The sequence below is a fragment of the Halichoerus grypus genome, chromosome 10, assembly GCF_964656455.1.
Source record: "Halichoerus grypus chromosome 10, mHalGry1.hap1.1, whole genome shotgun sequence".
NCBI lineage: Eukaryota > Metazoa > Chordata > Mammalia > Carnivora > Phocidae > Halichoerus > Halichoerus grypus.
In genome coordinates this window covers 135618566-135906923 of record NC_135721.1, presented here as the reverse complement: position 1 = coordinate 135906923, position 288358 = coordinate 135618566, and the positions used below count along the sequence as shown (strand labels likewise).

The window sequence follows — 288358 nt, the reverse complement described above, 5'->3', positions numbered from 1 at the left end:
GGGACCTTATTCTCACACTGGCCTACGGCAGGTTCTTGTCTCAGCTTCCTTCTCTGAGAAAGCAGGAAATGCCTCTTCTATACGCCCTAAGCATGGCTTTATGATCAGATGAAATAATGCATGTGGAAACATTTCAAGCTGTATAAATTGTCAAATCAGTGTAAAGAAGAGAGAAAACAGTCTCTTTAAGGATGAAAGGATTGACAGGTAATAGCTAGAATTATGTCATATCAGCAATCCATCCCTTTAGTCAAGTCAGTAAGAGGACTTGTCGAGTGTGTTTGCAGTTACAGAGAACAAACTAACCACATACTGTACAACAGACCTCCACCTATAATTAATTTCTCAATTAAATAAAGATAGTCTTAGCATTGTGTGTGAGCCGAGTGGTAGAGGGTAGGGGCAGTAGGCGGCCCCAGGTCTGTATCAGTGAGGAGAATATCAGCTGCAAGCCAACACCCAGCTTACCCTGACTTAGAAAATAAAGGAATCTATTGCCGACTCAACTATACAGAGTCGGCAGCATGGCATCTACCAGATTTCTGGGGAGGTGTGACTCGGTGATTCAGTTAGGGACTGAAGCACCCAGCTCTCTCTCTCTGCTTCTGCTTCTCACGGTATCAGCCTCACATTCGCAAATGTCCAGCCAGTAATTGCTAGATGCATCAAGGAAGGTCATGTATAGTCATTGCACTTTGCTTTGAAAAAAAAAAAGCATTGTTCAATGCAAATATTTAAAATATATTCCAATTTTTATAATACTGAATCAAGGTTCCTTTATTTTTCACTATTTTGGGAGCCTCGAGAACTGGGTAAGACTCCAGACGTCCTTGATCACAGAGTTGTCCCGTGGTACTGATGCAACCAGTGATTAGTCCTGAAACCATTTGCTTGAAAACTCTCTTCCTGGAGTGCAGTTTTTTTAATTTTGGTAAACACAAATTTGGAAATCTGCATTAGTCGAACAGGGCTTAAATGCCCCTGCATCAGATCCCCACCTCCACCCCACACATAAAGAAATCTGTGTACCTGATGTGATAGCAACAGGGACAAATTCTAAAATCTCCCACTGAGATTTAAGGAAGTAAATAAAAAGAAGGAAGACCATGTTTACATTAATTTATTATCCACAGTGGTTGGAATGCTCATTAGAATGGCATTTCTAAAGAATTTTAAATTGGCACAGGTCTTCTGATCCATTACATGCGTGATTTCCCTGCACCAGCCATAGATGTTAAGACAATGGTCTTTACACTCATGTAAATATTTTCATGCTCACTTCTATGTCGAAGGTTGACAGTGAGCTTGGTGTATAAGAACCCGAGACAGTTAAGTGCTAACAAGCATAAGCCACATCCCCAGGGTTTTGAACAACCATGGTCTGGTCTTTCTCAACCCAATTGAATATGTATTTCTGTACATAAGCAAGCCAAATACCAAATGGAAATCATTGTAGATATGCAGAAGCATCAGCAAACCTCAGTCTCTAGTCAGACAGAAAGAAACAGCCATCAAGGGGGCCCCTGGGTGGCTCAGTCGTTAAGCGTCTGCCTTCGGCTCAGGTCATGATCGCAGGGTCCTGGGATCGAGCCCCACATCGGGCTCCCTGCTCCGCGGGAAGCCTGCTTCTCCCTCTCCCACTCCCCCTGCTTGTGTTCCCTTTCTCGCTGTGTCTCTCTTTGTCAAATAAATAAAATCTTAAAAAAAACAAAAGAAAAGAAACAGCCATCAATTAAAGACTATCCTGATGCTACATAACGTCAGACGAAATAAACTACCCATTTCAGAGATTTATACCTGTGCTTTCTAGAACTAAGGTGCTTAAGACAAAAGTCTTAAAATCAAATATTTTTATACTGTTCACTCTATCAGTAGACCTAGGAATAAAACTCTATTTAAACACATAAAGTTCCCCTTTGATTTATTCTGATGAGAATGCAGGTCAAATCTATTAACACCAGGAGCCATATATTTGTACCCCAATTCTGCGACCAATTCCCAGGGTCTTGGTGTTTTGGGTTTCCCCCCAAAACACCCCTAAGCAATTGTCCTATCATTCAACTCAATTCTGGCAGTGTCTACTGGGAGACAGCATCATATTCCCCATGTGAAGGGCTCAGTCCTGTGTAACACCCTCCCCTCCTCCACTTCAGATGCCAGTCACAAGCCCAAGTTGTTAAACTTGACCAACCTGGGTGGACTACAAACTGGAGGTTCCAACAACATCCTCCTTGTGCTCAAATGATTTGCTATAGCAGCTCACAAAGCTCAGAAACATTTTACTTACTAAATTACTGGTTTATTGCCAAAGATATTAGAGGATATGAATGAACAGCCAGATTGATGAGCTGCATAGGGTGAGGTATATGGAAGGGCCGTGGAGCTTCCATGCTGTCAATGAGCACACCACTCTCCCCAGCTCCACATGTTCACCAACCAAAAGAACTCCAAGCCAGTCTTTGGGTTTTTATGGAGGCTTCCTTACGTAGGCCTGATTAGTTAACTCTTTGGCCAATGGTGATTGATTCAACTTCCACTCTCTTTCCCCTCTCCTGAGATTAGAGGGTGGGACTGAACATTCCAACCCTTGAATCACAATGTTGGTTCCCCTGGCAACCAGCCCCTCCCTTCTTAGATGCAAAAGCTATTCATTAACATAACAAAAGGCATCGGTGTCTCTCAACACTTAGGAAATTCCAAGGGTTTTAGGAACTCTGGGCCAGAAAAACCAAATATATATTTATAATTATAAATCATTGTATCGCACCAATGCACATTCATATTATTTCTGTTTGTATCCCCAATGCACAGCAAATCATTTAGCATACAGTCAGTACTCAATACATGTGAGCTAAAGTTTTACCAGACTTAAAACTACCCACCTGTACAACACTTCACTGAACATCTTATCTCCAAACGTCACTTAGATACCACCTTTCACAGGCGGCTGACCATATCTTTATGGACGTGTCACAGGCATTGTTTGACCAAGTAGAAAGTTGTAGGGCAGCATTTTTCATATTCTCCAATAAGTCCTTCCATCAGGTAGCCTTTGACAGTGCCAAAGCAAGAATAAATAAGCAATTGTTAAATGCTCCCCCTCAGGGAAGATTATCTAGTGGGGATTTGCTTTACCATTCCTAAAATCTCAAAGAACAAAAGGTTTCTTTTTTATAAGCCTTTAGAAAAACTAAAGATCTGTCAGAAAAGGCACATCTGACAGACTGCCTTTGCATCCTCCAAGGAAGAAACAAACCAGATCAAGAGTTTGGCACCTGCATTCTCATCAAACCCCTCCTCTTTTACCTCTAAATACAGAGCAGCAAAGCTTCCATAAGCTTCCAAAGTCAGCCCTGCTACTGTTCCCTTAACCTGCAAGTGACCAGGCTAGGCCATATTGATGTTGGAAAAGACATTAGGGTTCAAAGCCAACGGCTAAGAAAGAATTCTTGAGACGTCTTTGGTGCAAAAAGGTGGTTTTATTAAAGCACAGGGACAGGACCTGTGGGCAGAAAGAGCAGCACTGGGGTCATGAGGAGTGGCCCATTATATTACTTTCAAGTTGGGAGGGCGTTAGGGATAGCTTAAGTCTCTAAGGAATTTTGGAAGCAAGGTTTCCAGGACCTTGAGGGAGCTAGCTATTGTTGGGAAAAGGTCATTTATTCCCATCTAAAAAAACCTTTGAGAACCTTCAGATGTGTATATGCTTGGGGAGTGATTGCCAACACATATCTTGGGGGGTTTAGAGATAAAGGAAATTTCTAAAGGAATTTTTACATGTTAAAGTAGACTTACAGGATCCTGGGGGTCGGGCCAAGGTTACCTTTTGCCCTTAGCAAAGTATTAACATCCAGGCAGCTGAGTCCCTAGACGAATGTCACTCTGCCTGTTTCAAGGACTTGTCAGTGACCTGTAGGTAGTAAGGACATTTAATAATTTTTCTTCTCCCTTTGTTTCCCACATCAATACCACGTAGTGATTTGTATATATAAAATTACTTAACATTCTGCAGTAGATGTCCGATGTGGCATTTGCCTGCCTGGCATGCATTTCCCCTTTCTAAGTAGCAAGGTATGAGGTTCCATCAAAGAACCACCCTCCACTGTTTATGGGTTGAACCCATAATATGATTCCAGAGGTATGTGGAGGACCCAAACTTGACAAAGGGACAACATGCTCCTGGCCAAGTGATGTATTTAGGGATACAAATGTGACAGAAGCAAGGCAAACAAGAAGCTAGTGCCTTTTCAGTTGGGTAAGATGTGGCTGAAGCTACTGTTGACCTCCTGTGTCACCAGGTGGAAAGAGTCTGCCAGGGAATGAAGTTGACACAGAAAACAGCAGAGCCAGGAGACTAGAGGAACAGATTCCCGAAGACATCCCTGTGCATCTGGTCAACCCTGCCTAAGAAGCTGGCCTCTGGTTTTTCCATTCACTGAGGAAATATATTCCCTTTTAAAAGGAAAATGAACCTATTTTTTAGGCTGGATTTCAGTAACAGCTACCTGGAAGACTTTTAAGAACAACAGTATCTGTAGGAAGTCCACAGAAAGACCTTTTAGGGAAAATAAATCAATTAAGCTTTGTAAACAGGTTAATTAGATCAGGAATATGGTTTGGACTGTTTCAGTGCAATCCTTTTTAACAAATTCAATTTATCTGTCTTACAGTTATAGACACTATGGAGGTATTTATCTGTAGTGTTCTGAAACCACCATCTTTACTCTAAAATTAGCCTGGTCCTATCTCATACATTTAGGTACACATGGGGAGTTGTGTCTTCATTAACCAATAGTTCTCTCAAATTCCTGTTCTAAAGCATTCCATTAGTGTTTCCCAACAATGGCACATGAAAGTGTTGAGAATATTACAGTACAATTAGTAGTTGACCCAAGAAAATAGAATTATTTGCTGCCTTTGTGTAATTGATTCAGATGCTTAGTATTATTCCTAGTGATTCTGCAGCTCCTTGTTCAGGCTGCTTCTCTACAGCATAAAATATAACTTTTTTTTTTTTTTTCATGTTTGAAGAGTCTTTTCCTTTACAGAATTATGTAGCTGATGTACTATCTAGTTGCTGGCATATTCCATATTAGGTAGAGTTGCTTTGGATCAACGTCACTTAATCCAAAGTAATAAAATTACCCTGGAATGATGAATTTAGAGAAGAAAAGAGAAACAGACTCAGGCTAGGTTACCTTATATACCCAAGGGAATTACAGAATTCAGAACCGGAATAAATGGAGATGTGGCAAGGATCAATAAAATAATAGACCATTTCTGAACATTAAAAATATAAGTCTGGGGCGCCTGGGTGGCTCAGTCGTTAAGCGTCTGCCTTCGGCTCAGGTCATGATCCCAGGGTCCTGGGATTGAGCCCCGCATCGGGCTCCCTGCTCGGCGGGAAGCCTGCTTCTCCCTCTCCCACTCCCCCTACTTGGTTCCTGCTCTTGCTCTCGCTCTCTCTCTCTCTGTCAAATAAATAAATAAAATCTTAAAAAAAAAAAAAAAAAAAAAAGATATAAGTCTCATGTTGAGTCATCAAAATGAAAAGATCCCAAGGACCTAAAAAAAAATTAGTGAACATGCAGAAGAGCCTGCATCTATTGTGTGTTCTGGTGAGCTCATTCTTTCCAGAAATAATTTAGCATATATCTCCAAAAGATAAACATTTTTAAAAATAGTCACAATACCATCATCACATATAACAGATAACAATAACTTCTTAATATCTTTAAATATCCAGTGAGTATTAAAATTTCCCAAATGGTCTCTTTTTCTTTCTTTTTACCTTGTCTTATTCTTATTCTCAAATTAGGATCCAAACAAACCCACCCCTTGCAGTTAGCTAATACCTCTTAAATCTCTTTGTCTATAGGTTCTCCATCCTCTCTTTAATTTTTTTTGCTATTAGTTGATGATGTCAGAGTTTCCTATATTTTAAATATTGCTAATCACATCCCTGTGGTGCCATTTAATGTGTATCTCTATAGGTTCAGTATTTTGGCAAGAAAACTCCGTAAGTGGTGTCATCTGTTTCCATCAAGAGGTATAAGATGTCTGGTGGTTTCTCTTTTAGTGATGCCAGTAGTCATTGCGGGTGACTGCATGGTTCGGTGATTGCATTGGAGGGTGAAAAATTGGGACACTGATTCTATCATCCTGTCATCATTATTGAGTGGGAATACTTCCATATAAAGAGAAATCTCAAGTAAACCATTTGGTTACTCTGAGGTACAGTATAAAATAAAGGCAGGAGAATGCTGGATTCTTTCCCTTTATTTGCTGGTTTTCAGAATAGTGAGCTGATTCCCTTCCATCCTTCAGAAGAAACCAGTTGCTGTTGTTACATCTTCTGTGCATGGTTTTAACAGAGCTGATGTCTTTCAATCCATTGTTGAGCCCTCTCTGGCTAGGGAGTCTCTTTAAGCAGGCCATCAAGCCCTCTGACATGACCCAGGAGCCTTTTTTTTCTCATTTCCTTTGGTAAGATAAGGTGATCCAGTGTCTTCTTGTACATTTCCTGCCCCAGTTCTGGAATCAGCCATTTCTCTATGGAGCTCTAGCTTGTTTTAGTAGAAAATCTTGTTTAGTGATCACAGTACTGATGCTAGGAGCGCCCATATTGCTAGACTGCTCCTGGTTTCTGGGCTTGTTCAGTGGACAGAGGTAGGAAATGTGTGTTTTAAGAGAAGATGCATCAGGAGCACCTGGGTGGCTCAGTTGGTTAAGCTTCTGCCTTCGGCTCAGGTCATGATTCCAGGGTCCTGGGATCGAGTCCTGCATCAGGCTCCCTGCTAAGGCTCCTCAGGGAGCCTGCTTCTTTGCCTCCTCCCTGCTCGTGCTCTGTCTCTCTCTCAAATCGCTATCTCTGTCCCTATCTCTGTCTCTCTCAAATAAATAAATAAAATCTTTTAAAAAGAGGGAACATGCATCAGGAGGCTATACCGATATTTCCAATTCAAATTTAGGGTTGCTGGTTTTTATTTAAATTCTTTTCTATTTTTCACTTGTTCTGTTAAGCTGAGTATCTTATTTACTGATGACATTAACATAATTCCTTGTGTCTTCATATAATTTACTTAAGTAGCTTCCAAATAGAAATACCAATATAGTAATTAACAATATAATTACTGAAAAGGAAAGAAAATTTATTTGATGTTCTTTTTGTCCTTAACATATATCCCACAAAGATGTACAGCCAAATGACTATTTTTTTATATTCACTTAAATTAATTCCTCTCTGCGTGGCTTAAACCAGTGACTTAGTGCATAGGTTCATTTCTTTCATTTTGCTTTTGATTTTGAGGAAAGGTTACATTAAAAGCAAAATCTCACCACACCACAAGTAATAATTTCTTTAACATTTTAACATACATGATTCTTGTCATTTCTGTACATGAATGTTATTACAAAAATAGAATCATGGTTACATAAGGTTTTGTATTTGCTTTATTCCCTCCAGAGTAGATCATAAACCTCTTCCCATGTCATGAAGACATTTCTAAATGAATGTTTTAGCACCTTCATAGTATCCCATCATTTATGTAAATTGTAGCTCTCTCAGCTAATCCTCTGTTGTTGACCATTTAAGGGGCTAACAATTTTTCACAATTTAAACAACACTGTGATGAATATCTTTGGAACCAAATGTGTTCACACATTCCCAAATTACTGTTTTAGCATAAATTCCCATGAATGTATTCCCCAAGCCAAAAAATAAAATAATCACTTGAAGACTTTTGCTTCATCTGTGGAATCATTCTCCTAAGTGTTTGAGAGTTCTCACATCCCTAAATTCTCACCAACACTAGGGGTTGTAATTCACTTTTTAATTGGTCTAATTTGAAAAGTAATATAGCATATGATTGTTGATTATGTAGACATTTCTTTAAATGGATGACTGTAGGTATTCATTTGTTCACTTTTCAACAAAAATGTAATTCAGCTTTTACTATCTGTCATGCCTTGGACCGGGCACTGTCCAACACAGACACATTCCTCCCCTCCTCTGGCCCAGATTCCAGAGGAGAAGAAAGACATTTGAATAAGTAGGGCTGGAAGGAGAAGTTCAAGGCATCATGAGAGTGCATGGTGGGAGACCAAGCTAGACAGGGTGGTGGGGGTCAGGAAGGATATGGAAATTTACACTGAGGCCAAAACAATGAGTAAGCTGTAACTAGGGACAAGCAGGTGATGTGAAGGAAGAACAACCCAAAGAGAGAGCACAGCATGTGCAAGGATCCTGAGGTGTGATTCATATCTTTTCTTAATATGCAAAGACCTCATCATGAGAGAGAATCCAAGCCTGCAGGATCCAATTTGTATGAAACAGAGATGCCCCTATAAAGAGTAAAAAAGAAGGAGGAGCAGCTTGAGCACATTGTCTCAGACTCCCCTCCTGAGCCTGTGCTTCCAGGTCTCTATCCTCTTTGCCAGCAAAAGCAACAAGTGCCTCTTCATCACCCCTAACATCCAGCCAAACCGTGGGACCGAGGTGATTTACAGCAGCTGTGCATCCTGAGCAGATTAGAAAGAGAAATCTTTATAATTATACGGGCTTGCTGTTATTTAAATATTTACCAACATTAAACACCAAAGGGCTGCAAATGATCCAGGGATTCATATTGTTCTACGCTAATATTCTTTGTACAGTATTATGCAAATTGCATAAACTTTATTTTCTTGTTGTTGCTTCAAGCAGTGTATCCCAAGGCAGCCATTCACTAAGTTGAAACAGATAAAGTTTTAATAATAAATAGTGATGATGAATAAGTCACAAAGTTTGTGCAATGCTAATGTACTCACTCACCCTAGGGTAGTTTATTAGATAAACAAGTAACATTTCCTGATTTGCTTTTGCTCAAGCGGCGTCGTTTTCCTGGAAATGTTTGCGCAATAAATTATTTCAACCCATTAGGTGTTAACGGACAAATCATAGTCACTTGCAGTCTCTTGTGAATTGCTGAGAATTGAGATTTAAACACTGAAATTATACATTAATTTTGCTTTACAAAAACAAAGCTGGTTCAGAGAAATTAAACTTGGTTGAAATGGGAACAAAACAGTATGTTTGATGCTGAATACTTTAAGCCTGCAAAGGAGGCTGTGAATGGTTTCATTAATATTCAGAACACTTGGGCATTTGTGACAAGGAGAAAATGCAAATAACAGCACCCTGCTTTGGGAATACCCATTAGCAGCAACGCAACTGTGCAGGCGGTGTTTGCCCACAGGATGCCTGTGCGGCTTCAGGATGGGTCAGGGCCCTCCCCACCTGCGCAGTAGTCTGCAACAGGGCGTCCTGCCTCTTGGTATCTCCAGGGCAGAATTGATTCTGTGCTCACGACAGCCTGCTTCCGTTTGGAAGGGTGATTAGAAAATGTCTTGGAAAAATAGCATCCAGCAGCAAATAGCCGGAAACCACCTCACTGTGCATCGGAGGGGCAGTGACGAGAGGGCAGTGCCAGCCGTCTGTACAGTACAGGTCTCCACAGCTAGGAAGGAGAAGGAAGTAAACCCATATGGTCTGAATTCAATTTCCAAGATATGTGCTTTTTAAAATTTCTAGTATGAATTTTATTTAAGAAAATCATACTTACAGAAATGTGCACAAAACCATAAGTGATGATGAATTTTCACAAAGTGCACACACACGGTTACCCAACACCCACATCAAGTGTTAGAACACTGCAATCCCCTAGAGCCCCCTCCTGCTCTCTCTGTCTCCCTCACACCCAGGGGGACGACCATTCTAACTTGTGACATCAGAGATTAGTGCTGGAACCATCTACCCTTTCACGTCTGGATTCTTTCCATCAGGGGAATATCTATGAGATTTGTCCACGTTGTTACTTAGAGCTGTAGTTTGTGGATGCTCATTAATGGAAAATATTCCGTTGTATAAATACACCACAATTTATTTACTCATTCTTCTGCTGATGGATATCTGGGTTCTTTCCAATTTTTTGCTATTACAAATAGTGCTGCTTTAAATATTCTTGAACACATCTCCGGTGAATGTAAAAATATGTGTTTTTAAAGTAAACATAGCCAGGTACAGATCAGAGTGTTATGGTACATTCACATCAGTATGGGGGATGTGGATAAAAGGGACTGGGTATAGGTTCACACACACCACATATATTCACTGGTGTTGTGCAGAGACCCTTCTGAAGTTGATAAAATGATAACCATGCCTGCCTTTGGGAAGAACGTGTAAGGAGGAGCCAGGGGAGCCTTACTTTTCACTGTTGATATGTTTGTACTATTCTGAATTTTTCAAAGGGACTTGATTAAGCTTTCAGTGTAAAATTACTTGATCCAAGTTGGAGGGATATAATGAATACAGAGTCATTTGGTGCCTACCTGAACATGTGGTCATTATTACAACATGAAAATTTACTTTCCTTCAACTGTATGTCTCAGTGCTTTTCCAAAGTGTATTTCATTCATTTCTCACTATAGGAGTGAAGAAAGCATTTGTGACCATTTCTGTAGACCGTGCATGTACCCTGATTTCATCTAATCATCAGAATCAACTTATGAAATACGATTTATGAAATAACCCACTTCACTAATGAGGTGACTGGAGATCAAGGAGGTGGGATGGTAGCCTAGGGTCACATGGATTTTGTCATGTGCTCTTTTCAGTCATAAATGTCCAAAACATCCTGGAACACACTGGCATCAAAATGAGAAGAGGCAAAAGAAGATGAGGGAAAGAGAAACTTTGAGGTTAATCCAGAGGGTTTAGAGGGGCCATCCGGGAATAACCATAGGTCCTTCTGTCCCCTCTTATCCCCCAGTGCAGGTCATATCCTTAGTGACCCCTATTTGTCAGTGTTTTCTGCCTTAGGTGCTCTAGACCAGGGTCAGCCAACATTTTCTGTAAAGGGCCAGACTGTAAATATTTTATGCTTTGTGGACCATGTGGTGTCAAACTTCTCAACTCTGCCTCATTGGAGCATAAAGTAGCCACAGACAATATAGAAAAGGATGGCATGGTTGTGTTCCAATAGAACGTTATTTAGGACGCTGAAATCTGAATTTCATACCATTTTCACATCATGAAATATTCTTTTTATTTTTCAACCATTTAAAAATGCAGTAACCATTCTTATTCTTAGCTCCTGGGCTGGACAAAAACGGTGATCCAGATTTGGCACATTGGTTTCAGTTTGCCAACTGTTGCTTTAAACAGATGCAAAAAATAGGTTAACACAGTCACTGAACAGAAGCTTATCAGTTTTAGTCAAAATTCTTTCAGTTGTTAAATGGGAACCAAACTGAAACTAGAAAAATCAAAATAGGGAATTCATGAACTTATAACTGGGAAGCCCGAGGGGTTGGTATTCAGACATGGCTGGTTTAGGGGTTTGGATAACAAGCTGCTCTCTCTGCCTCTATCCCTTCATCTTCATCCTCCCTCTTCTCCTCTCCTTCCTCCTCTTCTCTCTTCCTCCTCCCATCCCCCTTCTTGTCTTCTCTTGGACTGCTTAGTCTCCCTAAGACTATGTGGTCTTTATTGCTTGTAATCTCAGCAACATCCAATTCCTCAGTGTAGGCAAAAACTCTTCCTCTTTACCAGCAGGCAAAATCCTGTCCAATTTATCCTAAAACAAACTCTGTTCAGACATCACCACCTGTTTCTTCCATTTGACACTTATCCTCAGCCATCTATTGAGCTTCTTGCTCTGTGTCAGATGAGAATAAAAAATGAATAAATGCAGACCCACCATCAGGAACTTGAGTCCCATGGGAGAGACAGCAAAGGGAACAGAATGTGACAATGACATACACTATACCTGGATTTCTCTCACATCCTTTGAGGTCCTTGTAATATTCTTGTTCATCTCCCCTATAATACAGGGGGCAGGGGGTGGACAGAAGTGTGAGGACTCATTCTAGTATTCCTGGTGCCTAGCATTCATTGATAAATTAATTCTTCCTTCATATGTTTTTTGGGTGTCTACAGTGTGCCAGACATTATATTAGGCATGGGATACAGAGAGGTAAAATGGAACAAATGCCATCTTTGCTCACATGAAATGCATGGTCTAATGCATAGCATTTCTTCATCCATAAATTAGAATTATTCTGAATTTGGCCTAGAGTCAAACCCTAGCTGCATGCTACTAGCTTTGTAAACTCCAGAAAGTTACTTACCCTGTACAAGTCTCTATGCGTATAAAGCAGGCATACGGGCAGCCCCTATCTCGTGGGGTTGTGGTGAAGATCCATTGAGATAATGCACATACAACATTTAGCAGACTTCCTGAGGAAACCACTGGTGTTCCATAAACATGATCTAATATTAATTTGTTCTAACCCATAGTCTGAAATGAAATGTAATAGATGCTCAGTAAATGCTTTTTGAATGGATTTTGCCCCTTAGATACTCTTAGAAAAAGGCTAATTCTTATAGCCACCTCTATTACCCCCCAGTCTGTTGTCCCATACCCCTGAAATGCATATGACCTGCATGTGGCTCTGGCTTCCTATTTAATCCCCACAATCCAGGAGCTCCCATCAGTCCCTTGCTGTGCCCCCGTTCAAGCCCCAGGCTCTTTTCCCCAGAGCCTGGGCTCACTAAAGCCTCATTGGATTGTTTTTGGATCTTACTGTGTGACTCACAGCTGGCCTCAGACTACTCAGGTTGAGAGCAGAGTGATAGATATGGATTCCTTTTGTTGAGTGTAAATTTTTAAGTAGATACGGAAACCAACAGGCATCCAACAGTGCCTGCCATAAATTGTTACCTTGTTCAGTAAGAAACAATCAGCACCATATTCCACACAGCCCACAGGTTCCAAGCCCCGTCCCAATTTGCCTGGAGACATGCAGCCTATCCATGCATTTATGTCATAGCTTAATTCCTTAACATTGATGAAAAACACTGTTGTGATTGATAACAATGTCACTATAATGTAACAAAGATAATAGAAATCTACTGGCATACATATGTAGAAAGTCACAAGAGACCGTCGATACCATGATGATAAGCCATCATGATACCATGATGAGAGCAAGATAGATGTCCCACAGTGTCACAGTTCTTAAAGGTCCATGACAGAGGTGAGAACAAATGAAACCTAACTGAATGAATGTTCCTAATGAGATGAATGCTCTCAAAGACCCAGCCCAGACCCACCACATATTAGACCACCCTGCCCACACACCAGCATCCTGACAAAGAGATTTCAGGGACAAATGCTGTTTATTCAATGTCAACTATTATTTTATGTATGATAGCTGGAGCATAACTAAAAACTATGAGACCTAGAAAAAGGAGGAAAAGGTGTCCCATTAACAAAAGAAAACAGTCATTAGAACAAAGCCATAGATGGCCTACTATTGCATAGCACATGTGGACCTTAACACAACTCTGACAAATGTGCTCAAAAATCCAGCATAAAATGGGGGTGCCTGGCTAGCTCAGTTGGTAGTGTTGTGTGCGACTCTTGATCTTGGGGTCGTGAGTTTGAGCCCCACCTTGGGCACAGAGGTTACTTAATAAAAAAAAAATTTTTTTAATCTAGCATAAAATGGACAACATGTGTGGATAGGAAATTTTTGCAAAAAATCGAAAACCTTAAAACAATTAGAAATGCAATAACTGAAAAACACCATACAAGATATTAATAGTTGACTCAAGAGCCTTAAAAAGACAACACAGCAGAAGAAAGGATCAGTGTAGAGAGGATAAAATAAACCATTCACACTGAAGCACAAAATGGAAAAAAGAGCAATTTTTAAAACTGGAGGAGAATGTTTTAGAACGATGAGTGAATACCAGACAGTCTAATAGAAAAGTATTTGAAATCATAGTTGGCGATTACTAAAAGCGATGAAGGACATCAACCTGGAGATCCAAAGATCTCTGGTAATGCTGAGCAGTGTGAACAGGAAGAAAACTATATCCAGGCACATCATAATCCAACTGCCGAAATCAAATATAGAAAGTCTTAAAAGTATTCATGGGGAGAAGATATATACAATGAAACACTGAAAAGAGTGGAAGCTGACATCTCGACAGAAGCTATGGAGGGCCACATTTCAAAATTAAGAAATACGAGGGGTGCCTGGGTGGCTTAGTCAGTGAAGCATCTGCCGTCAGCTCAGGTCTTGATCCCAGGGTCCTGGGATCAAGCCCTGCATTGGGCTCCTTGCTCAGCAGGGAGTTTGCTTCTCCCTCTCTCTCCGCCCCTCCCTCTCCCCCTGCTCATGCTCTCTCTCACTATCTCTCTCTCTCAAATAAATAAAATCTTTTTAAAAAATTAAGACATATGGAAGATATTTTTGGGTAAAAGCTGAAATACTGCATATCCAGCAGATATGCACTACCAAAAGTAGGCTAGAAGACATTGTTTAGGGTTATGGGAAATGATACCAGCCTCTTGACTGTTCAAAGCACAAATAACACAGTATTGAAAGGTTGGTAACATATGCAGAAGTAAAATATATGACAATAAAAGCACAGAGTGTTATGGGGAATAGATGGTTATATTATATAGTTATATTTACATGGTTTGTGAAGAGGTAAAATATTATTTGAAACTGTCTGTAATGATTTAAAGATGAATATTGTAGTATCTAGAGCAACCACTAAAACAAATACAAAAGATAAAACTAACAAGGGTTGGGGGAGGAATACTATAAAAATATTCAGTTAACCCAACAACAGGAAGAGAACAACAAAGAAAACATGAAACAAATAGAAAAAAAAAATGATAAAATGGTAGGCTTAAATCCAGCTATACTGACAACTACATGAAAAGTTAGAAGACAGAATATTGCATTGGAAGAGAGAGATTGTCAAATTTTAGCGGGGAAAAATCAAGACCCAACTGTATGTTTGTTACTAGAAATCTAAATCTAGACATACAGGTTGAAAGTAAATGGGTGGGAAAGATGTATCAGGCAAAAAATAAGCATAAGAAATTACATTAATAACAGAAAAAAACTTTAAGACAAGTAGCATTACTAGAGACAAAGAGGGCTATTTCATAATTATTCAAGAACAGTCCTGAATGTTATACAAATAACAAGAGATTGAGAAAATGTAAGTAAAAATTGGCAAAGAGATGAGAGAAACAGACGAATCCACAGTCTTAGTTGGAGATTTTAACATTTCTCTCTTAGTAATTACTAGAACAACTAAAACACAAATGTATAAGGATGTAAAACATTTGCTCAACACTACCAATAAACTTGAGTATTCAAATACACATTGAACATTCACCAAGATAGAGTAAAATGATAGGTCATAAAAACAAATCTCTGTAAGTATCAAAAGACTGGAAATATACAGAACATGCCTCTGACCAAAATAGTGTGAATAAAACAATGACATCTAAAAAAAAATCTCAAAATGTTTGGAAATTAAGCAAAATACAACCAAATGATGTGTGTGTCAAAGAATATATCACAAGGAAAAATAGAAAGTAGATCAACTGAATAATAAGGAAAACAAATATTAAGATTACGTGAATAGAACACACATCAAAGGAGCAGAATGAAAGGTCCAGAAATAGACCACTGTATTGATTGTTGAGAAGGGCACCAAGTCAATCCACGTGGAAAGGAAAATGTGTTCAATAAGTGTGAAGCAACTGTATACCTGTATGGGGGGGAAGAATGAATTTTTGACCCCCCACTGTTCCATACCAGATAATGATCAAGATGGATTCTAGAAAGCTAGAACCATAAACCTTCTAGAAGAAAACAAAATATTTTCACAACCTTCAGGTGGGCCACGATTTTTTACACAAAACAAAATGTATAAAAAGCAAAAAAGGAAAATAAAGATTAAATGGGATTCACAAAAAAAAAAATGTGCTCTTTTAAAAGACACCATTAGGGAAATAAATACACAACCATAGAAAGGGAGAAAATTTTCACAACATTTTTATCTAACAAAGGACTTGGATCCAGAATGTGTAAATAGCTCCAACAACTCAATAATAAAAAGACAAATACCCAATTAGAACAGTGGGGAAAAGACTCAAACAGACACTTCACAAGAGGATAAATAAATGGCTAATGAGCACATGAAAAGGCATTTAAAACCATCACTTTGGAAGTAAATACCACTTCACATGCATTGGTATGACTGAAATCAGAGTCCAGACAGTGCTCAGTGCTGGCGAAGATGTGGAACAGCTGGAACTCTCACACACTGCTGGGTAGCTGGGTAGCTGGGTAGAATAATACTTTAGATAACTGCTTGGCAGTTTTGTATAAAGTTAAATAACCAACTGCTCTGTAACCCGGCAATTCCACCCCTAGGAATTTACCCAAGAAAAATGAAAATATGTGTCCACAAAAAGACTTGTACAAGAAGGTTCATAATGATGTTCGTTATAATAGCCCAGAACTGGAAACAATCCAGATGTCTATCAATAGGTGAATGGATGAACAAATTCAGGTATATTCATAAAATGAAATGCTACCTGTCAATAAAAAGGAGTGAATGATTGTTAAAACACAATAACCCTTGAATAGATTATAAAAAAAATACAAAAGAATGTGTTCTATATGATTCCATTGATAAGAGATCTAAGAAGAAAACTAAACTATAGTGACAAATCAGAAAGCACTTGCCTTTTCAAGGGAATCAAGCTGGAAAGAGGACTAGGGAAGTATTATGGGGTGATAAAGTGTCCCCCATCTTGTTTTGGATGATGATTATATGAGTACGTACAATGGACAAAACTCATTGAACTAAATGTTTAAGCCTTGTGCATGTTATTGTTTATTAAGTAATCCTTGATTATTAAAATTTTAAATATCTACTCTCTACATGCTGAACAGATGTAATTTAAGAGAGAGGTGGCAAAATTGATGGAATAAGATGAGGTAGGAGACTATGCAGTGGTCCAGTTCATTTAACAAAATCTCTAGGACATCTGGCTTTTACAACTCCTAACTCTTTGGGATGAACCCCGCCTCCTCAATGGAATCAAAGGAAGGGAAGTCAATCCCTGCTGGAAAAGCCACTCTTCCAAAAAAAACGAGGTCTACCACTTCTCAGTTCCTTCCCATGCCACAGTGCTGTGAGTGTGGTCACACCCTGCTCTTCATTCTGTTGCCATTACACTGTTTTCTTGGCTCATCTCACTCATTCTGCAATCCCCTCCTCATCAGTTTCTCCTTTTCCAATGTCTTCCTTGAATTTAACAACGTATCATTGTCTTTCTACTCAACATAATGTATTTATTTCCCACCTCCATTTCAAAGTCGGGTGGCAGAAATGGTGAGGTTCCTGTCTCTGGGGGGTTTTAAGCAGAGTGGACAATGATATGTACAAGGAATGAAAATCAGGAGAGCAGGGTACTTAATGGCGGGACTAGACCAGCCAACAGGGTCCTCACAGCACATACCTTCTACCATTTAATGACAAGTGCTCGATATATGTTAGTACAGCCTACTAAATCAAAACGATGGGTTAATTCATACTTAATTTAATTAGCTAAATTTAATTCTATCCTCTATGCATTTTGCTGGACTGGAGGATAGAATTTCATGCGTATTCATTCTGGCAAGAAATTCTGAAGTTTTCTTTGATCATCTGCTAATTTTGCTGCTGTAACAATTAGCCGTTGCTCAGCTGCCCTAGCTTCCAGGCAGAACCTGATGCTGATTTTAATTACTTAACCTAAGACCAAGGCAAAGTGAAATACCCACTGAGTCCTATTCCAATTGCACTTCATTTAATGTAAAATCTATCGCTTGTAGGCTTGGACTTTGCTCTCTGAATTAAGCATCACATGTTGTGGAGCGTTTAAATATTAGTTTCCTTGCTTCTTCAATTCTTTACTCATGACCTTTCACGGTCATCGTTATTAATTAGCCCAACAGTCACTGCATTGCCTCTGTTGCTGTGGTCCCAGTGACCCTCCCCCGTGGTCCTCTCTGGTGAGCCATACCACCTCTAGTGTGGGTTTCTAAGGATAGTTCCTTTCAACCCTCACAACAAAGACGTCCAGGGCTTTTGGCTCTACCTTGTCAAGACATCCTTGTGATGGTTCTTGTCTTAAATCTTTCACCTTAGGTCTGCTTCTACCACCACTGAAAGGATTGTTTTTAATCTTATCAGGTAATTTAGATTAATGTGGTTGGAAGAAGGAGTAACCAGACTTTATTTCACTTTTCATGCTACCCACAGCCAGACCTAATGACCAAAGTGATAATTAGTACTAGAGTTCAGTACTAATCTGGCTTAATGGATTTCTTGCATTCACTTCACTTTTAATTCAAGCCCTAGTTTAAAAAACAAAAATAAAGCTTAAATGTCTTGATGCCACTGAGTTGGAGCATCTTTCCAATCCCATCAGCAAACAGGGTCTGTTTATGCTGGAAGGGTTTTCCTTCCCACTGGCCACGCCCACATTATGTCAAGTGACAGCCAATCATCAGACTCATTTCCTGAGCAAACTGTGGCAGAGAATAGGCAGCACAGAAAATTTGCAGAGATATTCCGTTTTTGGATAACTTGCAAATATGCCTAAAGAAAGAAAAATCAAATTCTCTTCATTTTTTAAAGCAAAAAGAAGTGGGAACACACATGGGTGATCTCATAAGAAGTGCTTGTCCTAGTTTAGAAATCAAGATGTCCTCCTGATTGATGTCAGAGGATTACCTTGGTGTCAATTATCCAGATCATCAGAATCCCCCCACCCGCCGCAAAGCCTACTTTTGGGCTATGTGGGCTTTACAAGATTATTACTCTGGAAAAACAAGCTAAGGGAAGAAAAGGTGTTTTCACTAGTCACAGAGAAGTCTGTGTACGGTGAATGTGTGCCTGCACCCACTGAGTACCAAACATTCAGGGAACCTGTTTGATCTCCATGATTTAGCACATTGTCTGATGAGGCCAGATAGAAAGTATTTCCCAATGATGGAGAAAGTGAGACACAAGAAGTGGGTATGGAAATGTGAGGATGTCCAGAAGCTCATCCACACACAGCTTCTGTTTTCAATCCATGAGGAAACTGGGTGAAAGAACTCTCAACTCCCAAATACAAGAGACCATATGATTTAGAGTATCTTCTTCCCTGCAGTTGGCTACCATCCTAAGAGAAAGAGCCATTTAATTCAGGCTCTCTGTGGTCATGAAGTGTGGGGCAGTCCAAGGTTTTCCTTTGTCCCTGGGTCATGGCACCCGGTAGCCATTCTACAGACTTAGTTAAGTGCTTACAAAATATTCAGTCCATGGTGAAGATGCGACTCAGGCCATAGTCCTCAGGCCATTGTTTCAGCACAGAGTTGATGATTGTGGAGACAGACGCCCACCATCAGAGGTTGTGTTCTAGTCTGATGCCCCAAACATCCTACTATGAAAGGGCCACTTCCCTGCTCCCTCCCATCAGAGGTTCTGAACTTTCCACCCCACTGCCGCAACACCCTCATGCCCCATCCCATGGTCTCTGCATCTCTGCTGGTTTCTGTTTTTATTTTGCATATTCTACCTCACTTGTTTTCTTCACATCTTTCTTCTTTTCTTTTGCTCTTGTATCTCTGCCTGTTTCTCTCTGTGTGTTTGTCTATTATTTATGAAACAGATCCTCAAAGCTTCCTCTTCATGCAGAACACTGAGTTTGAATTGCTTTGAACGTTCTCCCTCTGAAATGAGACGTAACTCTGGATATCCTGATGCCCTGCCTACCATTTCAGAGTTTCTGAAAGGATCTACTCAGATCATACAGATGCTTGGAATATCATTCAACCATATGCAAATACAGGAAGTATTATTATCATCTAAATAGGATCGACATCCTCAAATTATTTTTGTTCAATAAGCATGTATTGCTCACTGTTTTTGCCTGGCACTGCCGTCCAGAGCATGAGAGAGCTTGAGAGTTGAATGACATGTGAAAGAACCCTCATACCTGCCCTCCTTCTCAGCAGACTATGTGCAAAGTGCTCATAAATTGTGATCAGTGCCATAAAGGGCAGATGCTGGTGCCATGATGGAGAAGGGAGTGGGTCTGCTTCATATCAGGCCTTTGTTGGCTCTGACTGCCATAACAAAATGCCACAGACTGGCTGGACTAAACAAAAGAAATTATTTTCTCACAGTTCTGAAGGCTGGAGGTCTGAGATCAAGGTGCCAGAATGATCAGAGTCTGACAGGGTCCCTCTTTCTGGTTTGCAGATGGCAAACCTGCTCCCTGTGTGCTCACATGGCCTTTCCTCAGTTCTGGCATATGGAGAGAAGGAGAAATCTCTGTCTTCTTATAAGGCCACCAATCCTATCTGATTAGGTCCCCATCCTTATGACCTCATTTAACCGTAATTACTATCATGGTCAGGGCTCTGCAGAGAAACAGAATCAATATAATACATAGGTAGGTAGGTGGATGATAGATGTTAGATGGATGCATGGACAGATGGATGATAGATATCCTAGATGTGTGTATATATATCTATATATATGTTTACATATAGATATGTGTGTGTATGTGTGTATATGTAATAGATACAGTGATAGAATAGACATAGGAGATACATATATCTCTATAATCTGTACATAGATACATACAGTATATATAGATATGTATTCTATATGGTCTGTGTGTAGGTATAGATATATATATAGTGTGTGTGTGTGTGTATGTAATAGATACAGATATAGAATAGACATAGGGTATATTAAATAGGTAATAAATCTATGTAAAGGGACTGGCTCACAGAATTATGGAGACTAAGATGTCCCACGATCTGCCATCGGCAAGCTGGAGACCCAGGAAAGCCGGTGATAGAGTTCAATCCAAGTCTGAAGGCCTGAGAATCCAGGGAGCCTATGGTTTAATTCCTAGACTTAGTCTAAAGGCAGGAGAAGACCAATCTCCCAGATCGCACAGAAAGAACAAATTCTCCCTTTGGACACAACCATCCATAGCAGATGGTCAAGAAAAGACTCTGTGAGCTTTGGAGATTTGGAAGAAACCTGTCATTGAAACTCCACAGAAAACCCACAGCAGAGAGAGAACCCAAGAAAATACTGGTGAAGTTGGTCTTAGAGATCAGCATCTAGGCTTCTATTTTGGACATGTCAAATTTGAGGCTCGGGCGCCTGGGTGGCTCAGTTGGTTAAGCGACTGCCTTCGGCTCAGGTCATGATCCTGGAGTCCCTGGATCGAGTCCCGCATCGGGTTCCCTGCTCAGCGGGGAGTCTGCTTCTCCCTCTGACCCTCCCCCCTCTCATGTGCTCTCTCTCATTCTCTCTCTCTCAAATAAATAAATAAAATCTTTAAAAAAAAAAAAAAAAAAAATTTGAGGCTCATGTGACATCCAAATGGATGGATCAGTTAAGCAGCTGGATAAAAGAGTGGAAAATCGAACAATTTAAATCACTGTTTCCTCCCAAAGCACATTTGTGAGATCTCCCAAGATAAATTTATGTCTCTCATGGCTGCCGTATCTGGATCATTGCCGGAATCACTTGGCTAGTATAGAAAAAGCCATTTTGGTGTGGGGGAACATGGAGAATAAGTGGGCAAGCCTGCAGGCAGATCAGCTTCAGGTGTACCCTAGGGAACCGGGTGGAATGGTCTGCACCAAGATTCTGGATTTTTTCAAGGTAATGCATTTCGTATGGCTTACCAGAGGAGGTGTGTTTGGGGTTTCATTAGAGATTACAATTATTCAAAACAAATTCTTCCTGTCTGGGAAGCTGCAGGGTCCTAAATAAATTCCTCATGAGCATCCCCAGTGGCCAGTTGCACATCAGAAAACACTGCTGTCACTATCTGAGACTGTTTCATTAAGTCCACAACACCTGAAATTGCCTCCTTTTTCTTCCCGAAACACCCAGGTTCTTCTTTTTTTTTTTAAAAAAAAAAAAGATTTTATTTATTTGACAGAGAAAGACACAGTGAAAGAGGGAACACAAGCAGGGGGAGTGGGAGAGGGAGAAGCAGGCTTCCCGCTGCGCAGGGAGCCTGATGTGGGGCTCGATCCGAGGACCCTGGGACCATGACCTGAGCCGAAGGCAGCCGCTTACCGACTGAGCCACCCAGGCGCCCCAACACCCAGGTTCTTAATACCATGTAATCCACTGTCTGCCTTCCTACCACACAGAGTTGTTTAGATAAATCAATTGAAGACTTCTTCCCACAGAACACATGATTTAGGGAAAAGGGAGGGGGAGCTTCCACACTCTGTTAAAGCTCTCACCCCTCCCTGGGAGCAGAGGTTTCAGGAAGGACCCTGCCCCTTTCTACTCCCAGTGTTGGACAGAGCCTTTCATATTGAGGAAGCATCCAAGATGTTACATTAATCTAGTGTGTAGGTAGAACTTATCCTGATTTTAATTGCTTTATTCCTCTCAACCAAACAAAACATATAGGAGCCTTAACCAGCTGATAAGGGCCTCCAGGCACTGTTTTAACAACTTAACATGTAATTTGCAGATTGCAAGCATTGGCGAGAAAGGCTCTGGTATAGATCCTGGGATGGGGTTGCCACCAGGGGAAGGAAAAAGGAGTGGAGAAAATCTTTAGTACATTCTTGATAATGTATCTTAATCTCAATGTTGCAAAAATACACCAGTTTTCAAATGTGTTTTCGTTGATGTGTTTTAATACAGCATCTCTGGGAAAATGGAAACTAGTGGCTAGAAATAATTCATTTAGATAATAGGAAAATATCTGGGGCTCATTTGATTACAGCGTTTCAAATATGTGACCCAGCAAGAAGCGACTCTTGCAGCTTCCATGGTCTTTGCCCCTTAACTCTCCCCCACTGAGTGCTATTCTGAATTAATCCTCTCTCTTATTTAGTGTGCAAGGTAATGCAGATGTGCATATAGTGCTTCCTGGGAGAAAACCAGGAATCTGTAGCTCATTTGGAAATACTAAAAATTGGGTTTCTCTGAGCACATGAATTATCATCTGAAGGAGATGATGGGTGATAGATGAACGTGGGAATTAACCCTTTAATTATAGAGAAGAGACTTCTCCTTTCAAGTTTTTACATATAAAAAGCTTGGATGTCATCTCTCCAACACTTCTAATAAGAAAAAGCTGGACAGACTGAAAATCAATGACTTTTCTTGGACCCATTGGAGAACTGAGCTCCCAAGGTAAACCAACCACTTATGGGGTTCAGGACATGCTACCCCAAAAGATGGCACCTTGGCAGATTGAATATTTCAGGCTGAAGGAACTTGAGAAAACGGTAGAAACAGGAAGTCATTCTGACCTTCCCCTCACCCTTCTCCCCTGAAACAGGGTCATAAAGCCCTCATGGGAGAGCTGCCCTCCCTACACCCAGGAAAGGAGCATCTTCATCTCTGAGGACAAACGATCCACACAAACAGGCCTTGCTGTTTCCTTTATTTCCTACAATTACTTCATACTCCTTAACCTGTCCTATTCCTCCATGACTGCCCACTCTTCATCAAACCCCATGAAAACACTCAGGTCTAACTATTTGCTTGGTCCTCATTTCCTTATGAAGGCCCCAGTGTCATAAAACTTATGTTATTACTTGTCTGCTTCTCTCCTGTTGGTCTGCATTTGTCAGATTACTTTTTGGACCCAGTCAGGGACCCTAAGAGAGTAGAGGAACATTTCTTTTTCTCCCACACCACCAGCCTAACATGTGGAGAAGCAGATGAACACAGACACAGCTGAGCTTGGCTCACCAGGAGCCATAAACTGGTGGGAACACCAAGTAATTTTGACAAATTGCTGTAAGCTGAATATGTGCTAGCTTGAGAGTGTGAAGTTCCTAGGGGCACCCCCACCCTTTTGTGGACTTTATCTCAGGGAAGCTCTCCCACCCCAGGTTCTCATGGTGAAAATCCTGAAAAAGATCCTCTCCTGGCTCTGGCAGAGGAGGGGAAGAGTAATCCTTCCAAATATCCCAGAGCCTTCTCCTTAAGGAAGGCCCACTGTGCAAGGGAAAGACTGCCAGCCCAAACCACTAGGGGAAGGGCCTTCCTGTCTCATCTAAGGCAGAAAGAACAGTCAACAGGGGGAAGGCATGAAGGAGGAGGTTGGGAAGGCTGCAGCCAGAAGAAATAGAGGACAGGGAAAGCCCTGCCACTGGAGAAACACTTGCAGGGGCCACAGACCAGACACATGGCCTGCTAAAGCATGGGTTTAACATGAAGACTATAGAACACTCACCATCCTCCCCATCCCTCTCCAGCACACTGGCAGGGCTCCAGTGGAACAGCCAGGTTTCAGCTGAAAGAGCCCCAAGACACAGGCTGTCATGAGGAGGAGGGTTTGGGGAAGTTCAAGGTCAAAAGAGTATACAAAAACAAAGACACTAGAGGAATTTGAAGCTCTCACCTACAGCCACTGCACACATAGAACACAGCTCAGCTCTGAGCCAGATGACTATTATATTCTAACCCTAAAGCCTGTTTACCTCTGTTGCTTCTGCCGGTTCCTGTTACCGTGACTCATCAGACCAGGAGTTTAAAACAACTCTGGCTAATATGCTAAGGACCCCAAAAGAAAAAGTAGACCACATGCAAGAACAGATGGTAATATAAACACAGAGATGGAAACACTAAGAAGGAATCAAAAGAAAATACTAGAAATCACAAACACTGTAAAGGAAATGAAGAGTGCCTTGGCTGGGCTCATCAGCAGACTGGATAGAGCTGAGGAAAGAACCATCGAGCGTGAGGAGATGTCAATAGAAACTTCCCAAATGGAAATGGAAGAAGAAAAATAACACAGAGAGAGAGAGAGAGAGAGAACAGAATAACCAAGAACTGCCAGACAATGTCAAAAGGTTTAACATGTTATTGGAATATGACGAGAAAGAACAGAGCAGGAGTATTTAAAATAATAATGGCCAAGAACTTTCCAAAACTAATGATCCAGGGGCGCCTGGGTGGCTCAGTCGTTAAGCATCTGCCTTCGGCTCAGGTCATGATCCCAGGGTCCTGGGATCGAGCCCTGCATCGGGCTCCCTGCTCAGCCAGGAGCCTGCTTCTCCCTCTTCCACTCCCCCTGCTTGTGTTTCCTCTCTAGCTGTCTCTCTCTCTCTGTGTCAAATAAATAAATCTTTAAAAACAAAAACAAAAACAAAACTAATGATCCAAACCCAAGATCCAAAGAACTGAAAAATACCCTAAAAAACACACATAGGCATATCCTATTCAAACAACAGAAACACGAAAACAAAGAAAATCTTGAACAAGACAGAGGAAGACAGGAGGGGGAAAAAAACAAACAAAAAACAAAAACCTTCCCTACAGAGGACTAAGAATATGAGTCAGAGGGAAGTTATCAGAAACCATGCTAGCACAAAGAGAATGAAATTAAATATTTAAGGTTGAAAGAAAAACACTTTCTATATCCAGAACAATTGTCCTCCAGAAATAAAGGAGCAAACGAAGTCTCAGACCAACAAAAAGTGCTGTAATTCATCACCAGCGGACCTGCCCTGTGAGAAATGTTCAAAGTTCTTCAGACAGAAGGAAAATGGAAGAGGTCAGAAACATGGATCACACAAAGAAAGGAAAAACTTCAAGAAGGAACCAATGAAAGAAGAATAAAGTCTTTTACTTTTCTTACTGATGTGTGAAAGGTAAGTGTGTAATGCAGTAACAATAAGAGCGGACTGGAAGCAGGGATTGGGAACGCTGGTGGAAGGCACCTCTACTATGTGTAGAGAGGTGGGCTGCTGGGTGAAGATGGACTTGGATGCAGTAATCACCAAGCAGCTTAGTGTCCGAAGTGGATGAACCAGGAACATAGAGCAGAATGGTTCAGCGCTCAGCTCTAGAGCCAGAAACGAGCCTTGCCAGACCCGACCCCACCACCCCCCAACTACATCAGTGGCAGCATGTTGTTAGCCTCCTTTATCCGCAGGTGCCTTGTCTCAGAAGTTGAGGCTACCCATGTAATTCCTTGATAAGGTTGCTCTGAAGATTGAGCTAATGGTTAGCAGAACACATGGCAAATAGTAAATTTTCTATATGAAGAAACAGCAGTTCTCAAATTATGGTCCCTGGACCAGTAGCATCAGTGTCACCTGGGGATGTGTGAGAAATGCACCCCAGACCTGATGATTGAGAAACTCTGGGGTGGGCCCAGCACCTTGTGTTAACAAGTCTTGCAGGGGACTGATTCTCAATAAAGAATGAGAAGCACTGCTTTCCAGGATTTGGGAGTTAGCAGTGATGCCAAATCCCAATAGGGCTTCCTGGACTAGAAACCCTGCTCAGCAGGCTTCCTTATCACTTAAGAGCTCGATCAGAACTAGTTCTGACAACAGTATTTTTAAAACATCCTTATCCTGGCCATTTTCGATCACCCTTTATCTTCATTCTCAGATGCAGCTCAATACTGGCAAGGGTAAGATTCTCAACAAAAATTCCTATCGAATGACTGGATTAATAAATCTAATGGACCTTGTACAGGCATCCTCAAGGATCATGGCCTCCTCCATCTACTTTAGTAACCCATGAGGAAGGCAGGGGTCCAGAGGCACACTGTATGACATCTCCTCCCTGGGCGCCCGTGAGAGGGAGGATCATCAGTTTGACTCCCTGGTGCAGGGTTAAGAGGCTTGGATGCTATCACTTGCTTTCAAATGATCCGAGCCCGAAAGGCCACACGATTCACTTCATGCCTGATTCAGGGATAGAAGAAAACCAGAACCAGGATCCCAGTGTTATAGTTCTTGGTTCCACTCACGAGCTTTCAAATGTTGAGGTCTCTTGATGGAAGTATTTTCTTAATTCATTAGTTTAGTCATTTTTAGTTTAGTTGTAGAGTTGGATTGGGCCTCTGGTGCACACACAGTCATGGTCAGTGTGGGGACTGAGAGACCCTCTCCCCGGAAGTGGTCCTCTGCTGTAGACAGCCTTAGGAGGAAGCAGAGTGTGGCACAGACGTCATGACAGACGCACACCCATGGTGCTGGGGAGTCTGTCCCAGCAGATCAGGGCTGACTTCAGGCAGGAGCTAGAGTTTAGAGCAGCGGCTGCCGGAGTGGGGGGTGGTTTTCCTTGGAGACATAATGCTCTGCCCTCTCCAGAAAAGTGAATGTTCCACCTGACTGTCACACAAAGAGATGGAGTTAACACAGGCAGCAGGTCCCTTTTGCATATTATACTTGTGTTAAAATGCCTCTAGTGGAAATACCTAGTGCTGGCAATGGTGTAATGAAATTAGCATTCTCATATATTTCTCGAAGCATCTGGTAAATCAGCAAATGGGAACGATTAGCTTTTAGAGAGGATCATTCAACACATATGAAAAACTATTATAAATTTTTGTATCATTGGGCCCAGTGATCAGACATGTGGAAATCTGACCTAATGGATGTTGTTTTAAAGAGAAAGGGAATGATATTCTCCACTGCGCTCATTTTGAAACGAACAGAAGCAATACAGATGACAGAGAATGGTTACATAAATTTATACCCACCAATCAGTAGTTAGTGGCCATTAAAATAATTCTGCTGAAGAAATTCAGCCACCTGCAAACAAAATTTTAAAATATGTTAAGTTAAAAATCATGACTCAAAATTAGTAATTATTGAGTATGATTGCAAGTATCTAATAAATAATAAACATTGCAGGAAAATATTGGAAGGAATTACAGCAAAATAACAGTGCTGTCATTCAGATGGTGGATTGTGACTTTTTGTTCTTTGTTAGCTCTACTTTCCAAATGCTCTAAGATTTTATTTTATGTAACACACGTATTCCCTGCTTTTTGAGAGATCATGTTTCACCACTTCACTTCTACAAGAGACCTACGTTAGCAGCTGTTTTCACTAACTGAAAGAAATCCAAAGAGGATTTTTGCTTTTACGAAAAAAGGTGAAAAATTAAAATATCCTTCAGCCTTGGTTTTGCAGCGGGCCATCCAGAGGCAGCGCCCCCAACTCCTTCCCCGGGAGCCGCACTGGGCATCCAGTCCAGAGTTTGGCGCTGTGTCTGTGAGCACCTGCGCTGTATCTCCAGGCATGCTGTGGCTTTGTTAGCAGGATGTCTCCTCAGGTAGCAGGAAACGTAAGACAGGTTATTTTTTGGCGTCTGGGAACGCTCAAAAAATGTTCCCACGTAAATTCCTGGTGATGGCTGCTGCTTCGCTTTCCAGCACTTCGGCTTATGGAAGGTTTCCTAGAACGCCCTTTCGGACCAGGGGGAGCCTGTGCTTTCAGAGTGAGAGCCTTCCGAGAGAATGAGAATGGAAGACCACCACCTTCCATTTGAAAGGGATAAAAACAGTCACAGGCATTTCTGATTACCAGCAGCATTAGCCATTAGGAGACTTGATTTTCCTTTCTTTTTGCTGAAAAGTCGTCTCCACGGGAACTGCTGTCTCGGGAGGGCTGCTTGAGCAGAAGGCGGTAAAACAGCACAGTGACAGGACAGATTTCAGAAGACGGAGCCGCAAGTGCCTTCAGAGCCCGTCCACCCAGCGACGGCTGAAACCCACTGAAGTCCTTAATCTGGGGGTGAACCGGGGAGTGTCTGACTACAGGGAAGGGATCCACAGTGGATGAGATGGCAGGACCCTGTCAAAACCTGAAGAGAAGTTTGCACGTGTGGCTAAGTCGTCACACACAACAACAGTGCAGGCACTTGGGTTGAGCGGCAGGGAGACGCTCACTCAGGTGGTGCTTCTCCAGCTGCTTTCCGTCCAGCCCCTCGGCGTCTGGCCCCTGTGGGGTGGCTTCCCAGCCTGTCTCCATTCCAAACAGAAAAGTTCTTTGTATTTTCTGGACTCATGGTTTTTGCTTCCTCACATAATTTTGCATGCACAAAGCTTAAAGATATTTGAAAACCTCTACTTAATTTTACAACTAAACATAATATTATTTCTCATTTGATAACTGTTTAATACTTATTTTCCATTTATTTCAATAACTATTGTAATAAAAAATTATAGCTTTGAAATAGATAAAACAGTTTTTCTCTTAACTACCACTACATCATTTAAAACTGTTTCACACCACAGATTATAAGATCTAAGCACCAGCCTCTAAGCTCCACGATGCCTTGGTTCTTGCTATCTGCCCAGAATGCCCAGCACATAGTAGGTGTTGAAAAAGGTATTTTTAAATGGGTGGATGCTGCCCTCTGGTGGCAGCATACCCAAGTTTCAAGCTTAGCATTTTGATTACTTAATGAAATTCAAGGAAATTGAATCAGAAAACCTAAGACATGAATCTTGGTGATAGTAATCTCATTTTCTTCATTTAGCTCTTTTGTCTCCCTACGCAGCACAGATTGGAGACATCTGAGTTCACTGTCTTACACATCTTCTTGCACCTGTCCTCATGCACACAGTTGCTGCTGTTCTGCGTGGTAACAGGGCTTGCCCCTCTGGAGGATAGAATCTTATCTTGTCACCTTAGACCTTCTCCCATCGAGCACTGCATTCAGCAAGTCCTGGTCTCACCTGTTCTCGGGGCACTAGAAAGGTCATGTCCATGACCATCAACTCCTCAGCCAACATCTGGCCTCCCCTCCCCCCTTTCCTCGTGTTTCTGCCCTGGCACCAGCACCTGCAGGCAAATGGGGGGCAGCACCATTTACTTAGCTTAATCTGGGCTGGAAGGAGCACTCTTAAATGCCAAGAGACAGCTGTTTCCTCATGGATAGGAGGAGTTTTAAATTATTTAAGGCAAAGCAATAAAGGATGTGGTCTTACCTTCTGATGCGCTGCCTAATTGGTAGATTCATATGACATCGCACTGGGTTACGAAGCACATTACTCTGATTGGTAATATTATGCTATCTTAATTCGGTTTATGTAATTATTTAAGTTTAATTTTTTAGGACTGCTATCAAATATTAACATTGTATTAGGTAAAGGACATAACTAATTGGGGCACACGTGCCCACACATACCAAGGGACCTGATTGCTGGTACAGTGCAGGGCAGTTATCGTAATGAGAGCGGAGCTGATGTCTGACATGTACATATGACGGTCCCCACGAAGTCTGTTAAAGGGACAGTTCCTGGGCTCCAAGCTCCTCGAGGAGAGGGCCACGTCTCGTTCACAGACGTGACTCATTGGCGGTGCTCAGTCAGCATGGTTGACTTGACCTGAAGCAGAACAAGGACAAAGAAAAGTCAAGCAGTCCTGGAAAAGTCTAGGGTCTAAGAGGTTACGTTTGCTGTGGTCTCACTGTTTAATTCCACGACGTCCATCAGGAAGCAGGTGGGAGCCACTGCACGGAGGCCGCTCAGGCCAACCTCGTACATGGTGGAGAAGGTGTCTGCCCCACTGTGAGCACCGGGATTGCCTGCCTCCCAGATCTCTCTCCAGGCTAACTGCCAGGGCTGCTAAAACCCCTTTATGAATATTCAGACCTCTGGCTACTGGGCCTTTAGTAGTTCTCCTACAGCTGCACCTGTGACCTCTGAGTGTCCTCTCTGCATCTGTAAAATGGGCTATAGAGTCTACTCCACTGGAGTGTGAAGCAATGGAAATTTAAGACATGTAAGGTTCCTGACGCGGTATGTGCCCCACAGCAGACCTCCACCAGGGCACTGTTGCCGTTATCGTTCTTCATCACTTTGCTGAGAGCCAGTCCTCTCTGCCCCTTTTGGACACAAACTCCACTCTGTGTGCTAGACCAGGCCCATGCACCTGTGTACCGCACCGAGCAGCAGCCTCGGGGTCTGCACATCACTGGCCCCTTACTCCAGGGTGATGAGAAAGTCTAATCATCCATCCGTGCATTCATGCATTCAGCAAACACAGACCAGCGTCTACTGTATACCAGGCACAGCGATCTAAAGAGAGAGGAAATACGTATGCAAATTAAGGCACATCCTAGATTCCTTAAGGAAGGTTAAACTGCATGCTAAGAGTTCAGTATAGGGGTCACATTGTGAGTTAAAGGGGGAGTGCCAGACTCAGACCCCAAAATTTCTGATTCAGAAAGTCTGAGTTGAGGCCCAGAACATGCTGTATGTTCACCAGCAACTCAGCCTTTTCTGATTCAGATGATCTCAGGGTCTGATTCAGATGATCTTACCAGGGTAAGACAGTGAGCTCCTTAAGTGCTGAAATCACCCCGGCCGATTTTGTTACCACACAAAGCAGGTGTTTAGTGTTTGATTTGTGGGGTGGAGTGCTGCATCATGAAAGTCTGGAAGCTTCTCACAGAGGACTGAGATCAGGGTCAGGAGCAGGGAAGAACCCCAGGGGAAGGCATTGCTTTTGGAGTCCTAGGAACTGGATTCTTGCTGGAGAGGACCCAGAGAAGTGACTCTGGGATGAAGGGTCCTTTGGAGGAGGCCAGGATTCTAATGTTCTCATGACTGACTTGGAAGTTCTCAAACAATAATCCCCACTCAGCCCATGGGGAGAAGAGCACTAAAGCTAGCAGTTGTTATGCATATTAAATATTAAACAAGATTTCCTCTTGGGCAATCATTTGTGGTCATTAGCCTGCTCTGTCTACCACCACATCACAGAAACCCTCAAGCAAGCAAGAAACATGGGTCTGGGAGAAAGCTGCTCAAGTCCAATTCAAGGACACCACAGCTCACCAGTGGCCAAACCCCAAATGAAGTTGGATCCACTATGTGTCTTCTGCGGTCTCAGGTGTCCTCCCTAATTATCCATGAGACCAGGCCCAGAGCAAACGAAGCCTGTGGAGACCAGGAACACGGTTGTCTCACCTTTGCCTTTAAATGTACCCTGATGCCCTCCTACCCAAGCGGGGTGGGCTGGCTGCTCATTTCTGCCAGTGCCACCCAGGCCCCCCCATCCCCCTCAATGGGCACACAGACCTTTCTGCCCACCTGATTCAGCTACAGGTGCTTCCCATCTGGACGAGGGAAGGGGCCTCCCTCGTGTCAGGTGAGACAATCCCCGATGCCCCCCCACACTCGCTCACCTTGCCTGTAGCTGTGCTCTGCCAGTGGATTGCCCTCAGCTGCCCAGGAGTCTTGGGGGTCTCCAGTGACTCTGGGTTCAGTATCTCCCCTGCCATCACAGGGAATTCATTTTAGGTTTTGTATTATTTTTTGCCATTTTTTGTAAAGTTCTGTTTGAGGGCAGGACTCTGAGGCCAGCATTTGAAAATTACCGGGATAAAGCTCGAACTCCCTAGCCTGGCACTCAACCCTGTACGGCCTCACTCCCTGCTTCTGCTTGAATCTGCCCTTCACGTCCAACTGGTCACCGACCCCAACTCAGCTTTCTTCCTACGATTCTTCCACTCACATTACCTGCTCATTTGGCCCAAGTGACCTTTCTAAAGGACGTCACGGACCACATCCGCTCCCATCCTAACTCTCTCATTCTTTGACCGGGTGACCAAGGTTCACGGTTCAAATTATTGCTGATAAGTCATGTTTATAGAGTACACCCTGGTATGATCAGAAAGGCACCATCTCTTTGTTTTCTCCCCCCAAAACTCATAACCCTAGTCTAACCACAAGAAAACCATCAGACAAACCCAATCTGAAGGACATCCTACAAAATACTAGTCACTACTCCCCAAAACTATTAAGGTCACCCAAAACAAGGAGTCTGAGGCACCGAAACAGCCCAGAGGAGCCTCAGGCAACATGATGACTAAATGCAATGTGGTGTCCTGGATGGGACGCTGGACCAGGAAAAGGACATTAATGCAGATGTAGTGAAATATGAATTAGATCTGCAGTTTGCCTGATAGCAATACACCAATGAATGTCAGTTTCTTAATTATAACAAATGTCCCATAGGACAGCAGGATGCTAACAACAGGCAAAAATGGGAAGGAAGTATGACGGGACTCTTCTGTAAATCTAGAACCATTCTCAAAGTGCTCTGAAAAACCCTCCAATAGCATCCCCTAGCCTCTGGAATAACATCTAGCTCTTCACGGTGGCCATCAAAGCCCACATTGCCAACTCTTGCTACCTCCCCTCACACCTCATCCCATCCGGGCGCTCTGCTCCTTGGCCCTGAAGCCTGTTTTTGCCCCATGGCCTTGGAACTTGCTCTTCCTAGAAAGTGCTGCTCCAGGGACTCATGGCAGGCTGGGACTGAATGTCTCCTTTCCTGCTGTGCCCCCACATGTCTCATGACTCTATTAATTGTGTCACATGCTTCCCTCTGCTGCTGACCTCTTTATTCTCCACTTGCCCCCACTGGAGCCAGGACTATGGCTCCCAAGTTCACAGTTGTTTCTGCAGTGCAAAGAACAACATCCAGCTTAGGGCAGGCAGACAAAAATCAGTTTGCTCAAGAAATATTCTGGGAGAACCAGGTGCTGGCCAGGTACAGGGGACCTAGAAGTGAACAAGGGAGTGATCTCTCCCCTCAGAGAGTTCACAGTCAAGCTCTTTTTCTTGGCCTCGCTAAATGTCTAGCTCTTAGGACCAAACCCAACCCTGTCTTTTCAAGGGCACCCTCCTGAATACCCATACGTGAAACTTCCTGCTAGGTGTTGACATCGCGGCTCATTCTGTACTCAGAACTAAGCTGTCTTTCTTAATCAGATAGAAAATAAAGGATGTTGGGTGCCTGGGTGGCTCAGATGGTTAAGCGTCTGCCTTCGGCTCAGATCATGATCCCAGGGTCCTGGGATCGGGTCCCGTATCAGGCTCCCTTCTCCTTGGGAGCCTGCTTCTCCCTTTGCCTCTCTCTCTCTCTCTCTCTCTCTGTCTCTCGTGAATAAATAAATAAAATCTTTAAAAAAAAAAAAAAAGAAATGATGCTGTTTTTATGCAGATTTTTCCGTGCAATAAATCTATTAAAAATGGAAATATAAATGATAAAGTAAAGCTTCTCATAATGTGAAAACTCAGGAGACTTTATTATTTTTACGAATGCCCAAAGGTATACATTTTTTTTTTAAAACCTAATTAGCCGAAATCTCCCACACAGATTAGCACAGTTAAAGTTTGGGTCTTTCTCTTTCCAGATGATGATGCCCTGTTTGTGCGCTTCCATAAACCCACGCACAGAGCCTCAGCATTCTACAAATAAGTAGGGATTCATGCCGCATCCTCATATGAAACCCAGTGATGTCAACCTAATTTATGTGGAACCGTTTCTCACTGTAGTAAATATAGAAACACAGCATCATTCTGAATGGCTAGATCTTTTTCAGTTATTTCACATTGTGCCACATCACGATTATTTACCCAGGCTCTTCCTGTTTGTTTTGGACATGTTGCTTGTTTCCATTGGTTCACTATTATAAATAATACTTTGGTTGGTAATTTTACACTACATCTTTTCACACTTGTCCAGTTATTTTCTTAGGATAAATTCATAAAAGTTGGATGCTGGACTACAGTTGTTTTGTTTTCATTTTTTTTTAGTTCTGTTTTTGATTTTTGTTGTCACGTTAACTCCTGAGAAAACTATATAAATTTATATTCCCACCAGCCACACTGTTATTTTCATACAAACTTGTTCCATTTAAGAAAATTCTAAGTAAGAAATGCAAACAACAAGGTAATGCATTTGCGTAGCAAGATGTAAAACTCTCCTACAATAATCACAAAATTATCATACAATATGATAGAATTATTATGCAGCATCAAACAAGGTAAAGCATTAAGTAGCAGGATATACAATTATCATACAGTCACTTCATACATACAAATTGGTTACTTATATTTAATCTTTATAAGTATTTTTATTTACTTTAAATGTAAAACTCAGGCAGACAATGAGTATCATCCATGTGCAGACAAGGTACCGCACAGCGGCCATCATATTGACCGGCAGACTCTGAGCGAGGTGGGCGTGAGCATGCCCGGATCATCCAGTCATCCATCGGACAGACTGCCACTGAAGCAGGGGTTCTGCCCCAGGAACTCATTTTATAGCAGAGGAAGTGAGCCATTGGAGCTACTCTGGAGGTTTACTATTCCTTACCACTGCCTCACCACCTTTTTTATTTATTTAAATTTTGAGGTAGATTTACATGCAGTTGTAAGAAATAATGCGGACAGGTCCCCTGTAGCTCTCATCCATTTCTTCTGGCAGTAAATCTTGTGAAACTGGAGTGCAGTATCACAACTGGGAAACCAACCTTGACATAGTGTACCCATCTCATTCAGATTCTATCAGTTGGCTTGTACCCGTGCGTGTGTGTGTGTGTGTGTGTGTGTGTGTGTGTGTGTGCGCATGTGTATGTTTAGTCCTATGCACTTTTATCCCATGTGCTGCCAGTTCATGTATCCATACCACATTCAAGACAGAGAGCAGATCCTTTCCAGGGATCCTCAGGCTAGTCTTTTATAGCCTAATCCACCTCCCACCCCCCACCCCCCACCCCTCACCAACCCCTGGCAGCTACTAATCTGCTCTCCATTTCTGTAATTTCATCATTTCAAAAATGCTATATAAATGGAATCAGACATACACAAGTATATAGCTTTGGGGATTGGCTTTATTCCACTCATAATTCCCTTGCTATTTATCCAAGTAAGTACATATCCATGGTTTGTTCCTTCTGATTACTGAGTAGTATTTCATGGTTTGGTTATCCATAGTTTGCTTAACCATTAACAACCAAAAGACATAAGAGTTGTTTCTAGCTTGGGGTTATTATGAATAAAGCTGCTATAAACACTCATGTATAGGTTTCTATGTGAACATAAGTTTTCATTTCTCTAGGATAAATGTCCAAGAGAGCAATTGTTGAGTTGTATGGTAATTACATATTGAGTTTTATGAGAAACTGCCAAACTGCTTTACAGAATGGCTGTACCATTTCACATTCCCACGAGTGACATGAGTGACCCAGTTTCTCTGTATCCTTGCCAGCATTTGGTGTTATCACTGTTTTTTTTTTTTTTTAATTTTAGCCATTCTGATAGGTGCTAGTGATACCTCATTGTGGTTTTAATTTACATTTTCACTATGGTTAATGATGTTGACTCCTTTTGTGGGCTTATTTGCCATTTGTATGTCCTTTCTCTGAAATATCTCTGTCTTTTGTCTGTTTTCTACTTAGATTAAGGTTTTTATTACTGTTGAGTTTTAAGAATTCTTTATATATTCTAAGTACTAATCCTTTATGAGATACATAGTCTGTAAATATTTCTCCTAATCTGTACCTTGCCTTTTCATCCTCTTCACATGGGCTTTCACAAAGCAAAAGCTAATTTTGATGACGTCAATGTATTTTTTTCCTTTATGGATCAAGCTTTTGGTGTCAAGTCTAAAAACTGTTCACCTAGCCCTAGACTCCAAAGGTTTTGTTCTGTTTTTTTTTCTTTTCTTTTTTTTTTTTAAGATTTTATTTATTTATTTGACAGAGAGAGACACAGCGTGAGAGGGAACACAAGCAGGGGGAGTGGGAGAGGGAGAAGCAGGCTTCCCGCCGAGCAGGGAGCCCGATGTGGGACTTGATCCCAGGATCCTGGGATCATGACCTGAGCCGAAGGCAGACGCTTAACGACTGAGCCACCCAGGCGCCCTGTTCTGTTTTTTTTCTAGAATTTTTATGGTTTTAGTTTTATGTTAAATCCATGATCCATGGTGAATTAATTTTGGTATTAGGTATGAGGTTTAGGTCAAGATTCATTTTGTTTGTTTGTTTTTACCTATGAACGTCCAGTTGATGCATCACCATTTGTTGAAAGGCTCTCCTTCCTTCATTGAATTGCTTTTGTTCCTTTGTAAAAATCAGTGGGGCATAGTTGCATGGGTCTAACTATTCAGTTTTCTGTTCTGTTCCATTGATCTCTGTGTCCCCCCAGGGCTGCATTGACTGAATTCCTGTAGCTATACAGTAAGTCTTATTATCAGGCAGAATGGGGAATGGCTTTTTGAAGAGTCAGTTGTAGTGCCGACGGGAGGGAGCACCCTGCCAAGATGAGGCGAGGACCAGATGCAGTTTAAGCTCTGGACCAGTGACCAGTATATGTTGCTGTGCTTCCCCTCGCCAGAAAACATGGGTCTGGGAACTAAGGAGCAGAGATGCAGGTGGCTTCTCCCACTAAAACACCCAAAAACCCACACACAGGATGTTTAACGCCCCTCCTTGCAACCTTCAGCCTGGCAGATTTAGAGGTTTTGGTTTCCAAGGGAGAAATGCCAGAAGTTGAGACTGTAGCGTAACAATCTGAGACTTCTCCTTCTCCAGAGTCAAAGAAAGGGCTTCCTGTGCTGGCTAAGGTCACCAGGTGTGCTTCTATTAGAGGAATGTGGTGGGGTGCGGACAGATCTGAAACACAGGCCCACTGGGCCTCCCCTTGGGACTTCCAGAAGCAAACTCACAACTGAGGGCTCAGTGCTTAAAGAATGAGGCTTTGATGAAAGCATACTAGCTGGGGAGATGGCTGAGAGCAGCAATAACATGGACTGGTGGGTGGTGGAGAAGGAATTTATAAATACCAAAAGGCCTTGTGACCAGTTACAGAAACGAGGACTCTGGTACCTATAGGTGTTTTCCTATTTGCTTTACTGTGTATGTTTTGTGTCGTCACCCAGCGTCTCCGTCCCTGGTCTCCCCACCCACTGCTGCGGAAGGTGTTTTGATGATGGCTAACCTAATAATTCAGACTTCAGGCCCCAGTCCAAGGGTGACCTGTCCTCAACAAGGAGGATAACCATCACTCAGAGAGGGTACTGTGACTAATGGGACTGTGGGTCTCTTTTTCTGAGTGGAAGGGAGCATTTCTCATTTTGTATGAAGAAACATGATGATGATTCTATGATTGCTTTTTGGATATTAAACATGATGATGATTCTATGATTGCTTTTTGGAGATTAACCCACAGGTACTATGTGGGTTTGGATGCTGATTAGCCTCATGAGTGGACTCTGCCAGCTACGGGCTCTAGGCATTCACACCGCCCATTCCCTGCAGCAACTGGGCCATATCATCTCAGGGGCTAGAAGCTTGGGAGTTATATTTTCCATACTCCCTTTCCAGCAGGAGCCTGGTTTGGATTCTGCCTCTGAGAGGTGCTCCCGTGAAATGCAGAAGGCAGAAGATAAGCAGCCTCCAGCCCAAGCAGCAGCAGAGGCAGGGGCTTCCTGAATCTTCTAGGCCACCCATGGCTCACCTTCAGCCTCCTGCTTCTGGCTGCAAGCAGCAGTGGTAGCTTCCTTAGCAGATTCTAGCAGGTTCCTCCAGTTGCCTGATTTCTGGGCAGCTCTCCCACCCCGTGGCTTCCACACGTCTCCACTCCACCAACAGTTCCTTCCAACTTGAAATATCTTGACTGGTGCATGCCGAATATTCAAGCCTGTGTGGAGAGGGAGGGACAGTTTCCAGGATCTTCTCTTCTTGGAATATCTTGTCCCTGGCTGATGCCTGCAGGAGGGGAGGCTTGCATCTGCTTCAGGACAAGATCCACGGCTTCTGTTTCATCTGCACAGATCCAGGCTGTGGATGTTCAGGATGGGCCCAGTGCCAGGTGCTGGTCGGCTCACATCCTCGAACAGTGCAACAAAGCAAGCACACCAGAACGCTCGCAGAAGCTGTGACAGACGGTTTTCAGAAGTGGCCTCACCCTCTCTCACACCTCTCCTGGCAGCCCTCCAGGTGGCACAAGAACAGAATCTGTTGATTTGTGAAACCAACAAACCTAGCCTCACCTGTGCCAGAAGTCCCCCCCTCTTTTCATCTCCTCCCACATTTTTTTCTTCTTCATTTTGTTGAAGGTGACACAAAGAAGCAGAAAATATTTAAGCTGCTGCTACGCCATTTATGTTTTTAATTTGACAAGAAAACTTGTGCAGTTGCATGGAACATTTATCTTATTTCTGCAAAATTTTGCTGTCTTCTATGAATAACAAATAGGTGCTGAAGGCAGAACTCCCCCGCCCCCAGAATAGAGCCCCACCTCCGCTCCACGAGACCCTTAGGGCATGCGCGTCCACAGCCCACATGTTCTTCCTTCACCCACAGTTGTCCCGTGCACCCCCGTGGGCCCCTGCGCCGGCACATGGCGGCCACTGTGCACATGCTGCACCAGCAGCCAATACGCAGTATTTTCTCCTGGAGCCAGAGCCCTCCGTCCAGAACACAAATGAATGGAAAGACACACTCAAAATGCAGGGAGAATGGGGACCATGAAACTCAGGAAACAGTATGAACACACGTTTAGACAAGTCAGCCATCCTCCTCCAGAGAGAGATGCAGATGAGAATGCGCACAAATCTCCGGACGCCTCCCGAGCCTTTCCACTGCCTGCCCCATGCTTGGGACTGACGAGACTTTAGTCCCCACCCCCCTGCTTACAAAGGAATGCCACCCATTCCTCGAGGAGTTCTTCTGCAAGTCACAGCTTCTCTAGGAAGTAATTCTCCAGATACTTTTGCCCGTCTGCACCGTTCAGCCCCCCTCCTACCCAGCACACAACAGCAATGGTAATAGCAGTGTGGGTCAGGACCTGCTTCGGGCTGGACATGACGTAGGCGTGTCCCATACGTTATCTCCTTCAGTCCTTACACCAACACCGTGAATGTGATATGGTGCTGTTCCACATTTGACAGATGAAGAAACTGGGACACCCCAAGGTCAGCGATGCAAAGGGCTTTTAAAGAACCAAACTAGCGTTTGAACCAATGGAATCAGAGCTCTGCCTTCTTGTGCTGAGCAAGAAAATGCATAGTAAGTGATATAATGTACAACATAAATAAGCACCAAGTCTATGCACTGAATTTTAGAATATTTAAAGTAAATGAAATGCATTAAGTCAGCAAGTGGGATAAAGCATTCACATTATTCTGGGTTCAACCTGCATCCTGATGAAATGTGCAATTAAAGAAAAGCATCCAGTTTGATTTATATCAGGTTGAGCAACGCCCAGAACCAGTTTCTACCTTCCCCACACTCTGACTTCAGAAATTCCAACTCAGGCCTTTCTACACCATAAATATTAAATGTGAGTTCTTGAGTTCCATCTGAAAGACTTCTCAAATTCTCATCATTATTCTTCCAAATAATAACCAATGAGCAAGAACATTAAGTGGAGGAAATTTTATTTGGGCTCATTGAGAATGTGACCCCTGTTATACAACCATGCAAAATCTTAAGGAGAAGTGTTTTACTGCCTACTTTTCCTTATCGATGCTTATCTAAGAAAGAATAAGAAGATAAAACCCTTCCAATGCTAAAACAACCATACCTGAATTATTACTTCCACAAAATTTATTGTATACTCTTTGTGGTTAAACAATACTGAAAACTGAAAGAAGCAGTCACTCACAGCAGCTGAAAACTCGGGCAGTAGATTTATCTGGAGGTGGTGAGACAGAGAAGGAGACTATTGGGAATCTGATACAACAGCTCAATTTTTATCTAGGCAAAGCTTTATAGTAGACTTACAAGTCTTTAAGTTGTACCAATCCCACTGACAGGTTAGAAGTCTAAGAAATAAGCCCTATGACCTGCAGCCAACCACGTGTTACATCACACAGCAATGGCCTGCCCTCAGATAGGCTCATCTTAGAACTAGAAAACCCAGCTTAACAGGAGATGTTCTGATGTCAAGCTTGAAGGACATCTAGAAAGTGAGCACCCATCTCAGAGAGGATGAAGGTGTTCCTACTGAGTTGGCCCCCTTGTCTCTGAAGTTAGCAGATAGTATTTCCTCAACAAACCTTTGTTAAATAAATGAACAGCCCAAGGGAGATGAAGGATGGATGCCAGGGCTGCTGTTATTAGTTGTGGGACCTGGGATGGCTTCACCACTCAAGCCTTGGTTTCATTATGTGTGAAATGACGGTACCAGCAGAACCTCCTGGGTTAACTGAACTGAAGAATGTGGAGTGTGCATCATGGTGCGCCAACTCAGCGCTTCCTCACAGGGAAGTGCTCTGAGCCCCCAGCTTAAGCAGAAAACAATGTGGTATGTGTTTCATGCCAGGCAGTTTCTACTGGGAAATCATTTAGTTTCCCACTCTTGTTGTCCGTTGTTGGCTGAAATCCTTTGTTGGCTGAAATGCCTAGAAATGATAAAACGTTAACCTTTAGGGGTCCAGTAACTCAGATTCGTTTATACTCAGTAGGTATTTTGAGTGTCTCCTGTGTGGCAGGATGCTGTGCAAAGGAAGGAGTGATGCAATGGAGATGCCCCAGCTGTGCATCTAACTCCTGGGTTCAACCCCACCTCCTCTGGGACTGGTGTTAGCCCCTGTGGCCTCCATCTTCTCAGCCACCAGGGTGATGGGCCTCCTTCAGCGGGAGGACTGCAGTGAGTGAGGTGATGTCTAGGAAGCACCATGATGAGACCTGCAAGGAGACAATGCCCTAGGACAGAGAGCCTCTTTGTTAACAGAGTGGTGGAGGCATGCAGAATGACGACGGTCCTGTTCTAGAGGAGACCACTCCAGGGGAAAGTAAGCACTCAACCAGCAGACTCACAGGCCAGGCAAGGGGCCCAAGGAAAGTGAAGAGTAATATTGAGTGTTCCAGTGAAGAAGAGATGATGACTGGATGGGGAGCCAGGAGAAAATCCACTGGGGTCATGGGCACTAGAGTAAGACTAGAAGGCAGGGCAAGACCTTGAAAGGCAGGGGAGAGGGCCAGAGCCATCACGTCAGTAGAACAGGAACAGTAAAGGCAAAGGGCTGGGGTCTACCAGTTAGCCTCTTGCTGCCTAACAAGCCACTTGGAAACTCAAGATTTATAGCAACTACCTGTTTCTCATGATTCTGCAGGCTGATTAGGGGGCTTGGCCAGGGCTGGGTTTCATCGGAATGCCCTGACTCTCTCCACCTGGCATTTCATTTCATTTCATCTCGCATTCCAAGAAGTGAGAAATGAAGCAGCAGGGTCTCCTGAGGCCTCAGTTTGGAGTCACTTCCACCACGTTTTGTGGGTTGAAACAAGTCAGGAGGCCAGCCTGTATTCAAGGGAGTGGATAAACTGAGAGGTCTATAACATCCCATTGCCAAGAGGCATGAATCTCCACGGGAGGAATGTACAGCCCTATTCTGCAGTGTACTACATAAAAAACATCCAGAAGGCTTATCATGTGCCACAATTGGGGGACCCTTTGAGAGTTGCTGAGCGGAGCTGAACTGGGCTTCCTGCAGATGTGCTGTACAGCATGGGGAGTGCAGGCTGGGGTAGATCAAGGCAAACCTGGTTTCGGGCTGCTGCTGGAGTCCAAGCAAAGAATCGAGGACTCAGAATTCCAGTCTTGGGTATATAACCAGTGGAAATGCATATGTACATCCCCCAAAAGAAATTTTTAAGGATATTCATACATAGAAGTACTATTCAAAATAGACAATATCTGGAACCGGGCCAAATGCCCATTAGTGATAAGGTGGATAAATCCATTTGGTAGATGCATGCAGCAGAATACAGCAATTAAAAGGGGGAGATGCTACTACAAGCAATGAAAGGGTGGATCTCACAAACAAACGCCACACACAAAATCACACTTACTGCATGGCTCCCTTTATACACAGTTGAGAAAAGGTAAAACTCACACGGCATAATCAGTGTTGCATGGGGGTTATCTTTGTGGATGAGGGGACTAGTGACCAGGACCGGGCATAAGGGGAATGGCCATGTATTATCTCCTGACTTGGGTGTAATTGCATGGGTGTGTTTACTTTGTGAAAACTTATCAAGCATACATTTATGATTTATTTTTCTGTGTGTATTTTATACTTCAGTTAAAAACCAAAATAAGTTCATTAAAGAGTAAAGACCCTATGGGACGCCTGGATGGCTCAGGTGGTTAAGCATCTGACTCTTGATTTCAGTTCAGGTCATGATCTCAGAGTCATGAGATTGAGCCCCATGTCGAGCTCCATGCTGGGCATGGAGCCTGTTTGGGATTCTCTCTCTCCCTTTTCCTTCTGCCTCTCCCCCCCATATAAATAAATAAATGAATAAATTAAATAAATAAAATAAAGAGTAAAGACCCCATGACTTAGCATCTATCACTTGTGGTTGGGAGAGCAGGGGAATCACAGAGGACATCGAAGCTTCCAGTAATTGTGGAAGAAGTGGCCAGTCCAGGCATATACAATAGGAAAGTCTCAAAGACACCATGTCTTTGGGAAGGCTGGAGTAAGGTGAGTTAAGAGAAGTGTTATTCCAGGAGCATGCTGGGCTTATAATTCCAGTAAGAGTTCCAGGTGTGGACATGGGTGAACAGAGAGGATATTTTCAGCCTTCTGTGCATGCGTGCATACACACAGACACATACAAACACATACTCTCACACGAACACACATGCCATACACACAGCAGTGCACACATCCATGCACCCATGTGTACACACTCATGCATACATGCAAACACATGCATGCCATCCAGGTACACGCACAGTCACATGCACGTGGGTGCACCCTTATGCCATATGCACTCGCATATGTGCATATTCACACACACACACTTAAACATACACACGAGCACACATGAGCTCACACTCAAGTGTGAACACACTGACAGGCACAGGATCACATGCACACATACACCCTCGATCATACACACATGCATATGCATACCCTCACACATGCACTCACACATACATACACAGGGAGAGCTTGGCCACTTGCCTTCTGAGACCCTATTGTGACAGGTGTATGTGCTTTGTGTGTTAGAATGAATCATGGAACACTACATCAAAAACTAATGATGTAATGTATGGTGATTAACATAACAAGAAAAAAATTTTAAAAAAATAAATTTTTGAAACTTGGAAATGGCTCCATCCTGGATATCAAATATGAGGAGAAAGCCCATTGCCCAAATAAGCTCAGCCCACTCTCCCTGGAGGACCTCCTCTGTATGTCCTGTCTTCTGGATGCCCTCACAGTGGCTGAGGGAACCTTGCTCACTCTGTGGCTGCCCAGCCCCTCAGCAGACCGCCCCCACCCCCATGCCTGGGAAACTCAGCTGGAGCAGCCTCCATGGGCTCCTCCCTGCAGCTGAGACACAAAGGAAGCCATCAGCAGTCTGCTTGTGCTTGTTGAGGATGGGGGCATTCGTTCAGTGGTGCTCCATAAAGACTCACTGGGTGAAATGAATAAACCCTCAAAGCTACCAACAGAGCATTTAAGGAGAAGTGAGGGGCCCCAAAACCTTCTTAGCTGTCCTCAGGGTTCTGCTTTGGGCAGGTTTATTGGGCATCTCTGTGTGTTCCAAAGAACCTGTTGGAGCTGGTCATCAGCCAGTTAGTTCTGTGGGTAAAAACCCTCTTTCAGAAGGAAGCCCATCTCACCCTGTACGCCGAGCTCCTTTCTCCAGTAGCAGCCAGAGCCAGATCTGCCGGCGTGCAGAATGTAACCATGAATTATCCATGCGCGTCAGAGCCGTTCGACAGGGAACGCGGGAACCACTGCAGACAGGTTGCAGGCAGTGGGACTCGGGGTGCTAATTACTTCTCACTGTCACTTAGCAATACCGGCACATCTGCTGGGGGAGAAAGGGGCCTTTGCCTGTCTTCCTCACAGAAGAAAAGAATGTAGTCAAACAAACAAACCAGGATTCCACAAAGCATACAGAGTAGCAGGCTGCAGAAGTGGATCTATTTCATCTCAGGGAGGAAACAATTTTAGCCGCAAGAGTCTCCTAACAAAATGACTGTAAGGACATTTGGCTAAAGTGGAGAGGCAGGGGAGTGGGATGCAGGGTGGGGGGCTTTGGACTAAACCCGGCCAGCATTGAATGGCTGGCCGTGAGTCCCTTTCGGCAAGTGATCGCCGCTCTCTAGCCTCAGTGTGCTCGCCTGTGGGAGGGCAAGATCAGCGGGCCCACACACCTGTGACCCAGCGCCCGTGAGCTCTGAGAGCACGCCCAGCCTCCTGCACTCTGGCTTTTAGTTTGAAATGCCTGTTGCAAAGGGCACTGGGAGTGTTCCACCCAGACCCCTTCCTGTCCCCTTCACCATTTCTGAGCAAGGCCCCTGCTCCCTTCTGACTTCTCTGGGCTTTTGATTCCTAGCCTGCTACTGTGACTGTTTCTAGGGAAGGCCCAGAGGCTCCTGGAGCCCATTCCCTGCACTGGCTGGGAGATGCCCGGGAGTTCATGGCCTCCCGGACAGCCCGGAGCCCATGACTAACAGCTGTGGACCTGTGCAAGCCCCAGTCTGAGAAACCTTTCCTAGTTTCCCTGGAGGGCCCTGCTGAAGCCACCTCCAGGGGACCCTTGCCTAGCCTCTCTCTACCTTTCCTGTCCCATGGTCCCACTCCCTGCTGGGAAGCTCTTCCTAGTAACTCACCTATGCACAAAACCTCCTCCCTGGACTGGTTCATGTTGACATTCAGTAAGCATTTGTTGCATGCTTGAAACATCCCCCATCGCCCTTCCCACTTCTGATGGGCAGCGAGGTTCAGCCCCATTGGATAACCCCAAAGATAATACTTCTGGCTTGTTTTCCAGATCTTCCAAAGCACATCTTCAAAATGCACAATTTTTCCAATTACAAAGGCTGAGATTAGTTGTGAGCCCTCTTTGGGGGATGGCTTGACCTTTATTGCTATTCTGAATCTTTGCTCACCTTCTCTACTGCTCTATAATCCAGCAGGGAAAAAAGATAGACCTATTTCGGGCTTTTCTTTCAAATATATGGTAGAATTTTACTTCTTCTTATGAGCTAGGGAGGTGAAGGGAGTTTTTTGTTGCTTTTCAAATAGTGTCCCAAGATTTCAAGGGATGGGTTCCAGGAACAGTGTTTCAGAAATGACATTAGAGTTATCAGACTGTTTTAGGGTTTTTATGAAAGCAAAGAGACACATTCAAATTTTTGTACTCTTTTTTTTCACATGAGGAATTTATAAAATAACAACTTTCAAAAAGGGGAATCTGTTTGCACGAGGCCTGACACTGACATCTCTGGGGAGTGGAAAGGGGAGGGTGTGCCTGCCTTCCTAAAGTTCTAGCTGCTTGTGCCCAGATGAGAATAGCCTTCAGACGAGCTTTCTGTCTCTGATGCCATAAGATCATCTCCAGCTGGGTCTGTGTGGACCCAGGAACACCATGCCCTGTGGGGTACCAGCCATCTATGTATTAACCTGGAACTGGGGTCATTTTTTTTTTTTTACAGGTTCTTTGGTCCATGGTGTTATTTCTTAACACTAGTGAGCTTGGGGGTGGACCCTGGCCTGCTCTCACACAGGCTTACATGCCTAAAGATGAAATAGAGGCAAACACACATCCCTGGAAACAACACCCAGGTAAACACCTTGGAAAAGCTTGTGTGCTCACACTGAGCAAACTCTCCCTAGAGAATTTATTTAAAACCAAAAGGAAACAAAAAAAAGCACTCCGTTCTCCATGAAACTCCATCCTTCTACTCTGGGAGTATTGAAGATAAAGCTATTTTCATAAGAGCACTGGAGCAAAACGGAAAACAAGTGTAACATAACCAGTGACATTTTCCCAGGAGATGGCCGAGTTTGAGCATATTTCCATTTTAATGTCGCATTTAAAGATCTTTATCAAAATTAGTGGCACATACTCTATTTTTAAATACATGGGCATTATTTAAAGTTTCTTTTAAGAGGAAGGAAGCTCCTTTCTGGGATTCCAGCCTGTGGCTTTTCTCATTTACTGTTTGGTCATATCTTACCTTCCTGAATTCACATCTCCACTGTCCTTTCAAAGACCATCATCGAAAACATTTCACGTGAAGCAGAATGCTTTTTGACAGGCTCTTCAAGCTGCTTACTTTCATTCATTTCTTGTTTCCTTTAAAAAGCATAGTGTTGCTTTACAATTCACCTCCTGCCTATCAAAGGTGATGTTTACCTGAAGGCCTCTGAATGCATTTTGCTGGGATCAAAAGTAATTACTTTGCAAAGTTCATTTCCGACTTCAGTGTCTTCTTTGCCACTGAATAAATATTTCATAAGCCTGAAATTCAGAGGATGTTTGTCTCTCTTAGTTTTGCAAGGTTTTTTTTTTTTTTTAATTAGCCAGTATGCCTGATTTTTTCTTCCCCTAGATTTCTTCATATCATCTTGCAGAATAAGATACTTTTGAAACAAATCTAAGGAGTTTTCCCACAGAATACTAAAGATGTCATTGCACAGGGGAACAAGCGGGGAGCCGGGCATTTGCATGAGATAGCACATGCCGGTAGTTTATTCAGCATTCATTCAAACCCACGCACAGAGCGCGCGGGCCTGTGAAGGGCACTGGGAATGAACATTTGCTCACGTTGTTTCTGGGGACTCTGGTTATTAGTTAACTTGGAAACTTTTGAGATCTAAGACCAAGTTTTGGAGTGCATCATTAGAAAGCCTCTCAAACTCACGAAGACAGGAGCATATGCCACTTGCAGCCTGCCTGCCTGTGACAGGAATACTTGCAGTGGCAGCCGAGGCCTCTGCAAAATCCCAACTTCAGGTAAACAGGCTGGGGCAGCTGACTCAGAGCTGACAATACCTTCTTATCCAGCTGGCAGAAGCCCTAAGGGGGACGGTGTTGGGCATGCAGGGCGGGCAGGACGCTCAGGCCCAGTGGGGCCAGCAGCAGATGTTCAGCATTGTGGCTGCTGGCACCTGCCTTTACCTGGGGGCGTCACTGCCCTCCCCATGCTGAGGTTTAGAGCCTCTCGGTGAAGGTGCTTTACCCTCCTGGAAGGATCAGCCTGGTGAACCAAAGCTGGAGGGACTTGGGTCACAAAAAAAACAAACGCCATCAGCTTGGCTCCAGTGATGATGCCCACCAAAGCTCCCCTCCGCACTGGGAAGGCGGTTTCCCTGGTTTCTTTCCTGCTCTTGGGCCTAAGCCACCCAGCAGCCTGCCAGCAAATCTCTTCATGGCTTAACATAGCGCCCCCTGGTTTCTGTCTCTTGCTACCAAAGAAGTCTAAATGATTCGGGGCCTAGCAGGGTGAACAGGAGCCCAAGGTGGGGAACTGAGACCTCCAGTCACTTGCCGTCCATCCATGACCCCATGTTCCTTGTGCATTTACACAGGGCTACCATCCGGACCCTCTGCTGCAGCAGCCCCAGTGAGCTCTGGACACTCAGCAGGGCTAAGGTCACAGACTGGTGAATAGGCACTTAGATCTGACCAAGGTCTGCTTGACAACAAGGTCCATTTACTTTCCACTCTGCAAGCTTCCTCAGCATCCAAGAGTAAACAAGTCGATCTTCTCTTTTTAAATAGTTCACTTCAACTTCTCACTAACACTCCCTCCCTCTTTGAATTAATAAGAGTCATTTTGTGCTTTTTTTCCCCCACCAAATTCTATTTGGAATCTCAAATTACCAAACAGGCGGAAGAGGGGAGTCAAGGACAGGGCCCAGCTGCTGCCTCCACCCCGCAAAGGAGGTCACCACAGCCCCTCTAAGCCCAACCATCAGACACGTGGCACAGACACCAGAGCTCTGGGCAATTTGGCTTTTTCATTAATTCAAATAGGACCGTGCTCTCCGACCTCAATCTATTTCTAATCACGGGGTCTCATGAAGCTTCGAGGTGCAGGAACTTCATGGAGTCACTCTCAGTATATCTCTCCTGTGTCAGCTCAAATATTCAATTTCAAGCTCCTATCTGACCCGTGTTCCTTAACTGAGAGCCGTTCATCTTCTTCATGTTTAGGAAACTGCAAACTCAGGATAAATGTGCCACCCTCTAGTGTCTCTTAAATTCTGTCTGGAAGAATGCCACGGGGAGAAGGGTTTAGCATATCTCCTTAGGCGTTTGGGGGCTCAGAATTCGGATGGAGATTAATGCATACGCTGTAAGTCACCATGAGGAGAGCTATAAATAGAGGGGCCTCTTTCCATGCGGTTGAGGATTTTCAGATCTAACCACAATACTTTATAACCCAGATCCCCACACAAGGGCAAGCATGAAAATGACCGTGCTCTGGGAGCGGATATTTTATGCATGAACTGGTTTCATTTCTGGAATCTGTAAGCTTTTAAGACGTACAAGTCGTGGAATATTCCACACTCCATCCACATTACGCCTAGAGGTTCATCCAGTGCACCCATTAGCATAGTTTGGGGTCATAAATCCTGAGGGCTTCTGCAACGCTACATCCAAAGGCACTGGGTGATTTTTCCTCAGAGGATGTGCCTCCTATTTGAAAATGAAGTCACTGCTTCAAAGGTGCCTCTCTTTCAACAGAAAACCGAAGCAGATCATGGGTTGTGTTTTTTTTTTTTCTTTCTTTCTTTCTTTTTTTTTTTTTCTTTTTCCTCCTTCCCCAAACTGGCTGTGAATTCTATTCTTATAACCTCCTCTCTCCTAAAATCCCCACATGCTTCTTCAGGGGCTGGAGGCTGGCTGGCCACCCCCTGGCCTTGCCCAGTGTTTTCACTTAGAGCAAGCAGGCTTATCACTTTCAAGGACTGAGCGAGATCGTGATCCGAGGAGGAAAGACGAGGACCCTCAGGCAGCCACTTTGAAAAGTCAAGGCTTCGTTTAGTGCCCATTTCAGTCAGGCCAGCATTTCTCAACCGTGGGACGGGACCATTTCCTGTGGCAGGGCCATCCTGTGCATTGCGAGATGTGTAGCAGCGTCCCCAGCTCCCACCCACAAGATGCCCGCAGCCCTCCTTCAAGGTGTGACAACCAGAACAGACATCCCTGGGCCAGGGGATCACTCCCAGCAGAGAACCCCTCAGCTAGATGTTTATTTGGCACCTGTATGACTATAATGAAAGTAACCTTTCCCAAGCTGAGCTTGGAGGCCTTATTTCAAGGATCAGAAATAATCCTACTAGCAAGTCTGACACCCTCTGAGATTTCTTCAGCCCTCACATCTGCTGCCCAAATCCAAAGCTCATGTCCAGTGACATCTCAACCCATTTCTACCCAGCAATCCCACTTCTGGGTGCTTATCTAAAAGGAGTGAAACCAGGGTCTAAAGAGACAGCCACACCACATGTCTGCTGTGACCTTATTCGCAGGAGTCAAGATGCAGAACAACCCAAGTGTCTTGCAGTGGATGGATGGATACTGAAAATGTGGTATGTCCATACAGTGGAATATCATTCAGCCTTTCAAAAGAAGAAAGTCCTGCCATATGCAACTACATGGTGGACCTGGAAGACATTACACTGAGTGAAATAAGCCAGTCAGAGGAGGACACATACTGCACGATTCCACTTCCATGACAAATCTAACAGTCTCACTCGTACAATTTGAGAGTAGAATGGTGGCTGCACTGGGCTAGAGGGAGAGGGAGATGGGGCTTTGCTGCTCAGCGGGTGTAATGTCTCAGTCATGCCTGATGAATGTGTGCTAAAGATCTGCTTGCTCTACAAAATGGTGCCCGTAGTTGGGCGTTGTGCACTGAACAATGTGGTAAGAGGGTAGAGCACATGTTAAGTTTCTTACCATAGTACAACGTAAATACAAGAGGTAGATCAATAGATGGGAAGGAAGGAAGGAAGGAGGGAAAGGCTGACGTGTCTGAGTTATAGACGGAGAACTTGGCTGTGAAAACCAAGCCTCAGGATTCCCATCAACAGTCATGACCCCCGGCCCCTCCATCTCCCTGCCCTGCCATTTCTAAATGCACAGTCAGCTGTCCAGCCCTAAATAAAAGGTTTATGTTGAGTTGTCACATGGATCCTAATGGCAATAACATTTGGAGCCTTTTACTGGGACATAAACTGTAAGCTAAAATGTCACCAGATTTTATTAGACAATCTAAATTTAATTGCAAATAAGTTGATGTACTCATAAAAGATGATGTAAGACCGCTATCTAAGCAGGCGCATGGGGACCAGCCAGGAGCACGAGGCAGTGACTAAGTGCTGACTTGTCCTCCACTCCAAAAGGCATCACTTGTTTCCCAAAGTACAAAGAGGGAAGAGTGATGTTGGCAGGAAGTGACATTATTACTTAATAATAATAACAGAGAGCACCAGAGGTTAAAAGAGGTCGGTGTGAACCATGTTCCAAGACCATTTTCTCTGGAATAAAATTTTCATAAAGAGCTCTAAGTCTTTTTTATGGCCAGTGGGAACGTCATTGGGAAATTAATGATGGATCTGAATGATAAATCTGCTTTCATATAAAAGGGTTGGTTTTATGAAAATATGCTTTTATGCCTCTAAGGCTGTAAATGAGAACAAGACAAGGATGTATCTAGAAGGATCATTATTCCAAGCCAGGCCACCTGTCCTACTGCCCAATTTCATCAAATTTATTAGAAATAAAGGTATAAATTGGCAAAAACCTATTTTTCATGCAAAGGTCAATAATTTTCTTTCTGTTTTTTAAGATAAAATTTGCTTAATATTGTGAAGACCCCATGGTTTGGGTCAGAATCTTGTGTTTTCTCCATGTGGCTTCAGAAGGATTCACACAGGGTAACATTGCAAGGAAGAAATTTCATGTATATCAAAATGCTCATCAATATACTGTATCAGGCCCTTTTTCTTAATCATGAATTTATCACCTGTTGATCAATTTTCAGAAAGTGGTTGCATAGGTGTCCTTGGGCTGCTGTAACAAAGCACCACAAACTGGGGGGCTTCAAACAACAGGCATTGAGTCTCTCAAAGATCTGGAGGCTGGAAGTCTGAAATCAGGGTGTTGGCAGTCACTCCTTGCTTCATCCGCAGCCTCCCTGGGAGGCTCCTTCCTGCCTCTTCCGGCTTTTGGGCGTGGCTTGGAGCTGCCTCACTGCCTTCTCTGCCTTTGTTGTCACGTGACCTCTGTATGCCTGTCTCTGTGTCCAAATTTCCTTCTTACAAGACACCCATCAGTGGATTAGGAGTCACCCTAATCCAGTACAATCTCATCTGAACAATTACATCTGCAAAGACCCTATTTCCAAATAAGGTCACATTCTGAGGTTCCCAGTAGACATGAATGGGGGTGAGGGGTAGGAGGATGTGGGGAGAGGACACTATTCCACCCAGTAGCATGGTAAAGAGACTATCCATACTCACTGTCACAAATATTCCTTCTCTGGAGCCCAGGTTCATGGCACGGCCAGATCATCTTTGTAGCATGCTGTGGCCCATGGTGTCCCACCCTGCACCACCGTCCTGGCCTGTCCTGCTCCTCTCTCCAGGCTACTTGTTAGTTAACATTACCTAATTAATTTTTTTTTCCAATTGACTCACTTTTTTACTTAATGCATTTTTAAGAGAAACTTAACATCACCACCTTAAATAAAAATGAACCCCCCTTCCCTGCAGTAAAGATGATTTTCAAGAGATTAGGTCAAAGAGCCCAGTCATGTTATGCATCCAGCAGATGATGCCGCCTGCAAAGGCTTCTGTGTTTTATGAGAAAGGAAGATTGGCAGGTGGGAGAGAGGCGCCCAAGACAGGGTAACACCTGTAGGAGTTTTTCTGCTTTCTCTGCTCAGGAGTGACAATTGGAAAGGCCAGGACTCATCTGCCCTGTGGGAAGTGTCACTTGGCGCCATGTCCCTGGGCCACCGCAAAGCATCTCCCAAACACATCCGTACTTGGGACCCACTATCAGACTGGCCACGATCCACTCTTTCAAGGCAGGCAGGCCAGGGTCCACTTGAGCAAACTTGAGCTTCAGATTCTCCTTGGTAAATGGGGATTTACTGCTACAGGATCCAACAGTGAAACCTCTGGAAAGAGTGTCCCCCTCACGTCTGCATCCTTCCCTTAATGCTATCTTCTCTTCACTGTGGTTGCGGTTTGACATAGATCCGCCAGTCACCATGACAGCCTCTGGTTCAGGCCAACAGCCATGCTTCTGACCCTTCTTGACCGCAGAACAACAGGTGACTTGGTTGACGGGGCCCTTGGCTGACTCCCTTCTTGCAGCTGGGACCCAGCCCTCCTGGACTCTGTCCTGCTTCTGAGGGCTCTGCTCCTCTCTCTGAGAGCACCTCTTCCTCAGCCCCTCCTGCATGTTGCTGTTCTGTCTGGCTGACTCTCCTCTGGGCTCAGCTTCTCACTACGGTCCCCAGGTCAGCTCACTTCCTGGGTGCACTTCCCATGAAAGGACCCAGCCAGCTCTTGGAATCTCCTGATTCCTCTGTGTCAGAGCCCTGCGGGACGGTACCTGTTTCAGGGCAGGTGGAGCTCTTGTCCTAGCACAGTGGGAGGCCTTCGTGGCTGCTGGTTATTATTCATTCATTCATTTATTTATTTAAAAAATAAGTGTAATGAGTACCGACCATGTGCCAGGCACTGAATTAGATGCTAGGGATTTATAGTGAACAAAAAGAGTAGCTACTCCCTCCCTTGGCTCCAGTGGCATTTGCAGTCATGGGAAGGGAGACAGACTATGAATGGATAAATATAAAATATGTCCACTGGTGACAAGCACCGGGACACAAGACAAAGCCAGGCAGGGTGAGGGATGACGGGCCTGGGAGTCCTATTTGGAGGTGGTGAGGAGAGAAGGGGAGCAGGCAGACCGGCATCAGTGCGGGGAAGAAGCAGCCATGTGGTTATTGGGGGCCGGGGGTTGGGGTGCACTCCTGGTGTGGGAAAAGCAAAGGTCAAGGTGCTGATAGAGCTGGAGCAGTGAACAAAAGCAAAAGCAGTAGGTGAGGTCAACTGAATCCAACAAGGGAAGGAGGGCCAATTCCCGAGGCAGCACTGTGGCCACAATCATGGGTCATGACACTCCGGTCTCCTCAGCTGAGCTAAATAAGGAGCATGAAGCCCGTCCACCTGCTTGGCAGTGAAGATTTTTGACAGCTCAAAGAAGCAAGGTTCTAAGGTTGGCGGGGAAGAGGGGAGGCTGGGTGCTTTCAAGGCCACATCCCCAGACTGCACACACCTGCAGCCCTCCTGGGCTTCCCAGACAATGGCCAGTCCATGTGCCACGTCAGCCAAGAGCTCCCCTAGCTCTGTGAGCAGAGGAGCGCTTCTGAGAAGGAGCGTCTACCAGACTCCATCTCAAGTAGCCCACGGTACATGCTCTGCATCCAAGAAGGCGAATTCAGGAAATAGAGCAAGTTCAAAAGCTGATGGCTTGCTGGTGGTGAGAAGCTCCTCACTTCCTAGCCTCCAGGTAAAATAAATTGCTTCTCTTGAAAGGTCTCTTTTCAGGCAGGTAAGGATTTTCGTCTGGTGGTTGTCCTCAGCATAAATTGTTGGTTTCTTTCAACATGGTTTATTTACTTAGCAAGTCAGTTGGGCTAGATCATCACTAAATTTCACCATTTGGCACATATGATATTTATGCACTTAATAGCTTCATTAAGGAGGTTTCCGAGAGTATATTACTGAGCAAGCCTATAGATCATCCGGCAATAAATCTAGAGAACTCTCCTTAGCATTTATCTAATTTGGCTATGGTTTTAATTAAGTGTTTCAGCTAATGATTCCCATTTATGTTTAATAAAATTTATTGTGTAAAAATAAGTTATCAAACCCCAATTTATTCAAGTTCATCCAATTGATGTGCCGCTGAGAGCAGCGTGTGTTAAGAGGTGGCAGTGTATGTTTGGAGTCTCACCCGCTCCGGAAGAAGCACCGGTCAGAGGCATTTGAAAGGGTGTCAAGCCAGGCATGTCCCCTTAATGGCCATCTGCATTGAAGGAGAGAAAGCCGTGGTTCAGGTACCTGTGTCTGGGCCATAGGATGAAGCAGAGTCTAAGCAGTTGCTATCTGACACCGTCTTCTCCCTTTGAAATCCAGCACCGCATCCACTTCTCATGGCACCCAGCTCCAGCCTGTGGCCCACCAGATGCAGTCTCACATGGTTCTCCGATGTGTGGACCCCGAGGGCGCATGGGCTCTGCGCATGGCCCTGGCCTCATGACCCCACCTCTGTCCCCATGGCTGATGGCCACAGCCAAGCCCCCATCACCATACCTCTGCCTGGCCCGTCCCTGGGGTTGCTACAGACCAGCAAGGTCCTGCCCCGCCCTCAGGGCAGCCCACAGTCAGTGACTGATTTGGGGTGCAAACACCCAGCCCCATGGGCCCAGCTCAGAACAACTCTGAAGAGCCACGTCAGCTCCAGAGCACAATGCCCACCATGGGAATGACTGAGGTTTTGGTGCAGCTTCATCACATCCAGGGCCCCCTCTGCCCACTCCCTCTGCCTCTCTACACGAGAGGTGTGGATCCCAAGGACACTCCCCAGCCAGACATCTCAGAGCCCACTTCACAGGGACCCCCAAACTGAGATACCCTATGGCCTCCTAACACTTTTCGGTACCCATGCTGAACAAATAACATTGTCCTCAAAGGCATGTGCAAGGATGTTCATTGCAGCATTTTGTGTGAAATAGTAGAAACCATAAGTCAACTTAAAGGCCCATGGAAGCTATGTAAAATGTGGAATACTTCTAAAGGACACACTCCTACTGTGAAAAAGGATAAGGTGGGTCTGCATATGATTACACAGAAAACTCACCAGGGTATGTGGAGTTAAAAAAGTGAAAAGAGGGGCACCTGGGTGGCTCAGCCGGTTAAGCATCTGCCATCGGCTCAGGTCGTGATCTCAGAGTCCTGGGATCGAACCCCTCTTAGGGCTCTCTGCTCAGTGGGGAGTCTGCTTCTCTCTCTCCCTCTGCTGTTCTCCCTGCTCATTCTCTCTCTCTCAAATAAAATCTTTTTAAAAAAGTGAAAAGAGGCATACATGATGATGCCCTTTAGCTCAAAATAGAACAAAACAATTGTCAATATTTTCTGTGGGTATTGATCTATAGATAGAGGATAGATACCTAAATGCATAGAATATTTTAGAAGGAGATGTGGACGTGCTAACAGTGGTTATATCCAAGAAGGGGCCAGGGCTGAGAATGAGTGATCAGAGAACTGGTCAGGACAGACTCTTAAGTTCACCTGGAATGCTTCTACTTTCTTTTCTTTTTTTCTTTTTACAAGAGTATTTATGTATTGATAGCTAAATTAAATATTAATCACTTTTTTGGAAGATGGGCCATATAATATAATTTTTGCTGAAATGAATGGATGGGACCGTATACAACAAAAAAAGGAAGCACACCAAAAATACTTAGATGGCAGTTAAGTGTCTGTTTTACTCCTCAATTAGAGAAAAATAATTGGGTTACTTTTTAAAAGAAAGCAGACTAAGAAAATATGTCTAATCCACTACACCAAACTGTTACCCATTTACAAGAATCTTCAAAAAGCACTGCCCTAAACCTTAGGATTTTCTTATTGGAAATTTTTCCATAGCATGGTGGTTGCTCAGAGCTAACTAAGGAAGGTGGGGCCCCAACAACTCAGTTTTCCCCTTCTTGTTATGGAGGTTTTTTTTCCTTTAAATTCAGTCACTTTTTAATAACAATACAGCTGAGGTAACATATTTAAGAATATCACCATGTCCATCAACTTCGTACATGGTGCAGATCAATTTTCACTGCCTAAGGGAGGCAGACATCAGTTGGAGAACATCAGAGCTGTAACACTTCGGGAGACCACCTAGCCCATCATTTTACACACAAGGCCAAGGATTAGAGACAGCAGGTCACAAATATGTTCAAGGGGAAAGTCAGCCTGTGTCATGTTAGCACAGGCCATTGCAGTGCACACTTACGTTTTGTTGACTTGGCTATATTCTCCCTTTATCTAGAAATAGCCCCAGCTTTCATCTATGACTGGCTACATGATTTGCAGGGCCCAATGCCAAGTGTAAATGAGGGGCCCATTGTTCAGCAATTGTTAAGAATTTCAAGATGGCGACTGCAGAGCATTAAACCACACACGGGGCCCTTCCGACTGTGGGGGCAGACCCACGCCACACACCCATGAAGCCAGACTTGCCTCCTGCTCTCCTTCATAGAGTGTGAGCAGAGGCCACATCCAGCCATAGGGTAGAACACGTGATGCTGGTGCCAAACCACACCCTACGTCCCATTGCCCTGCCCACACTGATGGGTTCAGGGGTGAGCATGTGAGCCAAGTCAGAGCGCACAGCCAGGGCTTGTGCCTGGAAGCTCTACCCCCCTGATGTGGACCCTGGACCATGCAACCCCTTGCTGATCACAACCTTCCTGTGACCATCAGGAGAGATGGGTCTGAAAATAGGGCGAACACACAGCAGACAGTGGGGCTGAGCTAGGACCCAGACACAACCAGGCTCTGATAGTACCTGTTAAGTTTTTATAGCAGGCTTCCCCTTTACACAGTCCAGCTGATTTTTATCTGTTTAAACCATTTTGAGTTGGATTTTCTGCCAGTTCCATCCAAAAGCATCCTCTCTGGTATAAGTTCTCACTGATTGTTAAGAGTGTATGTTTTTCACAGCCTTTTTGTGGATGGCAATTTGGCAATGTCAATTAATATTGAAAATGTTCATGCCACTTGCCCCATGGATTCTATTTCTAGGAAGGAATTTATCCTACAGAAACTGTCACCCAGTTATGAAAGGGCATATTTTTTTTAAAAACGGTCTTTGCAGCATGGTTTGTAATAGTGAAAAATTAGAAACAATGTGGCCTCCATCAACACGGGACTGATTAATTAAACTATGGCTATTTTACATTTGCAATAGCAGAGAAAAGTTGAAAGCTGAGATTTCCTTCCCTAGAAAGCTATCCACAATTTGTTAAGTAAAGAAGGCAAGCTGTACAAGGATGTTTTTTTAATCTCATTTTCGTAAAATAAGTTAACAATAAGATGCTAGCATATACGTACAGAGAAAAAAGTTGCTGGAGAAATTGAGGGATCAAATGGAGGGGCTTTCACTTTCACAGAACACAGAACAAGGGCCCATTGGAAGTCTTAAACAAGGAGTTCGTAATGGTATTTGCACCACCAAGGAGTGCCCCCAGCAGCAGTGTTGGTAGTGGTTGGTAGAGGGAGCAGTTTGGTCTGGGGAGACCCCTTAGAAGCTGTTGGGCAAAGACAGTGGAGGCAGGGAATGGGATTCTGGGGTGGGAGCAGGTGAAGCAGTCAGACTCCCCCGGGGGCAGGAGGAAGAACTTGGCAGTGGACTGGTTTGGGTTGGTGGGGAGAGGAGCACAAGGACCCTGTCCCAGCCCAGCTCCCCTCTTTCTGCCATCCCTGAAGATGGACCACCTTTGTAATGCTCCCTACTCACCAACTGTCGCTCCAAGCTAAAGACAGCACCAAGCTTTCCAGGTCACCTCCACATACCCCATTTGATGGCAAAAATGCAGGGTCAGCTACAGAACCTGCAAGATGTTACTCATGCAAAATGAAAACGTGGGCCCTTGTTCCAAAGGAACTGAGGATCTCATGGGGGAAGGCATTGCTTTCACGAGAGCACAGGGCCCCTATGAGCATCCTTTGTGTGACTGCCCGGAAGACACACACACGCACAACTCCTGGCCTGTGGCGAGGGCTAACCTGCGGGCGCACTCTGCCGCGCTGTGCTAGGAAGGAGTGACGAGCCCCTTTGGGGCTTCACGCACGTGGTCTCTCCAAACACATTAATGGTTCGAAGCAGTCGGGGGCAAGCTTTCTCCCACTTGAAAAGCAAGCCTTATTAAAAAATGCTTAAAATCTATACAAATGCCTTCCTTTAATGCAAGTAGTGGCTGCTTCGTCTTCCAGAGCTCCTTCCCTCTCTGCCAGGCGAGCTACGTGGAGAATCTGCACGTGCATAAGCAGCAACAACGAAGTAACATATTCAGGCACGCCCTGCCTTCGCTTTTAATTTTCATTTTAAAAACCATCTCTGTTCAAAGTGAATACCCTCCAGGACCTACAGCTCACAGAAGGAAGTGCAGGCTGGGAGTTTTAAGGCTTGAAGGATTCTCTGACGACACTAGATTGAATGGGACGGTGTTTTCATGGCAATTGCTGTTTTTCCGTGAGTGCTTTGATTACAAAACTCCATAGGCTTGGAGCAGTCTGCCGTGACCCTTTTTTACCCGTAGCCCTGTTTTGTTTTTAATTGTTGTTTTATTTGTTTTTTAATGTGTGATTTCACACAACAGGAGGTTATCCAAGACTGTATATGTAGCGCCTTATGGTAGCAACCCCTGTGTTTGAATTTTGGGGGCCCCTCAAAGGGATCCGCATGCGGTATTGTCCCTCCGCAGAGGTAAGAGCTGGGTTTTCGTTGTGTTCTTGCTGCCACCAGTCACAGCTCTGTCTGGGCCGCTGTCCCTGTATCACCACGCGGGCTGCCTGCCCTTCCTGCAGGGAGATGAGAAGACAGGCATAGGGTGAGACAGGCGGGAGAGGCTCATTGCAGAGGGTCCACATTGCCCTTTCAGGACCAGCATCTGGAAAAAACCCAGAGAAAATGGATGGGTGAGAGTGAGGAGAGATAGGTGACTCCAAGGACAGGGAAGAGTTTGAGTCTTCAGTCATCAAACTTCTGATCCACGTAGCAACAAACCACTGTCACCAAAAAGGAGAGTAGATCACCAAAGGCAAATGTCATTTATGGGTGTGTGTGGCTATTGGGTGGCTCAGCTCTGCACCTCGCATGGCTCTGAAGGTGTGCAGTGAGCTGGCCTCACCTCTGACTTCCCAGGAGAGGAGGAACCGTCCTCCTCTACTCAGAGCTAGTTCCCAGGACCTCCCCCAGCCCCTAGAGCGCACTGAAGGACACGGGAAGCCCTCAGCAAATGGCTGCTGGTTTCTGTCATTAGTAATGAATAACAGTAATAACTACAAGAGCTGCCACTACCCAGAGCTTATTCTGGGCTGGACACTAAGCTGACCTGTTGACTGCAACACCACTCACCTCACCAAGGAGGGAGGTGTGGCTCCGATCCACACCCTAGAGATGAGCCGACAGAGACAGGGCTTGTCCACGGAGGGGGCGATGCTGGGGTGGAGACGCTCCTCTAACCTTATGTGGAGACATGTAGGGGTACACATTGGCTCCTGCTTGCAAGGTCAAGATCCAGATACCAGCTTCACCCGCTGCCGTCCTGGAAGGATTGCAGGGCCCGAGCTTTCCAGGGAAAAGGGCTTGCATCTGTTGGTACTGAGCAGTGCTGCTTTCGAGACCCAGTCTGGTTTCTGTGGCTGTGGCTTTACTCCCACACTGTCCTGTCTGACACTCTGCATCTGCCCCCGCCCCCACCATCAGGGACCAACAGAAGCCACCGCGGATTCCAGGGGTTCACTTTCAGAAGAGTCTCATGTGTGTTAACAAGACGGTAACAGGAGCCCTTTGATCTCAACAAGCTACGTTCTATTTCATCCCATGGTTTATGAAACAATTTTAGACTAATTATCTCTGACAACTTGCAAATGTTTATAAACTTCTTCAAGGAGGAAAAGGCACAATTAGGTGTTCTTCGGACAAACAGAAAGGAGGTTTTCTTTGTGCCGTGTGGCTGATGTCTTTTCCCCCAGGAGTGTACTGAAACCTTGATCTTCTAAGATCTGATTTCCGCTGAGATACAGAATTAATCAAATCATCCTCCCAGCCTTTTGAGTTAAATTTAACTGAGCAGGTGAGAAGCAGCTGTGGTCAGGCCCACTCCCAGCGGGTCACATCTTTTGTCAGGTGGTCATGGGGGCTGGGGCTTGGTGCGGGCTTCCTCCTGGCCCCAACTCCTCTGCTCTGATGGCCCTTTGTGTGGTTTCAATGTGTTTCTGCCGATAACCATGTGGCTGGCGACAAACAAACCTCGCAATTAAATAGAACCTGGATCTTAAACAACTTCACCATTAAAGAAAATTACCCCCAATCATGGCTATTTGCAGTGTGCCTGGAGCAATGCTGGGGGCTGTCGGAAGCCCCCCCAACCCTGGGCGTCATAAATTCAAAACCACAGAATTCCAGTGAGGCCGAGGAAGGCCCCAGGGCTTGGTACAACAGAAAGATAGATACTGGGCCCGACTCACATTTTAATACCCTTTTGATTATTTACCATTGTTAATTCAAGAATATGCACAGCAGGCCGGTAGAAATATTGCAAAGTCAACTGGCCCTTAATCCCTAGCTAATCCCTGGTCAACTAACTATATCCTTCCTTTATTAAAAAAAAAAAAAGAAAAAAGAAAAGGCATTCTGAATCTTTTGTTGAAAAGAAATTGCCAACATGAAGAAGGACTTTCTCCTTCCCTTGAGACCCATGCGCTAACTTGTGCAATCCGGCCCAAATAAAAGAGACTGTTCTCCTGCTTCTTCCCTCATATTGTGCCAGGGCACCCACAAAGTTCTCATTACTTTCAACATAAGTCTGTTTTGTCATTTTTGAATGGAGAATTCCTTTTCGCCCCTCTGACTATAAGAAGACATTCTTAATGTTCACCATTAGGAGCTGGTCACAAAAGCAGTCATAAAAAGCAGAAACTTTGTCAAGCCGGTTTCTTTCCAAAAGGGGATCAAAGACAAACTTCGAGTTTCAATTTTTTAAATGTGAACACAAGTGGATGCAACAGGAATTTCTAACATCACCTAATCAGGTTTCTTCCACCTGGGCAGGCGTGCTAAGTGCCTCAAGGTGGTCGCATGTAGAAGGGAAAGAAGCCCACTCGAAGTCACCCAGAAAGGAGCCTATTATGAGGAATCTTGTGGAATGCAAGAAAAATGCATCAGCTGGTCTCAAACAGGACAGGCAGGAAACAGGAGTCCCCTGGGAAGTTGGCCCCCTCCATCTGGGCGCCCCGGTCCTTCCCACCAGGTCAGGCCCCACTGACAGAGCAGCCACAACACCCCACCCCCGTTGTCCCTGGCAGAGGGATTGTGTTCACCCTCCCCAGATGCAGTAATGTACCGTGCCACAGGCTTCACCCCGTGTGCACATCACTCAGGCTGCCGTCACTTCGGATCTCTGTAAATCTGTAACAAATCAAACAATTAAAAAACAAAACAAAACACTATAACCCTTTGGGAGGGCAATTTGGCAAATACCCATCACATTACAGGTGAACATTCTCTTTGACCCAGGAGTACCTAGCAACACCCACTCCCCACTAGCTCACACGTACGTGGGTTGATGTAAGTCAAGTTATTCCCGATAGCATGGTGTCAATATCAGAAGATCAGAAGCAACGTCAGTGTCCAGCAGGAGGGAATGTATGAGGAACTAAGGCACACCCATGAGATGGGATTCCACGAAGCAGCACAAAGAATGGGGAAATACACAGATAGGGAAGGATCAACAGGGTTCATGGTTATGCCAAAAAGGAGACAGAGCAGTGTGTAAAGTATGCTACCACTTGTGCTGGAGGAGAATGTATAATCATAGCAGGTGGTTTTGCACAAACTCCTTGGAAGCCTGCACAGAAGAGTGGTGATGTAACGTGGGTGGGAGACGGCTGGTGAGAGGCAGGGCTGGGAGACAGGATTTTCATTATGCACTTTTCTATACACAGCTACTTTTGAGCAGGTGAGTGTCTTATCTAGCCAAACATAAGCAAATAAGTGATATATTAAAAGGAAGTGAGTTGTAAATTCCAAAGAACATTCACTCCTATAAATGGAATCTAGTACCACCTTCCTTAACGAGCCATAACCTGAAAAAGAAATGAAATGCCACCAAACAGTGTTACTAACTTTTCAGGCCTGTCACCTGTAGATGCCATCACCCTGAGGCCCTCTCTGTCCGCATCAGAAACAAGGAGTAAAGGGTGGTGGTGAGTGAGGCACCCAGCACCAGCCGACACCTCTTACATGAAGTCATCAGGTCAGGAAAGAGCTGAAATGGGGGACTGTCTCCGCGTGTGACATAGTGCCATCTCATGCCACGTCTGTGAACCACCCATGACAGCCACGCATGCCGTACTTCAGGAGACTGAAACCAGCTGCAGCCACAGGTTCTCTCCCCTTCTCCTCTCTCCAGAGGTCAAGCTGCTGCAATGAACTGCAGCACCAACTTGGTGCTTGGGGTCGTGCGTCTTCTATGAACACTGTACTCGTTGGACACGGCTCTTGAACTGGGTAACAAGCGGCCCTGCCAATGCACAGCAGTCTATTAAGCATGCCATGGTCCATGCTTCGCCCTGTACCCTCTCCAAGGTGAACACAAGAGATGTCAACACCTGGTTTGTGATGGTGTCTCCGAGCGGTGACAGGTAAATAATTTATTTTTTCAGCAGAAGTTAACAGTCCATGTAAGCAGGTACATCAATCTACTTTTCACAGACAGCCACCCCTTGGCCTGTCCAGGCCACAAGTTCTGAGCTGAGGATAAACAGGAGTCCAGACATATGGAGGGAGCAGGCACCGGGGCTGCCTGGAGCCAGAGATTAGACTCTCACTTCAGAGTCTTCAGAGCCGTACATGGGGAACCCTGCCTGGGGAGCATGTGGGGACACTGCCTGCCAAGTGGCTCTATGCCCAGTGACAGCACAGGACACCTGATTAGTGGTCCTCTCTGCTTCCTTAGTTATACACCTCAGGTCACTCTTGACAAGCAGCTCAGTGAGCATGAATCTGGACTTGCGCATCCGACAAATGGAATATTAAACAGACGTTTTACAGCAGGCCTGCCAGGCCAGGGACACTTGAGTGAGAAAAACAGCTGAAGGATGAATTCCTTTCGGAAGTTTGGTCTGCTTATTTGTGGAGTGGCAAGGGGAAGGCTTGAACATGGTGTAACCAGCTCTTTGGTTTCTTGGTGACTGCTCTGGCCTTTGCCCAGCTCTGTGCATCCATTTAACCCATGGGCTGGCCTCCATGAGGGAAGAAAGCGTTATAGGATCTGCCCCACGTGAGCACTGAGTACTCTCTGGAGGGAGGTAAAGCGCTTGTCTCCCCAGCGGTCTACCACACCCCTGGCTGTCACTTAGTACCAACAGGTGACATCTTTCACCTTTGAACAACCACTGGAGCCTTAGGCTTGTCAGAGCTCACCCGGGAGTTGGTGGAGGCATAATTCCAAGCGCCTCCCCCCCCCCCCCCCGGTATACACATCTTCGCACACCCTTCACCATAGAGAAGTACCACTGAACCGGCCAATAGTTTACCATCTTTCCTCCTTCAGAATCCCCCAGCCTGATATCCTCACAGCCTGAGCAGGAAGTGGGCATCAGGACACACAGAGAAGTGCACTGGCCATTCTTCTGGCTTGAGGAATGGGAAGGGAGACTCCTAAAGCCCTGGAAGAGGGCAGAAGTCCTGCTCCTCTTTTTTATTTTCCTATTCTCTCAGCCCCCAAGCAATCAGCAGTGGCACACAGGGGCCCACAAAAGCCAAAATTCTGAGAGAAAAGATCCTTCCTTCTAGTCAGTGAACTGTGGTCCCAAGAGGGAGAGGGAGTGAATCCTCGTTGCTTTTTTTCCTCTCTGTCCTCCCCCCACCTGGACCCAGAGTGGACACAGTCACAGAAGTGCATGGCAGAGTGGGGAAACTGAAGCCCCAGCATTCTGGATGGAGGGTGGGGAAGAAGGTCCCAGGGAGTCTGAAAGGACCAGGGAGGTTGCAAAGAGGGAGGAGCCAGGACAGCAAGCCCATAAAGATGCTTATGAATCCAAGTCGCATATAGGAGGACCAGATCCTAATCCACATACCAAATAGTCTGACAACTGATCTATTAGTCAGTGGCTTCTGGATATCACAGACACGGGACAGATCTGAGATGTGTGTCAAGACTTTAAAAACAGCCGACGATTAAAACTGCAGCCCACAGTTGGATTGGAACTTGTGGCCTGAACCTAACCAGCTCAATTGCTGGCTAAAACAAAAATGTCAACATGCTCTGTGAGTCTCCATAGACAAGACTTAGGGTCTCACAACACAATAACCACAGTGTCCAAGATAAAATCCAGAATGATTCAGCATACAAAGAATCAGGAAAATCTTAACTCACATGGGAAAAGATCACCAACAGATGCCAAAACCAAGATGGCGCATGTGATGGAATTCTTGGCCAAGACTTTAAAGGAATTATTATAAAAATATCCCCCGAAGCAATCACAGACATGTTTAAAGTGGCTAGAAAAAAGAGAAAATTTCAAAAAATAAACAGCATGTAAAGAAGAACCAAATAAAAATTTTAGAACTGAAAAAATACAATAACTAGAATAACACCTCACTGGATGTGCTCAAAAGCAGAATAGAGATGACGGAAGGAAAAATTAGTGAACTTGAAGATTACAGAAATTAACCAATCCAAATGACACAGAGGAAAAATGCATTTAAAAAATGAAAAGAGCTTCAGAGAACTATGGGACAATAGTGAAAGTTCTAACACTCATGTCCTCAGATTCCCGGAAGGAGAGAGAAAGAGTACAGGGCTGGAAATTATTTGACAAAATAATGGCTGAAAATTTCCCAAATTTGTCAAAAGATGTAAACCTACAGATTTAAGAAGCTGAGCAAACTCCAAATGGGATAAACCTAAAGAAATCCACATTCAGACACACTGAAATCAAACTACTGGAAACTAATGACAAAGAAAAAAGTCTTGAAACAGCACAAAAACTAGTCTCTTACTTGTGGGGGAACAATGGTGTGAATGAGTTCACATTTCTCATCAGAAACTATGAAGGTGGAAGGAAGTGTCACGCCACTTATAAAGAGCGGAAAAGAAACAACTCCTTTTTTTTCACACTTTAAAAACTTCATTTATATAAAAAACTCATTTGTTTTTAAAAGCATTAACAAGAGAGAAAGAAAAACAGGAAAGGTTTGGAGCAGAAGACATGCCCCTTAGTAGTGTTCGGTGGGGAGGTGGGATTTTTGGTTCTCTGGAATTGAATGTTTAGTGTTTTTATAAACAAAAAAGAAAAAAAAATAGTTAAAGGTCCCCAAAAGCCCACACCCCACCAAGAAAAAGAGCAGAAGAGGACAAGAGAAACCAAGAGTGGAGCCAGGTCCAGATGGTGCGGCAAATTCCCCTGTGCAGTATGTTCTTAGGGTCAAAGAGGGGAAAAGGCTCCTTTTTGCCAGAAAAGGAGTGGGAAGAAATGGGAGGTGGGAAAAGGGTAAATAAGGGATTCTAATGCATAGAGGAAGGGAAGTGGGGTGGTGGGTTGTGCACTTTGCTCCTACCCCATAGCCTTAATATATAAGGGGAGGGGGAGAGAGAAGGATAAAGATTTCCAGTTGTATTGAACAGAGCTTTTAGATTAAGGGGAGGAGTAAAAGGCATAAAAGGAGAAGGGTTAAAAAAAAAAAAAAACCCAACCAGCATAGTAGCTGATTCCTCTAGCCCAACCCACTAATAAACAGTAAACTGAAAGGAGGAGGAGGTATTGGGGTGGGGGGGTGGGGGAGGCAGGGAGGGAGGGCATAGAAGCGACTTCCCTCCAGCCACTTCAGAGATGATGGTAAATTCTGGGCAACTAAGGAGAAAGAGTCGCCAAGAATTCTATATTCAGAGAAAATACCCTTCAGGAGTAAAGGCAAAATAAAGATGTCCTCAGATAAAGGAAAACTAAGAGAATTCATTGCCAGCACATCTTCACTTTATAAGAAATGCTAAAGGAAGTTCTTTAAACAGAAGGAAACCCAAAGCATCAGGAATGAAGGAAAAGCAACAGAATTGGAACTTTCTGAGCAAACAGACTATTCTGCTCTTGTTGAGTTTTCTAACCATGTGTTGGAGGCTAGAAAACAGTTACAACTTTGGATGGGTTTTCAGTACATGTAGGTGTAATACATAAGACATGGAGGGCACAGTCAAGGACCACACAGTTCCTGAATTTCTGTTCTACAATGGCTCACAAAAGTCACATAGTTAATACATTCTACTGCAAGCACACTGTGCATCGTCCTGAGCCATGTGCCAGGCAATAGGAAGCCTTTGAGGACAAGACAGGCAGGTCTGTGAAGGCTCTGAGATCTCCCTGGGACTCAATGCCCAGATCCTACCTGAGGAAATAAAACCAGGTGCCTCCTGATTCAGGTCCCTGAGGGTTTGAAGGGACGAGGTTTTGCTTCTCAGCTTCTGCTGGCACCTTACCCTAAGAGCTCTGAAGGTCACAGATCAGGCAGGAGGCCTGGGGCCCTTTGGGTACTCAGTCATTTTGTTTGTTTTGCCAGCTGTGTTTTCATTTCTGCAGACTATTGATCTGAGAGCCTCCCCCACCTCACACACAGATTGCTTGATGAGCAGAACATGTGTAGATACAACACACATGTGCACAGGCGTGCACGCACGCGCTTCCCCCCCCACACACACACACACCTCCTTTACTGCTGCCATAAGCCAGTCCCACTGGCATGCCCGGTCTGGTCCTCAGGAGCCCTGGGACCACAGTGTTCCACTACAGCCAGAGCCCCCACCTCTCTCCCCACGGGAACTTTCTCCTCGCTGAGCTAGCAGCAGCAATAAATGATCTGATTTGCGATCTGTCCCTTTGCTCTTGGGACTGTAAATGCAGCTGTAGTATATGAAGCAAAGGGCTGGGCTGTTCCCAGCCTCCCAAGCAAGCAGCTACCCAAGGCTGTAATTCCACTTTATCTCTCTCCCATTAAAAGGCAATTGAAAGTGAACCGAGGAGAATGAGGGCTGCCCATAGCTCCGGGAACCCTCGGAGGGCACTTGCTGCAGGGCGGCTGGTGGACCCAAGGCAGCAGGTGCAAAGGAGCAAAGAGAGTATTTGCAGAGCAGCAGACAGACAGTAGGACAGCAGACTCACATCATCGCCGGCTCTGTGCTGAGGGCCGCGGGTATGTGACCCCTTTGGTCCCGTCAGACCAATTTGCAGTGCAGTCTGAGCGAGGAGTGAGATCCAGTGAGGTCTTAGCTTACAAGTCAGGGAGCCAGGGGATGAATTTGTCTCCTATGTGTTCCTACCTCCAGAACCTGGAGGGTTTAGCAGAGCCCCCCTTTGGAATCCTTTCTTAAAACTGCAAAGAGAGGCCCTATTGATGCTTTGCATCAGCAAGCATTTGGGAACCAGCCAGTGAGAGGACCCAGGATTCAGACCCAAGCCGAAATCCCATGTTCTTCCCAGTAGTTCGTGCTTTCCAGGACTCCAGGGCTCTCTTGCTCAGGTCCTGCCAATGCAGAATTCACCGAGGAATTCACCACCCAGAAAGACCCCCAAACCATTGATGAACACATGGTGGGAAGGCGGGATTCGAGAGGCTAGGCGGCAGCTGCAGGCACAGAGATGGGGAGGGGCACTGGCAGGAAGTGCTGACATCCATGAGGAAGACACTGGAAATGTTGGCCTAACTGTCAATATATACAGGCTCAGATAAATCTCATGTTGCAACCACAAGCAGAGAATTTTTAAAGGCAGTGAAAATCCCCAAGAAGAGCACAGTGGTTGAGAACACAGGCTCCAGTGTTGGGGCTTATCCACTGGCTCCCCCAGCCTGTCCCTCCGTGGTCTTGAGGAGACTCCGTGTTCTCGTCTGTGAAACAAGGACAAGGATAGTACCCATGCACCCTGTTGGATATTGTGAGGAGTCAAACAATGTATATAAAGTGCTTAACACAGTAAAAGGGAAATAATAATTGTGCAATAAATATTAGAGATAAGGAAGTGCATTCTTGTTTAAAAATAATTAATAATAACAACAGCCTCATGCCTTTTAGCAGGCTGTGGGCACTTCCTCTCTCTTGGGAGCCTGCCTTTTGTCAAATTTTGATGCCAGTCAAGTCTAGTGGCCCTTTTGCAGCCCTTTGCACTGTTCCCCTTCCCTCAAACCCCAGGCCTGTGATACACACTAGTTGTCCTGTCCCCAAGGAAAGCAAGCTGCAGTGAATTCGTTTATTGTAAGACATGCATTGCTAGATGCAACTAGTTCCCAAATGACTTCACTATAAAGGGGGAGACTGAGAAGCACCATGTGGTGAAACGTCGAGTGCCACGACATCTGGAGCCTTTCCTGTTTTCCTTCTGCTACAGGGCATTGACTCTTAGGCTGGAAGGACAGTCCACCTCTCAGTTTACGGGGGAGGGAGCTGAGGTCCCCAGGAGGAAGTGGCTTGCTCAGGGCCAGTTAACAGATTAACGGAAGTGGGCACAGGACCAATTTTGACTGATGCCGTCTAGTGTCCTCCCCTCCTAATCCTGTCGCCTGCGTGACTGCCACTGTGTATAAGGGAGACCTGTCTGTTAAGACTTCCTGTTACAAGTGATAAAATCCAACCCAAACTGGCTTAGGTTTGAAAGAGGAAGTTATTGCATTCAGCAAAGTTTAGGAGATCTGTCTAAAGGACTAGCCTGGCTCAGATGATGATATTGGGGTGCTATTCTGCAGCAGCTCCTAGTTCCTGATGTCACAGCATGTAGGTGAGGAAGAAAGTGGCAGCTTCCCCTTAATTGAAGTGAAAGACGCAGGATTAAGTCTCATTGCTTCTGATTGGCTTGGTTACATCATGTGTCCTTCCCTGAACCAATCATCAATGCTAGGGGGCAGTGGCTCTTTGATTGACAGGCCTGGGTCATGTGCTTACCATAGGGATGGTTGGTTAGGGTCCATTTAGGGAAACAAACCAGCCAGTATCTTCCTTGCATTCTGGCTTCTGGGTAGGTTCAGCTAGAGGTGGGAGCGGCTTCCTGCTGTTTCTGATCTCTGACTTGGCTCCTCTGGCTTCCCTGCTTTTCCATCACTGGCATACTAACCATAGGACTGGAGGAGAAGTGGCAGAGGTGGCTTCCCAGGACACAGATGCCAAGGCCATCCTGCTGAGGGGGAGTCATGGCAGGGGTGTGCTGGCTGGAGGGGGAACAGGGCAGGGTGGCTGTGAAGTGGGAACTAGAGCCGGTGCAGGAGACGCCTCCCAAGGCCTGTGAGAGAGCACAGAAGCCAGACGTCTCCCCGCCGTCCTTCCTCTCTTCATCCTTGCATCCCAGCGGCTGGCCGGCTGGCCGGGAGCGGCGCTTCCTTGTGCGGCAGGCGAGAGCAGGGAGGGGAGGGAAGAGAAGCAGGTCTCAGAGCGTGCGGTGTGAGCGGCCACCTGACAGAGCAGCATGTGGCCGGGTGGGTCCCCAAAGCAGACTGGGGTCCATCCCAGGTGACCCAGAGCAGGAAGCGGGTGCATGGCTCCTCCTCATCACAGACACCAAGCATGTGGCAGAAGGCACTGAGCAACTCCAGAGCTTGTGCTCAAAGTGCACTTACTGAGAGCAACATTAACTTACCCTCCAGCAACTGGTGTCAGTGAAATTGGTAATACTTGTCTAGAACAAAGAGGCTTCTGGGGAAACACATTTCTAAGTGCCACTTGGGAAGGAAGCAGTGTGAACCCCACCCCCAGAGCACAAGGTCAGCCTTGACGTCCCTCGCCGTGACTTTGTGCTTGGACCCATTAGGCATTGAGCCTCCTCCTCTTGTCTCGTTGCCTGAGATAATTGAAAGAATGATAGCAAAGAGGTTTTCAAATTCAGTTGTCTGTCTTGTTGATGAAACGGCCCAATGCTGCATAAATAAGCCTTGGCTGTGGGCATGGAGACGCGTGCCACAGGGAGGACTGCCAAGCTCATCCTGTCCTCCTGTAGCCGCAGCCACGGCCCGGACCCCTCTCAGTGAACAGTGAGCAGAGCAGGGATGGCAAGAAGGTGAGACGGGCCACACCAGGTGGCCACGGCGGTTTCCATCTCTAGCGAGTAGCGAAGTGAAAGCCCCACGACCCCATGGCCACATCAGGAGAGGGCTCAAGAGGCCTGGGTAGTCCCCTGGTGCCTCTGCCCCATCTCTTTGTCACCACAAGGGCCACAGGAACAGAGACAGCACAGCATTTCCAGGAAATCCTGTTCTGGTCAAGACACCAAAGACATGGTTGATTTTCTGAACAATGCACACTCTACGAGCCCAACTCAGGCTCCGGTCCCCATCAGACAGACACTGTTTCCCTGAGCCACCTAACTCTAAGGAAGGCCAGCCACGGCCCTGGAGAACGAGCTGGGATCCCAAGCCTTAAGGGAGTATTTCGTAAGTGGCCACCTGGAAGGTTTTTGAAATGAAGTCTTCAAAGAATCTCAAAAAGGCTGGAAATATATATGGCAGCCACTACCAGAGTGGAGGCCCTTTTATGGATCCAGACACACAATGAAGAATTAACAAAGCAGGAAGAGTGGAAACACTGGCATTTTAGGAAAATAACTGAGAAATAAGACAAATAGAATTTGTACCAAGGAACCAATTTGCCACTCCAGTCGGGCAAGTCCCGTTGGCCCGTGTGGCCCGGGCTCACGCAGCCTGGTAGGGCAGCCAGGTCTGGCAAGGGAGCCAGGGTAACTGTAGTACCGTATGCACGCACACACACACGCACACGCACCTGGCCTCCTCTCTGCCTCCAAGGGGCCTCCCTTGGGCCCTGGATGACACAGAGAGGGAAAGCAGCCACAGCCTGGCTCCCAGAACCTCCACTGTGCAGGAAGATTCAATGACTAGAGCCGGTTGGACTCCTGGCTGCATCTGTTCACCAGGCTGGCTGGGGATCCAGGATTCCTGCCCTGGTTGCCTGTGTGCCACATTCCTTCAGAGCAGGAGAGGCTGAAGGGCTCCTGAGCGGGTGGCCGCACCAGACACCAATCAGTCTCTCCACCAGTTGCTCCCAGGAGGCAGACCACCAGAGCTGCTGCCTGGCCTCAGGGAGTGGGGGTGCTGTGTGACCCCAATACATCACCCTGTTGGTCAGCTTTAGATCTGTCCTCTGGTCGGGGGTGATACGCCATTCCCATACACCAGAGTGACCATCTGCAGCAGGTGGCCCTGGACTGTGACCCCGGCTTCTGCTCTGCTCTTCGCCCCCACCCGCCTCGCTCAGGCCAGTCCTGGAATCACAAACACACCTCCCCAGGGCCTTGCCCCTGCTGTCCCTTCAGTTCTTTGCTCCTTCTGGTCGCGTCCTCAGTGAGGCCCTCCCCGACCTGCTGGATGCTGTCTCTTCCTCCCTTACCTCTGCCACAATGTGAATTTATCTATCTGTGCCATCTCCTAAGATCTGATTTCTTTATTTTGCTTTCCATGAAATCCAAAGCAAGGGAGCTGAGGAGAGAGACAGAGGTGAAATCACAGGGACCCTGTGAGGCCAGCAACTCATGAACAGCACCCTGCTGCCCTGCAGAGCGCCTGCCAGTGCCCTGTGCCCAAGTAGGATGAGCAGGGGCCCCTGGCGAGTGACAGGGCAGGTGGAGGGCCGCTGCGCCCCACGCTTTCGGTCAGCCTCCCGTCATCAGACACATCCCAACAGCCAAGCCACACATCCGTGCTTGGCCACCGTGGGGACAAGCTCCTGTCTGGGCAGGCACCATAGGAGGGCAGACGAGGCCCAACAAAGCAAGCTGGAGGCCGAGCCCTCGGAACCTGGAGAGGTGAAAGGGAGGCAGCCTCCCCACTAGAGTCCTCGCCTGCTGCCCCTCTGCCTCCTCAGCTGTCAGGCCTGGCACACACCAGGCAGAGTATGCTTTCCTCCCACGGAAACATCCTGCGTTCCAACAGAGCAGGAAAGGCAGCAAGAACATGTTGGGAGCTCAGAGCACAGCTGTGCACAGCGGTGTGGACGCACTCAGCGCCACTGAACTGTACACTTAGAGACCATCCAAGGGGCAAGTTTGTGTTACATGCATTTTGCCACAATTAAAAAAATAAAATACGATAGGGCACAAATAGAAACATTTACCTAACCTTAAGTGAGATAGAATGAAAATGTAAAAAAGTATGACAAGCGATTTTTATTTTCTTTATACAATAATGTATTTTCTAGAAAAAAATACCATTTTAACGTTAGAAAAGTTATAAACACACACTGGTATCAGAATTCTTTAGGACTTCCTTAAGAGCAAAATTCTGTGCAGCACCTATAAATCTTCAGTTGATAATGCAAAACTCTAAAAAGTAAGAACATAAACTAACATTGATTCAGTATCCCCCCCACCCTCCTCCGCATAGCACTGTGGGAAGCGCTTTTCATTCACTCATGCCAGCTGGACTCCCTGAGCACCTGTTAGGAGCTAATTCTAGGCACAGCGGAACCACAGTGACCAGGGTGAGGTCCAGGCCCTCCTGGGGCTTCCTTCCCACAGACAAGCAAACCAGAGGGCAGAAAGTGTTATGCTGAACAAGAATGCAGGTTGAGGGGGTCAGGACATGCCAGGGACGGGGTGGGGCTATTATTTTAGATATAGTTCTGGGGATATGCTCTTTGATATGGTGGCAGTCGAGCTGAGACCGAATGGAAATGAAGAACCAGCCATGAGGCTAGCTGAGGGTGAGGCATGCCAGACAGCGGGAACAGCACGTGCCAAGATCCTGAGGCAGGAGCCACAAGGGACCCAGGGGGCTGGAGGAGAGAGGGAAGGTTGGAGACGAAGGCAGGAGCCAGTTCGCACAGGCTCTTAGGGGCCAAGGCCAGGATGTCAGGCTTCATTCTGTGAGAGGGGAAGCCATCAGAAGTGTGGGGCGAAGGGGTAGCACAATCTCACATTTTAGAAAGCATACTTCTGGCTGTTGTACAGCAGAGCAGTGGGCAAGACGGGGCATCCCCTCAATCACCTCACTTTCACCCTATCAGGGGTCAGCCTTGTGCACATGGCCGCTGACCTGCCCAGTTGCAGCCCCGCTACCAGTGACAGTGAGCTGGGAGCTGAGCCTCGATGGCCTTACCCCAGTGCTTCCTTAGCAGTTCAAAGTGGGGGCTCCGAAGACCCAGGTTCAAGTCTCAGCTCTGTCACTTCCTATCACGAGAATTTGGACAAGTCAGTCAAGGGCTTTGGGCCTCAGCTTCCTTGGCTGTTAAATGGGTCCAAGAAGAGCTACCACACGGTTTTGAGCGTCAGTTGAGCTGTCAGTAAAGACCATTATCAACATGAATAGGCTCCCCTGGGATTAAATATGCAGCCACGCAGTGAAGTCCTAAAGGCTACATGTGCCCGGACTTACTGAATCTCGTCACTAAAGCCCACAGCAGCAGTTTCACAAGCACCTACTAAGTGCATGTCCTGTGCCACAAGCTGGGTTAGAGAAGTGACCCTCAGGACGACAGAAATGACAGTCCACCGTCTGCAGCTGTTCACGACTGATCCCATTTAGTGACTTAAAACAGGCCTTTCTTCCTTTTTTTGGGGGGGGGGTTAGAACTATTGTGAAAATGCATTATTACCCCCAGACATCCAATGACATAGCTAAGTTGCATGTTCTAATTAAATTTTCCTAATGTCACATCTGTTTTGCCCACTGCTATTAATTATTGAATAAGACTCTCCTGTGAAGCCAGGTTCGATTTAGCCGGCTTTTCCTCTCCCAGCTCCCTCCCACCCACCCGCCCCCTCTAGCCACTGTTTCTGCCAAGCTCGTGCTTGGCTCCCTGGGCCCTAATGGCTCCCTAAGGATGGATCCCCTTTGAGAGAAGGCCCTCACTATGGAGGAGTCGCCTTGGACAGAGGGGGCGTCAGTCACCACAGGAGAGAAAGCAAGCATGGCTGAATAAACATGCTGACCGTGGTCGTTCTAACAGGGCAGCGCTCCAGAATGCCGGGGCACTGCCCTGCAAGGCCTCCTCAAGGGGCCCTTCCCACGTGATGTTGTGCTGTGGTGCGGAGACTATGCCCCGTGGGCGTTACAGCTCAATGAGAGCGAGTTCACATGCGTGGGGTACCGGTGTATCAGTAGCCACAGTCTGGGCTGAGACACTGTGTGGTGTGGCCGTCAGAGCACAGGCTGAAGAGCCAAGATGCTTGCTTTTGAATCCTGGCTGTTGTTAGTTTGTGACCTTGGACAAGTTCATTTACCTGTCGGCACCTCAGTTTCCCTATCTGCAAACTACAGGTAACATGCTAGCTGTGTCATAGGGTTATCACAAAGATTAAGGCTAGCATGCGAAGTGCTTTGGTGAGTACCTGGCACATTGGCAAGGCCTTTCTTTCTAAGTGTCTGCTTTTCCTGTTCCTCAGGGAAATCCTCACTGAAGACCCACTTTCAAGCTGAGACCAGGCAACAGAGAGGCAAGAGTTGGCCAGACGAGGGAGGAGGAGGATGCTCAGGGCAGAGGGTATAGTGTGTGTGAGGGCTGTGTTCAAGGAGGCATGGCATGTTGGAAGAAATGGAAGAAGACAAGGAGACTGGGTTAGGGAGGCGGGGAGCAGGGTGGGAGATAGAGATGAAAAAGTTGGTGAGGACCAGACCTCGGAGGGCCTTAGGCCATGTGGGGACCTTGAACTTTGACCTAAAAAGCCATGGAGGGTTTTAAGTAGGCATTGACTAGATGCCATTCTGACTACTACATGGAGAATGGGTTGACAGGGAACCAGTTAGGAGACTGTTGTAGCTGTCAACGTGAGATAGGATGGCCGCAAGGCCCTAAGAGCCGATGGTGGAGATGGAGAGAAGTTCACAGATTTAAGAGACAGGGAGGACACAGAAGAGGCAGTGCTTGGTAAACAAGTAAGTATGTGGAGTGAAGGAGAATAGAAGTAAAAAATGATGCCAGGGTGCCGCACCTGCTTGGGAGATTGGGTAGTGGTGGTGTCATTCATTGTCTTCACATGAAGCATCCTTGAGAGGACATTATCTGTCCTGTCCTGGTCATGGGGAATCCAAAGGTAGAAACTGAGTAGGGAGTTTAGATAGGGGGATTTTGAACTCACAGGGGTCGATACCACAATGCATGAGCTGTTGAAACTCTACACAGAAAGATTCTTTATTAAATTAGGAAATGGCCATCATGCACCAGCGCCTGCTGGATACCAAGCCCTATGAAAGGCACCAGGATTTCAGAGATGAGTAAACATTGGGGTCACAATCTCATTGGCCCTGCAATCATTCTCAGTCTGCCTTCATGGTGCAGAATACCTGAGGTTCTTGAGGAACTTACCAGAAAACCCATGGCTCAAGCCCCGAGCTTACCCGTAGAGTGCTAAGAGACTTTCTCCACTTCCTTATCATGACAGACAGATTCCATTAAAGTACCCACAGCCCTGAAGCTCTGCTTCTCCCCCACTGCCTCCCCGCAAGAGGCAAAAGAGGATGATTAAAAATTACAAGTGCTATCCTCCACACTCCATCTCCCAAACTTCATTTCACAATGGCTGCTGACATCAATAATGTCAGACAGGATAATCAAGTTTGCATAATGTAGCAGCTCTCCAGGCCCCTCTGCACAAACACCCCTCCCAACATTAGTGCTGGGTAACAGACAGACCTTAGATTCAAGAAGAGCAGCCCTTAGACTGCAGGACCCAAGAGTCCTTCACCGTCATGTCCATACGTGATTTTACAGGCATAAGCCTCAATCGGAAAAGCTGGCTTCTCATCCCAATTTGACCCCTTATTAGTAGGGAGACCACAGACAAATCATGTGATCATCCTGTGCCTCCATTTTCCCTGCTTTAACATGGAGATAACTGGGGAATTCTAGAAGAATCTAGATGTTGGATGTCATATTCTTGTTGAAAGAATAAATTTAAGGAGACAGTTAAATAAATTATTTCATTGATTTGTCTGTTAACATGTCATTACCAATTGTTCATCTGAGAAATAACTAATCTTCAGAAAACTAGAGCAACAAGAATTGCTGGGCCCTGGTATATCCTGATATGGACTCTAGATAACACATCATTAAGAATTTAAAAATTAGGGGCGCCTGGGTGGCTCAGTCGGTTGGGCCGCTGCCTTCGGCTCAGGTCATGATCCTGGAGTCCCAGGATCGAGTCCCGCATCGGGCTCCCTGCTCGGCGGGGAGTCTGCTTCTCCCTCTGACCCTCCTCCCTCTCATGCTCTCTCTCTCTCATTCTCTCTCTCTCAAATAAATAAATAAAATCTTTAAAAAAAAAAAAAAAGAATTTAAAAATTAGTGACACCCATGGGAAAGTTAGGTTTAAATTGTTGCCTTTTGGTAAATTGTACTTATAAAATGTAATTATCTGCGATTTATTACAGATCAATAGGTTGGGCTCCATGCCACTGACATCCAGTTTAAGATAAGGAACAGAAAATGATAAGCCTGCCTAACTGAGCAGATCTCTGCAAACTCTGTGCTTCCCCTAGCCAGGCTTTGTGTGACACACTAGATGCCTTCCCCCTTGCTTGCTTCCTTCTCCCCACCTCCCAGCTGTTCTCATAATGAATTCCTGTTCATCTTTCTGGAGGCTCCAGGATTGCTTCCTCCAGAAGCTCTGCCTGACCGTGTTTGCGGGCCTAACACAGTGTCTGGCCCAGGTGAATGCTTATGTAATTCCTTAAGCCAATGAATAAATGAAATGATTGATGCAATAATAAAACTTGACATTCATTGAATGGCCAAAGCTTAGCATTTATGACAGGGGACCCAGAATCCTCCTCTTGTGGCGGTCAGGTAAGGCACAGCCCTGAGGATGCACACATACAGAATTACACACCGGGCCTTTTTCATAGTGCTTGGGAGAGGCTCGGAGGAGAAAATGCTTGTAAAAGCACTCAGTGAACTATAAAACACTGCCTACCCCATGGGGAAATAGCCATCCCCCAGACGAAGTTCCAGAACACCTTTGCAATACGTGCTAATACACACCAGTGCCCCACGTGGCCCAATCTTTGCATGGAATCACATTCGAGGAAGCACATCCCAACAAGTAAAAATGATTACAAATTGCAATCTTTTCTTGCTTTTCTCCGCAAACATCCTATTAGTAACCCAAAAGTGTCCCTTCTCCAAATTCCCTTTCTTCTCCGATTAGTTCATACCTTCCAGATTTCTCACCTGCCAAACCCCAAAGTACACGTCCTGACGCCCCAGAATAATCCTCTCTTGCTCTCCTCCTCTGCCTCACCCTCCTTGTGTAGGTTCCCCAGCCCCTGGGGCACTGTCCAGACTCCTGTGTGTGTTACCTACAACCCAGATTCTGCATAACAGGAGAGCCTGGAGACTGCCCCTCTTCTGGGTCCTGATTTTTCAACCCTGGATCCCGAGTTGTGGGGAGGGGAATAATTTGGGCGAGCAAAAGCTACTTAGTGGGTGGAGGGTGCAGGGAAGAGGAGGTCTGGGAAGGCCTGAGCCCCAGGCCTTCATATCCCGTGCCAGCCCTGCTTCCAGCTGCTGTGAGGGAGTACCTTCCATCATCTGTGTGTGTCCGGACTAAACCTGGGAGGTGAGGTTCCCTCTGCCCCATCTTCTTATTTTTAATTTCAATTTCTTTTCCAGGTGAGGAAGATACAGGAAGCAAACACACAAGAGTCACAGCAAGTGGGGAACAGAGCTGGATTCGACCACGCAGCCTCTGACCTGGGCCCTGCTTGTTACCCATTTCCAGCAATCTGACACCGCTCGCCGGTGAGTTGATGCTGCTCAATCAGCCGCACTTTAAAGATGAGTAAACTGAGGCTTAGAAAGGGAACGGAGCCTGCGTGAGGTCTCACAGCCAAGGATTGACTAACCATCAGGCCTATATTCTTGACCTCTGTGACATCTCCTTCTGTTCTTGTCCCATGATATATGACCGAGAATTAGTGCTACCTGATTCATTTCTCTGTTCTCTGCTTTGGGTATAGAGCTCACCCTTGAGATATTAATGAAGGGGAAAAAAAATGTGTCCTTCTCAGAGCTTCCTCCCATCCATGTACCCCCTGGACAGTGGCCTCACACCTCTCCTTGCACACCTGCCATTCTGCTCTGGAGGCCACAGTCACCCAGAGCTCCTCGGTCAGAGCTCACCACCCTCAGGCTGTCGGGGTGGTGCTGGCAGGGAGGAGCCGTGGGCTTCTCCACCACCAACGCCACCAGGTGAAGTTCGAGACCTGGAGCATTCCCAGAGGGCTTAATTGTATTTGTATAGCCTCAAATGTGTCCCTAGGTCTTCGGGGACTTCTGTTTGATTAGACAAGAAGCACAAGCAAGATTGATTTTTCTCTTGACCTCAGCAGCAGTACAACTTAATGAGGTTACCCTTGGATTCAGACAGACACAGGTTCAAATCTCCGCTCCTTCCCTTGCACCCCGGAGGACCTTGGGCAGCTGCAGACCCTCCCACGCTTTGGGTCCCTCTGCAGGGAGGCAGAGATGGAGCAGGGAAGCAGGTGAGGGGCCAAGATGGGGCTCCCCGTGTGGCAGGAGAGACAGCACACACGATCCCCACAGGGCGGGGCGCTGAGTCCAATCAAACAGAATCCTTTCTGTGCGCAATAAACCGCATACACATCCTTCCCACTCCTGCGCCCCGACTCCAACGACTGAGAGGCTGTTCCGCATCTCTAGCCTCTCCCCTTCCTCCACCCTTCCTCCTTTCCAGTTCTCATTGTGCTACGAATGCTCTGAAGTGTCCAGAAAGTCTTTTCTTCCCCATCAAACGGGGAGAACTCTAACATCTTGAGTCCGAAGCTGCCCGGCAAGGTCACCTAGTGTACACCCCGGGCTTCAGATAACCGCCACTTTCAACCGATCCAGACAAATGGGAGCTTTCTCCACACATTTGCTTAAAAAGGACATCCCTTTCTCTTCTTGTGGTTTAGGAGGAGGCTAATTTTAACACATCAGAAGAGATATTTAAAGGACCGAGCAATCCGCAGTCAAATGTGCCGATTACGCCGGTGCACGTTTGCAGGTAACAGCATAATGAGCGGGCCGCCTTCCCGGGCCCAGCCCGCCGGGGCAGCCGCTCTGGGTCTTGATTTTGTAAAGCGGATGCACCTACTCTGCATGTGCACGGAGGGGCCTGGAGGCATGATGACTAAATGGCGACAGATTACATTGATCTCCATATGATCATTCTAACAGAGAGCCCGGCCATTGTAGCTTCCTGCTCAGGGGCGCATCAGCCGGTCAGCCTCCTGAATCGTGAGCACCACTTTCCGCAGACAACAGCCTCACTCTCCCGTATTTTTATCTTATCATGTGAACACCTCAGAAGACACAAAACAATGAAGAGAAGGAAATAACATCTGGGTGTCCCACGGAAGAGAGAAGCTTTTCCCGAGGTCCGGCGCCTATCTCTCAGGGAACCCTCTGACCCCTGAGCCGAGGGCCCCCCGGGAACCCAGAAGCACGCCGAGCCCATGAGGCAGGAGCACGGGGAAGAAAGACAGGAGTCTGTGTCTGAAGCCAGGGCCCCCGGCATCGGAAAACCCAGCTCGGGAAGGAGGCTTTCAGGAGACAGCGGCTCAGAGGCCAAGATGAGGCTTGTCCTGCCGCCGGCCCTCGCCCTCCCCCCTTCCCCAGAGCAGGACCTGGGTGGAGCTCACACCTCTGATGGGGGGTGAGCCAGGCCCTAAAAAAAGGCCCCCTCCTTTGCTGGAGTTCTGTAGGTCTCTCTCTAGCCAGCCACTGAGCCTTTGATCATGCTCCCTGGTCCTGGTCTGCATCTCACTGTCTCTGAATGGGTCTCAACTCAGGGCATTTTTTATTTCTGGGGACGTTTGGCTTTGTCTGCAGGCATTTCTTGTTGTCACATCAAGGGGTGGTGTGTTACTGTCATCCAGTGGGTAGAGTACAAGGATGCTACCAAACATCCTAGAGGCACAGGGCAGCCCCACAGCAGAGAATGATCCAGTCCCAAACACCCATATGATTGAGAAATCCCGACGTGGAGTCTTTCTTGAGATACTTAAAATGACCCATGCTGGCCCTTCAAAGTGCTGACAAGGCACCACTTTTGGAGAATGTGCCTGGAAGGTTGCCCCTTCCCTGGCTCCCGGCCAGCTGTCTCACAGGTCAGAGGCCAGTGACAGGGAGGGAGGCCAGGAGGTTGGCGCCAGCTGGAAATGGACAGAGCTGTGCAGAGAGAGAGGGAGATGGCCAGGGCCTCCTGCTCCCAGCGCATGAGACCCGACACCACACAGTGCAGCCAGGCCAAGGCCACGCGGAGCCGCCATAGCTGGACACGATGTCCTCCACGACAGAGGCTGCGGGGATGGCATTCTGTCACCCTGTGTTGTTGCTCTGAAATGGAATGAAAGTGGATGAATGTGACTGGGGGAGTGTGGGAAGCAGAGCAGGGGCGATGCATATATAATCGAGGCAGGCGGGGAGCTCTCCCAGACACACAATTGTTTAATTAAACCAAGTCACCACCGGCAGGCGCTGACAGAACTGATGGGCCTTGTTCCAGCACGAAAGGCCGGGAAAGTGAGGGCTGGGCTGCTCGGGCCTCGAACAATCAAACGCGCTTCCTCTGGGCTTCAGCTGCGGGGGGATCTGCTAGTGCCACCAGGCCCACCACGGTCTGAAACACGGCGTCAGGGCACAGGATTGCAAAAACATTCGTGTAAGGAGAAGAGAAGTGCGTGAAGAGCAGCTCCATCAAACTGCTCTCCTCTGCCAGGCGGGAGCCCCTGGCCTGCTTGCCGCTTTGTGCCGTGGGCCCTGGGAGGATAGGGAAGGAATGAGCCCTACAGGGATGCGGTCTCTGCCTGAGGAACATGCTGAAATCTGGACGTCTTTCCTTAAAATTTATGAGCATTTGCATTCTGCTCTGTACTGTTTGAAGACAGTAGTTTTCAAAAGCTGAAATTGCTCACTCCGGAGGAAACTGGTGCTCGGGGTAGCACACCAGGCTTCTCGGGTAGCTTTCCCCAGCCTCTGACCTCGGCCCTGCACCCACCGAGGCATGCAGCCCCAGCTGGAGAAGCTCTGCTGCGGGACTGAATGCACACGCAGCAAGGAGGGGCTTGCTCCAGCAAGAGGAAGCATAGCTGCAGCCCTCTGGCCCCGAACGGTATTATTCTGATCATCGTTAATGAATGAATCAGTAATGTTTACTAGCCACTTACTAAAAGCAGTGAGCATTCTACATGCTTTTATCACATCTGATGCTCCTACGATCGGGGTAAGTAGTATTGTTATGCCCCCTTTGCAGATGAGGAAACTGAGGCCCAGGGAAATTAAAGGGCTGAACCAGGGTCATGTTGCCAAACCCCCAGGTGCACACAGGCACGGTCACGTTCAGAGCCCATGACGGCATGAGCTCTCACAGTGCTCACGAGCTCCTTGAACGAGGAAGACTGTGCATGAATCTCCTTCACTCATTCATTCAGAACCCATCTACTGGGGGCCATCCACACGGACTTGTGCACTAGATGCTGGAAAAGTGGAGATGATGAGGCGCCATCCTTGGCTGCAAGACATGCACTCTAAATGGGGCTAAACGGAAGGTTACAGTATATGCAACAGAAGAAAGAAGGCAAGACCCATGGGTTGGAGCCACCACGAGGCTTCAGGCAAAAGTGAGCCTTGAGGGGAATCCAGGGGTTGAGCAGCAGGAAGAACATTTCAGCCCAGTGGTTCTCCACATGTGTTACTGGGACCAGCATCAGCATCACTGGGAACTTGTCTGAAATGCAGACTGTGAACCTGAAACCCAAGTCCTCTGGGTGATTAAGCTGCACACTCAGGTTGCAGAACCTCTATTTTAGGAAAATAAATTAAAAGCATGGAGGGAGCACAACATTTGGCAGGTCTGGAAAACAGGGAGGAGGTCCTGGCGGCAGAGCCCGTGCTTGTCTTCCTGCTTTTAGAACTCTTGTGTGTGTGAGCACCAGGATGCGTAGGAAGGGTGGGTGGATCCTGCCTGGTCTAAGCCAGCATCTCCCTTCAATGGCTAAGGGGAAGGAAATCAGCTGGGGGTTTCCAGGGAAAATTGTGCAGTTCTGGGGGCGTTGAACAGTGGCCTCCTGAAACATATGTCCACATCCTAATCTCTGGAACCTGGGAATGTGACCTCATTTGGAAAAAAGAGTCTGGTCTTTGCAGACATAATTAAGTTAAGGATCCTGAGATGAGACCATCCTGGATTTTCCAGGCCAGCCCTACATTCGATGACAAGTGTCCTTCTAAGAGACGAAAGGAGAGGAGACACGGACACAGAGGGGCTGCAACCACCCGCACAGCTTCATACCAGGGCACATGGTGCAGACAACTGAGGGGGACGAGTATAGAGCCAGAGTGGCGAGGAGAAGGAGGACGATGACGTCATCTAGCATTTATTGAACACCTACAGCGCACGGAGCCCTGTGTTATCCAACTCCGAGTAGTCCAAAGAATAACAGCCAACACTATCCGGCGTCGCCTCCAACTCTAAAAAGAGGATAAATAGGAAAAACGAGTGTAAACATAATAGGACACTGAAAAACCCTTCTCCACCTTTAATTGAGAAACCAGGTAAAAATGAAGAAAGGCAGCAGAGAAGATAAAACCATAAATGAAGTGTTGTTAATCTAACAAGTACCCACTTCCCACCACTCAGCTTTATAAGATGTCATGGGTTTTCTGTATTTACAGCAGACCTTTTCGGTTTAATGAATAAAATAAAACCAAGACATTTGAGCGACCATTTCCATTCCTCTTCCTCCTCTCCTGTGGAAACCCAGATTCCTAAAGGTGATGAATATTCTTCCCTTTAGATAATATATGTGCATCCAAAAATCCTACAAAGCATTGTTTCTGTGTTTTTACACAGATTGCATCAAAGTGGACTTTTTTTTTTTTTCATTTTCTTCTCCCTCCCCCGATATTTAGTTTTTGAGCATTTTCCAGCCTGATGTGGGGAGAACTAATCCAGTCACTTCAACTGCCACAGATTAGTCTTTGCATAAATTACCTCCAGTCCCCCCGTGAAAAGCACTTAGGTCATTTCCAATTTGTTGGCCAAACCAACACTGCAGTGGAAATCCTGGTACATATTTCTGTGAAACACAAGAGTGTTTCTCTAGGGTATAGATACTGAGTGCAGCTGTGGAGTTACAAGGTATAAATGTTGTAGACTTAACTGGGTATTAACAGATTACTGTCCAAAGTGGCTAAAACAACTTACGCTCTCAATAGTAGGTTATGAGTTGCTGCTTTCCAGAGTCTTATTTTCCCAAACCTTCAAGGAGCTGATCATTCCTACACTCTTTAAACAGTTCCACACACGGAGAGAGACAAAAGTCATTGACAGTTCTGATGAAGCTGGCTGGACGCCAGGGCCTGATAGAGAAGACCATAGGAAAGGTACTTGGAGGAGGCTTAGGCAGAAAGCTTGAACAAAGTGTTAGCAAATAGAAGTAAATAATACATTGTGACCATGAGTAACTGATGCACACAGTCCAGGAACTACTCAGTTTAAGAAACTTCTAAAAACTCTTTTACCATGTTGATAGAACAAAGGAAAAAGAAGCATACAATCATTTCTTTTCTTAAATACCATAAAGACATTTCATAAAATCCACTTCTGATACTTGAAATTGAAATGGTGGATACCTTACCCCAAAGATACAAAAGTAGGGACCCGAAAGGGTACGTGCACCCCGATGTTTATAGCAGCAATGTCCACAATAGCCAAACTGTGGAAAGAGCCAAGATGTCCATCGACAGATGAATGGATAAAGAAGATGTGGTATATATATACAATGGAATATTATGCAGCCATCAAAAGGAATGAGATCTTGCCATTTGCAACGACGTGGATGGAACTGGAGGGTATTATGCTGAGCGAAATAAGTCAAACAGAGAAAGACATGTATCATATGACCTCACTGATATGAGGAATTCTTAATCTCAGGAAACAAACTGAGGGTTTCTGGAGTGGGGGGTGGGGTGGGAGGGATGGGGTGACTGGGTGATGGACACTGGGGAGGGTATGTGTTCTGGTGAGCGCTGTGAATTGTGCAAGACTGTTGAATCACAGATCTGTACCTCTGAAACAAATAATGCAATAGATGTTAAGAAAGAAAAAAAGAAGAAAAAGAATGTAGCAGGAGGGGAAGAATGAAGGGGGGGAAATCGGAGGGGGAGAAGAACCATGAGAGACGATGGACTCTGAAAAACAAACTAAGGGTTCTAGAGGGGAGGGGGGTGGGAGGATGGGTTAGCCTGGTGATGGGTATTGAGGAGGGCACGTTCTGCATGGAGCACTGGGTGTTATGCACAAACAATGAATCATGGAACACTATATCTAAAACTAATGATGTAATGTATGGGGATTAACATAACAATAAAAAAATAAAAAAAAAAAAGAAATGGTGGATACCTCCTTCTAAAGATTTTTAAAAACACACATTTCAATCCAAAAATTACCATCATTGAGAAAATACTAGAAGCATTCCATTTGTGTCCAAAAAAAAAGTTCTGAGTACCCTTTATCACTACAATTGTGTAACACTGTTCTGAAAGTACTGAACAGAATTAGACAAAATATAAAAGCAGTCATGATCACAAGAAGGGGCAAAACCAACCATGATTTTTTTTAATTTTATTTAAGTTCAATTTAATTAACATATAGTGTATTATTAGTTTCAGAGGCAGAATTTAGTGATTCTTCAGTTGCATATAACACCCAGTGCTCATCACATCACGTGCCCTCCTTAATGCCCATCACCCAGTTACCCCATCTCCCACCCCCTCCCTTCCAGCAACCCTCAGTTTGTTTCCTAGAGTTAAGAGTCTCTTATGGTTTGCCTCCCTCTCTGTTTTCATCTTATTTTATTTTCCCCTCCCTTCCCCTATATTCATCAGAGGTAAAACCAACCATAATTTGTAACTAATGAGGGTATGCTTCTGGGAAAACCCAAAATAATAGAAAAAATATTAAAATAATAAAAACACAGTAGTATGATCAGTTATACAGCAATCAGTATAATTTACAATTTCATATGTAAATTATAACAAGTTAGGAAATATATGATTTAGAAAATCATTTGGAATAGAACCTAAGCCCTAAAACACCTGGAAATACATTTAACAATAACTGTGGAGGACAGATATGAAGCAAAACTAAGTTTCTAATGAAGATCATTTAAAATAATTCAATAAATGGAGAGTCATATCTTGTTTTATTGAATAAGAAGACATTCCAATAAAGATGTAATTTTTCCTAAGGTAGTCTTTAAGTTCAGTATGATCCCAATGTGGGATATATTTTAGCTTGGGAAAAAAAAAAGTAACTCTAAAATTTATCTGGGAGTGTTATAAGATGTTTTGTAAGGTAAATTATGTTTATCTTATAACAGCCAGGAAAATTCTTTAAAAGAGTGGTATTGAGGAACTTGTCTTGTCAGGTATTAAAAATGTATTCTATGACCACAGTAAGTAAAGCAGTGTGGTTTGGCAAAGGGATAAAAAGACAGCTCAAAAGAACAGAAATCAAGATCATAGTTATAGTCCCGAGTATGTAGAGATTTTAATGCATAGGACAGTGGTCATTTCTTTTCTTTTTTTTTTTTTTTAATTTTTTTATTGTTATGTTAATCCCCATACATTACATCATTAGTTTTAGATATAGTGTTCCATGATTCATTGTTTGTGCATAACACCCAGTGCTCCATGCAGAACGTGCCCTCCTCAATACCCATCACCAGGCTAACCCATCCTCCCAACCCCCTCCCCTCTAGAACCCTCAGTTTGTTTTTCAGAGTCCATCGTCTCTCATGGTTCTTCTCCCCCTCCGATTTCCCCCCCTTCATTCTTCCCCTCCTGCTACATTCTTCTTCTTCTTTTTTTCTTTCTTAACATCTATTGCATTATTTGTTTCAGAGGTACAGATCTGAGATTCAACAGTCTTGCACAATTCACAGCGCTTACCAGAACACATACCCTCCCCAGTGTCCATCACCCAGTCACCCCGTCCCTCCCACCCCACCCCCCGCTCCAGCAACCCTCAGTTTGTTTCCTGAGATTAAGAATTCCTCATATCAGTGAGGTCATATGATACATGTCTTTCTCTGTTTGACTTATTTCGCTCAGCATAATACCCTCCAGTTCCATCCACGTCGTTGCAAATGGCAAGATCTCATTCCTTTTGATGGCTGCATAATATTCCATTGTATATATATACCACATCTTCTTTATCCATTCATCTGTTGATGGACATCTTGGCTCTTTCCACAGTTTGGCTATTGTGGACATTGCTGCTATAAACATCGGGGTGCACGTAGCCTTTCAGGTCCCTACTTTTGTATCTTTGGGGTAAATACCCAGTAGTGCAATTGCTGGGTCATACCGTAGCTCTATTTTCAACTTTTTGAGGAACCTCCATACTGTTTTCCAGAGTGGCTGCACCAGCTTGCATTCCCACCAACAGTGTAGGAGGGTTCCCCTTTCTCCGCATCCCCGCCAACATCTGTCATTTCCTGACTTGTTAATTTTAGCCATTCTGACTGGTGTGAGGTGGTATCTCATTGAGGTTTTGATTTGGATTTCCCTGATGCCGAGCGATATTGAACACTTTTTCACGTGTCTGTTGGCCATTTGGATGTCTTCTTTGGAAAAATGTCTGTTCAGGACAGTGGTCATTTCTAACAAGGGAGTAGATGGAATTAGCTGAATAGCCATTTGGGAAACATAAAACTGGACCCCAAATTCATTCCTTACTGCAAAGTGAATTCCTAAAAGACAAAAGGTTTAACGGAAAAGAAAAACAGAGACCAAAAAAAGCTAGAAGTAAATATGAGAGAATATTTACATAATCATAAGGTAGGGTTGGCCATTCTAAACATGTTATGAGATCAGAAAACACAAAATAAGACAATTTAATTTAACAACATAAACATTTACAACATCTAAATGGCTTTAAATATCATAAATCCAAAAGACAACAATAATATCTCAATGGCTTAAAATATCATAAACAAAACCAAAAGACAGCAATAATTTTTATCACAAATATCCCCCATATACAAAAGTGCTCTTGAAAATCAGTAAGAAAACAATGTCAGTAGAAAAACTGACAAAGGATTTGAACAGCATTTCATAAAAGAAGGAATACAAAAGGCTAATAGGCATGTTCAAGGTCATTATCAATCAAATAAATAAAAATCTCGTTTTTCCCCTCTCAGATTGGCATCTGCAATGTAGATGAAAACCAGTCATAGGAGGCACTTGGGAAAACAGGCACTCTCGTGCAGTCTTAGAGAGAATGGAAGGTCATGCCTGGCCACTGAGGCAGTTTAGCAGGATTGGATGACATTGTAAAATGCTCACAACTTTGGACCCAACAATCTGATTTCCAGGAATTTATCCTAAGGAGATTATTTCAAAAGTGAGCAAAATGCACCCACAAGAAACCTCCCTAAGTGCTGTAAACTGAATATTTGTGTCCCCCCCCAAATTCAGATGTTGAAACCCATTTCCCCAGTGTGATGGTGTTGGGAGGTGGGGCCTTTGGAGGAGATTAGGTAACAAGGGCAGAGCCCCCGTGGATGGGATGGGTGCCCTTATAAAAGAGAGCCCAGAGCTCCCTTGCCCTTTCTGCCATGTGAGGACACAGCAGGAAGACAGGTTGTCTATGAACCAGGAGGAGCGCTCTCACCGGACCCTGGATCTGCCAGCACCTGACCTTAGACTCCTCCGTCTCCAGAGCTGTGACAAACACAAGCCGCCCAGTCTAGGCTATTTCTGTCACAGCAGCCTGAACAGACCAAAACACGGAGTTTCCACCAGCGGGTGATTGGTTAAGAAAATGCTCAGCAGTTGTTAAACATGACAATAGTGAAACACATTCATTGACTAGAAATGTCATCTCTGACATTTTAATTGAGTGGAAAAGGCAAGTGTCAACATACAATGTGATATCAGTATATAAAATTATATACCCACATCTTCATCTTTATTTATAGAGGCCAAAGGTTTTCACTACAGCTCTTCCCCGAAACCAGCATGTTTCACTTGGCTCGTTGGGTCTCGTCCTTGAGAGGCCTTCTGCGCAAACAGGCGCCTTGTGGACCTCTTCTTTTCATGGTGGCCATGGTCAGCATCTGAAAGTACCTGTGTGTGTCTTCATTTTCTTGTTCACTTGTATGCTGCCATGCCCACCAGAGGGTGGGCACCAGGGGAGAAGAGTTTGCCTCCTTCATCCCTGGGCCTCCAGAGCCTAAATAGCATAGACCTGGCAAATACCTGTTGGCTGGGGCAGTCCTATATGGCCAGCATTTCACAGGGCACACTCTCTGGAGAGAAGGCAGACCCTTATTATGGGATAAGGCATTCCATGCACAAGTTGGTTTGGGAAACATGACACTGGACCAAGCCAAAGGGTTTATTTACTGCGGAATTTCTCGGACCCTCCACGTGTTTCCCAACCAACATGACTTCAGACCCCCTTTTTTCTTGGAGCATCTTTGGAGTGACCTGCATCTTTTTTTTTTTTTATTGTTAACATATAATGTATTATTTGTTTCAGGGGTACAGGTCTGTGATTCATCAGTCTTACACAATTCACAGTGCTCACCATAGCGCATACCTGCATCTTGAGACATCTGGGATGGAGCATGTCCAGGAGAATATGCAGCAAAGCATGAAATTGGGGGAATGGGATTCAGGCGGCCCCTAATTTATACTCTTTGTGTTCGAAATGTTTACAGCAAGTGAACATTTATCATTTTGTAAACACATAGTTACTTGCAAGATAAAAGAATAAATATTTTTAAATGCACTCATTTGCCGATCTCAAAACCAACTTTGTTTTACAAAACCATGAGTTCAATGAAAGTTGTTTTGAAAGATCAAAGGCCAACTCAAACCAAAGTAGAACATTTTGTAAAATAATAGTAGAATCAGCTCTTCTGGACTCAGATTCGACCTTCACCGTATACTTATTGAGGGACTTTGGGGAAATGACTTCACCTGTGAATCTTAGTCAGTAGCAGGAGCTACCTCCTAGTGTCGTGGGGGCTTGGGGCGAGAGCACGCACTAACATGCCCAATAAACGCTAGCTATTTCCCCTGTTATTAATATTGACGGACCCAAAATAAATTGTAAGATCTACATATGTCTGAGTGAAACGTATTCAGTCTGCTCAAGGGCACCCTCTCCACACCCAGACCCCTGAAGACCCAGGGCGGCCCCTCGCTTGCTGGAAAGTCCACAGACACAGGCTTCAAATGGGTCCCGGGTTTAGTCCCACAGACATTCAGCAAGTTCTGTGCTGGTCTCCCTTCCGGTTATGTGGTTGTGTCCACAGTGGGGGCTGCCGGGGGAGGGGACGGGGACGCCGAGCAGCATTCAGGACCCCAGCCCAGGAAGAGCCTTTGGGGGCACACGAATGCTGAGGAGTCAGTTCCTACAGCTGGGTATTCTGTTTCTTTATGGAGCAGTTTTATTACCATAACATCTGGATTCCTTCGATGATACCCAGGAAAAGCAAAGATTAGGTTTAGCTGTCTGGTGTATTTTAAGGGATGTAGCTTTTATTCTGCATGATTAAGAAGTAATTAACAGCTTAAACTTGATGCCTTCACTCAGAGTTGATTCCATGAGTCTCTCCCACTGTGGGAAGAGGAAAGTGGTAGAATTTTTTTAATTAATAATTTCCCATTGTCTACCCCAAATCCTTAGGTTCAGTGCAGCAGAGCTTTCTGTCCTTCTGTTGAATAATTTATCACGTGAGCTGGCTTCTTCCTGGGGCCCCTTGATTCTTGGAGAGGTAAAATGGAAATCGTCACAGCCCGAGACGGTGTCCGGTGGCCTGATCTGTAGTCTGTGGCCGGACACCAGCACAACCACCCTCCAGCAAGCACGACAGGGAGGTACTTGGAATGAATAAAGGAAGCAGGAAGAAAAACTAAAGTCCGAGCATAGTGTGGGACAGACAGGGTCACGCTCACAACTGGGCTAATCTGTTTGCATCCCACTTCAGAGCCACGCTGTCCTCGTCTGCGAAGTGGGGGAGTGCCAGCGCTGGCCACCTCATGCTCCCCGCGGAGGCCCACAAAACAGTTCCCATCGAGGGCTTTGCACCGAGCCGGACACACTGTCACCCTCGTCTTGTCACTGCCTTCTTGGTGAGGATGGCACACAGCATTTCCTCCCCGCAGGTAAGAAGACTAGGTGAGTGATGGGCTCTGGGAGAGGCGTGCCTGGGGAGGGACGCCCGTGGATGCCCAGCTGAAGGCTGTGCTCGTTCTTTATCCGAGTGTGGGTCAATCTGTTCGCCTTGTGAGTATTCATGACGCAGGGCCTTCACACTCGCTTTTCTCCGTGTGTATAACGGTCCGACGTCGTTAAAGCTTAATAGATGTTTAAAGAACAAAGTTCAGGGAGATAAAGTGACATGACCAAGATCACACAGAGAACTGGGAGTAAATGTGGATTTGGAACCCATTTCTCCTGAGGTGACGTCACCAACACGGCCCTGACTCCCGCTTCCAGCAGCAGCCACACATGCGAGCCCCTTCGGCATCTGGAGTTCTCCAAGCTCACCCACGTCATTTTCCTTCCACATGCGTGTGCACACACGCACATGGGTCCATGCCTGTGTGCACGCATGCACACCAGCACACGCGTGCACACACAAATGCTTAGCACACAGTAAGAGCTTAAAACGGCAGCACTGATTTCGTTGCGGACATAATGGCACAACGTTCTTAATGGAATCGCTTCAAATGAGGAAGTCTGCCGTGCTGTGTCATGCAGACCGAGCACAGGCCCGGTCCCGTCTGTGTCGCCCGCCTCCTCTGTGTGATGGGGTTAAAGCGGGGGACCCCCTGCAGGACTTCTGGGAAGGCTGGACGGCAGCAAGCACGCACCCACGGCATGTGGACGAGGGCCAGGACTGTCACACAAGCTCTAATTTAGGTCATCACTATTATTGGTTATTATTACATTAATCTGGTGTTTACTTACAAAACCAACGTGTGTCAAACTCTCCCCATCTCACCCTTTGGAATGTGCCCGTTTGCTTTCAGCCAAGGATAAATCTTGCCAAGAAATGCTCTTGCTCTCTGTCGGTAGAAAACCCAGCCATGACCTGCCCTTGGCTTTGCACCACAGGCCAAGCTCTGCCTCACGGTGCACCCACAGCCCTCCCCACGGGAGAGCCGCCGGCCCCTACCGAGAAACCCCAGATTCTAGAAGTGGATTCTCCCAATCTTCGCCAGATAGAAAGGATTTTAATTTTTTTAACTGAAGCTCATTAGTTTAAAACCCTTAAGTGTGATTCTGCTTGTTTCCCTGGCATTCTTTCTGAGATCAGGAAAAATATAATTCTCCTTCTTGAGGAAAGTCAAATTACACATGCACCAACTTTCTTCAGGTGACACAGCCTCAGCCCTATAATTAATATCACCACCATCCACAGCCTCATAATTAAACATGAGATGCACAGGCCTGGTGGGGAGTCCTAGGAACGCAGGAGGTAAATCACCAGGCTGGTTTCTGCCACCCATTTCCTGGGAGCCACCAGGAGGAAGGGGGCCCTTCAGGGAACAGGAGCAGCCGCCAAGGGAGCTGGAGGCTATGGGGGCCCCGTGGATCATTTATTTCCCAGGGTGGCCTGTTTCCAAGGTGCTGATGGAGCATTAGGCAAGCAGTACCTGCTCATGGTGGCTGTGTCTCTGTCCACCTCTTCACGTATACGCCGCTTGCGGTGGACACAGCCACTCCGTCCCCGGGGCTGGCGCCAGTACAGAGGAAGTGGAGGATTTGCCCTGAGTCCTTGCCTGCATTCAGTGTGGACGTTAGTTTCTAGAAGTTCACACACACGGAAAATCCAGCAGAAGCCGCAGAGCTTGGGTCCGTGGGCGGGGCCCCTCCCACTCTGGGCTCCGGGCTGAACAGATCTCCCTGCCCCCACCACTCGCCCCCACCCCCTTAGCATCCCGTCGGCCTCTGTCTCCCAGACCCCCTGCAGCGAGGTGAAGCCAGTGATTGGTTGGGGCAAATGGACCATGAACACAGGCAACACCTGTGAATTCCAGGCTGTTCAAAGCCACGTGCCTCATTTTTCTCTCAACTCCTCTTCTTTGGCAAATCTTTTGGGCTACGTTGTTCAGATCGGAAGGCTACAAAGTGGCAGGGCCCCCTTTTAGCTGGAGTGTGGAGAGCAGAGGTCCCCACCCATCCACACTGGGTGAGTCATATGATCAAGAAGTAAAACTTTCTGAGATAAGCCCCTGAGGTTTTTAGGGTGAGATGCTGCTGTAGCTAGTAGTAATCACTCCAGCTAAAATGAGCACCTATTATGTGCCAGGCACTGCATGGGACATTCAGCAGCAGAGTAGAAGAAACAGGAAAAATAAGCAAGTAAATATATATTAAGAAGCATGACCAGTTCTATGAAGAGCGTGAACAGAGTGATGTCATGGACAATAATAGAAGCAACCTACCTATGTATTTTGCTGAAAGAAGGCCTTTTTAAAGAGTAACAATAATGAGGTCATGAATTTCAAGGAACAAGCCATGGCAAGTGTGAGGCCAAGAGCAGGGCACTGCAGGTGGTGGGACCAGCTTGTGCAAAGGCCCTGTGGTAGAAGAGAGTTGGGAACTCTGAGGAATAGAAAGCAAGCCGGTGTGGCTGCCAGTGGGTATGTGAGTGGACCAAGTGAGACGGAGGGACAGGTGGGGACCTATCACAAGGACTCATATTTTTCACGGTGCAGTGGGAACCCATTGGAGGATTTTATGCAAGGGAAAGACATGACATGATTAACTTTTGAAAGGATCAACCTGGCTTCTGGGAGGAGTGGGGGAGCTGCAGAGAGGCAAGAGAAGCAGCAGGGACATGAGAGCGGAGTCGTAGCTTTCACCCCGGCCGGACAGGACAGTGGCCCCAGGCCGTGGCCAGGGAGAAGGGGAACAGGACGATTTGAGAAAGCTGTCACACTGAATTACTCATGTGCCACCAGACACATCTAGCCCACCATCCACATCCACACGATCACAGCCCCATCTGATCAAAGGCTCAGGGCCGAGGTTCCGGCCCCCAGCCCTGTTCCCCGAGATCCAAAATGTGCGTCCCAGCAGAGGACATTGGTGTCTTGACCCTACAGAAAAACTCCAGGTCCCGTGAGTCGGGAGAGAGCACATTAGAGGCAAGAAGTCTCTCAAGTGGCCGCCATATCATAGCCCATTTCAGGTGACATGTGGCTTTCAAGCTGCACCTTCCCAGAGACAGATCTTAACGTGATCTGCCCACCAGCACTTAACTTTCTATCCACCGCCCCTTTGTTCCCTTCTGTTTGAACGTTGGCACGTGGCCTCCTGTATTTTCTCTTCTTTCAAGCAGATTTTCTCTGCTTGGAACACGTGCTTGGCTTCCTGAGAAAATGATTCTCAAATATGATTCTGCCTCGGAACCACCTGTGAAAGCTTTATAAACATGTCCATTCCAGGATCCCGTTGCAGGCTCATCAAATCAGACATGCTCTGGAAGGGGCCCAGGCAGCTCTTGTTTCTAAAAGCCCCTTAGGAGGGGCAGTGGGTTTAGAAAGCCGCTGAACTGAAGTGCAGATGTGGGGAGATGCCTTCTTTCCCTCCTCCCTTGACCTTGCTTGGAGGGACTGCCCACAGTTAGCGCAGACTTCACAGGGTGGGGCAGAGTCCCCAGTGCTTGGGGGTCCCTGGGCCACCTGTTCTTCTGACCATCTGGTTATACATCTGAGCGTCCCCCAACCCTCTCAGGTGCAATCATTTGCCACAAGGACTCACAGAACTCAGGGAGGTGGTATGTTGATGAAAACAGTGTTATTACAGAGGATACGACTGAAGACCAGCCAAACAGAGGGGCCAGGGCCAGGTCTGGAAGGGTCCCGAACTCGGAGGATCTCCCTTCTAGTATGTTGCTGTGCATCACCAGCCAGGAAGCTCAACTGTGCCTCGGGGCCCAGAGCTTTCCACAGAGGCAGGATGGATTGAATTGAACCTCCACCACCATCCCCTGGGGGTCTGATGTCCTGTGGGTCTGAGCCCCAGCCCTCTGAACACAGGCTTGGTCTTTCCAGCAGGACCAGCCCCCATCCTGAGTCACCTCCTCAGTATAAATCCAGGGAAGGCCCCAGGGGCCCACCATGCGCAACAAAGATAGTCCTATCAGCCAGGAAACTCCCAAGGATTTAGAGGCTCCCTCCCAGAAAGCAGGGACAAAGGCCAGAAATCCTTCATTATACCACGGGGACATTAGGGCTGGACTCATGCTGGTTACTGAAGGACAGCCATGTATGGATTCAGAACTCCAGCAGAATCAGTTGGAAATGGCTCTCTGGTATCTGAGGATCCCCCCGCCCCAGCCTCCTTATCAGTGGCCCAAGATGCCAGGAGTAAAACAAAGACAATAATGAGTCTGGCCTCTTATCATGGGGTGTTGGTTGCTATGGAGACAGAGGGAGTTGAATTGGGAGAGGATTTGGAGAAGATTCTGGAAGGAGACTATAGGAGGTATATGTGAGTTTAGGGGAAAGCCAGCATGCCCAGCTGCTCTCTTGGGTTCCTGCAGGGCAGGCTGGGCTCTGTGGTCTCCGTGTGGTTCCAAGACCGCAGGCAGGCAGGGCTCAAAGGTGAAGGAGTAGAGGATTGGCTGGGTCTATACTCAAGCCTTGGGCTGATGTGTGGAGTTCCAGGCCATGTTTCCATAACAACTCCAAGCCCCTGCCCCATCCCAGCCCCACCGCGTTGGGCTTTAAATGGGCAAGTGGAGAAGAGAGGATAAAAATTGTTTTTTTGTGCACTAGGGCCATGATCTGGAATTAAATTGTTGCTCTTGAAGGCCATACTCTTGCAGCCCCATGGGGAGAGACACTCTCACAAATTAGTCCAAGCACCCAGAATGAGGTAACTCCTCGGAAGCAAGAGTCCTGCTCCCTCCCCGGCACAAGGCCTGGGCCTGCACATTGAAGATGCTTTCTGCTGCCCCAGATTCAGAGCATGCCCCTCCCTCTGGGCCTCTCCACATCACTCCCAACTTCTTTCAAAGGAGAAAATTCTGCGCAGTCTGGCCCGAGATGCTGCGAGCTCCAAAGAGCTGTCAGCTTTCAGAGCAGCTGCTTGGGCCAGAAAACACGGAAAAGGGGGAGTTCTCTGTGTGACTAATGGATTCCAGATATAGCCACTCCCCAGTCACTGCCACCACGTTGAAGTGAATTTCCAGTGGACAATAGTCATCAAACTCTAGAGAGCTGGATGCAGGGACGGCCGACAGGCTGAGCTCACAGACTCCTGGGTCAGCAAGTTCCAAGACAGCTACTCAGCAGTTCTCCAGTCTTCCAAGAAAATCTGGGCCTCTCCTCCCATCTCCCTGCCCCAGGAATGAATCTGGGGCTACAGGTGAGGGTGCCCCCCGCCCCCGCCCCGTCCCTGCTCTGCCTCCCGGCACCCAGCTGAGTAAATTCAGTAAATCTATTTGAGCTCATTTGAGGTGTGCAGGTTTTCCTGGTTAGCCTGACCTCTGTGAGCAGCACCTCCAAAATAAGATTTCTATTAGGGAAAGTGACTTCAGAGTTTTTAACTTCTTTCCTGCCCCCAAGTGCCACGGTTTTAATTAAGAGTCTCACCGAGTGGCTGTCCCTGGCAGACGGCGGTGATGCAGGCCCGCGGAGGCCCGCGGAGGAAGGAGCTGAGCATGAATCCCACTAGCACAGAAGCTGCATCTCAGGGTAGAGCGACTACAAGGTGAGCTTTCAGGCCGTGAGCGTACTCTGCCAGAATCCGGGGGTCCTTCAGCTGCCAGCACCGCAGGCAGGCATGGCTCGCCGTGATGGACAGGCGGGCACCAGTTTGCGGCAGGGAAGTCTGCAGCCGGCTCCCAGGTGGGCCGGGCAGCTCCGCGGCACGGCAGACCCGCCGGGCGTCCGGCTGAGAGGGCCAGCCTCGACCAGATCAGTCGGCTGTGGCTCTGACCCACGACAAGGGCTGCTCACCCTCGCCAGGCGCCGTGAGGGGCCGAGCTCCGCACGCCGGCTCCGGGGTGACCTCAGTCATGCCCAGCCTCCTGCTGCAGCCTGGCTGCAAAGTGCCCGCCCACGGCCTCCCAGGGCTGCTGCCCGACGGCTCGCAGGGGGGGTCCCTAAGACAGGGTTTCCAAAAGCCACAGCCAGCAGGGTTCTTTGGGGGCATTTGTGGGTTTTTTTTTCCCGTTAATGACAAAAGAAGGCAGGGATTTATCATGTCAGGTGCCAAGCGGCACCTGCGTTCTCCCGGCTTGACTTGGCCCACTCACGTGAGGATGACGCCCAGCAGGTGAGAGCCAGTAAGGTGCAGGTACGCCACATTGTCCACACATCATCAATTCCTGGAAACACTTTGGAGAGTAATTTGCAGGCATCAGAAGCTCATATCCCATTATGTGAAAGGGGAAGAAAAGAGAGCACATTCGCAGACCATCCAAAGCCCCCCAGACCAATGTTCCAAACAACACTAAAGCATTCTTAACCACCTAAGAGCGAAACACTGAGGATGTTTGTGTAGGGCGGGCATGGGAGATCCCTGCTTTCTGATTAGCCCACACCGAATGAACTCACAACGGGGGGTGTCTATCTGCAGACCTTCATGGAATCAGATCTGAAAGCTGGCTCCCTTCTGCACCGCGGGGAGCACGGCCCACAGAAGAAGAGGTTCAAACAGGGTCTGAGTTGGGTTCAGGTGGGAGAGCCCTCAGTGCCTGGCAGGAGCAAATAGGAAACTTTTTGTGTGGCAGCCTCACGTTTTAACACCCGCGCCTCTCAGGGCTCCTCATCCACAGCCCCCCTGTGCGTGGCAACTTGTCACAGCTGAGCACGTGTCACAAACATCTCCTTTACAACTCGGGAACGTGTCCCATTACATTTCCTGAGGACCACTCATTGCTCTGTGCTGGTCTCATTTCCAGGTCCCCATGCTGCCCTCCCCTGGTTCTCAGTCTGCCTCTCCCAGTCCTCAGCTCCTGCTGTGTGGGCTCCTGCTTCCCTAGAGGCTGTAGGGGGGCCTCTGGTGGCTCCCCCTGTCAGGTGACACAGGAGGACCAGATAGTGAAGGAAAGGCCGAGGAACAAAGCTCCCCCAAACAGCTACTTGGTGGCAGGAGAGCCTCTGGAAGGATGTGAAATCCCCCCTCACTTAACAGCTTAATAAGGATTTGAACCTGAGTCTGCGAGGAATTGTCAGTTTAACTTTTCTCAGATGTGAAGAGCACGTCTCGTCTGGGCTTTCAAGCACGCCTCAGGGGGACCACGACCTGCTGGAGATTCGGGGAGGGAGGCTTGTCGCGGGCTCCACCTGGCCTGAGCTTCCCCGAAAGGCCCCAGGAAACAGCGAGGGGCCTGGCTAGGCCTGGGGGGCTGGGGGGCCGGGCAGGGAGCCAGATATGCAGGAGAGGCGGGCAGCTACCACGCTTGCAGGAGAAATGATGTCAGGGAGACAGTGGGCTTGGGGACCTTCGCAGCTGCGCTGGGCAACCTGATCCACCTGGAGGGAGGGGCTGCCGGAATCCCAGGATCTGTGAAGCTCAAGAACCAAACCGCAGTGACCTCGCTAAGCGGTCAGGTTGAACCATGTGAAATTGCTGCATTTGGCCATTTGGGCAGTTTCACATTCTCTACGGAGCAGAATCCTGACCCCTGACCCTGTCTACAGGGGACCAGACCCCTGCCACCCCTGCCCGCCCCTCCGCGTCATGTATTCAGCTCAGCCACACTGGCCTCCTTTCTAGTTCTGACACATGGGAAGCCCATCCCACCCCCCAGGGTTTGCCCTGGTCGCTCCCTCCACCTGGACTGCCCTTCCCAGGCCTTCCCTGACCACCCTCCGTAACCTTGTCCCTCGGATCCCACTGGCCCCCCTCTTCCTATTCTCCTGTCCGGTTATCTTTCTCACACCCGGCTCAATCCCACTTTATCCTAACTCCTTCCCAGTTATTTTCTGTCTCTCCCACTGGAACGTGAGCTCCCTGTTAGTCATGGATCTAGTGCGAGCTTCTCACTGCCGCCCGGAACCCTGGAAGGGGGCCGGGCACACAGTCGGTGCTCCATAAATACTCATGAAATGACTGACTGAGGAACCACGCCCACCAGAACTGGCCCTTCGGAGTTCCGCTGTGGTCGACAACCCCCAGTCTAATGACAGGGACACGCGGCCACCACTTCCATCCCCAGGCCTTGGTGCACCAGCCAGAAATGTCTCTGCAGACAGGGAGCAGAGAGAAGCAGCCGATCCTCCGCAAGAGGCTGACACGTGGGAACCGGAGGGCATCAGCGCCCGCTGGGAGCAAACGGGAGCCCCTGGGTCCTCCCTGCGTGCCAGCCACAAGGCCAGTGCCCCGTTTGCTTAGAATCCTGCTCAGAATGAGGGAGGGCTCTCACACTGGAGATCTCCTCATACAGCCACCGAGCACCACGGGATTTTCAGAGGCCAAGGCTACCCGCCCGCAGGGGGGCCACAGGCTCCCGTCCCTAGCTTGCTCCTGCCATCTGCTGGCCACTCAGGAAAATGCATCCGAGAAAAGGGGTTCCCGTCTCGTGGATGCTCTGTTTCCTTCAGGGAGGAATTCATTGCCAACTTTAATTCCCTCCTGGCAGGAGCCAGGAGCCTGGCTGACCCATCCCTTGAGTAGGGCAGACGCTAGGTGGGTGGGGGAAATCACCTGGCCCCGGTCCCATGACTTTTCTGCGTTTTACATATACTAATTCTATTAAAATGTCAAACCTCTGAGTAAGGGGCATTATTTACAGCTGGTGGGAGAGTTGGGTGAATGCACACTCCTGCCCCAGGACCCCCACCCCCAGTGCACTGGAGGGAGGGCTGTGGGGGAGTAGAGGACAGAGGAGAGGAGTCCTGCCCTCGCCCACTCACAGACCTAGAGAAGCCTCCATCTTCTGATCTGGAAAATGGGAGTGCTGGACTGCATGGTTTCAAGGTTGCACGCAGGGCTCTCTGGACAGGACAGAGAGGCAGCACAGAGTTAGAGCGCAGCTTCTGTGGTCAGATCCGAGCTGAAGACTGGTGCTTCTGCTCACAAGCCCTGGGAACGGAAGAGCAGCTGTCTGTGCTCTCTCCACCCCAGCTGCTCCTCTGTGCCTGCTGATGAAGACAGGTGAGGTCACACGCAAAGCCTCCAGCCCTGGGGTGGCTCAGGGCGAGTGCTTGCTAAATGTTACCCGTCATTACAACTCTACTAAAGGCTCTGGGAAGTCCTGGAGCAAGAAGCCTACTCAGCTTAGCTCAGCCTGTACCCAAGCTGGCTGCCTGCGAGCCACCGCGGGGCTCTGGAAGATCGTCACTCCACACACCCCGTGTGCCCTCGTCAGTTCAGACTGCTTCCTGAGCAGGATGAGAGCCTCAGGCCCCACTGAGAGCACAACCAGGTGGGAACCCGGGCCCACGGCTCCCAGCTCGCCGCTCTCCTTCCCACAGCACCTCTCCACCCAAACAGCAGTCCTCACAGCAATAAACAAAAGAACCAGGAGCCATTCTACCAGGCTCCCAAGACTGTTTCACATTTGTCAGCTTTACAGACCAGAGGCAATTAAGATCATAAGGCCAGGAAGGCTGTTCTTAATAATTCTATCATTATTCGCAATTTTCAGCACCGCCACACGTGAAAAACCCATTTCTAATTTCTTTAAAGGTGCTAAATGGCTTTTGCACTGCATTGTGAAAGTTTACCATCAGCCAAGCAGCTGAAAGCAGGCTCAGGCTTTCCAGCCCCAGGGCCATAAAAGCAACTGGGTTTGGCTTGACCCACTGGGGCGATGCTCCTTCTCTCGGTGTTTCATCCCCAGGGCGGGTGACTTGGACACTGTGGGCGTCTGGGCACACTCTGCGCTGTTGGGTATTGCCGTCCACTGGGGTTTCACGCGGCCCCGGGAGCAGTGGCGCCGCCTGCTGAGACGCAGCAGGAAGTGAGCAGGAAACCCTGCTTTCCTTCTGGACCAACACCCCGGAAACCGGTGGAGAAACCTAGTGACCAGCCTCGCTGACAGTGAGCAGAGGCGAGAAGGGGAAGTGAGTCAGCATCGGAGGCAGGGTCTGCCCGCTGAGGAAAGAAAGGGTGCTGGGACCCACTGCAGGGAGGGGTGCGTTTTCTTGTCAGGGCACTGAAGTGCTTTATCAGAAGCCAGAGCTTTTATGAGAAGTGACAGGCCTGGCTGCAAGAGACCCCGCCCTTAACAATGACCGTAACAGCACCACCAGGTGACCGGAAGGGGGCGCTTACTGCACACTGGCGGCCGTTCTAACCATTTGCATATGGTGACTCTTTCCCTCTCGTGAGGCCCCTACGCGGTACCGCTATTAATGCGCCCCGTCTTACAAGTGAGGAAACAGATACAGGGAGGGCATGGCCCTTGGACGCTCTAGTGAGCAGCATGAACAGGGTCCCTGCCCTGATGCTGCTCACACCCTGCTGGGAGCTCCAAACATTAAGCAGATAAGTCACGGATGCCCTTGTGAGACACATGATAGAACAGAAGTGTGCCGCATTGAAGAGAGAATGCAGGGACCTCGCCTGGCTGGTCGGGGAGTGAGGGTCCCACTTATCCAGCAAGGGGCCTAGAAGCACCTGTGTTGTATACATAACAGTAGGGTCCCCAAACCTGCCCCAGCAGCTACATGGTGGGGCAGATCGAAGACCACAAGTGTGGGTGGAAATCCCCCCCAACAGACACACAGACACTCTTCATGGAGAGCAGCCCAGCTGATTGTGTGTGTGTGTGTGTGTGTGTGTTCTGCATAATGTTTAACTTAGTTAAAGGATCTCCAAGCTCCCTTCCAGCATGGGTGCTTCATAATCTAGTACAATGAGTGTGGTGATAAGCATGCAATGGCTAGTCAATAAATGTTCATCAAGATGTACTGATGAGACAAAAGTGGGATAAGACACCTAGGCTGCAAATGAAACATCCAAGAGATAAAGCCAGCCCCCTACCACCCCAAATTCAGACAGATAATCAAGGAAACAAAGCTTATTGATATGAAATGACCAAGGACACTTACCAAGTAGTATTGGACTCCTCGAGGACACAGCTGCTTCTGGGATACATGTGTGTGTGGGGGGGTGTACTGAAGAAATAATCTAGCAAATTTTGCATGCCTGAAGCAAATTTAAGTACTTTCCCTAACTTTTTGGCTTAGTTAGAGGTAATATCCTCAGGGCATATTTTACTATATTTCTTTCTAGTCATTTATCTATGCTCATACAGATATTTTGTTGTTTTTACAAAACTGACATAATGTTTAAAAAGCATATTCTCATTTTCCTTCAAAATATCATTGTTAGTATTCTATCATAATGATAAAATATTTTAACATTTTTAATGACAGCATATTATTCCACTCTCATGGATACACTATAATGACTCTTTTATTGGGGTTAAGTTGCTTCCAGTTTTTCATGTATATAATTTGGAATGGTGGAGTTCTCCTTCCAGCAGGCTAAGGTCTTTGAACCAATCCTCTTATTTAAAATATAAGAAAATCGGGACAAAAATTTTAAAATACCTGTTTGAAGTTAACAAAACAGTGAGACTGTGTGGAGCCAAATCTGGGAGAAAAAGGAACCCAGGATATGGGAACTGAGCATCTGATACCTCATTTCCCCTAGAGGTGGATTGCTAATTCAAAACCAACAATCAAAAGGCTGAGAAGTTGAATAGAGTTTACAACACTCTCATAAGGCTAGGGGACAAGTGTTAGAATTCAAGGGCTGCTGAGGAGGAGAGATTCTAATACTCCTGAGTTTGGGGCTGGGACTTGGACAGGCTCTGCCTTAAGGGGCAGTGTTGACTGGACAGCAGTCCTGCCCAGGAGAAACTAAGCTTCAAGTCACGTGAAATCATAGTCATGTAAGGTGTGTTCCTCTGGGATGGCTGCTTGCCAAAAATAAAATTAATGCCTTTCTGAGGGAAGATAACATCTTTCAGAAAAACTGCACGTGAACTCAAGAATTTTTTATTTAACCATGTCCAACACTGGGGCGCCTGAGCGGCTCAGTTGGTTAAGCTCTTGGTTTCGGCTCATGTCATGATCTCACAGTTGTGGAATCAAGCCCCACATCAAACTCTGCACTCAGCATGGAGTCTGCTTCAAATTCTCTCTCCCTCTCCCTCCCTCTCTCTCTTTCTCTCAAATAAATAAACAAATCTTTAAAAAAAAGTCCAACACTCAATCAAAAATAACCAGGCATTTGAAAGGTATTGTGACCAAAAATAAAGGGGAAACAGAGACAAAAATCAGATCCTGGGGAGATCCAGATAATAGAGATATGTTTTAATAATATGATCGATGTCTTGAAAGAATTAAAAGACAAGATCAATCATTTTGGCATAGAACTGGAACCTATAAAAAAGGAAGCAAAAGGAAATCACGGAACTAAAAAATACATTATGTAAGTTTAAGAGTGCGTGAGATGAGTTTAACAACCAAAGAGGGAATTTGTAAACTGGAATATAAATCAGAAGAGTTATCCAGACTGAAGAATCAAGGCAAAAAGAAGTTGAGAATAAAAATCATAAGTGATATATGGGCCATGGTAGAAAAGTAATGTAAATGTAATCGAAGTTCTGGCGGTATGAGGAAACAGTTAGATGCAGTATTTGAAGAGATAAAACCTGAGATTTTTATAATTGATGAAATAGATCAAACCATAAATCCAAGAATCAGTTTGAATCCCATACAAGACAAATGCAATGAAAACAAAACTGAGGTATGTCATGGTAATACTGTTGAGAGCCAAAGCCCAAGAGTAAATCTTAAAAGCAGCCAGAGAAACAGTCCTATTACCTTCAAAGGAGCAACAGTAAAAGTACAGATGAACTCAAGGAAGGCAAGTGAAGCAAGAAGATAATGGAATAATACCTTCTGAAAGGAGAGAAATGCCAACCTGGAATTCCATACCCAGCCAAAATATCCTTCAAAGGTGAATGTCAAACCAATACCTTCCTGACAGGATCAATCACCCACTTCTTGGCATGGGGGCCTCAAAGCACCCCAATTGCCATTCCCCCCAGGATCATAGATGGAGACCCAACCACATATCCATGGTCTGATACCAAAAGTGGAGGAATGGATGCAGAGAAGACAAAAAGAACACATGTATATTGGGAGTCTCAGAGAGTGAGCAAAGAGAAATGAGATTCTGTGGCCAAGACACTTACCACACACCAGATATCCATTTGCACCCCTACCTCCCCAGCCCCCATTTCGGTTAGCACCATAAGGTTTGTTCTGGTCAATGGGCTGCAGGCATAATTGATGGAGCCAAAGCATGGAAGAGTCAGGATGGGAAATGATGCTGCAGGTCTCTCTTCCTTTGTAACAGCAACTAGAGAGACCCCATGTCCCGGGTGGTGCAGGTACAAGATGGTGGCTCCTTCATCAGTCCATGTATCCAGCTGACTATAAAGTAGAGCCTCCCTGCATATGTGCATATATGTGTTGTGCTCATTCCATGAGCTAGAAATAAATTTTATGTTAAGCAATTATGATTTACGGTTAATGTGTTACTACAGCATGGCCTAGCATCAGTCTGACTGGAACAGATAGAATGGTAAAGGGACAAATAGACTGAGTCAACACACTTCAAGTTAAGGGAAAATGGCATGAGAACATATCCTGAATTCTGGATCACAAGCCACAGTGCAAACATTGCCAAGGCTTCTGGTATGATGTCTCTAATGCACAAAGAACTTGGTCATCGGCTGCTCATTTGTTGGACCTATTCTGAGCTCAGTCATGCAGAGGGGGGTATGGAGAAGGAACAATATAGAGCCCCGCCCTCAAGATACCTGAATCCCAGATGGAGAGCAGACAAGCACTGTGGAAAGAGAACAAGGCTGAGGGCATATCCAAATGGTCTGACAACAGGTGCAACGGGAATTAAGACACAGAGAAGGTGAGCTGGGCTGAAGAAGGTGGGGTGCTATGGGGCACCTACCTTTAGACAGGCCTGGGGAGCCGGATAGAGCAGAGATTTCCCAAATAATGGGATTTCAGCCTTAGAGAAATGATTCTTTCAATTTTATACAGTTATTGTGGCTTCTCTGACTCCAGGCTGTTACAGACCCTTTGTGCACACCACTTAGCTCTTTGCTGGGCTGACATCTTCGTTTCTTTATTTGTACATGTCTCCGGGGGGAATGAGGGTCTTCTTTCTGCCCCCTCCCAGAGTCGCCTGTAGCTGGTACACTGCATGGTTCCTGGTCCGCCCTACCTCCCCTGCACGTAAGCTCCCTGGAGGCAAGGTCTCTGCCCCCCACCCCCCACAGAAGTTCTCACTAAAGGAAGGAAGGAAGGAATGAACAAACGAACAATCTAACAAAGAAGGAGCAAATGGACTGAACTTGCAGGGCCTTTTGGCCGAATCCTGCTCTGCCTCCTGGAGCATTTGCGTCTCTCGCCGGGTGACCCCTCGTTCATTCTGCTCTTTCAGAAGCCGTGTGCAGGAAGCAGGTGCTTGTTTGTGCTGGCTCAGTGTGTTTGCATTTAGGATTACAGAGTTTACTCAATCAGGAAATAGAGAGCAAAGGAGACTATCTGGCCGACAAAACAAAGCAAGGAGAGGGGAGGAGGCCTAGGGCAGCTTCTTCCTACTCTTAGTCTTAAAGAAATCACCAGCTTCCCTACGACAGGTTTCCCCCTTCAGGCTCATCGGTCTGCACACACAGGACAGTCTGACCTCCGGCTGCGAGCTTCCTGCCAGGTCCCAGTGGCTACAAGGATGGCCCACGTGAGTCTGTGTGGACATGTCTGTAGCTCACCTTGTTGAATGTTAGGTGAGTAGTTATTTAATCCTTACAAGCCCGGTAGGTAGGTAGGAGTTGCTACTGCTTGCATTACTCAGACGGAGAGGCTGAGACCCAGAGAGGTGATGCCTCTTGCTCAAAGTCACGCAGCCACAGGGGCCAGAGCCCGGATTTAAACCCCCGCAGCCTAATTCCATCGCCTCCGTCCTTGATCACCAGCTGGTCCTCATACACCAACAGGCTGATTTCTAAGGAAATCCCAGCACATTTCTGCCGTATTTAATCTGCCTGCCATTCCCAGCGAATGTATGTGCTGTGGGCTTCATTTAATGAGAACTACTGTTGGAAAGATACACCACGATGATCCATTCCTTAAACAGTGGGGATGAGGCTGCAGTTTCATCATGTTATTTTGAATCAGGGTGGCCCTGGAAGAGGGGCGCCAGTGAGGGGCAGCCCCTGAAGAGAACTCACTGAGGGGCATGGCAGTTTGGAGGCCGCATTGGGCCTCGGCGGGCGTAGAAGGTGTGCAGATGTGTGGGTGTCAGACCTAGTGGGGTTCCAAGACCACCCTGGATAGAGGGCTGGGCTAAATCTCTCTGAGACCCACCCCCTGCTTGGAGGTGATAAGCCGAACCCAGGATCTCTCCTGGAGCTGGTGGCAGGGAGAGCGAGCCCCTGACGCCCTCCTTGGGCTGGGACTTCTGGCTACGGGTGTGGGATGGAAGGCAGGCCTTCTGGCCTGGAGCAGGCAAACAGTATGTGCTGCAGGTAACTTCCGCTAGTTTGGGCCTCCCTGTCTTTGGTGACAGCACCCTGATTTCCTGTTAGGGAACAGCCCCTCCTCTATTATGGGAGGTCCTGCTGGGGCCATCCCAACAAGGAGCCCACCTTGCCCAGGGGGTGGGCCTGTGACCTGAGCAGGACCATTGGACCCTCTAGGTCCAGGCCCCCACCCTTGAGCAGACAGATCCCAGGATGGAAGAAAGGGCCAGGTGCCCATTCATTCTGGCAGCCATGCTCTGAGGTCTCCCCGACACCGGGGACTCCTGTGTTCCGGTTCTCTAGGTCCATTTCTCCAGCCGCCACTCTGAAGCTGTGCCCTGGGCAGGTCCCTCCGGGAAGCTCCCTTTCTGTTGCACTAGTCAGCGCCACGCCTGCTGCTTGCCACTCCAGGACCCCAACCATGCAGAGGCCACACGACCAGCTGCTGAAGCAGTGGACAGATCATGTCTGAGAGCTTGTGCTCCCGGCCAAGGTGAGCCTGGGCCAGTCTCTGACTCAGTGGGCCTCAGCGTCCCCCCTCGGAGTGATGTCAGCCCACAGCACTCCAAGACGGTCTCCACTCTGAACATCCTTGCTGGGCAACCTTTTTGAGGTGCGTTTCTTCAACTCCGAAATGGGCACAGTGCCGAACTTGAGGGGTTAGACTCAAAGCAAGTGAGACAAATCAGCACCCCCAATGCCTGGGACACACAGCTCTGAGCACTGGAGATGATTTTTTGAGGTTCAACGACAGCAACATGGCGAAAGGTGACTTCCTTTTTCTGAGGCCCTCTCTGTGCCTCTGGTGATATAAGTCAGGCGAGTCTCATTCATATCCGTACCTGCATCTTTAACACGTCCCCAACACTTGCTAAATATCCTTGTGATAGAAAGAGTGCAGGGCTCAGCTCAGAGGCCTGGGCAGGCAACACTATCAACCAGCATTCAGTTATGTATTATGTATATATATACACACACACATATATATTAAGATTTATTTATTTTAGAGAGAGAGAGAGTGCAAGCAGAGGGAAGGAGCAGGGGCAGAGGGAGAGGGAGAGAAGCAGACTCCCCACTGAGCACGGAGCCTTATGTGGGGCTCAATCTCAGGACCCTGAGATCATGACCTGAGCTGAAATCAAGATTTGGACGCTTCACCGACTGAGCCATTCAGGCACCCCCCATGTATTTTTTTTTTTAATTTTTTTTTTTTTTTATTCATGAGAGTCAGAGAGAGACAGAGAGAGAGGCAGAGGCAGAGGGAGAAGCAGGCTCCCCGCCTAGCAGGAAGCCCGATGCAGGACTCGATCCCAGGACCCCAGGATTGTGACCTGAGCCGAAGGCAGACACTCAACCATCTGAGCCACCCAGGCGCCCCACCCCCTATGTATTTTTTAAGTAGACTTTATTTTTTAGAGCAGTTTTAAGTTCACAGCAAAATTGAGTGTAAGGTAGGATTGAACAGATTTCCTATATACCTGCTCCCCCCCCACACACACACACACCCTCCCCATTATCAGCATCCCCACAGCCAGGTCCACTTGTTAGGAGTGATGAACCTACACTGACTTGTCCTCACCATGCAAAGGCCATAGTTCACATGAGAGTCATGTTAGGCGTTGTACATCCTGTGGGCTTGGACAAATATATGAAGACATGTATCTACAACTACAGTGTCCTACAAAGTAATGTCACTGCCCTAAAAATCCTCTTTGCTCCACCTACTCATCCCTCCCTGCCCCTAATTTCTGGCAACCACTGATCTCTTTACCGTGTCCATAGTTTTGCCTTTTCTGGAAGTCACATGGTTATCATACACACTGTCTTACAATATGTAGATTTCTCTGATTGGCTTCTTTCACTCCTTTCACATAGTAATATGCATCCAGGATTCCTGCATGTCTTTTCATGGTGTTATAGCTCATTTCTTTTTAGCCCTGAATAATATTCCATTATCTGGATGGACCACAGTTTAGCCATCACCCATGGGAGGACATCTTGGTTGCTTCCAAGTTTTGGCGATTATGAATCAAGCTACAATAAGCATCACAGGCAGGTTTTTGTGTGAACTTAAGTGTTAACTCCTTTGGGTAAATACCAAGGATAGTGGCTGCTGGATCATATGGTAAGAATATATTGAGTTTTGAAAGAAACTGCCAAACTGTCTACCGAAGTGTCTGCGCCATTTTGCATTCCCGGCGGCATGAATGAGCCCTTCCTGCTCCACATCCTCACCAGTACCCGGTGTTGACAGTGCTCCCGATTTTGGCCCTTCTCAGAGCTGTGTGGTGCTATCTCATGGACAACATAGATTTGGGTCATGTTTCTTTATCCACTTTGATAATCTCTGTCTTATAATTGCTGTAGTTAGATCATTGATATTTAAAGTGATCATTGATATAGTTGGAGTTGTTACTTTTCTATTTGTCACCCTGTTCATTGCTCCTGTTTTTGTGTTCCTTCTGCCTTTTGTGGTTTTAACTGAACATGGCACATGATTCCATTTCTCTCAACATATCAGTTATACCTCTTTGTTTCACTTTTTTAAGTAGCTGCCCTAGAATGTGCAGTATGCATTTACAACTAATGCAAGTTCACTTTCCACAGGTAGTGCTACACCTCATAGCTACAGAAACACCTCACGCTTCCCTCCCGTCCCTCGTGTCATGCTGTTACTCACATCACTCACACAAGGAGATATGTGCATGTAGACACGTAATTGAACATGGCTGCTGCTATTGTTTTTTGACAAAACTATTATCCGTTAGATCAATTAGGAATAAGAAAAAGAGGGGCGCCTGGGTGGCTCAGTCATTAAGCATCTGCCTTCGGCTCAGGTCATGATCCCAGGGTCCTGGGATCGAGCCCCGCATCAGGCTCCCTGCTCAGCGGGGAGCCTGCTTCTCCCTCTCCCACTCCCCCTGCTTGTGTTCCCTCTCTCGCTGTCTCTCTCTCTGTCAAATAAATAAATAAATCTTAAAAAAAAAGAATAGGAAAAATAAAGATTTTTATTTGATCTTCACTTGTTCCTCCTTCAATGCTCTTCCTTTGTTTCTGCACATCCGAGTTTCTGACCTACATTATTTCCCTTCTCTCTAAAGACCTGCAAGGCAGGTCTACTGACAACAAATCCCCTCAATCTTTGTTTGACCTTCACTTTTGAAAGGTATTTTCACAGGGTACAGAATTCTACCTTGGAGTTTTGTTTTTTCTCCTCTCAACACTTCAAATACTCCACTCTCCTGTTTGCATAGTTTTTGAGAAGAAGCAGGACATTAATTTCTATCTTTGCTTCTCTACAGGCATTGTGTTTTTTGCCTTTGGCTTCTTTTTTCTTTACCTTTGATTTTCTGTGATTTGAAAATGATATGACTATATATATATATATATTTTTTAAGGCAGCTTATTGTGCTCAGTGTTCTTTGAGCTCTTCCTGGATCTGTGGTTCCATAACTGACACGAATTTGGAGGAAATTCTGAGTCATTATTGTTTTAGATAATTCTTCTGTTCCTTTCTTCTCCTTCCCAAATTCCCATTTTGTGTATGTTATACCTTATGTCGTTGTCCCTTAGTCTTTGGATAGTCTGGAGTTTCTCTTGTTTTGTTTTTGTTTTTGTTTTTGCTTTGTTTGCTTTGCTTTGCTTTTAAGTTTGGCTATTTCTGTGGAGATATCCTCTAGCTCAGAGATTCTTTCCTTAGCTTTCCTTAGTGTCCACTCTACTAATCAGCCCATCAAAGGCATTCATTGTTTCTGTTACAGTGTTTTTTATCTCTAGCAACTCTTTGTGGTTCTTTCTTAGGATTTCCATCTCTGCTCACATTGCCCATCTGTTCTTGCGTGCTGTCTCCTTTATCCTTTAGCACTCTTAGCATGTTAACCATAGTTGTTTTAAATTCCTGGTTTCATAATTCGAACATCCCTGCCGTGTCTGAGTCTTGTTCTGATCTGTCTTTTCTAATTGTGTTGGTTGTTTTTTTTTTTAGCCTTCAAATATGTCTTACAATTTTTTCTTGATGTATGGTATGAAAGTCGTTGCACAAATAGGTCTTTAGCAATGCCGCAGTCAGGTGTGAGGAAGGGAAGCGTTCTGTAGCCTGCGATTAGGTCTCAGTCTCTTAGTGAGCCTGTGCCTCTGGACCATGAGCTTCACAAGTGTTTCTTAGGTTTTTCCTCTCCCTTTAGGTGGGACAGGATGACTACTATGGGCTGGAGTTGGGCATTTCTCTTCCTGCAGGTCAGTTAGGTTCTGATAAAACCCCAGCAGGTGAGGCTCTGGTTCACTAGTTTCTCCTAAGGGCAGACCTTGTTAAGAAGAACAGAATGCTTTGCTGTATTTCAGCATGGTTCTTCTTCCCCTTCCCCTGCCAGAAACAAGGGGATATTTCTGATACTCACTGTGAAAACCTGGTCAAGCTCCTATAAGTGAAATTCACAAAAGTATTTTGGGCCCTGATGACTGGGTTGTCCTGGAGTTTTGATGTCTCGGACTTTTCCACACTGAGCCTCCAGCAGTTTCTCAATTAAAGTTCACATGCCCCATGCCAGCTCCGGTGGCTGTGCGTGTGGGTTTCAGCAGTTGTTGGGGAAGCTCTGTTTCAGTAGCTGTTGGGGAAGCTCTGTTTCAGTATTTGTTGGGGAAGCTCTGTTTCGGTAGTTGTTGGGGAAGCTCTGTTTCAGTATTTGTTGGGGAAGCTCTGTTTCGGTAGTTGCCTGTCAGTGTCTCCAATTTGGGGGGCAGGCCTTTGCCCTGTAACTTCACTTCTCTGATGGATCTGAGAAGAGCTATTGATTTTCCAATTTGTTCAGCGTTTTACTTGTTAGGACGGAGCGCCGTCTTCCAGCTGCTTACATGCCAGACCGGAAACGACAGGTCTCCACATTTTTTACATCTTATTTTTTATGGTTTCCTCCCATTCGTAGCAGACGTTACTAGTTTTCCATTTAGAAGAGATTTGTGCATTTTACTTTTCAAGTACATTTATTTTAAGGGATAAATTAGTTGGGTTTAAAAAAAAAAAAAACAAAACGTGTCGCACAAACATGGCAGAGATCTTGAAGGTGGTATTTGAACCAGAGAATCTGGGAGGCTGGAGGTAATGGATGTAGCACAGCAGGACCACAGTGAGCGTGCTGTAAACCAGAGCTGTTGCCGTTGTAATTATCAGGCCAGTGAGCCATCCCGGGGCGAGCAGAGGCCACTGTACTGACCCACTTCCGGCAGCACCCTTTGGAGGAGGGATTGGCTGAGGGCAGTGGGGATAATTGCACAGGGACCCATGCCACCGTGCCTGGTGACTAATCGCCTGCTCTCCCCGAAGCTTGCAAACCACTCTGCTGATGGTTGTAATCAAGCCCCTCGACTCGGGTCTTCCTTCCAGCCATGAAAAGTGCCCCTTCTGCCTCAAACAGATGCTCCTCATGTATGAGACCGCAGGAAAATGAATGGACTAATTCACCCTCGCTCCTCTGATGAACAATACTTCAGCCCTGTCAATATTCACCAACTCCCCACTGGCTGATGAGACTGCCCACTGCTCAGGAGACCCCAGGAGGCACATAACATCCTTTTGCCTGTGATTGTTCAGTGGAGCCCTGGGGTGCCAGACCCAGAGACAGGACAGCAGGCAGCACTCATGCTCAGCCCTGTCCCCACGGTGGCACTTCTCACCAGACAGGCTGCACCCCCCTCCACCCCCCGCCCTGCCGGGGAAGCCCTGCAGCCCTCAGCCACATCGGCCATGAGCCAGAGCTGGAGACAACATTCAGAACACACCTGGATAGGGGAATCCACACAGGCTGCTCCTCGCGATACATGAAAACAAGACGGTTTCATTTACATGAGAACAAAATGAGGCAGAAGCCGGTGAAGTGTGGCATGGACTGGAGCTCGGGGATACCAGCCTCCTGACCCAAGTGCTGACGGCACTGCCCAGCAGTCTCCTAAGAAAACCATGTGCCTGGGCATCCTGAAAGGGGCTTCTGATTCTAATTTTTAAATGTCCAGGAGTATCCCAGTTATATGAGGACGCCATTGAAGGAGTGAATGGACAGGAGGATGAGGACAAACATGGGATCCAGGTGAGGAAGTAAGAGACATGGGGACTCCACAGGGAGAGAAGGAAGCATGGGAGGAGGAGAAGAAAGGGAGTCGGACGGGGAAGAAGGGAAGGAGTAAAGAAAGAGATAAACAATGTTTTTGTCAGGACCCTTTTGATTGCAAGTGGCAACAACCAAAATGAACTGCATTAACAAGAATTACAGGACTATTGACTCGTGAAATGGGAAAACCAAAGGTGTGTAGGCTTCAGGCAAAGCTGGATGCAGGAGTCTGAGCAATGTGATCAGCACGCAGCCTCTCTCCATGTCCTGGCTCAGCTGCCGTGTGCATCTCTAGTGGCCGGCCTTGCTCCACCCACCCGATGGATCCATCACCCTACAGCCCTGGACCCTGGGAAGGAGAGGGACAGCATCCCTATCAGCCCTCTCAAAAGACTCCCACGGGCTCGCTTGGGTCCACATGCCCACCCCTGGACCAAGCACGGGGTTGGAGAACAATGGGGTACTCTGGCCAGGTTGGGGCCAGTCCGACTAACAACCCCACCAGAAACATGGACAGAAGAGGAGGGAAGTTTTGGAAATGAACAATAAGTGCTTGGAAATATTTTTTATTTCACCAAGTTCATCCTCATCTTAATCCTGCAAGGTAGGCATTTTTATCCCTATTTTACTGATGAGAAAATTAAAGCAACACCCAACTTCTCCACCTTCAGTCGTGCAGATGTGTCAGGTACTAAGATGGGACAGTGGTGGGTGGGCTCCTGAAGCCCCGGCCCCCAGCCCACCACCCAGGAATAGTCCCCTTCATGAGCCCCAGTCACACCCCAGTGCCTGCCTGGCCCGGTGGGTCAGGCAAAACCCAGACTCAAATGCAGCCCTTAGAATCTTCACAAGCCTTCTATCCCAAGCAGCCACCCAGCCATGTCTCCACTCATTAGCAAAAATCCCTTCTGAGCCCTACCATATGCAATGCCCTGTGCCCGGTGCTGGGGACATGCAGTGAGCAGAGGCACTTCCAGTCCTCGGGGAAAGTTAGAAACAAATGTTTGTAAAAATATTTTAGAGAGGCAAATCTGGGAAGGCCTCAACTGCGAGGAACCTGCCAAAAAATTTAGCTAATCCAGGAAGTCAGCCCACTCTGGATAGCTAAGGTCTTACCTCTTTAAGAATGAAATCGGGCAGGGAGGAGAGGGGTGCTCTTTGTCATAGCTTTAGCCTTCGCCAGTGGGAATATCTCTTCACGACTGTGCACACACTTCATGACTACCTGAACGGCATCTGCTGCTTCACACTTGAAGCCTCCTTGCTGGTTCACGGTCATCATGATCAACGTAAGTGGGGACATAATGAATAAAATGGCTTCACAGCTGACCTGGCAACTCAGGAGTAAGCACTGGAAGAGTAGTGAAGGTTCTCACCATGTGGGGGAGATCTTACAGGTAGATTGAAAAGACTGGGGGATTCTTCAGGGATCTCAATAGGGGGCGATTCTAGCCCCCAGGGGACATTTGGCAATGTCAACAGACATCTGTGGTTGTTGCAACCAGGGGCTAGGGGGCTGCTACTGGCATTTAGCGGGTAGAGGCCAGGCATGCTGCTAACTAACACCCTACAGTGCACAGCACAGCCCCCACAACAAGGAATTATTCTGTATACCTGAAACTTACACAACATTATATGCCAATAATCTCACTAAAGCCATCCTGTAAGATGATCAAGTGTTCGTGAAAATGTTGAATGCACAGTTGGGTAACAAGTAATAATCAATGAGATAAACCAGCTTTGTAGATTTGTACTTGCATATAGGTATGCAATAAGAGTTGTCACTGGACAATTAAGGATGATTGTGTTTGGACAAAACAATGAATCATATGTTGAATCAAAATAGGCCATTTTTCCTTTAAAAAAAAAAAAGGAATTACTCTGCTCCAAATGTCAATAGTGCCAAGGTTGAAAAACTCTGGGCAGATGGAACTTGGTTTGTGGACAGTCCAAACAAATAATCCACGTAGGAGCTGTTAGATGTATTCAACATATGTGGTGCTATCATCACCATCATTATCGTGACATCATCCCCACCACTATCACCATCCTCACCACGACCTCCATCCTCACCACAACCTCCATGATCACCACGACCTCCATGATCCCACTACCTGCATCCTCACCACAACCGCCATCATCACCATGACCTCCATCACCATGACCACCATCATCACCACAGCCTCCATCCTCACCACGACCACCATCATCACATGACCTCCATCATCACCATGACCTCCATCAGCACCACGACAACCATCATCACCATGACCTCCATCATCACCATGACCGCCATCATCACCACTATTTCTACTTCCATCATCATAGTTGGGTTTTTTGGTTTTTTAGTTTTTGTTTTTGTTTTTACTTTTAAGGACACTTTCAACCTTCAAATCCTGTGATTTCTTATTTCCTATCTCTGTACCATCTCGGGCATTCTGACCTGCCGGTTGATCTGGGTCAGACCTATATCATCGTGCCATCTCTGATTCCTAAGATCCTCTTCACAAGCTGAAGATTCCCACCTGTAAAATGGACACCCAAATACCTATCCTTTTCATGATGTCCTTTCATTATGGGGGCAGGGCTGTGTGGACCACCCACACCCACACGGGGCCCTGTTCTGCTTCCCTGGTGCACCACGGCCTGCTTCAAACCTCTTATCTCTGGGGCCTATCCAAATGAATTGAATTCAGGAGCCACTGCTTAGAGGAGCAGGAAGTGTAAATTGCAGTGGGGACTATGTCGAACCCAGAGTGAGAACCATTTCACATTGGAACATGGAGGACTCACATTTATCTCATTATGCAAACTAATGTGACTTTCTTTGCGAAGATGTCCCCATTCCTGGCAACGCCCTGTACTTGGCCTGCCGTGACAAATAGGCCCAACAAAGTGTTCTCTTAGGCAGAAGAGCCATTATATCAGGCGATGAATTTTCCTTCCACTTCCTAATGCAACCTAATGCATGGATTATGTGCACTTTGGAACAGGACTTCTCCTGGTCCTGCTACACTCTCTTTCAGAGCAAACGGCTGTGGCTCTCCACTTCCATGTTGGGAGCGGTTCCAATGACCTCGGGCCAGCCTTTCTTCTGGGAGCTGCCCAAGAAGCTGCTAATCTCCTTGATCTTGGTCACAAATCCGTCATCTGCCAGATTGTCCTTCTTGGCAGATGTTCAAAATGTGCTAAATTTTAAAACCACTTTCCCTTTGGTGTTAACACCTTGTGGGTTTGATAGGGCCTCTTCAGAAATCAGTAGGGGGAGTTTGTTTCCTTTCTCATCTGCTCTCCAAATCCTACTTTGAAGTCTGTCCCTCAAGTAGAGATAAAACTCATGTGTGAGTCACGCTTCTGACCTGGAATGATGTGGCCGGGTGCCATAGCCCCAAAATTTACCGGATCACCTCTGCAGGAAGAGAAAGCTCAAAAGACAGCAATTCTCTTGCACTACTGGGTGTTTGCCTCAAAGATACAAATGGAGGGATCCGAAGGGGCACCTGCATGCCAATGTTTATAGTTACACTGTCCACAATAGCCAAACTATCGAAAGAGCCCAGATGTCCATCGACAGATGAATTAATAAAGAAGATGTGGTATACATATATATATACACACACACACACACACACACACACACACACACACACACACACACACAATGGAATATTATGCAGCCATCAAAAATGAAATCTTGCCATTTGCAATGACGTGGATGGAACTAGAGGGTTTTACGCTAAGTGAAATAAGTCAATCAGAGAAAGAATTATCATATGATCTCACTGAAATGAGGAATTTGAGAAACAAGGCAGAGGATCATAGAAAAATGAAACAACATGAAACCAGAGAGGGAGACAAACCGTAAGAGACTCTTAATCTCGGGAAACAAACTGAGGGTTCCTGGAGGGGAGGGAGGTGGGAGGGACAGGGTGGCTGGGTGATGGACATTGGGGAGGGTATGTACTATGGTGAGCGCTGTGAATTGTGTAAGACTGACGAATCACAGACCTGTACCCCTGAAACAAATAATACATTATATGTTAATAACGAGAAAAAAAGAAAAAGACAAGACAGCAATTCTCAGATTTAAGCACAGTGAGCCAGGCTCTGCCCTTCAAGTGGAGGAGCACAGGTTTCCCAGAGTGAGGGTCACATCCTCATCTCCCTGCAAAGTCAATATCCGGAGGCTGCAGGCCTTGCACTTGAGGGGAAAGAAGGGAAAGAAAGTGGGACGCTGGGCGCCTGGGTGGCTCAGTCGTTAAGCGTCTGCCTTCGGTTCAGGTCATGATCCCAGGGTCCTGGGATCGAGCCCCACATCGGGCTCCCTGCTCGGCGGGGAAGCCTGCTTCTCCCTCTCCCACTCCCCCTGCTTGGGTTCCCTCTCTCGCTGTGTCTCTCTCTGTCAAATAAATAAATAAAATCTTAAAAAAAAAAAGTGGGACGCTGCTTCCGTCTGGGTTCTGCCCGTGGATGAAGCACCAGTTGCTGAGGGGTCTTCACACATTTAGTTATAAAAACTAAAATGGTTTTGTTTCCCAGCAGTTGCTACTGTTCTGCCCACACCCTTTTCCACAAGTAACGGATCAATCGGGTTTGCTTTTCAGTCACTTTCAGCAATTCCTCCAACTTCACTTCGCTTTGGAAAACTCCATCCTCCTCCTTTTAAACGTTCCCTTTTCTTAAGTCAGTCAAAGCTCCCCACCTTGCCCGGCACCGGGTGGCAGGGTGCCGGGACCACTGCTGTCAAAGCGCGTCTTCCTGGGACTGCCGATCCTCCCTCTGGGAAGGGTCGGGGAAACATGCCTGCCCAGGCCGCTTGACTGGGGTAGACCAGCGCCTCCCTCCTTTCAACGTGCTGGAACCACCAGGTGGGCTTGTTAAAACACTGATCACTGGGCCCCATTCCCAGAATTCCTGATTCAGGGGGCCTGGGGTTAGGGCCCGAGAATTTACGTTTCTAACAGTTTCCCAGGTGATGCTGATGTTGCTGGTCCCGCCCGGGGCCACAGACAACAAGCTTTGTCAATAGTTCTAAAGTAGCTCAGTGGTTTTCAGGCTTTAGAACATATACAAGTCACCAGGGAGAACTTCTGAACAGTGAAGATTCTAGAATAGCAATCCAAGGGAAATACAATGTGAGCCCTGTGATTTTAGTGAACTCATTTATCAGTTCCAGCAGTTTTTTGGTGAAGTCTTTAGGGTTTTCTCTATAGAGTATCATGTCATCTGCAAATAGTGGAAGTTTTACTTCTTGCTTGCCAATTTGGACGCCTTTATTCCTTTCTCTTGTCTGATTGCTGTGGCTAGGACTTCTGGTACTGTGTTGAATAAGAGTGGTGAGAGGTAAGAGTGGGCATCCTTGTCTTGTTCCTGATCCCAAGGGAAAAGCTCTGTTTTTCCCCATTGAGGATGCTCTTAGCTGTGCGTTTTTCATACATGGCCCTTATTGTTCCCTCTAAACCTACTTTGTTGAGAGTTTTTATCATGAATGGATATTGTGCTTTGTCAAATGCTTTTTCTGCATCTGTTAAGATGATCATATGGTTTTTATCCATAATTCTAAGTTTTCTAATAGCTGTGTATTTTACTACAATTAAAAAATTGTAATAGCCACATTTTAAAAAGTAAAGGTCAATAGGGAGATTAATTTTTAAGTCTTACTTTATCCCAATATATCCAACATGTCCCACATGTATCATTTCAACATATGATCAGTATACAAATGACTAATGAAATCCTCTCCTTTCTTTTGCTTATTCCAAGTCTTCCAAATCAAGTGTGTATGTTACACAGCAGCATGTCCAATGCAGTCCCTCACATCTCAGGTGCTCCAAGACCATCTGGTGGGATCTTGAGGCTCCCCTTCTGCAGTTCTAGAGCCTTCCCTTTGAAAACTCGGAAGCTTCCCCTCCTGCCCCCTCCTGCCTTGAGCCACTTCCCTCCAGCACCGAAGTGTGTCCCTACTTTCTCTAATCGAGTGCTGGCTGCACACTGCAATCAGCTAAGAGCCTTTAAAACATCCTGACACTGGGATCTCCCCCCCATCCCCCGATGTTCTAATGTCCAGGGTCTGTGTGCAGTCTGCACAGAGCTGGATTTAAATCTCTCTGGGTGCTCCTAGTGTCCGGCTCCACCCATCTGCGGGGGCTCCCGGCCCCCTGCAGGACTGTCCACACTGAAAGACCACAGCTCAGCAGCTGCTCTAGAACCCACATCGGCCACCACCACCTGGGATCTAGTTAGAAATTCAAAATCTCGGAATCCTATCCCGACCTGCCAGATGAGAACCAGTGATTTAATAGGATGCCCAGGGGTTCCTAAGGATAGTGAAGTGTGAGAAGGGTGTACCCTCTAGCCTGGGGTACACCCGGTGCAGCTCCTCGAAAAGGAGGGGGAGGCCGTGCACAGCTACCTCACTGGACGTCGTGGGGCTCGCTCCAGCCACTCTTCCACCTGCTGCCCTGTGCCTGAGGAACTCACTTCCCCTCGCTGAGCCACAGTTCCCACAGCTGAAAAAAGAGGGACAGCGGCATGGCCGGAAAAGGAAATCTCTGATCTGCCAAAGCATTTTGTTTGGTTAACAGCTTTCAAATACTGGATTTGTTCCTAACACGCAAAAAAGGGAATTTGACCTAAAATACCAAAATTCTAGTTTCTCCTGAAAAGTTAAGAGACTCTGCACTTCTAACAGGCTCGTGGGTGATGCCAGTGCGGCTGGCCCAGGGACACACTGTGAGGAGCCAAGTGTCAGAGTGCTCACGAGCTCCGCGTGAGACCTCCACATCTCTTAATTCTAATGGGCAGGAGTTTGCCCAAAGTTGCACCCACTGTGAGAGACCCCTAAGTCTGAAAGATCTCAGCAAGTTCCACTAAAATGCCATGAATTCCATGCCAACCACGTACAAAGCCACAGTGAGAAAGGCTGCAGCTGGTCGCATGGGAGGTGTGACCACCCCCAGACTGCTCACCCGCTTTGGCCGGCAAGGCCTTGCTGTGGTCACAGGTGGCCCAGCCCTGCAGAGTTGATGCTTGCCTGCCCTGGGCAGGAAGCAAGTTCAGGTAGAGACCTTGGCAATGTGAACTCCACTCCCCACCACCCATGTACAGTGGATCAAGGGCTTCACCTTCTTCACCTTCCCAGCAGACCCGGAGCCCCCCAGACTGTGATCTGGCCGTTCCCACTCACCCCTTCCCCCCAGCACCTGACGCCGCCCGATACACATGCTGAACAGATGAACAAATGTGCAGTTTTCACAACACATCATCTTAAGTTGGTCTCCGTTGGCCATCCAGACCTTCTAGGGCTCCCCGTTATCCCTCCCACTGTTTACTTGTGAGTGTGCAAGGACCACGACCCACGTCACCCGTATACTCAACACAATCTTGTTAGAAAAGAGCCTGTTGCTCAAAAGCCACAGACATGGCTTCCTGAGGCAAAGAAGGAAGGGGAAGGGCGGAGGTTCTCAAGTTCCAGCAGGCGTGTTAAATGCGGAGACCCAGGGCTTCCGCTTAGACCCCAGCATCTGCATTTTAACACACTACCCATGACATTCTGGTGCACGGGAGCTTAGGTTCCCTCTGTCACTACTGTCTATCTCTCTGCCTTCCTTTGTTAGTGTGAACCAGCAAGGGGCTTTGTTCACTCATCTGTTACTTCAGCCCACGCTGATGAAGCACCTACTTCATGCCAGGTGCCACGTTATGTATGGAGGCCGTGCAAGAGGATAAGACACAGCACATGTCCCCAGAGGGCTTGCCTACAGCAGAGAGGGGAGAGTGGACAATCCAGAAAGACGTTTATGTCCCCAGTGCCATGCAAAGGGCTGGCATGAGGAACTGTGGGTCAGAGGAGAAGTTGGCCCAGGACATTGGCCAAGACCATCCCCACCAGAAACTGCAGTTTGAGAAGGGCACAGCCAGGAAAAGCCCAGTGTGGCCAGGATCTGGGATTTCAGCCGGGAACACAGCATGAGAAGTCTGCAGCAGGTGTGAACTGCCCACATTCCGTGAGTACAGGTAAGATGCCCTGGTAAGCTTTGGAATATCACCCGCTCTTTAGAACCTAAATGAATATCGCCCATCTGAAGACAGTTGGCAATAAAATGGTCTTTACAGTTATTGAGAGTTTGCCCTGATCCTGCCAACCCCCATGCTTGATTTAAAATCCTTCCATCCAGAATTATTAGTTAAGGGCAGTTTATCAAAGTAAAGATGGATAGTGTAAGCAGATTTTGCTGCTGGCATTCAGGGAAACGTGTTATCCCCTCTGCCGTTCAGCAGAAGTTCTTTAATCACGGTTGATTGAAGGTTACCAGCCTTGAATTATTAGTTAATGGCATCACTACAAAGGAGTGATTCGTTGGACAAGTAAACTTTGCAAACGAACAGATCCTGAGTTGCTGGGTATTTCATCCAAAGCTGAAATGCGCATTATTTCGACTGTCTTCACAGTGCAAACAAAATCCAGAGCAGAGGCTAACATTTAGCCGTGATCTCCGCTCTCTCTGTGCACTGGAGATGTTGAGAAGACAGAACCCAAGGTGCAGTAGAGTCCCCAAATATTCTGGCTCACCTGTGCCTGGAGAGCTCCCTCATAGATGGCCTTGCCCTGTGGCGGAGGCTCCCCATGCAGATTCACTTTCTGGGTGGAAGGAAGCATGATTTCAGACACTGTAGCTCAGTCACCCTTCACTCAGGACCTATCCCAAAACACCAGCCCAGCCTGGGCAACACCACTGACCATTCCTGGGGGGCCCGGCTGCCATTTCCTTGGTACATTTGCTTGAAAGCAAATTATGTTTGCTCCAAAGGAAAAGACTATTCATTTTGTCACCTGCTACACTGGGGGACATCCTCCCCCTTTTCCCTCACAGGGAGTCTGGTTCATCCTCAAATCCTCTGAAAGGCAAGGTCAGGGGAAGCAGGATTGCTGTGGACTCCTCAGCCCATTCCCCAGCCTCACGGACCCGCCTGCCTCCTGCCATGCTGCTCCCTCAGCCTCTGGCGCTGCCTCCCTCCTGGTCACTGCACAACTCAGCAGCACCTACTGGGGCTGCCCCACCCCCCAGATGAGGTCAAACCCCCTGTCATCACAGCCTCCCTTCTATAGCAAGGACCACAGCCGTGTGTGTGTGTGTGTGTGTGTGTGTGTGTGTGTGTGTGTGTGATTGTCTGATTAATTCTTGTCTTTCCCTCAAGTTGTTCTGCTCCACTAGAACAGAGATCATTGTTTCTGCTCCCTTTGACATCCCAGGTATCCGGTGTTGGGGTTTTAGTGGGTTACTAAGAGCCACCAGAGAGAGGCAGAGGGAGGTGGGCAGGTGGGGAGCAAGGTGTCAGCTTTATGTCCATGAGGAGGGAGGCTGCCACCCAGTGGGCTCGCCAGCCCGCCCTGTGTGCTATACGGCCTGCAGACTAGACCCTGGGCAGCCACCCTAGGCAAAATCAGGCTCTGCTTGCCCTGGCCTGCTGCCTCCTGAGTGGAGAGGAGAGAACAGAGAATGCCCAGGGCCCTAGGCATTCGGAAAATAGGAAATACAGGTGGACTGCAGCCACAGATCATTCCTTCCATGGACAGTGCAGGCAAGGTGTGGTTAGCTGTGCCAAATTAGTAGTGGTCTCCCTTATGGGAAAGTGAGGAGCTGGGGAAAAGGGTCCCCCCAAGACCTAGCATAGGGCCTGGCACAGAGCAAAAGGTGAGTGGATGGAGGGATGGATGGCTTTGGTGGATAGGTGGGTAGATGACTGGGTGGATGGATGGATGGACAGACAGGTGGGTAGATGGGTAGGTGAGTGGGTGGATGGATGGGTGAATGGATAGATGTGTGGATAAACAAGTGGATGGGTGCATGAGTGCGTGGGTGGATGGACAGATGGACAGACAGGTGGGTAAATGGCTGGGTGGATGGATGGATGGATGGATGGACAGACAAGTGGGTGGAGTAGGTGGGTGGATGCGTGGGTGGGTGAACAGATGGGTGGGTACATGGGTAGGTGGATGGAGGGATGGACAGGTAGGTGGGTAAATGGCTGGGTGGATGGATGGATGGACAGGCGGGTAGGTGGATGGATGGATGGACGGGTAGATGGGTACATGGATGAGTGTGTGGGTGGAGGGATAGGTGAGTGGGTGGGTGGATAGATGGATAGATGGACAGACGGACAAGTGAGTGAGTGAATAACCCAGGAAAGGACAGAAGAAAAAGGTATGGTACTCAGTAGACACAGTACAGACAAAGTCAAGGAGTGGGGACAGCCCTTCCTATGCTGGGAATTATGAGAAGCTGGACAGTGACCTTCAAATAAGTTCTGAAGAAGCAGCTAGGGAGGGATCACTTGGGCCCTATAGGTCAAGTCTGAAACTCTGGGCCTATGAAACCTAAACCATACTGTCGTTTCTCTACCTAAAATCTTCAAGTAGTTTTCCATGCCCAGAGAAATCAGCCCCCATCAACCTCTCCAACCCCTCTACCCTGGCCAGTGGCCTCCAGCCTCCCTTCCAGTCTGTTCCTTGAGCCAGTGTACCCCTTTCAGCCAAGCCTCACTGCTGCTCCTCTGCCCAGGGGGCACCCTGCCCCAGCTGGCTCCCACAGGCCTCTCAGTCCCTGCTCAGTGTCACCCCTCAACCCACACAGAGCACTCCTACACACAAGTGGCTGTGCATCTGTGCATGTCATTCGCTGTCTTTGGCCCTCAGACCTTGGCCCCTGAGTGCAAGAATGTTCTGCTGTGGCCAGGGAGCCAGATAGAGCCCCGCATAGAGGATGCTCGTCATTGCCAGGGCAACAAATAGGAACCCCAGAGATAACAGAGTACCACTGGCTATCAGGGAGATATAGCCAAGCTTCTGCCTGGAGGAGAGGGTAAGTACTGAGGGCCCAGAGGATCAGAGCCCACAGGTGACCAGGGGAGGAAGAGAAGGCTTCCATAGAGATGGCTATGGAGGCCGGATAGTTCCACAGGTAGGATGGGTGACAGGACTCCAGGAGGATGGAACAGCATGAACAAAGGCCTAGAGGGGCACCAAGGAGGTGTTTGGTGTAATGACCTCTAACTGGGAGTTGCTGGAGTTTCCTAGAGAGGGAGATCAGGGTCAGGATTTGAAAACCACTGAATGGAAATCCATAGGCACTGGGGGGCCACTGAAGGTTTTTGATCCAGAGAGAGCATGATGGGGATGTTAGTACCCGATGGACCAGAGATACTGGAAGCAGGGAGACATTTCAGGGAGGAACATGGCAGAAGGGACAGGCTCTGTGATGCTACATTCATCACAATGTGGCAGCTTAATGTCTGGAGAGAGAAGGAGGAAACAGAGTGACGGTGACCAAGGATCAGCGATGGGCTATCTCAGTCCCTCCAGCTGCTCTAATGAAACGCCACAGACTGGGGGGCTTATAAACAACAGAGGTTTAACTCCCACAGCTCTGAAGCCTGGGAGTCCACCGTCAAAGCACCAGCAGATTCAGTGTCTAGTAAGGGCCAGCCTCTCTTTGTCCACCATGTCTTCCACATGGGGAAGGAGCCTCTTTTATAACGGCCCCAATCCCATCCATGAGGTCTCCACCCTTGTGACCTAGTGCCTCTCAAGGGCCCTGCTCACAGCTGCTATCGGGAATTAAGATTTCACATCTGAATCTGGGGGAAACACATTCAGTCGGTAGCACGAAACATCAGTCATACGCATGTGAAATTTGTGGCCAGTCGGGGAGGACGTCTTGTGAGGCCAAGTTCAGTTTGGCCAAGAGCAGGAAGCTGTTCTCATCCCCTTTTAGACCCCACTCAGAAATCAATGTCCTCCTAAAGCCATAAAGGAAAGACTGATCTATTTGGCTACATGATGCTTTAAATTATTTATTTATTTATTTATTATTAATTAATTAATTAATTAATTAATTATATTAAGTTAGCCACCATACAGTACATCATTAGTTTTTGGTGTAGTGTTCAATGATTCATTAGTTGTGTATAACACCCAGGGCTCATCACCACATGTACCCATCCCCCTGCCCCCAGGCCCCTCTGAAACCCTCAGATTTTTTCCTGGAGTCCATAGTCTCTTATGGTTCATCTTCCCCACTGACTTCCCCCCCTTCAGTTTTCCTTTCCTTCCCCTAATGTCCTCCGTGCTATTCCTTATATTCCACATATGAGCGAAACTATATGATAACTGACTTTCTCTGCTTGACTTATTTCACTTAGCATAATGCCCTCCACTTCTATCCATGTCGATGCAAATGGTGGGTATTCATCCTTTATGATGGCCGAGTAATATTCCATTGTATATATGAACCACATCATCTTTATCCATTCATCTGTTGAAGGGCTCTCAGCTCCTTCCACAGTTTGGCTATTGTAGACATTGCTGCTATGAAAATTGGGGTGCATATGGCCCTTCTTTTCACTACATCTGTATCTTTGGAGTAAATACCCAGTAGTGCAACTGCTGGGTTGTAGGGTAGTTCTATTTTTAACGTCTTGAGGAACTTCCATACTGTTTTCCAGAGTGGCTGTACCAGCTTGCATTTCCACCAACAGTGTAGGAGGGTTCCTCATTCTCTGCATCCTTGCCAACACTTGTTGTTTCCTGCCTTGTTAATTTTAGCCATTCTAACTGCACCAAAGACCATAAGATACCTAGGAATAAACCTAACCAAAGAGGTAAAGGGTCTATACTCTAGAAACTACAGAACACTTATGAAAGAAATTGAGGAAGGCACAAAAAGATGGAAAAACATTCCATGCTCATGGATTGGAAGAATAAACATTGTTAAAATGTCTGTGCTGCCCAGAGAATCTATACTTTCAATGTCATCCTTATTAAAATACCATTGGCATTTTTTGAAGAGCTGGAGCAAACAATCCTAAAATTTGTATGGAACTAGAAAAGATCCCAAATTGCCAGGGGAATGTTGAAAAAGAAAAACAAAGCTGGGGGCATCATGTTGCCTGACTTCAAGCTATATTACAAAGCTGTGATCACCAAGACAGCATAGTATTGGCACAAAAACAGACACGTAGATCAATGGAACAGAATAGAGTCTCCAGAAATGGACCCTCAACTCTATGGTCAACTAATCTTTGACAAATCGGGAAAAAATATCCAATGGAAAAAAGACAGTCTCTTTAATAAATGGTGCTGGGAAAATTGGACAGCCACATGCAAAAGAATGAAACTGGACCATTCTCTTACACCATAAACAAAGATAAACTCAAAATGGATGAAAGACCTCAATATGTGAGACAGGAATCCATCAAAATCCTAGAGGAGAACATAGGCAGTAACCTCTTTGACATCGGCCACAGCAACTTCTTTCCAGATACTTTAAATTTCCACATGGAAAAAAATACCAACACATGACACATTGGGAAAATATTTGTAACACATGAGTGACAGAGTTAATAACCTCATATATAAAGAGCTCTTACAAATAAATAAAAAGGACACCAACTCATTAGAAAAATGGGCAAAGAAAAAAACCAGGAAGTTCATAGGAAAATCCATGGCTCATAAATATTTTCATATGCTCAACTCATTTCAGTTATAATGAAAGACATGGAAATTAAAAGTACAATTATAAACAATTTTTTTAAAATTTTACTTAGACTAATAAAGATTAAAAATTAATGGTTAACACTATTGATGGGAGTGTTGGAGGACAATTTGCCAACAGGTAATTAAAATTTAAAGTGTACATCCCGTTAATCTAGGAATTTCACTTTGAGCATTTTACCTGAACAATATATTTGTACATGTGTATAAAGAAATGTGAGTAAGAATACTCTTGGCAGTATTGTTTGTTGTAGCAGAAGGCTGGAAATCACCTGAATAATCTCAGCAGGGAAGTGCTTATGTAAATTACAATATAATCATACAAAAGAGCAGTATGAAACCTACCTCTAAAAAGCTAGATAACAATGCATGTGTTGATAAGGTGCAATCCTTGAGGTGGACAGTTAGGTGAATAAATAAAGGTTTTGGACAGTTTTCATACCTATTAAAATTAAAGAATTGATATACATACCTATTCAGAAGATACAGTGAATCATAATCACTTCTGGGAAGGAGGACCAAGGGACTGGAATCTTGGAGGGAAAGAAACAGCCTCTTTACAGATTGTTCTTTCAGACTGTTCAAGTTTGACCATGCCCTTATTACACCTCATTTTAGTCATTGGCATTTCCTTCCCTCCTGGTGCTTAGGGCCCCAATCAGCCTTCCATACAACTTCTAACCCCATCAAACTTTACTTTCAGCAGCCATGACTTGGAAATACTGTTGAAAAATTGAGGGGGAGCAAGGTGGCGGAGGAGTAGGAGACCTGGATTTCGTCTGGTCCCAGGAATTCAGCTGGATAGGGATCAAACCATTCTGAACACCTACGAACTCAACAGGAGATCGAAGAAAAGAATAGCAACAACTCTCTGAACAGAAAAGCGACCACTTTCTGGAAGGTAGGACGTGCGGAGAAGTGAATCCGAGGCGATATTCGGGAGGATAGACGGCGGGGGAGGGGCCTCCGTCGGCCGCTTCTGGCAAGTGATAGAGCCGCGGAGCACAGAATCGGAACTTTTAGAGTCTGCTCCGCTGAGGGACGTCACTCCGGTGGCTAAGTGGGGGGTGGTACCCTCGGGGGACAGTGTGGTCTCAGGACCCTCGGGGTCACAGAAAGACCGGGGGTGCCTGAGTGCGGCAGAGCTCCCAGGTATCGGAGCGGGGAAGCCGGCTGCAGAGACGGAGCCCAGGCGCGGGCTCTCAGCTCGGGGTTGCCATAGACCGTGATCCGCGGCACAGTCGGGCCACTGCTCCTCCAGCAGGGACCCAACAAGCGGCAGATCCGGGGAGACTCACCTTCTTCCCCGGGGAGGAGCAGCGCGGGAGCGCACCGCGGGGATCTGCTGGGTTTGGAGACTCCACCCGGGGTCGGGTGCCAGATAGAAAGGCGCGGTCACAGGCCGGGTGAGCACGGAGTGCGGCCGGAGACCGGGGAGACGGGAGTGACTGACTGCTTTTCTCTGGGGGCGCACTGAGGAGCGGGACCCCGAGTTCTCGGCTCCTCCGGAGCGGAGACGGGAGGCCGCCATTTTCACTCTCCGCCTCCAAAGCTGTACGGAAAGCTTGCAGGGAACAAAAGCTCCCGAGAGCAAACCCGAGCAGATTACTCAGCCCGGACCGGCAAGGGCGGGGCAATTCCGCCTCCGGCAAAGACATTTGGGAACCACGGCAACAGGCCCCTCCCCCAGAAGATCAGCGAGAACAGCCAGCCAAGACCAAGTTTACCGATCAGTGAGAACGGCAGAACTCCAGCGCTAGGGGAATACTGCACATAGAATTCATGGCTTTTTTACCATGATTCTTTAGTCTTTCAAAGTTAATATTTTTTTGAACTTTTTTTTTAAATTTTTCTTTTTCCCTTTTTCAACCAACATCTTATCAATCCCTTTTTAAAAAAACATTTTTATTTTTCATCTTTAGAGTCATATTCTATCCCTTCATAGTAATTACCCTTATTTTTGGCATATATATATAAGTTGTTCTCTCTTTAAAATTTTGAGATACAGTTTCTTCTAACAGATCAAAATATACCCTAAATCTCTAGTGTATGGCTTTGTTCTAGTCTCCTGCCTGATCACATTCTCTCCCTTTTTTTTTCTTTTTTTTTTTAAATCCTCTTCTTTCTTTTTTCAAACAACTTATCTTATCAATTCCTTTTATACAATTTTTTATAATTTTCATCTTTACAGTCATATTCCATCCCTTCATCGTATCAACCCTTATTTTTGTACATATATAAGTTTTTCTTTCTTTAAAATTTTGGGAGGCACTTTCTTCTAACAGACCAAAATACACCCAAAATCTAGTGTGTGGCACTGATCTATGCACCACTGATCATATTTGATCATATTCTGCTTTTTGTTTTGATCTGTTTTTGTTTGTTTTTATCTTTTTCTTTTTCTTTTTTTTTCTTTTTCTTTTTCCTTTCTTTCCCTTTCTTTTCCCCCGTTTTCAGGTCTTTTCTGATTTGTTTAGAGTATATTTTCTGGGGACGTTGTTACCCTGTTAGCATTTTGTCCTCTCATTCATCTATTCTCCTCTGGACAAAGTGACAAGACGGAAAAAATCACCTCAACAAAAAGAACAAGAGGTAGTACCGACTGCCAGGGACCTACCCATTAGTACGATGTCATACCTAGAGTTCAGAGTCATGATTTTAAAGATACTAGTTGGGCTTGAAAAAAGCATGGAAGTTATTAGAGAAACCCTTTCTGGAGAAATAAAAGAAATAAAATCTAACCAAGTCGAAATCAAAAAGGCTATTAATGAGGTGCAATAAAAAATGGGGGCACTAACTGCTAGGATAAATGAGGCAGAAGAGAGAATCAGTGATATAGAAGACCAAATGATGGAAAATAAAGAAGCTGAGAAAAAGAGAGATAAACAACTACTAGATCACAAGGGCAGAATTCGAGAGATAAGCGATACTATAAGACGAAACAATATTACAATAATTGGGATCCCAGAAGAAGAAGAAAGAGAGAGAGGGGCAGAAGGTCTATTGGAGCAAATTATAGCAGAGAACTTCCCTAATTTGGGGAAGGAAACAGGCATCAAAATCCAGGAGGCACAGAGAACCCCTCTCAAAATCAATAAAAATTGGTCAACACCTCGACATCTAACAGTGATACTTACGAGTCTCAGAGACAAAGAGAAAATCCTGAAAGCAGCTCGGGAGAAGAGATATGTAACCTACAATGGTAGAAACATTAGATTGGCAACAGACCTATCCACAGAGACCTGGCAGGCCAGAAAGGACTGGCATGATATATTCAGAGCACTAAACGAGAAAAATATGCAGCCAAGAATACTATATCCAGCCAGGCTGTCACTGAAAATAGAAGGAGAGATAAAAAGCTTCCAGGACATACAATAACTAAAGGAATTTGCAAACACGAAACCAGCCCTACAAGAAATATTGAAAGGGGTCCTCTAAGCAAAGAGAGAGCCTAAAAGCAACATAGACCAGAAAGGAACACAGACAATATAAAGTAACAGTCACCTTACAGGCAATACAGTGGCACTAAATTCATATCTTTCAATAGTTACCCTGAATGTAAGTGGTCTAAATGCCCCAATCAAAAGACACAGGCTATCAAATTGGATTAAAAAATAAGATCCATCGATATGCTGTCTGCAAGAGACTCATTTTAGACCCAAAGACACCCCCAGATTGAAAGTGAGGAGGTGGAAAACCATTTACCATGCTAATGGACACCAAAAGAAAGCTGGGGTGGCAATCCTTATATCAGACAAATTAGATTTTAAACCAAAGACTGTAATAAGAGATGAGGAAGGACACTATATCCTACTTGAAGGGTCTATCCAACAAGAAGATCTAACAATTGTAAATATCTATGCCCCTAACATGGGACCAGCCAATTATATAAGGCAATTAATAACAAAAGCAAAGAAACACATCGACAACAATACAATAATAGTGGGGGACTTTAACACCCCCCTCACTGAAATGGACAGATCATCTAAGCAAAAGATCAACAAGGAAATAAAGACTTTAAATGACACACTGGACCAAAGGGACTTCACAGACATATTCAGAACATTCCATCCCAAAGCAAAGGAATACACATTCTTCTCTAGTGCCCATGGAACATTATCCAGAATAGATCACATCCTAGGTCACAAATCAGGTCTCAACCAGTACCAAAAGATTGGGATCATTCCCTGCCTATTTTCAGACCACAATGCTTTGAAACTAGAACTCAATCATAAGAGGAAAGTTGGAAAGAACTCAAATACATGGAGGCTAAAGAGCATCCTACTAAAGAATGAATGGGTCAACCAGGAAATTAAAGAAGAATTAAAAAATTCATGGAAACCAATGAAAATGAAAACACAACTGTTCAAAATCTTTGGGATGCAGCAAGGGCAGTCCTAAGAGGAAAGTATATAGCAATACAAGCCTTTCTCAAGAAACAAGAAAGGTCTCAAATACACAACCTAACCCTACACCTAAAGGAGCTAGAGAAAAAACAGCAAATAAAGCCTAAACCCAGCAGGAGAAGAGAAATAATAAAGATCAGAGCAGAAATCAATGAAATAGAAACCAAAAGAACAGTAGAACAGATCAACGAAACTAGGAGCTGGTTCTTTGAAAGAATTAACAAGATTGATAAACCCCTGGCCAGACTTATCAAAAAGAAAAGAGAAATGACCCAAATCAACAAAATCATGAATGAAAGAGGAGAGATCACAACCAACACCAAAGAAATACAAATAATTATAAGAACATATTATGAGCAGCCATATGCCAGCAAATTAGATAACCTGGAAGAAATGGATGCATTCCTAGAGATGTATCAACTACTAAAACTGAACCAGGAAGAAATAGAAAACCTGAACAGGCCTATAACCACTAAGGAAATTGAAGCAGTCATCAAAAATCACCCAACAAACAAAAGCCCAGGGCCAGATGGCTTCCCAGGGGCATTCTACCAAACATTTAAAGAAGAATTAATACCTATTCTTCTGAAACTGTTCCAAAAAATAGAAATGGAAGGAAAACTTCTAAACTCGTTTTATGAGGCCACCATTAACTTGATCCCCAAACCAGACAAAGACCCCATCAAAAAGGAGAATTACAGACTAATATCCTTGATGAACATGGATGCAAAAATTCTCACCAAAATACTAGCCAATAGAATCCAACAGTACATCAAAAGGATTATTCACCACGACCAAATGGGATTTATCCCTGGGCTGCAAGGTTGGTTCAACATTAGCAAATCAATCAACATGATGCAATACATTAACAAAAGAAAGAACAAGAATCATATGATCCTCTCAATAGATGCAGAAAAAGCATTTGACAAAGTACAGCATCCTTTCTTGATCAAAACTCTTCAGAGTATAGGGATAGAGGGTACATACCTCAATATCATAAAAGCCATCTACGAAAAACCTAGAGCAAATATCATTCTCAATGGGGAAAAACTGAGAGCTTTCCCCCTAAGGTCAGGAACGCGGCACGGATGTCCACTATCGCCACTGCTATTCAACATAGTATTAGAAGTCCTAGCCACAGCAATCAGACAACAAAAAGAAATCAAAGGCATCCAAATCGGCAAAGAAGAAGTCAAACTCTCACTGTATGCAGATGATATGATACTTTATGTGGAAAACCCAAAAGACTCCACCCCAAAACTGCTAGAACTCATGCAGGAATTCAGTAAAGTGGCAGGATATAAAATCAATGCACAGAAATCAGTGGCATTCCTATCCACCAACAACAAGACAGAAGAAAGAGAAATTCAGGAGTTGATCCCATTTACAATTGCACCCAAAACCATAAGATACCTAGGAATAAATCTAACCAAAGACGCAAAGGATCTGTACTCAGAAAACTATAAAATACTCATGAAAGAAATTGAGGAAGACACAAAGAAATGGAAAAACGTTCCATGCTCATGGATTGGAAGAACAAATATTGTGAAAATGTCTATGCTACCTAGAGCAATCTACACATTCAATGCAATCCCCATCAAAATACCATCCACTTTTTTCAAAGAAATGGAACAAATAATCTGAAAATTTGTATGGAACCAGAAAAGACCCCGAATAGCCAGAGGAATGTTGAAAAAGAAAAGCAAAGCTGGCGGCATCACAATTCCGGACTTCCAGCTCTATTACAAAGCTGTCATCATCAAGACAGTATGGTACTGGCCCCAAAACAGACGCATAGATCAGTGGAACAGAATAGAGAACCCAGAAATGGACCCTCAACTCTATGGTCAACTAATCTTCGACAAAGCAGGAAAGAATGTCCAGTGGAAAAGAGACAGTCTCTTCAACAAATGGTGTTGGGAAAATTGGACAGCCACATGCAGAAGAATGAAACTGGACCATTTCCTTACACCACACACAAAAATAGACTCAAAATGGTTAAAAGACCTAAATATGAGACAGGAGTCCATCAAAATCCTAAAGGAGTACACAGGCAGCAACCTCTTCGACCTCAGCCGCAGCAACTTCTTCCTAGAAACATCGCCAAAGGCAAGGGAAGCAAGGGCAAAAGTGAACTATTGGGACTTCATCAAGATAAAAAGCTTTTGCCCAGCAAAGGAAATAGTCAACAAAACCAAAAGTCAACCGACAGAATGGGAGAAGATATGTGCAAATGATATATCAAATAAAGGGCTAGTATCCAAAATCTATAAAGAACTTATCAAACTCAACACCCAAAGAACAAAGAGTCCAATCAAGAAATCAGCAGAAGACATGAACAGACATTTTTCCAAAGAAGGCATCCAAATGGCCAACAGACACATGAAAAAGTGCTCAACATCACTCGGCATCAGGGAAATCCAAATCAAAACCTCAATGAGATGCCACCTCATACCAGTCAAAATGGCTAAAATTAACAAGTCAGGAAACGACAGATGTTGGCGGGGATGCAGAGAAAGGGGAACCCTCCTACACTGCTGGTGGGAACGCAAGCTGGTGCAACCACTCTGGAAAACAGTATGGAGGTTCCTCAAAAAGTTGAAAATAGAGCTACCATATGATCCAGCAATTGCACTACTGGGTATTTACCCCAAAGATACAAATGTAGGGATCCAAAGGGGTATGTGCACCCCAATGTTTATAACAGCAATGTCCACAATAGCCAAACTGGAAAGAGCCAAGATGTCCATCGACAGATGAATGGATAAAGAAGATGTGGTATATATATATATATATACAATGGAATATTATGCAGCCATCAAAAGGAATGAGATCTTGCCATTTGCAATGACATGGATGGAACTGGAGGGAATTATGCTGAGCGAAATAAGTCAATCAGAGAAAGACATGTATCATATGACCTCACTGATATGAGGAATTCTTAATCTTAGGAAACAAACTGAGGGTTGCTGGAGTGGGGGGGTGGGAGGGATGGGGTGGCTGGGTGATAGACATTGGGGAGGGTATGTGCTATGGTGAGCGCTGTGAATTGTGCAAGACTGTTGAATCACAGATCTGTACCTCTGAAACAAATAATGCAATATATGCTAAAAAAAAAAAAAAAAAGAAGATAGCAGGAGGGGAAGAATGAAGGGGGGAAATTGGAGGGGGAGACGAACCCTGAGAGACGATGGACTCTGAAAAACAAACTGAGGGTTCTAGAGGGGAGGAGGTGGGAGGATGGGTTAGCCTGGTGATGGGTATTGGGGAGGGCACGTTCTACATGGAGCACTGGGTGTTATGCACAAACAATGAATCATGGAACACTACATCTAAAACTAATGATGTAATGTATGGTGATTAACATAACAATAAAAAAATTTTTAAAAAAAGAAATACTGTTGAAAAATCTATTTCATACTAAAGTGTTGATGACTCCCACAAAGATGCCACACTGTAACAGGAATAACGGCAGGATTTCAGGCACTAGGATCTTGCCAGAGAGAACTGTCAAGGGGTAGAAGGAAGCTGTCTACAGTTCTCAAATCTCGCTACCTGCCTTGTTCCTCTACAAGCAGGGCAGCCAGGCAGGTGTTGAGAGCTTCAAGAGACCCATCTTTCAGCACTGTTGGGGTCGGAAAAAGACAGCCTGCTCCAGGGAAGGGAGGGACCCCCTGGTTGTCTAGAATGGAGCTATTTGAGTAGCTTTCTCAAGGGTTGCCTCCTGGCACGTGGCTTAGCTGCACACACTGGGCACCTGACCCAAGCTCCAGCCCCTCCCTGTGAGGAATGCCTCACCACCAGGAGACCCTCGCTGGCCCACCTCCACCCTGACTGTTGGTGCAGCTGTTCTCAGGGGTGGTGGAACAGGACATGAGGGGGACCTGTCATCTCCCTGGGCCATAGTTCTCAGCTTTCCCGAGCATCCAAACCCTCAGGAGGGCTTCCTGAGACAGCGTGCTCGTCTCCACCCACGGTTTCTGATTCTGCAGCTCTGGGGCTGAGCCCGAGAATGTGCATTCCAGTGAGCTCCCAGGCAAGGCTGATGTTGCTGGTCCAGGGCACCCCACTTTGAGAACTGCTGCTCTGATGGGTGAATGCGGTTTCTGTTCTAGGACAAAGGTCACCAGGAGCCCTGGATAGCACCCCAGGGGGATCAAAAGTACGGCTTCTATTTCAGCCACAGGATCCTGGCCAAATCCTACCTCAAAAATAACTGCTCCCAGGATCATGGCCTGGAGAGCTGGTGCCAGGAATACTCAGTCCACTGGGCAAGGGCTACCTGCATGCTCAGCCCTGGGAGGACGAGCCCAGGCAGGTGAGTGGAGTGTCTGAGGAGTCCGGGGCCAAATGCCCACTGTCCCCTGACCAGCCAGCCGGGTTAGCCTAGGCAGCCTGCTGTGGCCCCAAGCTTCAGTGTGGCCCTGCGGGGGGCACTTGCTTTAGTAAGTCCTTTCGTAAGGATGAAACAAGACCGCACCCGGCGCCCAGCACGGGCCAAGTACTCAGAGTAGCTGCGGTGAAGAATCCTATTCAAGGGGCGCTTGACCCAGTTCTGCCCCTCGCAACTTACTGTCACTCGAAGAGATAGGACTTGTGGGTGGATTAGTCATGGGACAGTTGTGCGTGTCTGTGTGGTTTCCCAGAGTCCGGTGCCTTCCTTGCTCCTGGCCATGGCATTCATCAGCCCCCACCGCAAGACTGATGAGAAGGAGGTGGAGCAGAATCTGCCCACAGCCCCCTCCCCAAAAGAAGTGATTCAGTTCCTGCCCACGTCTGTCCCTCCTTGGAAGCCCAGACAGGAGAGCCTGAGGCCACATCCCAGGCTTGAGTTCTACTTGTGGCTTGCAGTGATTGGAAGGGGAGCCGGCCCAGAGCTGCTGCAGGAGCATTTCGGAGGCGCCTCGGGTTAAAGCCCCGCCTCTGCATTCCCAGCCCCCCAGCACAGACTTGCTGTTAAGATAGTAAAAACAGGGAGGTCTTTGGCTGCATGGCTCTGAAAATCTCCTAAGCAAAGGAGCTGCAAGTGGTGTTTCATTTGAGCCCAAGCACTAAGAAAGACCTGGCAGAAGCTCAGATCTGCAAGTGTCCCAGGGGCTAGCTGACCTTTGCAGCCAGATGGCCCACCTGGTGCCCAAGTTACGGTCGGCTCTTGCCCGAGGCTGCCTCTGGAAAGCAATTTTCTAAATGTAATCTTGTAGGCCCACCACCAGGGTATTTTTAACCACCCTCTGTGGTGGCTGCAGCTCTGAGGCTGTGAGCAGGGACTTCAAGGCCAGGGCCAGAGAACATTCTTGAATCATGGGTCCCTGCTCTGGGCTGGGCCAGTTCCCATGGCTAATTTAGAACTTGCATGGCTTCCCTCGTGACCCTTCCCCCAGAGGGCACAGCTCTTCCCGAGCAGTCCCAGGACAGCATGTGGCCCTGCAGTGGCTAATATTTGCAGCATGTGACCTTGTCCGGCTCACGGCAGCAGAGGGACACTGTTGACCCCACTTGGAATGGGCAGCTTTACAGACAAACGGAGCCGTTCACACGCAGAGGGACGTGAAGAGCAGAGCTTCTAGGCCGGAACAGGCAGACACACGCTCTGGCCCCGGGGTTCTGGATCCTCAGCTCCCCTGGGCTTGTGGCCTTCACCATGTTCACACATCCTCTTGTACTCTGCAGGGTCGTGTACACGGATTCACTTTCTCGGCCTATGCGTTCACTGCAGCTGCATCCTAACAATACCATATGTTACGTCATGATCTTGACAGACCACTCGCTCTTTTTCTGGTATGGCTCAGAGGAAATTCTATTAAAGTTTGCAGAAGAAAGGAGGAGGTAAAGAAACTCTTCTGTGTGCCTTTGGTAAGCTGCGATGAAACCAGCGGAGAGGACGTCACACTTGAGGTGTGTTGGGCCACGGCCAGTCGCAGCCAGCAAGGAACTGTGTACTGCCAGGCCAATGCACGTGTCATGCCTTCTGCCACGTTCTCTCCCTCCCTCTCGCCCCCCCCAACACATACATACCCATTGTCCTCCTAGATGATTGACTTGACCTCCAGGGAGACCTTTCCCAGGCCCTAGCGCCGAGCCTCCAAGAACAAGCACGTGCCCCCCACCCCATAGCCCTGACACGGCCCCACCGCTGTGGCCACCTGTGTGCTGTCCTCTGTCAGCTCCTGGAAAAGACCCTTTTTTGTAAAGGGGTATTAGAAGTGTGGGCTCTGGACCCTCTTCCCAGCTGTGACCTTGGACAGGTCACTCGTGCGCCTTCCCCAAGCTCCATCGTCCTCCTCTACAGAATGGGGCGATGGCAGAGCATGAGAATCAGATACAGTGGCAAGAGACCTAACATGGCCTGGAGCTCCGCAAATGCTCAGTAAATACTCGGTGTGCGCCTGAATGAATGCAGTCGGTATACAAGACTGCGCTTACACAATAATGCCCGGCTTGTTTAAGAGCCACTGAAAATCTCACTAAAAATACAAGTCGTCAGACGCCAGCCCGACTTCCCACGTCAGGCCCGCATCTGTACTCATGCAAGTTCTCCACGTGCTTGTTCGGGAACTTCCACAGGGACAGTGCTCGGCCGCTAATGACCCCCGAGAACCCGCAGACGGCTGCACAAATACGAAGTCACGTCATCCAGTGCCCTCACAGCCTGTGCACCACTGCGCAAACGCAGAGCCGGCTTCTCTCTGAAACCAGGGCCACAGGCGGGGGCAGTTAGCATTCAGAGACCGTTCCGCGGGAACGTGGTGAGGCTGTTCGGGACCCTAACAAGCCAGGTGCGTCGACATCGTTGCTGCTGCCGGTGGCCTTGCTGATGATAGCGGTGGGAGGAGGATGGAAATGCTGATGATTTCTCAGAAAACCTGTGAGAGAGGCATTACTGTTCTCCTCACTTCACAGACGAAGCAACGGAGGCTCGAGGTGGAGGCCCACGCGCAGGAGGAATATGGTGGAGATGTAAGTCCTGGCTCCCTCCCAAAGCAAAGCTGGTGTTCCGAACATCTACGTGCATCTTCACACGCTGTGTTCTCATGGTCTGTGGGACCCTGGGGCTGGAGACGGGACTCTGGGTTAGGGCCACATTCAAGTCTCCGTAATCCCACCGTCTAAATCAGAATCTCGACTTTAATTTCTGACTAAGGAGCACAACAGCAGAAATCCATCTGGGGTGGTGAAGGGGCTTTAATATTGACGTGCCCTCCTCCACCCACCAACCTCCCACAAAGACAGATCATGGCCATGGGGCCAGTTCTGGCCGACAGAATCTAAGAGCCACTGTGCCTCCTTCTCTTTTCTGCCACTGTGAACTTGGGGGTCCACTTTGTGCAGTGACCAGCCTTTACCTTCATGAGAAATAGGCCTTTACTAGTTAAGAGAATTTGCGGATGTATCTGTTAAAGCTACCCACATTAACTTCCCTGACTAATATAGAGATTAATTTCAGGGTTAATTTCTCCAATTTCTGCCATCCTTTGCAAAGCTCAGAGCTTTATGATGGCATTTTAATAATTATGGGTATTGAATTATAATACTGTTTATTATTATTATTATCATTATTATTATTATTATTATTATTTCCAGCCTGTTTGGCTCTGGAGGAAGAACTCAGTCTTGTTCCATATTAAAAACTGACTTTTGGAAAGAGGCAGGTCTTCCACGCAACGTCACCAAGGCTACTAAAGCTAAGAAAAGTAGACAGCTCCTGTTGGGGTCTTGATTTACAAATCACGTGATAGATTAAGTCAATATGCTTCTAAAATAGGGGATAAAAGCTTCAAAAATCAAATCCAGAAAACAAAAGTGGAAAAACAAAGACCATGGTCACCAGCCGGCTCCGGATAAACACCCAGCAAAAGCTCAGAGCAAGGGTGGTGTAAGTAGCCCTCTCCCTGGGGCCCCTTCCTGCTCTGTCCACCTTTCTTACAAAGAACCTTCCATGCCCCATAAAGCTGCTCAAAGAATGCAGCAGAATCATATCAACTGCTGGAAATTACAAACAGAATTTCATGAATATGACACTCCTTTCATCTAAAGAACCTGAAAAAATTTTTACAAATAATTTAATTCAATTAATCCTCAAGCATTAAATTTCAGATGCTGGAATCTATAATTGGATCTCTTTAAGAAGGAGAAATCTATTACATGCACACATATAGAGTCAAACCTTCATGGTCATCAAGAACCTTCTCAAAAGGGGGAGCTTGGTTGGACGCTGGGGTTTCCACCTCCCCAGCCTGTGTGGCTCCGGACTTCACCACTGACTCAGAGATACTCCCCTGCGGCCCCTGCCCAGCCGGCCCCCTCACCAGGGTGGTCTCTGAAGATGCACAAAGCAGGGACAGCTGCTCCCGAGAAGGGTTCTCTGGAAAGCTTGGCTCCCAGTTAAAACTTCTAAAGAAAATCATCTCATGAAAGGGAATGTTTTCACTCAGGCTGGCTTCTAGAAACCAGAATCAAGGAAATCAAGGGAAATGCACTTTGGTGCGGGTAACTCTGCCCAAGGGGGTGGTTTCACAAGTACTGTCATGAGGACCCAGCCTCCATCCCCACGCATCTCAGCAGCCCTCCACGCTGCCCTCATCCCGTGCCCCTTCCCACGCAGCTCCACGCCTTCCCCTCACGGTCCCTGCAAAGTGGCTTTATCTGCCCCTGCACCTAACACCTTCCCAGCTTCCTATCCCAAAGTGTTGAGTAGAACTCCTGGGCCTGACCCTCACTGGCTCTGCTTGGGTGATAGACTCCTCTCTGAGCCAATCACGGTGGCCGAGGGGAGGGGCTAAGAGTTTCGGCCCTTCAGGATCCTTCACCCTGGTGCCCACAGGGGCTTTCTCAGAAGAAGGGTGAAGAGCTGCTGGTGGGAAGCAGACAGACAGATCCCTGCCAGACCAACACACCAAACTCCTCTGCCGTAGTTGATTCCAGAGCAGGATGATGTCCCAGGAACACCGAGGCTGCCGAATCCATGAAAGGAACCCTCAATCTTACACCCTGATGCTGAGCCCTGGCCTGGGAAGTGCCAGCAAGGGGGTGGCAGAACCCCACCTAGCTGCGAGCTGGACCCTCCTGTGGGCCTTGTGTCTCCTTGCGGCCCTGTGCCTGGCGCTGGGCTCTGCTAACACCAGTTTCCATGTCCCCTCCTGCTAACCATGGTGTTGAGTGGTGGGAGTTCATTTTGCCGGGTTGAGAGCATTCGACCTATTCTGGCTACTCCGGTTTGGTTTGGATCAGGGGCAAGCAGCTCCTGCCTAATTATCTTTATTCTATTTTCAGCCCCCAGTGAGCTCAAGAGTGCTTCCATAAAGAGACAGTGTCAGCCCAGAGGAAGTGGCTGACTGGCCAGGCACTCGGGGAGAGTGGCAGCCTCGCCCCGAGTTAGCACTCTGGATACACATTTCACTCCTGGCTTAATAGTCCCTCTCCCAGCCCATCTGAGAGAGCACGTGAGTTTTGTTTTAAACTGAGATCATCAGCTTCTTGGCCTCTAAACCGTATTTCACAGGGGGTCTGTGTGGGTCTGTGGCAGGGTCTCTCCACCCCAGCCCTACCGACATTGTCTGTGGTGGGGCTGCCCTGTGCACGGTGGGATGTTCAGCCCCACGCCTGGCCTGGCCAGCGCACCCTCCTCCCCACCGCCCCCACCACTGTAACAACCGAAAGTGTCTGCAGACATCACCCCATGTCCCTGGAGGCACGGTCGCCCCGGCTGGAAACACGGACCTACGGAACAGCCCCTGGAGCTCTCAGCAGAGGCCAACTCAAACACTCTCCAAACCGGGCTTCTCCCCCGGACACTGGCAGGTGTACAGTGGATCTGAACTGTCGGAGGGGGGTGCACTAAGGCAACGTGAATAAACATAGCAACAAAACCATTCTTTCTTTTCCCTCAATTGGGTCATGATTTAGTTAAAACGGAGCCTGCAGGGTCTGGGAACAGGAACAGTGGCCCAGCGGTGTGGTTCCCAAAACCTGGGATCTGCTCACCGACCTTCCCCAGGGAGGGCCTCGTTCCTGGGCTCAGATTCTCAGTGGTGTTTTATGTCTCCACCTGCGTGACCTCACATCCTCGAGAAATTTCCTCTTGGTTAAAGCAAAGACCCAGTAACATCGGCTCGCTGGGTCCGTGCACTCCTTCAGCCACGGGAGTCAGGGGGCCTGACTGTGAGCGTCACAAGGTGATAAGTTAGAATGAAGCCGGTGGCCTTAACATAGACATAGCGAGAACTCAGAGGGCAGGTGAGCACAGTCAGCCCGCCCCGCGCCGCTGCCCAGGGATGCCCACGGCTCCAACATCGGACAGGACCTAGGTTCTGCCTGGTCTGGCCACCTTCACACCTACTCCCAGGCCAAAACAGAATCACTGAGGCCCATCACTCACCTGCTTACCGAAAAGTGTCCTGAATGACTTTTGGGAGTCAAAAATCAAATCCAATGTCAAAAGGATACGGTGTAGCCAGAGAAAAGGATATTTTAAAGGATCTGCCACAGGATAGTGACATTTGTAAAAAAAAAAACTTCAAAAACATATTAAGCAAAAATGTAGCACCTTATAAATCCAAAACAGTCAGTGTACAAAAATTTGTTTGAACATAATGGAGAAAAAATCTGTTTAGTGAATCGAATGAATGGACCAAGGTAACTACCTAAAGCGTCACACACGTTAGTGTGCCATGGTTTTTTTCTATGTATAGGTTGGTTTGTTAGGTCATTTAATTTGGGTTGCTTAATACTCAGTTTTGCTGTAAATGGCAGACACAGTCCCCCAAGAAACAGTGACCTGTGTTTATTTTTCTCTCTTGTTAAAGTGCACCGATCCAGGCTCTCACTGTCTACCAGCGTGAGGAACCAGGCTCTTCCTAACACATGCTGCACAGGGGGAAGCATCCATCCCTGCGTCCACCCGAAAGCCCACCTTTACATTTGCACTCCAGGACTGGGCCACCTGGTCACATCTAGTTCAAGGAGGGGCTGGGGAATGTTTTTAGTTGGGGAAGCCATACTCTAGCTAAAACTCAGGGACTTGATTTCCTAGGAGGAAGGAAAGAAGGGGCGGAGTGGAGGGAGTAGTCTCGGCTACCGTCCACCCTTTAGCCACCCACATACCCGTGCACAGTGTGTGGTTTGCTTCTTGGCCTTCATGTCGGTGGTTCCAGGCATTGCTTTGGGGCTGGACAATCACAGACTCTTCCAGACCAGGCTGCGATTTCTTTGGCAGAGCATTTATTCAAAAACGTATAGACTTGTTTCCATTCAGCTCTATCTGTCGAGGCAGTTTCTAACCCTAAAGCGTCCGGCCTTGGCTTGTTGGCCTCCACGCTGGGCCGAGCCCTCCTGTCTCCCAGCACAATGTCCTGCCCATCCTGAGCCGCCGAAGCAATGGGCTTTGGCTGCAAGCTTCAGAAATTGGTAGGATGGGGCACTAGTTTTATTTTCCGCTAAGCGTGCTGCTTGGCAGAAAACCATCCCGGTTACTGATGTCATCTGAGAGACACAGCAGTTGCTTTTTCAACCCTGCAAGGCTCCAAATTACCAAGCCCTCGGTCAGCTGCGATTGCAGACTGCAGGCAGAGCGCATCTCCATTAGCACAGCTGCATCCGGCTCCTCCCACTCCTCCAGCCGCCGCAGCCACGGCCCCGTCTCTCTTGTAAGCTCTGCTAGCAGCAGCAAGAAGCAGCTACCACACTTCTACATTATGGGTTTCTCCTGTCATTTCCTACCTCAGTCCTTCACAGAACATGGGCTGCTTTTCAAAAACCAATAGGGACCTGCTGCTATGAAATGCCTCATTTCTCTGCAGTCACCGCCGCCAGGGCTGCAGCCCACAATATCTGAGTCCCTGCCACCTGACCCCAGCCATTAAGCCAGTGCCAAATGCTTCCGCTCTGCTTCTTGTAGCTCACTGCTGTGGGTCCTTCATTTTGTTATCAGTTAAGATTAGATTTGCCCATGAGCGATAGATGCAGAAAATCCAAAGGAGCAGTGGCTTAAAGAAGACATTTAATCCTCCCTCCTTTTGAGCCCAGAGGAAGGTGGTCCATGGATGAGTCCAGGGGGGCTCCATGGCAGCAGGGACCCACATGTGTTCTATCCTGTTGATGTACCGTGTACCAGCTCTAATGGCAATGTCCAGGATGGCTGCCTCAGCGCCAGCCATCGTATCCTCATCCCAGCCAGTAGAAGAGGGAGAAGAGACAGGCACATCTCCACTCATCAAGGACACTTCCTGGAAGTTGCCTTCCATTGGCCAGAACTTAGTCACATAGCCAGACCTGGCTCAAGGGAAGATGGAAAAGTCACTCCCATTCTGGATGGCAGAAAATTCAAGATTCTTTCATTGCGGAAGGAGAGGTAACGGATATTTCAGTGCCAGTGTTTCTCCTGTTCCCCTAGCTCCAGGGTTCTCTATCCTCCTCCTCCTTTTTTATGGCAGTTATTTGGCCTCTGACACACACATTTCCGAGGAGACAATGACCAGACAAGGTGTGCAGTCTTCCACCCATGTGTCTTCTTGAGGAGGGAGCTGTTGCTACACCTACTTCACAGGGACATAATGAGAGTTCTTGGGCTAGTGTTTCACTTGGGGAAGTTCTAACAACTGAGAGAGCTTCTGTGCTCAGTATATCATAAAAGTAAGCAAAACAAACACCTCCGATGAAAAGCACCATAAAACCAATGAGATTGTTAATGCAAATGGGAAACCAAAATTGATGAAATGCAAAATAAATATTTAACTTCTCAGAGGGCAGCTATCTGTAGACTGCTAAGTAATTCAGAGGCTAATGTTCTTAATAAAATCACATTTTCCCTGAAAATATTTACTATTTGTTTTATTGCCCTCTTCATTGCCATTAGTAAGACTTGATTTAGTTCACGAATATATGTAAATTCCACTAGAGGCAACATTTTCACCAAAATCTCCTGAGGCTGACGTTTCTAATGGAAACGTTTTAAAGCATGTACATAGACTTGAGAATGAACTTGTGGGGAGAACATCCATGAACATTCCCTGTAGATGTCAGTTGGGGAAAGAGACGATATATAATATAGACCAGCATCCTAAAGGGAAAGGCTGTATGCCAGGTGTTTCATAAATATACCAACGGGGCCATTTTCTCCACTGGACACAATACCCCTAAAGCCTGAGACCTATGAAAATGGTCAAGATCTGAAAAAATACATATATATTGGCTTCAAAATTCACTAAGGGAGCAGCAAAATTAATAAATGTCTAATTAAGTATCTACAAAATATAATACTTTGTTCTCGTTAATTGTTAAATTCAGCGTTCATGAATTTTTCATCAGTATTTTATTACTTTTGAAAACAATTAGTTGCAGAGCATCTCATAATGCAAGAACTCACAAATATTCACAACTGCCAAGATTTCATAACCAGTAGTAAATGAAACAAGCTGCCCATAGCCGAAAGCAAACTTACTTAAAACCTTTCAAAATTTGTATGGCAATGTGTCTGTTTTTTACCCAGGGTGTAGATACATCTCCGTATGTTTGATGTGATATGGAGTTTCCAAAAAAAAAAAAAAAGCCTTAAACAAGGGGTTGGCATACTTTTTTCTGTAGAGGGCCAGAAAGTCATTATGTTTGGCTCTGGGGGCCATACGGCTCTGCTGCGACAGCACAAAAGCAGTCATTGGTGACCCGTAGACAATGTAAGAGCATAGCTTGTGCCAATAAAACTTTATTTACAAAATCAGATGCTGGGCCATATCTGCAGCACTGCTGTGGTCTTCTGACCATTGCTTCAGATCCAGAAACGTCTAAGGACCACCTACTGATCCCTGTCAACAATTCAGTCTCAAAAAGTATAGTTCTCTAAAAATTGACTTTTATCCCAAATTACCCAGAAAATGCCCTAGACTCTCCTCCGAATCAGTCCAGCATTAGCACAGCTGTTCTACACACTCCCGCGTCAGGTTGATGTCCCAATGCTTCAGAGATGATTTTTCTTCTTTTTCAGTTGCCCAGAGCACTCGGTGATGAGTGAAGTAACCATGTACAAACACTTGAGATTTCTTTAAAGTAAATATCTGTGCAGCTTCTTCAGAAAGAAAGGGAAGTTGTAACCCTGAGTCAGCTAAAACTGCTTTAATGTAATGCTTCACTGATTGGACAGAAAAGGTGTGTTTCCCCTGATTGATCCTGGGGCATGAGAGGGCACTCACCAAAGATGATGCCCATCAATTGTATAATTTTTTTAGAATTTGGCCATGGAGTTTTAGATATCCAGTGTATTTATTCAAGTGTCCTGATAGCATTTACAATTTTGCTTAGCTGTTTACTAAGTAAAATTACTCAGACAAGAAAACCCTCTTAATTTTATTACTATCTATTACCATCATTATCATTATATCACTATTACTATCCTGCTACTTGTGGCCTGCTCCTTGTGGTCCTTTCTTTCGGATCAGTTAAGATTAGATTTGCCCATGGGTGGCAGAAAACCCACAAGAGCAGTGGCTTAAACAAGACATATTTAAACCTCCCTGATCTTGAGTCCAGAATAACGTGGTCGGGGGATCGGACCTGTGGGGCTTCATGGTATCAGGAACCCGCACCCCTTTGTCCTGCATCATGCATCTTTTACTCAGACAAGAAAACTATTTATAAGACACATATCCTATTTAATTTTTTTTAAAAAAGAATTTTAAAAGAAGCTCCTCTCCCCAACACACACAAACTAGCAGTAAGTGGACAAGTAAAAACCCGGTTAACGTTTGGGTTTTGTTTAAAGATAAAATCTAATTGGAATTTATTCATTCAATGGCTACTAAATTCTTTCATGTCCTTAATAAATGCAGATTACATTGTGTCCATTCATGTGTTACAGCGTGTACTGCTTTTTAAAATGTTTTAAAAGTGTTACGCATTATCCTTTGTCTTATATTTATTTACTCAAAAAGTGAAAAAGAATCAATATTTATTTCTTGACACCCACTAAAAATACTGATCACAAATATTACAAAAGACATTTCCCTATGCATCTATTTTCTTACTTAAACTGAAGCAGAATCATAATTACAGAAATGTACATAATTACTAAAAGCAATCCATTTTCATTTTTCCCCAGTCTTACCTATTTTACCAAATTGCTGTATAATCTATAAGTTATCATTTCATTTCCCCTCAGAGCAGGGCTGCTAACAGAAACAAGGTATTACACAATTAAAAAGATTTCTCTAAAAATTCACATAAAAAAAAAAAAGCATGACCTGTTGTTTTGCTTTGGTTCAAGACTTCTGCTCTGAAAATATCAGAGCATTTAATCCAGGCTCGTGGTTATCCTCGTGTTAGGGCGAGGGGGGATTTAAGAAGGAGGAAGAGGAGGGTGGGGAGAAGAAGAAGAATGTCCTTGAACAGTGATTACCCTCCATAAATGATTCCACTTCTCCAAATGTGCTTTTTTAGGAAGCAACACCTGACTTAGAATATATTTCTTCAAGTGGAGCAGCCTTTGAAGCCCACAGGTCCGGCTCTGAGAAGGTAAGAGAACTGAGGTTCTCTGCTCTTTCACACTCTCCCTCCTCCACGTAGACGCGCGGCGGGTCCCCAGTGTCACCTGTGAGCGCGTCCATGCCACAGAGCTTCTGGAGAAAAGCCAGGGAAGGAGAAGGTAAGTGCTGGGTCCTTCCACACCTGGCCCGCCCTCTCCAGGCTCCACTGGAGGGACCCGTCAATGCCGTGCAAATGGCAGGCTGTTCTCTGTCCCCTGCTGTCACAGACTCAGGAATGGCAACCCAGCCGAGGGGAAAGAGAGCCCCTGCCCACTTCCCAGCTGCTTTCTGGGAGGGAGCTGTGGCAATTTCATCCTGGCTTCCCACCCCTCCTGCCTTCTCCGTCTTGACCCCTCTGTCACCTGTGCCCTGATGTCTCCCCTCCTGACATTTGCACCTGCTGTCCCTTCCCCTTGAATGACCACCCCCACCTGCCAACCTCCACTGAGCAAACTCCAGCTCATCCTTCAGGACCCAAGTCATCTCTCCATGAAGACTTCTGTGGCTTTTTCTGGTCTAAGGGACTCAGTAAACGTTTGTTGGATGGACGTACCAGGTTAAAGGGCTTTCACCTGCTTACTTTTGAACACCTGGAGAAGGGTGCAGTCAACCTGAGCCACGCATCAGCCCAGGTGGGAGTGGGCGTGGCCAGAGTGTTCTAGGCTGTCACTCACTTCTGAGGGGATGAACTCACGGAGGGCGTGAGGACATGCAGACCAAAGGGCTCAGAGAGCAAGGGGGCGGAGGTGGGGGAAAGTCGGAAAAAGGAAGTGAAGGAGCCCCGGGGACCACCCACGTCCCCGAGCTGCCAGCCAGCTGTCCCCAACTTCCTCGGGCTCCAGGAGCCCCTCCTAAGCTCTGTTTCCCAGCCCTGCGTCTCCAGGTGGCACAGGTAGGCCCCCGCACGCGTCTGCGATCGCTTTGGTAATGGGTGTATATTATAAATGTCACTGTGCTCAAAATGGGTACTAATAAGAAGCTGCTCTTATCTTTTTTACTTATAATGGCCTTCTTCCCACGATCTCATTTGAACAGAAGAATTTTGTTGCTGAAAAGGTTTAGGAACAAAATCGACCAGAGGGCCTCTGTGGCCCCCTTAGCTCAAACTTCTGTAAGCCTACAAAGAACCCAGAGGAACATTCAGGCCTTGGCCAAGTTCTTAGCGACTCAGCAGCAAAAAGAATTTGCCAGGGACTGAAAAACTCTATGCTTCCGAGTCTAGATGTGTGTTTTTTAATTACTTCTAATTCATTTTTCCACACAGACCTCTCCTTTTATTTTATTTTTATGTTGGGTATATTTTTTCACATTTCTAATTTTTTTTTTTTTAAAGATTTTATTTATTTATTTGAGAGAGAGAATGAGATAGAGAGAGAGAGCATGAGAGGGGGGAAGGGTCAGGGGGAGAAGCAGACTCCCTGCTGAGCAGGGAGCCCGATGCGGGGCTCGATCCCGGGACTCCAGGATCATGACCTGAGCCGAAGGCAGTCGCTCAACCAACTGAGCCACCCAGGTGCCCCCACATTTCTAATTTTCAGGGCTTCTCACAGCGGTTAGCAAGGTAAGGTAACCCTTTCCATAGTAACACCTTCACCTGTACTTACAAGAGTAGAATATTCATTTCTTACTCCTCTTGGCTCAAAAAGCATGTCATAACCCTTAAATTTAAAAAGGATGAAAAATACATAAATAAATAAAACAAAAGTAACAAGGATGGGAATGTTACTGGTTTCATATAAATTACCCAAGGATGCAGACATAGGACTAGAAATTCTTGCAATCATATTGCTTTTAATTTCTGCACTAAAGGTACCATAATTTTCATGAGCATAGCTATCCATAGCAAAAATCCATGGGCAAGCTTTTTGGTTGCTTGTTGGGGATGGAGTATGAAAATTTGAGATTTTCAAGTCCCATCTTTGGTCCACAAAAGCCCAGTAAGCCCCACTTTGTGCCATGGGCATGGCCTCAACATTTGTGAATGAGGTAAATTCATCCCTAGGACCCAAAAATGGCTACATAATTTGCAGTAACCAGTGCAAAATTAAAAATGTGGGACCACTTGTCCAAATATTAAAACTTTCAAGATGGTGACCGTAGAGCTTTAAACCACGCACAGGGACCCGTGTGACTGCCCAGGTCCATCCATGCCCATGAGGCCAGCCCTGCCAGGGCCAAAGGGACACGGTTATGAATGCATAAGCCCTTTCAAGGGTGGGTTCACAGCATCATCTTTGTGCAAAAGAGAACAGCATGTTTTTATTTTAGCTCAAACACAGCCCAAGGAAAGGTAATGAAATTATAGAGATCTTGAATTCTTTTTTAGAAGTTTTCCATCACAAAAATTGTAGCTTTTTGAACCTTGAATATCTCTTTTAGTAGTTGTCAAAAAATTTTACATTTTTTTGTTAAATTATACCTACTTATACTGGGGAAGTCCAAATAAGGTCTCTATTTGAGACCGCTATTAATAGTGCTACACCAAAGTCAGTTTTCTGGTTTTGATAAAGTATTATGGTTATGTTATCCTCGGGGGAAGCTGTGTGAAGGGTACACAGGAACTCTCTGACCTATTTTTACTTCTTATGAGCCAAATTATTTCAGAAAAATCATTTTATTTTTTTAAAGATTTTACTATTTAAAGTAAGATCCATGCCCAACGTGGGAATTGAACTCATGACCCTGAGGATCAAGAGTCACATGCGCTACCAACTGAGCCGGACAGTCACCCCCCAGAAAAATAATTTTAAAATGCAAAGCAATAGTTCTAGAATTTGTCATAGAGTATATGAAGACATGATGCAGGAGGATGTCAGGGCTCAGTTGGCAGGAGGGCTGAAATTTGATTGGGGCCAAAGCCATGCACTTGTAACCTTACAGATGATCTCAGGTACCCTCAGATGGACATGAGAAAATGTATTTATTTGTGGGTGTTCTAAAAAGCATCATATTTGATCAGAACTATCAAATAACAACTCTTTAACAACCAACAATAACTTTAGCTAGTTACATAAATGAGAAGGTTTTCATTGACTTGTGTTTGTTCTACTGGTATCACAGAATCTTCTAGAAGGGCCACCCCTCAAGGGAACCAACTGTCAATCATTAGGGGACTTACCACAACAGGTAATGAACTTCTGTAATGCACTGAATTCCCCGAGACAAAGTATTCCTTGTCCAGTGCTCTCGCTGCAGGTGGTAACATGTCCTGTAGATCCTAGGGGGAGACGCTGATTTACTCAGAAGATGTGTGTCCTTGCCACACCTTTCCCTTGCTCTATGCTCATATGCACATAAAAGCGTTTTGATGAGGAGAGGGAGAATGGGAGTAGAAGAGGGAAGGTGGATAGATGCAAGAGAAGACTCTCGAAACAGCGCATGGCCGGCCATGACTATAAGCGGGGACTCTAACATTCCATCTGTAAGACCGTAGATGCCCAAACATCGAGTATGTGCGTGCATAAGACCTAGCCAGTGACGCAGACAAATGAAACTGTCTAGATTTAGGGATGAGGCTGTCGGCAATTTGCTTTGGGTGTCTATTATTTTATGAGTCCCTTCAATGATGAAACAAAATTTCAAAGAGAAAAAAGCAGGCAATGGATCTTAACAATGGTTAAAGATAATCCATGCTTTGCAGCATGGATTTTAAAATATCAGGTTACCCAATAAATCATGTGACAACTTAACTTAGGGAAGGTATGTGAATGGCAGCACCGTTAACCAGGTACATAGGTGCAATTTCTATCCACGAGGTGCAGTGAAGGGAACACAGAGACACGTGGAGAAATAGGAACCAGAGACCTTGGCTTCCTCCCCAGTAGACGGAGAAAGGCGATTACCCTCCCCCAGAGGTTCTGGCGAAGTGTCAGTGAGATGGTGCTTGCAGAGTGCACACCCCAGGGCATGGTCAGTAAATCAGAGCTGTTTTTGTGTTATCGGGAGCGATTCTTCTGGCTTCTGGGAGCTAACAGACCAGTCAGGGAGGAAGCACCACCAGCCCAGCTCACACAGTGTCTGTGTGCAGGAGAAAGGGTGGTCCTCCCCCAGGAGCATGGATTGGTGGGTGGAATGCCTGCTGGGCCTGCCCCTGCTCACCCCCAGCCAGGCACCTGCTCAATGATTTATGGCAGCCCTGGATTAACTCACTGTTTTTGAAGTGGGATCATCTAACCCGTAGAGAAGGGAGGGTTTAACCAGTTTGGGAACACGGGCTTAAATGACTTTGAATTGCATGGTGAGAAAATTATTCCCCTTCTGACTCGTCATCCACACTCCTAATGGTGGGGGTCTCCGTCTGGTGCCAGCATGGCTTTCCCACCTCTGCCTTCCTCACAGACCCTGTGCCTTTGGCAGGTGGCATTCTCTACCCAGAATTATTGGGCTCTATGTCTATTGTGTCTATTTTCCACTTCTTTCTCTGCTCTTCATACCAGTAAAACTGGTTTTTTGTTTGTTTGTTTGCTGCTGAAATATAGAAAGCCCCGTTTAAAGAAAGGTACTTTATCTGGACAGAAGTCCATTAGAGAAAGAAATACGGTAAGAAGTACACTAGCACCGGTGGCATATGCACGTGGCAGAAAGTCGTGACAGGGGCACCGGCCAGGCTGGAATTTGGGCACGGGGTCGTGGGATGCTGTCGACCTGTTGGCTTGCGTGGCATCACGGGGCTTTGCAGGTGAGGCTGGGTGCAGGCAGGCACGGAGCGGCCTTGCACAGGGACCTCATGGCTGTGGGGGCAGGGTGGTGGTCACTGCCATGGGAACCCTCCGCAAAGCCACCTCTCTGTCTAAACCCGAGCAGCAGATAGGCCGCGCTTACCTTAGCGCCCAGCTCAGCCCCAGCCTCAGCTATGTTGAGCAATAGGACTGGCACCTGAGTCCTGACATCTGGCCTTCCCTGTGGGACACACACGGAGAGAAATATGACGGGGTTGAAATTACAGACAGCAGAAATAAAAGCACAGAGCAAGGAATGACATCCCAAACACGTAACAGCGCCGTCACAGAAAACATCCAGACCCTGGAAAATACACCTATCCCATAAATCCAGAGGACTCCTTCGGAATTGCTGGTCAGGAGGTGGAGTTTCTTGTTGATCTGTGTCTCATGGGGAGTGATGGTAAATTTTGATAGGGTCTCAGAATCTAAAGCTCATTATCTCCCAAGGCTGGTGGAGTTGCTCTCGAGGTCCCCAGGGTTAGGTGGTGCCGTGTGTTCCTTCTTCAGTGAACACACATCCACCAAGGGCCCAAATGTTGCTGGGGCTGGATTTCTCTTCTCAGAGGGGAGCATCTGCGCAATCTTGCAGACATGACAAGGTGGTAGAATCATCAGTAGCATCTTGGATGAAGTGAGTCCTCCCAAGAGCACAGAACGTCCCTGGGTATTCGCGTATGCGTGGAATAGTCACATAAGATGGATGACCGAGGAGAAGTGTGTTCGCTTTGAAATGGCCTGACTTACCAATGGTTACAAAGACATAATTAGTAATTACTGTTAATAATACTAATATTGGCAGCCACTTTTATTGCGTGCCTGCCAATGCCCTAGCCTGTGCTAAAGATTTCAGATGTTAGTTGATTAAATTGTCCAATAAACCTGAGAGAGAGAGCATTATTAAGCTCTCTTTATATATGAAAGCCAAGGATTTGTTAGCTTCTGTGTTGGATAAGCCACAGTTTTGGAATCCAAACCCAGATTTGCTGGATCCCAGGCGCAGAGCCTCGAGGATTTGATGGTAGAAGCAAAGGCATGTCCTGAGCTGTGACTAGGAGACAAGGGGAAAACATCTTGGGACAAGAAGGGGACAGAGGAAGGCTCTCTCATCCCCCTGACAGCTGGTCCTTGACCGGCGCCATCTTGCCACCAGAAGCGCCCGCAACCTGCCTGGCCCCAGCTCTGCAACAACCAAGCTGCCCTTCCACACCCTCTGCTTCTCTAGCTGCTTCCTTCTCCCCAAGACACAACCACTGAGCCACTGGCCAATAAGAAGAGCACCCGGGCCCATCACCACCTCTTCCACCTTGGCTATGCCCGCAGACGCTGCTTGGGGAGGCGACTTCCCCACTGGTCTCCTCCAAGCTCCGCTGCCTCAGCCCCATCCCGTCCCCACGCGGGAGGCTGAGCTCAGCCCCTGGGCCCAGGAGCCATGTCCATTTTCCTGGATGACAGCATCAGAGCAGAGTGAAACTGCCCAAGGCACGGGATCCTGTCTGCCTCACGGAGCACTGCTATTTGTTAAGATGGTTTCCTTCTCAAAATTACACAAACAAATCAAAACAGTGAAGTGCGGCTGTCATTGCTGGGGTGGGGAAATTTTTCTGGGGGTCCAGTGTCTGGAGAGTTTGGACTGTGCCTCCTGCCTTCTGGACCCCACACCAGGAAGGGCTCAAAGCAGGCCCACCTGCACGCACACCCCTACCATCGCCCAAGGCTGTCACCTCCCCCTTCCATCATGCCAGGAAGGAAGGGAAAATGTGAGGAGGACCCAGGGGGTCTTAGCTGACCCCCAGCTTCTCCAATCACCAGTCACTTTTTAGAATATCTCCCTATCTACTCCAGCATAATGCCAAAGTTAATTGGACTGTCTTTTCTCAAAGGCATCTTACTTGCTGCAACATGTCTCATCCTGCCAGAAGATCGTGGGTGGAGATCTAAGACAGCAAGATGGGGCCACCTGTATCCTGTGTGCAGGAAAGACTGTGTGCCCTTTGGACATTTCTTTGTCTTTCAGTTTCTAGACCGAGCACCCTTAGTTCCAGGTGAAGACAGACTAGAGAGCTCATAGTGCCTTCATGTGGCTGCCCGGCTAACCCAGCCCAGGGCTGTTGTGAGGATACACGGCAGGTCAGCATCAGCAGGAGCAGCTTCGAAAATCCACCAGTTACCTGCTGATTCCCTTGTGTCTGGGGAAGGGTGAGAGGTTTTCACGGGCACGTCATCTTCGATCAACAGCTGATCTGTTAGGTTGATTTTTATCCTCCCTGGTTCACAGGGGAGGATGTGGGGCTGAATGACATGCTCAGTGAGATGAAGCTAATGAGAAGCAAAGCCCAGGTCTTGTCCCTGCCAGACCAGTGAGTTCTGTGCCCAGCCTCAGCTGGGCAAGGTTAGAGGGGCGGGCGCTGCCTCACCGCCACCCCAGGCATTTCATTAGTGAGCCTGACACGCTTCCATCTAGAGGAAGTCCCCCTGGTGAACACCATCTCCCCCTAAGCAAGGCTTCTCCACCTCACGTTGGGACAGACCCTTCTCTGTGCTGGGGCCGTCCTGGGCACGGCCGGGCGTTCAGCAGCCTCCCTGGCCTCTCTGCATCCACTGGAAGCCAAAACCATGTCTTCCCACCCCAACCAAGTTGCCACCATCAAAACTCTCTCTAGACATTGCCAAACGTCCCCTGGGGGGCAAAATCGCCCCCAGTTGAGAATTACCGGCCTAAAATAATAATTCAATTTAGTTGAGTTGGACAGTTTTCACAGGAATCTTTTTCCCATTTGCTACTCAAATATAAGTGAGCGTGAAGAAGTGACAGGGGGCTCAATGGGTGGAAAAACACGTGCGTGGACTACGGACATCACTGTCAGGAAACAGGAAGCGTTAGTCTCCACTACCTGGGTTGAAATAGCTTTGCTCTTGTCGCTACACGTGATCAGAGTCTGCTGCCCTTCCTCAGAGCTTCTGGGCCTGACTTCGGACACAAAACAGCGTCGCAGCAGGAACAGCAGAGTGGCTGTAATGAGACAGAGCAGGGAAATGAGTTGGGCAGCTCATCGTTAGCAGAGGTTTCAGCAGGATCTTGTTCTGGTGACTGGTAACTCAGCCATGAACAGACATGGTCAGCTGTGTCTTGATCATCTCCATAGCTATATAATTAGTGCAGCTTGGGGCACAAGTCAGTGCTAGATAATTATTGGTTGAATTGATCAATACCATGTGACCAATAACATTGTATTGTTTATTTGAAAATTGAGCGTGCTTATTCGTGTCCTGCAGGCCCAGGAGCCTAGATATCTGCACATTGCTGCCCCCAGTGTTACTGCGAACCCCAGTGTTCCTCTATGGGGTCCATTGCTATAAATTGCTGTCTACTGAATTTCTAGAAGCTACTTTTGCCAGACAGGTAGCATGTCTGACCAGGTTGGGAACATTTGATCTGAGTCTGAGACTCTGATGAGCCTAAGGGTCATTCTCAAGGCATCCCACTGATCTCTGCCATCTTCTGCTCCCTGGCCCAGAGGACTCCACACTGCTGGCTTACAGCCTGAGAAGAGGAGCCACATCCCCAGGACAGCCCCTGCAGACCCTGACCTGCCAGAATCATGAACACTGCACAGGGAGGGGCTAGGGTGCCCACGAGGAGCCCAGTTCCTGTGACTGCAGCCGATGCCTCCACACACGAGACTCCGCCGGGACAGAAACAGACCCTTACGTGGACAGTCGGCTTCTGGGAAAGTCCCTGTTTGTCTCTGATGACCAGTGGCACCGAGTAATTACCCAGTGGGAGGCTTCTCAACATTAAAAGTTCAACTGACCGACCTGTAAAAGGGAAACAGACATTGCATGTGTTGACTTGCTCATTTGCCCATCTACCCAACAGAGATTTACTAAGTCCCTCCCATGCGCCATGGCTCTGTACAAAAGTTAGCCGATTTCAGACTTAAAGGGAACAGTCACCAAGACCATGCTCACTTCTATCTGACACCAGCTGTGAGTCCAGGGGTTCTCAAGACTGTGCTCAGGTTTGAAAGTTCTCTAGAAGGACCCATAGAACTCACTGAAGGCTGTGCACTCATCGTTATGGTTCATTGCAGCAATAGGATATGGATTAAAATCAGCCAAAGGAAGAAGCACATGGGGCAGAATTCAGAGAAGCACCAACCACAGAGCTCCCAGTTCTCCAGCAGAGTCATGATAGTGTCACTTCCCACATCAGTAAGTGACATAATGCTTGGAGTGCTGTCAGCCAGGGAAGCTCCCCTGAGCCTTGTGTCCAGGATCTTTATCAAGACTCAGTTATGTGAATCTGGTTGGCCATCCAATGGCTGACCTCGGTCCCCAGTGTTGCTGGAGATCAACGGATGCCCACGTGACCCAAAGCCTCCAACCTAAATCACATCTGTATCTGATTGGCACAAGACCAAGGTAAACAAAGACATTCCTTTCAGGCAAGACATCCCAAAGGCCTAAAGCTCACCTCCCAGAAGCCAAGGGCAAAGACCAGAGCTCTTTTGAGGCAATGTTCAACAGTTTACTACATACTCTGGGGCTGGGAGCGGTAAACATGAGCTCATAGTTTCATCTAAAAAATATGCTACATTCTACAGACACACTGATAGAAGCTCAAAGGAGAATGTTGACAGCAGATGCCAGCGGCTTTCTGGTAACAGCACCCCAGTTTTCCTTTGGGAGAGCCCCCACCTCCTGAACCAGCCCATGCAGATCAGGAGATGCGAGGCCCAGACCCCATGGGCTTTGGTCAGCTGCCCCAAGAATTATTGTGATGGGAATTGGGAGGGCAGATATGCTGACTGGTTTCTGTTGATCTGTTGTTTTGAATGGGCCTCACTTTCCTGTTTCTTTGTGTGCCTTGTGATTTTCTTCTTGAACGCTGGGCATTTGGATCTAACCATGCGGGAACTCTGGAGATCAGATTCTCCCCCTTCCCAGGGTTTTGTGTTTTTCCTTATTGTTTTATTGTTTTATTTTTGTTTGTTTATTGGACTGTCATGGGCTGTCTCTGTGCTGAGGATCAGCCTCTCAACTTAATGCCCTCTCAGGCCTTTCCTGGCCCTTTCCCTGGGCATACCGGCCACTTTCTGATTTTCCTCATACAGGTGGTTGTTGTGGAATTGTCCTAGCCTTTAATGTCTGGCTCCCAAAATAGGGAAAAGCAAACAATGAAGAGGGGAAAATGCAGGCACCTGTCCATCCAATCCCCGGAAGCCACTTCAGCTGGCAAGGGAGGGGGTCTGCCACATCGACGGAAGGGTGAGGCCAATGGCTGCCTTCCTCTTTGGCTGCACTTCCAGGAGTGAAAGCAGCAGTCAGCGAGCAGAGCACCGATCCCTGATATTTGGGGGACACAGATTTTTTTTGCCCACTCTGGCTCCTGCAAACTCTATGTTTGGCCGTTCCAGGAACAGGTGCACAGCTGCTGGCCACCGGCCGGGGATGGGGAGGAGTTGCTGCTACTGTGCTAAGAGCCATAATTGACCAAAATTAACCGCAGTTTACCATCCAAGCCTTTCTCTGGCAGTTGCAAGCCTTCAATAGAATCCAGAGTTCCAAAACAGGTACGTGAGACAGATTCTTCCCGTGCAGTTGTCTGGGTGGGGAGACAGACTCCTGGTGCTTCCTACTCTGCCATCTTCCTAGGGATTATGGCAATTCTAGGCAAAACACTGAGCAACCCAAGTGGTCGCCCACAGGTGGATGGAAGAACACAGTGCGGTCTATACAGACAGTGGAATATTATTCAGCCTTGAAAAGGAAGGAAGGTCTGCAACCTGTTACCACATGGATGAACCCGGAGGACGTCATGCTGAATAAGCGACATAAGGCAGTCACAAAAAGACGAATACTGTATGATCCCAGTTCTATGAAGCACCTTGAGTAATCAAATTCACAGAGACAGAAAGTAGCGTGGTGGTTGCCAGTCGGAAGGAAGAGAAATGGGGGTCTTGTTTCATGGGGACAGAGTTTCAGTTTTATAAGATCGAAAAGTTCTGGAGATGGACGGTGGGGATGAATGTGCAACTGTGGGAAACAGAATGCCACAACGTGGTGCATGTTCGCTCAGACTCCAAGATCTCTGAGAAAACTCGAGATTGCAGGGTTAAAAATAACCCAAAAGGATCAGAGTGAAATGCCCTTGGAATGTGTGTGGTCAGTTCTAAAGTACGCAGCAGAAGATATTTTGTAGATAGGAAGCCAGCTGTAAACAGCACACTGGGCACTCTCCTCTGTTCCTTTATTCTGTTTTAAAGATTCTTACGTGCTTGACTAATCCTGGGTACATGGAGGAATGTGCCTTCCTACGCCCCTGCTGTAAACCATTATAGATCTATATCGCTGGGGAAGGTATGTAAGAGGATGGAAAATAAACCTCGGCACCTTGGGCTGTTTGCTCGGGGTCCCCTGCGCCTCGCTATACTGTCGTCTCTTTTTCTCAGTTCTTTCGCCACCCCAGGTCCCCGACTCTCTGAGGTCGACATGCAACAACATGAATGTACTTAATACCCCTGAACTGTACACTTAAAAATGGTTAAAATAGTAAACTTTGTGTTAGATATATTTTACCACAATTAAATTAAAAAAAACCCACTTCTGTTGCCCAGAAGCCAGAGGGCTGCCAATTTACAACTTTTAGTAAAAAGGGACATAGAAACACATAACAAATTATTTTAATATAAGAAAAATGGTATAAAAGCGATGTGTGCTAAGTGCAAGGGGAAAAGAGCAGGTGCACTTCCCCGGGGGGGAGGGGGTCAGCAACAGCTATAGAAGGAAGAAGGCACTGAACGTGGGCCATCGGGCCTTCTCCTGGTGGCTTCTGGTATTTTCATAACTGAGCTGGAGTCAACCTCACCCGCCCACCAAAGGGCAGGTTTCCACCAGGAATGCCTGTGGGTAGGTGGCTGGTTCTGTTTAAACGACCACACTCCCCGTTCCTCTCTTCTCACCTTATCCGGCCGGCAGCTCTGTCTGGATCTGTAGCATTGAAAATTCCCAGCTGAATTCTGGGCCTGGCACCGTCGACCTCGCTGACGACAAAGCTCCTGGGGTGAAAGGCTGGTGGGTCATTGGTGTGCGTCACCTGCCCGCTCACAGTGGTGCTCACCGCCGCCCCCCGGGGCCCCTGGACCTGGCCCGCCTCACAGGGGAAGAGCGGCTCCTCATTCTCCACAGCGATGACAAGGCTTCATATAGGGTGAGTTTCATAATCCAAGGGCTGCAAGTCCCAGAGAGAGGGTTTCATGAGCACCTGCTGCTTCTCTGGCCGGAGAAAGCTCAGCACATGATCACGCACACCCAGAGTACATGGGTTTTGCAATTCATTTATTTATTTATTTATTTATTTATTTATTTTTCTAAAGATTTTATTTATTTATTTGACAGAGAGAGACACAGCGAGAGAGGGAGCACAAGTAGGGGGAGTGGGAGAGGGAAAAGCAGGCTTCCCGCGGAGCAGGGAGCCCAATGCAGGGCTCGATCCCAGGACCCTGGGATCATGACCTGAGCCAAAGGCAGACGCTTAACGACTGAGCCACCCAGGGGCCCCTGCAATTCATTTATTATTTACACCCTCTTTGGTAATGATCAAAAGACAGTGGCCAGCCCATTTTCAAATCACTTATGGAGTTCTGCTTTTTTTTTTTTCCCCTCCCCCTCTCCTGGTTGAAAGAGCCACCATCCATCAGACAGTAATGAAAAATGTAACAAAAACCATAATCTAATGAAACATTAATGTGGCAACTCTGCTACAAAAAAAAAAAACGGGAGCTTAAGGAAATACAGAAATTAATGATCACAGTTACCCAGGGTGCAAAGTGGGCAGTGACTTAAAAGGACTGAAAGGCTAGGAATATTTGAGATACTCAATCCCAGGCATCTGGCATGGAGTACCCCAGAGCCTTGCTGTTCACAGCATGGTTGGGGCCCACGGGCATCACCCGGCACTTTGTTCCTCTGATAGGCAGGAGCCCAGGTCCCACCCCAGACCTTCCGACCCAGGCCTGTCTTTCAACCTGATCCCCAGGTTGACTCGCCGGCATGGCGCCAGGACACTGGTCTCTCCAGGGTCTAGCTGAGAGCAATGGAGTCAGACCACCTCAGTCAGAACCGCTCCTCCGGCTGTGTGACTTCATGAAAATGACCCAACCTATCTGGGCCTTGGTTCCTTATCAGTGAAAGGAGAAAATAATACTTTTCTGCAGGGCCAGCTCCTCATTAGGCACAGCAGGCGAAGTCCAGGGGCCCACAGGACTTTCAGGGGCCCATGCACACCTTCTAGTGTCTTTTAAACTCAGAAGGAAAAAAACGAACTTTCAGGATCAGAGAAAATGTCTGAAATATTTTATCACATCAGAAAAAAAAATAAACATTTTAGGACCTATATAAATCTATTTTGTCTCAAACAGAAAAAATTAAATGTTGAAGAACTTGGCACCTTGTCAAAAGTAATTTTCAGTATTGATATTGTTTTGGTGGGGAGGCTCCACAAAGGCAAAAGGGCCAAGGGCCTGCAGCAGCCGGCACTCGTGACACAGCCTGCCCCCCTCACTGGGCGCCCCTGGGACGCACAGCACGCCACGCCTCACGTGCGTGGCCCGGCGGGCACTCCCAACGCTAGCTGCCATCTCCCATCAGGACTCCTGCGGAGAGGGGCCCCGACACTGCAGCCACCTGGCAGGTGCACCTTCCCTGATGGCTTTGATCACATTTAAAATCCCTTCATTGGTCTTGGGGTCAGTCAAGATGTCCAGATGTCCCTCTTCGTTGCCATTCAGTATGTGAAATTTTACTCTCCAAGCTGACATAAATGGCAAGTCACCATCTTGGACCAGGAGACGCAACACGCTCTGGCTTGCGCAGCCTTCAGAAATCTGAATCCTGTACTAGGAGAGGCAATCATCATGTCCACGCCATGAGGATAAAGACACACAACTGAAAAAGAAAGCAAGACAGAAAATGTAAGTCCCTAGCACAAGAACATAGATATATGCTATTGAACTTGACCTCAAGCGATCTGAAGCTCTGTCCGACCCATCGCAACAAGCATCTGTTCCTTCTCCCTGTGACTCGTGTCTACAGCCGAATAACTTTAAAAGTCCTCTTAAATCCAACTCGATGCACTATTTTTCTAAGAATCTTTAAAATAATAATGCACATCCTAGTTTATGCTGCTAAAAAAACCTAACTCTTCTAAAATAGAACTCTTATGGTGACTTAGATTAAGACAATCATTTTTCTAACACATATAGATCTTTAGCTTGTTACTCAGTGCTTTTGGCAACAAGATAATTTCTCTTTGACGAGTACATGGAAACAGGGTTTATTTTCCCCACCCTTAGTTTTGAGAGCAGAGCTTTTTACTAAGCCAGAGAAGGATTTCAAAACAAGGTTCGATATGTTTCAGTTATTCTGTACTGTTTGGTGAGGTGTTTTCATTTGAAAACAATACAGCTTTTCTCTATATAATTTTTTTTAAGATTTTTTTGAGTAGGCTCCACGCCCAGCATGGAGCCCAACGTGGGGCCTGAACTCACAACCCTGAGATCAAGACATGAGCGGAGATTACGAGTCGGGCACAACCGACTGAGCCACCCATGCACCCCTTGTCTATACAATTTTTAAAATTTTTTCAAACAATACTTTTTGAAAATAATTGTTTGTAGCATTTATTAATATTCAACAAAGGCTCCAATGTGCCAGATTCTGTCTTAGGTGCTGTGAACAGGATGGGCAAAACTCCATCCCCAGGGAGCAGATGATTAAGTGTGTGTGTGTGTGTGTGTGTGTGTGTGTGTGTTGGGTAGGGACAGGGAGGAGGGGGTGGATGCTGTGTTGGGGATTGAACTAGGTCGTCGGTAAAGGTCTCACTGAGAGAGGTCAGGAGAAAGAAGTAAAATGCATATTTTTCTTTTAAAAAATGCATATGAGAGAGCAAAAAATATAAAATAGGAAACAAATCCTGAGTGTTTTTAGCAATCTTGCATATCTCAAGTGGTGTGGCATTTCCAAATGATCTGGAATGTGGGTTTCAGTGCTTTCTTCAAGCATGCAGATTGGTAGCATCTGAATTCCCATGTGGAACCCTGTATATAAATCAGGTGATCTGAGAAAGGCTCAGCCAGAGCCCACCTGCTCATCTTCCCTATTCTAGAACTCCAGATGTTGTGGAAAAGCTCAGGTCTAGATTCCCAGCCGGGGGCAAACCTGCCCCCCAGGGGACATTGGGCAATGTCTGCAGACATTTTTGGCTGTCACACCTGGGAGGTGCCCGTGGTATCTAGTGGCTGCAGGTCAGGGATGCTGCTAAACATCCTATGGTGCACTGGCCTGCCTCCCCTGATCCTACAACAATGAAGTTCCCATCCCCCATCAATTGTGTGGAACTGAGAAACCTCCATGTAGAGTGAGCATGGATTCTCTATCCTCCCTGTGCCTCGGCTTCCTCATCTGTAAGACAGAAATCATGTGCGAGTCCCAGCAATTCAAAATGAAAGCATGCACGTGAAAGCTCTGAGCACAGTTTCTGGCACAAAACAGTAAAAAAAAATGTAAGCTCGCAAGTCTATTATTAAATGATTCTATATCAGGATGGTTGATGTCTTCATCTAGTTTAAGTGATCTTGGAGAATGACATGTATCTTGGGCGTTATGGAGAATTCCCTCAGCAAAACTGAGCCTAGAACTTGGGGCCGTTTATGCAGGGCCGTGGAGTCTGAGGAGGCCCAGGTGTCTTACGTTCTCCTGGGTAAACGTGGGCCTGTGGTTGTTGCCTTCTTGCACGTTCACATGAACCGAGGCCGTGGATGTCAAGGGAGGTTCTCCGAAATCCTTCGCTCCAACTAGTAGTGTAAACCACGGAGCAGTCTATGTGGGAAGGAAAAGAACAGTCAAGCCCTTCAAATACAGCAAAGGGAAGTATTAATAAAGTAATAATCCATTATAGCAATTTCAATAGCAAGTCCAGCCACGGAGGGTTTTCCACTACAAACATAAATCCTAAGTCTGGGGCTCCGAGATAGAGAACACATTTCACTTTTTAAAAATAATAAAATCAACATAACCTCATAATCTAAGCATCCTGAGAGTTGTATTTCTCCACTAATATGGTCAATCTGGAAGCCACTTTCTTTCAGTGACGGTGTTTGAGAAATAAGGAAATAAAGGACTTGAGAATTTGGAGTATTTTCTTCATCCAAATCAACTGTTAACATCTGGAAAATGGGTTGACCTGGAAAGAATTGTTTTAACAGTTACTATTGACCAAAAGCAGCATATCAAACCAGTTGAATGATGATTCTTTGCTAAATGACATTAAGGCATCCACCAGAATGGACTGAATATTTAAATATAAAATCAAACTATAGACATACTATAAAAACTAAAAAGGAATATTTAAATAGTCACAAGAACTTTCTTTTTTTTTTTTTTTAAGATTTTATTTATTTACTTGAGAGAGAGAGAAAGAGTATATATAGGGGGAGAGGAGAAGCAGGCTTCCCGCCGAGCAGGGAGCCAGACACAGGGCTCAATCCCAAAACCCTGAGATCATGACCTGAGCCAAAGGCAGACACTTAACTGAATCAGCCACCCAGGCACCCCTAAATAGTCACAAGAACTTTCTAATCACGATTGCAAATGCAGAAGACATAAAGGAGAGAATTGATAGATCAGACAGATTTTTAAAGGTGTGCCAAGAACTATATAGACAAAATTTAAAAAGAAATGATAAACCAGGAAAACATATTTAAAATATATATGGCAGACATAAACATTCTTAATACAGAATGAGAAGGTTAAAATCAAGAAGAAAAATGACAAGCACAGGAACAGAAATGGACCAAGAAAGGAACAAGTATCTGGTACACAGAAATGGACAAGAAACCTATCAACATATGCAAGCACTTAATAATCAAAGATGAACCCCGTGCCAGGCCCCCCAGATGTTGCCGGTAGGTGAGTAAAGCGGAACACTTAAATTGTATGTGCAGTCAGAACCAGCCATTCTACTCTTCTAAATTATGCCAAGTAGATAATGCTTCAATGGACACGGATTTAGCTCAAATATGTTCACTGAAGCATATTTTGTGAAGATAACAAAAAGTGGGCATGGCACACAAATGTCTAACAATAGGAGATTCGTTAAGAAACCTTAAAGCACATCCATGAAATAAAATATTACACAGTGGGATGCTGTAGGAGAACACTTTTAGGTTACAAACAGTAAATTTGCTGTTTTAGAAAAGAAAATTCATAAATATACACATATGAAAAAGCACACCCATACATTTGTAAATATTTATTATATACCCCTATATATTTTGCACTATGATAAAGATGAAAAATGCACTTGTAATTATATATAAAATCAGAGAATATATATACACATAGATAAATACACAGCGTGTGTACATGCACACACATACAAAATTCAAAGAAAAAAACAAAGAATATAAACTAAAACATTAATGGTACTTAATCTCTAATTGGAAGTATAAAATAAGCTTTCTAGTTCAGTCTTAATTTCTTGGAATTTTCCAAATTTTCTAAAGACTACTTTGTGAAATAAGTAATGTTTTTCTGTTATTAAAATAGATGCACATTCTAGTGAGAGTGGTTTGGATTTGAAGACTCACAGAATCTATAGCTCAGGAACTTTAGATGTCATCTCGTTGCCATTTTACAGGTGAGAAATTTACAGAGATATTCAGGAAGGCACCGTTCAGCTCTGCCTGTCTCCCTCAGTGCATCTGACCTAGATTGGTCTTTACATATCAGCTCTTGCAACAGACACAATTTCCACCTCATTTTATTGCCAATACAAAACGATACTTACAGACCTCCAAGCATTCTGCTCAAAACCAGAGCCTGCCACCTTCGGGATGAGAAGAATAAAATTTCTCCCTAAAGACAACGAGGATCCGGCACCACAACATGGAAGCAGATGGACCAGAGGGGAGAGGAAGCCCCCACACTCCCGCCGCACGCACCTGCAGGGTGGTGCTCCTTCACACTGGTGTTGAATTCCTTCTCGGGGAACTGGGGTGCGTGATCGTTCACATCGCTGATCCTAATGTTGAAAATCAAGGAATTACCCGTGACCTTTCTTGTTAAGCGATCCACAACATCAAACTAAACCTAGGAAGCAGAGAACTGTGTTAATGTTGCAGGATCGTTTACTTGATGGCACGATATATGTTCACGTCATTGCACGGTTTGCATCTCTCATGCATCAGCCGGGAAGCTTCTGAGGGCAGGGATCTCATCGCTGTCCTTCACCTCGTGACCCCAGGGACTGACCACAGTGCTGGCTCAGACAAGGCACTCAGTGAACATTCGTTATGATCAGGTTCTAATCTCAGTTTCTCTACCCGGGTGAAACATAGCCAGGTTGCTCAGGAGCCTCAGTTTCTGCTGTCGGTGCTGTCATGAGAAATACAGACGCTAACCAACACTCCTGAGACGCTGCAGAGGGCAGACCCTTGAACGTTTCAGGGAAAGGGAACACTGAAAGTAACTAGCCCAGCTGCTGCCAGGTCGTGGGTTCTTCAGTGGTTGGGGACGTCACGTCTGTGCTTGAAGAAGGAGGGTTCGCTCGTCTCAAACATGCAGCGGGAAGTCTTTCCTCTCAAAAGCTCTCAAAGCAATACTTTAGGCTTCTTGCTTTAGTCCCTTAAGAACTTTAAAAAAAGGAGCAAATCGGGGCGCCTGGGTGGCTCAGTTGGCTAGGCATCAGACTCTTGATTTCAGCTTAGGACACAATCTCAGGGTCATGGGATCCAGCCCTTTGTGGGGCTCTGTGCTCAGCTTGGAGTCTGCTTGCGATTCTCTCTTTGCCCCTCCTCTCTGTCTCTGTCTCTCTCTCTAAAATAAATAAATAAATCTTTAAAAAGGAGCAAATTAGGGGCGCCTGGGTGGCTCAGTCATTGGGCGTCTGCCTTCGGCTCAGGTCATGGTCCCAGGGTCCTGGGATCGAGCCCCGCATTGGGCTCCCTGCTCAGCAGGAAGTCTGCTTCTCCCTCTCCCACTCCCCCTGCTTGTGTTCCTGCTCTCTCTCTCTCTCTGTCAAATAAATAAATAAAATCTTTAAAAATAAATAAATAAATAAAATAAAAAGGGAGCAAATTAAACTCAGAAAGAAGGAAATAATAAACACATATATCAATAAAGTTCAAAATAGCAAAACACAGTCAACAAAACCAAAAGCTAGTTTGCCTTCCCGTATAAAGTTTGGGATCAGCTTGTTGAGATCTATGAAAAGTTCTGCAAGTCTTTTGATTAGTTTTGAGCAGAATTTATAGATAAATTTGGGAAGAATTATTCCTTTAATATTCAATCTTTCAGTCCATAAATACAGTCTGTCTTTTCATCCAGTTAGGTTTTCCTTGGTTTCTTTCATTAGTATTTTATAGTTTCGAGTAAAGAGATCCTGCACAGATTTTAGACTTATGCCTAAGCACTTCATTTGTTTTGGTAATATTATAAATGATATTGTTTTTAAAATATTGATTTTCAATTATTCATTGCTAGTGTATAGAAATACAATTGATTTTTATATATTAACTTTATTTCCTGGGACCTTGCTAAAATTGATTTTCAAATGTTAAAAATAGGCAAAGGATTTGAACAAATCTCTCTTTCTCCAAAGATATACAGCTGGCAAATAATTCCTCATTCCTTTGGCGGTTTCTTACAAAACTAAACATCCTCTTACCATGCAAACCAGCAATGATGTTCCTTGGTATTTATGCAAAAGAGTTGAAAACTTATGACCACAAAAAAACCTGCACACAGTTGTCTAAAATGGATTTATTCATAATCATCAAACATTGAAGCAACCAAGATATCCTTCACGAGGTGAACAGATAAACTGTGGTCCATCCAGACAGTGGAATATTATTCAGCACTAAAAAGACATGGGGGGAATCTTTAGTGCACATTGCTCAGTGAGAGACACCAATCTGAACTGGCTGTATACACACCGTATGATTCCAACCATATGACATCCTGGAAAAGGCAAAAGTATGGAGACAGCAGAAGGATCACAGTTGCCGAGGGCTCAGGAAAGAGGGATGGTTGGATAATGGGGAGCACAGGGGAGTTTTAGGGCAGTCAGAATACTCTATGTGGTACTATAAGGGTGGATACATGTCATATACAATTTGTCCAAACCCATAGAATGTGCAGCACCGAAAGCGAGCCCTAATGTGAACTATGGGCTTTGTTAATAATAATGTATCGTATTGGCTCATCCACTGTCATAAACGTACTGCACCAATGTGCGATGTTAACGAGAGAGGAAACTGGGGGGGAGGGAAAGAGGGGGAGCAGACACCCTGTACTTTCCACTCTCCTCTTCCGTCAACCTAAAACAATTCTAGAATAAAGTCTATTAATTTTAAAAAGTCCCTACTTACAAAATAAAAAGTGGGCAACCATATATATTATTTATTTTTGTTTTTCTAAATATGGAACGCTTCACAAATTTGCCTGCCATCCTTGTGCAAGGGGACATCCTAATCTTCTCTGTATCATTCCAGTTTTAGTCTACATGCTGCCAAAGTGAGCACCATATATATGTATATATATATATTTTTTTTTTTTTTTAAAGAATTATCTATTTCTTTGACAGAGAGAGAGCCAGAGGTGGGAGAGGCAAAGGGAGAGCGAAAGCTGAGTGCAGAACCTGACATGGGGCTCGATCCCAGGACCTTGAGATCATGACCTGAGCCGAAATCAAGAGTCAGATGCTTAACCAACTGAGCCACCCAATATATATAATATATGTTATATATATTATATATTGTTGGCACCCCAACATATATACTATATTATATATAATATATATATTAAAATAAGTCTAATGTGACATTGCCACTGAATCTCTGTTGCTCTAGGAAAAACAGTGATTTTATTTGTTGAAAGCTGAAGAGATTGTGGGGAGTCAGCGCTGAGACAGAAGGAGTTCAGAGTCCCAGAAAAAGGAGTGGGAAGGGGTGACATCGCGCGGAGGAGCTCTCCGCTCTGGGAACAGTGCTTTCTCAAGGGTTGTCTGCTTGCAGGTACAGAGCCCTGCTGGGGGACACTGAGCAAGCACGGGGTTTATTCCAGGAGAAGCAGCTTCAGTGAGGCCCAGGACCGAGCTCCTACATAGATCACCTCCTTCCTGCCTCACAGAAGCCTTAGAGGGAGGCATTCTTGGCGCCCTACTGTGGACCACAGAAAGGTTCCGTGGCTGTCCACTCAGTGCAGCCCAGATTCAAGTCCAAGTAGATGTAGACTTGACTACACCATCACTCCCCTCCACAGCCACCCAGAGCCCACAGCAGGCAGCTTCACCAGCCAGGGGTCTTAGCACCTTGCCAGCTTCAGGCAGAAATCTCTCCTTTCCCCAGAGCCCACAAGATCTCCACTGCACCCACCTCCCTGGGCCTCTTTCCTGCAGACTTGTTGGCATCCACTCATCAGCCTCCACCATGGTGGTCCCACCAGCTGTCCTCCAGTGGTGGCCTGGGCCCCAGGCTCTCCGGGTTCAGCTGTCTCCTCTCCCCTCAAGACCACTGCACTGGTCTGCTCCCGGGAGTCCAACATACATTTTTAAATTTCTGTTCAAGCAAATTGGCTTTCTCCCACACCATTTCCAAATGCTCTTCTATAATTTATGACTGCGCGGGCATCTCTGCTCCCTAATCCTGCGGACTTCTGGCCCCAACACAGCGCCAACTGTAATCCTTCCACTTAAAAATAAGAACCCCATGTTTGTTTTGTTTATTATTTTATATTCCATTTATTATCCTAAAAGCTACATCAGAGATCGTCAGTTCTGTTAGATGCCTGAGAGGCGTAAGTGCTGTTTATTCTTTGGCAAGATGCTAAGAATTTCGGGGACTCAGAATTGCAATGGAGAAAAGAAATGTCATGGATATTTTCTGCACTTGGAAACGGTTTTCAGCCTTTTGTTACAGCCTTAAGATTTAGATCCTTGGGTGACACACCACAGTGCGGTGACATGATGGAGGGGCATATGACCACTGAAATGGCACGTGCAGGATATGTACTCTTAGTCACAGACAAGCACACGGGAGTACCTTAAATGCCAAACACACAAGACAAAGTCACTTGTATGCATAGGTTTCAAGTAGGCAAAGATGAGTGCATTGGCATAAAGATCCACAAATGATGATTTTGAGGAATATAAAAGAATGACTTGGGTGCCTGGGTGGCTCAGTCGTTAAGCGTCTGCCTTCGGCTCAGGTCATGGTCCCAGGGTCCTGGGATCGATCCCCACATCGGGCTCCCTGCTCAGCGGGAAGCCTGCTTCTCCCTCCCCGACTCCCCCTGCTTGTGTTCCCCCTCTCGCTGTGTCTCTCTCTGTCAAATAAATAAATAAAATCTTAAAAAAAAAATGACTTTCCTGAGTGTATTTGTATCCGATGAAATTGAGCATATTTTGATATAAACAGACGAGACTCCTACACAGAAAAAGTCAGACTTTTCCCCTTTCCAGCTGTGTCTTAAATCTTCCGGCAATTCTCAGCTGGTGACACTGCATTCTTTGCAGGCTTACGGAATTAACAAGAAGTCAGCCCTCCCCACCCCACCCCCACCTCCCAAACACAAGTTTTTATATGTTTTGGCTAATTCTCGTGACTCCTTCACTCTTCCCCAAGAACACAGCAGTGCTACTGGGAATGCCTTTTGGCCAACCCTCGGGCTGACTTCCTTTCTAATACATCCTGGCTTTATGCACGGCCAAAACCCGGTAGCAAGCATCCTTCTGCAGAAGCAGGTGGCCGAGCCCGAAGGCCCAGCCTGTGTGGTGTTTCTGTGACTCCTGCTTAGCCCACTTTTCACAGCTGGTAATCCTTCTCATCAGTCTGTTTCTTCTCTTCCTAGCAAGTATGGTAACCCCTGCTTGCTAGTTTCCTATATCTGCTGCAACAACCAGGTGCCTTACAACAAAATGTGTTCTCTCACGCTTCTGGAAACTAGAGCAGGCTTGGTTTCCTCTGGAGACTCTGAGCCTCTCCCCCAGCTGCTGGGGGCTGCCAGCAATCCTGGTGTCCCCCGCCTACAGATGTATCACACCCGTCTCTGTCTCCAGCCTTCTCCCCTCTGTCCTCTGTGTCCAAATCCCCCTCCCTTTATAAGGATGCCAGTCACCCTAATCCAGTATGACCTCACCTTAATTTGATAACATCTACAAAGACCCTATATCCCAATAAGGTCATATTCACAGGTAGCAGGGGTAGGACTTGAACCCATCTTTTTGGAAGGCACAATTCAACCCACAACACCCTGGAAGCAGAGACTACCTTCTGCCGTGCTCATTCATTCATGGAACATAATTGACTGAAAACCCACAACGTGCAGAGCCCTCTTCCTGACTCGGGGGAAGTGCGTTCTAGTGGGGAGATTGACCACCCACAGAGAACCAAACACGTTTCAGGCATACAGTTCAGGTGGTGAGAAGTAATAAGGAGACAGTAAACCAGGGACATGAGACAGAGCCACGGGTGGGGGCACGCCTCCAAATCCCCACCCTGTCTTCCCTCGTGGAAGTTCACAGTCAAATGACGGGCCAGCTAGCAAGTGATTGTAGAGTTTGGTGTAAAACGACGGCTGTGATAACGGTTGGGGGGATCAGATCTCGGGCTTGAGCTTACCCAGAAGGTCCAAACACAAGGTTTGGAAATCCTGACGGAGCAGGACCCATGGGGATGCCACTCATGTTCCCACATTTTTCCCGCTTGCTCTAACTGTTCCCTGGGACCTCTGTGTGACATGCCAAGCTTTTCCACTTGGGCCTCACGTGTCAGAAAACATTCTCATGGATTTTGCTTAGGCATTATCAGCTTCCAGCAAAAAGTCCCATATTAAACCTCGTGAAAGCCAACCCTTGAAATGTCAGTGAAGTTGTTAAAAGCAAACAACAGCAACCAAACAACAACAACAAAACAAAGACCACAAGCACAAAATGTTTTGCTCCGTCCTTGCACGAGTCACACCCACTACTATCTGTCCCAGACCCTCTGGACCCTCCGCACTCAGCACGTGGCAGCCAAGGGCCAGCGCCCTGGGAGCTGGCTGGAGATGCAGAGTCTCGGGCTCCACCCTGACTTACGGAAACAAATCTGCATTTTTACAAGATCCCTTGGTGATCTGTTTGCTCACTCAAGATTTAGCAGGGCTGCCCAGGGTCCCCTCACATCACTCTATGTTCCTTCTGTCTAATAGACATTGCACATTCACTAGATGAGGCAGGGGTTTATGTGAATATAGTGAAGACCTGCAGAGTCATCTCTGCATGACTTCTGGAGTTTGGGGAGAATTTCTCCCTGCTTAAAAACTAGAGATTCAGAGCCTATCAATGAGTTAAGGGCATCCATTTTATTATGTATATAAATATTTTGAGGTCATTGGAGAAAAGGTATATAAATTACTTCTTTGAGGTGTTCTTTCCCACCCTGAAGAAGTTAATGTACCACGAAGCAGGCCCGAGAACCAAGCTCAGTTCCCAGCAGGAGTCAAAACAACAAAGGCTATATAGCATCCTGAGCATCCCCTGTAAGGTGAGGCTGGTAGCCTAATACACCACCATGGCTTAGGCATTTTACTTTATCGCTTCCTTTCCTGGTTTTGAACCTGGATTTCAAATTCAGAGTAGACCATGGTGTTGGGGTTAGGAGATCCTAAAGAACACGGGGAGTCACAAGAACAAACCGACACCGGTACGTAATTGCTTGTTCATCAGGTGTTAGGCAACTGTGGGGTCTGCTTGTAGCTTCTGTCCACACATTTCAACTGTGACTCAAAACCAAATTAGGCCATTTTATAAACATTCTATAGCCCTATCCCCAAATGCTTTCGGATATCCTGATGGTGCTGGGAATCCGGTCATTAGAAGGAAGATCCGTAGTGGCTCACATACATCATCACAGAGTCCAGAACTTTAAAAGAACGTTACAAAATTAGCCTCCCTGCTCATGCATGCTTTTAAAGCTTGCCACAGTGTGTAATGTGCAGTCTCCCACGGCCTGGCACGTGGGCAGCTTAACTAATGCTTGCTGAGTGCAATAGTCCCGCAACCACTTTACAATAAATCCAAGCTGAGAATATATCAAATGTTAGGTACCGTAAAAGACGGCGTTGTCTCTCGATCGACAGGGGGTGAACATACACTCATCCGTTCCTGTGATCTTCTACAGAAAACAAACCAATCTCCGGATATTCATCCACACCAGGTCCACTGATTAAATATATTAATGACATGTTATGAGACACATCATTGAACAGCTGCAAGGGAAAAAACAATGGGGGGGAGAAGAGAATGAGAATAAACCACAAGGCATGCCAAATATCCAGGCTAGGATTCAAAGGCATTTTTAAAGCACCACACCTCGCAATCGCTCATCTGAGGGTTTATCCAAAAGAAACAGACATGCAAAGAGGCGGGAATGAGGTTTGTCACAGGGAACAAGTGGGAAGAACGCACATGTCCTTCCCAAGGGAAAGAATCCTAGTGCAGTACCCCCTTCATGGGGCAGGGGCCCCCAGTCTTTAGGACTTACAGGCTTTGCCCCAGAAAGGGGGCCATGCCTCCCTGGGAAACCAGAAAGGCAACTTGCAGACGATAGATGTAGTGCGATCCATGTTGTCAATATGGACTCACCTTGGTCAGACTATAGAGAAATATCTGAAAGAGTACACACCGATGTGTTAATACGGGTGATCCCTTCAGGGAGAGAGGAGGAACCCTCGCGCGGCTAACATTTAGAAAGGGCTTAGAATGAGCCATGCCTTACTTGCCCTAGCCTATTTAATCTTTAACACGACCCTATAATGTAGGTACTGTCGTTGACAGCACCGCGTGGTGGGGAAACAGCAAGGATATGGGACTCCCGGAGGCAGCAACGGTGTGTTGCGTCTGCGGTATGAGCCCACCGCGTCCCCCAGACTCTTAGGAGTAGATCGTTTCAACCACTGGGCCTTGAAAACTTTCTGTATTTTTTTTTATAGCAGGCATCTACTATTTTTATAAACACTGCAAAAATATAAATTATTTTAATTTCTTTGTCCAGAAATCATTGGATGTCAATGCTGTAGGGATCTAGTCACTCAGCATGTAATTCACAGGTCCATTGGGTCATGAGTGTCATGGAAAGAATGACATGGCCACGTGCAAAAATTCCAGCATCCCAACATGGTCACGTGACGGCTTCGACCTCAGAGGCAGGGAGACGACAGGGAGTGGGGGTACTGTGGGAAACTCAAGCCCCATCCAGTTGTTGCCATGTGGGAACTTAGGCTCCCTGTGGGCAGATCTTCCAACTTTCAGAAAGCCGCTAGAAGTACAGAATTTCTACTACAATCGTCCTGTCGTTTCCATCTCCTTGTGGTAAAATACACACAACATAAAGTTTACTACCTTCATCATTTTTAAGTGTGCATTCAGGCGGGACTAAGCACATTCACACTGTTGGGTGGCCACCACCACCATCCGTGACCAGAGCTCTTGTCATCTTACCAAACTGATGCTCTGTCCCCCTCACACAATAAGTCCTCATGACCTCCTCCCTGCCACCCCTGGCAACCCAGCTTTGCTTTTCCTATTTATTTATTTTTTTAATCTCCCTTTTGCCCCCACCTCCCAGTCTCTGGTAACCACCATCTCCTTATTTTTAAATAATACATTTGCATGGGCCAAATAAAGCAGGGCTTGTCCCATGGGACTGATGTTCTCGGCACACGCTCACATGAAGTGACTTGACCGAAGCCCCCCAGTCAGGTAGAGGTAGAGTGGGTTCTAGAACCCAGGGCAGCATTCCTCCTCCCACGGCACTCCCTGGCCTCCCGAGCACGTAGCCCTTCAAGACTCGGTCCTCCTGCCAAAGGGGGCGTGCCTAGTCAGAGAGGGTGGCGGGGGCCTTCCTCACCTCCCCAGCAAGTTTGGGAAAGGGTCCTTGATCTTCCTCCTCCAGTTCCAGGGTGGTAATAACCCGTCTTCTCTTGGATCGCTGTAGGGGCCGGTGGCTGTCTCCCTGAAATTATAGCGACAACCACGAGGATGATGGTGACATCGATGTAGCAGGCACGGATGGGCACTTGATTGGCATTATATCCCCTGTCCTCACAACAGCCTCCAATGCTTAGATATTAAAAGTGCCTGTTCTCCTGACAACTGTAGAGGTGTTTCCAGACTTTGGGGCATGGGCCGCCCACTGATTTTACACGGATCCTGAGGTCTTTAGGGGCTATGCAGACATGACATTAGAGATCATTGCCTACTGTGCTCACACCTGTGCTATGACAGACACGCACACGGTTGCTGAGTGAATGAGAAAGTTACTCCCTCCTATTTCCCTCTGTCGTTCTGAAATAGTCCATGAGAACGTCTCCATTCAGTGCTGATAGGTCTTTAATGCCTCTTCATCTACTACTCTCACTTTTAACAGGAAGAGACTCAGACCCAGACATTAGGCTCAGAGATTTGTCAGGTGAGAGACCAGAGATAGAGTTTAACCATCTATTTATTCCAAGCAAAGCTGCTTTCTAGCCACGTTAATTTTTATCCACAAACATGTAAGCCTTTTCAAAAATTATAGTTGACTCTTGAACTATGTGAGGTTGGGGCACTGCCCCCTGCGGTAGCCAAAAATCTCTGTATAACCTTTGACTTCTCCAAAACTTAACTACTAACAGCCTATTTTTCACTGGAAGCCTTATTGATAGCATGAACAGTCGGTTAACACATACTTTGTATGTTATGTGTGTTATATGCCATATTCTTAGTGTAAAGTCAGCTAGAGAAAAGACAATGTCATTAAGAAAATCATAAGAGAAAATACATTCACAGCACTGTCCTGTAAGAAATCTGCGTGTAAGTGGACCATGCACTTCAAGCCCATGTTGTTCAAAGGTCAACTGTATTTAAATGAGTTGATGACAAGAACCATGGGAAGGAAGTATTCATAAGGTGGCATGAGCTCATAACAAAGCGTGACTGCCTCCCTGGGCTGTCCAAAGTTCACACACTGGAGGATGTCAAGTTCAATATATTTTAACTCCATGAAGAAGAAAACAGTGTGGAGAAAGCTCTGGGCTAGCGCCTTGTGGCTGATTTCTGACGTTCACAGACTGTTCATATTCTAGTAGACATAAAAGCATCCTCTATAATTCTCTAGCAGTCCCTTTAGATTCCAAAAGGCCACATCTAGTTACTAATTTATTTTCTGCAAACTGAACATCGAGCAGGAACTAGAAAAGATGAAATTGTGATCAAATCTCTGAGTCAAGTGTGATCTCACTTTGTTTATGAAGACAGTGACTTCCAAACCCCACCTTTGTTTGATCAGTAAGAGCATCCTTTTCTTGTTGGAAACTGTTGATGCTGTTGACCTTAAAAATAAAAATGACGTGAATTAGTAGGGAATATACTTATCAGACTCAGGTAGAAACTGCCTAAAGACACACAAATCTTCTAGAATGAGAAAAGAGAAAATAAAGAACTTTAATTTCTGGTTCTTGACATCTCAGGTCATGCTTATCGCTTTTCCTCTGCAACTGTAGGAGAAGTAACCAAAAGGATTCTCTCAGAGTCCCACCAAGACTAGTGACATTCAAACCATAGCGCACCTGCTGTGACTGCAGGGAGCACAGTGGGAGATCAAACTGTCTGTCCGGGATGAGCACGGGTGCATTTATGTCACGGGTCACGTGCAGAATAGCACCAAATGTAACTGGTGGAGAGGTTCAAGTGGGCTTTTCTGCCTGTTTCTTCTTTTACTTTTTCCTTATTTTTAGATTTTATCTTATAATAATAAAACAATAGAACTTGGTAGTTTTCATTTATATAATGATTTACATCGAGAATTATTTATTTATAATTTACATCTCAACGAACTGCCACCGCCCCCGAAAACAGTCACACATGTACAGTGAAGCTGTTGGAACAGAGACAGATTGCGCAGAGTATGTCACAACCACCACTGAACGAGCGTGTGTGTGTGCGTGTGTACACACCTACGGCTCTAGTCCACTCAGTTTCACTACCGTATAGCATTTCACTACACGAACAGAGGACAATTCATTTATTCATTCTCCTGGGGATGGTTATTTAGATTACTTCCAGTTGTTTGCCATCACTTACAGAGAAATGCCATGGTAATAAACATCCATATGCATAGAGAACATTTCTGTGGAGCAGGAACTTCCCAAGTGTGGTCCGCTGGGGTCCCTGATGGTACCAGAGCGATGCAGCAGTAAAGGTCCCTGATGTTCCTGCCCTGCGTCACTGGGATGCGCATTTGTAGGACTCTGCGCGACTAGGTGAGAAGTATGTGCAAAACCCCAGGTGGCACAGTGGAGTAGAGACTCTCAACGAAAGCACGTGGGTGATCCTCGGAGTCGCTAGCTGAACAGGCCACTTTTTTTTTAACCTTTTAAAAAAATTTTTTTAATTAACATATAATGTATTACTTGTTTCGGGGGTACAGGTCTGTGATTCGTCAGTCTTAGACAATTCACAGTGCTCACCATAGTACATACCCTCCCCAATGTCTGTCACCCAGCCCCCCCATCCCTCCCACCCCCCTCCACTCCAGCAACCCTCAGTTTGTTTCCTGAGATTAAAAGTCTCTTATGGTTTGTCTCCCTCTCTGGTTTCGTCTTGTTTCATTTTTTCCTCCCTTCCCCTGTGATCCTCTGCCTTGTTTCTCAATTTCCTCATATCAATGAGATCATATGATAATTGTCTTTCTCTGATTGACTTATTTCGCTTAGCATAATACCCTCTAGTTCCATCCACATTGTTGCAAATGGCAAGATTTCTTTTTTTGATGGCTGCATAATATTCCATTGTATATATATACCACATCTTCTTTATCCATTCATCTGTTGATGGACATCTAGGCTCTTTCCATGGTGTGGCTATTGTGGACATTGCTGCTATAAACATTGGGGTGCATGTGCCCCCTTGGATCACTACATTTGTATCTTTGGGGTAAATACTCAGTAGTGCAATTGCTGGGTCATAGGGTAGCTCTATTTTCAACTTTTTGAGGAACCTCCATACTATTTTCCAGATTGGCTACACCAGCTTGCTTTCCCACCAATAGTGTAGGAGGGTTCCCCTTTCTCTGCATCCTCGCCAACATCTGTCATTTCCTGACTTGTTAATTCTAGCCATTCTGACTGGTGTGAGGTGGTATCTCATTGAGGTATTGATTTGTATTTCCCTGATGATGAGTGAGGTTGAGCACTTTTCCATGTGTCTGTTGGCCATTTGGATGTCTTCTTTGGAAAAATGTCTGTTCATGTCTTCTGCCCATTTCTTGATTGGATTAGTTCTTTGGTTGTTGAGTTTGATAAGTTCTTTATAGAACTAACCATTCTGTTGGTTGTCTTTTGGTTTTGTTGACTGTTTCCTTTGCTGGGCAAAAGCTTTTTATCTTGATGAAGTCCCAATAGTTCATTTTTGCCCTTGCTTCCCTTGCCTTTGGCAATGTTTCTAGAAAGAAGTTGCTGCGGCTGAGGTCAAAGAGGTTGCTGCCTGTGTTCTCCTCAAGGATTTTGATGGATTCCTGTCTCACATTTAGGTCTTTCATCCATTTTGAGTTTATTTTTGTGTGTGGTGTAAGGAAATGGTCCAGTTTCATTCTTCTGCATGTGGCTGTCCAATTCTCCCAATACCATTTGTTGAAGAGACTGTCTTTTTTCCACTGGACATTCTTTCCTGCTTTGTCAAAGATTAGTTGACCATAGAATTGAGGGTCCATTTCTGGGCTCTCTCTTCTGTTCCATTGATCTATGTGTCTGTTTTTGGGCCAGTACCATACTGTCTTGATGATGACAGCTTTGTATAGAGCTTGAAGTCCGGAATTGTGATGCCGCCAGCTTTGCTTTTCTTTTTCAACATTCCCCTGGCTATTCGGGGTCTTTTCTGGTTCCATACAAATTTTAGGATTATTTGTTCCATTTCTTTGAAAAAAGTTGATGGTATTTTGATAGGGATTGCATTAAATGTATAGATTGCTCTAGGTAGCATAGACATTTTCACAATATTTGTTCTTCCAATCCATGAGTATGGAACGTTTTTCCATTTCTTTGTGTCTTCCTCAATTTCCTTCCTGAGTATTTTATAGTTTTCTGAGTACAGATCCTTTGCCTCTTTGGTTAGATTTATTCCTAGGTATCTTATGGTTTTGGGTGCAATTGTAAATGGGATCGACTCCTTAATTTCTCTTTCTTCTGTCTTGTTATTGGTGTATAGAAATGCCACTGATTTCTGTGGATTGATTTTATATCCTGCCACTTTACTGAATTCCTGTATGAGTTCTAGCAGTTTTGGGGTGGAGTCTTTTGGGTTTTCCTCATTAAGTATCATATCATCTGCAAAGAGTGAGAGTTTGACTTCTTCTTTGCCAATTCAGATGCCTTTTATTTCTTTTTGTGGTCTGATTGCTGTGGCTAGGACTTCTAGTACTATGTTGAATAGCAGTGGTGATAGTGGACATCCCTGCTGTGTTCCTGACCTTTGGGGAAAAGCTCTCAGTTTTTCCCCATTGAGAATGATATTCGCTGTAGGTTTTTCATAGATGGCTTTTATGATATTGAGGTATGTACCCTCTATCCCTACACTCTGAAGAGTTTTAATCAAGAAAGGATGAAGAGGCCTCTTTTTTATGGAACAGCATTTTCCTTGAAAGATTGACTGACAGACTGTGTTGTTCAGGATTGGGCGCTTGGTAGATGGTACTTTGATGGTAAACAAGTGAGCCTATCACTTCAAGAGAAACCACGGATGGTGTCATGTTGCGGACGATAAAATGTAAACTTTCAAGCCAAAATTTAGAATTTTGGAAAACTTGTGTCTGCTACAATGTGCTTGACAGCTTCCCAGTACTTCAAGATGTTTCTGATGATATCAGTGGAGATATTAATGAGTGTGATTTTCTCATTTTATAGAATGAAATTTGTCAACATTTGGAAGATCTGCATAACTCAATGAGCCAAGAGTTTCCTAATGATTAATGCATGACATTCCAAAGTCTTGCACAGGGAAGAGTCATCCAAAATGCAAGACAGACCAGTGGTTTTGATGTAACAGAACAAGGAAGGTTTATTAAGATGTGTACAGATTCCACGTGGCAAGTGACTGTTCAAAAATACCACTTGTTAAGTTTTGGTGTAATATCAAAGAAGGATATCCACAATTATCTGTTCAAGGCCATTCAAATATTCCTCCCTTTCCATATGCATATGTGTTTGAGGCCAGAATTTCTTCATGTCCTTTAACAACATTTACAACAGACTGAGAGCAGACTCAGAGAGGAGAATCCAGCCATCTTCTTTTAGAACAAGAGATTTGCAAGAATATAAAACAGTGCCACTCTTCACACTAAGTGGAATTTCTTTAAAAATATGGTTATTTTTCATAAAAGCATGTGACATATACTCACATGTACTGGGTCTAGTATTATCTTTAATGAACGGAGAAAAGCTTCCAGTGTCCCACTCTTAATTTCTAATATGGTAAATCATAGTAAATATAACGCACATCAGCACGAGCTCGTTGGGCTCTCAGTAATGTGACATGTGTAAAGGCATCCTGAGGGCAAACGGTCGGACACCGGCTACTCTAGGACTTATGCCTCAGTCTCCAGGACACGGTGAGTGATCGTGAGCCCCCTTGGTCCTGGGTGCCTTGCACCTGTAAGGGTCCGTCCTTGCTGCAGGGCACACGGCTGCCCGATGGACTGCGTGTTAGCGGTTTCACAGAAAATGAACACACGTTCTTCGTGTGTCCTTCCCTTGTGGCCAGCCACCCTCCTGGTGGAGGGCAGACATCACCGGCTGTCTTGTTTCATTAACGTCAATGACGATGATATTTCTTTCCTGCTACAGACTACATTTCTGTTTACTTAAAGGAAAAGAATTTTTAAAGTCTTGGAGTTCCAAAATCTCAAACACTGATTTATTCAAACATTGATCCTTCTTGATTCGTGCTGGTGGTTTTAAATGAAGGGCCTAACCAGGTATATAGTTTTAAAATGGAGAAGATCGCAGTTCTTGCAAAAGAATGAAGAAATTCATTCCATTTCCAACACAGATCTATTCCCAGGTGGCCCAGACCACTAACAAGGAATACATCAAGGTTTCACCTCATCGCTGGCCTCAGTTTCCCCTTCTGTAAGTGAGGCCCTTCAAGGGCCCTTTCCACACACAAGCTCTGTGCCTTCAACTCAGTCTGCCAGCACTTGGAATGGCTCAGTCAACTCCACATGAGAACTGTGGGTGCCGAGGTTTGCACACCTGACACTGCGTGTTTCCCATCCCCCCTCCACGCACGCCTCGCAAGTTGTGTGATCTTGTCTGGCTGTCACAGGAAGACCAGAGAAAGGTTATATTTGCTGAAATGATTTTTTAAGTGTGCTTATTATATTTCCCATCCCTGCCAAATTTAGGCAGTTGGTCCAAAGAGGATACCATTTAAAAGGTGCACATAACGTTTCTGTAATGTGAAGGGAGAAAACTTTCTAGAGGCTGGCGTCTCTGGCCGCAGCATCCACCTAACACTGTGTGGCAGGCGGGCACATCATCTGACAGGATTGTCCAGGCTGGCCTGGTCGAGCGGCCATGGCGTCGTTGAAGGGAAATAACCTAGGTACAGGAGGGCTTTGTGTCTGCAGAGGATGCTAAGGAAGTAAGAAGCCTGCATGGAAATAATCCTTTCCTGAAAATATTTCTTTTTTGATTGCAAATTTGCATTCAAGGAGAATTTTTTGGAATAGAGGTGTAATTGGCATACGCCATTGTATTAGCTTCAGGTGTACATCATCATGATTTGATATTTGCACATAATGCGAAATGATCAACCACAATAAGTCTACTTAACATCTGCCAACATACATAATTACAGAATTATTTTTCTTGTGATGAGAACTTTTAAGATTTACTCTCTTAGCAGCTTTCAAATATGTAATACGGTATGATGAACGATGGCTCCATGCTGTCCATTTCTGTTGTTCGAAGCCGTCCGGTTTGTGGCATTTTGCCATGGCACCCCTAGGAGATTAATATACTGCCCAAGTATGTTCTCCATACAGAAGCTTAGGTGATCTTTAAAAGTGCAGACCTCATCATGTCCCCAGGTCCCCAGGGCTCTCGGGACAGAGTCCAGCCTGCTCTGTCCCTGCCGAGTACCCAGCTTCCCGCACCCCCCACCCCCCGCCACACCATCCCTCGCCTTCTGCAATCCACTAACTGTTGTCCTTAAATGGAGGCTTAGCAAATTAATCAGGCAGAGCATCAATGCTGACAGCTTTTTAAAGATAAGTCGATTTAGAATTTCCCAGGTTAAAAAATAGCAACGACAACATAACAGACTTTGCTCACTGTCCGATTTTGTTGTCTCAAACCCTCCCTCCTCTCTGATCTTGGAAGCCTGCCACAGCCCAGAGCAGAGGATTCATGAACCCTTGGGACCAGAAATTACCCTACGAGAGCGGCAGGACTCCCCTTCCATGACTTATCATTGAATCTGGATCCAAGACGAAAACCTGCAGGGAGTCACAACTTTGTCACTTGCTTTATGTCCCCCAGATGGCAAGGGTGTGGGGACAGAGGAAAACTGTTGTAGACAGAACAGCACTCCAATAGGACAGGGACTGGCGTTAAATGTAGAGCTCAGAGGAGGGCCAGTGGGCACCTGTTTTGGATGTCCCCTGAGATGGTTGTAAGCCAACTTTGGGGCCAACGAAAGGAGTGGGAAGGAATGGGTTATTTAGAGCCAATTCAGCAAGGGACCGAACACCCACTGGGCAGAAAGCTCTTTGCCCTGTTAAGGGTCCAGGATGGGGACTGCAAAAAACACCTGATTCTTTTTGTAGCACACTCTTTTCCTTGTCTCGATCCCCTGGAACCGGTCTAAAGCTGCTTTAACCAAACACTGAATTACCACCCCCAGTCCACTCCTTGCTGCGTGACCCCACTCAACACCTCCTCAGACATGCATCAACTTGGTTGGGCTCTGTGCTTATACAACAGAGAAGAGGAAAATGCACCTGTGTTTTCTGACGAGCCCAGTAAGGGGCAAGGGCAGGAGCAAGAGAAATAGGGGGACAGGGTTTGACGATTAAAACAGGCTATTGTGGGGCACCTGGGTGGCTCAGTCGTTAAGCGTCTGCCTTCAGCTCAGGTCATGATCCCAGGGTCCTGTGATCGAGCCCCGCATCGGGCTCCCTGCTCCGCAGGAAGCCTGCTTCTCCCTCTCCTGCTCCCCCTGCTTGTGTTCCCTCTCTCGCTGTGTCTCTCTCTGTCAAATAAATAAATAAAACCTTTAAAAAAAAAACCAGGCTATTGACAGGACTCGACGAGGTATGGGAGATAAAATGAGAGTGCTGTTTGATTAAGGGCATTCACAACTGGAAATGGCAAAAAGGGACCGAGAAAATTCTCCAAACGCCAAGCAACTGGTGCCAAACACGGCCCTCGCGGCAGCAGCAGACCTGCACGAGAGCGCTGGGTCACACACGGCCCCCAGCGTGTTTACTCTTCCATCCCCGCGTGCAGCCCAGAGCAAGCGGGAGCACGGGTGGCAGATGCGTGTTGCCAACCCTTCGCCGTGGCTACAAATCCAGAAGGACAGGGACGTATGGGCACACGGGCCAAGCCCACCTCTTCCTTCACAGGACAGGGAAGAGCAAATATTAGCTCCATTTCCAGGTAAAGAAAATGAAGCTTAACAAGGTCAGGTTAAAGCCATAAAGCCCAGGCCACCCCGCAGATCAGCTCCGTCTGAACCTCTGGGGAAGGTGTCCAGGCCTCCGGAGTTTGACGGCTCCCGAGAAGAGTCCGAGTCGAGCTGAGGTGAGGACCAGGGTCAGTGGTCAGCCCAGACCGCCAGCCGGTGGCGGACCAGCCGGGTTCGCATGCTGAGCAGCCCGGTCCTGACCGACAGCTGGCCCTGGGCCAGCCACTTCGGGAGAACTGGACATAATAGCCTTGAGATCGCCCCACCCGTCCTTGGAAAGCCGTGGAGTTGGCAGCAAGTCAAGTGCAGTCCTTCCATCTGAGCTGCGGCCAGGGGTGGGGGCAGGGGGCTAAGTCCTCCCCCACTCTCAGTTTGCTCAGATTGTCTGTCAAATCACAGCTGAAATTGTCTCAGTCTTACGTGAGGTGTGAACAGAAGTACCCTTAGAAAGTCTGGGTTAACACAAATCTAAATAAAAATGGTGTGAACTCTATAAACCAGTTTAAGATGAGTCCCCTTCCCCCGTCTCCAGCACGGCCCCAAACAGGTTGTCCCCCAAACCCCTCCTTCGTATACGTTCGGGAGCCCCACTGCCGATGCCCCACTACAGGTGTGCGGACCCCAGGCTCCCCCGACACCTGCGCTCCTCGCGGGGCCCGGCCAGAGCACTCTCCTCAGTCCCTCCGCCGGCCCGTCACCCCAGCAGGGGCTGTGCTGTCAGTCATGGGCCTTCACGCTCACGGAGCCCAGCCCGGCTTCCGGGCACCTGCCTCAGCTCACCTGCAGCAGAAGCAACACTGGAAGCAGGAGCAGCGAGGTGTGGCTCCTGGAGCCCATGTCCACGTGGGGACGCGTGCAGGTGGCCACAGGTCCCCCCAGGTGGCCGGCGTCCCCCACAGCCAGGCCTCTAATCACCGATCACTTCCTTCCTAGCCCAGGTGCCCTGTTGCTCCGGGGACACTCCCGTCCTTGGCACTCTGGTCTCCTCTCTCCCGTCCTCTGTCCCGGCCGCACTTGCATTTATCAGAGTGGGCTGGGCTGAGCCTTCAGCTTTAACCTCACAGTGACAACCGAGGTCCCAGGAAGGGAGTGGAGAGGAATGAAACATGCCCTGCCTCACGTGCACAGATTCAGGCTGGAACCCGACCCCGGGGGATTACCCCAGCCTGGGGAGTGTGACATCAGCACCTGTTCTTGGTTTGTTTGTCTTTCATTCCAAGTAAAAGGCCCCACAATCTCTGTCTGAAGCAGGATATTTTAATGACTCTTTCCTATAACCCCTATGCTTTCAAAGGAGAGCAGTGGAAAAGGACTCCAAGAAAGAAGGACTTGATTAAGGAGAGAAACCCAAACGCTTTCACTTTCCAAAACACCAGCAGATCTTTATCCCAGCTATGTCTCAGGGCTCTGAGATTTCTACCCAAATCTCTGCTAAGCTTAGCTGACTCTGCCCTTGTGACTTTGGGACTGAAGGAGGATGGAGAGATGGAGAGAGACGCCCTACAGGTGGGAGCCTCTCTGTGCCAAACTGGGGGTCTTGGCACTAGAATACCAGGGAAAAAGGGCAAGCAAGGATTCTACGCAATCGATACTCAAGGTCACAATGACTGAGTTTAAAACAAAATCAGAGATCCATTAACCGGATCACCTGAACATCGTAGTTTGTTACCACATCTTGTTTAAAATAACAAACAGTTCTTTAGCAGATGGAGAAGGTAGGAGAAGGGAACCTTCCTCCCTGTGCATTCACAGCTCCGTGAGATGCCGCTCAACACTGTCATTTGAGGAATTTATTGTCTGAATCTGAATCAGTAGCTTATTATTGGAAAGAGGAACAAATGCAATTTTAAGGTCTCTATTTCACGTGCATAAATAGAAATGGAATAATAATTATCGAATTTACAACTTCATGCTTATTTTCAAAGTGGGTATTTTTATTCCATGGTAGTCTACAGAAAATTTGATTAAGTTAGAATCGTTAATTCAGGATTCATAGATCAGATAAGCTAAACCATGTCGAATGTTTGTGGGAGAAAAAGAAGATGCAGGGTAGGCAGCCCTTCCATGGAGTAGTGCTAAGAGAGATAACATCGAGCAAGAAGGACAGTAAGCCGGCCTCCAGAGATCTGGAGAGGGGCTGGGGATGTGAGGAAACGGCTCTATTTTTACATTTCTTGCAGTTGAAAGAACTTGGTCTTTTCATATATTAGAAACAGCCAAATTTTCAACATCCTCAAACACTGAAAAGTAACGGAGCAAGATGTCGGCTTCCCCTAAGGCCATCTTTCTCTCATTGGGGCTGAGCGGTGGTGGGCTTCGTCCGCAGGGCACGTCTCAGGTGAGTGTCACCTAGAAGGTGTCAAGGTTCCCTCTCCGTCCTGAGCATCTGCGATTGCAGACTCTAGTGGTCCTGTGTCCTAGGACGTGCACTAATACTTTGCAGCCACAAGGGGGCAGCTCCCCGATGCACGTAACCTGAGAGACGCAATGTAGGTGCAGGTGGTGGAAAAGGAAGGAAGGAGCGCTAATTACCCGGACTCGACAGCCTCACGTCCAGCTCTCAGGATTCTCTATCGCGACAAGCACATCATGAGTGCTGCTGAGGATGAATTTTGTCTCGAATCATCCATGATAGGCAAGGTTCCCGCCAACACCAGGCACTCGCTGAGTGTCATTTTTTCGGGATCCTTAGTGAAGGCAGCTTGAACACATTGTTCTCCATCTCTGCAGGGTTCACGGGAGACTTCTACTGGCCCAGGAATTGGTGAGTAGGACCTTAACTGAAAACGAGGTAGCATTACATTCACGACATTCTAAGAAGAGACCCCAACAATTAAGACCAGAGGGACCCCAAACCATGGCAGAACTGGTCCCGTCACACCCACCCACCCCCCCAGCCCTCCCTCTGCCACTGTGGTCGTGGACGTGAGGGGTCCCGGGGCCGGGGCTCGGCTGCTTTCTGCTTGCCTCATTTGTAGCTGGAGCTGCCCTGCCCGTACCCCCCCGCCCCCGCCCCGCAACTGGTCAGGGATGGGAAGATTTCTTTCCATTTCGGGAAGTCGGTGGGTTGGATTTTTCTAGGGAATGGAGTCCCTGGTAATGGGTGGGGGTGACTGCAAACCTGGGGGCCTGGAGCCCCATCCCAGCAACACTTGGACCGCGGTCGGGCTGACCGGGCCCACGCGCAGCTAAGGAGACGGGCGCAGTGGCGGACAGCAGGGCCTCGAGAGGGTGCAGGAAAAGTGCCCAATGCTGCCTCCATCCTGCGGGCCAGGAGACAGAGCTTCCTCTGCCGGTCAAGTCAATGTCAAAGAAGGGGCGTGGTGGGCTGAGCCTCCTTGCTGCTCCCGAGAGAGCTGCTGTGCGGGGAGGTGCAGACAGGCCCAGAGTGTGACGTCTGGACGCCTTCTGAATGGGGTGAACCAACCTCGGTGGAAGTGTGGAAGGCGGTCACGGAAACACGGGACACGGCCGCACGTGCGCTGGAGAGCGAGCAAAAGCAGCTGGAAACGGAGGGCGGGGGGCGGAGCAGGAAGCAGGCAGGTGGGGGGACAGGGCGGAGAACAAGCCGTGAGCGGTGGCCTCTACACAGTGAGCATGTGGGCGTTCACTGTACAAGCCTTTCAACTTCTCTGGAGGTTTGAAAATTTTCATAACATGATGCTGGCGGGAAAAAAATCGGAAAAGTGAATTTGACTCCAGCACTGAAAAACCCAAGTTATTATTACGTGTACTCTGAGCCTCGTGTCTCCTAGTGTGCATCTAACACATGTACCCCAATTCCTGACAAGTGTAAGAGCTGAAGGGTAGACCTCCCGTGGGAATAAAACAACTCCTCACTTGTCTGTCCTGATTTGCCCTAAGGGACCGAGACATTCTCGTCTGCCCCACATCGCTGCTGTGGGGGCCACACGGGCCGAGGAGAAAATGTGGTCCGTATGTTTTAGTATTTTGTCAGCCACCAAGGGCTGCCCGGAACATTTCCTTGGAGAAACTTTAGTCTCTTGCCCCTATTTGTTCAACTAGTAGTTGTAGGTGAGCAAATGGGGGCGGGGGGAGGGAGAACACTGCAAGTATAACAGATTGGAGTGTTTCTCGCTTTTTGCAAGTATATTTTATACTAATTATACTGATAGTGGAAGCACCGAGCTCTTTTTTCAGTTATTTGTGTATGTGAATGTTTTTATGCTTTTTCAGGGAAGAAAGGAGATAAGGAGCGGAAGAGAGAAATTTGAGGCTACTTAGTGTATCTTCTCACGTCAAAACTGTCCTGAGCAGGGGGCAAAATACATACTTCTTTTAATTAGAACATCTTCAGCTGAACCTGGTAGATCATTCTTCTCATTATTGTATAAGACCTACAAGGATAAAGCATTTCATTCTAGTTGTTAGAAAAGTGAGCAACACGGGACCAAAGCACAGTCCCTTCCCTTACTGTACGAGGGCGGGTGTCTGGTGAATTGCCAAGGGTCTCATTCAGAGACTTTCATACTATAGGGGAGGTAAAATTTGACCTTTACTGTCATAGGAGAGGGAACATAATTTTACTTCTACCCTTCTAGGTTCTCGACTGAGACCTCCTGTAAGAAAAGACAGATTCACAGGAGAAAAACAAACAGAAGTTTAGTGACACGTGTGCTCCCTGTACATGTGGGAGACACCCCAGAAGACCAAGGAGCTCCCTGAAATGGTTCATGCTGCCTCCTTAAATACCACCTCCAGCTAAAGACAGAAGATGTTCATTTGTTTTGTTTCTTAAATTCCACATAAGGGAATGGAAGTAAAAATAAGATGAAAATTGAGAGGGAGGTGAACCATAAGGGACGCTGAGCTCTAGGGAACAAACTGAGGGTTGCTGGAGGGGAGGTGGGTAGGGGGATGGGGCCACTGGAGGATGGGCACAAAGGAGGGCATGTGATGGAGTGAGCACTGGGTATTACATGCAACTGATGAATCACTGGATTCTACCCCGTGAGGTTACCAGGAAAAGCACAATAAATGGGTACGGCTGTTTTGCAGATTTAAGTCCATGCCTTAATGAGATAAGAGTCGATAAGCATTTCTAGGATCCTCTTCCTCTTCCTGGTACAGAGAGGGAGACATGCCCCAACACACGGGGATCTCCCCTGTGCATCTCTTACACTCCACTTTCAGAGCTTTTCCTGTGGCTGTGCTGTCCCTTAAAAATATTTTGGGGTGGCAAACTGCTCCGCTGCACCCTCTTTGGGTCCTTTTTGGCTGGTGCTGAGAATTAAGTCGATGTAAGACAGATCAACAGGAGAAAAAAAGCAGACTGACTGTGGAATCCCAGTTCTGCAAGATGCGGGGGCCTTGAGAAGGAATGAGGGCCCGGAGAAATGGTGGGAGTCACTGGCTTTGCTAATAGGTTGACCAAGGAGAGGCAGTTGTAGAAAACGTCCTCGGCTATGTGGGGAGACTAAGGAAGACAAGAGCCTTTTAACAAAATCTGTGCAGAATTCTTCTCAGTCACCACTTCTCATCCCCGACGGTAAGAATGTCTCTTTCTTTCTGGCACCGGGAGGACGTCTCTCCTACAGGAATTTCATCTCCTGCTTTGAAGAGAAAGAAGAAAGGTAAGAGTGTTTTTCTTCGACTTGCTGTTTTTCAAGTGCCTTTAACTCAAGGTAGGCAATGTGCCAGGCGGCGGATTTCGGGGCGACGCATTGGGAACTCCTTCACCTGCAGCAGGTGCCAAGGCGGGGCTCGCCACAGGAGGAGTAGGGCCACGGAACCGTGCCAGCTGACTGGGATCACAAGTGAGATGTGCATTGGCTTTCTCTAAAATATCATTTGAGCTGGGACAGTTCTATTCGTGACTACCCCATTTTTTTAAAATTCCACATATGTTTCCCAGTGTTATCACAGTTAATTCCTTCAATAGCAAATTGCTGAGGACAGGGATATTTGGATCCTATTGTTTGAAGCACGGTCTCTAGGAAGATTTTTACAAATTAATGATCTATGTTCTTCCACTGACCATTATTCTGTGCTTGATATAGTTGTTGTATGATGTTAATCAAACAAGGAGACCTTTAGACTGAGGTGGTTTTAGGTTAGGTCGAGAGGTTTCGTTGCCACTTCATGGATAATAAAACAGCAACATCCAAGAATAACCTACCATTTTATGTACAAATTTATGATTTAAAACCCCAACATGGTTAATTTTCCAACTACCAGGAAGTTTATTTTTAAACCTGCTGATAAAAAGACCACAGGCCTATATGGGGTGACTTTGCCCAGCCAGCCACAGAACCCAGCCTTATTTGGAGCTTGGGCTGTCCCAGAGTGGGATCTTCAACCAGGCGGTCAGGAGTCACCTGATCAGCACTAGGGAGGCCATTCGCCTGATAAGACCCCGGCCACTGGCCCCCGAAAGGAAAGTGAGCTTGCAATCACCCAGCCACCTTCTCGTCTAGTACAACTTCCTGGTGCCCACTCCCTTCTGCCTATAGAAGTCCTTCCTTTTGCACACTCCTCGGAGCTCCTTTCCACCTGCTGGCTGGGATGCGGCCCGACTCACGCATCATTAAATAAAGCCAATGAGATCTATAAAATTTTCTCAGTGAAATTTTGCTTTTTAATGCCCCCAGAATTATGTTTTAAACCGCCACTATTTGGTAGACTCAAAAGAATGCCCCTTCTTCTCAGAAGGGAGTTTAGAAAAAGGAGCAAGGGGCCTTTGCGAATGTTCACGGCTCCAGGTGCACTCCTGGAGAGCACCGGCGCTCAGTCCGGGAGGGGCCCGTTGGCGCGTGAGCTCCTATCATGTCACTTTACTGTTAGTGAATTTCCGTCCTGCCTCCCTAACTGTTGGACACCTTTGGGGGAAACAAGAGGAACAGGGACTCGGGAAAACACCCGTGGTGCTTCTCAGATGCACCTAGTCATGTTGGCAGGTGCGTTGCTGAGTGTTAAGAAAGGACACAGAGCAGAGTCTCCTGCCCAGCGGATCTGTGAGATGACCAGGCAGAGATGAGACCAACTCAGGAAGAGAACTGCACGAAAAGCAAAACAAAACCATGCCCAAAAAACCCAGGCAACATCTCCTACTGTTTAATTGACCTCAAGAGAGGAAAAATCCAGCTTCACAAAAACTTAGACGTGTTTCATTTTATTATGTACAAAACCAAGCATACAATAATTTAACAGCAAATAGCAAACATGCTCGATCGGGTCAGGCCGTGTGAAATGGACCTCAGTACACAGACATAAATAAACCATAAATACTGGTTCTCTGTTACCTTGAAACACAATACCGTCTAGAGTTTTCTATTTTTAACTACTTAAGTAAGTGAGCATAAAGAGGAAAAAGACAGTATTTAGATCACGGAAGGTGGAGATTGTTCCGTCTTTCAGTAAACTAGCCTACTGGCTTAAGAACCAGGACAAGCCTTCCTCCTTTCAGCCCGTAGCTGCTGTGAGACCAGAGATCTTTGTCGACACAGGCACCCACCCTGCCCTGCTGGTCAGTTACGAACCTTCAGCCAGTGTGGTCCTTAAGGAGTTGAGAAATAGTCTCAACCTAAAGAACTGTAGCTAATACTGATAGGTTTTTGCAGTTTGTTCTTGTATGTTTTTACAACTTTTTCCATTAACTGATTCTAAACCTTCAGTAGCCCTTAACTTTCTCTATACCTTTTTTTTTTAAACCTTGGATTATTTTAGTTGGTTTAAACACAACATGTATGTCAACAACTCCCACAAATGAGAGGCACTTCTCTGAAGACAATGACGTGTCCCCAGACTAGCAAGACATGGGTGCTGTCTGCGGGAAAGTGGTGGGATTCTTGTCTGCAGCATTTAGAACAGGAGGCTGTCAGGGGTGGGGATCGGAAACCGTGGGAATGAAATTGTGCTTATGTTCTCTAGTGAGCCCCTGCTGTTCATCAGGAGCTCTGATCCAATCTCAAGAATCCTGGTTAAAATAAACCGTCAACCTGAGGCAAAGTCACTTTTTCAGGCTTTTCAAACTGTCGTAACATGTGGCATTATAACTGTTCCCCAAATTAGGCAACCGACTTCAATTCAGAGAGCAAGGAACAAATGTGGCATCCGAGGCACCGCCTCTCCATTTCCTAATCAGGATGGTCTTTGGCTCAGACGTCCACAAGGCAAAGTGAACACGGGGCCTTCGCCCAGCAGGGCCTCCAAGGGGACCCACACACAGCATTCCTGGAGAAGGCAGCAGCTCACCGAAACCCCTTAGTGTTAATAATGGGAGTATGTGTATGTATATGATGCGCTTACGGAGATTTATCAGCCCTGAAATGTTCTAAAGAGCTGCGTAAACACGGTAGCTGAGAAAGCATCATGAATGAGGGGTAGTGCCGGCTGGGTACAAAAGACTAGTCCCCCTGAGCTCACAAGGAGGAGTGCAGGCAAAGGGCACAGGGGACACCACGCAGCAACCACAGAAGGGTGAAGTCAGAGCAGTGCTAGGGTTTCAAACTGCAGTGCATATACTGAGTAGAAAAGTTACAATGTAACTGAGAACTGGGGAAGTAAGGCCCACTAGATGTGAGTCTTCGCCCACATAATAAAGGTACAAGATCTTCGTGTAACAGCATGCTGTCTCCCATGGGGGGGGTGTGAAAGGTAAAGAATGTAAGACAGAATCTGTGAAGATCTAGAAGTCAAGTTGTGGGAGAAAAGAAAACGGCCCTAAAAATCTGTATATGTTGTTTCATATTAGTAAAGTCAGATTTTAAAACGGGATCTTAACATTTAACTTGTGCGCATTATTTCACTTACAAATGTCTCTGGTCGTTGTCCTACTAACTGAAGGGCTTTGGATGACATGGGCTGTTCGGGGGAGTCTGCGAGCTAGTACACACTTCCAAAGGAAAAGTGCCAAGTTCTTAATTTGCCCTAAAGGTGAAAAAATAGAAACATGTATGGATGAAAACAAATACTCATTTAAAGAGATAAAATCGGCCACAGTCATTAAAACATACCGTACATCCAGTGGTCAACCAAAGGTTTTAAAGATACAGTATCAGCAGAAACCTCACAGCGTGACTAGAGGCACACACAGACCTGGCTTAGTGGCAGTTAAATAAGAAGCATCTAGAAGAGCGGGGGAGCCAGGGGACCTGGGAAGGATGTTAAGAAGACAGTCCCCGCTCCATCTGGAAATGTGTCCTCACCCCTCTGCCCTGAAGCAAGGTGATAAAGTCCTGCTCTTGCAAAGTAAAACAGATTACGTCGGCTACAGACAGCAGGACCCAGGTCCCAAGTCAGGATGGGATGCGTGTGGTGGTCACAGTGCTTTCACGTCTATCCGTGGTGGCAGGCCTTCCCTGTACACACTCCACACGGTGGCTTTACCGCACACCTTTTCCAGAAGGCATACCTATGCCAGAAACACTTGGGGGCCAAATGTTCCACTTTGGGCTCCTACCAGGCAGGAACGGTCCTGCTGAGACCCACGGACTCACACCTGGACCAAGTCTGGGCACCGCTCTAACCTCGGGGTAGAGAACACAAAGGTGCACTTCACCACCACCTCTGAGTTTAAAATGCCTTAAAAAAAAAAAAAAAAAAAAAAAAGACCCAAAACTATGAAAGTATTAGATTCCATTGTCTGGAAAGAACAAGCAGCTCAGTGTTCATGACTTTGCTCCTAGGAGAGGCTCCTGAGCCTGTGGAAGGGCTGGAGCCTTTCCTGGGCCTGAAGTAGACAGAACTTCTGTTCGGACAGTTTAGGAGGAGGACACCAAGAACCCTATTTCAAACGTTTCAGAGTCTACACAGTTGAAAGCGGTATGCACTACTTTCTACCTGTAGGTGCGTGGCGAGTGGGGAGCTGGACGGCGCCGCGGACCGGGGTGCGGGGCTGGCTGCTACGTCCAGTTTACACCTGTCACCCCCGTCGTTGTATGTCGTTATATGGCGCATACCTGGTTAAGTGTTATCTAAAGGGCTCTCATTTGCTTAAGATGGTCAACACAAAGAAAGGCTCATTGAAAGCCACCTTTCTTTGGAAAGAAGCCCAGTGTGGCTGGGGTGAGGTGGGGTTGCCCCCACGGGACCCCTCGACGACTCACATGTGGGTCATCAGAAATTCACAGTATGCTAACTTCCGGAAGAACTCTGACGTTTAGCTATCGGCAGGGCTTTGCAGTGCATCATTTCGGTTCTTACTTGAATTTGCATGTGCTTTGCTTTACTCCATTGGCTTTGGGTTTCTTCTCGCTGGATGTGGTGGCGTGGGCGCACCTGCTCGCACCGCCCTTCTTCTGCAGGCCCGCGTGTGCCTGCGGCCTGGGGGGCCCACCGGGGTCGGCGGAGTCCCGAGCGGTCACCCCCTGCGTGGGAGCTCCAGGGCCACCGCCATCACGGCAGGGCAGGTCCCAGCGCTGGAGTCTGGGGCTCTTACTCGCTTTCTTTCTCTGCTCCTCGGCCGTCACGTCGAGGGCTGGCTTCCGAGAACTCGGCCTGCTGCCCCGTCGCACGTGGAGGGTTTTGGGGGCCGTGTCAAACGCGTAATAGGAGGGCCTGGCTTCCTCGCGGGGTAGCTCCTTCCTCCGGGAAGCGCCGGAAGCGCCCAATTTGCAAGCCCCCTCCTGGGGAGGCCTGGCGGGAGCACTGGCCCCTGGCTTGCTTCTGCCGGGGCTTTTCAGAGTCCCAGACGCGGACAAGCCGGGGGCGGTGGGAGGCCTGGCTTTGGCGCCCTTCCCCTTCTCGCCCTGGACCGTCTGTATCTGCAGCCACTCGAGCTGGACCAGCCTGTCGATGTACCTGGCCAGCAGCCCTGCGGCGCCGCTCCGAGCTGCGGGCCTGGGCTCAGCGCCGGGCGGCACAGCCAGGTCCCGGAGGTCCCGGGCGCTGAACGGGGCGGGCAGGAAGTCCGCATATTGGTAGGCGGGCTGCGCGCTGCCCTGCGGCTCCGCGTCGGGGTCCGGACCCGGGTCCGCCGCGTCGATCTCCTCCGCGCGCAGGTGCAGCTCCGGGGGCGCGCGCGAGGACGGCGGCACGGGCACTCGCTCCGAGTCCGACAGGTCGCTGGCGCTGTCCTCGTCCTCGCCCGCACCCTCCTTCAGGATTTTCATGCAGCGCAGGTCCAGAAACAGCTCATTCCCCGAGGCGCCCCGCCGCCGGGGGCCCAGTGGGCTCCTTTCGGGTTTTCCTTCTGGGGAACCGCTTTCCTGGAGTCCATGCGCAGGAGGCTGGGAGGACACGTGGGGCACTTGGAACTGACTCTGCCTTTTTCCTGAAGGGTTTTTTGAACGTTGTACTTTATTCCAAGATGGGCCAGCATTCATATTGCTGTGAGAAATAAAACTGTAATTCTTAGTTCATAGGACACAGAGGTCTGGCTGTGATTAAACAGACTCCTCGGGCTGCAGTCGGCGCTGTCCCCGGGAGGGGCAACGGGCCACAGCGGGCTCTAGTCGAGAAACACTTATCAGTATCCTTTTTATAAAAAAAGGAAACAATCGTAGGACGCAGGTGCCAAAAGGAGATGCATGGATTCTGTTTCATATCAAATAGTATCATTTAAGAAAAATACTGACATTTCTTAAAGTGCTTATAATTTTAGACCAGTCATGTACACTTTAAAAAAAACAAACACCAGTTTGGAGAAAATCTGTTGTAAACTCTCAAATCTGTTCTGCTATTGATGAACGGTGTTTAATGACACTAGCGAGTAAAAGCTACAGCTTTCTTTTTCTTTTTTAAGATTTTATTTATTTATTTGACAGAGACACGAGAGAGGGAACACAAGCAGGGGGAGCGGGAGAGGGAGTGGGAGAGGGAGAAGCAGGCTTCCTGCGGAGCAGGGAGCCCTATGCGGGGCTTGATCCCAGGACTCTGGGATCATGACCTGAGCTGAAGACAGACGCTTAACCGACTGAGCCACCCAAGTGCCCCTACAGCTTTCTTTTTCAAGGCTGTTTTCCATGAAAAGAAAACAAGCTGTAAAATGCAAGTTTTATACAACTTAATCACCGATTGGTGGTGATTCTGAGCTGTCTAAAATCTTAATATCAAAAGAGTGTAGTACAGACAACCTATACGTCAAATCAAAAGCTTATTAAAGTATTTTCAAATAGGAAACACACTCAGGAAAACGGTTTAAAAGGAGAGATGCCTTAAAACAGAGAATGAATGAAAACATAAGATTACTGCTGTCTTGTGAATGGCGGAGAAATGGGAATAATGACTAGCAGAGCAACTGGGTTCCCCCAGGGGGACTTACTCTGAGGCAGGATCTCCTATCAGAGTTGAAAATACTGTCTTTTCTGTGTATTTACCCAAAGCATAGCATCTCACTAGGATTCATAATACTTCTCAGGAACATGGGTAGGGTAAAAGAAAATGAGTGGTCAACATGCTTTCTGGAAACCTCAGAGGTTCACTTGCCCAGTGGTTTCTACCACAGTAAGCAATCGTTTGAAAATATGTGATTTCTTAATAAATACGGAAGATGTTGAATCATGGTCAATAGCTAACACATGCTCAGTATATGTTGAAGAAATGGATAAAGGAATTGTCCTTATTTGGAACTCATAACCAATCAATCCTGTTATACTGTCAGTGCACATCAATAAAAGTGATGATCAGTAGCCTCTTTATAAAAAAAGGAAACAATCATAGAAGGGTGATTAAGGGGCTTACCCAAAATGATAGACTCTGCTAACAGTTAACAGTGGCAGAAGTATGACCTCTGGAATTTTTACTAACTCTTAATGTTTAAAACCACTTTGCCCACTCATTTCTCCTGGATAAAAAATATGTATTCATATTTTTTATCCACAGACATTATTTATTTCCAGCCACACATATTCAGCCTGGAGAACTAGTATAATGTGCCTTTTGCAAGACAAAGCAATTAAAATCATTTACCTGCTTTTCTGATGAGATTTCGTCACCCTATTCCCTTTCTTGAAAAAATCAGATGGCCGATCATCTTCTAGGGTTTGATGGACTGTCTAAAAAAACAGACATGGAGTAGTAAATACTGTGACAACAACAACAACAACATACACACACACACACACACAAAACAGCAGAACAAATCTAGTAAGATTTTCCCTCAAAATTTACATCACCTTTTCTGTAGTGCTTGAAATATTCTTGCTCAATGTGTTGGCAGATGATGACAGCTGGGGAAGTGACTTCTTTATTCCTCTTATATTTGGAAAGGACTCCTCACCCCCGGAACTGGAAGCAACAGAACACTGTGGGTAAGTATGGATTGCAAAGTGTTCTGCCACCAGTACTGAGCTTTCTTTCACTGGTTTGTTTTGAAATATTTGCATAGTATTGAAATGTTGGGGGGGGGGCTGGTACTGACTTCTGTTTACAGTTTCATCTTTTCTGCTTGTTTTTCACAGTGGGTATTAGATACAAAATCACACTGCTATAAATGTTGCCAATGGAATGAATCCTTCTCTCTCTCCTTACACACACACACACACCACACACCACACACAGAGCCTCCTCGGAAATAACACCTTCAGGAAATGTGTGGGGCTAATTAATAATTAAGGTCGGGTATTACTCCAATCTCCCATGTCCACTCATTCATTCATTCATTCATTCATTCAACAAGTAATTGCAAGAGAACCTTCAAGATGGCCAGGATTATGCACATATCCCCACTCTCATGGAACGAGCACTCTATTGGGGAAGCTCCCCTTTAATTCTCCTGCCTTCAGGATCACATCAATTCATTTAAAGATCGTCAGTATAGTAACACAAATCATATAATGTTATGTCTGTGAAATTCTGTTGACTCATATCAAGAATGCTGCTTTCCCTGATTTTGAGTGGGTGGCCTACTAAAAGGGCCCTGATTGGAAAGTGAATACTTTCTTCCATAATATCCCCTACCTTTGTAAAATAGACAAGAGGTAGGATAGAAGACTTTTTTCTTCCTGAAACTCTGCTGTATTACTTTTCATAAGCGTGTATGCCTTTTTAGCCAGAGTACACAGGCTCTCACAATAAATGACTTATACCCCAGGCTGGATTTATTTTAGGTGTAGAGAAGGTTCTTTGCCAACCCCCCTCAATAGTTTGGTTTTCCTTCTGCTTTGTCCCTCTGGACGGTAAAAAGGAACCCTCCAAGATGCCTGGCCCCAAGCTGCTGTCTGGAAAGTGCGTTTCCACCTTTCCCACTTCATTTCACTTGCCATGCTTTACACTGTAAGCAGTGGGCTTACTTGCCCATTTTGTGGGCAAGTCACAGAGTGAAATAGGCAAAGAATGCTTGCAGGGTCCTAAGATGCAGAAAGCAAGCTCGCGGTTTCCCTGATGGTTCAGGCCTGCAGCGGAACAAAGCTAAAGGTCTGGGATTCTGGCTACAAAAATGCTTCCCCAGCGCCAGCGGCCGATTAAGGGCAGTGGCATAATTCATCACAGGGCATTAACTCCGGTTCCCACATCTTCCTCTCGGGCCAGGCGCCAGGAGACGGACAGCGGCAGCACCGCCCCCTCCCCACCCTCCAGGGAACTGGCTGGCGGTCCGCGGCAAAGCATTGTGGGTAACGTGCGGTCAGGACGCCCGCCGTCTACGCAGCGAGGCTCCCGCGGTCTGGCCGGGGCTTCAGGTTGCAGTGCAGACGTCCAAAGAGCTGGCTAGCCTACAGGCTTCAAATTCGCCAGGGGACCAGCTTCGGGAAAGGCCAATTTTGCGCACCCGCTCCCCCCCCGGCCCAGTAACCCAGAAGTCCCAGGGCCCGCAGCATGCATTCTCCTCGTCCTCCGCTGGTGCGGACACAGACGCACGATCGATAGGCGCAGGGACCCGGCAGATGCAGACAGGAATTGATCAGACCTGGTCGGCGATCGCCGAGGCCACGTGACGAGGCCGCCCGCCAGCCTTCCCGGCGCCGGGCGGGGAGGCCGGGCTGCGGCGCGCTGCGGCAGGGCAGGGGCGGCGGCGGCGGCGGCGGGCTCCCCGGCTGTGCCCGGCCGGCGGGGACGGCGCGCGGCGGCGTCACGAGGGGCGGGGCGCAGGCTCGCGGGGAAGTTGCTCCCCGACAAGTTGCAGCCCTGTAAGTAACGCAGCGGGCGGGGAAGGTGGGAGGGGCGGTCCGCCGGCGCAGCCTTCCCCCAAGAAGCTCGGAGGAAGCCGAGGGGAGGCGCCACGCTGCGCTGCCGGGGGTCCCGGAGGAACCTGCCCCGAGAGAGCACTCAGCTCTAGGCAGACCATCTCCTTTCTCGCTGCCAGAAGCGGAAGACCTGCGCCAGGACTCGGGGCGCGGTGGCGGACGGGGGGGCGCGCAGCCGGCTCCGGAGGCTCCCTGCAGGCTGCGGTTTCGGCGGACGCCAGGCAGTTCTGAACACCGCGGGGACCCCGAGGTAGGGAACGCCGGGTCCGGAGAACGCCTCTCGGTCCCGCCTCCCAGTCGCCCGACGACCGGCCGGGCCATGTCCGGAGGCTGGGGCTCGGCGGCCCTGCCCCCAGCGCCGGGGTCCCGGAAGCCCGGCCCGCGGAGCCTCAGCTCCCTCTCAGACCTGGACGGCGGCGCCGCCCGGGAGCCGCGGCCCTGCAGGCCCCCCGGGAGCCCGGGCCGCGCGCCACCTCCACCGCCGGAGCCGTCAGGCTGCGACCCCGGCCTTCGGCCCATCATCCTGCGGCGGGCGCGCTCGCTGCCCAGCTCGCCCGAGCGCCGCCAGAAGGGCGGGGGCGCGCCCGGAGCCGCTTGCCGGCCGGGCTGCAGTCGGCAGCTCCGCGTGCGCTTCGCCGACGCGCTGGGCCTGGAGCTGGCGCAGGTCAAGGTGTTCAACGCGGGCGACGACCCGTCGGTGCCGCTGCACGTGCTGTCGCGCCTTGCCATCAACGCGGACCTGTGCTGCAGCAGCCAGGACCTGGAGTTCACCCTGCGGTGCCTGGTGCCCGACTTCCCGCCGCCCGTCGAGGCCGCCGACTTCGGCGAGCGCCTGGGGCGGCAGCTCGTCTGTTTGGAGCGCGTCACCTGCTCGGACCTGGGCATCAGCGGCACGGTGCGCGTGAGCAACGTGGCCTTCGAGAAGCAGGTGGCGGTGCGCTACACCTTCTCAGACTGGCGGAGCGCGCATGAGGCGGCGGCCCGGTGGCGCGGGCCCGCGGGCTCCGAGGGCACGGAGGACGTCTTCGCCTTCGGCTTCCCGGTGCCGCCCTTCCTGCTGGCGCTGGGCTCGCGCGTGCACTTCGCGCTGCGCTACCGAGTGGCGGGCGCCGAGTACTGGGACAACAACCACGGCCGAGACTACAGCCTCACGTGCCGCAACCACGCGCTGCGCGTGCCCCGCGGGGAGTGCGAGGAGAGCTGGATCCACTTCATCTGAAGGCGGCCGCAGTGTCCCCAGCTGGGCTCTCCGGTCCGGGCGCTTACTGTTGCGCACACCCCACCCCCCGCCTGAGTCTTCTGACTTCACTTCCCGCTTCAAGTCCCTGGGCGGTGACCCTTCCCATTCTCTACTGGAAATGTCTGTGTCACCGGCTCTACAAAGTAGCCTCAGGTGGCCGGGAGGCCAAGTTGTACAATGCGCTGGGGGAGGGTGCGGGGTGGGTGGATGCCCAGCCGTGTCTGCCCCTCTGGAGAGGGCCCAGGCAGGCTGGGTGGGTTGGTTCGTTGGTTGGTTGGTTGGTTGGTTGGTTGGTTGGTTGATTTTTTGGAAAGGCCTGCATCCTCCTACTAGGAAAGCCTGTGGCTTTTGCATGTGTCCTGATTGGGTCTCTGTAAACGTAGCTGTTATTTATCATTGTGATGTTGGAACATTTTACCCTTATTGGATGCCTTCTCAGGAACATTCTGGATTTAACAAGCTAAAAAATAAGTCCTGTGTGTTTTGTGCCCATTGTAAACAGAGTGTACGGTGTGACTCCCATCATGGTCCCTTAAGGCATTTCTGCCCTGGGACAAGGAAAACCTGAGACTAGGTTTGCTTGCCAATGTCTGTAGACTTCTAACAGTGGGAAACTATTAATAGGCAAGAAATTTATGCCTCATCAGTCATCACACAGCCATTCCTGGGAGTTCAGGCTGCCCTGGTTAGGCCATGTGTCTTCTACATCAACAGCCAAGGAAGGGGGGAAAAGCTTGACTTTGAAAACTAGCAAAAAAGTCCCTTCTCTTGCAGTGTCTCCTCTCACTTCCTGTGTTCCGCTTCTTGTCTTTGATAATTATGGATCTGCATGTTATCAGGCCATTCTGTTTAGGTTTGAGACTACCTAAACATTTTAAGAAATTCTGCCTTAAGTTATTTCCATTTTCAGGCAACTCTCTAGAAAAATTTCAGGCAACAGTGCCCTTTGCAATACCTTTTTGATGACTAAGGTGACTCTTTTTATGTCTGCTTAAGTGTCAGAAAATTCCAGCGGCCATCCTTAAGAAGTCAGGTTATCAAGTGGAACTGGCAGGGGTTTTCATCAATAGCTGGAGCCCTGGAGGAAAAATCACCAATACTTACACTTTTTAATCATTTTAAATTGTATTTATATATTCCCAGTTTTATCAGCTACCTGCCAACTTTATTCTTTGTGCCTTCAGACAGGAGAGTTTCTAACATTGTCTGGACTTCCCCCCCCCCCAGTTTTAAAAATGTTAAATGCTTTTCCTTTTTGTTGTTTGTTTTTTATCTCCAACCAAGAAGTCAAGGCCTTTGTCCCCTGCTGAATGCCAGGATGACTTAAAACTCCCAGCAAGGCACTGATGATTTCTTTTGGTGCTGAGTGGTGGTCTCTCTGACAGCAGGTGCTAACACTGAGGTGTGAAAACCCAGCCATGATGAACAAGGCCTCCAACTTGTGAAGTTTGGTTCTGATGCAGTTGAAGCCAGTGTCATTAATTTGTGATAGCTGTCACCAGTGAATTAACTCTAAATTTTTGAATACTTATTGACATTTGTCAAATCACTATGTAAAAGATGTGTTTTGCCTTTTAACCAATTTATTTTTATAATTGCAACTTCTGTGTTTCTAAAATTGCGAGAAGAGGGATCGCTTTCTTTGGTACCTTTTGATAATTACACTGAATTTTGATTTAAAGTGTTGTAATTCAATTGAACAACCTTTGGCTATTAACACTGTGCACTACATTGACATGCAAGAGAGACAAAAGCCTGGTTCCATTTCCTGCTGTTTAATTAACAGTCCAATTAGGTCAGCAAGCCTGTGAGAGCCGTGGTTGTTGTGTCCTTGGCCCAGCCCAGAGTGCACGACAATTGTCCAGAGCATTCAGGTATAAGAGTTAGAGCCGCCAAATGTATTGTTGTGTAAAGGCATGTAAAGAATCTTATCCATGTGAAAGTCACTTGTCAAAAAGGTTCTGGTCATGGAATATACCGTAAATGTTTTATCTTCGATATTAAGAGAACCTCAACGTGCCTTTAAAAAAATCAACATTTAAAAATTTAAAAACTTAAATATACCTGCCTAGTTGATAAAGAAGTTGATAAAGTTCAGCTTAAGGAGAATTTTCAGATCCTAAAATAGTTATATTGCTTAGATGTTAATATTTTGCAGTGGATTGTGCAATTGTGGGGTTGTCTCCCCAAACATATTTTAAGGTCATTTAAGATGATTTCGCTCAAGCCTAAATATTAAAGTATGTGCATAAATTGTTATCTGAGGTGTGTTTTTCTTGTGGTCTAATTATAGAAACAAGACTTTGGAAACTTCTTGTTTAAATCATTTCATACATAAGTCTTATTCTTCCTAAAACACGATCAAATTTAATGCCTTGCCAAAAAAAAGGAAAATTGTAGGATTGCACCTCAGCTTCAGCAGCACAGTCGTGTATGTCCTTGAGAAACTGAAATGCAATCTTTTAGGCCAGAACAGTGTTAACCTCTGATGAAAGCTCTAAGGGAGTGTAGGGTATGGGATAGTGATTCTTTCAATGCTTACTGAATCCTGTGTGTGGAGTAATGAGTGTGTATCTGCCTCCCCCTGATTATGTCCCTTACCCAGGACAAAGCCTTGCACTTATCGGAAGGAAACTAACATTTTTTGTGCACTCATTCTTATTGGCTTGCCCCCAGTGATAGGTACTGCAAGCAGTTGATTTCATTGAACTCTGAAAATTACCTGGCAGATAATATCCCTGCTTTCTTAGCTGACGAGAATGAAGCTCAGAGAGGTTTAAGTAATTCTTCTAAAGACCCACAGCTGGTAAGCAGCGCAGTCAAGCTTTCAAACCTAGACCAAAGTCCACCTGCTCTGCCCTGTGAGAGGATGTGCTTGTTAAATTTAATGGGAAATCCGATAATGATTGATTGATAAGGTTTTCCATCTGACACCATACTCTAAAACCCTGTTTAAGAACAATTCAAATAAGAGGATCTGTTTTTATCTTCCATGTGGTAGTTTACTAAACAATCCCCATGCTTTCCAGATCCGTGACTCAACAAAAAGCATTCTTATCATTTTTCTTCTCTACTAAAAAGTGGCAAGATGAGAGATCAGTACTTTAAATTCTGAAGTGCTTGTCTGCTGTATCCGTTTCTGAATTGCTTCCTATTTTACGCAAGCATCCATTGAACTTATCATTTAAACTGATAATTTAAGTGGAAATGCTCTAAAAAGCCTCGGATAAAGTGTTGATGTGTGTGCTCAGTACCACACCTACATGGCCTCAGCCTAACGTCCCCCAGGAGTCTGAGGTTAGGCTAATGAGGGCAACAGATCCCCGCACCAAGTGCTTCTAGGGATCGGGGTGGGGGCGTGGCGTCGGGGGCGTGGCTCCGGGTGGGCGTGGCCGGTGCCGCCGGTGGCCGTCCCAGTAAGTTGGGCCGCAGTGGGCGGGGCGCGGGGCTCGGGGGGGACCCGCCTGGCCTCGCTAGGCCATCCTCTGTGGCCGCAGCGTGGGCTCCCTCAGGGGGAGTCGGGCCCTCACACCGTCGCAGGTTCGGCAGGTGTCCCCAGGTCCCCGCGACCCCGTCCAGCCGTCGCCATCCAGGCTGTTTGTGGGCAGCCCAGAGGTCTCCCCGGGGCCCGCCCGCGCCCTCCTGCCCTACTGGCCGGCGTCCTGCAGACAGGCAAGTGGGGCGCCCGGGCGCGTCCGCACCGCGGGAGGGCAGTGCGGGGCCAGGCAGGGACGCCGGCGCCTCCTCTGGGGCGGGGGCGGGGGCCGGGGCAGGGGTCGCGGCCGCAGCGCGGCAGTCCCCCTACCCGGCCCGGCCCGGCCCCGAGCCGCGCCCACCGCGACGCCCCTGGCTTCGGCCTCTGGCGACCCCTGCATCGCCGACGGGCACGAGGGGCGGAGCCTGGACTGCGGGCTGCGCTGATTGGGCGCGATTCCGAACGCACGCGGCGCTGATTGGGCGGGCTCTTCCCGCCCACCGTCGGCCGCCTGAAGAGCCGCGGCGGTCGCAGAGGCCAGAGACGCGACTCGAGGCGGCGGCCGTGGCGGCGGCTCCCGGGCCCGGACGGGGAGGCTTCCTCCAGCCGCAGGTAGAGCCGGGCGCCGGGACGGGCCTCCCTGACAGCGGGGCTGCGTGGAGGGGGGCCGTGACGCCGGGCCGGTCTCCAGCAGCGGCGGGTGGGCGAGCGGGCGGACGGCCAGCCTCCCGACGGTTGAGGCGGAGCCGTTGTGGAAACGGCTGGGGCGGCGCGGCGGCGGGACTGAGGGGACGACTCCGGCCGGGTGGGCAGGGCGGGCCTCGCGCCGGTCGCGCGGCAGGCAGGGGCCGGGGACGCGGGTGGGGCGGGGCGGCGGGCGCGAGCGGCGGGCCGCGGGCTGTGGGCCGCGTAGTTCGGACACGTCGGCCGGGCGGCCGCCGCAGGTGTGGCGGGTCCAGGCCCCGCCCCCGCCGTCCGCGGTTGGCTGGGGCGGCGGGCGGGGCGGGGCTTGCGGCGCTTGCACCTGCGGCGGCCGCGGGATCTCCGCTCGCTGAGCGCGGAGCCGGCCCTGCCTGCCGCACCGCAGCCTTCGTTCCTGAGCGCCGCCGCGCGGGGCTCCTGATAAAGTGGATGCGTGTGCCGGACTCCGCGGCGAGGCCATCACCGCGGGTCCTTTCTAGTGAGGAGGGAGGCCGGTGTTTCTCCCTGGTCCTCGTCCCGGGTCCAGGTTAGCCTCCTGTCCGCGTTTGTAGACCTGAGCGGTCGGTGCGGTGCTGGAGCGCGGACCTTGTACTGATCCACTGGGCTTTGGGGGGAAGGTGTGCGCCTCCTGCTTGTCAGGTTGTCGGGTCGTTGTCAAAGCTCTAATCCTTGTATTTGCCTGCATATATACGCATTCATACCCTCACATTGAATATAACTTAATTGTATTCAAAATGTACTCATTTGAGTATATTTTCATCAAAAGCATGAAATAGTGTAAAAAAGATTTTAGCCCAGGGTTCAAAGCCTGCTTAGACCGAAGCACAGCCCCACAGGCCTCTTGCGTAAGTCTGAATCTGTGCTGCGTTTCTTAGGTCATCTCCTGTCCCTCGTTCTGTTGCATCGCGCTTCTTAAGGATGCTTTAGCCTGTTCACGCTTGGTGTAGATGAGTGTGTGGCTTTTGGTTCCTTCTAGAGTCATCCGTAACCTCTCAGTTGGAAATGTTTGACCTGTCCAGTGAAGGGTGCTGAGTTTTTGGTTCTGTCGAAGCTAGTATGTAGTCAGCCTTGAGAGGGAGGGGGGACTCCCTGAATGGTTTATTTTCCTTACTTTCAAGTCTGCCTGTGTAGATACTAATCAGTTTTCCTTTTCCTTGGCCGACTTTTTGCAGGAAGGTAGTCTGGGAACTAAACCATTCTCGTTAGCATTTTTGTGTCTCTTGGCCATAAGTAATTCTGTGCTGTATTTCATGTCTTCGTAAATTACCTGTTAAATTCAAATTCATATTGTTTTAGTTGTGAAGACAGAAAAGTGTAATGAAGTGGGCCTGCCTGTCCCCGCAGTTGCTGGCCCTAGGAAAAGAGTACACATTGATGTCCCTAAAATATATTTTAAGTATTTAAATTTTTAATCAAGTTTTCAAATTGTGAAATAAAATGTTCTAGTCTTTTACAAACATACCTTCATTACAACAAAGTAGACCAATATGTGTAAAGCTATTTTCATGACTGAATGCTGGAAAAATATCAAAGATAACTGAATTCACTTATTATGGATGTTTGATGATTGGTGAATTTTGAATAATAAAATATTTACCTATAAAATCAGAAATTAGTATATAGTCCATAATTTTATTTTCATTTTAGATAAATTAACAAATATGTTACAATCAAGACTTACTTTTGTGTTCTATAGACAGTATGATTTAAGCATTGAAACAATATGTAATTGTATTCAAAAATACTGATTTGAGTACATTTTCATTAAAAAACATGAAATAATATAACAAATTTTTTTTTTTTTAGGGGTGCTTGGGTGGCTCAGTTAAGTGTCCTTGATCTCAGCTCAGCTCTTAATCTCAGGGTCATGAGTTCAAGCCCTGAATTGGACTCCACAATGGATGTGGAGCCTAGTTTAAAAGAATTTTTTTTCCTTTAAAATGTTTTGAAATATTAAAATCTCTTAAGATTAAGATAAAATATGAATTATTAATGAACATTTATCTTAAAATTATTTAATACTGAAGCTATTTTTAATAATTAAACTTATTAAATGTTTTTATAAACATACTTAGTCACCATCCTAATGTTTACTTGTCCTCTGCCATTGTAGAATCCATATTGTGTCCGTGCAGTTTATGTCTAGATTTACATGTGCACAAATTAATAGTATGAATGGCTTGGAACTACAGAATGTTCCTCAGTCACCACGTGCAACTGTTGCAAATACTGTGTACTAAGTTGCTAGTACTTCCAGAGCCACAGGCTGGAATGCAAAGAAAAGCAGGAAAATGGACATTTGGCACGATTAGGAAGCAGTTGTTCATTATGCAAGAAGCAACTGTATTTTTGCTCTGCTAGAGGAAGGATTTGGCAGTGAATTAATGTATTTTCTCATACCTGACCACTTAGGTTTCTCAAATTCTACCTCCATTCTAAAGCATAGAGAAGAATGTCAGTATTGGCACAACCTACAACCTTCTCAGCATTGTTTTGGCCTCCTCTTCCCCTTAAACTTTTTCTTTAAAAGATTTATTTAGGGATGCCTAGGTGGCTCAGTCGGTTCAGCGACTGCTTTTGGCTCAGGTCATGATCCCAGGGTCCTGGAATCGAGTCCCGCATTGGGCTCCTTGCTTGGCAGGGAGCCTGCTTCTCCCTCTGCCTACTGCTCCCCCTGCTTGTGCTCTCTTGCTCTCTCTCTGGCAAATTAATAAATAAAATCTATTTTAAAAATTAAAAAAAATAAGATCTATTAAAAAATAAATAAAAATAAAATAAATTTAATAAATTAAAATTTAATAAATTAAATAAAAATTTAATAAATTAAATAAAAATAAATATTTATTTATTCCAGAGAGAGAATGAGCTCTGGGGGGGCGGGCAGCTCGGGCAGAGGGAGAGAATCTCCAACCCAACTCCCTGCTGAGCATGGAGAGCCCTAAGAGGGGCTCAGTAGCACGACCCATGCGATCATGACCTGAGCTGAAACCAAGAGCCAGATGCCCAACTGACTGAGCCACCCAGGCACCCCAACTTTTTTTTAATAGAAGTTTTCTAACATATACAAAATAAATAGAATAGTGTAATTAACTGAAGTCCCCTTCTTACAAAGGCATAGTCAAGGAAAATGTTTCTCTGGGGCCTGAAGGTTTGAGTTACAAGAATGAATGTATGTGTTCATGTTTAAAGGACTTGCTGGGCCAGTTGTGGATTCTGAGTGAATAAAGATTCCTGTGTGCTCCTTAATAAAATTGTGTGTGTGTGTAGGAGAGAGACAGTGATGTACAAAAATTACTATTTTTATGCTTTGTGCTTTCCATGTCTTAAATCCTTCTGTATTGCAAAGTCATAGAGATATCCTGCTGTATTCCCTTCTAGTAATTTTTAAACATTTACTTATTACATTGGGTAAATAATGAATCTATAGTTTATTTTTGTGAATGTGGGAAATAGAGGTATAATTTTTTTTCATATGGTGAGTCAATTTTCCTAATACCATTTATCAACTAGTTTACCTTTTTCCCTCTGATTTATAAAGTCTTACATATACATGAACTTACAATATATGTTTGGGTGTGCATTTGGACTCTTCTGTTTTATTGATCCATTTACTTCCTATTCTTAACACTTTTTTTTTTTTTAGTAATTGTGACTTTGTAAAATGTCTTAATATCAAATAGGATGATTATTCCCCTTTTTACTTTATTTTTAAAATTTTTAAATTCCAGTATAATTAATGTGTGTTATATTAGTTTCAGGTATACAATATAGGGACTCAACAGTTCTGTACATTACTCAGTGCTCATCACAATAAGTGTAATCTTAATTCCTTTCACCTATTTCAACCATCCCCCTACTCTCCTTCCCTCTGGTAACCAACAGTTCTCTATATTTAAGAGTCTGGTTTTCATTTTTTTCTTTTTTCTTTGTTTATTTCTTAAATTCCACATATGATTGAAATCAAATGGTATTTGTCATTCTCTGACTGACTTATTTCACTTAGCATTATACTCTATGGTCTATCCATGTTGTGCAAATGGCAAGATTTCATTCTTTTTATGGCTGAGTAATATTTCATTGTGTAGCTACACCACATCTTCTGTGTCATTCATTTATTGATGGACACATGACTGTTTCCATAATTTGGCTACCGTAAATATTGTTGCATTAAATATAGGGGTGCATATATCTTTTCAAATTTGTGTTTTTGTATTCTTTGGGTAAATAAACAGCAGTGGAATTACTGGATCATATGGTAGTTCTATTTTTATTTTTTTGTGGAACGTCTATACTGTTTTCCAGAGTGGCTGCACCAGTGTGCATTCTCACGAACATTGCACAAAGGTTCCTTTTTCTCCACATCATCGCCAACAATTGTTTCTTTTTTTTTTTTTCTTTTTAAGATTTTATTTATTTATTTGCCAGAGAGAGAGAAAGCACAAGTAGGGGAAGCATCAGGCAGAGGGAGAGGGAGAAGCAGGCTCCCCGCTCAGCAGGGAGCCTGATGCAGGACTCGATCCCAGGACCCTGGGGCCATGACCCGAGCCGAAGGCAGACGCCCAAGGACTGAGCCACCCAGGTGCCCCAACAATTGTTTCTTGTGTTGTTGATTTTCACCATTCGAACAGGTGTGAGGTGATATCTCATTGTTGTTTTGATTTGTATTTCCCTGATGATGAGTGATGGTGAGCATCATTTCATATGTCTGTTGGCCATCTGTATGTCTTCTTTGTAGAAATGTCTGTCTTTTGTTCATTTTTTTAATTGTATTTTTTAAATTATATTTTTAGTTGTATTTTTTTTTTTGGTATTGAGTTGTATAAGTTCTTTATGTATTTTGAACACAACCCCTTATCATATATCATTTGCAAATATCTTCCGCCATTCAATAGGTTGATTGTTTTCTTTGCTGTGCAGACTTTTTATTTTGATGTAGTCCCAATAGTTTTTTTGATTTTGTTTTCTATGCCTTAGGAGAGCTATCTAGAAAAATGTTGCTATGGCTGATGTCAGAGAAATTACTGCCTGTTCTCTCTTTTAGAATCTTTATGGTTTCAGGTTTTACATGTAGTTCTTTAATCCATTTTGAATTTTTGTGTATAGTGTAGGAACGTGGTCCAGTTTCATTGTTTTGCATGTGGCTGTCCAGTTTTCCCAGCACCATTTGTTGAAGAGACTGACTTTTTCCCGTTGTATGGTCTTGTCTCCTTTGTCATAGATTAATTGACCATATAATTAATCATGGATTTATTTCTGTGATTTCTGTGCTGTTCTGTTGATCTATGTGTCTATTTTTGTGCAAGTACATACAGTTTTGATTACTACAGCTTTGTGTATATATCTTGAAATCTGGGATTGTGATACTTCAAGTTTTGTTCTTTTTCAAGATTGATTTGGCTATTCTGGGTCTTTGTGGTTCAATCAAATTTTAGGATTATTTGTTCTAGTTCTGTGAAGAGTGCTGTTGGTATTTTGACAGGAATTGTATTAAATCTATAGATGGCTTTGGGTAGTATGGACATTTTAACAATATTTGTTCTCCTGGTTCCAATAGCATTCCATTTATTTGTGTCATCTTCAGTTTCTTTCATCAGTGTTTTATAGTTTTCAGAGTACAGGTCTTTCACTTCCTTGGTTAAGTTTATTCCTAGGGATTTTATTATTTTTGGTGCAAATGTAAATGGAATTGTTTTCTTAATTTCTCTTTCTGCCACTTCATTATTAGTGTATAGAAATGCAACAGATTTCTGTATGTTGATTTTGTGACCTTACTGAATTCATTTATCAGTTCTGGTAGTATTTTAGTGGAGTCTTTAGGGTTTTTTATGTATAGTATCCTATCATATGGAAATAATGAGAGTTTTATTTCTTCCTTACCAATTTAGATTCCTTTTATTTATTTTTTTCTTTTCTGATTGCTGTGGCTAGGACTTCCAGTACTGTGTTGAATAAAAGTGGTGAGAATGGACATCCTTGTCTTGTTCCTAATCTTAGGGGGAAAGCTCTCAGTTTTTCACCATTGAGTATGATGTTAGCTGTGCATTTTTCATATATGGCCTTTATTATGTGGAGATATGTTTCCTCTAAACCTCTTCCCTTTATTTTTGAATAGTATTTTTGCTGGTATAGAATTATGGTTTGTAGTTTTTTTCTTTCAGCACTTTGTAATTTCTTGCTTGCTCTCTCTCTCTTTCTTTCTTTCTTTTCTTTCTTTCTTTTTAGCACTTTGTAATTTCTTGTAGTGTCCTTGTCTGGCTTTGGTATCAGGATAATGCTGACTCACGAAGTGAGGTTGGAAGTATTCCTCCTCTTCTGTTTTTGGGAGCAGGTTGAGAAGGATTGGTTTAGTTCTCTAAATGTTTGGTAGAATTTACCAGTGAAGCCATCTGGTCCTGGACTTCCCTTTGTTGAGAGGTTTTTGATGACTCATTCTGTCTCCATACTAGTGACTGATCTGTTCAAATTTTCTATTTCTTCATGATCCAGTCTTATATCTCTCTAGCTTATATGTTTCCTCTAGGTTGCATTTCTTCTAGGTTGTCCAATTTATTGTTCATTGTCTCTTATGATCCTTTATATCTCTGTAATTTGAATTGTAATGTTTCTTTAATTTATGATTTTGAGTCCTCTTTTTTTTTTCTTGTTAACTCTAAAGAGTTGTCTATTTGTTTATCTTTTTAAAAATCCAGCAATTTTCATTGATGTATTGTCTTTTTAGTCTGTCCTTTATTTCCACTCAGATCTTTGTTATTTCCTTCCTCCCACTAACTTTGGGCTTAGTTTTTTCTTCTTTTTCTAGTTCCTTGAGGTGCAAAGGTAGGTTGTTTGTTTGAGATCTTTCTTTTTTCTTTTACTGTAAACATTTTTCACCATAAATTTATCTTTTAAAACTGCTTTTGCTATACTCGATAATTTTTTTGCTATGTTGCTTTTCCATATCATTTGTCTTCAGGTATTTTTTTTATTTCTCCTTTGATTTGTTGGTTGTTCAGAAGCATGTTGTTTTATCTTCACATAATTGTAGAATTTTTGGTTTTCTTCTTGTAATTGATTTTTAGTTTCACATCCTTGTGGTCAGAAAAGATGCTTGATATGATTTCAATTTTTTAAATTTATTAAGACTTGTTTTGTGGCCTAACATATGATTTATGTTGGAGAATTTTCCATGTGTGCTTGAGAAGAATGTGTTTCCTGCTGCTGTTGGATGGAATGTTCTGTAGATGTCTGTCAGGTACATCTGGTCTAACACGTAGGGTAAGTCCGATCTTAAGGCACTTTAAAAAAGATACTGTTCTAAGTCTTCTGCTTTCATAGTTTTTGTTGGTCAGCTATCAGTCTTATTGATGCTACTTAAAAGTAATCTTTTTTTACTCTCTGGCAGCTTTTAATGTTTTTGTCTTTCCTCAGTAGTTTCTGTGGTGCACCTGAGTATAGTTTTCTTTTTCTTTTTCTATCTGGGGTTCATGGGGCTTTTTGAATCTATAGTTTGATATCTTTTATTGGTTTGGGGAAATTCTTTGTCATCATTTCTTAGGAATTATTTCTGCCTCATTCACTATCTCCAAGGTTTCAGTGCCAGATACGTAGGGCTTCGTAACATCCTCTGTGTTGTTCTTTTCTTTTTTTTTTTTTTTTTAAGATTTTATTTGACAGAGAGCACAAGCAGAAGGAGAGAGAAGGAGAAGCAGGCTCCCCGCCGAGCAAGGAGCCCGACGTGGGACTCGATCCCAGGACCCCGGGATCATGACCCGGGCCGAAGGCAGCCGCTTAACCGACTGAGCCACCCAGGCATCCCCCTCTGTGTTGTTCTATCTTCTAGTCTCCCTCCTCATATTTTTGTGTATCTTTGTTTCTTTCTGGATTTTTTTTCTGATATAGCTTCTGTTTCTATAATTTTCATCTATATGTCTTTCCATTTTATTCTTAATTATTTTGTTATTGACTATTTTTGTTTCTAGAATTATATGATTCTTTTTCAAATTTTCTGTGGCCTTCCTTACTCCCCACCCTAGTTTCTGGTTTTCTGCCAAAGTTCTCAGTCTTTTTGAATAATCTTTAGGTACACAGTATTTATAGTTACTTTAAAGTATTTGTTTAATAACTTTACCATCTGGAGGTCCTAGGACCCTGTTACTTGGGGCTACCTCTGCTGGTCCTCATGTTTTCATAGATTCGTCCAAGTCTATGGATTGCACTTTAAGTATTGCTTTGGTTGCATCTTACAGGGTTTTGTATGTATACATATTCACTTAAATATTTAGTCTTTTCCAACTTTTTATATCCTGCAAAGGAACATATTTTAGTTTCCAAGTAAAGGGAAAGTTTGAAGCTAACTTTGTGGCTGATTTCTAAATTTATTGTGAGAACAGGGTATCTATTATGTTATTCTTTTGAATGCTTTTGTTTGTTTTTGCTTTTGTGAGTTAAGATTTTCTCTTTTATTATTCAGAAATAACCTCACAGTGTTTGTAAATTTGACTTCTTTGGTATTCTGTGGACTCTTTAAATGTGTGGTTGTCTGTTTTTATTTTGGGAAAGTTCTTGGATGTTATTCAATTCTTGCTACCCCACTATTTTTTTTTTTTTTTATAATTTTTGGAATTCTTATTGGGTAGATATTGGAATGTCTGCATCTCTCTTTCATACCTCAACTTTTACTTGTATACATTTTATCATTTCATTCCTTTGTGATATTCTGTATCATATCACCCAAGGAATAGTTCCTCCTGCAGACAGCTACCCCCTTGAGCTTCAGGCTTATGACGATAGTGCCAGTAGTGGATGCTTAAGGTTCTAGCCTACATTGTTTCTCAGTAATCAACCGTTTGGTTGTTGACCTCCAGTACTTACTTCTTACCTCTGTATTTGAGATAATACTTTTCATATCCTTCCCCCCCCCCCCCGCATTTTCTATCTATGAAGCAAGTCGGTGTATGTTAAAATCTTGTAACAGTGTGTGATACGACATTCTCAAAGAGAACCAGTCTAAATTTCTATTTTCTGTGATGGCCTGGGGAGAATTAAGGAAAGAGTGAAGCCAAGTAGAAAATAGGCAAACCCCTTCTTTGGAATTTGGGAAGCAAAGAGTGGGTCCCTGAGTTTCCAATATTTTCTGGGTCAGAGCTTTGTGAGTCAGGCAAAATGACAGAATGACTACCAACTATTTAGAGATCTTGGAATCATTGTTGGTATACTGGAATTCCCAGCTAGCCATGGACCTAGGATTGCCCCTTTAGTATATAGGCCAGAGCAGACAAGCACAACCATATGGGGCATAATCACAGCTAGGCCCTGAATAGTTTGGATGGAGCAGTTGGATTTCCCAGCTACTTAACTGTGGAGGCTGGCTTTGGTCATTTTCACCCCGTCACAATAACCCAACCTACATTTTACCAATCCCATGTTTTGGATCCCACTTACCTGTATTTTGGCAAGAATTTATTGTACTTTTAAAAAGGCATGTAAGCATAAATTACAGATAAAGCTTGTTTTGTCAAATAGCAATTTTCAGTCCTATGCAACTCACTGCTCTTCCTCCCCAGTGAGCTGACAAACTCTCCCAACAGAGTCTCCCTTTGCCTCTCTCCACCCCCCGACCTCAACATAAATACACACACACACGCACGCACGCACAAGCATGCACAAATATGTATATACTTATTCCTAAAGATATAATCATAAATAAGCCAGTGTTTCTTTTTTTTCACATAAATGCCATTACACAGTATGTATCATTTGGCAACATATTTCTAATTTAACTTAAAATGGACTGCAAATATCTAAAATTCTGGTTCATCTGTTATGTTTACAAAATTGATTATCATATACCACATTTTATTCATTCTTCACCTTCCCTTCTATTCCTAACTCCTATCTGGGTACTTTTGAATTTTTGCCACTCAAAACAGTGCTGCAAAAACATCTTTAGATTTGGCTCCTTATGCACATGGAGCAAATGTTTCTCTGGGGATTGATTTTTTTTCCCCCCTAGAGTTAATTTGAAAATACAAGAGATTTTTTTACTCATGCCTTTTGTCTACCTGAAATGTATGCCCTCATTGGCACTTAAATTTCTCTATTAGCACATCTGCAAGAAAGTAGGCTGTGACTAACACCACTTGTTCTCATGAGTACGTAGTCCTGTATTCATCTTGGGTTAATTAATTACCTCTCTATGTTGATTTCCTGGTGTTTCTATTACGAAGCTTTTCATAGTACAGATTATTTTTAAATTGTTCCAGTTATAATATCTAGAAAAGATGCTCTTTCTTTTCCTTTATAGAGCTAATTGCCAAATCACATTTGAAAATGTTAGATGCTTTTGTCAAGATGGTAGGTGATGTTGGGGCGCCTGGATGGCTTGGTCGGTTAAGTGTTTGCCTCTGGCTCAGGGCCTGATTTCAGGGTCTTGGGATCAAGCCCCACATTGGGCTCCCTGCTCAATGGGGAGTCTGCTTGTCCTTCTCCCTCTGCCTCTCCTCCTGCTTTTTCTCTCTCATATAAATAAATAAAATCTTAAAAAAAGAAACATGGTAGGTGGTGCTAAAGTGTAACCCTGTTGATGCCTGTTTCCACTCCTCTTTGAAGGGTCAGTGTGCTTAGGTTTTCTTTTCCTCTTTTCATTGCATATTTGTCTATTCTCATATAGCCTAGTCTTTGGCAATACACTTGCATATTCTCTCCTTCTTAAATATTATGTTACTAGACTGAATTTCATTTACACATTAATTCAAGATTATTTTTCTTCTTGTTCCCAAAGTTGGAACAAGTATAGCAGAAATCCCAAAGAGAGAGGTCCAGGTTTGTATTTTTTCACTAACTAGTTCTGTGACCTTTGGCAAGACTTGGGACATTTATTTAAGTAATCTATAAAAAGAGAAGGCTTGAATAAATGATCTTCAGGCTTTCCTCCAGAAACTTCCTTGACCAGGTTCACATGTGTAATTTCATAAACAGTGAGGAACTTGAAATTATTTATTGCCTTTGGTATAAGCACTGATGCTTATTTATGCATATTAAGATTTTGAACAATAAACATACAGAATAGATTGTAAGATACTGAAAGCATATGTTTTGTTTTACAGGTGTTTGTTTTGTCTTGCTGTTTTAAAATTAAATCAAAATGCCCATAAGACCAGATCTCCAGGTATGTAGTCCTAGACCAAAAGGAAGGAAGTATTTTAATTCCTAAAATCACTTTTGTTTGTTTATAGGTGTTAAGTGCTATATTTTTAGGAAAAATGAAGCTTACTTGTTTTTATGAAATGGTCAGGAGTGGAATAATTTAAAATGTTACTCTTTCATTTTTTCAGTAGGTTTCTTTTCAAAATCTGTTATTTATGAAGTATGAAAGATGCTGATTATTTTCATATGCCTTTTACATTGAAAAGAATTATGCAGTCATTCATGTATAATTTATGCCTGGATATTTTTATGTCAGGGCATTTTGGTAAGAAGTTTTAATATATCTATCTAACATGTATGCAATTTACCACCAAATCTGGTGATCAGATTATAGTATAAAAATTCCTTATTAGTGATGTTATACTTTAGTAGTAAGAATGGTGGATTTTGTAAAGGTTATAAATGTATAATATAAATTATATATGTAAATCTTAAATTATATTGATATAGTTTCCAATCAGTGCTTTTGTCTGTCTGTATGCGTTTTTTTAAAAACTATTTAAACCTCATTAAGAAATTGATATTCAGATGTGTTAGGGTTTTATCCACGGTGTTAAATATTAGTTACTATTAAGTTTATTTCTTTCATTAATAGGTTTCTTTTTTGAACTCGACATAATGATAACTTTATAATAAAGGATATGAAGTGGAAAATTAGTAGAATGTATATATATATTTTTAATGCAGAATCTTGCTATTATGAAAGAAGCTTGATCTCTATCTCTCTTTCTCCAAATTTAATAGTGGACAGCTTTTTTTTTTTTTTTTAAGTAAGTGAATTGATATAAGCTCTTTTGAGAATTTTCATGTGACAATTCTTGAATTACTGGATTGCATACAGTGACTAATTTTGGTTTTGATTCAATCTCTGTGCCATTACTGTATTTCTGTAGCAGTTGGAAAAATGCATTGATGATGCTTTAAGGAAAAATGATTTCAAGCCTTTGAAAACACTTTTACAAATTGATATTTGTGAAGATGTGAAGATTAAATGCAGCAAGCAGTTTTTCCACAAGTTGGATGACCTTGTATGCAGGGTAAATACTCCTTTTTGTTGAATGATTGTTAAAATTATCGGATAGCACTCTTTTTAGGAAGAAGTACTCCTTTGGAAGAAATGAATAAAAAGGCTTTGGCAAACTTGCTTATAATTATATGAATAAGTGCTAATTTTTTAAAAAATCTGAGGAGTCCCAAATGACATATTAGACTACTGTTTTCTAAATACAATATACAAAAAGCTATGTTTACATAGCATTACCATTACTAAGTGTTGCCTAAACTGAGGAAAAACAGTTTACCTGTTTGAAGTTTGAAAAACTTTTTAAAAAACCTATCAGCATATTTATGTTATGGGGATAGTGCTTGGTGCTTTCAAAAATAAAACAAACAAAAATTATCCAAAATCCTGGACTCGATTTATTATATGTAGGGCATTTTTATGCAGGAGAAAAAGTGATTATTGACCATCTCCCCCAGTATCTGAGATTTGTTATGAATCTAAAAGATTGAGTAAACATTTTTTATTTCCATTAGTTAAATGTATAGAGCTGTTTAGAATGGAAGGTAACTGATTCATTGTACCATCATCTAAAGTTTCTTCAATTTACACAAATCTGCATTTTTGTACTGGATTTGTCATTCACGGGCTGGTGGCTTTAGGCCTTGTTTTTCTAAAGCGCACTTCCGTACTTTGCAATATGGAGATGGTGGTAGGAGCTAACTTTCAGGATTTGTGAGGATTACAAAATTCCTAGCACAGTGCCAGTTCCACGCTATTTTGTATTTACAGATGTTTAAATGTATACTTTTTGTTTTAGGAGCTTAATAAAAAGGATATCCAAGCAGTTTCAACCATTTTGGTTTCTTTTGGAAGATGTGGCAAAAATATCACTATATTGGGGCAAGCTGGACTTATAAATATGATAAAACAAGGACTGGTCCAAAAGATAAGTACAGAATATGTAATATTTATGTGAGGGGAAATAGTATTCAAGGTGTGTTTTCTAATAAAATGTTCAAACAGTTGAAATATGAATTTGGGGACTTTACATAAAGGTTTAGGTAAAATAAATAGTTTTGTAACCTGAGCTCTGTGTTACAAAGATAAAGATCAAAAGGACACCGTACGCACCAGGCTCCTTGATGATCATGTGAATTTAAGGTCACAAGACTCCCTGAGGCCTTTACTTTATTTTCTCATCTATTTACTGTCTAACTTTGTTTTGCTTTTTATATTGTTTATTATCTAATTCCCATGCTAGAATGTGGGATATTGATTTTTATTTTGTTTTATTCATTTCTGTATACCTAGCGGTAAGAACAGTACCTAGGATGTAGTATATTCTCAAATATAAGAATTAATTAAAGTAAAATAACACCGAAACTTTTCAAATAGTAATAATGCCAAAAGAGTCTAATTTATGATGATAATTTATTTTCATCTATTAATGAATCTACCTGAACTAGGAATTTGAAAGGGGAAATCAAGGTCTTCTGCCTAGAATTAGGATTAGTTCATCCATTCCCATCTAAAGAATGTTAAAATATAGTGAGTTACCAAAAAATGAAAACAACAAAGATGTTTAAAAACATAAAACTTTTCATATAATACTGGAATTTTTATTTTTAATGTTTCTTTATTCCTAGGTTTACTGTTTATGCAAGATAAGTACATTCTTAAAATTATTAAAATTGCATTCAAAGTAACTAATATACATTTCTTTTTTTTACATGGTTGCCTGGTTTGAAAAATCAAAGAAGATTATTCTCAGTCGAGGAAATTCAAAAGATGAGGCAGTTACAAATATGATAGAAGACTTATTTGATCTTCTGATGGTAAAAATCACATTGGTTAACCAATCTTACAATCATGTGTTTATTTAAAATACAATTTGTGTTCTATATGTCCAGGGCCTAAAAGTCACTAACAGATTGGTTAGTGGCTTGATTGGATTAGTCTGTTCAGATTGTATAAAGCACTTATCCTGATTAATACAATTAAATAGTTAATAAATAAAAGTTAATTATATGGTGAATTCAAATGTGATCTGTTACTTTAATACTATTTTAATATTTACTACTGTATCAATACAACATAATGGTTTATAATACAAGATAATAAATTACAAATTAAATATTCACTTTTTTTCAGGTCATATATGACATCAATGATGAAGGTATAATAAATATTTTATTTCTTTTAAAACAATAATTTGCTATTAGGGTTTTAGTATGACTTTGCAATCCTCAGAGTATTGTCCTAATATTAGGAATCTAACTATTTAATTTAGGGATCAACAACCTTTTTCTGTAAAGGACCAAATAGTAAACATTTTAAGCTTTATATTAGGGCCAAGCAAAAGAAATCAAGGATATTATATAGGTACTTATATAACAAAAAGAAAACAGATTTCCACAGATATCTTATTGATACAATTCAAGATACTACAATAATTGAATACAGTGTTTTTGTAATATAGGTCAACTAATGAGAAAGCACTCTTTTGAGAGGATGACATTTCATTTAATTAAGGCTCAGAGTTGGTTTGCTCTTATCAGAATTGATTGCAAATGTTCATTTTTTATGCTTATCTGTAATGAGATTTTATGTAAATTGCATTAGAAAATGTCTTTTCATGCAGATAATGCCAAATACTGGTATCAATTCATGAGCATGATTTTTAATTGAGCATGTTCATCACTTGGAAAGCATTTATGGAATTATATTAGATTCTTAATATTGCCTTTTAGAATGTCATTGCATCGCAGATGAATCACTTTCAACTGAAGGCTAGGTGGAAGCCCTCAGCTGAACATTTAAATGGATTTTGAAATATGGAAATTTCCTTTGTACTTCATCAGTGTCCAGAAATGCTGCTGGACCTGTAATTGGAGCTTAGAAAAACGTACTCCTATAAATTTGGGTGGGAATGGAGATGTCACTCCTTGTTTTAATTTTTGACAGCCTGGGAAATGTATAAAACAGTTTGGCATTACTTGTGATTCAGATAACCTTACTTTCATTGAAATGACTTCAGTGAAGTTTCTCATATAAGAATGATTTTTGCCTTGTAATTTTGGGTTGAATTCATTAAGAAACATCAACTCTGTAGCCCATGCTAATTACTGAAGCCATTCAGTGGTATCTGATATTGGTTAAGTTCATGAGAGTAGAATGAAATTCACTTTGATACTGCTGGTTCAGTCATTCAGATATTTCCGTAGAGTACCTCCTGATGAATAATAGAGCCATACAAAATGGGCAATGGTGTGGATTTGGTTTGTGGGCCATAATTTGCCAACTCTTGATTTAATGAGACAGAATTTTCAATATGTAGAACACATAACAACTCATCCTCACTTATGAATGGTCATTGTTTTGTGCCAAGCAAGTAGTCCAACAAATTATTTTATTTCTGTTGGTTGAAGAAGAATTACCTGGGATTGGTCACTGAGGCTGGTGAATTGTTTATAAATAAAGGAACAGTTTGCCTTCAAAGCCAAAAAGTTTTAAAAGCTCAATTGCTATTTACTTCAATAGTAGTTAATGCTACCTTTTCATTGATTGCTTTATAGTTAACATATAATCTAGCTTAAATTCTTAAGTTTTTAGAGAAGAAAACAATCCTAAAGCACCAGTGAATATGAAGTAATCCAAGTGTTTTTTTAAGTAAATAACTATATCTTTCTACCTAATTGAGTAATTTTATTCTTTTTTTTTTACCTTCAGTGTAGTCACTTTGGAAAGTTGTATATTTTCTGTTGTAGTATTGCCATTATTTAAAATTATTTTTTAAATTTGCATTATGAAATAGCATGTGGCAAATTCCTCTAAATATATTTAGTATTGATAAAGCCTTGTCTTTTGAGAATAGGGTTAACTTAGGAAAAAGCTCAAGATATTTATTTATTTTTATTTTTATTTTTATTTTTTTTTTAAGATTTTATTTATTTGTCAGAGAGAGAGTGAGTGTACAAGGGGGAGGCGGCAGGCAGAGGCAGAGGGAGAAGCAGATTCCCAGCTGAGCAGGGAGCCCGATGCGGAACTCGATCCCAGAACTCTGGGATCATGACCTGAACTGAAGGCAGATGCTTAACCTACTGAGCCACCGAGGCGTCCTGGGAGCAGTTTATTCTTAAAATATCAATTTATAAGTACCAGGTGAAAACCAGAATATTGGCAAGTGAACAGTAGCTAAGACTTTAGATGGAAGTTTGTGAAGGAGATAAATAGTAAGCTAGTGAAAAGCTCAAGATATTTAGATCTTTATATCGAGGAGTGTTTACGGCCGTTATGGAACTTTCGATATATGACTAAATTAATGAGACCGGTTTTCATGAGAACTTAACGATAGAAATTTCCACTTTTGAACTATGTTTATTTCATCTGAAAAAGTCCTACCTTAGGACTTAAAGGAGAAGCTGAATCTGAAGTTATGCCTTTGCCAGAGTTAAGATGAGTCAAATCTGTTGAAAGGTATTTTTTCAAAGGCACATAGCTAGTTAGTGGGAGAACTAGGACTGGATTTCATGTTTCCTGCTGCCCAAGACCAGTCAGTCAGTGGGCCTTTTCTGAACTAGTACATTCTTTCATTAACTCATATAAGATTGCCATTTAAAAGAATTTAAAATACACATTTATTAATGATTTAACACTTTCAGGTAAAAGGCAAGTAGTGGAAAGTTTCGTGCCTCGAATCTGTGTCCTGGTTATTGACGCAAGAGTGAATATTTGTATTCAGCAAGAGGTAAAGTCATTTGTTAGATTTTCTTTTAAACCTAAAAATGAGAGAGTGAAGCAAATTTAGTAGCAATTCATCAAAATGAATAATTATATTTTCTTGGTACTAAATTAATTATGTAGTGTATTTCTGTTGTCTTAATTCATTGTCTGATGTGATAAATAAATGTTACCCAAATATTTACTGAAAATTCATAGCTATTTGTGTTTATGTATGCATATAACTCGTATGAAAATAAATTATACCATCCAGATATTAGGAGTTCTCAGTATTAAAATGCTAAAAATAACTTGTATTAGTATATGTATGTGTGTACATATATATAACCATAAGAATATATATTAATCAGGTAATAATTTTTGTTTTAGTTATTATAATAGAGTAATAATCATATGTTTTATTGCAAAGAGTATAACTGGAATCATGTTATATTTAATTCTTGATATCCTTTGTTTCATGTTTTTTTGTATTCACTATATTATACTTTATATTCTTTCCTCCACCCTTTTCAATTCCCTGCATAAAATGCTGTGCTTAAGAAAAAAAAATAGGCTTCTAAGTTTGTATACCTAGAATAGTTCTCTAAATACTTAATGTTTCACTGAGTATATGAAGTTAATGGATTATCTTTTTTTCTTTTCTAGACTCTAAAAAAAATGAATGCTATGCTTGACAAAATGCCTCAAGAAGCCAGGAAAATACTCTCTAACCAAGAAATGTTAATTCTCATGTAATAATTTATACTATATTGCTTTAATTAGTGGTTCTGGTCAAGAATTTAAAGGATATTTTATAAGGCTGTAAGACAACCATGAGTTGCATTAATAATTAAAACTGATAAACTGTTGTAGATTTCTAATATAATTTATGGCTATATTTTCTGCAAAAGTCTGTGATACTAGCCAATTGTAAATTTTAGGAAGTCTTTTCCCCCCAAATATGTGGGTTTTTTATTTAATTGGTACTAGTTTGGTATGTAATCTATTATTTTGATTTACAGGAGTAGTATGGGAGAAAGGATTTTAGATGCTGGAGGTAAGTATGCTTTCTCAAAATGTTCATATTTGAAATTATTCCAAATTTATTAATAGAAAATATTATCTCTTTAGTAAAAATAATATTAACATTGTAATGTAGTGAGATTATGTGAGGAAATTATAAATTATGTACAATCAAGCAATTTTTAATTACTAATAGGTGATTAAATGATCTATATCTGTGAGACTAAAATAATAATTAAACATGACAGTAGGAGTCTTCAAATATAAATTGTGCCTAATGGTAGATTTATGAATAATAACTTAATTTTCTAACATTTGAATTACTTTCCCTAAGAAATTCCTCAAATGGTGTTTCATGAATTTGGAGGTTTAATATTTTGGGGACTTACAGATTTGTTTTTAAACAATGTGTTTATTAAAAGAACTCAATCTTTTCTAAGTTTCATATGAGAAAATTTTGATGTAGTGATTTACATCTAGAACAAACCACTGGTTAAAATACTTTGGAATAACTATAACCATCATATAAAAGTAAAAGTTTCTGTGATTTATGGACTATCCTGTGAGTTATTTTGCAATTCACAACTCTAATAATGGAATGGCATAGTCTTTGAATTATTTAGGAGTTTCTTTCAAATATCCTTTTAAAAAAAAAAAAGTTTTACTCCTTTCTTCTATTAGTAAACTTGTTATTTGGGCTGTATTCATTTCTGAGCTGATGAGATCTTTCTAATCCATATGAACAAAATGGCAAAAGATGAGTGAATGACACTAATATTTTCTTCTTTCTCTTGCTTGTTCTAATTCCTTATAAACAATGACTTTTATAAACTTATTTTTCATAATTTCCAATAATACATTAACAATTTTTTTTTAAGATTATGACTTACAAGTAGGTATCGTAGAAGCACTATGTAGAATGACTACAGAAAAACAAAGACAAGAACTGGCATGTCAGTGGTTTTCAATGGATTTTATTGCTAATGCATTTAAAGGAATTAAAGACTCTGAATTTGAAACAGTAAGTAGTATAAAAATAACAAAATAACAAGAGGTTTTTTTATTACTATGCTTTTTAAAAGTCTCTTTTTTTAAAAATTAGGATTGCAGAGTATTTCTCAACCTTGTAAATGGCATGCTTGGAGACAAGAGAAGGTAAACTTAATACAGTAGTCAACCATTTACTCATAAAGAACTAGCTCAACAGGGAGAACACAGTGTTGAACCTTTAAAATTTATTTTGTCTTTTGGGATGTAAAATGCACAGGGATATTTAAAACAGTATCTTATTGTAACACCGTGTAATAACTTACTACACTGGTAGACTGAAATAATCTCCCACTTGTCTTATTTTACTTTGTACTTCTTAGCAGAATTTTGAGGAATAATAAAAATCTCGTATAAATACTATTTGAGCTACCTCCTTCATCCACATACTGGAATAAAAATATATAGCAAACAAATTATCTTTTTTTTATAATTAATGCACTGTAATGCTAACCTCTTTCTGAGGTTATTTAATCTCAGGAATGGGCATGAATGAAAGGTAATTATCACTTTTGATAGTAACAGAGCAGTGTTTGCAGTTCATTGCCTGGCACCATATTATAGATGCTCAGGACATCTTTATTGGATGAATGAGTTCACGTTTACTTTACTTACTAAGGAAACAAAGACAGGGTGAGGGTTGAGTGCAGGGACTCATGTTATTTAGATTTGAATCATAGGTTCCCCTCTTCCTATTCTAATGTTGGGCAAATTATTAAACTTACTTGCTTCAGTTTCCTTAGCTGTAAAGTAGGAATATTAATAGTATCTACCTCATATGTTTGTTGTAGAAATTAAATGAGATGATTATATATTAAGTGCTTATAATAAAAAATATCTGACCAAGAAATCGTTCGGCAAATTCAGTCATTTTTATTAGCTGTATTATTCATTCCTACTCTTCTTTTCCCATGTAAATCCTATGGGAGCTTCTACTATCTTAATAGTATAAGCTAAATTAGGAATTTCTACTCCTAGTCAATAGCATAAAAAGTAAATTGGTATAGTCACTGTAGTCAGAATGGGAGGTTGAGTAGTATCCTCAAAATAATATACATTTTCTATAGAAACAAATTTCCATTAAACTCTTATTTTAGTTTAGAAGGAGATATGACTTTATTTAAATCATTAGGACCACAGCCTGATTTCCTTTTGATCCTAGACATGATTTCTATGGCTAGTCAAGATTACAGTGTGAAGGCTTATTAATATTTTTTAATGCAAACTACTTTTTATTTCAGGGTCTTTACATTTCCTTGTATATCAGCATTTCTTGATAAATATGAGGTAAGTTTTAACTGTAACATGTTTTAGTTATTGGATGAACTTTGATATATGGTCTAGTAAATTACAGGTTACAAGTTGACAAGAATGTTAAAAATAGTCATAACTTGATCACAAATATAGCTGGTCTAGTATTCTGTGAATAAGAGCCATTTTATGAAGTGACATTTTTGTAGCCAGGGGTAACTGAAATATAAAGCCTGCACTTCAGATTTTCTTTTTTTTCCTTTAAGTGAAGCCCATTGATTTACCACTCATTAATATATTCAAACTAATATTTTCAACCTTTATTTGTACTTGGAATATTTGTGATTTCTTGGAGCTAGCTAATTTCTGTGTAAGGTATTAAAGCAGCATTTCTTTTGATTGTTTCTAAATTGGTTTAAATGCTCTACTTGTCTTGTCCTCTTTTCTTTAAAAAAAAAACAAAAACGGGTGCCTGGGTGGCTCAGTCGTTAAGCGTCTGCCTTCGGCTCAGGTCATGATCCCAGAGTCCTGGGATCGAGCCCCGCGTCGGGCTCTCTGCTCAGCAGAAAGCCTGCTTCTCCCTCTCCCCCCGCTTGTGTTCCCTCTCTCGCTGTGTCTCTCTCTGTCAAATAAATAAAATCTTAAAAAAAAAAAAAAACAAACAAACTCAACCATGAGTATAACATAGTCGTGCTTTTCTATTGTCACTTTTAAAATCATAGTATATAAAAGTTTTTTATGTTTGTTTTATTAGTTGCAGATACCTTCAGATGAAAAACTTGAGGAATTTTGGATAGATTTTAATCTTGGGAGCCAGACTCTATCATTCTACATTGCTGGAGATAATGATGTAAGCTTTATTCTAGCTAACATTTTATGTTTGTATATGTGTCTATATAAAATGTTTTAATTTAAGAATGTGGATTTTTGTATGTTTATTTTTCCAGCTCTTTTAATAGAATTCAATATTAACCCTATAGTTTTGAATAGCATGGTAACCCATTCAGTTAATTACAAATGAAGATTACTTCTGATGTTTTACTGCAACAGAAAAATTAATGCTAGATTTTAATACTAGTTTTTTTAACCTAAGATTTTTCAGAAATAAATTACATGTTAATGACATAACATTTAACATTCATATGAACATATGGACTGGAATCTAGAAAAGATACCAGTTATTCAAATGTGAAGGCACTCATTTAAAAATATTTTAACAAATACTGACGAGTGGTCTTAACCATTCATAAAATCTATTTAAAAATAGGTATTGATCAAGCTTCATGGTGGAATTAAATTTCTGCAAGGTAAAAAAATAAAAATAAAAAATAAAAATAGGTATTGATTCTTATGGTAGTATTTGGAAATGATTTAGTTCTTTATGTGCTATATTGTAACTATATTTAAACCTTCCAACCAGATGGTATGTTTTCTACTGACTTCTTTTTAACCTGAAGAGAATTCTTGAGCCATTGTTTCCAAATAGCTACCACTTAGTATTTAGTCCAAGGGCACACTGCGAGTCTGGACTGTAGAGTCACTTTGTAAAAATCCAACTAAGAGTTGATCTGCATTTACTAATCTCATTGTAGTTGCTGATATTTTAATGAGGATCTAGTCTTTTTAGTCTGTCTCTTGTAAAATCCCGCGTTTTGTTCCAGGTAAACTACAGATAGACATTAAACAAATGCCCCCGAGGATTTCCACATACCATTATTTCTTATTTAAGAGCACCTTCATAGAATGCTTAATTAAAATTGAGTTCCAAATATTAGCACTACTCCTCAGGGTTACTGACAGTTTTTAATGGTGTATTTATTCCAGCAGGGTTTGTAGGAATATTTTTTAACTGGGCTTTCTTTAAAAATTAACTTTAATTTTGGAAGAAGAGGATAGAATAGGATCAGTGTAGTCCCTGCCTTCACTCAGTTTGGTCTAATGGATAATTCCAACAAGAAAATAAGCAATTATAGTATGATATATGGTAGGGATAGTATAAAATGCATTTATAAATGTTAAATGCCTGCCATATGCCAGAAACTAACCTAGAAATGCAGGGAGATTGCTCCAAAATATGTATTTAGAATCCTCTCTTTCCTGGATTTCTGTAGCAGTAGAATGTTGCCTGTATTCTTTCTGAATTTCCTAAAAGCCATTCTCCGTGGAGTGGCTGCTTAAAATCCTTCTTTTTGGGCGCCTGGGTGGCTCAGTCGTTAAGCGTCTGCCTTCAGCTCAGGTCATGATCTCAGGTTCCTGGGATCAAGCACCGCATCGGGCTCCCTGCTCAGCGGGAAGCCTGCTTCTCCCTCTCCCACTCCCCCTGCTTGTGTTCCTTCTCTTGCTATGTCTCTCTCTGTCAAATAAATAAATAAAATCTTTAAAAAAAATAAAAAAATAAAAAAATAAAATCCTTCTTTTGTCTCATTGTGTATGAAGGTCTTAATGATCTGGCCCCTAGCTATTTCTCTAACATCTCAGACCATTCTCTATGTTTACTATGTTCCAGCCACATTCATTTTTTTTCTGTGTCTTTAACAAAGATCCTGCGCATTTCAGATCTTTCTACTTGCTGGTTCTTCTGCCCAGAAACTTCCAGATCTTTGCATCTCAGTTTCTTCCCATTTAGATTTCACTATAAATATTGCTTCTTTATAGAGATCTTCTCTGGTAACTCAATCTAATGTTTAAAGTTGCCTCCCAACCATATGATCTTTGCAATAGGTGCAAAAAAAAGATTTGACAAAATGCAGCATCCTTTCTTGATTAAAACTCTTCACAGTGTAGGTATAAAGGGAACATACCTCAATATCATAAAAGCCATTTACAAAAAGCCCACTGTGAATATCATTTTCAATGGGGAAATCAGAGCTTTTCCCCTAAGGTCAGGAACAGGACAGGGATGTCACTCTCACCACTGTTGTTCAACATAGTACTAGAAGTCCTTGCCTCAGCAATCAGACAACAAAAAGAAATAAAACGCATCCAAATCAGCAGAGAAGTCAAACTTTCACTCTTCGCAGATGACATAATACTCTATGTGGAAAACCCAAAAGACTCCACCCCAGAATTGCTAGAACTCATATAGGAATTCAGCAAAGTGGCAGGATATAAAATCAATGCACAGGTATCAATTGCATCTTTATACACTAAGAAGAAAGAGAAATTAAGGAATCAGTCCCATTTACAATTGCACCCAAAACGGTAAGATACCTAGGAATAAACCTAACCAAAGAGGTCAAGGATCTGTACTCTGAAAATTATAGAACACTCACAAAAGAAATTGAGGAAGACACAAAGAAATGGAAAAACATTCCATGCTCATGGATTGGAAGAACAAATATTGTTAAAATGTCTTTGCTACCTAGAGCAGTCTATACATTCAATGCAATCCCTATGAAAATACCATTAACACTTTTCACAGAGCTGGAAAAAATAATCCTAAAATTTGTATGGAACCAGAAAAGACCCAAAATAGCCAAAGGAATGTTGAAAAAGCAAAGCAAAGCTGGTGGCATTACAATTCCGGACTTCAAGCTCTATTACAAAGCTGTCATCATCAAGACAGTATGGTACTGGCACAAAAACAGACACATAGATCAGTGGAACAGAAGAGAGAGCCCAGAAATGGACCCTCAACTCTATGGTCAACTAATCTTCGACAAAGCAGGAAATAATGTCCAATGGAAAAAAGACAGTCTCTTCAGCAAATGGTATTGGGAGAATTGGACAGCCACATGCAGAAGAATGAAACTGGACCATTTCCTTACACCACACACAAAAATAGACTCAAAATGGATGAAAGACCTAAACGTGAGACAGGAATCCATCAAAATCCTAGAGGAGAACACAGGCAGCAACCTCTTTGACCTCAGTCACAGCAACTTCTTGCTAGACCAGTCTCCAAAGGCAAGGGAAACAGGGAAAAATGAACTATTGGGGTTTCATCAAGATAAAAAGCTTTTGAGGAGGAGGAGCAAGATGGCAGAGGAGTAAGAGATCTAAAATTTGTCTGGTCCCAGGAATTAAGCTAGATAGGGATTAAATGATTCTGAATACCTACGAACTCAACAGGAGATCGAAGAAAAGAATAACAGCAACTCTCTGAACAGAAAAGCGACCACTTTCTGGAAGGTAGGACGTGCGGAGAATGAATCCGAGGTGATATTCGGGAAGATAGATGGCGGGGGAGGGGGCCTCTGTCAGCCACTAACGGCAAGTGATAGAGCCGCGGAGCACAAAATCGGAACTTTTAGAAGTCTGCTTCACTGAGGGACGTCGCTCCAGTGGCTAAGCGGGGGATGGAACCCTCACTGGACAATGTAGTCTCAGGACCCTTGGGGTCACAGAAAGACCGGGGGTGCCTGAGTGCGGCAGAGCTCCCAGGGATCGGAGCAGGGAAGCCAGCTGCAGAGACGGAGCCGAGGCACGGGCTCTCAGCTTGGGGTTGCCATAAACCGTGATCCGCGGCACAGTCGGGCCACTGCTCCTCCAGCAGGGACCCAGCAAGCGGCAGATCCGGGGAGACTCCCCTTCCTCCCCCGGGAGGAGCAGCGCGGGAGCGCACCGCAGGGATCTGCGGGGTTTGGAGACTCCACATGGGGTCGGGTGCCCCAGAGATAGAAACGCTCGGTCACAGGCCGGGTGAGCACGGAGTGTGGCCAGAGACTGGGGAGACGGGAGCAACTGACTGCTTTTCTCTGGGGGCTCACTGAGGAGCAGGGCCCCAAGTTCTTGGCTCCTCTGGGGTGGAGATTGGGAGGCCACCATTTTCACTCTCGTCCTCCAAATCTGTACGGAAAGCTTGCAGGGAACAAAAGCTCCCAAGAGCAAACCTGAGTAGATTACTTAGCCCAGACCCGGCAAGGGCAGGGCAATTCCGCCTCCGGCAAAGACATTTGGGAACCACGGCAACAGGCCCTTCCCCCAGAAGATCAGCAAGAACAGCCAGCCAAGACCAAGTTTACTGATGAATGAGACCGGCAGAACGCCAACACTATGGGAATACAGCACATAGAATTCATGGCTTTTTTCCCCCCTGATTCTTTAGTCTTTCAAAGTTAATTTTTTAAATTTTTTTTTCTTTTTCTATTTTTTTTGAAGTTTTCTTTTTCCCTTTTTCAACCAACATCTTATCAATCCCTTTTTAAAAAATCCTTTTTATTTTTCATTTTTAGAGTCATATTCTATCCCTTCATTGTAGTTAACCTTATTTTTGGTATATAGGTTTTTCTCTCTTTAAAATTTTGGGATACAGTTTCTTCTAACAGACCAAAATATACCCTAAATCTCTAGTGTATGGCTTTGTTCTAGTCTCCTGCATGATCACATTCTCTCCTTTTCTTTTTAATTTCTCTTCTTTTTCAACCAACTTGCCAATTTCTTTTATAAAATCTTATAATTTTCATCTCTACAGTCATATTCCATCCTTTCATCATATTTGCCCTTATTTTTGTACATATATATGTTTTTTATTCTTTAAAATTTTGGGAGGCAGTTTCTTCTAACAGACCAAAACACGCCCATAATCTAGTGTGTGGCACTGATCTATTAACCAGTCTGATTATATTTGATCATATTCTTTTTTTTTTTCTTTTTCTTTTCTTCTTTTTTCTTTCTTTCCCTTTCTTTTCCCCCAGTTTCAGGTCTCTTCTGATTTGTTTAGTGTATATTTTTCTGGGGTCGTTGTTACACTGTTAGCATTTTGTTCTCTCATTCATCTGTTCTCCTCTGGACAAAATGACAAGACAGAAAAACTCACCTCAAAAAAAAGAACAAGAGGCAGTACCGACTGCCTGGGACCTAATCAGTACGGACATTAGTAAGATGTCGGAAGTAGAGTTCAGAATGACGATTATAAAGATACTAGCTGGGCTTGAAAAAAGCGTGGAAGATACTAGAGAAACCCTTTCTGGAGAAATAAAAGAACTAAAATCTAACCAAGTCCAAATCAAAAAGGCTATTAATGAGGTGCAATAAAAAATGGAGGCTCTAACTGCTAGGATAAATGAGGCAGAAGAGAGAATTAGTGATATAGAAGACCAAATGATGGAGAATAAAGAAGCTGAGAAAAAGAGAGATAAACAACTACTGGATCATGAGGGCAGAATTCGACAGATAAGTGATACCATAAGACAAAACAATATTAGAATAATTGGGATCCCAGAAGAAGAAGAGAGAGAGGGGCAGAAGGTATATTGGAGCAAATTATAGCAGATAACTTCCCTAATTTGGGGAAGGAAACAGGCATCAAAATCCAGGGGGCACAGAGAACCCCATTCAAAATCAATAAAAATAGGTCAACACCCCGAGATCTAATAGTAGAATTTACAAGTCTCAGAGATAAAGAGAAAATCCTGAAAGTAGCTCGGGACAAGAGGTCTGTAACCTACAATGGTAGAAACATTAGATTGGCAACAGACCTATCCACAGAGACCTGGCAGGCCAGAAAGGACTGGCATGACATATTAGAGCACTAAATGAGAAAAATATGCAGCCAAGAATACTATATCCACCTAGGCTTTCATTGAAAATAGAAGGAGAGAGAAAAAGTTTCCAGGACATACAATAACTAAAGGAATTTGCAAACACGAAACCAGCCCTACAAGAAATATTGAAAGGGGTCCTCTAAGCAAAGAGCGAGCCTAAAAGCAACATAGACCAGAAAGGAACACAGACAATATAAAGTAACAGTCACCTTACAGGCAATACAGTGGCACTAAATTCGTATCTTTCAATAGTTACCCTGAATGTTAATGGGCTAAATGCCCCAATCAAAAGACACAGACTATCAGATTGGATAAAGATACAAGACCCATCAATATGCTGTCTGCAAGAGACTCATTTTAGACCCAAAGACACATCCAGATTGAAAGTGAGGGGGTGGAAAACCATTTACCATGCTAATGGACACCAAAAGAAAGCTGGGGTGGCAATCCTTATATCAGACAAATTTGATTTTAAACCAAAGACTATAGTAAGAGATGAGGAGGGACTCTTTATCCTACTTAAAAGGTCTATCCAACAAGAAGATCTAACAGTTGTAAATATCTATGCCCCTAACATGGGAGCAGCCAATTATATAAGCCAATTAATAACAAAATCAAAGAAACACATCAACAACAACACCCCCCTCACTGAAATGGACAGATCATCGAGCAAAAGATCAACAAGGAAATAAAGACTTTAAATGACACACTGGCTATTGTGGACATTGATGCTATAAACATTGGCTGATCAATCACAGACATTTACCTCTGAAAAAAATACATTATATGTTAAAAAAAAAAAAAAAGGAAGGGAAAAATGAAGGGGGGCATCAGAGGGGGAGACAAACCATGAGAGACTATGGACTCTGAGAAACTGAGGGTTCTAGAGGGGAGGGGTTTGCTGGGATGGATTAGCCTGGTGATGGGTATTAAAGAGGGCACGTATTGAATGGAGCACTGGGTGTTATACGCAAACAATGAATCATGGAACGCTACATCAAAAACTAATGATGTATGGTGATTAACATAATAAAATAAAATTTAAAAAATAAATAAATGACACACTGGACCAAATGGACTTCACAGATATATTCAGAACATTCCATCCCAAAGCAACAGAATACACATTCTTCTCTAGTGTCCATGGAACATTCTCCAGAATAGATCACATCCTGGGTCACAAATTAGGTCTCATCTGGTACCAAAAGATTGGGATCATTCCCTGCATATTTTCAGACCACAATGTTTAACCACAAGAGGAAAGTCAGAAAGAACTCAAATACATGGAGGCTAAAGAGCATCCTACAAAAGAATGAGTGGGTCAAACAGGAAATTAAAGAAGAATTAAAAAATTCATGGAAACAAAATGAAAACACAACTGTTCAAAATCTTTGGGATGCAGCAAAGGCAGTCCTGAGAGAAAAGTATATAGCAATACAAGCCTTTCTCAAGAAACAAGAAAGGTCTCAAATACACAACCTAACCCTACACCTAAAGGATCTGGAGAAATAACAGCAAATAAAGGTTAAACCCAGCAGGAGAAGAGAAATAATAAAGATCAGAGCAGAAATCAATGAAATAGAAACCAAAAGAACAGTAGAACAGATCAACGAAACTAGGAGCTGGTTCTTTAAAAGAATTAACAAGATTGATAAACCCCTGGCCAGACTTATCAAAAAGAAAAGAGAAGTGACCCAAATAAAATCATGAATGAAAGAGGAGAGATCACAACCAACACCAAAGAAATACAAACAATTATAAGAACATATTATGAGCAACTCTATGCCAGCAAATTAGATAACCTGGAAGAAATGGATGCATTCCTAGAAATGTATCAACTACCAAAACTGAACCAGGAAGAAATAGAAAACCTGAACAGACCTATAACCACTAAGGAAATTGAAGCAGTCATCAAAAATCTCCCAACAAACAAGAGCCCAGGGCCAGATGGCTTCCCAGGGGGAATTCTACCAAACATCTAAAGAAGAATTAATACCTATTCTTCTGAAACTGTTCCAAAAAATAGAAATGGAAGGAAAACTTCCAGACTCATTTTATGAGGCCAGCATTACCTTGATCCCAAAATCAGACAAAGACCCCATCAAAAAGGAGAATTATAGACCAATAATCCCTGATGAACATGGATGCAAAAATTCTCGCCAAAATACAAGCCAATAGGATCCAACAGTACATTAAAAGGATTATTCACCACGACCAAGTGGGATTTATTCCTGGCCTGCAAGCTTGGTTCAACATCGTCATATCAATCAACGTGATACAATACATTAATAAAAGAAAGAACAAGAACCATATGATCCTCTCAATAGATGCAGACAAAGCATTTGTCAAAGTACAGCATCCTTTCTTGATTAAAACTCTTCAGAGTATAGGGATAGAGGGTACATACCTCAATATCATAAAAGCCATCTATGAAAAACCCACAGTGAATATCATTCTCAATGGGGAAAAACTGAGAGCTTTCCCCCAAAGGTCAGGAACACAGCAGGGATGTCCACTATCACCACTGCTATTCAACATAGTACTAGAAGTCCTAGCCACAGCAATCAGACAACAAAAAGAAATAAAAGGCATCTGAATCCGCAAAGAAGAAGTCAAACTCTCACTCTTTGCAGATATGATACTTTATGTGGAAAACCCAAAAGACTCCACCCCAAAACTGCTAGAAATCATAGAGGAATTCAGTAAAGTGGCAGGATATAAAATCAATGCACAGAAATCAGTGGCATTCCTATACACCAACAACAAGACAGAAGAAAGAGAAATTAAGGAGTCGATCCCATTTACAATTGCACCCAAAACCATAAGATACCTAGGAATAAATCTAACCAAAGAGGCAAAGAATATGTACTCAGAAAACTATAAAATACTCATGAAGGAAATTGAAGAAGACACAAAGAAATGGAAAAACATTCCATGCTCATGGATTGGAAGAACAAATATTGTGAAGATGTCAATGCTACCTAGAGCAATCTATACATTTAATGCAATCCCTATCAAAATACCATCCACTTTCTTCAAAGAAATGGAACAAATAATCCTAAAATTTGTATGGAACCAGAAAAGACCCCGAATAGCCAGGGGAATGTTGAAAAAGAAAAGCAAAGCTGGTGGCATCACAATTCCGGACTTCAAGCTCTATTACAAAGCTGTCATCATCAAGACAGTATGGTACTGGCCCAAAAACAGACACATAGATCAATGGAACAGAATAGAGAACCCAGAAATGGACCCTCAACTCTATGGTCAACTAATCTTCGACAAAGCAGGAAAGAATGTCCAATGGAAAAAAGACAGTCTCTTCAACAAATTGTGCTGGGAGAATTGGACAGCCACGTGCAGAAGAATGAAATTGGACCATTTCCTTATACCACACACAAAAATAGACTCAAAATGGATGAAAGACCTAAACGTGAGACAGGAATCCATCAAAATCCTAGAGGAGAACACAGGCAGCAACCTCTTTGACCTCAGTCACAGCAACTTCTTGCTAGACCAGTCTCCAAAGGCAAGGGAAACAGGGAAAAATGAACTATTGGGGTTTCATCAAGATAAAAAGCTTTTGAGGAGGAGGAGCAAGATGGCAGAGGAGTAAGAGATCTAAAATTTGTCTGGTCCCAGGAATTAAGCTAGATAGGGATTAAATGATTCTGAATACCTACGAACTCAACAGGAGATCGAAGAAAAGAATAACAGCAACTCTCTGAACAGAAAAGCGACCACTTTCTGGAAGGTAGGACGTGCGGAGAATGAATCCGAGGTGATATTCGGGAAGATAGATGGCGGGGGAGGGGGCCTCTGTCAGCCACTAACGGCAAGTGATAGAGCCGCGGAGCACAAAATCGGAACTTTTAGAAGTCTGCTTCACTGAGGGACGTCGCTCCAGTGGCTAAGCGGGGGATGGAACCCTCACTGGACAATGTAGTCTCAGGACCCTTGGGGTCACAGAAAGACCGGGGGTGCCTGAGTGCGGCAGAGCTCCCAGGGATCGGAGCAGGGAAGCCAGCTGCAGAGACGGAGCCGAGGCACGGGCTCTCAGCTTGGGGTTGCCATAAACCGTGATCCGCGGCACAGTCGGGCCACTGCTCCTCCAGCAGGGACCCAGCAAGCGGCAGATCCGGGGAGACTCCCCTTCCTCCCCCGGGAGGAGCAGCGCGGGAGCGCACCGCAGGGATCTGCGGGGTTTGGAGACTCCACATGGGGTCGGGTGCCCCAGAGATAGAAACGCTCGGTCACAGGCCGGGTGAGCACGGAGTGTGGCCAGAGACTGGGGAGACGGGAGCAACTGACTGCTTTTCTCTGGGGGCTCACTGAGGAGCAGGGCCCCAAGTTCTTGGCTCCTCTGGGGTGGAGATTGGGAGGCCACCATTTTCACTCTCGTCCTCCAAATCTGTACGGAAAGCTTGCAGGGAACAAAAGCTCCCAAGAGCAAACCTGAGTAGATTACTTAGCCCAGACCCGGCAAGGGCAGGGCAATTCCGCCTCCGGCAAAGACATTTGGGAACCACGGCAACAGGCCCTTCCCCCAGAAGATCAGCAAGAACAGCCAGCCAAGACCAAGTTTACTGATGAATGAGACCGGCAGAACGCCAACACTATGGGAATACAGCACATAGAATTCATGGCTTTTTTCCCCCCTGATTCTTTAGTCTTTCAAAGTTAATTTTTTAAATTTTTTTTTCTTTTTCTATTTTTTTTGAAGTTTTCTTTTTCCCTTTTTCAACCAACATCTTATCAATCCCTTTTTAAAAAATCCTTTTTATTTTTCATTTTTAGAGTCATATTCTATCCCTTCATTGTAGTTAACCTTATTTTTGGTATATAGGTTTTTCTCTCTTTAAAATTTTGGGATACAGTTTCTTCTAACAGACCAAAATATACCCTAAATCTCTAGTGTATGGCTTTGTTCTAGTCTCCTGCATGATCACATTCTCTCCTTTTCTTTTTAATTTCTCTTCTTTTTCAACCAACTTGCCAATTTCTTTTATAAAATCTTATAATTTTCATCTCTACAGTCATATTCCATCCTTTCATCATATTTGCCCTTATTTTTGTACATATATATGTTTTTTATTCTTTAAAATTTTGGGAGGCAGTTTCTTCTAACAGACCAAAACACGCCCATAATCTAGTGTGTGGCACTGATCTATTAACCAGTCTGATTATATTTGATCATATTCTTTTTTTTTTTCTTTTTCTTTTCTTCTTTTTTCTTTCTTTCCCTTTCTTTTCCCCCAGTTTCAGGTCTCTTCTGATTTGTTTAGTGTATATTTTTCTGGGGTCGTTGTTACACTGTTAGCATTTTGTTCTCTCATTCATCTGTTCTCCTCTGGACAAAATGACAAGACAGAAAAACTCACCTCAAAAAAAAGAACAAGAGGCAGTACCGACTGCCTGGGACCTAATCAGTACGGACATTAGTAAGATGTCGGAAGTAGAGTTCAGAATGACGATTATAAAGATACTAGCTGGGCTTGAAAAAAGCGTGGAAGATACTAGAGAAACCCTTTCTGGAGAAATAAAAGAACTAAAATCTAACCAAGTCCAAATCAAAAAGGCTATTAATGAGGTGCAATAAAAAATGGAGGCTCTAACTGCTAGGATAAATGAGGCAGAAGAGAGAATTAGTGATATAGAAGACCAAATGATGGAGAATAAAGAAGCTGAGAAAAAGAGAGATAAACAACTACTGGATCATGAGGGCAGAATTCGACAGATAAGTGATACCATAAGACAAAACAATATTAGAATAATTGGGATCCCAGAAGAAGAAGAGAGAGAGGGGCAGAAGGTATATTGGAGCAAATTATAGCAGATAACTTCCCTAATTTGGGGAAGGAAACAGGCATCAAAATCCAGGGGGCACAGAGAACCCCATTCAAAATCAATAAAAATAGGTCAACACCCCGAGATCTAATAGTAGAATTTACAAGTCTCAGAGATAAAGAGAAAATCCTGAAAGTAGCTCGGGACAAGAGGTCTGTAACCTACAATGGTAGAAACATTAGATTGGCAACAGACCTATCCACAGAGACCTGGCAGGCCAGAAAGGACTGGCATGACATATTAGAGCACTAAATGAGAAAAATATGCAGCCAAGAATACTATATCCACCTAGGCTTTCATTGAAAATAGAAGGAGAGAGAAAAAGTTTCCAGGACATACAATAACTAAAGGAATTTGCAAACACGAAACCAGCCCTACAAGAAATATTGAAAGGGGTCCTCTAAGCAAAGAGCGAGCCTAAAAGCAACATAGACCAGAAAGGAACACAGACAATATAAAGTAACAGTCACCTTACAGGCAATACAGTGGCACTAAATTCGTATCTTTCAATAGTTACCCTGAATGTTAATGGGCTAAATGCCCCAATCAAAAGACACAGACTATCAGATTGGATAAAGATACAAGACCCATCAATATGCTGTCTGCAAGAGACTCATTTTAGACCCAAAGACACATCCAGATTGAAAGTGAGGGGGTGGAAAACCATTTACCATGCTAATGGACACCAAAAGAAAGCTGGGGTGGCAATCCTTATATCAGACAAATTTGATTTTAAACCAAAGACTATAGTAAGAGATGAGGAGGGACTCTTTATCCTACTTAAAAGGTCTATCCAACAAGAAGATCTAACAGTTGTAAATATCTATGCCCCTAACATGGGAGCAGCCAATTATATAAGCCAATTAATAACAAAATCAAAGAAACACATCAACAACAACACCCCCCTCACTGAAATGGACAGATCATCGAGCAAAAGATCAACAAGGAAATAAAGACTTTAAATGACACACTGGCTATTGTGGACATTGATGCTATAAACATTGGCTGATCAATCACAGACATTTACCTCTGAAAAAAATACATTATATGTTAAAAAAAAAAAAAAAGGAAGGGAAAAATGAAGGGGGGCATCAGAGGGGGAGACAAACCATGAGAGACTATGGACTCTGAGAAACTGAGGGTTCTAGAGGGGAGGGGTTTGCTGGGATGGATTAGCCTGGTGATGGGTATTAAAGAGGGCACGTATTGAATGGAGCACTGGGTGTTATACGCAAACAATGAATCATGGAACGCTACATCAAAAACTAATGATGTATGGTGATTAACATAATAAAATAAAATTTAAAAAATAAATAAATGACACACTGGACCAAATGGACTTCACAGATATATTCAGAACATTCCATCCCAAAGCAACAGAATACACATTCTTCTCTAGTGTCCATGGAACATTCTCCAGAATAGATCACATCCTGGGTCACAAATTAGGTCTCATCTGGTACCAAAAGATTGGGATCATTCCCTGCATATTTTCAGACCACAATGTTTAACCACAAGAGGAAAGTCAGAAAGAACTCAAATACATGGAGGCTAAAGAGCATCCTACAAAAGAATGAGTGGGTCAAACAGGAAATTAAAGAAGAATTAAAAAATTCATGGAAACAAAATGAAAACACAACTGTTCAAAATCTTTGGGATGCAGCAAAGGCAGTCCTGAGAGAAAAGTATATAGCAATACAAGCCTTTCTCAAGAAACAAGAAAGGTCTCAAATACACAACCTAACCCTACACCTAAAGGATCTGGAGAAATAACAGCAAATAAAGGTTAAACCCAGCAGGAGAAGAGAAATAATAAAGATCAGAGCAGAAATCAATGAAATAGAAACCAAAAGAACAGTAGAACAGATCAACGAAACTAGGAGCTGGTTCTTTAAAAGAATTAACAAGATTGATAAACCCCTGGCCAGACTTATCAAAAAGAAAAGAGAAGTGACCCAAATAAAATCATGAATGAAAGAGGAGAGATCACAACCAACACCAAAGAAATACAAACAATTATAAGAACATATTATGAGCAACTCTATGCCAGCAAATTAGATAACCTGGAAGAAATGGATGCATTCCTAGAAATGTATCAACTACCAAAACTGAACCAGGAAGAAATAGAAAACCTGAACAGACCTATAACCACTAAGGAAATTGAAGCAGTCATCAAAAATCTCCCAACAAACAAGAGCCCAGGGCCAGATGGCTTCCCAGGGGGAATTCTACCAAACATCTAAAGAAGAATTAATACCTATTCTTCTGAAACTGTTCCAAAAAATAGAAATGGAAGGAAAACTTCCAGACTCATTTTATGAGGCCAGCATTACCTTGATCCCAAAATCAGACAAAGACCCCATCAAAAAGGAGAATTATAGACCAATAATCCCTGATGAACATGGATGCAAAAATTCTCGCCAAAATACAAGCCAATAGGATCCAACAGTACATTAAAAGGATTATTCACCACGACCAAGTGGGATTTATTCCTGGCCTGCAAGCTTGGTTCAACATCGTCATATCAATCAACGTGATACAATACATTAATAAAAGAAAGAACAAGAACCATATGATCCTCTCAATAGATGCAGACAAAGCATTTGTCAAAGTACAGCATCCTTTCTTGATTAAAACTCTTCAGAGTATAGGGATAGAGGGTACATACCTCAATATCATAAAAGCCATCTATGAAAAACCCACAGTGAATATCATTCTCAATGGGGAAAAACTGAGAGCTTTCCCCCAAAGGTCAGGAACACAGCAGGGATGTCCACTATCACCACTGCTATTCAACATAGTACTAGAAGTCCTAGCCACAGCAATCAGACAACAAAAAGAAATAAAAGGCATCTGAATCCGCAAAGAAGAAGTCAAACTCTCACTCTTTGCAGATATGATACTTTATGTGGAAAACCCAAAAGACTCCACCCCAAAACTGCTAGAAATCATAGAGGAATTCAGTAAAGTGGCAGGATATAAAATCAATGCACAGAAATCAGTGGCATTCCTATACACCAACAACAAGACAGAAGAAAGAGAAATTAAGGAGTCGATCCCATTTACAATTGCACCCAAAACCATAAGATACCTAGGAATAAATCTAACCAAAGAGGCAAAGAATATGTACTCAGAAAACTATAAAATACTCATGAAGGAAATTGAAGAAGACACAAAGAAATGGAAAAACATTCCATGCTCATGGATTGGAAGAACAAATATTGTGAAGATGTCAATGCTACCTAGAGCAATCTATACATTTAATGCAATCCCTATCAAAATACCATCCACTTTCTTCAAAGAAATGGAACAAATAATCCTAAAATTTGTATGGAACCAGAAAAGACCCCGAATAGCCAGGGGAATGTTGAAAAAGAAAAGCAAAGCTGGTGGCATCACAATTCCGGACTTCAAGCTCTATTACAAAGCTGTCATCATCAAGACAGTATGGTACTGGCCCAAAAACAGACACATAGATCAATGGAACAGAATAGAGAACCCAGAAATGGACCCTCAACTCTATGGTCAACTAATCTTCGACAAAGCAGGAAAGAATGTCCAATGGAAAAAAGACAGTCTCTTCAACAAATTGTGCTGGGAGAATTGGACAGCCACGTGCAGAAGAATGAAATTGGACCATTTCCTTATACCACACACAAAATAGACTCAAAATGGATGAAAGACCTAAATGTGAGACAGAAATCCATCAAAATCCTAGAGGAGAACACAGGCAGCAACCTCTTCGACCACAGCCCAGCAACTTCTTCCTAGAAACATTGCCAAAGGCAAGGGAAGCAAGGGCAAAAATGAACTATTGGGACTTCATCAAGATAAAAAGCTTTTGCCCAGCAAAGGAAACAGTCAACAAAACCAAAAGTCAACCGACAGAATGGGAGAAGATATTTGCAAATGACACATCAGATAAAGGGCTAGTATCCAAAATCTATAAAGAACTTATCAAACTCAACACCCATAGATCAACCAATCCAATCAAAAAATGGGCAGAAGACATGAACAGACATTTGTGCAAAGAAGACATCCAAATGGCCAACAGACACATGAAAAAGTGCTCAACATCGCTTGGCATCAGGGAAATCCAAATCAAAACCTCAATGAGATACCACCTCACACCAGGCAGAATGGCTAAAATTAACAAGTCAGGAAATGACAGATGTTGGCGAGGATGCGGAGAAAGGGGAACCCTCCTACACTGTTGGTGGGAATGCAAGGTGGTGCAGCCTCTCTGGAAAACAGTATGGAGGTTCCTCAAAAAGTTGAAAATAGAGCTGCCCTACAACCCAGCAATTGCACTACTGGGTATTTACCCCAAACATACAAATGTAGTGATAGGAAGGGGCACCTGCTCCCCAATGTTTATAGCAGCAACGTCCACAATAGCCAAACTGTGGAAAGAGCCAAGATGTCCATCAACAGATGAATGGATAAAGAAGATGTGATATATATATATATATATATATATATATATATATATATATATGATATATATAATATAAATAATGGAATATTATTTAGCCATCAAAAAAACCGAAATCTTAGAATTTGCAACGACATGGATGGAACTAGAGGGTATTATGCTAAGCGAAATAAGTCAATCAGAAAAAGACATGTATCATATGATCTCACTGATATGAGGAATTCTTAATCTTAGGAAATAAACTGAGGGTTGCTGGAGTGGTGGGGGGTGGGAGGGATAGGGTGGCTGGGTGATAGACATTGGGGAGGGTATGTGCTATGGTGAGTGCTGTCAATCGTGTAAGACTGATGAATCACCGACCTGTACCTCTGAAAAAAATAATACATTATATGTTAAAAAAAAGAAGATAGTAGGAAGGGAAAAATGAAGAGGGGGGATTCAGAGGGGGAGACGAACCATGAGAGACTATGGACTCTGAGAAAGAAACTGAGGGTTCTAGAGGGGAGGGGGGTGGGGTTAGCCTGGTGATGGGTATTAAAGAGGGCACGTATTGAATGGAGCACTGGGTGTTATATGCAAACAATGAATCATGGAACACTACATCAAAAACTAATGATGTATGGTGATTAACATAACAAAATAAAATTTAAAAAAAAGATAAAAATCTTTTGCATAGCAAAGGAAACATTCGACAAAACCAAAAGAGAAGGTATAGAATGGGAGAAGATATTTGCAAATCTCTTACCAGTTAAAGGGCTAGTATCTAAAACCTATAAAGGACTTATTAAACTCAATACCCAAAGAACAAATAATCCAGTCAAGAAATGGACAGAAGACATGAACAGACATTTCTGCAAAGAAGACATCCAAATGGCCAACAGACACATAAAAAAATGCTCCACATCACTTGGCATCAGGGAAATACAAATCAAAACCACAATGAGATACCACCTCACACCACTCAGAATGGCTACAATTAACATGTCAGGAAACAACAGATGTGGGGAATTCGGAGAAAGGGGAACCCTCCTACACTGTTGGTGGGAATGCAAGCTGGTGCAGCCACTCTGAAAAACAGTATGGAGGTTCCTCAAGAAGTTGAAAATAGAGCTACCCTATGACCCAGCAATTGCACTACTGGTACTTACCCCAAAGATACAAAGATGGTGATTCTGAGGTGTACCCACACCCCAATATTCATAACAGCAATGTCCACAATAGCCAAACTATGGAAAGAGCCCAGATGTCCATCAAAATGAAATTAGAGAGGGAGAAAAACCATAAGAGACTTTTAATCATAGGAAACAAACTGAGGGTAGCTAGAGGGGAGGCGGGTGGAGGGATGGGGTAACTGGGTGATCGGCATTAAGGAGGGCACGTGATATAACAAGCACTGGGTGTTATATAAGACTGATGAATCACTGAACTCTACCTCTGAAACTAATAATACACTATATGTTAATTGAATTTAAGTTAAAAAATAAAAATAAAAATAAATAAAAATTATGAAAATTTCCATAATATAAAAATTTCTTAAAAAGGAAGGCAATAAACCGGGAAGCATCACTTTGAAGTTAACAACCATCTGACATGTGCCTCAAAGGAGCAAGTGTTTTTACACATAGAAAATAAGAAGCTGCTCAAAGCTTTGGGGCAGCTTTCCTCCTGACCCTGAGGCTTTGAGGTATGGGAGAACTAGCGCCTTAACTGGAGATGCCATAATGGTAGTGGTGCCCTCAGCATATGGACTGGTTTCAATTAAGGCAAAGAAGTGGAGGGAGTTAGTGAAGAGATTCAGGATTCAGGTGAATTTCTGTAAAATGAATTGTCCTTAAATAACAAAAGAAGGGGGTCTATTTTCCTCACAAGATTAGTGGAAGGTTTTAGGATCTCATCTTTTAGGAATGGTATCTAATTTTTCTTGTAGCTTTTTTTGTGAATTCAGTATTATTGAGTTATAAATTTTCAATGAAAGCACGTGGAAGGGGGAAGGGGAAAATAATGGTGATTATTCATATGCATTCAGTGTTTGAATCTAAAGACAGTCTGTGAGTGGGAATTGAGGAATGCATAGGATTTCACACTATTTCAAAAGCATAAATGACAGGATTTGGTAACATTTTTAAAAAGGATAGCCTCTAATAAATATTAATGGTAGTAATTCCTTTTTTGGTCAAAAACAAGAAATTATACCATTATACTATGAAATCATACCAGTATTTCCTTCATAAAAGTGAATAGATTAAATGTGACACATGTAATGTATTACACAATCAATTGATGGAGCAAGAAATGTGTTACTTAGTAATACTTAATAAAAAATAATTATTGTTTGTATAACTTTTAAGTTTTTAAACTGGTGTTTAAAGAAGACTTAAAGCAGGAGTAAATTATTTATGGTCAAACCTGTTTTTAAATTTAAGGATCATCAGTGGGAAGCAGTGATTGTGCCTGAGGATAAAGTACAAATATACAGCATTGAAGGTATTTAACTTGTTTCCTCTAACTCTCGTCTTGACTCTGATCACATGGAGTAGCAGTTGCATGCTCTCTGGGGAAAAAAATAGACTAATGAAAACAAAGTGAACATTTTCATATATTCACATTCATAAATTTGATAGTTAAATATCAGTATTCCCTGAACCCACATTTCCCCCACCCCCAATTTCCCAACTCCTTCCTGAACTTTTCTTTAGTCTAAAACTTATGATCAGTCACTTTCTTGTCAATATGTTCAAGGCCCTTGCCTTTTATCCTATTAGTTTGATGAGATCCAAACATCTAGTTCCTGCACTAATATAACTGGAATTGTATAACACTGCTGGCAAAGTCCTACAACTTGGCAGACTGGTACCACTACACATTCAGCTATCAAGATAGATTTTAGGCATTTCAATGGGGATGTGGTATCTCATGATAGTTTTTATTTGCATATTCCTCTTGACCATAAATATTGAGCACTTTTGCATTTGCTTGGTGGCCATTGATATATACTCTTTGTGCAGTATCCGTTTAAATATTTTGTCCTTTTTTTTTCTAGGCTGTCTTTTTTTAATTAAGTTTTTGAGTTCTTACATATGTGGGTATCAATTCTTTGATAGATAGATGTTCTAGTGTATTTTCTCCCCGTCTGCATCTTGCTAATTTATTTTCTTAGGGGTGTCTTTAATGAGCAGAAGTCTTTAAATTTGAAGTCCACTTGATCACTTTTTTCATTGTGCTTATTGCTTTGTGTGACCTAAGTAATTTTTAACTACTACCAAGTCACAAAGATGTTCTTTTGTTTGTCTATAAAAACTTTGTGGTTTTAGCTTTTATGTTTGGGATTATGATCCATCTCAAATTAACATTTGGTTATGGTATGATACAGGAGTTGAGGTTCATTTTTTTCACATGGACATGCAGTTATTCCAGGACTATTTGATGAAAAGACTTTCCTTTCCCCACTGGATTTCATTGATTCCCTCTTTGAAAATCAAATGACTGATAGAAGTGCACATCTTATTTCTTAAAGCTGTACTCCATCCCATGGATCTATTTGCCGTTCCTTATGCAAGTAGTACCACACTGTTTTAATTTTTGTAGATTTATAGTTAGTCTTGAAATCAGATAGTGTAAGTCTTCCAACATTGTGGTTTTTTTCAAGGCTGTTTTAGAAATTCTAGACCTTCTGTATTTCCATATATCTTTTAGAGTTGACTTATCAATTGCTATAAAAAGCCTGCTAGATTTATAATTGCAACTGTAGTTTGATATGGGGAGAAATAACATTGTAATAATAGTAAGTATTTCAGTCCACAAACATGGTGTATTTTTACATTTATTTGGGTCTTTGGTTTCTCTCAACAACGCCTTGTTTTCAGTGTAGAAATCTTACATATCCTTTGATGAACTTATTCCCAAGTCTTCAATCATAAACTTGTATGATTGTGAATAGAACTGGTTTTTAATTTCATTTTCCAGATATTCTCTGCTGGTATGTAAAAATACAATTGATTTTGAAATACTTACCTTGTATCCTACAATCTTGCCAAAGTCACTATTTAGTTCTAGTAGTTGTAGCATGGATTCCTGGGAATATTCTAGGTAGTCCGTCATGGTATCTGCAAATAGAGAGAGGTTTTACTTCTTCCTTTCTGATCCTTATGGCCTTCCTTAACGAAATTCTTTCCTTTATCCCTCTCCCCTACCTCTTCTTCCTTCCTCTCTTTATTTTTTCCTCCCTTTATTCCTACCTTTGCCTTACTGCAATAGCTAGAACTTCTAGTACAGTATTGGATAGAAGTGGTAAAAGTGGTCATCTTTGCATTCTTCATGATCTTTGCTTAGGAAAGAACATGTAGTATTTGACCCTCAAACATGATGTTAGCTGAAGGTTTTTTGTAGATTACCTTCCATCAGGTTGAGGAAGTTGGTGAGTCTTCACGTGTATAAACATACATGAAACTATTATGCAATTCAAGGTAGTAAATATATCCAGTCCCCCTAAATGTTCTTTTTTTTTTTTTTAAAGATTTTTTTTATTTATTCATTTGACAGAGACACAGCGAGAGAGGGAACACAAGCAGAGGGAGGGGGAGAGGGAGAAGCAGGCTTCCCGCTGAGCAGGGAGCCCGATGCGGGGCTCGATCCCAGGACCCTGGGATCATGACCTGAGCCGAAGGCAGACGCTTAACGACTGAGCCACCCAGGCGCCCCCCCCAAATGTTCTTTATGCTCCTTTTGATCTATCCCCAGGAAGATCTAGCCCCAGGAAGTCACTGATATTTTCTCTGCCATGAACAAGTTTACATTTTCTGCAGTTTCTATAAATAGAATCATACAGCATATACCTATATATATGCATATTTATGTTAGTATATGTAATATGTATAATTATATGTACTATCTATGTAATATATAAAATATACATGTAAAAATATATGTAATACATATTTTATACAAGTGTAATATGTACGTTTATATACGACATTTGTATATTTTTTATATAATATATACATTTAGATATATATTTTTTATTTAGCCACATTACATGTATTAATAGTTTATTCCTTTTTATTGCTGAGTGGTATTCCATTGCATGGTTATACTTCAATTTGTTTATCCATTCACCTTTTGATGAGTATTTGGAATGTTCCCAGTTTTCAGCTATTATAAAATGCTGCTGTGAGTATTCATGTATACTTACTTTCAGGTATGTGTATATATATGCTTTTATTTCTCCTGGGTAAATACTTAGGAGTGTAGTGGCTGTGTCAAAACATAAGTATATGTTTACCTTTTTCAGAAACTTCCAAAGTGTTGTCCCAAGCAGTTTTATCATTTTACATTTTCACCACCAGTGTGTAAGAGTTCCAGTTGACATCCTTGGCAACACTTCATATGGTCAATCTTACCTTGCCTTATTGCACTGCCTGGAACCTTCAGTACAATGTTGAGTAGAAGTGATGAGAGTAGATGTCTTTGCCTAGTTTTTGATGTTAGGTGGGGGAAGCATTCCTTTTTTTCACCATGATGTATTTATGGTGGCAGTTTTTCATGTGTGCCCTCTGTCAAATTGAGGAAATTCTCTTATTCCTAATTTGTTGCGAGAGCCTTCCTTGATCACAAACATTGGATTTGGGGAAATGCTTTTCCTGCCTCTATTGATATTATATATAGTTTCTCTTGTTTGGTTCCTTAATAGAAATACATTGATTTTCAAATGTTAGACCAACTTTGCATTGTTGGGATAAACCCCACTTGATTTTGGTACGTTATCCTTTTATATATCATTGGAATTGATTTATGAAATTTACTTAGGAATTTGGTATTCTATGCACTAGAAGGTCTGCAGTTTTCTTGTAATGTCTTTCAGTTTCAGAGTGAGGGCAGTATTAGCCTCATAAAAATGAATTGGCAAGTTTTCCATCATCTTCAGTTTTCTGTAAGAATGTGAGTGGAGTTGATACTGTTTCTTAAGTACCTACTAGTGTTTGCCAGTGAAGCAGTCTGGGCTGCCACCGTTCTTTGTTGAAGACTCTTAACTACAAATTCAGTTTATTTAATAGAAAGTGTTTCAGGTTATCTGTTTCTTCTTGAGTAAGCTGATAATTTGTGTCTCTCTAGTAATCTGTCCATTTTATTCAAATTTATTGGCATGAAGTGGTTTATTATGGTCCCTTAGTATCTTTGTAATGTCTGTAGACTTGTTATGTTGGCCATTCTGTCACTCCTGATGTTTATAACTTGTATATTTTTTCCCTAATCAGTCTGATAAGAGGAATATCAGTTTATTGGTATTGTCAAAGAACCAGCCTTTGGTTTCATTGATTTTTCTCTATTGTTTTTCTATTTTCCATTTGGTTGATCTCTGCTCTTTTGTTTATTTATTTATTTTTTTGCTTTGGTTTTAATTTGTTTTTCTGTTTCTAGTGTCTCAGGGTAAAAGCTGATTTTATTATATCTCCTTTGTTGGCTTTATACCCCCTTTAATTAGTGGTTGATTTAGGATTTATTTTATTCATTTTTAACTTAATAGTGTGTATATTCAGGTAATATTACACCCTTTTATGTGTAGCACGGTAACCCTGCAACAGTGCACTTGCACATTTGCTTTCCTGGCTTTCATGCCATTGCTATCAATATACACAAAAGGTTTTTGTTTGTTTCTTTGTTTGTTGTTGTTGTTTTGTTTTGCATGTGTCAGAAACCTTGCAATATGGTGTAATGATTTTTTGCTTTATGCAGCCAATTAGGTTTTAAAGAGATTTTTAAAATGGATTAAAAAGTATTTTATATTTACCTACACGTTTACCATTTCCAGTGTTGAGTTTTCCTTTGTGTGGATTCAGAGTTCTACCTAGTGTTGTTTTCCTTCTCCCTGAATGACTTCTCTAGTATTTCTTGTAGTACAATACCAGTGATGAGTTCTTTCAGTTTTTATATATCAGAAAAATCTTTTGTTTTCATTTTTGAAAATTACTTTTGATACATATCGAATTTTAGATTGCCTGTTGTTTTGGTTCAGTTTACTTTAAACTCCTGTCTCCTGGCTTGTGTTGTTTCTGATGAGAAGTCCACTGTCATTCTCTAGTTTGTTCCATTTTATTTAAAGTCTTTTTACCCCTGGATGCTTTTAAGATTTTCTCTTCATCACTAGTTTTAAACAATGCCAATATCATGCTTTAGTGTGATTTTCTTCATGTTGTTTGTTCTTGGGGTTCATTGAGACTTTTGTTCTGTGGGTTGATAGTTTTCATCAAATTTAAAGTTTTTATCCAGTATTCTTCAGATATTTTTTCCTGCTGATTCTTTCTTCTCCTTCCCTTTGGAGAGTCTGATTACACATACACTAAGCTACCTGAAATTTTCCCACAGCTCACTGATTCTGTGGTTTCTCCACTCCTTCCACCCCAGATTTCCACCCCCTTTTTTTTCATTTGAATACTTTTCTGTTGTTGTATTTCATGGTCATTAATATTTTCTTTAGCAGTGTCTAATCTGTTGTTGGTCCTATCTTGTATAATGTTCACCTCCCGTGTTATATTTTTCATTTCTGGAAGTTTGATTTGGGTCTTTTTGTAAGATAAATTTTTAGTTTTAGATTACAGAAAACTTGCCAAAATGGTATATAAAGTTTCTATGTACCTCCTCACCCAGTTTCTCCAATTTTTTAAATTGTGGTTAAAAAACAAATAAATACAACATAAAATTTACTACCTTACTATTTTAAGTGTATAGTTCAGTAGTGTTAAGTATATTCACATTGTTGTGAAACAGATCTCCAGAACTTTTGTCATCTTGCCAAATTATAACTCTATACCTGTTAATCAACTTCCCTTTTCCCCCCTTCCACTCAGCCCCTGGTAACCACCATTCTACATTTTTCTTCTGTAAATTTGACTATTTTAAGTGGAATCATACAGTATATATCTTTTTGTGACTGGCATTTTTCATTTAGCATAGTGTTTTCTCCCATACTTTTTTTTTTTTTTAAGATTTTTATTTTCTTTAATCTCTACACCCACCTTGGGGCGTAAACCCCCTAGAACAAGATCCACTGACCAAGCCAGGAGCCCCTTATTTTTTTTTTTTTTAAGATTTTATTTATTTGCGAGAAAGAGAATGAGAGGGAGGAGGGTCAGAGGGAGAAACAGACTCCCCACTGAGCAGGGAGCCCAATGCGGGACTCGATCCTGGGACTCCAGGATCATGACCTGAGCCGAAGGCAGTCGCTTAACCAACTGAGCCACCCAGGCGCCCCCCTTATTTTTTAACTTTTATGTCTTTTTTTTCACATCTTACATTTTTATGGTACCTCCGTTATTGCATTTTAAAACAAAAAGCCTACTTGGATCTTCATCTTCCTCTAGTTGTCTCACTCTTTTTCCATTCATAGCCAATTTTGAGAGATGGTTTTTACTAAATCTTTTTTCTCCTGCTTTTCATCCTGCTCTTATTACATTGTTTTCCATCCCACTCCACTGAAATTTTAGATGTCAAAATAATAGTTTATTATTAATATCAATATGCACACTTTCAGTCCTTATACTTGAACCTTCCTCCACATTTGACACTGTTGACTACACTTTCATTTTTAATCTTTTTTCCTAATTTCTCAGCTAAGCTCTATATACTCATCCTTTATTTCCTATTTTGACAAATGGTATGATAAAACTTCCAGGTGCCCCAATATAGAAGCCATTCTTGATTGTTTCCTCTCCCTCAACTAATCATTTTTCATGTTCATGTAGTTCTCTTAACATTTTTTGAATTTCTTTACTCCCCTTTATTTTCATGCTAATCACTGCCTCCACTTCCTAATAAAGTTCTGTCTTTTGCATCTTGCCAAACGTAGTTCTGCATAATTGGGCAAAAAAAAAGTTATTTTCATTGTTGTAATAGCATAACTTGATTTTTAAGATTTATTTTCCAATACATAACTCATCCTAATTTTATGAGGACACTTTTATAAAAAATTAAGTTCTTTATGTTTAGATTAAAAGGGGTTTTTTGGAGCTTCCTGGTTGGTGAATAATAATGAATCTTCATGCCAGGAGGGTGGTGCACCCTAAACTTCACAGGGACAGGAGCTCCTGTGCTCCAGACCCTTCCAATCCTCACTCACACTGTGTGTCTCTTCACCTAGCTGTTCATGTGTATCCTTTAATATCCTTTGTAGTAAAATGGTAATCTAGTGTAACCTATATGGAATGGGCAGTATCTGAATTTTTACATGAATAGCAGTCATGGAAGTAAAAAAAAAAAAAAGGAACCTGGAAGTCAGTCAATATTTCTAGTGAAAAAGAATTTCATTAGTTGCAGGCTGAGGGGATGGGGAAGCAGCAGCATGATGGATTGCAGGTAGTTAGACACTTTTATATGTAATACGTAAGAATGTATAAAATGAAGGCTCCATGGGCAATCTTAAAATTTTTTTAAATGCCTTCGCAGAAGAAAACATTATTATATTCATATAGTGTACTAGAATCTCATATAAATATGTTTATCTATAAATACTTAGATTTTTTTTTTTAAAGATTTACTTAGAGTGAGAGCACGCTTGCACATGCCCGTGTGTGTTGGGAGGAGAGGAAGAGGGAGAGAGTCACAAGCAGACTCTGCACTAAGTGTGGAGCCCATCATAGGGCTCGATCTCACAACCCCGAGATCATGACCTGAGCCAAAACCAAGAGTTGGATGCTCAACTGACTGTGCCTCCCAGGCACCCCAAAATACTTGGCTTTTTAGCAAGCAACAAAATAACTTTCCTGGTATCATAGTAATATTGCTAATTAAAAACAAGCTATGATATAGTCCAGGCAGTTAAAGGAACTAACAAAAATTTCAACAAAGCCCACAATAAAATATAACAAATATCAATAAATTCTTTATAGATAGTCACAGTATATGTGGGGAATACTTTGTACAAAAAGGTACAAAACATTCAGCAATATTTGAAGTAATTCTAATATGTTCATGTAAGCAGTGAAACAAATACTGTATTTACTATAAGTTTGTGGCAAGCTGCAGGAAAAAAATCGTATCAGAGCAATATAATAATCAAAAATATCCATAAGGATTATAAATTTTCTAATATTCATCAGAATTCAAAACATTATTCGCTTCAAAGTCACCCAAACTTTCATCTCTAAAGCCTGAAAACTTGTTACTTTTGAAACACATGACTTTTTTTTCCCAGAATAAAACCACCAGCACTCTTTGAGTTAGAAACTGTCACCATTATCTTCAAGCAATTAATAATTCTTATAATCATCAAAGGACTTTACTGCGGAAGTTTGTCATGACCATATAGTTGCAAAAACAGACAACACATATTGTGCTTGAGTAAGCCTCATAGGAATCAGAATTATTTGTCCTGTAGATTAGGTCATGAAGTAGGCAGCAGAGCTTTTCTTCATGTAGAGACAAATTTTTCTACTTGGTATGCTCCATCTCCATCAGGATGTAGGATTTCCTCCTGCCCAAAAATATGCAGTGGGGGCAGGTGTGGAGACTTGTCAGTCATCAGCAGGAGTACCGTCAGAAGTAGAACAGGGCCATAAGTGGCCTTTAGTCCGTAATACAGGCACATTAATTGGATGCCAAGTGATTCTTTGGTGAATTTTTAGAGGAAGGGAAGTGAATACCTCTTATAAACTGGCACTTACAGTATTTTCAGTGGATCAGCGAATTAATGGAGGAATTGCCCTGATTCTTTCTTTAGTTTCCTGGCACTCAAGGTGTTTGACAGTTGTTTACTGTCAACTTGCTTGTAACAGCTGGATTTAAGAGAAATGTTTGAATGGATGCTTATGCCTAGAAATATAGTTACTTATGGAATTAAAGTTATTTTCTTTGCCTCTTTTAAATTAAGCAAATAGTTTTCTTAGATATGTTCTAGGAGTATTTATTAAGAACCTATTAGTGTCCACAGCATATTTAGGGCTTTAGCTCATTAGTTATTGTATTAGTTTGTAATTTATAGATCAAGAAACTGAGACTCTGAAAAATAAATTGGATTGGTTTGCATAAGTAGTTAGTACTGGAATTGATTGTTAAATCCTAAAAGTTAATGTTATTTCACTTCAATTTAATTAATATGCTTCATGGCTTATTTATAACATACCTAGAGAGTAGTATCATAGAAATGAATATAAACTAATCGGTGTGATTTGTTTGTATACAGTGAGAGAATCGAAGAAGCTGCTGACCATAATTCTGAAAAACATAGTAAAAATTAGTAAAAGAGAAGGGAAAGAATTGCTTTTGTATTTTGATGCATCATTAGAAATCACTAGTGTGACACAAAAAATTTTTGGTGCACATAAATATAGGGTAAGTGTTTAAATTCTTTTCAACATTTATTTTCATAAGATTCTTTTTAATATTTATTTTCATAATTATGGAAACTTTCGGTTACTTGGGGCTGTAAGTTTCATTTTTTTTCCTAGAATTCTTAAAATGACATGTTGATTTTTAGTTCTTTAAATTTTTATTGTGGAATAGCCATCACATTGTAGGCCATATCCTTGAGACACCTGTTAGAATCTCAGATGACAAAATAAGCTGCAGTATTCAAAATATTTAATGAATTCCTGCTAGGTGTTTAAAAAGTGAATTAAGACAAGACCATGTTTTTAAGATATTAGACAGTGTTTGTGAGAATTACAGAATCTACCTCAGAAGAAGTAAATAAGGGGCAGGTATAGAAGTTGAGAAAAGAGAATACTCATTAAGAGTCTGATATGAAGGAAAGGCTGTTCAGATGGGACTTGAAATGGCCTTGGAAATCGATGGGTGAAATTTAGAGAAGATGCATTCTAGGACTGTGGAAGACATGATGAGTCAGTAAGGTGACGATTCATGTTAAGTTTCAGGGAGCTACTCTGTTGACAAGCTTGGATAGCGCATGTCGTAGTCTGTTCAGGCTGCTGGAGCGCGAATACCGTAGACGGGGTGGCTGAAAATGACAAACCTCCTTTCTTTCCGTCTGTTCTGTCATTTCTTTTTCTCTCCCTCCCCATTCACTTCCATCTGTCTCTCCTAGCTCTGGAGGCTAGGTGGCTATGACTGGCACCAGCAGACATATTTTCTGTCGAGGCCCCGCTTCCTGTTTCACAGTGGCTGTCTTTTCACTGTGTCCTCACATGCCAGAAGGGGCCAGGGAGTCCTTTGGGGTCTCATTTTATAGGGGCACTAATCATATTCACAAGGACCCTGCCCTGATGAAGCAGTCACCTGCCAGAGGCCCCGCCTCCTAACACCATCACCTTGGGGGGTAGGTTTCAATATATGAATTTGGGGGACACATTCAGTTCATAGCAGTGCAGAAGATTTATGGTGAAGAAAAATAGAGACTGTGTGTGGAGAAGGGTATTTATATATACAAAATAATGATTTGAGATAATTTGGGAGTTTTGAAAGGAAATGCAGGAAATACATTAACATGGAAAGAACTGGGAGAAAATGACATCACTTTGAATTAATTTAATTTTAGGAATTTACCAGAAAACAAGGTATTTCGGTTGCCAAAACATCTGTGCATATACTTTTTGATGCAAGTGGATCACAGGTATGTGTCTGAGTTACTTGATTTTTATCACTGAGCTAAGTTGAACCCTAAATAATTGCACAGCATTATGTTGGACGGTGAATATATAAAAAATGAATTGTCTCAACATATAGTGCCCCACTAAGGTATATGATTTTTTAAACGTGTTATTAAAGATCATTTACTTTAGTACAGAAGATAGTTATTAATATCATTTTGGTAACTTTAAAAATTAGGCATATATGTCCTGCCACTAATGCCAAGCTTGTTTTATGTCTATGGACGTTTGAAAATGTGGGTGTTTTTTGTTGGGTCACTTTGACTAAGTACATAGAAAACAAAGAATTGACTTTTGTAAGTGTGGGATGAATGGGTGCTTTACTAAGACATCCAGTGATTTTTGAGAACTTCCTGTGGTTTGCAGTTTGAAATACTTTTCTCCACATTCTCCAACAGATTCTAGTGCCAGAAAGTCAAGTCTCACCCACCGAAGAGGAACTCACTACTTTGAAAGAAAAACCTAACTCCCAAAAGGAATTTGCTAAACCTCCGAAATATATCAAAAACTGTAATCAAGGAGACAGAAAGAATAGTCAGCTTGAGGTAAATATGGTGTCAAAATAGTTGTTGATAGGGGCGCCTGGGTGGCTGTCGTTCGTTAAGCGTCTGCCTTCGGCTCAGGTCATGATCCCAGGGTCCTGGGATTGAGCCCCGCATCGGGCTCCCTGCTTAGCGGGAAGTCTGCTTCTCCCTCTCCTGCTCCCCCACTTGTGTTCCCTCTCTCGCTGTGTCTCTGTCAAATAAATAAGTAAAATCTTAAAAAAAAAAATAGTTTTTTATAAAACAGCATAGATCAAATCATTGCTACATATAATTACAGAAAAAAAGCATCTAGAATTTACCTTAATGGCCTTCATCAATAACATTCAGAGTATTCCCCCTGCCTTTTACAAATGCAAACAAAAGATAGTATTTTAGCAATTGTGTTTGTGTAGGGGTAAGAGGGTTAAGTAAGACAAGGTATACTATACACTTGTAAATTCCAAGTTAGAAATATGTAAGAAAGTACCACTTGTTACATTTATCCTGTCTATTTTTGCTTTTGGCTGTTATGTAGAATGCAAATCTATAATGTAACGTTCTCTTTATTTGCATAAGGAAAGAAAGCTAAGTATTAAGTACTTTTTCCTCCTCCTCCTGCTGGTGGAGGCTCTCCTCTAGGCCATATTCAGCAGAACCAGTTCTCAGCCTCCTTGTCTTGTTGTGACACTTGACATTGCTAACAGCCTTGTCTTTCTTAATGTCCTCACCTTCTTTGATTTCTGTTAGCCTTTTAGTTCTCTTCCTACTTCTGTTACTACATTAGAGATACTTTCTTTCCCCGCATCCTAAATGTAGATTTGCTCTGAAAGCCTGACTCAGCTTCTTAAACATCTCTATGCCTTCTCCCTGAAAGAGCTTCCTTCATGTGCATAGTTTAAGCTCTTGGAATATACCAGACGTCTCTTCACAGTGCTGCCGCGAAGTCTCCACTTACTCTTCGAATGTTTCCTTCTGTATGTCTCGTTTTCCTGATCTAACCTCAAACTTTTATCTTTTGCTTCATATTTGTATCTGCCTCCATACTTCAGTAAAGCTACCATTAATTTTCTGATGGTATCCTGAATCCTGCCTCCTCTCCCCTGACGCCTAGGACCAAGGTACTAGTGATGGTTCCTTCACAGTACCTCGCACATCCTCCCCTCCTCATTCCCTTCGCCCTTACTCATTTTAGTACACCCAGCTTAGTACAGCAGCCTCCTCATTGGTCTTTGACTCTGTGAACTACCCCATGTGGTGTTCCTTCCCCTGGTTTTTCTTAATCCCAGAGTCCCTGTTGCATTCTGCTCAGAAAGTTGTGGGATCTCTGTGTTTATCTTCCTGCATCGAAATTTTAACTCAATTCTGAGACCTACAAGTTCATTTTACTCTACATACTGACCACGTTAGTAAGGTTAACTGCTTTCCTGCCTCTTTTTATGTCACACTAATTCTTGCCTCTATACCTTCATTCATGTTGTTTGTCCTTTTTTTTTTTTTTTTTTTTTTACCTTCCCTCATTTAAAGTGCCCTTAGAGTTGCAAGTCTTGATTAATTTTCACTTTTCTTCATGGACCTTTTCCTGTTTTACTTTTTACTAATATCTCACTTTTAGGCAACTTTAACTCTCACAGGCTCTTCCGTACATTTTTTCATGTTGATGTTACTCACTGTTTTTTCCCCATTAGTCTTGTGTCCTTCGTTAAATGAAAAATGCCATCTTCTGTTTTCCTTGGACAATTAAATTATAAAAGCCATTTTCTATGTTTTTATATCAGGGTCATAACACGAGTACTTATTTAAAATGCTAATTCTTAGGGCCCCCCCACCTTAAATTTATTGTCATAAACTCTAGAAGTAAAAATCTCTAAGAAACAGTGCACTGTTATTAAATACCACTGTGTTTTTGTTAAGGATTGACTGAAGCATTTATATGAATAGGTAACTTCCCAGGTCCCATTCACTATGCCACTAGGAACTGTCTTTTCTTGAAGAATCCATTGGTTCAGTAGTTCGTTTTCTGGTTAATCGTAGAATTCCTCCTTTTCCTCTCCTTTCCACCCTTCCTCCACACCCTGTTTACAGAACTATTAAAAACTCCTGCAGTATTTTTTTCTTAGTCTTAGGGGCAGGTGCCTTTTGAAAACCAGATCTCCTTTGCATCTTTACAGTTTGTCACCATCTGCTCCGTTCCATGGCATCCTCTGAAACTCCTTTCCGCCTCTGTTCAGTGACTCTAGGATGAAGTTAGAAAATGCACATCTTTACTGGAACCACTGGCTGTGGTGCCGCTGAGGCTCTGAATTCCTATAGCTACTTTTTACTCCAAAGCTACTTTAGTCCTCACAGAATATTAATATTCTGTTTTTAAAAATGTGTGAAAGTTTTGAAGAATTCTAAACATTATGAAAGCATTCACAAACAAATGTATATAAATTTACATAACTATGTATCCAAATATCATACACTGAAATAGAATAAGAAACTGAGCCATTGGTTATAGATACACTCAGTATCAATAAAATATTTTCAGCTAGTATATAAGGTGCTATATTTCATATGTATGGGTATTCTAGAAATACTTTTTAAAACAAGTTTTGGCTACCTATTCAATACTAAATATTAGGGTAAAACCGTTCGAGTCAGCCTAAAACACAGAAATTTTTGGTTATCATGTTGTTTATAAAATACCGTATATCAGGGCACCTGGGTGGCACAGTTGGTTGAGCATCCAACTCTTGGTTTTGGCCCAGGTCATGATCTCAAGATCCTGGGTTTGAGCCCCATGTGGTGCTCTGTGCTCAGCATGGAGTCTCCTTGTTCCTTTCTCTCTGCTCTCCCCCCTGCTTGTGCTTTCTCTCTTGCTCTCTCCATCTATCTCTGAAGTGAATAAATAAAATCTTTTAAAGAAGTACCATATGTCTTTTGTGTGTAGTCAAGGTAAAATGCTATGGATAAAATTACAAAATATTTAATTTCAAAACAGAATGTGTGTTTACTGTGGCTGCTTCTTGTGGTTTCAGATAATTACTCCTAGCAAAAGAAAAATGTCTGAAGCATCAATGATTGTTCCTGGTGCAGACAGATACACTGTGAGAAGTCCAATACTTTTAATCAACACATGTAAGTTTTATAGTCTTAAAAGACCTTTAATAAATAAATAAATTTTTAAAATCAACATTTTTTAATTCAGAGATATTCTGGGCATAATTTACGTAGAGGATAAGTTGGGGATATAGAAATTATAGAATTTAGGGGCGCCTGGGTGGCTCAGTTGGTTAAGCGACTGCCTTCGGCTCAGGTCATGATCCTGGAGTCCCGGGATCGAGTCCCACATCGGGCTCCCTGCTCAGCGGGGAGTCTGCTTCTCCCTCTGACCCTCTTCCCTCTCGTGCTTTCTGTCTCTCATTCTCTCTCTCTCAAATAAATAAATAAAAAAAATCCTTTAAAAAAAAAAAGAAAGAAATTATAGAATTTATTAAGATATGAACCACAAATGTCTTCTAATTGTCAAGAAATTTCAAATTTCTAAGAAAGGTATATTGGTTATTAACATGTAAACATTATTCAAAGTATTAATACCCAGCATTAATAACTTATTGTAATTTGAGTGTCAGCTGTAACATAGTGGATAAAACATTGAATTAATCAGGATGCTTGGGCTTATTTCCCTACCCCCAGGTGTGTACTTTGTACAGATTATCCTCCAGCTAAGTTTAGAACCGGTTTTCTTTTTATAAAATGGAACTAAAGTGTCTATCTCATCAAGGTGTTTAGAAGACTAAATAAAAATCATTCACTCAATGAGAAATATTATGAAACATTTAGACAGTGCCTGGTACATACTAAGGACTAAATACAAATAAAAAAATAATAATACATACTAGCTGCTATAAAGCACAGTCTTATTTAGTATATATGACAATTTAATAGTGACCTTCTGTTCCCAAAATCCAATTGCCTACTGGATAGTTACTTAATGTCCAGTAGGCTTCACAATAAATTCATCTTTCCACCCTCTCTGCCAGTTTTTTGTCTCTTTCTTACCTTGGTAAATGGCATCTGTATACTTTATTCATCTAAACCAGAAACCTGGGACCCATCCTAGCACCTCCCTTTTTTACCTTCCTCATCTAAAAAGTACCTCGATAATAGCAATATGTAATTTTAGAAGCCCTATAAATATTACAGTCCTTTGTCCTCCTTTTTAGCAACACCACGAAGAGGAAGAATTAAACCACCACTGCAAATGATGAGTTCTGCAGAAAAACCTGATACACCTAAAACATCAGAAAGTGGAGTGGATAATGCTGTATTTCTTATATCTAGACCATCTGAAGGAAGAAATAGTGGAGATAATACAGACAAAGTAATTTTATTTTGAAAACATTTTTAAAAATTAATTTTATCAATCTATTGTAGAAATACATATTGAGCTAACTTCTTTTGCAAGCAGTGAGGGCCTCACTTTGTTTAAAGTACCATCACGCGCACACACACACACACACACACATATATACATACATGTGTACATGTATGATTCATTGTTTTTGAAAGTCAGTTCCTTCTGACAGGACCTACTTACTGTGCTAACAGTAAAATTGAGGAATATCCCTTCAGTATAACTCTGATTTATGTATTCAGTAGGAGAAATGGACTTGCCATCATTCTTTAGTTTATTATACAAGTTAGTGTCTGCTAGAAATGTAAGATACACATGGACTCTGTCCTTAAGTATCTCAAAGTCTAGTGTGGAAATTAAATAAATTAATAAGATAATTATAATATTGTATAGATGTTCTCAGATTGTACCTGTAAGATGCAGTAGGAACCGAGTGGGGGGCAGGTGCTTAACCCCAGAGCTGGGGGGGAGAGTGAAGATCAGGAGGTGCTCCTTAAGGAGGTGGAGAGTGAGCTGGTTTTTGAAGGGTCAATAAAGGTTAGTCAAATGGACATCAAGGAGAAGGGCATTCATTCCAGGTAGTTGAAGGGACAGAACAGAGAATAGCTGAGAGAAAGTTATTTCTTTGTGAGGCGAGGTAGTCAGAGATACAGATAAGTAAGTTTGTTGATGAGAAATGCCTAACAGCTTTTGTTGTCATTGAAGTATGGGGTGAACATGGTGAATTTGTCTTGGCGATATGCTGAAGTAGAGGGCTCAAGGGTGTAAAGACTTGAAACAGTTACTAAGATAATGGGGAGGGTAAGTGAAGGATAATGAAGAGTAAGTAAAGCTGTTAGGTTGAAGGCCCTTTCAATTTAAGACTGTGAATTTTGTGTGTCATTTTTCTCCAACAAAGCACAGTAAAAAGGAATAGGTGGTGGATTTTTAAAAAATGGTTATGTGGCCAAAGGATGAATGGTGCAAGAGTTGAAGATGATCGGAAAAAAAGTCAAAAGTAATTGTTCAAATTAATCAGCTGAGTGTTCCTTTATTAGGGTGCTGTTGTTCAGTGGTGTGGTGTGGTCCTGAGTGTGGTAGGATGGTGGGCATCCCAGACCTGGGCTTGCTTGTTCCAGTCAGGGGAACCCTTCTGTCATTGTGACAGCCAACACGTATCTGCATGCTTTCCTACTGCTCCTGTCCTGGGATGGAGAACTGCCTGCTAGACCAAGTAGTGAAGACAGCCAGCATGAGGCACTGCGTCTTAGCCCAGAGGGCGTGTGTTTCTGAGTGATGGCAGATTGTTATCAGATCTGTGGCTATGAAAAGAGGGAACCTTGGTGGAGGCAAGAAGTTACCTGTTCAGTGGCCACAACTTTACAGAATCCTTTAATATTCTAGAGTTTCCAACTCTTGTGTGTATGTTAGCGAAAAGACAGAATAAATGCAGGCTGTGAGACCAGCTGCAGTAGGAGATGTGCCACGGTGATTCTAGAAATTGTCAGTTACAGATGAGAATGGAATTAGTGTACTAGCTGTGGATGAGAGCAGAAAGTTTGTAGGCTCTTCTGCCTTGTCTGTAATGACAATTATTTTCTTATGTTTTAGAATAAGTAGCATTCTGGAGTGGGCATAACCTTTATGAAACAATAGAAATACTATCCAACTTTTAATAGCAAGGCAAATTATTTTAAAGGCTTTAAACTTTAATACTCTGACTTTTAAGAGTTGTTTTCATGTAATGCCTTGATTTAAATTCACATTACCATGTCTCCTCTGTGTTATAGCATATCAAAATGGCTAAAGTTGTAAAGAAGACAGAAAATAAGGTTGTTGAATTCCCAAACCAAAATATGGGTAAGTACTTTTTTGGTTTAATTTCACCTTCTCTTTTAAAAAATGTATACACTTCATATTTCCTTTAACTCCACTGGCTTTCATTGATTTGAAAAAGAAAGATTTAGAATGAATGCATTTGGCTTTATGAAAGGAACTTAGAGGTTACAAGGAAATATAATACAATCTCTATTTCCAAGAAGATCAATCTCTGTATCCTAATAATGTGAATCTTGATCAACTTCTATACCAACTCCCATTTTACCCTGCCAACTGCACAAAAAATTGAAAATGCCATAATTTTTATTTTATTTAGATGACCTGCAGGATATTGTTCCAGATTCCCAGGCAGTGGAGAAAATAGATAAACCTGTGTAAGTATGAACAAAACCATCAAATAAGTTAGTATATATTAATGTTGTTTTTATATAAATGTAATACATTTAAAAGAAAAGGCTTTTATATTCTTTTAAAGATTTTTTTTTTTTTTTTTTTTATTTGACAGAGAGAAACACAGCGAGAGAGGGAACACAAGCAGGGGGAGTGGGAGAGGGAGAAGCAGGCTTCCTGCAGAGCAGGGAGCCCAATGCGGGGCTCGATCCCAGGACCCTGGGATCATGACCTGAGCCGAAGGCAGACGCTTAACGACTGAGCCACCCAGGCGCCCCAGGCTTTTATATTCTTAGAATGTAGTATTGGCTCTCACAGTAATCAGCTCAAGTACTACTATGATTGCACAATGGGGAATCGTCTGTGTTTTTTTCATAGCCACCAACATTACTCTTTTCCAAACTGAGAGACTTAAAATGAGATTTTTAAAATAATAAAGTATGAATGTGAAGAAATTTAACCTAGTTTAAATACACAGTAGAACATGTAAGATATGTGAGATATATTTAAGTAGATATCAAATAATAGCAATAATGGAATTTTTTAATAATAGTTTTTAATCTGATCAGTTAAATAGTAAGTTTTAACTTTCCTAATGACTTACCAAAATATTTTCATACTTGACTAATGAACTGCTATCAATAAACATTGACTAAACAAAAAAAAAAATCAAGGTCTCATGTCAGAGTCATAGGCTAATGTTTTGTAATACATTAAGCAAGTTATTTTATTTTTCAGGTTACGTGGTGTTTTGGACAACATCTGTGGGAAAAAAATGCCCTCCAAATGGTCCTGTTGGACTCCTGTAACAAATATTAATCTATGTAATAACCAAAGAGCAGATACTTCATCAGGAGACATATTCAATCAAGGTGAAACATTGTTTTCTCTGTATACAATAGTAGCTCAGGGAAATACTCATTTCTTGCAATGTCTAATAAATATCTTTGATTTTAACAAATTTATGTATTACCAGTTTATTAATTTAATAAGGATTGGTTTTTATTTTTCCATTAGATGTTACTGTGAACAAAAAACTTAGGAAACAAAAATCATCCTCTTCAATATCTGAGGATAATTCTGAAGAAACAGAAAAGGTGCAATATAAGAAAAAAACAATGCAGCATAACAAAATAGAGAAAGCAGAAGTAGGAGTGTGCAAAAGAGACACTCAGCAACGACTAAATCATGCTAAACATTCGGAGCAGAAAAATACTGAAAATACCAAGCAAAGTGATTGGCATATTGAATCTGAAACTACTTTTAAGTCCGTTCTTCTAAATAAGAGAGTTGAAGAATCTCTGATCTATAGGAAGAAATACATACTGTCAAAAGATGTGAATACTGCTATTTGTGATAAAAGCCCTTCTCCTAGAAAAAATGTGAAAAGTCATAGAAAAGCAGGGAGAAGATTAACATCTGAACTTAATTCCTGGGATTTGAAACAAAAAAAAATGGTGAGCTTTCAGTGTGTTTGGTTTCTGCCTATATATATCATACCTATAATATGCCTACCTAATGGCATAAGACAGTGAAGGAAGCTTGATGGATTGCTGCAGATTTAACATTTGTGAGACCTTGTTCTTTAATTCAAGTCTTCAGTCTGAGAGTGAGTGCCTCCTGAACTCTCTCACCTCATCCTAGTCCCTGTTCCCCCACCCCCGAACCAGTGCAGGGCAGGTGTGTAAATAGGTGTGGTGTGAATGCACCCTGCAGCTCCTTGTGTCCTCCTGATGGTTTTCTTCCACTCTGTCCGGCAGATGCTTTGAGCACGTATATAGAACTGTCTGAACCTCTCGTACAGTGCTCACCTTTCTTCTAATAAATGGTTATTTGTGTCTTATTTTTCTCCTTGTTATAGCCTATTAGAGTGTAAAGACTATGTTTATTCATCATTTGTTTTCCTGCATGGCCTAGCTCAGTTCTGCGCATAGTAGCATCTGAAACCATTTCTTGGATTATTGCATTAGAGTTTGACAGGTTTTTTCAAAGAAAAGGAAAAGATGTAGGCGGAGTGCAGGAGACTGTCTTCTGCTGTCCTGTTGTTCATCCCTGTTGGAGTCTTTCCCTTTTCCTTCAGAGTAATCATCTGTAGGACATCTCTAGGACAGTTTTAGCTAGTCTGCACCATACTTTAGACCAAAAGTTTACTTTTTTTAGTAGTTACCATAAATATTTTTTTGCCATTGCTATCAAGATGCAGATTAAGAAAACTTTTTAATTAGAATACACTCCACTGCCAATAATAGAATCTGTTTTTCACTCTTGCTTAGAAGATGCAGGTCTTATAGGCTTCTATTTTCATATATCTTCCAGAGTGGTATTAATACCTGGACATAGAGTTGATGTAAAATGTCCATGTATTGGAGCATCTCTATATGCAAATGAAAAACTTAATAGATAATTTGTAATTGTTGTTTATACTTAGACATTATTTCATTTGTCTTGACCATCCTTTTTATTTTGTCTTTAATCTGCAATTCACTTTCTGTGCCTGATTTGGCTACATTCTTCTTTAACCAAATTCTTTTGAGTCACTTTTTCTTGTTTCTTAGTATGCTATTTTTCTTTCTAGTCTTAGCTGCTATTTAGTTCTTCAGATGCAGGGGAAGTAAGTTCTTTTTGTCTGAATGCTGAATGTTCTTCAATTTTTATTTTAAACTGTTTCCTTTGGAATTTAGAATTATTCCCTGAGCTAGTCAGTGGTTTTTTCCTGGGACCATGGAAACTGATCATCTCTTCTAAACTATGCTCTGATTTTTTAAAACCCAACTTCCTGTTTCCAGAAGTTCTCTTCAGTCTTTCATAGTGTTGCTCCCTGTGTTATTATACGGGACTTCCTGCCACTCACATGCATGATGACTCTCCTCTAAGGTAGTCATCTGATCCTGCTTCCTGTTCACTAGATTAACCCAGAGAAACAGAACCTCTGCAGCTCGGCGGCGATACAGATTTCCCAGGTTGGCTCCAATTATGCTGGAAGTTCTTAAATCATACACTCACTATTTTAGGGGAGGTTCATTTTTGCTACATTTTTTTTATTAAAAATTTTTTTTTTATTCATGTGACAGAGAAAAAGAGAGAGGGAATATGAGCAGGGGAGAGAGGCAGAGGGAGAGGGAGAAGCAAACTCCTCGCTGAGCCAGGAGCCTGATATGGGGCTTGATCCCAGGACCCTGAGATCATGCCCTGAGCTGAAGGCAGACGCTTAACCATCTGAGCCACCCAGGTGCCCCTATTTTTGCTACATTTTTATCAAGCCAAGTAAAGTAATCTCAAGAAGAGACAGTAAATAGTAACTTATGATCTACTACATATAAAAACATAAACTTAAAAATGATTAAAATAGGGCACCTGGATGGCTCAGTCTGTTAAGCATCTGACTCTTGATTTCCACTCAGGTCATGATCTTAGGGTCATGAGATCAAGCCCTGCATTGGGCTCTGTGATGGGCGTGGAGCCTGCTTGAGATTTTCTCTCTCTTTCCCTCTCCCTCTGCCCCAACCCTCCCTACCCCCACTTTGACTTTCTTGCAAAAAAAAAAAAAAAAAGTAAATTTTTTGTTTCTATTGTATTTTACCATAATTTAAAAAAAAAATGCCTGATTCCCAGAAAAAGGTAAAACTAATGACTAGAATCAGGAGAGCTCATATCTTTAAGAGTATTGTGGGGAGTTTTCTCTTAGCCAAATTACCGAAAATTATGCAGATGATAATTGTTTGTAGTCCTTCCATTTTTAAAGTAATAGTATTTTTTACTTTTTTTTTTTTTAAGTAATCCCAACACCAAACGTGGGGCTCGAACTTATGATCCCGAGATCAAGAGTTGCACAATCCACTGATTGAGCCAGGCAGGCACCCTTAAAACAATAGTATTTTTTAGAGCAGTTTCAGGTGTACAAGTACACTGAGAGTTCCCATATCCCCTTCACCCACACCCTAGTTTCCCCATTATTAGCATCTTACATCAGTGGGTACATGGGTTACAAATTATGAACCAATCTCAATACATTATTACTAACTAAAGTCTATAGGTTAGAATTCACCCTTTGTGTTGTATATTCTGTATGTTTTGATAGATGTATAGCAACAGGTATTTACTATTACATTATCATACATAATAGTTTTACTGCCCTAAAATTCCCCTGCGCTCCCTACCCCCTCACACTCCTGGCAATCACTGATCTTTTTACTGTCTCCATAGTTTTGCCTTTTCCAGAATGTCATAGAGTTGGAACCGTATAGTATGTAGTCTTTTCAGATTGGCTTCTTTCACTTAGCAATAGCAATGATGCTTACTCCATGTGTTTTCATGACTTAACAGCTCATTTTTTCTTAGTGCTGAATAATATTCCATGATATGTATGTACCAAGATTTGCTTAGATGTTCACCTATGGAAGGACATCTTAGCTGGTTTCTATGGTTTGACAGTTATGAATAAAGCTTCTGTAAACATTCATTTTGCAGGGTTTATGTGGACATAATCTTCCAGCTCATTTGGGAAAATACCAAGGAGCATGATTGCTGGATCATATGGTTAGAATGTGTTTAGTTTTGTAAGAAACTTCCTGTCTTCCAAAAGTGGAAGAAATGGCTGTACCATTTTTGCATTCTGAGCAACAGATGAGAGAATTCCTCTTGATCTATATCCTTGCCAATATCGGGTGTTGTCAGTGTCTTGGATCTTAGCTATTGTTATATGTGCTTAGTGGCATCTCATTTTAATTTGCAATTCCCTAATGACAAATGAATTTGAGCATCCTTTTATATTTTTATTTACCATCTGAATGTCATCTTTAGTGAGTTGTCTATTCAGATCTTTTGCTCATTTTTTAACTGGGTTCTTTGTTATTGTCGAATATTAACAGTTCTTTGTATAATTTAGATATAGGCATGCCATGTTTTATTGCACTTCATAGATACTGCATGTTTTTATGAATTGAAGGTTTGTGGCAGCCCTGTATTGGGCAAATGTATTGGTGCCATTTTTCCAACAACATTTGCTAACTTTATGTCTCTGTCACATTTTGGTGATTTTCATAATATTTCAAAGTTTTTCATTATTTTTATATTAGTTATGGTGATCTGTAATCAGTGTTCTTTGATGTTATTATTGTAATTTTTTGAGGCACCGTGACTGCACCGATAGGATGGCAAACTTAATAAATGTGTGTTTTCTGACTGCTCCGCCACCTGGCAGTTCCCTCATCTCTCTTCCTCTCCTTAGGCCTCTCGGTTCCCTGAGACATAACAATATTGAGATTAGGCCAGTTAACAACCTTACAGGGGCCTCTAAGTGTTCAAGTGAAAGGAAGAGTCACACGTCTCTCAGTTTAAGTCAAAAGTTAAAAATGATTAAGTTAATGAGGAAGGCATGCAGAAAGCTGATATAAGCAAAAACCTCGGCCTCTTGTGAAACAGCTTTATTAGTTCTGGAGGAAGTTTGAGTGGCCTGGATAGAAGCTCAAACCAGCCACAAAATTCTCTTAAGCTGAAGCCCACTTAAGAGCAAGGCCCTAACTCTCTTCAATTTTATGAAGGCTGAGAGAGGTAAAGAAGCTGCAGAAGAAAAGTCTGAAGCTAGCAGAGACTGGTTCATGTAGTTTAGGGAAAGAAGCCATCTCCATAACATAAAAATGCAAGGTGAAGCAGCAAGTTATCCAGATGATCTAGCTAAGATAATTAATGAAGGTGGCTACACTAAAGAGATTTTCAATGTAGGCAAGATAGCCATATATTGGAAGAAGACGCCATCTAGGACTTTCATAGCTAGAGATAAGTCAGTGCCTGGCATCAGAGCTTCAAAGGACAGGCTGACTCTCTTGTTAGGAGCTGATGCAGCTGGTGACTGTAAGTTAGAGCCAGTGCTCATTAACCATTCTGAAAATCCTAGGGGCCTTAAGAATTATGCTAAATCTACTCTGCCAGTGCTTTATAAATGAAACAGCAAAGCCTGTGTGACAGCACATCTGTTTACAACATGGTTTGCTGAATATTTTAAGCCCACTGTTGAGATCTGCTCAGAAAAAAAGATTCATTTTTAAAATATTACTTCTGACTGACGGTGCACCTGGTCATTCAAGAGCTTTGATGGAGATATGCAGGGAAATTAATGTTTTCATACCTCCTAACATAACATCCCTTCTGCAGCCCATGGATCAAAGGGTAATTTTTACTTTCAAGTCTTACTTTTTAAGAAATACATATCATAAAGCTCTAGCTGCCATAGATAGTGATTCCTCTGATAGAGCTGGGCAAACTAAATTGAAAGCCTCTGGAAAGGATTCACCATTCTAGATACCATTAAGAACATTTGTGAATGGGGCACCCAGCTGACTCATTTGGTTAAGCATCCGACTCTGATTTTGGCTCAGGTCATGATCTGAGGGTCATGAGGTTGAGCCCCGTGTCGGGCTTCACGCTGGGCGTGGAGCCTTACTTAGGATTCTCTCTCCCTTCTCCCCCGCCCAAAAAAACCTTAGTGATTCATGGAAAGAGGTCAAAATATCAACATTAGCAGGAGTTTGGAAGAGTTGATTCCAACCCTCATGGATGACTTTGATGGGTTCAAGACTTCAGTGGAGGAAGTAGCTGCAGATGTGGTGGAAACAACGGGAGAACTAGAATTAGAAGTGGAGCCTGAAGATGGGACTGAATTGCTGTGATCTCATGATAAAACTTTAATGGATGAGGAATTGCTTCTTATGGATGAGCAAAGACCATGGTTTCTTGAGATGGAATCTACTCATGGTGGAGACGCTGTGAAGATTGACAACAAAGAATTTAGAATATTCCATAAAGTTAGTTGATAAACATAGGCAGGGTTTGAAAGGCTTGACTTCAATTTTGAAAGAAGTTCTGCTGTGGGTAAAATGCTATCAAACAGCATTGCATGCTACACAGAAATCACTCATGAAAGGAAAAGTCAGTCAATGGTGGCAAATTTCATTGTTGTCGTATTGTAAGAAATTGCCACAGCCACCCCAGCCTTCAACCACCACCACCCTGACCAGTCAGCAGGCATCAACATTGAGGCAAGACCCTCTACCAGAAAAAAGATTACAATTTGCTAAAACTCAAATGATTAGCATTTTTTAGCATTAAAGTATTTTTTAATTAAGGTATGTACTTTTTTTTAAGACATGATGCTATTGTACATTTAGCGGACTACAGTATAGAGTAAGCGTAACTTTTATATGTGCTGGGAAACTGAGTTCATTTGACTCACTTTAATGCATTATTTGCTTTATCACTGTGTTCTAGAACCAAAACCACAGGATCTCTGCAGTATGTCTGTACAAGTCCTTTGTCAGATATGTGTTTTACAAAAAGTTTCTGTCTATGGCTCGTCTTTTTATTTTTGAAACAGTGGCTTTCACAGAACATAAGTTTTTAATTTTAATGAAGTTCTACTTCTCAATTTTGTCTTTCATAGATTGTGCTTTTGGTGTTATACATAAAAAGGCATTGCCAAACCCAAAGTCAACCTAGGATTTTCTCCTCTGTTATCTTCGAGGAGTTTTATAGTTTGCATTTTACTTTTAGGTTTATGATCCCTTTTGAGTTAATTTTTGTGAAGGGTGTAATTTCTGTGTCTAGATTTGTTTTTTGTTTTTTTTGTTTTTTTGTTTTTTAGCATGTGGATGTCCAGTCATTCCATCATCATTTGTTGAAAAGACTGTCCTTTCTCCATTGCATTGCTTTTGCTTCTTTGTCAAAGATCAGTTGACTATATAAATGAGGGTATTTCTGGGCTTTCTGTTTGCTCTCTGTTTTGTTTTATTACTCATTTGTCTATTTCACCAATACCACTTTATATTGATTATTGTATCTTTACAGTAAGTCTTAAAGTATGGTAGTGTCAATCTTCCAACTTTGTTCTTCAATACCATATTGGCTATTCTCGTCTTGCTTCTCCATATACACTGTGCAATCATTCTGTTGATATCTACAAAATAACTTGCTGAGATTTTGATTAGGATTACATTGACTCTGTAGTTCAAGTTGGGAAGAACTGACATCCTGACAATATTAAGCTTCCTATCAATGAATGTGGAATTTCCTTCCGTTTATTTAGTCTTTGATTTTCTTCATTAGTCATGTATAGATCTTGTACATGTTTTGTTAGATTTATACCTAAGTATTTCATTTTGGGGAGTACTAATGTAAATGGAATATAATTTCAAACTCTGGTTGTTCATTACTAGCTTATGAGAAAGCAATCAACTTTTGTATATTAACCTTATATCCTTCAGCAGTGCTATCACATTTGCTTATTTTAGTTCCAGGAGTATTTTTGTTAATTTTTTGAGATTTTTTTCTACATAAACAATGATGTCATCTGCGAACAAAGACAGTTTCATTTTTTCCCATTCTGTATTCCATTTATTTCCTTCTCTTGTCTTACTGCATTCATAGGACTTCCCAGTTTGATGTTGAATAGAAGTGGTGAGAGCCGGCATCTTTCCCTTGTTTCTGACGTTGGTGGGAAAACATGTAGTTTTTCTCCATTAAGTATGATGTTAGCTGTAATTTTGTTTTTTTGGAAGATGTTCTTTATCAAGCTGAAGACATTCCCTTCTATTCCTAGTTTTCTGAGAATTGTTATCATGAAAGGGTATTGGGTTTTGTCAAATGCATTTCTTATATCTATTGATACGATTATATGATTTTTCTTTAGCCTGTTGGTATGATACATTATGTTAATTGATTTTATTTTTTTTAAAGATTTTTTTTTAAAGATTTTATTTATTTATTTGACAGAGAGAGAGAGGGAAAGCACAAGTAGACACAGTGGCAGGCAGAGGGAGAGGGAGAAGCAGGCTCCCCGCCGAGCAGGGAGCCAGACATGGGGCTCGATCCCAGGACCCTGGGATCATGACCTGAGCCGAAGGCAGACGCTTAACGACTGAGCCACCCAGGCGCCCCATGTTAATTGATTTTTAAATGTTGAATCAGACTTTCATACCTTGAATAAATACCATTTAGTTGTGGTATATAATTCTTTTTAAACATTATTGAATACAATTTGCTAATATTTTGTTGATTTTTTTATCTATGTTCATGAGAGATAGTGGTCTGTAAGGTCTATTTCCTATCTTGTGTTATCTTTGATTTTGGTGTAAAGATGATACTAGCTTCATTTAATGAGTTAGGAAGTATTCCCTCTGATTCTGTCTTCTGGATGATTGTGGAAAATTGGTATAATTCTTCCTTAAGTATTTGATAGAACTCACCCGTAAACCCATCTGGGGCCTGGTGCTTGCTGTTTTAGAAGGTATTAATTAGGGATGCCTGGGTGGTTCAGTCAGTTAAGCAGCTGCCTTTGGCTCAGGTCATGATCCCAGGACCCTGGGATTGAGTCCTGCGTCAGGCTCCTTGCTCAGCAGGGAGCCTGCTTCTCCCTCTGCCTGACGCTCCCCCTGCTTGTGTGCTCTCTCTCTCTCTGACAAATAAATAAAATCTTAAAAAAAAAAAGGTATTAATTATTGATTCAATTTCTTTAATAGATATAGTCCTATTCAGATGATCTATTTCTCCTTGTATGAGTTCTGGTAGATTTTACCTTTCAAGGAATTGGCCCATTTGATTTAGGTTATCAAATTTGTGGGCAAAGAGTTGTTCATAATATTCCTTTATTAACCTTTTAATGTCTATAAGAGTGACAGCCTCTAGTTCATTTCTGATAGTAGTAATTTCTGTCTTTTCTCTCTCTCTCTTTTTTTCCCTTAGCTAACCTGGCTAGAGATGTATTGATTTTATTGATCTTTTCAAAGAACCAGATTTTAGTTTCCTTCAGTTTTTAATACGATTTTTTTTCCCATGGATAGAAATTTTTATTTTGTTCTCTACAGAGCACTCTGCACCATTCTGTAAACTGTTAAATCTTATCCTGTTGTTTAATGCCTAACAAAGCCCAGACTTCCTAAATAATTTCTTACCTCCTTTATTTCTCTTTGTAGTTATATATAGAACCAGATTTTTCTTAAATGTTCCTTTATTTTCCTTTGAAGGATTACTGGTAGAGCTTTAAAGTAACTTATAAATTGTTTCAGAGAGGAAAGTCAAAAGAGAAAGGATTTACTGATGCAGCAGAATCCTTGATAAACCAAATTAATAAGAGATATAAACCAAAGGATGACATAAAGTCTACAAGAAAATTCAAGGAGTCTTTGATTGACAGGTATGTTCTTAAATTTTAGACATAATTTTTTTTCTGACATACAACTAAATTATTTTACACCGTTTTAAGAAGGTTAGTTTTGAACATGTTCAAGTAATACAACTTTCCAGTAGAAAACACCTAGTTATTTACTTTTAAAAATAGTAGCTGTTTAAATTATACAGGAAGGGAACTGACTTTGAAATTAGTCATTGTAGTAGGTGATTATTACATTTTATAAAGTATCAAAAATACCATATTGATACAGCATACCATTTCATAAATAAATCTTTAGGATATAGACATTTTAGGATTTTATTTATTGAGCCTAGTGATGAGTAAAACTAAATATATTTAAATATATTGCTTAATGAAACATGAAATTTAAGTGAGCTGAAATGAGTTACTTTTATATAGTAAATATGTATTTTTTCGTTGGCAGTCTTTCTGAAGGTTCTTTTCTTATTTCAAAATGTTTCTTTACAGGTTGACTGGTGGTTAATTCATATTTAAATTAATTCTGGCCTTATGATAAGATACAAAACAATTTCTCCCAGCAGAACCATTCATTTCCAATTGCTTGGCACCTCCTACTGCATGAATGATTCAGCTTATTAACAGTTAGTGTTGCTATTTGCTACAAGTGAAGTTGCAAAAATATTTATATTTATAGCATATTCAATGTAAACTTAGTGACCCAAATGTCTTACCTTATATAAAAAGGCTTTTATGAAGAATATTCTGATACTGAATTGCTTTTTTAATTTTGACAAAACCTTTCTTATAGTGGTTTTTCAAACAAATCTGATCTACAGCTCAGTAAGGTAGGTTTCATTTATTTAACTACACCAAATGTATAGTCAAACTCTATATATTTGACTGTAAACATAAAATAGAATCACAGTATAGGGTGGAATTAGTGTTTTCAGCATGTTGATAAATGGATAAACAATCGACAAGTTTAGTGGCAACTACTCAAAATAGTCCTCTTTCTGTTCGGCTTTTCAAAAAGAAATGTTTGTTTTCCATATGTGAGTGTGATCTTTTCATTTTCTGGTACCTGATTCAATAAATCTTTATCTTCATTTTTTTTTCCCTAGTTAATCCCATCTCTTCTGACAATAAGATCCTTAAGTCTCTGTTTTTTGTTTAAAAAAAAAATTACTATTCAGGCTTAAAATACCAATTATCTTTGATTTCTTCTTCACAATTTCTATCCATTTTAATTTCAAGTTTTGAGGTTCACCTTCTGTATGTTCCTCTTAAATCTCCCCTCTGCTGCCTATGCAACTCCTTTTTCCTAGTTTGAGTTCTAATTTCTCATCCCTAGATTATTGCAATAGCCTTTATGTAATTCTTTTTGCCTCTAGTATTTCTCTTGCCAACCTGTCATTCTATTCAGTACGAGCTTTTTTTCTTTTTAAAGCTCCAGCCAGGCCATTCTCTTGTTCCAATTCCTTCTTTGGTCCCTGTTGCTTACTAAGTGGAGACTCAGGCTGGCTTCCTAGTCCCTTTGAAAAGTCCATCTTTATTTCCTGGTATTAGCTCCCTATGCATGTCTCCTTTCGCTGAAGCAGAAGAACTTGAGATTCCCTGAAGTGTCTTTTCCAAGTGTTTATTCTCTTTTTCTTCCCCTCTTGAGAAAAAAATTTGAACTGAGTCAGCATGCTCTCACACTCTTTTCTGGTCATCAAAACTTGATTCCTCCTTGCAAGTCTTGCTTCAGAGTCTGCCTTCTTTTTAAAAACTTCCAAGGTGTCCTGACTCAAAATCCAAATGGGCAAGAATTCTGAATCTACACACCCGATTTCTTTGTACCATTTTTTGATATTTTACTCACTGTTGCAGTTCTTTTTATCTTTCCTGTGTCTTCTATTAGCATGTTTCTGCTTAGAATCATCTTTGTATCCTGTATAACACTTTCGCTCCCTTTGGTATCCTTTTTAATATTTTGGCTTATTTTTGGTGTCTTCTGTAATACCTAACACATGCTAACACACAAGAGATGAATTGAACAGGTGTATGTAAATGCTGGTAAAAATCCTATTGGAAAAGATAACGGAGATAAGTGATCAGAGGAATAATATATTAAGGGATAAACTTTGAAATAATACAAATAATTATATATAAAACAGCCAAAATACATAATAAAATTTAATATGAATAACAACTAAAATGAATAGTTTTAATATTTCCAACTTACTAGACTTCAGAGTATTTCTGTTCAGTAATCAATCATTTAGTGATATTAATAGTGATTTTACATAAACCTTAGTCTCTCCCAAAGTTTTTCTATTTACGACTTTAAAGCAAATGAGTCTGGGAAGAAAAGAAACGTGCTTGTTTTGTGATTCTAAAATCACTAAGGTTCAGCTTGTAGGATAGCATTTACCTATGTACAGGAGTGTCAGTGCAAATAAAGATGTAATTTACAGTACTTTCAATTATGCTCTTAGATTTTATATTTTATATTTAATTTATATTTTATATTTAATTTTATATTTACATTTTATATTTAATTTTATATTTTATATTTACATTTTATATTTGATTTACAGTACTTTCAGTTATGCTCTTAGTACTTAAAGTCTTCAAAATTTTTATAGGTGTGGATGTTTAATACTTTTATTCAGTTTACATTAAGGAAATCGTTACAGGGGCGCCTGGGTGGCTCAGTTGGTTAAACCGCCGCCTTCGGCTCAGGTCATGATTCCAGAGTCCTGGGATCGAGTCCTGCATCAGGCTCCCTGCTCGGTGGGGAGCCTGCTTCCCCCTCTGCCTGCCGCTCCCCCTGCTTGTGCTCTTTCTCTCTTTCTCTCTCTCTTGCTATCTCTCTCTGTCAAATAAATAAATAAAATCTTTAAAAAAAAAAAAAGGAAATCGTTACAGATGTAAAACATGAGTAGAAACAAGTAGAAAATATATGAAACTATAATTGCATATGTTGTTTGTTTGCCAAGTATACTAATGTACAAGTTTGAATGTTATATAAACTTCTTTTGTATTTAGGAAAAGGTTCAGAAAAAAAGTTATAGACAACTGAAGACTACTTTTGTTAATGTTACTTCTGAATGCCCATTGTAAGTAATTTTCCATAGATCTTAGTTTAATTCATATTTGAAGAAAATTTATTATATAATGGAGTTAATATTTCTCTTCATTTTTACAGGAATGATGTTTACAATTTTAATTTGAATGGAGCTGATGAGCCTATTATAAAACTTGGAGTAAGCTAGAAATCAGTATTTTGTATTTAGTATTTATTTTGTATTCACTGTATCGTTATTACAGTGTGTTTTTTGGTTTCCATTCTCTTATAGATATGCTTTAAAATATTTTAGAATTTATTTGGCACCAACTTAGGTATATTTGGTTTCCTTTCAAATCCTTTGGACTAAAGTAGAGAAAAATGGGTAATTGGGCTATGGGGGGACTCACACTACTACATTAAGAAAATCACTTTCCTTCTTAAGAAATTTTAAAATAATTACTATTTATTATGTTTTTAGTATATTTTATAGTATTAGCTTTCTTCTTAAATATAAAAATATTTTAGTAAAATTAATTTTATTAGATGCATCTTATGATAGGAAGTAATAGAAACCAGATTTTATATGTTTATTTTTTTAATTTTTGTTTGCCTTATTTCAACACTAAGAAAATTTTAATGTCTATTCACAATATAGATCCAGGAATTTCAAGCTACAGCTACAGAAGCCTGTTTGGATAATTCAGTACAATTGTAGGTGCTTTTATTATAATTAGATGTATCAAATTAAAATAAACTTCTCAATTGTTCTTTTTCTTCAATATTTCCTCCCAGTTTGTCTGAGAATTTTTAACATATGAGAAGAATGAATAAAAATGCTACTGGCCTGATTACCCCCATTATATTTCTAATATTTCAGCCTTTGCTTCTAAAATTAATATGTGGATTCTATGTACTTTTAATATTAGTTGTGTCTCTTAGATGATAAAGCTGAAAGGACTTGGTCCTTTCGTCTGACTTTGTTATTTTTACAATTAACTGAGGTCAGAGAGCATAAGCAACTTGGCCAGAATTATATAGTGAATTAGTAAAAGAACAAGGCTGAAAACTCCGGTCTAACTGTCCGGTATATGTTACCTTAAGAGAGCAAATAATAAAGTTAATTAAAATTAATGCATATTTTTGTTTAAGGATAGGTTTAAGGAATCATGATGAACTTGAAACTTCTCTCAAAACAAAAGATAAAAGAGTAAGTTATATCCTAATTATTTTAAAAATAATTTTCCAATGCCAAAGATGATCACAGATCTAGAAAACAATTATTTGGATTTTTCCCCCTCTGTGAGATTATCCACATGCCTGCTATGACTTTGGCATGGTCTCTGAGCTATTTGTAATCATCTAATAATAAAAGATATGATAGCTTTAGTTACCTTCTTTGATGACATCGGCTTATGTCTCTGTGGTCATAAGTGGTTTTAACAACAACAAATTATGAATCTCAATCTCTGATCTGGATTTCTGAGTGACTTTCTAGGTATGTTTTCCTTAATGCCAGGTAAATTAGTATGCCAAAAAATTAAGAAGTTAGTTTTTCTGCTCCTTGGGGTTGTTTTTTTTTTGGCTTAACTTACCTTGCATAGTATATAATGAGACACATTTCTTCATCTATTACAAGGATTTTTTTTTTTTTATAGATTGTAACAAATCCTGAAAAGAAAAATCTCTTTAGTGATACTGACACAGAATACAGATATGATGACAGCAAGACTGATGTTAGCTGGCTAAAGGAACCAAAATCAAAACCACAGCTAGTAGACTATAGCAGAAATAAAAATGTGAAGAAACCTAAAAGTGGGAAATCAAGTAAGAAATCACTTTTTAGAGAAATGTTGCAAATGATTTTACCATTTCAACTATATGAAATGTTTTGTTGGTTGATAAGTATATTTGTATATGTAGTTAGTATTTATAACTACATAGCCTTGTGAATAGAAAAGAAGAGCAAATACACCACACCACCACAGTGGTTTTGTTTTTTGTTTTATTATTTTTAGTAATATGGTTATATATAAATTATTTTTTTTACTGGGGTCTTAGAGACACAAAATATGATTGTCATATTTTCGGTTCATGCATACTCTCATCGTTTGTCTACTCATGGCTGTGATTCAGTTATTTAGCAATTATTGTGAATGATGTATTATTAAGTATTCATGAAACCAACACTCTAAGCAAAAATCAAATCTTGCACATCCCATTTCCTGTCATACCCAACCATATACTTTTTAGGAATTCACATAGAATTCATATAAAGATATATTGTAAGGAAAACAATTTTCTTGCAGAAATATTTTTGCCTAAATCTTCCACAGATTATCTTCCCAGCATATGGCTTCTGCTTTGTCTAGTGACTCTCTTGAAGTAGTTGGATAAGAGTTGCGGTATGGGTTTTTAGCTAGACCTAATGCATTTTCCTAATCCAGGAAAATGGATTGTTTGCTAAAACACAAAGATTTCATATATTTCATTTTTAAAAGAAGACAACATAACTCTGAACTTTTAAATTGATATGTATTTTAAGGGAATCAACTTTTAAATTGATACATATTTTAAGGGAATCAGGTTTTTTATGTCAGGATAAAAATAACCAGTCATAACATTTGTGCTTGTGTCGGGGGGACCAGTGATGGCTTAAATAGAAGTAAAAATAGAAATATGGAAATGAAGTTTGGCATGTGTTCATAAATGAGGCTGAATCTTGAAAACAGATGAAGCCTATCCTATATATGAGGAAGAGAAGCAGCAGTATTATCATCTATAAAAGAGACAAGTCTGAAAGAGCATCACGTGCTAGTGCAGGGAGTGCAGTATTGGGGTACTTGGAACACAGATCAGACTTGTGGGAAGATGCTGAAAGATGTACTGCATCTGGTCACATGTCTGGACTTTGAAGCAGTGTGTTCTAAGCCAAGGGGAAACATAAGATTCACATGCTCTCAGGGAGTTTACAGTCATTTGTAACAGAGAGTAGAATACTGTCATCAGTAAATACTTCTAAAATTGAACTTCTGAGTGAATTGTTTAAATAGCTGAATGACTACAAGTCAATATGTAGGGGGCTGGCTTATTGCCAGGATTGGAAGATCTTTCTCCCAGAACTTCATTGCTTCCTTGGCTTGGATAATCCCATTTCTTAGGCTTCAGAGAATATTTAGAAAAGTTGATTGTGCTTGAAAGGCAAAAAAGGGAATAGAAACAAAAGCGATTCTCAGCAATATGGATGAATCTTAGAAACAATGGTGAAAAATAAAGCAAATCATAGAATATTACCTATGAGATGATACTGTCTTATAAAGTTCATTATATTGTTTAGGGATATATATCTGTGAAGTAAAACTTTAAGACCAAGTGAATGAGAAATAATTCAGGATAATGAAAATATTCCCTCTTGGCAGAGGGGATATTGAGCATCATAGAGAATACACATAAATAGATACATAATTATTCATAATCCAGCTCTTAAATTGAATGGTAGATGTATATAGGTGTTCACTTTCTAACTTATGTATTCTCTTGCATGTTTAAAAAGTTTTAGGATGTAAAGGAGGAGAAAGGAAACTGGTAATTCATATCCTACCAAACATTATAAAGTTATCAATGTCAATTTAGCCTCAGATCATCTTGTAATTTAAATTTTTGAATGAGTTTAAAGATATATTCTTGTTACGATTTTAACTTCTATGCAAAAATATTCTAATAAATTTTAATGCCAGTTCTTATCTATTTGAAAAACTTATTTTCTTGAATTGCAGGATCATCTTTAGAAAGGGGACAACCAAGATCTAAAGTGGTAAAGCCAAGAAGTTTGTGTTCAAACATCACTTTAAAATTATTTTTCTTCTGTCATGTAAAAAAATTCATATTTCATCTCATAATTTTATCCTTATTGTTACTTGTTTTTCCATAATTGTTCTAACCTTTGCATGCATCCTCCTACCTTCTGCCCTTTGGATCATGTTGGCCTGTTTTAGGTCTATTTTATTCTGTGGTTTTAGGAACTTTTCATATCTCTGCTTCTCTTTTTTCCTCTCCTCTTTTTTATGTAAGTTAGGTAATATATACCAGGCCTCTCACAGCTTTAATGACAGGGATAAAAAAAAGGTACAGAGAAGATATTTGGGCAGAAAGATAAAATCCCGTCTTTTAAAAATGTTAATCAAGAATCTTTTTTATTCCTACAAATATTTTATGTATTTCTTGTCACAGTGCCAATTTTATAAAAAATAGCTTGTATTTCTTATATCTCAAATATTGATCTAATAATTCAGAAATTTTTCTCCTAAAGACACCCAACAAAAACATCACCAAAAAGGTAGAGGAGACAGTTCCAGATGGGAGAACCAGACTTCCACGAAGAGCGGCAAAAACCAAAAAAAATTATAAAGATCTTTCAAATTCAGAATCAGAGAGTGAACAAGAATTTTCACATTCGTTTAAAGAGAAATTGCTAGTAAAGGTAAATAGATACAATTCAGATTAAAAATTTCTGAAAAGCCTGTGAAAATACTAAATATAGAATATATTTTTGCAGAAATGTCAAATTTGTCACATTTTAAGATTTAACCTTCTATATGAGAAATTTTATAGACTGAAAATTGATCTTTAGGCAATATTTGTGATAAGTTGGCATTAATGTTCCAAAACAGATGTTTGACTCTAGGAAAATGATAACTTGAAGATAATATCTTTGAATTAGAAAAATGCTTGATTTTTCCAAAATTTTACTTCAGAAAAGTACAGACTGTTGGGAAGCTGTGAATCTTTCTCTTGAATGGACCTGAGGTCCTTCCCATTCACTGCCCACCTGTGTCCATCCCTGGTTTCTGTCTTGTAATGTTACAGATGTATCAATAGCCATCTGTGCTTTAAAGCTTTTTTAACAAAGTAAAAAACAAAACAACAACAACCCAGTGTTTACAGTGTGCCAGGTGCTATGCTAAGTATTTTAACTTCTTAAAATCTCTTAAGTACCATAGGTGACTAGTATTCTATCGACATCTCATTTTACAAATGAGGAATTGAGGCTCAGAGAGATAAAGGTACACTGTTCTGATTTCCCAGCATTGAACTTCCACCTCCCCTGTTTATAACCTTGCTGCCCTTTACTTAGACGCTTTTAAGGACTTTATAGCTTATCTCCACATTTGCTATCACTTCTTACTTTCATTTACTATACATGTAGCTGGCTAAGTCTTCCCAAGCCCCCTCTCCTCTTATCCCTCTTCAAAGAAAAACCCTGAAAATCTCCATATAGTGAAATATTCAGTGCATCAGAATACCTCTGCAAGCTCATTTCCCCAGTTCCCTGGTATATACCCAGAGCTGAAACAGATGGAGTAACCTGTGACTCCCAAATGGGACCTGTGACGTGCTCGCTTTGGCAACACATATACCCAATGAGACCCGTGACTCTCCACCCCCTGTGCTCTATCAGGGTCCCCTGGCCTTAGGAGGTCTTCCTTCACCATCTGCCTTTACAACTCCCAAGCATGTCAGGTACCATGAAATCCAAGAACTCTTTCTGGTTTCCCCAAACTGAATATAATTTTCTCCTTACAGCATTTTGTTTGTATTTCTTAAGCTATTATAGTCCATGTATTATATTTTCCTGTGAATTTGTCATGTCTTCTAATATATTAGAAAGCCCTTCACTACTCATATTGAGGCCCCTGTTATGCCTGTAAATAGTAATAGAAGATATTTAGTATTTCAGCACAATTTGTTTTATGTCTAAGTATAAATTATTTGCATTCAAGTATGATTTGAAAGTTATCAATACATTTAGGAGGAGAATATCCATTCCAGAAGCAAAACCATGAAGCTTCCAAAGAAACAACAGAACACCTTCTCTGCTGAAACACAAAAGGATATATCAAAAGGATGGAAAAATTCAGCTCTCCTACAAGATGCTATAAGGGATAATAGCCTTGGCTTATCTCCTATATCCTTATCTGGGAGCCCATCATCTATAGAAGTAATGAGATGTCAGTATCATTTTTTCTTTTAATTATTCAATAAATTTCTGTTATGACTCTGTGTGAAAATACAGTTGACGATTAATCTTAAATGTGCCCTTCAAAATTATAGGTAGTCAAAACTTCATTTTTTGAACTAGTTAATGCTGGTAACTTGGTCTTTGCGAAATAGACATCAGGACAGTGTCCCTGTGACACTCGTCTTTCATGATAGGAAGTTAAAGATCAAATGCTTTATATTTTATATTATAAAATATTTAACATATATTTACAAATTATAATGTGAAAGCTGAATAAACTTTTAGGTTTTTAATCCCCAAATATATTTAATAACATGAAAATAATGATGGGGATTTCTACTTTTTTTTTTTTTTTTCCACATTTCATTGACAAAAGTCTCCAAGGAATATCATGGTCATTCTGTGGACCCATAGCAGATTATCTTCATGATTTGAGGTTTACTTTTATTTAAAAATAACTGACAAAAATTTATATTCTTTGGAGCTCTGGTGTATACACACACACACACACAAACATATACATATCACACACTTTTCCAGCATAGAAACTGTAAGTTTGTACTTTTTATCTTCTTCATTTCCTTTTAAGGATATTTTAAAGCATTTCCAAGTATCCATCTTTTCAGTTAAAATTCAGGATTTAAATAAGTTAACATATACTTCCTCCAAAGTAGCTATATTGTTCTAGAATATTTTCATAGCGCTCAGGACCACTGACAGGTCAGATAACCACATACTAGAAGACAGATGTACATGCCCTTATCCGACCTGAAAACTGTCTGAGAATTCATTTATACAAAGACTTATTTTGGCTATGAATTTCCTCAGCTATATATGAAGGATTTAGATAAGATGATTTCCCAAGCCATCTCCAACCAGAAAATTCTGTGACTTTACTATTTGACTGTATTGGCTATGATGTCAAAATACTCAAGATAATACTTAGGTTGATCATCACAGAGCAGCTCATACCATAGTTCTTATGATTACATTTTAAATTGAACTATATTTTTCAGAGTCTTACATATTTGGTCTTGATTTATTAAACATTTACCTTTTTAAATATAGATAAGATTTGAGGATTAGATTAATCATTATATTCTTCTGAAACAGACACCAGTGATGATACCTGCCATCTGTTTTTTGTGTTTTGTGAGGCATTACAGGTATAGAGAAAATAAGAGAAAGGGATTTTACTCAGGATTATGACCGTGTAACAAAATCCCTATCACCTTCTCCAAAAACTTCATCACCTGAATCCTTAAGCAGTAAATACAGAGTTGGAGGTCCAAAAAAGTCGCCTAAAAACAGTGATAAAAATTTATGTGCAAGAGAAAGTTGCTCGCCAATTCCACGATCCTTCTTGTTGGTAAGAATATACATTATTTTTTTCCTTTATCAGATATATCTGAAGGGGGTAAATCATTTGCCTCTAATCTTAATCAAATATACATTGCTTATCCACCTAACATAGAGTTCTGGGTTTGGTCTGCGGGAAAAGAATAACCTACTGATAAGTAGAATAGCCTCTGTGAAACTTCTAGACTAATGAGTAGCTGTACGGGAGGAAGGATGTGTGGTGTGGGACGTACTGAGTGCTACTAGGAGTATTGGGATAGGAATGATCACTCCCACAGTGGCACTCACTTGTCTGTACATCCAAATCACATAGTTCATGAATGAATATTAACAAATTGAATGATACATGAAAAATTCTTTATTCTTCCTCTTTTGTATATTGTTATATGTACCATTTTTTCTTAATATGTAGGTATGTTCACAAGGGTTGTAAAAAGACATTAAAGATAGGAATCAATTACAGTCAAAGTGACGGAGGATAGCTAAAACTGTCATGCCTACAAGGAATAGTTTTAAGTTGTGGATACTTTGGTACCAGTTTACAAACCCCACCCCACCTCCACTCCCTTTTTTTTGACTTGGGTTGTATAAATGGCTTAAATTAGAGAATTTTAAAGCAGTAATAAAGTTATACAACTGACTGCCAAGATATTATAGTTTACTATAACTGGGTATAGTAGAAAGAGTTTTGAGTCAGACAGATTCGCATTTAAATCCTGGCTCCACTCTTTGCTGACTGTGTAACATTTTACAAGTTAATGAGTCCCCCTGCACCTTAGTTTTCTCATCTGCATAGTGGGGCCATGGAAAATTAGTCTGATTGCACATGCATTACTACCTGATACATAGTAAATACCCAAATATATTATCCTCTTGATATGTACTAACCTCTGTACACAGAGATGGAATTAATGAGAGTTCAGTACACCTACAGACACGGTCTGAAATCTCTGATTAAACCAAACTTCTGTCCTAGCATTTCTAACTGAATGTTTTTATTCCTATAGGCTTTTAAGCTCCTTCTATTCTGTTTAGCAAGTAGTCTTCACAGAGCATATTTTTCTAACAAAATCTCTCATGAAAGCACCAATGTGCCAAACAGATAAAAATAGAGCTACACTATTTAAAGCAGGAGGTCTGCACCCTAGCCTACTTGGCCTCCCTCCCCAATAACCCCCATGGCACCTTGGCAAGACTCAGTTTCTACAGACCACAGTTTGAACACCAGTTTCCTGCTAGATCATCATCCCACCATCCTTTGTCAATATTGCTCTACTATCCTTGGTTTCCCTGAAACCTTTCTCCCCTCAGTATTCCATCTTGCAAATCTCAAAACCTAGATAATCCGCTGCCCACTTTCTTTTATGTTACTCGGTGCTAGTTGGAATTTTAATTGTCACATACTTATTGGCCATTTGTTTCCCATTTACTGTTGACTCTTAGATATTAGAAATTTGCTATATAAATAGTTCTATCAGCTTACACTCCAACACTGCTATGTGATAGTGCCCATTTCTCTAGTTTTAACCGGCTGTTACCAGATGGTTCTCTTTTTGCCAATCTGTAATTATAGTGAGGAACTTTGTTTTTTAAAGATTTTATTTATTCATTTGACACAGAGAGAGAGAGAGAGAGAGAGAGAGAGAGAGAACATGAGCAGAGAGAGGCAGAGGGAAAGGGAGAAGCAGACTCCCCACTGAGCAGGGAGCCCGACGCGGGGCTCGATCCCAGGACCCCGGGATCATGACCCGAGCCGAAGGCAGACGCTTAACCATCTGAGCCACCTAGGCACCCCAGTGAGGAACTTTAATCTGCATTTTACTGATTAACAGCATCAGTATTTCATGTTTTTTGGCTGGTTTCTGAATTGCCTATTTTTTTTTCTAATTTTTTTAATTGCATCGTCTGATTTTTCTTATAAATTTGTAGGAGTTCTTAAAATATTCTAGATATTAATTCTGTATTGGTTACATACAATGAAAACATTCTTTTTCCAGTATGTTATCTTTTCACTTAAATAAAAAAACTTCCATATGACAAAAAAAATGATACCATAAAATTTACCAGTCTTTGTGTTCAACAAATCCCTCAGCTACTGTCATATTCCTTTCTGGTAAAAATACTAGTTTTGATGCCTTTTAACTTTTAGGTTTTCAATTTTTCTAGGATTTCTCTTTGCACGTGGGTAGTGAATTAGTGCAGCATCATGCATGAGGTACCCTGCTGTCTCCATCGTTTGCAAAGCTCATCTGGGCACAGCCCCGGCAATGAGGGGGACAGCTGTGAGGCGGGCTCTCTCTGTACTGAGGCCACATCATCAGTAGAGCCTTACAGGGGCTTCACCACACCACACCTCTCTCATTCTTGGCCCTCTAATCATTCATGTAAATTATGCAGTTTGTCTAAGGGAATTGCCATTTTCCAATATTGATACTGAGCTTTCTCGTCCACATATTTTTCTCTCTACATTTTGGTGCTATTTCCAACAAAATTATGCCAAATCTTCCACAAAGAAAATAGATTAATTCCTGTGTTTTATGTATTTCCCTTTTTCTGTATTAAAAAAAACTAAATTTTCTGGGTTAATTTTTTGCTTTTGAATAGAAACACTATTGATTTTTATATCCCCAACTACATAGACTAATTCTATCATAATTCCCTGCCTAGGGTCTCTTGGATTTTGAATATAGACAATTACTCATGATAATTTTTGCATTTTCCATTCCAGTCCTTATACTTGTTTTTTATTGTTAAGGTGATGATGACCTCAGGGACAGTGTTAACTAGATACCGTACCAGTAGGCGTGCTTATTCCGTAGTTTTTGGTGGTTACTTTTATCAAATTAATGTTTTAGTTAAGGATTTTTTCCCCCTTTAATTGGGAATGGGTGTTGAATTTTAGCAGCAAATGAATTATTCCCTCAAAACACAAGTAGTTTTGGTTTCATATTGTTGTGTTTTGGCTTTAAATAATTTTCTAATTTCCTTTGGGCTTGCATATGTCTTGTTCACTCATAGCGCAGGCTTACTCCAATTAATAATACTGTTGTGAATGGAAAAAACAAATTCTGTGGTACTTACACAAGATACAATTGCAACAACTACTCAGATGTAAGCATTTATAGTTCAGAAAAAAGTTGATGAAGTTGAACTTGCAAACAATGAAAATCCTGTACAAAGCAATAGAGGTTGAAAGGGTAGTATAACCATCCAACTTAAACTAAGATTGTTCTTACAAGAATCAGATTACTGGCCTTTAATAATTATATTTTAATATTTTTAACTGTTACTGAAAATCTGATGTTTAAAGTATGCAGGATGGTTTGATCATGGAAAAAAGTTGAAATTTTTTAAATGAGAAGTTGTCAGGTCTTAAATAGTGAGGACACAGCTGCTGAACCACTGACGTACAGAGTTATAACTGGGACTTTCTGGTTTCACTATATAGAACTTTGGGTGAGCTTTGTGTCACTGTAACAGTCCATCGGTGCGTCCTCAAAACTACTGTAATAACCTGTGAAACACAGAACGGTCAGGCAGAATGTTATAGCTTGGGGAGGGCTCGACCTCCAGCTCAGTAGATAGGCTTCTGTTCCTTCTCTGCTTGGTCTGGATCTACTACCTAATAAGTAAAGGAAGGCAACTGGAGTGGGCATGCATTTTCATGGAATAGGAAAATGACTCATTTGACTGGAATGGAGAAACTTGCGTACTGAAACAGGAAAACTTACCAGGTTAGATGAAAAGGTGTGGCTGAAATGCAGGTTGAAAGAGGAGTTTAGACTTCTGTTTTGTATGGCTTCCCATTCCCTGACTCAAAGAAATCGAAATCCTACTAAGGAAGAATAGTAGTTGAAAAAGCCAGCTGGAAACTATTGCTGTAATTTAGGATTGAAGTGAACAGAGGAATTTTCATTAATGTGTGGTTGTGTTAGAGATGCAGAGGAAGGGATATAAACAAAACTATCTGAAAAAGGAATGGACCCCATTTGCAATTCCCTTGCTTTAGGGTTTGAGAAAGATGGTCAAAGGCGAAGCCAAGAGCGCTTACAGAATTTGTTTCCAATTTCTAATATCTGTTTTAGGGAAGTCATTCCGCATCTCCACTATCCCTGTCTAGTGAAGAAAGAGAGCAAATATGGTGTGACATGCCTTGTGACTCTCCTCATGTGTCAGGTTTGTAGTCCTACACTGCTTTAAAAACAGTATTACTGAACTACTGTGCATCTAAAGGAATTCTAGTTGAAGTCACAAAATTTATTCAGTTTAATTAATGTCAAATGGAAAATAGAACTTAATGCACAGTTGCCTAAAAACAAATAACTGAAAGCCTTTTTTTTTTTTAAATAAAAGCAAGACAATTATTAGGTATTTTTAATCAAGATTGTAGCACTGTTGTTTTTTAACTGTACCTAAGGCCCTACACAGCATCTTAGTCGCAAACGAATGTACATCGAAGATAATCTAAGTAATGCTGATGAAATACAATTGGAAGAAGAGGAGGAAGGGAGAGCATACTTGCTTCCCAAAAAAAGGTCTAAAACTGAAGATAGAGATCATCACACTTACAAAGGTAGGTAGATCAAATGCCTTTGTCAAAATGCAATTATTGTGGAACGTGGTTTCTTAGATCTTGAATGATCCACAAAAAAATCCCTTCTGTAAAGAGAATTCTGGATCAGTCTAATAAGGATGATGCTTTATCACAAAGTTCATTTTATGTGAAAAATATGGCAGTAAGGGTGTGTTTGTACCCATAAATCTCCTTTATGATTCTATTATTGATTACCACATATAAGCTTTACTAGAATATAAATTTACTGAGAGATTGGTGTGTCATTAAATATTTGGTTATTAACATGGAAATAGTTAGAAAATGATCAGTCCAAAAATGTTCCATCCCAATATTACCATTGCCAAGATTTTTTAGAAATCAAAATATTTTTAAATTGAAAAATAGGTCTACCTTTTATGTCAATTCTTAGATCATGCATAGAATGTGAAAATAAGATTTTGTTCTCAGCTTCATGAGACTTCTAAACTGCATGAAGTTTAACTTCAGACTAAATTTGTAATACATATTTTAACTTTACCTGATTGTCTTCGTTTTTTAGTGTCTGGAAGTGTATCTCCATTATCAACAAATGACTTTTCTATCCATGGGGAGAGCTGGGAAAGTGAGATCTCAGGGCTAGGAGTGATGTGCAAAAGCCTCAACACAGATTTTAGAAGGAGGTTTCGTGTGAGTTACCATTCTTTAAATTATGATTTATACCCAATAATATGCTAAGATACTAGCTTTCTCCTAGACTATCAGCTGGGTTGATCCTTTGGCAACAAAATACCCATTTGTTAACTCCCTTGGTCCTCATGGACTGGTGAAAAGTGGAATGATTTGTCTTAGGAGCCAGGTTTCTCTTCTAAAATTTGTGCGTTATCCATATTCTTTCTTTTGCTAGATTCTTTGTCTTATTTCCCTTTTCAGTTTGTTTACCATTTGGACTCTTGGCATGATTGTTCTTTTTTTCTGAACAATTTTCATGCTTCATCTTTTTATGGCATGGAGAGGACTTCTAGAGGGGGCACCATCACAGAGCATGAAGGATGGAGCCCCTCTTGTTCTTTGTCACCAGGGCTGCACACCCGCGGAGCCTGAGCTGCTGAGGCTCCAGTGAGGTGATGCTTACAAAAATACTTTCTAGAACAATTTTTAATTCACATGCCTGTGTTTAGTTCTCTTTGCTTGCTGTTAACTTGTACAGAAAAAAATCTTTTATCATCAGTCCCATCTCTTCCTTATCTTTTTCTTCTCTCTGAAACTAAGAATTTGTATATTTTAATTATCAAAGGTCAACCTAGCCTACACAGAGAAGCCCTGATTTATATATCCTGTTCCGCATCTGGCTAGATCTAGCAAATATGTTTTCATGGAAGATGGTAATTCTGAGTGTGACTTTTAGGCTCTGTTCCCGAAGAGAATTATAATCAGTAGCATTTTTGTAAATAATGTAGACTGTGGTGTCTTTACAAAAACAATGATCAATTAAACCCTTAGTCAAAACCTTCTTGTTGGAACCAGATGCTGCCCTGACCGAGCTAATTAACACTTGGGTTTAAATCACCAAGTTTTTCATTTGTTACTTTTCTGAGTTCTTAGTCATTTGCATGATAAAGCCTTTGTTCTTAACATAGCCTGGGTTAGATTATTTTGTAAAGAGTCTTCAAGTTAAAAATTAGTATTTTTCAGATCCGCCAAAAAATGATGGATTATTTTACTAAGCAATCTTGGAAAACAGCTCAACAACATCTGAACACAATGAACCATCAGATTCAGGAGTATAGGTCTGTAATAAAAACCTCTTTTGAAATCTTCTGAATGCTATAGTTTACAAAAATAACCTCATTTTGTTTCTTTAATAGGATCAAAAAACTTGATAAGTTCCAATTCATCATCATAGAGGAGCTGGAGAATTTTGAAAAAGATTCACAGACTTTAAAAGATTTGGAGAAGGAGTTTGTGGTTTGTGCTTTTAAGAACTTTTTTAAAGAGCTACACTCGGGAAAACTGTTAATTTTGTTCTTTAGAAAATAGTTTTAGGTTTCATATACACACACTTGTAGACTGAAGCTTATGATAAATACCTTTGATAATAAGGGGAAAACCCTGAGAGAGAGTGTATAATATCTAGAATATGCTTAGCATATAGCCACATTGTTTATTTAAATTAGGAATCCAGTAATTCTCCAAGAGTTAATTTTTGTATTTTAAAATTTAGGATTTCTGGGAGAAGACATTTCAGAAGTTCAGTGCCTATCAAAAAAGTGAACAGCAGAGGTTAGTGTGACTTTCTTTATACATTTTTAATTTTTAATCTAAAAATCGAATCATTATATTATAGCAATTTAAAATGATAACTACAAAGGTAACTCCTTTTGTTAGGCTTCACCTTTTGAAAGCGTCATTGGACAAAAATGTCTTCTACAACACTGATTATGAAGACGCTGTTTTTACATCTGAGGTACCAGCTTTTACACGATGATATATCCTCTCTCTCAATACCTCTTTGCCGTGAAAATTTTACAGTAAATTTCAAAGATGAAATATGTATTTATAGATGTGTTCGATGAAAGAAAACATGAAAATGCTGCGAGACAGGCTCCTGAAGGAAACGGTAAGTCCACTCTCAGGTCAGGGTTTCACGTGGACCGGCCACCAGTCAATGACAATTCTGTCACGGGCTTTTCTTTCTTTTTGGACTGAGAGATAGTTTTAGTTGTTTAAATTAGAATAATGGGAGCAAATTTATAGTAAAATATTAATAGAGGTGATTAAAATGAGTCCGTCCTAAGGAAAAAAGGAGTATCAGTTTGCAGATTTTAAAATGAGTTAAAGAATGATTTCCTTGTAATGCACTTAATTTTAATAGAATCTCACTATGCTGGAATAGTGGAAGATCAGGACTTTGTGGCTAAGCCACCTTAGCTTGAAGCAAACAAGCTAACTAGACTGGTGAATGAAATTCAGTCTAGAAAAAAAAAAATTTCAACAATTTGGTATTTCAAAGACTGGATCTCTCAGTTGATCTAGAATATCAGTGATGATCCCTGAACTCTGTAGCTAGCTAGGAATAGATCGGGGGGGGGGGGGGGGAGGGGTTATATAGAATAAGCACTGATACAAAATAACCTTATGAAAGGGATTGTTTTAAAAAGAAGCCCAAGTAATAGCTAGCTTTTTTTTTTTTCCTGTTTGGTGGTTTTACAGTGATAATTTAAAGTGTGATTTTCTTCCCCCCCTCCGGCTATAGCAAGAAGAGGAGCTTCTTAATGTACGCAGAGGACTGATGTCATTATTCATGGCTCATGAAAGAAATGTTCGTGTGTGATGTCTAGTTGTTATCAACAAGTTTTATCCACTTATTCCTTTTTGTGTATAACAGGAAATACCAGAGTAGCCCTACAAAGAGAAAAATACACATGTCACCCAGGAAAGAGTGCTTTTGTAGGAGCCTCCAAATCCAAAGAAATGTCGTCTTATGGATGAGAAAGAACTACTTTAACATGACTCCAACCTCAAGAGACTTCTTTCTGTAGAATATTACTCTTCTTTTAAAGAGAAATTTTTGGGAAACCAAACAGTAATAGGAATTTGCTCATTTTGTAGTAATATTTACATTGCACAAATCTTACCAAGTTAACTATACTTATAAAACTAGTTTAATAAAGTTTATCACATAAAATATATTTTAAATGAATACAGTTTGGACTAAATAGAAGGTATTACTAGTTCAGAATATACTACATGTAATAAAAATTTAGCCATGCTGAGAAAGGGGAGAAGGCTCGGATTTAAAATGGTTCCCTGAGTGTAAGTCGGTACTTTGAGCACATCGTGGGAGAGTATGTTTATTCAGTTATGGCTCCAGTTACTTTATTGTCTGAACATCTTAATTCTAGATAGAAGTCTTCACTCCTAAGCAGGCTGTTTTGACCAGTACTTTTTAAGCTCCTAATAGTCATTATAATAGTATCTTGCTAAAATATAAAAATATACATTTGTTTTAATTGTATAATATATTAAAGTTGAAATAAATGCTCTGTGACTTGAATAAGTATTATAGTTATTTTATGAACACTGGATCAAACAAAACATCCTTCTGCCATCAGACATCTGAACTGAAGCAGGATAGTAAGCAGCCTCACTCCCTATTGCTGGCCTGCAGAAGGGTAGCCGAGTGTGGGAATACTACCAGTAGTTAAATACAGTGGTAAAAGTGGCTTTCTTAGTGTAGCCAAGCAGAGGAATTCAGTTATTGGGAGGGCAGCAGGGAGTCTATGTCAAGAGACAGTGACCGCTCTCTCTACTCAAACAGTAAATAATACTCAGGAGTTGAAAGTCCATGCTGCCCTGGGAGAGGACCCCTCCTGTTTGGCCACACTTACAAGTCTCCTAAATCATGTGTCACATGCCTTCCCTACTGCACTGTGTGACCCAGCCCAGGTCTCCACTGCCACCTACTTACTCAGTAGTTGTCCTGCTAAATCTCCCTTTCCAATGTTCTTTTCACCCCAACCTCCCCCTGCAGCTTGCTTTCTGGAGTAGTCCCGGGCCGTTCACTCCACCACTGTTCGGCTGTGCCTGTTACCTTCCTTGTCCCTCTTCCCTTCCTTATCCATTATAGATCCTCTAGTCAAAAATAATACTCTTTCCCCCCTCTCTCCTCTCACTGAGTCTGCTCATTGACACCCCTCATTCCACAATCTGAACATCACTGGAGAAAACTTACAATCGGGCTTAAATTTATGACCACATATTTCACATGGCTACTCAGCAATCCTACCTCTGCCCTGTTTAATTGACTTTACCACATTTCCAGAGTATTACCGCATATCAATACCACATACTTTCTATTCCTTGTCTCTTTACTGGCTTCCGTTTTCCCTCTTAATGCAGGGCTCATTCCTGGTCTGTCACTTTTCTTCAATCTATACTTTCTCCTTAGGTAACTTCATATGGTCCCATGTAATAGCCATCTTTGTGTTGATGGCTTGCAAATGCATACAACTTCTGACCTTTATCTTGGACATTAGCATCACACACAACATTGCTTTTTTGACAGTTCTAATAAGCATCTCAAGTCTCAGAACAACTCTTGATTTCTCTCCCCTCAGTACTCTTTCTCAACACCAAAGGGAAAAAAACACCTTGTCTCTCCATCTCTCTTATCCACCCAACTGTGCAAGCCAAAACCTAGGATTCCTGATTTCCCTCTTTCCCTTGGCCACTTAGTTGATCAAGTCCTGCAGATTTTACTGCCAAAATATGTTCCCCGTATGTGTAATTTCTGTCACTTACACTGTCACTACTATGGACTGTCAGTATTTCTCACACAGACAATTG

The 288358-nt window shown here is 43.5% G+C and overlaps 4 protein-coding genes, 1 long non-coding RNA gene and 1 other non-coding gene across 15 annotated transcripts; 3 read left to right on the top strand and 3 right to left on the bottom strand.

Moving 5' to 3' along the window:
- Positions 1-77680: 77680 nt before the first annotated feature.
- LOC144379178 (uncharacterized) lies at positions 77681-126361 on the top strand. 2 transcript variants are annotated; one of them, XR_013441547.1, is made up of 4 exons: positions 77681-77804; positions 90074-90251; positions 119340-119739; positions 125979-126361. It is a non-coding gene; the product is annotated as an uncharacterized LOC144379178 (long non-coding RNA). The 2 variants fall into 2 exon arrangements; XR_013441548.1 differs by lacking the exon at positions 119340-119739.
- Positions 126362-156869: 30508 nt separating this feature from the next.
- Positions 156870-181511, bottom strand: LOC118549493 (cadherin-like protein 26). Its single transcript, XM_078057475.1, is given in 10 exon segments — positions 156870-157142; positions 158623-158808; positions 160661-160789; positions 160987-161153; positions 162913-163060; positions 170058-170092; positions 170095-170218; positions 171859-171963; positions 173264-173320; positions 181455-181511. Coding segments are annotated over 10 exon segments (1281 nt in total).
- On the bottom strand, positions 165385-165492 carry LOC118549499 (U6 spliceosomal RNA). The gene has a single exon (XR_004924123.1). It is a non-coding gene; the product is annotated as a U6 spliceosomal RNA (small nuclear RNA).
- Positions 181512-182587: 1076 nt separating the features above from the next.
- Positions 182588-195646, bottom strand: FAM217B (family with sequence similarity 217 member B). 9 transcript variants are annotated; one of them, XR_013442112.1, is made up of 7 exons: positions 195481-195646; positions 193751-193862; positions 193545-193630; positions 190839-191963; positions 189447-189563; positions 183796-186247; positions 182588-183454 (listed from the first exon to the last, which is right to left on the bottom strand). XR_013442112.1 is itself a non-coding variant. In XM_078057344.1 (5 exons), the coding sequence occupies exons 4-5, from the start codon at positions 191957-191959 to the stop codon at positions 186238-186240; spliced, it is 1131 nt and encodes a 376-aa protein (XP_077913470.1). In that variant the 5' UTR covers positions 191960-191963; positions 193545-193630; positions 193751-193862; positions 195481-195627; the 3' UTR covers positions 182588-186237. The 9 variants fall into 9 exon arrangements, 4 of the variants coding, with proteins under 4 accessions (XP_077913470.1, XP_035969807.2, XP_077913472.1 ...); XR_013442113.1 differs by having other exon boundaries at positions 184102-186247; XR_013442110.1 differs by having other exon boundaries at positions 182588-186247.
- A 57-nt stretch (positions 195647-195703) lies between these two features.
- On the top strand, positions 195704-199256 carry PPP1R3D (protein phosphatase 1 regulatory subunit 3D). The gene has a single exon (XM_036113920.2). It carries the CDS (start codon positions 196077-196079, stop codon positions 196974-196976), a length of 900 nt encoding a protein of 299 aa, XP_035969813.1. The 5' UTR covers positions 195704-196076; the 3' UTR covers positions 196977-199256.
- A 1728-nt stretch (positions 199257-200984) lies between these two features.
- On the top strand, positions 200985-286984 carry SYCP2 (synaptonemal complex protein 2). Its single transcript, XM_078057343.1, has 43 exons — positions 200985-201084; positions 212259-212320; positions 213252-213395; positions 214179-214307; positions 215092-215196; positions 215513-215537; positions 218023-218108; positions 218747-218832; positions 219103-219137; positions 219982-220124; positions 220206-220258; positions 221392-221437; positions 222156-222251; positions 240589-240649; positions 249336-249484; positions 250647-250721; positions 251157-251303; positions 254303-254402; positions 255491-255648; positions 257451-257520; positions 257816-257873; positions 258628-258761; positions 258907-259346; positions 267945-268072; positions 268839-268875; positions 271061-271131; positions 271221-271278; positions 271738-271793; positions 272232-272289; positions 272738-272906; positions 274856-274893; positions 275389-275559; positions 276889-277087; positions 278265-278467; positions 282543-282633; positions 282875-283030; positions 283572-283699; positions 284705-284799; positions 284878-284977; positions 285234-285292; positions 285398-285476; positions 285573-285629; positions 286266-286984. Exons 2-43 carry the CDS (start codon positions 212297-212299, stop codon positions 286341-286343), a joined length of 4395 nt encoding a protein of 1464 aa, XP_077913469.1. The 5' UTR covers positions 200985-201084; positions 212259-212296; the 3' UTR covers positions 286344-286984.
- Positions 286985-288358: the final 1374 nt, after the last annotated feature.

Bases quoted from the DNA above. Each gene is read 5' to 3' on its own strand.
- FAM217B (XM_078057344.1), bottom strand. From the start codon at position 191,959: ATGAATGCTGGCCCATCTTGGAATAAAGTACAACGTTCAAAAAACCCT.
- PPP1R3D (XM_036113920.2), top strand. From the start codon at position 196,077: ATGTCCGGAGGCTGGGGCTCGGCGGCCCTGCCCCCAGCGCCGGGGTCC.
- SYCP2 (XM_078057343.1), top strand. From the start codon at position 212,297: ATGCCCATAAGACCAGATCTCCAG. The intron at 218,109-218,746 runs GTAAAGTCATTT...TTTCTTTTCTAG, and splicing joins ATATTTGTATTCAGCAAGAG to ACTCTAAAAAAAATGAATGC. The intron at 285,630-286,265 runs GTAAGTCCACTC...CTCCGGCTATAG, and splicing joins ACAGGCTCCTGAAGGAAACG to CAAGAAGAGGAGCTTCTTAA.